The sequence below is a fragment of the Hippichthys cyanospilos genome, chromosome 7, assembly GCF_059441005.1.
Source record: "Hippichthys cyanospilos isolate Australia breed blue-spotted pipefish chromosome 7, RoL_Hcya_1.0, whole genome shotgun sequence".
NCBI lineage: Eukaryota > Metazoa > Chordata > Actinopteri > Syngnathiformes > Syngnathidae > Hippichthys > Hippichthys cyanospilos.
The window spans coordinates 18,348,579-18,633,587 of NC_142375.1; the positions used below are offsets into that span (position 1 = coordinate 18,348,579).

Consider the following 285,009-nt stretch of genomic DNA (forward strand, 5'->3'; position numbering starts at 1 on the left):
ATATTTCTGTTTATCCCAGGCATGAAGTTATAACTCATTCAAAATGTTGACGCTTTATATTGACATGTCTAATTTTGAGGCATTTGAAGACATGCAGACAAAGTTTCTTTCAAATTGTATAATGTTGAAGAATATGATGCCAGAATTTGGTGGTTGGGAGATGCAGGAGAGAGGCTCGTCATCTGCATGTGTACCTGTATAACTGTCCCTATCAAATTATGTACGTGTCTATCTTGATGTAAATCAGTACCTGTCATTATATGGCCTGTCTAACTAAATTGGTACCTGTCTGTAGGCCTGACAGACAGTATGAGCATGTCTGTTTTTCTGTATTCTTCTGTCTGTCTGTCTGCGTATGCATCAGTCCGCCAGAGAGGGCAGTATCGAGCTGCGCTCCACGGGGAGCTCAATTTTTCAAGATGTCGTCGCTAGAGCAGAGGCTGTCGCGGATCGAAGAGAAACTAAAGCAGGAAAACGAAGAGGCTCGGCGGAGTATGGACCTCAAGATCGACATGAGTCCGCATAGATCCCACGCGAGACCTAGTGAGTATCCACCGGAGATGCCCGGGCTGTCCGGAAAAGGACCAGAACAACTGTTGTGTTGGCGAGGAAAAAGCTCAAAAAGAGGCGGAGGGTGGGAGTGAAGGAGAGGGGCTGTTAGCCGCTGCGTGCTAACCAGCTAGCTACATAAACAAACAGCGACGTACGTATTGCGACATGTCGTTTGGGGTTAACGCCCTTATTTCGCGTCGGCAGCGAGTCCCGCTGGATGTGTAAATTGAGATTATGAAGTCTGAGACGCTGTCATGAAGTATTTAGTAAGCAGTCACCTCTAGAATGTGCTGGGCTTCTGTGCTGTCAAACATGCTAAGCTAGCTTGCTAGCAGTCTGAGCTATAGTCGAATGCAGGCCCGACATAAACCCTTAAATGTTGTATTGTTGTCGTTTTATGTTGGTACGCCCTCCCTTGCTGTATCCTTTCCTTGTCAAAAGTGGCAAACAACTCATGAACTCTTTTTTTGCCATTTTTATCTTTGATGTGACAGCGGCGAACAGATTTCAGATCGCCAAATAAACCACACTCCTATAACTTCACAAAATGATGTATCGTTCATTGAGTTTTGTTGTTTGTGTTAAGTGTTGTTTACATATGTGTGGTTTACAAATATCGGATAAGAAGCGATTTAAACAAAATCTAACAGCATCTCTGCAAAATGTATTTTTTCCCCAACGTTTTTTCTCCTTCACCTTGTTTTCACTATTTTTAAAATGTTCGTACAGGTTAAGTGTGGGATTTTTACAGTATCGCCGTTTCCTAATTAGCCGATTCCAGATTTTTAAAAACTTTTTTTCTCTCTTCAAATTTATTTCAAGAAAGACAAACCATAATGTTCAATGCCTTACCATGTTTACTCTGAGATAGCTGGACTATTTCTCCATGCTAGACATTCAATTGCAAGATGTAGAACAGAAAATCTGTGATGATCAGGATACCAGTAAATCACAACACATACTAAAACAGGATACAGGTACATACGTGAGGGTAATCCGTTTTATCAGTGTGAGAGACGGGGGAAATTAGATTAGAATTTTATGGTGAAAATATTCAATAGGTGTGCTATTTTAGAACTGTCTGTCCCAACTATTTTGGGGGCGGGTGAGGACTTGTGCTTAACAGCTTATATCACACCACAGGGTATTTTATTTGGATCATCTTTTATAAATGTCCGACATTTAGGCCTTTGTTGACTTTGGCCATATTAGCTTATATTACCTGGAGGATTATTATTAATGCATCTGTGGATGTACTTTATTACTGTATGCCTTCAATTCCTGTTGATTTGTTGGTCAAAAACCTATTCTATCTTTCATGAAGTTGACGGTTATGGACTCTACCATCATCTATTTGAAATGGATGTACTGCTTACATATTTAGTACTATTAACCATCTCAACTGTGTTTCACTGTTTTTATTTGTTGGATATGTCCTCTATGAGAGTATATGTGGTGTATGAAAGAGAGTGTCTGATTGTGGTAGTAGTTGCAGTGCAGTAATGTGCGTGTGTGTGTTGTATTTTCTTTCCTCCATCTAGTCATCGTGATCCAGCTCAGTCCTGCTCCAGCTCCTTCTCAGCGTGCAGGTATCATTCAATCCATCGCTCTCTGCCACTGCACAACACCCTCCCACCCCTCCTAAACACCCTTTCAAGGCCATCCACACCATCTCCAGTCACCCCATTTCCCTTTAATTCTCGCTCACATTGCCTCATCACCTCACTTCAGTGTGGTCTCGCTTCCTCTCTTTTGACCCATTGGTACTAAACGTTACCAGTTTTTTGTTTGTTTTTTTTTACTGTATAAAAAGGTTCCATATTGGTACCTCGGCTTGTGAGATTTGTTGTTGTTTTTTTTTGTCTTGAGTTGTCAGCGAACATTGGGATTACACACACTACTTGGTTGCAGAGAGCTTCCTAAGACATAGTGGTTAAGGATGAAATCTTCATAAAAGATGACAAGTGCATGCTTCGAGAAGTATTTGCTAACCGCTAAAAGAAATAGAAGAAGTTGGGTATTAGTTGTTACGGTCTATTTTTTGACTGGCGCAACTCCTCCAGAGCCATTATAGTCAGAAAATACTAATATAACAGCAGAATAATGAGACACTTGGATAGTAAACTTATTTAGCCATTTTCAACAATAAACCCATTATATTTTCTCGCTGTTTGATTTGATAACGAAATAATACATTTTGTACAAATTATATGTTTAACGCTTGTGCCGTATTTTCTTTAACATTTTTAGATAATTTTTAACTGTATTTTAGCCTGTGGATGCTGTACTCCTGGTAGTGCAATAATTAAGCGATTGTCCCATTTTGAACTTTTGATATGTTGTGACCATCTGGGTGAAATTTCATCTCCCTAGTGTCTTGTTTCAATGATTTATCTTTGATGTGAAATGCGTTTGATGCACAGATCAATGGATTTGACAAAACACGACACAAGGTTTAAAAAGACATTTGCTGTTGACTGAAAATGACATGACATTTACTCAGGCCTCCGGTAACAACCAATCAAGGCTCAATTTGCAAGCATCACATGACCAAACCCAAAAAACAGGTGAGCATGTGATGTCATTTTCAATCGACAGCAGGTGGAAAATTTTGGAAGGTATTAAAGTTAATGAATACTGGACATTCATTTGTCAAACTGTCATTATGGAGTCCTTTAACTGCAAAGACCTTTTAGTGAAAACTGTCATGACGCATGATAGTTGATGCGAGGTTAATTTGAACCGCCTTCAAATCTTAGGCAGACATTATGGATTTTTGTGATTACCTGGGAAACTTGTCTGTAGATATTTTAATTCTATGACTGATGAATCATCTCTTTGTGAGAAAGAGGCCTGTACTTGACCTCTGATTATGTATTATTCGGCTCATTGACACCTCCCCCTCAAATCACACCCTCTTTCTATCTTTCCATATCTTTTCCTCTCTCCTCTTTGCGTCAGAGAGTGGCAGAACAGCGTTGGTGTGTACGTGTGTGGTGTGTATGTATAAATGTGCAATGCGAATGTCCGACGATTAACCACGTTTTGCTGGAGGCGGAGGATCGCACAGTGCATGTGGCTTTTCTGCACGGCGCATTTTGTTTTGTTTTTCTTCGGGAAGGGGTAAAATCGCGTTTGTTTGTGTTTTCACTGTCTCTAATCCAGCATCCCCGGAGTGTGGTGAACACTCATCTTACTCTCTCATGTTTGTTTGCCTGTAACTGAAAAGTCCTCTAACTTCCAGCTGAGCTATGGACGATGTTCCTCCTCACCTGCAGTGGGCGGCATTTGCAAACTTGTGTCTTTCCGTCGTCTTCTTATGGCTCCGTGTGCCTGTCAAGCCTATGCCTGCAAATCTGGAGCCGGCCGAACTGTGCGGATGCACACTTACTAATCCATTTCCCCCTCACTAAGGTTTTCCCTCAACAGGTTCCAGCATACCAGCACCCGCTGTTTCTTGGGCACGAGGAGGCCAGCCCAAGCAAAACTATTGCTATTACACTACAGCAATGCAATCAGTAGCAATCCCCCACTATTCAGAGGAATAGGGACAGAGTACCGCATTTTCCACACTATAAGGCTCATTGGATTATAATGCGCACCTTCAATTGAATGGCCTATTTTGAAAGTGTTTTCATATATAGGGCGCACCGCATAATGATGTACAGAATAGAAACTGCAGTAGTGGCTGGGGTTGTGTTATGCATCTACTAGATGGAGCTGCACTGAAGGGAATGTCAACAAAACGGATGAATCAGTCAAACTTTCAATCAGAAATTAAGAATAAAGATAATTTCTGGAAAATACTGTATCTGAAGTTTGGGGGTAAAATAGCTCTTGATTACATTAAAAGATCGTTTTGATCAATGCCAAGATGAATCAAGAGTTTAAAATAATATGATTCAATTAAATATTTGCTTCAAATTTTTAAATCAAATTGCAACCAAAAACCTCATAATGTATTGTTTTGTGAATTAAAAAAACAGTTCTGGACTTAATTTAGCATATCGGAATTTCAAGCAGTGTATTATAAGACATTGAATTGTAAAAAAAAATGCATTCATAACTAAAATGCAGAGGTAAAAAGTAAAGAATTTGCAAGTTGAGAAAGTTGTTTTATTTTTTCGTCCCCCAAAAATGAAACCTCACAGTTTATGCGTTGTATATGGCGTAAGGCACTGTCAACTTTAGACAAAATTGAAGGCTTTTAGATGCGCCCTATAATGCGGAAAATACGATAATCCTGGAGCGATACAGTATCGACTGATAACCGCAATTCTCTTGACATGAATATGTCATTTTAGATATACATTTTAAAATTATCTTATTTTTTGCTGTCTGTAGGCATAAAAAGCAGGATTACTGCAGATGACATTGTCTACAAAAACTCGATGTTGAAGTACAGTTGCCTTACTCCCTGTTTTATTTTTTCTAACTTATGGACACAAACTGTCGTCTAGTGGTCATCAGTAGATTCACACCTCATTCAATTAGAATTTTAGCTCAGAGACTTAACGGTTCAAAGAAATGTGTGGAACTCTACTGAATAACATTATTCTCGTGCATCATGGCACAATGGCACCGTGCGATCGGTAACAGTGAAATCAAAGCTTTTCAGTGCTCTTTGCCGTGTGGGGCTTCGGCATGAAAAATTACTATTACTGATCATGTCCCTCCTGCACCAGCCCTTCAGCTGCCCCTGGCCAATGACGCAGGAAGCCGCTCGTCATCTTCAGAGAGCTCACCTCAGCACCACCCTTGTCGTCCCAGACACATGCTCACCCTCCCCACCCCACAGTACGGCCTGCAGAAAAGTCTGGAGAAGTATGTGAGCTTGCAAATGTACAGTCGCGACAAGGGCCTGACTGATAGCTAAAAAAATATATTTTAATTGATTTTAAACTAGCTATTACTGGCCAATAATCGGTCAGGCCTTAGTTGTAACATTGCATACTGAATTCCAAATCTTACGTTAGATTAACGCAGAAACATTATTTTTACGTGTTTGTCCCCACAGTGCAGAGATTGACCAGAAATTGCAAGAGATCATGAAACAAACAGGTTATCTTAAAATCGATGGGCAGGTGAGTTGACAATACAACATTGTGATTTGATTTTGACAATACAGCATTACTGCAACTTTGTGACCCGACACATGACGGGGTTTTTTTTTTTTTTTTGCATGAACTATTTTTTGCTAGCTGATGTTTAAATATATCATACAAATAGAATTATACATGTATTTAACCAAGTCACACGAGCTCCATATTCAACATTTAAATCCAATCCTGCGGCGATGTGTGTTGTCATTCTGCAGAGGCATCCGGCTGAGGTGACAGACTTGATCAATGAGGGAGAGATTGGCAGTGGGACCTGTGGGCAGGTCTTCAAAGTGCGATTCAAGAAGACTGGTCACGTCATTGCAGTCAAAGTAAGACATTGCTGTGTTTTCAATCAACCCTCCCCCGCCCTAACAGTCTGTATTATGCCAGACACGAGAGAAGTATAGTCCGCAGGCCACATCGCCAAGTTCAAAGTTCACAATGATAATTTCTGTTGGATTTTTGCCTTTGTAAGATGAAAAGCATTTGCAAATATGTGTGTCCTTAGCAAATGAGGCGAACAGGAAACAAGGATGAGAACAAGAGGATCCTGATGGACCTGGACGTGGTGCTGAAAAGTCACGACTGCCCTTATATTATTCAATGCTATGGTGCCATAGTTACTAATGTGGGTGTCCTGTAAATACAATACAATAGAGCCTTCAAAGAAGAACAACAGAATTTTTCCGTGACACTGGTTGTCATTTTTTTAAGTGGGAGTGTTTGCCTTTGAAGGTTCTACTGTATAATCCAACAATAATACGTTAATAATTTTGGTCCTGCATTTTACAATCCTGTATGCTAATGCCTTTACAGACAGATGTATTTATTGCCATGGAGCTGATGGGAACGTGTGCTGAGAAGCTGAAAAAAAGAATCCAAGGCCCCATCCCTGAACAAATTTTAGGAAAGATGACTGTTGCAGTAAGTGAATCGATCAAGTAGGCTGGCTACGATAAATATTATGATTATTTAACTATGGTAAATATTCAAGACAATACTCAACATGACTGCTTTAATTTTGTGGTTGAATCATCACTTTGTTTTTCCACACCAGATAGTTAAAGCCTTGCTGTATTTAAAAGAGAAACACGGTGTCATCCACCGTGACGTTAAACCCTCCAACATTCTCCTGGATGCCAAAGGTCAGATCAAACTCTGCGACTTTGGCATCAGCGGACGCCTCGTCGACTCCAAGGCGAAAACTCGCAGCGCCGGCTGCGCTGCGTACATGGCCGTGAGTGACAAAAAAATCCGTTTTGCAAATCTGTTGCAACTAAAATTCTTGATTGATTCTTTAATGTTCTTATGTTTTATCTTTGTCAGCCCGAGCGAATAGACCCTCCAGATCCCACCAAACCCGACTACGACATCCGAGCAGATGTGTGGAGCCTTGGCATCTCACTGGTCAGACTTCATCGCCATACTTACAGATATCTTTTTACCCTAATTATTCAGGGAATGTAAGCAAAAATGCATCCATCTATTTTAATGTAGACTCTAAACAGAATTCAAATCCGGACCTCACAACTGTGTTGCAAAAAAATCATAATTTTAATTCCGATGAATTTTAAATTGAATGAACATGACAAAAAAAAAATGTTACTCAAGACAGACCTCCACCAATGGCATACGTTTTTTTAGGGATCTGCAGGTGAACTGCAAACAAAATCCCTCAAGTTCCACTTTTATCCAGATTTGCTCCAAATGTAAACTTAAAGCAGAAGGCATTCTGAAGAATACTTTCGCTTGTGTTGTTCGGTGGTGGTAAAAGTGTTGATCATCACACCCTTCAAAACGTCAATATGGTGTTTTTAAAATCTTTTTTTAACAGCAGTTAGCTCAATTTAGGCAAATGAAAGTCATGCACTCAGTTGAGAAACTAGCCACTGCTGACATGGTGACTGTGGATGGTATCCGGTGTGCACTAGGTGGAGCTGGCCACGGGTCAGTTTCCTTACAAGAACTGCAAGACAGATTTTGAGGTGCTGACCAAAGTGCTGCAGGAAGAACCCCCTCTACTGCCTCTCAGCATGGGATTCTCCCTCGACTTCCAGTCCTTCGTCAAAGATTGGTGCGCTACACACATATTCAACACTCCTTATAGTTCATACACAATGTTCACAGAAATTCTATTGTTTTTTTTTCACAGCCTCACTAAGGATCACAGAAAAAGGCCAAAATACCACCAGTTGCTGGTAAGACTTGAATGAGCTACCTTTGTCTCATGCCGCCATTTAAACAAAAAAAAAAAGACTAATCGTCTGTGAAACATTTATTTATTAAGGGTAACGTTGTGATGTGAGTTTGAAATGATAATTAAATTATTTCGTGGTCGTAGTTTGTAGTGTACTTTACATTTTAAACTATTAATTTAGCCATTTCCAAGCAATTTTTGTGCAGGGTGTCAAATAGCTGATTACTCAGCATATTCTGTATACTGCACACACCCGTCTGCCTAAAGTGAACACATTTCTAAAACAATGTAAACCTAAAGGGCCGCGAAATAATTAAAATAAATATCTGGTACAAACATGCTATGTTAAAGCTGCGTCCACCATTAAATTTACGAAATAATTTTGCATTCCGTGGAGTCATGTAGATATTTCTCTCATTTAAATCTACTGGCTGGATAGCCCACAGTGTAATCTTTATATCACTAACATATAAAATTGCTTGTATTGTCACTGCCTTGTGTTGACGCTTTTGAGTTTCATGCACTTTGGTAATTTGGCTCAATTCAAATTTATCCCGGATAACTGTTCAATGATTAAAATGTACCTCAATAAAAACAGTTGAAGACGAAGTGCAAATGTTTTGAATTTACAAGGAAAGTACACCTAAACTGTAACCAAACTAATGAGTGTATTTTTGTTTATTCCGCTGAATCAGAGAATCACTAGAATCACTGTTGTAGAGTGCGATTTATTTCCGAGAAAAAAAAAATCAGGACATTTTTTTTTCGCTGGTGTTAAATGAGGGGTTGGAGCATGGCATTTGCAAGTGTTTTGAGTAACAAGTATGCTAATGGAACAAGTGCACCTCTTAAATGAAGGCGCCGCCGTCTGTACCACAGGCGTGACAAATTCAGCCTAATTTCTCTTCCCTTATTGCAGGAGCACAGCTTCATCCGACGTTACGAGGTGCTGGAGGTGGATGTGGCCGGTTGGTTCCAGGCGGTGATGGATCGCACAGAATCGCCTCGCAGCAGCCAGTGTTACAGCCATCAGCACCAGCTCCACTGCTCCCTCTTCAGCAGGTAGCCCGCAGAGAGCTCCTCGCCCCACGGGAGGTCAGCTGCCCTCTCAAATGTATAGTCTAGCCTCAGCCTAAAGACGCTAAGCCTAGCCTTAGACTCTGTCCACCAGAGAAGCCCTCAAAGAGCGACGCGATGATGACGACGACGACAGCGGGTTTTTGGCATGGCGGATTTGATGGCGGGAGGGACTGATGGATGGGATAGCACGTTCAATCTGGACAGGCAGACATGGAAAAGGGATGTGTGCACTGTCATTAGTCGGCTTCATTTGTGCACAGCTACCGTTATCGTCACATGTCCGTAAATGGGTCCTCACTTTGTAGTCGTCGTTTCGCAACGGGGGTATTCCAAGTCACTGTCACATGTACAGCATGTGTCCAGAACAGTCGGCACAGCAAATTTGAACACTGGAGGAAACATTTATTTCACCGGTTCAATTAAACAGAGTGACATTCATACAAGTTGTGTATATATTCACTACACACAATTTGAAATAGCTTGTGACTTTATAGTTTTGATTTGAATATTGGTGATTCTATCTAAAACATCGTCAATCATAAATCAAGAAATCTGAATATTAATTCAAATTTTGTTGTAGCACAAGAGTACATATTTTATGTAGGTTGAATTTGGTTTCGCTTTTCGAATTGAACCGCTGAAATGAATGAACCTTCCTACAATAATCCAATTTGTTGGCATGTACATAAATCCTATTTATTCTTTTAGTCTAACACACTCAGATCATTAGTGATCATCTCTAACACCAATTGCTCAGCTTTCAAGTGAATGAGCTCCGGTCCATGTATCAGCTATCGGAAGTGAAAAATGGTGAAAAAAATTAGTATTTTTCTAACCTTTGATTGTTCTTTGTCCATAATAAGTTAGCTGAGCTGCGAGGACATGAAAGAAAACTAGAGGTTGAAACGGAACGTCGTATCTATGGCTATTTGAGGGACTGCTAACTTGCAGTGTTCCTTTTCGCGTGAGCAGGCGCAGACACCGAACTTGTACAAAGGAATCGAAAGCGGGCTGGATAGATGCGATCAATTTAGGAGCATCTCGTTACTCCAGTATGGTTGTCTACCTCGTCCTCTCCGTCTGCCTCTACAGTTCATTTTTTTCCAGACCAAAGGTGATTGCGGTTGTGAGGTGGAGGCCAAAAGACCCGAGGCGCATTACGGTGCAATAACAGTCAACATTAATGTTCAAATAAAGTACAGGATTTTTTTTTTCTTGCATACGTTCTGAAGCCACTTTCAAATGTAATAAGATCGCGAATGCAACCAGATGATATGAGCATTTTGAGGTGAATGATCTTTTCCTTCCTAAACAACCGAACTTAGGGCGTCGTACATGCACACGCATCATTTTTAAAGACTTTATCAGCTGCTCTCACAACAATTTAGTAGGAAATCAGACTGAAAGTTGAACATGTTCTTAAAACGAGACGTTCTAATAATATGTTATGATACATGTGATTAAGAAATTTTTGGCCACCTCACGATTACAATTCAGCGGCTAACGTTCGAGTTATTAAAAGTATTGATGCATATTAACGTTTTCTATACTGAAGGTGCAGTGCTTTCAGAAAGTCCATTTTCAGTTTGTTCCTTGCGGATTTAAACACTTCTGGTTTGGCAATAGTGCTGCATGAAAAAAGCAGCAGCGTGCATAGAATATCGGAGTCGAAGCCACTCGGATCAGCAGCGACAACCGTATTGACGGCATTATCGGTCGGCAGTGCAGCTTGCCATTGAGTCACATGACTTCTCATTTTTGTTGTGTTGCGGATTTTTATTTTGCACGACACAGCTAACATAAAATGTGGCACTTGTACAGTTCGCGTCCGCTGTCAAGCGTAGAAGCTGAAAATGTTTGCGCATACCTGATTTTTAAATTAGATGGCACTTTTTGAATCTCAGATGGATAGACAGCCTTTATTATCACTACACCTGCACAAATTGTCGCGTGTTTTGATTTGTTTTTCTTTGTATCCCAGAGAGGACTGGTACTACCCCTTTTTGTTCTGCATTGTTTAAAACCTTCTGTATTACTTAAATTAACATTTAAATAATCAATACGTGCACAATTGGCTCGTCCACGTCTGAATCGCGATGCAATCGAGAAGCGTCAATTTATCCCACCACTCGGTGCAAAGCACTGAAAACTTTGCATCTATGAAGTCCCTGTAAAATGAATTTAAAAGTCTTATAAATTTGATGTAACTCAGTGTTGGTAACGCCCTGCTAAATTCAAAAGTGCCCAAATTGGGATGGTGTTTTAGGCAAAAAAAAATACATTAAGAAAACTGAAATGTTGAAGAGCAGTTTAAAAGGCTATCGCCACAATTCAGTAGTGCATTGTTGTCAGTCTTTTGAGAAGTTTTCAAAAATGATCTTCATACGTGTAAGATATATTAGAAAACAAATTCCTCAATTTGCTTTTCGGAGAGAGGCGGATGTAAAATACGGTGGTATCGTTTCGTAAACTGAAGGAAGACATCTTTCATGTTGCTGGAGGAACAACTAGTAGAACTAAGCATACATAACAATTAAATGATTGAAATATTAAATTTTCTAAGATAAGCTGATTTCTTCAATTATCTAATTCACTGCTAATTTTTTTCTTTTTATTGTTGTAATTTGTGTACATTTAACGTCTTTAATTTTAGCTTGCCAAGAAAAACACTTTTTAATACATATATCATTTTGTCATTCGAGCATCGCATCAAATTTTACATTGAAATCCTTTTAATTCATAGAATAATGTTGACTTTGTTGACGCCTTGTCGTGATCATTTAAAAATTTGCTTAGGTTTATTATTTGATGAAAATTATTATTTCAGGCAAGCCCAAAATGGGTTCATCTTCACGAATTTTTGTGCATGACTTAAGTGTGATATCCTACTAAATTCTCATGAGAAAATGCTTTGAGATTTTATATGTAGACATGTCGTTTAGCGTCTATAGCGAAGACTTGACTGACTCGGCACCAAAGCGAATCACCGAGAGAGACACAATAAGGAAAGAGTGGGAATGAAAAAGCCAGGAAACAGTTAAGTGTCAGAAAGAGAGCGAGAGATGAGATGGCAGTAAAGATGAGCAGAAATGGAAAGGGAGGTAAAGTTCTTGAGAAAGTAGACGTTAAGTGTGAGAGAAGACAAAAGGAATTTAAGTATGTGCTTAAAGAGATGAATGGGGAGAAAATATCCATCGTTGTACAAAGCTTTTTTGGTGTTAACACCAACTTTTATTTTGGATTTGTTTTGTTCGCCAGCGAGCTAGTTGGTGATTTGTGTTGTTCCGTTCATACTATTTATTTACTGCTGCTATTATTTTTCTTTTGTATTTTAATTGTGTTAAACTGCTTTAGACACTGCCGTCACCTCTTTATCCCCAAAGGACAAAGTACTTTTTGCCAAATAAGTGAACTCCAATGCAAGTCTGCATGTTTGTTTTTTTGTTTGTTTGTTTTTTTTTTACACCAAATACTGACCAGAAAAGCACGTTTTGAGGAAAGCGAAAAGCAAGTGAGAGAAAAATACTAACACTTGGCACATTGTAACCACACTTGACACCGTTAGATTACCGGCGTATTGGAGGACGTTTATGTGTCTGTCTGTCCAGATGTTTTTAGGTCATGTCCATCCACTGCAAGCTTGGCAACTGCACACCAAAGCTGTCCAAAACCCTAACAAATATATTGTCATTGAAACGACTTGTTATTAATTGCGCTCAGATATATATATATATATATATATATATATATATATATATATATACACACACACACACACACACACACACACACACACACACACTGTATATATGTGTATGAGTGGCTACAGAGGGCACTGTGGGGTATCAGTGACGCTACTACCCGTTTTGCGGGTTTTTTTTTTTATTTTATTTTTTTATAAACAGAGGGAGACTGGACTACCAAATCACGTAAAAGTCCAGAATTGTTTCCTATTTTGGCTCCACTAAATGACACTGTTTTCATAACACTTGAAGTGATAATTGTCACACTTTATTGTCCTCCTCCACGTATAATAAAACTAGAATGGCACTAGTTTAGGGATGCACCATTAATCACATTTTAATCCCGATCACGATTTTGGCTGCCACGATTAATTAAGCCGAGCCTCGACGATATTAACGTTTAAAATGCCGGCTACAAATATGTCAAATTAAGCACTTTGTCATCATACCACCAGGGGGCAATGTTTCCCCACGTTTGCATGACAAAAGCCTCTGATTTTGTCATCCTAATATACAGTATTGTTTACCAGTGTGAAATGACGTTGAGTTTCTCACCCGATTCCTAATATATACAATGCTAGTTGTCAATTCAGACCCATTTTGAAAAATCAGATTGGAAAAAAATTGGAATAAATTAAAAATGACATTTTGACTGCTAATTGATTCAAACTTAAAGGTAAATTATGTGCTTGGTTCTGAGTAGGCTTCTTTTTTTTTCCCTCATGCATACGTGGTAAAACTACAATGACACTCGAGAATTTTACAATTCTGTGATGTTCAAATGCCAGAATTTTGAGCCATAAATTTCCAATTCAAGCTGACTGAAGCCGGATGGCACGTAATGGCTCGCATTGATACAGCATGAAGATGCGATCCAGTAACGTCGGTCATCGCTACCCCTCGTCTAGTTTTACCCTGCGCAACATTGAATTGACTTTAAAGCCACAGTTTACATCCACAGGACTGACATGTACAAAAAGTAAACTCCGGCGCCCGGCATCCGGTCATTTCTGACTGGATGTATGTCCTGCCCCCCGACCCCAGGTGGACCCAGTCTCCCACTGTCCAACCTTGTTTTGTTTTTTTAAGCGGATGTGCACCTACACATGCTTTATGTGCTACTTGGATTGTAGAACAACAGTGGGCCCGGTACAGACCCATCTGATCTTCTGAAGAACTTTGTAAGATCCCTCCCCCCTCTCCCTCTCCCCAGCCCTAATGTAGAGACACCAAATATTTAAATTGATCCCAACCTGGCTTGATGTGTATATTAGCTCGCCGGCTGTGTATATAACAGTGAAGCTAGCTGCTAGCGCCTACCTGAGCTGTGCCTTGGCGTCCAGCAGCTGTCTCTCTTTCTCTGTGTATTTATGTGTGTTTGAAATCCCATCTGTAAGTAAACCAAATATCATCGTCACTATGCAGTCATGCAAAACCATGTCAGCTTGCTACGAGCGGTACGTTAAAAAGAGACTCCCACCCTCTGAGTGCGACACACATGAGCTGACTTACTTGTTTAAGGATTGTATCGAGATGGGAGGGATTTTTTTTTGTTTATTTTTGTCTCTTTTGTGTGTGTTGGGGGAGGGGGGTAGATCATTGCTGTAAAGCAGGGGTGAGGAGGCTCCAATGGGGGAAATAACAATTTGATCCCTTGCTGAAATCCTGTTTGCTCGCTGTATAAACAAAGTACAAACCAATACAAAGTCAGCATTTCAAACTCAAATCATCCTTCCCCTTCAAAATCAATGGGAAAGGCATTAATCTGTTCCGATTTGCCCTGCGGGGAAAAACATTTTTTTGAGGAAACCTAAAGGGTCAGGAGAAAATGAAATATGTTGTCTTTAATGGAATATTTTAAAAAACGAAGAGTTTTCATTTCAACCTCATGGTTAAAAATAAACATTTGTTTAGTCATTACATAAATGTAAAAAGTTCTCCGCCCTGCCGTAAAGTCTATAAAGTGCACGTCATCTTCACAGCTGTAACTGCCGTTGCTTCATTTCTTCCTTATTGTTTAGGGAGTGGGGGATGCACATTATTATTTTTTTATGATTATTTTGCCAGGAATGTTTAATTATTTTTGATAAGCTCTCAAGTCAAGCTCACAATCCCACTTTCTCACACAGTGTTTATTACAATCCTTTTTTTTTTTTTTTTTTACTTTCACTTAGCTGTATGCGTGTCTACCAAAAGTATGTACCGATGGTGATTTATTATTATAATTTTACTTGGATTTTTTTCAATGTTCATTTATTTGATAGTTTATATTTTATGATTTTAAGATTATTTTATTATGAGCTGTTATTATGGATACTATTCAGGGCAAAGATGACACCAAATTGAACAAATAGATGATTACTACACTGTGAAACCTCAAAAGTTGAAGATTGTGTGATAAAAATCACGGAAATGGAATTTATTGCAACACATGAAATGGTGTGGCTGGTCAGTAGCGTATGAGCAGTAATGATTAAATATTAATGACAGACAAAAATTAAATTCCGTTGCGTGAGTATTATTGTTTTATTTTTTATTATTCAGTGGTTAACTTTTTTAACACTTCTTTGACGATTAAGGATGCTAAATGTTATTTTAAGCATTTCCTTTACAGTAAATAAGTGGATGTTTCACTTGAAAGGGGAGAAGAATTAGAATTTTCGGAAATAGTTTGAATGTTTGGAATGTCGGAAAAGAGATTCAACTTTTGAGGTTCCACTGCAGGTGATGTTCTGGTGGACTTGTGTGTCTGGCTGTTTTTGATGTCCACCTGATTGTAGCCGCCATTTACACTCAACTTTAATAGTGTTATTTTGTATTGGTGCGGATTGATCACAAATCTTGATGACTTTATGACCCATTGGCCAAATATGGGTTATAAATTGTGTGCTGTTGCTTTATTTTTTCCCCTCTTCTACAAACAAACACCCTTTTTTGTCCTGCCTGAGTTGATGTGTTTTTTTTTTGTAATTCTGTTTTATGATTATTTTTGTATTCTTCCTGATTTGATGCTGTAGTAAGTGAACTGAATTGTCGAAAAGGAGAGCTTTTCTTTTGTTTTTTGAAAGCTGTCATGACTGATGTTGCACTTGTAATGGGTTTTTACTTGTTTTTTATTTGTCTTGCTTTTCAGACCCTCCTATTATTATTTTTAGTCACAACCGATTGTTTTGTTTTATTTATCTGTGACGCAGCAAGAGCATCATTCAATGATGTATTTTTTTCACTGATTATATATATTTATTATTGATGTGTCTTTAGATTTTTATGCTTTTTTTTAACTTGACTTGAGAAACAAGCAATCAAAAGTATATCATTATTATAATTATAATAATATAACTAAATGTGCCGAAATGTACCAGGACATTTAGCTTTACTGGTTTTAATTCCGCATTATTTTATTTTTTTAATTTGCTGTGTACCCCAACAACAAACAAATGTTCACCATATTTGGAATGTTGTCCAATTTTTCATTTTATTTTGTGGCCTATTTCCTGCTTATCCCAAATCTTTTGGAAATATATATTTTTTTTTTTTAATGGGCGGAGGGGTGGGGTTGTATCTTGACTTTAGCAGTTTTCACTATGAAGACAAGAGAGAACCAACAAACTGTTAGTTTTTTTTCCCCACCAAAAAGATGTATGTATCGAATCTGCCTGCTTTACTGCCCCTATTATTTTCTTGCTGTATTTCACCTCTCCCACAACCCTCGTCTCATTTAAAAAAAAAAAAAAAGAATAAATGCCATTATATTGTGAATACCTCAGGATTCTTTTGATGAAAAAAAACAATAAAACACCAAAAAATCAAATAAATAAAAACATGAAAAAAAACAGAGTTATAGGAGTGTATTGCTTTATTACAGACTCAAGATACGGACACAAACATCTAAGATACACAATAGGAAAACAAGGGTTTGCTTTTTAATATTTGATTATTTTTATTGTTTACATATCAAAAATTATGTCTCTATTGTCAGTGTCATGACATTTACCCTCAGTAGTGGGCGACTTGATTTATGATTAAATTTATAATTGCTAAAACGGTTATAAAAGAATTGGTATTGTTATGAATATAGTTATAGGCGAAAAATATAAAACAATTAAATGAAAAACGGTAAGTACAATATTAACTGAGTGTGCTACCCTGTTTACGACCTCTAAATGTCCCACTCCACAGAACATCACGGTATTATTTTAGCATCGCCTCTGGTGGTCAGCAGGTACGAAACGAACCTGGTTTTGAACTGGCGGTCATGCAATATCTAATTTGTCCACAAGAGGGAACTCTTTTCAATGTTTAAGTCACAGTGATTATATTGACGACGCCGAGTACATACATACTGTACATTAGCCCCTTGAATTATGAGTTGGCCCAAGAGTTTGTTTTCACACCAAGCGACTTCGCACGGGGTCGGAGTTTATTCAAATCAGGCTGATGACGTAGCAGGGCCGGGGGTGAATTGCACTACTCCTCCTGTCCAGCAAGTGGCGGTAACTAGAAATAAAAGGATGATAAATAAGCAAGATGACGTTTTATTAATGCGCTCAAAAGGCGTTATTTGTTGCGCATGCTATTTAGAGTTTTGACTGCGTATTTAGAAAGTTGATTGTAAATTCTTGTTTTACATAGGTGCCTTGAATGGAGCAAAAATCTCAATCTGTGAGAAAAAAAAAAACCTACTTTCCCCTTCTTCACTGTAACTTTCCAGCAACATGCAGGACATGACTGCACATGTTCCTCACTCATGGAAGCTTACATAACGCTGATTATGTTACCTTTTTTTCAGGTGTGCTGTATTGCATTGCTCCATACCCTTTTTCGTGCACCACACAACCCAGATTGTCCGCATACTTCTGTCTTAAAACACACCACTTGCATGCTATTGTGCTGCAAAGTAGGAAGTCGTATATGAGCGGTGGCGCAACATGAAGAAAACTGTTGCCCTGCGGCGGCGTGAAATGAACCAACAGGATGATGCCTGACAGACCTCATCTGAAGCTTCGGCATGCAAATGTCAAGCGCGTGTAACCCTGATTGACTTTTGCCTTGACAAAATTCATTGTTTAAACTGGAATTTTAAAAAAAATGCGGTGCTGGAATGCTATATATAAAAATCGTATGTGGGCAAAGTATGGCTTCTATGTCTTGTTTTTTTGTTGTTGTTGTTTTTGTTTTCTCCCTTTTATCAATTCTTCTCTTTTTGTTGTAGGGACTGAGAAGGAGGAAAACTATCAAGTCATAAATGAAAATCTCAGATGTGAAGCCACGATAATTAAACCACAATATAGCACGGTAACACAAGTACACGCAAATATATTTGTTTTGCTTTTGGCAATAGTGTCTTGTTTTGGCAATATTTATATTTATATAGATATCAAATGCAGATTAATAAAATGTTAATTTCCAATGGTGCAATTAACTGGAATATGTTACTCCAAGCGTTGCCTGTTCAGCTGTTTTATACGCCCACAGTATGTGCATAAAAATGTGCGTTTGCCGTCTTCCTGTCATGTTGCAACACGCAGCCGCCGCCCGTCCATGCATTGCACTTCCACCTTCGTTGGTTGGTGCACCGTTAATGACAGGCTTCTTTGAAAAGATATTTTACACCAGAGCAGCAGCAGAAAAGAAAATAACACAACAACAGACCTCGCCCCCTTTTACCTTTTCTTTTCCTCGACCCTGTTTTAAAATGAGTCTGACCATTTATGGTTTGGGAATTAAGGCCAATCCTCATTGGTGGAGTGCAGGTAGATGTTCCAACATATTTTTACATAGATATGCAATCTTTTTTTTCTTTCACAGCATTCATAAATGGGCATCTGTCAATAAATTTTGCTCACATATTTTCCCATGTCTGTCCTGTATCAATACTAATTTCAATGCATTTTGCTACATCAACCTCTCAAAAGTGTGTTACCCTCTAACCTACTTGTCTGCATAGTTACACCTAGTCAACTCTAGTTGCAGGTACCGACGAGTCTCTGCATTCCGACAACCCCCCCCCCCCCCCCCCCCCCCTCAAACACACACACACACACACTCCCCGCCCCCTTGCCTTCCTGGATCAGGGGCAGGAAACCTACGGCCTGTGGGCCATATGTGGCCCACATGAAATTTAGGAAAAACTTGCTCGGATTCAGAAAACAATTCATCAATCAATTAAAAAAAACAAAAACAAAAAAAAAAAAACACCAAATCACGCTCAGTGGACACTTAGGGGTCTTTTTATATACTATATATATATAGAGAGAGAGAAGGAGAGAGGTCTCCTCAAAGAGAGAAAAACCTGTAATGTGGTCCCCACATTGCAGCAAAAACACATGCACACGCAAACACACTCTACCAACCAAGAAAATGAGCCGTTATGTTTATGGCTCAGTCGAACGATCCAATTTTGCCCCATGAATCGGGGTGTTGTATTAAAGAATAATAACGTGTTATTGTGCGCTTTAAACTTTAAATTGGGATTTTATAAGACACTCTTAAACTCAACTCCTTAAAGCGGAGGTGTTGGCAGCACACCCCCGCGACAAAAAAACCCAAACATTTTAGGGTTGATAAATGGTCGAAATATTTAAAGACCCATGGTGTAACTGGTGTACAAATATGGCGTTATATGTAGTGATTTAGGAAATATGTGCGTGCGTATGTTTTAAATTGGCTCTGTACTTTAGGGTTTTTGCGAGTTAGTGATGCAACACAAGTCCCTGACCTGGCAGTGGCAAAAAGTTAGGCGAGGCGTTCAATTCACCTGCGAAATAAAAAACGATTATATCTTTTGAGACGGATGAAATGCACGCAAATAGATTTTACAGTTTATTTTTTTAAAGACAACTTTTCAACTGTTTCTGAATAGTTGCGATTCTCAATCTAAATTTACGAGCGGCTTCTCAACGTTGCACGAGCGGAGGCGGGAATGGGGAAAAAAAGAGGGCGTTCTTTTCGGCTCACCTGCTGGAAAAAAATAAAAGTGTTGCAGCTGAACAGTCGCAAAGCGTCCGTCGTCTGCGCAGCAGGAGCTCGCAGAGACGAGAAGAGAGGCCGACCTTCCAGCGGATCCACAGCTGGCACCAGCGCGACATCTGCACCCTTGAACACGGACACAAAAGAGACGACGAATCGCTCTCACCTCCAGTGGCTCACAAAGCAGGTAAGGACATTTAAAAAATACAAGCACAAATAAAAAAAATATTTTATTTATTTTATTCATTTCATACGTATACAGTCTTGGAATGTTAATTAAAAACAACGTAGACAGATAAATGAAAAACTGTTAGCAGGTGTTGTTCATAAGACAAATTAAAGCTCTGCGCATGCGCACTTGTGTCCGCAAAACGCTAAAAAAGTTTGTACGACAACGCTTAATTTAGCATCCCACTTTATAACATCTTCCATTCCCCCCTGCTTTCGTTTTCTCGTTGCATTTCAAAGGACGCTTTGTCTTTGTGACGTTGTTCAAAGGAAATAAGTGGGAACTTTGTCATCAGACAGACAGCCCGAAATGTTTATTTACCTCTAAAGTCAGTATTGCTCACAGCGACAGTTCAGGAAATCATGTGGGTCCAGTTTCTGTAGCAACATGGAGCTTTTCGATTCAGGTATGTTTACAATTTAAAGATTGTTGTCTGTTGAGCTTTGTTGTTTCTGCTTTTGTCTGCAGGGATCGATTTTTATCGTTTTTTTTTTAAGGTAGATTATTGACTTAATCGGTTGCAAATAAGTAGGGCACACCCTTGTGTTTGTGTGTGTGTGTGTGTGTATACCCTCGGGGTACACGTGTTGACTGGAAATTTGACCTCGGATGGATGATGAATATGAGCAAGAATTTTTAAGGGTCGGGAATCTTCAATTTTTGTCTTATGTTTGCTTATTTTTCCTTAAACGTAGAACAACCAATTATTATTATTATTATTAGTGTATACACATTTTCCAATTAATTCAAATGGCGTCCACTAAATGCAGATTTCTGCTTTTCGTATGATAGCCAAGTGCCTAGCGCCCATATGTAGCAAGGTTTAACTGTACTGAAAAAAAAAAAAAAAAAGAATAATAGTTGGTCACACTATAGGATTCAATCGTACTCCAATTACTATAGGAAGATGACTCCCCTATTTTAATTTTTATCATAAGCCTACGAGAATAATGTCTCTTATTTTGAACATTTTAAGACAGGACCTCACACATTCAACAAACTAAATTGTTGTCACATTTTAACATTTAGACTGCCTCACTTTTTTGGATTTATTTTGTCACCAAGTTAAACATGACATGGGTAACTGCTATTAAGTCAGCGCTTCTTAATTTTTGCAAAGTCCCTCCTAGGACAGAGAAAACATTTTGTGCACCTCACCATTCACCTTGGTGACTTAATGAGATCATTATCTATAAAGATTGTATTTGTTTGCCTAAAGCTATATCCTTTTTAATGTGAACAAAAAAAAGCGACACAAATCAACTTTCAATAAATATTCAATTTTTATTCAACTTTCATACTAAAGTTACAGGTCAGTCTGTCCTACTATTTGAGTAAGATTGTATTAACCTAGCAGTATGTTAAACCAATGCAATAAGGCGAGGAGCCATATTTGGTTAATGGGTCAAATTGGACTCAACACACAATGACGACACATATTTGGCTCCTTACTTTATGTGGGGGTCAAAATGGATGGACCTAACGCATATCCATAGAAATTACTACTCTTTTGGTCAAGAACCGCATCTTAATGGTGTTTAAATTGGTCCAAACACACTTTTATAAAAAAAAAAAAAAAAAAAATGTTGTACTATTGTGCAATATTTTTAAAATAAAGGGCTAAGAAAATGGATGGATGGATGGATGAATGAATAAATATGTCGAACCGTGATGATTTAAATGAAGGTATGTTTGGACTTGCACCTCCATGGAGAGATTTCCCGCTGAAACAGTCACATGTTTAAACAAATGTTTTGATGACATTTCAACAGTTCAAGAGTTACAGATAAGGCCTCTTAAGCGTATCAATACCTAAATGTGCATTTTTGGACCCTCGCACTCGTGGAGGTTAAAGAGCTATGGGAAATTTGTCGCCATCAAAGCGGACGTGGTGACAAATTAAGATTCAATTTTATTCACTAGAGCACCTATTGTATTTCATTCTTAAAGACGTCTTTGCGGGCAATCAAACGCTGTTTGTTTTACGACCTCGTCCGTTCTAACCCCCGCTGTTCACTCGGGATGGTGACCTCCTTGTTTTGTTGCTTCCTGCACTTCGTGAGGCATCATCTGCCGAAAACATGGCAGCCGCCTCTTCTTCTCCTCAACAGCCTCCTCCTCTTCCTCCTCCACTTATTGTTCATGTGTGAGCATGAGACAAATGACCACTGACCTGATCCCTTTATCCTTAGATAACGCAGTAGATTCAGTGTACATAATAGTAGCAGTAGTCCCAACAGTAGCTGTTATTTATTTCTGCAATTTGTTGACATTTAGTAGGTATCAAATAGGACAAGAACCTGTGAAGGTTCATGAAATTTTCATGAACACATTTTGTCAATAGTGACACAATTTTCCAGCAGATGAAATAAAGAAATAAAACATATGTTCTTGGATAAAATGCGCCAAGCGATGCCACTACAAATGTAGTTCCAGAGTTTAATAGACATGTGTGCCACACTTTTTGAATACCCCCCCCCCCCCCCCCCAACACTCTTTTAAAAATACTGTAGGTCTGTAGGTTGAACCACTTGATGATTACTGATAAATCAAACTAAAAAAACAAGCATTACACATGGTCCTAACAAGAAACGATGCTATCTCACTGCTAACATTGAATAAGAAATGACATAGTTGAGGTATCAGAGTTCGCATCTTTCACATTTGATATAAACCATTGAACTATGTTTAATACTGTTAAACTGGTGGAAATGAACTTTTAGGGCAGGGATGAGTAGTACTTTAAAAAAGGTTTTTGTATTTCATCATAACCTTTTCAGGAACATGTGTTCTGGTTTTGAAACTCGTGCCGGCCGGTGTGTAGATTTTGCATGTTCTTCCCTTGCTTGCGAGTCGTTTCTTTCTGTCTTCTCTTGTTGAGGTAGTTGAAGACTCTGAATCGGGGTTGTCAATTTTTTTCCACTGAGGGCTGTGTACAGAACATTAAAAAGACATCAGTGCCACTTTAGTATTTTTTTAAACATATTAAAAAGAGTAAAAATCAAGCAAACAATTACAATCTGCTTGTATAATGTAGTTATTGTTTTAAAAACTGCTTTGTCAAGGCTTTCTGTTGAAGATGATGAGGCAAATTAGATTTTTTTCCCCACTCTTAATGCTGCCTTACCATTAAAAAACATTATTGTTTTTATAAGAGAATTACGAACCATGTCAAAATCTTTTTCTATATTAGCTGCGGGCTGCTAAATGGTGGGCCACAATTGCAACCAGACCAGGTTGTATCCTCCTCCTGCTTGCTCAGATTGCCAAGACGCCAGTGAGGATGATCAAGCCGCAGAGATTTGTAGTGAGGCCTGTGTCCACTTGAAACACTACCAAATATGGTTCCTTACTTGATAAAGGTTGGGTGTGGCCCAGGAAAGAGTAATGACATTTCTCTCCTTGCCCGGGCCTGTTCCTTCCCGACATTCCTGCCTACAAAGTCTTTCTCCATCTACCTCCATCGGGACCTGGGAAAGATTTTTTTGTTTTTTTATTTATGGTAATGGAGATGACGGCAACAACTGGAGATGGAGTGGTGGTGGTCATTTCATGAGTAATATTTTCACTCGTACAATTTGGGGAGATGGAAGACATTTTCTGAGCATACTTAACCATGTTTTAGCCATTTTTGAAATGGTTTCAAATCAAAACCCAACATCGCAGGTCCTACCGCCCTTAAATAAACGGAACGTGTTGAAAAGGTCTCCATCAGTCCGGTGTTGACATTTTCACCACAAATTTGGCAAGCCCTCAAAGACAATGACACTCATCAGCTTACGGCTTACTTGTTCCTTCCCGTCATTCTGTTCGGCGCCGCGATTACGCAAAAAAGACTCCCAGGATGATTTCTGTGAAAATCGGGCGAGGTGATACAGAGGTCGATTTTATTTTTGTTTTCCAAAATGCCGTAACAAGCAGTTAAATATAAACTGTACATTTAGCCCAAATATTAAAAAAAAAAATCAACTATTTTCATTGAAGTGAAAATAGAAATGTTACCAGTTGAATGCATCTTTTTATATTTCTCAATTTATATATCTCATTCGGTCCAACTTTAAACCGTTCAACACATTCAGATTGAAGATGTACTGTATATTGCCGGTTTACTTATGATTTGGCACACTTCTCCAGCAATTCAATATGTGACAGGATGTTCAGCTCATTCAGGGCATCCTGGCTTTCCCTGAGCTATCTGCTAGCAAGCCAAGCATGTTGAATTTCAGCAAGATACAATAATTTATCTTTATGCCTTTTTTGTCTCTGGTTTCTATCTTGCCATGTTGTTGCCAACTGTTGGCATTTTAGCATTTTATTATTTCTTCTTTTAGACTAATGAAACGGTTTTCATTTTGTTTTTTTTGTGTGTTTCACTGTGGTGGTGTAGAATTGCAGTGGGTATTTTTTTCATTTTTTTAAGTCATGAAAAACTTTTGAATTATTTTCCGCTTAATAATCTGGAGAACTGTGAAGTTTCGCATTGACTGGATGTCATTGTATTGTGTGTGCTAGACTTATATCATGGTATATTAATGAAAGGCTATGTGGAGCCGTTAATATTGGAACTAGATTGTTTACTTTTTTTTGCAACTGTATAAAATATAACTTGTAATTTTCCCACTAGCTTTCCTCTTTTTAAAGTGAAATGTTTTGCTTTACAGCTACCATGAGTGACGCAGACAAGTACCTGTATGGAGACCGCAGCGGGGTTAGCGACCCGCTTGTTCAGGCCGACTGGGCCAGCAAGAAGCAGGTATGGGTGCCCTCGGAAAAACTGGGCTTCGAAGCGGGGTCCATCAAGGAGGAGCTGGGTGAGGAATGCGTCGTGGAGCTCAGCGACTCGGGCAAAAAGGTAAAAATTGAGCGTGTGTGGCCGGTGGGGCGTCTCGGCTAGCTTTTCTGATGCACTTCAAACTTCAGGTGAAGATCAACAAGGATGACATCCAGAAGATGAACCCACCCAAGTTCAACAAAGTGGAGGACATGGCTGAGCTCACTTGCCTCAACGAAGCCTCAGTGCTGCACAACCTCAAAGAACGCTACTACTCCGGACTGATCTACGTGGGTTTTCTCACATTTCAATCGTGGCACCATGCTTTAACTAATGCTATTTAGAGATTAAGTAATTCTGATCCGTAATTAATCATATTAGTACCTTTTTCATGTCACCTAAACATTTCTGATTAAAAGAGCTAGCTGCAACTTTTAGTTTAGTCCCATCAGGATTAATGCGGTTTACTTTTTGCAATTTCCAAAATAATTAAAAATAACATTTTATGCTTTGCATTTATGTGGAAGGCTAAACTTGAGCTGCTTCTGTAGTAAGCAAAGTCTCTTCCTTGACAGCCAATCAGTGTTCACTGGCTTTGACCCTTGTTTTCCCAACCCCCAACAACTCAAGCACAAGAAGCCAGATACCTAAAAGGGATCTAACTAGCATACTGAAATCTTAAAATTTGAGATTGAAAATAAGATGAACATGATTGAAAAGAAATAACGCTTTTTACTTTGACAAATTGATTAATCACAATCTGACACATTGTTATGTTATATGTTCCTCTACCACATTAGACCTACTCAGGCCTCTTTTGCGTCGTGGTCAACCCATACAAATTTCTACCCATCTACTCTGAGGAAATCATCAACATGTACAAGGGAAAGAAGAGGCACGAGATGCCACCTCACATCTACGCCATCACAGACACAGCCTACAGGAGCATGATGCAGGGTATGCAGATACACACACACAAACGTCGAGCTACAGTTGTCATTGAGGAAGCAGATTATTTTGCTTGCTATAGCTTTAATACACAAAAAATGTGAAAACTGACAAGGAAGGCTCTTAGCTCCAATATCAGTGATGTTTCCTGCACTTTAACTGAGTCTTCAAAAGTCTTCTCAACTTCTTGTGTCACTTCCTGGAGATGTCATTTCCACAAGTCACAATATTTTTGTGCAGATAGTGTAGATTAGACATGGCAGGTTGATAAACATTTAACACTTTCTCTGTTATTAATTGCATTCATGTTTTTTTTTTCCTGTCTCCAGATCGTGAGGATCAATCCATCCTTTGCACGTAAGTCACATTTCTCCTGGTTTGTGAAAAGGCTCCATCATGGTTTATTTATTTTTTAACCCATGCGAATAAAACAGGCCAGTAAACATGCTGCTGCATGAGATGGATTTTTCTTTTTCTTTTTTAACTCTGTTTACTTTTCCAGTGGCGAATCTGGAGCAGGAAAAACCGAGAATACCAAGAAGGTCATTCAGTATCTGGCCTATGTCGCTTCATCTTTTAAGTCCAAGAAGGATCAGGTCTGCATTCATTTCTGTGTCTCTGTCTTGGTCTTGCCATGTCGTTTCGCTTTACCTTGTTTTGTTCGACTCAATCATTCAATCTACCCGAGCACATTCCTCTTTCAGGTCTTGGCATGTTTACCTCACGCGTGTGCTCTCTGATTATTTGTTTGCTCTTTAAAGATGATATCTTTTTACCTTTGTCTCTCCAGGGCTGCACAGTTCTGTCACATGTGAGTTAATCGGTCTCCCTACGCATGTCAGCTTGTGTTGTCTTTGGCTGTTGTCAATGAAATGGATTCATTCACTTAATATCTTGACTGGCGTTCAAGAACTGTTAGAGAGCAGAAGATTGAAGATGCTAGCAGCTCTACTATGTAAATGTCTAACTGCTTCAAAGCTGCTTAATTAACAAATAGCATCAACTGCCTAAAAGAAAAAGCCAGCATGATTAAAAATTGAAGGTACTTTTTAAGGTAGGTACAGATCAGTTTTTTTTTATCTTTCCATGCAAAAAAAAAATGGGTGGGGAGGGACAAAGTCTGCAGATTTTTGATGTCATCTTGTACAAGATGAGGTGAGCCTGCCACACCCCTGCCAGCAGCCATGTTTTTATGTGCGTGTTTCACAATGTAATGTTGCGTTTGCTGCCTCAGGGGGATGGGGGTGTCATGTTATCCAACCTGTACGCCTGCATGGATGGCATGGTCGTCTGTAGAAAATGGCAGGGTGTAGCTGTCATCTGCCAAGTTTGCCTTTCTTGTTCTAACTGATGTTGTGTCTTTTGTGTCAGGGGGAGCTGGAGAAGCAGCTTCTGCAAGCCAACCCCATTCTGGAGGCCTTTGGAAATGCCAAAACTGTCAAAAATGACAACTCTTCTAGATTTGTAAGCATGGCTTAAATCTTCCCGAAAATACTTTTTGGGGACCACTTTTATCTTAACATGAATGTTTTTTTTTCTTGTAGGGAAAATTCATCAGGATCAACTTTGATGTGAATGGATACATCGTTGGAGCCAACATTGAAACTTGTATCCTTTTGCACCAAATTGGGCTTTATGACATCACAGGCAATTTTTAGGCAACCGCAAGTCTGTCATACAATTGCTAAGATACAGTTTGAACTTGAACAAAGTGGTTCAATAAAGTGGGGGAGAAAAACTTGATTAATCATTGAATTGAAATAAATTGCATGAAGCTAAATATCTCCCTACGGAAATACTATGTTTTTAAAAACAAAACAATGTCCACAACTCAGTTAAACACAATGGAACTCTAGTCTGATAGATTAGTTTGCATACCACTAGAGGGAGCCCATGTACCCTAGACAAGAGAGATCTAAAATCTGCTCCATAAAAAATCTTGACTAAAATATAAATTAATTAAATGTAACAATTGGAGATGAGTTGCTATAGGTCAGTCTGCATTCTGCTTTTAATATATACACACTAATGGGATGAAACCTTGAAGATTAAAATGAGGGGCTGAAAATGAGGGGCTGCAAACATGGTTAATGTTCTATTTGTTTGATTTTACAAATTGATTTCTATGTGTGTAAACCATATAGTACCGAGCTGTCCATGCGTAGAAGTCATATGTTTTCTGCCGAGTTTTGCCACGTTCCTAAGATATACACATTGTGAATTTCAAAGTTCCTGTGTGTACAGCATTTCAAATTATGATATTTCAGCTTCCTCTAAATTACGAATTTGTGGTTATACTTGGCTGGCTCTTTTTTTTTTTTTTTTTTTTTTTTTTTTGTTGTCTGTCCTTGACCTTATTGTTACCAGACCTGCTGGAGAAGTCTCGGGCCATCAGACAGGCCAAAGAGGAGAGAAGTTTTCACGTTTTTTACTACATGCTGAGTGGTGCAGGAGACAAGTTACGCTGTGAGCACTTCTCACCCCCTCATCCACTCCCATTACATATATAATATATCTATCTATCACATGAACAGTTGAGCATATGATGAGGAAATGGCAGATTGTATTAGACGTAGTTTTATCAGCTTCTTTTTTTTTTTTTTTCCCGTGTTCAGCCGAGTTGTGTCTGGAAGACTACAGCAAGTACCGCTTCCTGTCCAATGGCAACGTGACAATTCCTGGGCAACAGGACAAGGACATGTTCTCGGAAACCATGGAGGCCTTCCAGATCATGAGCATCCCGGAAGAGGAAAGAGTTGGTATGTTTTAGAATATCAAAAAAGAAAAAAACCCTCAAACTTTTTCCTAAGAGGATTCCTAATGGCAGCATTGCATTTTTCTACAATATGAGAGTTTCTGAATGTCTTATTAAAAAATAAAGGAAACTAAATGTAACTTTTCCCCAAAATAAGGTGACCAACATAGTGAGCAAATATTCACCCATTTTCATCAAGACTGCAATATAATGGTGCATATGCGAAGCAGCTACTGGCAGATGACAAAACATTTACTGAGTTGTGGTTATGCTTGATGAGGGCGGCGATGCACAAATAATGAAAATTGAATGAGAATCAACCTATGGAAATAAGCCATTGCTTAATTGATTTAGTACTAACCGTTTTTAGACCTCCCTTGCACCAAATACTTGCACAAAAAAACAAGTACCTGGGATTTAATGTATGAAGTCTTTAAAACGTCTTTGGGATTGAATGAGTTTAAGTGTGAAAGGTTTAGTGACTGTGTGCCATGCTTACCATGGACCAAAAAACGTAAAGAAGCGTCTTTCAAATTGTTGGATGAAATGGGCTTGCACGCTGTATGGTTCATATTCTGTAAATTTGACATGCGTCATATTATGCTGGTAAAGTTCGGCTTGATTTTGAAAGTGCTCTACGATATTCTCCGTCTGTGAATGTTCTCCTCAGGCCTGTTGAAGGTGGTGTCTGCTGTCCTGCAGCTGGGAAACATGTCCTTCAAGAAGGAGCGTCACTCTGACCAGGCATCCATGCCTGATAACACCGGTACATTTTCTAAGTCACCTTTTGCTTACTTGTATCAATCCCTAACTTCCATTTGCATACCCTGTTCACCGCGCAGCTGCACAAAAAGTGTCTCACCTGCTGGGCATCAATGTGACAGACTTCACTCGAGCCATTTTGTCACCACGTATCAAGGTTAATATTAATATTTAAGGTTAATTCAATGCCCAACCGTTTCCTGATCTTGGCGCGTCTTCTCTCTGTCTAGGTGGGCCGCGACTACGTCCAGAAGGCTCAGACTCAGGAGCAGGCCGAATTTGCTGTGGAGGCCCTGGCCAAGGCGTCATATGAGAGGATGTTCCGTTGGTTGGTCATGAGGATTAACAAAGCTTTGGACAAGACCAAGAGGCAGGGAGCCTCTTTCATCGGCATCCTGGATATCGCCGGCTTTGAGATCTTTGAGGTGAGGTGTCCTCACCGCAACGAATGGTATAGGTACATTGAGTGACCTGACACGATCATTGTCACACACGTTTTCTCCCTGCAGCTGAACTCCTTCGAGCAGCTGTGTATCAACTACACCAACGAGAAGCTGCAGCAGCTCTTCAACCACACCATGTTCATCCTGGAGCAGGAGGAGTACCAGAGGGAGGGTATCGACTGGAGTTTCATCGACTTTGGCCTCGACCTGCAGCCCTGCATCGACCTCATTGAGAAACATGTGAGCCGTCACATGTTTGGCACTTGTCAAGCTGCACTGTCCACATACTGATGGATGACACATTTGCCTCACTGTTCAAAAGATACATTTCTTACTTTACCATTTCTTTTGCTTTCTTAGCATTACTTCAGCAACATTTTCCAATCAAGTAAACTACATTGAGCAATAGTTGTCTGTTTCTATACAGCCAATATACATATAGGCTGCTACATTTATCAACAAAAAAAGTTGTATATGCTTCCTCTTGTTCCCTATGTTACAGCTATACAGTTAACTTGCTCAACATAATTGACTTTTATTTAATCAACTAAATTTATGTATTCAGTATTAGCTTTATTTAATGTACTCTACCTTTTTAGTCACCCATTTTATGTAGTATTACCTTTATATGTGACCTGAATCGTTTTATTTAACTTCATACACTAACTCAATTGATTATTCATTCAGCTAAACTTAGTGCTATTTTAATTGGTTTCTCAACTAAAGTTGACTTCACTAGAAGTTATTTGTAAACAAATTCCCCATTTGGCCTTGGCCAAATAGAGTAAAGCAATTATTAAAATGTTACTCCAGCTGGTTTAGGTCATGACATTATTTTTTAACTTTTGCGAAGGGGAAGTCTGCCAACCTTTTTCTCTGAGTCATGTGACCCTTCACCTACAACATCTTGCAGTTTGGACATACAGTACTAGTCTTTCATTTCACTGCCTATTCACATGTTTCCCAGTTGAGTTTTTCTCCCAGTTTTTCTTCAATGGAAGTTCAGCATCTCTAGCCAAATATCATGCATGACATGTTACGTGAAAGACTGACACTCTCATCTCTTCCTCTATCGATTGCAGTCTGGACCTCCTGGCATCTTGTCTCTGCTGGATGAAGAGTGCTGGTTCCCCAAGGCCACGGACAAGACATTTGTGGACAAAGTGGTTCAGGAGCAGGGAACGCACCCCAAGTTCCAGAAACCCAAGAAGCTCAAGGATGATGCTGACTTCTGCATTATCCACTATGCTGGCAAGGTAAGTAATAAATTTGTTTGCCTTAGACTGTTATGTGTAAGTAACTTACGTCTAGAAATAACATGCAGTTTTGGGTCTGTATAAAGATGCATTCTCTTGCAATAGGTGGACTACAAGGCGGATGCATGGCTGATGAAAAACATGGATCCTCTTAATGAGTGTGTGGCCACATTGCTCAACCAGTCCACTGACAAGTTTACAGCTGACCTGTGGAGAGATGGTGAGTGAAATTTGCAAAAAGGACAATCAGGTGTCCATTCAAATTAGCAGCATGTGCACTGTAAGTGTAATTGTCGTCATATCATTGCTTTTAAACATTCCTTGTTTTTGCAGTCGACCGTATTGTGGGCTTGGATAAAGTAGCGGGAATGTCAGACTCCATGCACGGTGCGTTCAAAACTCGTAAAGGCATGTTCCGCACCGTGGGCCAACTGTACAAGGAGCAGCTTGGAAACCTGATGGCCACGCTCAGAAACACCAACCCAAACTTTGTTCGCTGCATCATTCCCAACCATGAGAAAAAGGTTATTTTTATTCTTTTTTTTTTTTTTAATCTATATCCGAAGCCAATTGCAGATTTTTGATTCTGTCTTTACAAAGATAATACATGACTACTCATTGTGGTCTTCACTATCATACTGTCAAAACAGTTAATAGAAAAAGATTGAGAGACTATTTCAGGTTTCAGGAGCCATTACAATCCTTCTTAATTAGGGTTATAATCTTTCAAAGGATTTTTCTGGTTGTCTTTAGCTATTTTTTTTTTTATAGCTCAAGGGACAATTCATCAATCTTATAATAATAATAATGTACCTTGATATACACCAAATCTTTGGCAAAAACAGACAAAAAAATTGCGATGTACAATACGTCCAAAAACCAGCAAGCGTCTTGACTGAATTTCTTACAAGTACGCAGGAGATGGGTGAGAAAAGACCTACCAGGGAGGATAAGGATCATGTCACACAACAGCATTTTTGAAAAGTCAACTTCAAAATGAACCCACCAGACCTTGAAAGTCCAATGCACCGAACGTTTACTGCAAAAGTAAAAATTATGTGGGCTTCCTATCAATAAAATCAATAAAAGCTGAAATATATGTAGAAAAATGAATGGGGCTGAAATTACTTTGATACTAGGGTTCTGTCTTTTATCCTAGTGGTTGGTATGTTAATGACTCAAACTAAGAATAAACCTGTAGCACATTGAAATGTGTCCCGTTTCATACAAGCATTGAAGCGCTGAAGAATATTCAGAGCCATAGTATGCAGTTTCATTACATTTTCATAAATCATATACAGACCTGTGCAGGTGTAACTTGTGTTGTCCCAAAGTCGATCGGCTGCTGCAAAATTCATTCACTTTTGGTTTTGGGCCGAGTATTGCCTCTTTCAGGCAGATGTTTTAATTTTGGTGCATCTTCAATAATAATGTAACTTCTTGTTATCATTAGCACAACAAATATAAATTCTGGTATTTGACTCCTTTTTCCCCCATTTAAACAGTAATTGGTGATTTATGACTCATTTTAGGCAGGGAAACTAGAGCCTCACCTGGTTCTAGATCAGCTGCGATGTAATGGGGTCTTAGAGGGGATCCGTATCTGCAGACAGGGCTTCCCCAACCGCATTGTCTTCCAGGAGTTCAGACAGAGGTAAAGCACGCTTGCACACTCACTTAAATCTGTTGGAGAAAAAGAAAGTGAGGAAAACAAATTATAATTGAATCTTTCCAGGTATGAAATCCTCACCCCGAATGCCATCCCAAAGGGCTTTATGGATGGCAAGCAAGCATGTGTGCTCATGGTATGAAGCCGACATCAAAGGGGGGTAAATGACTTAGTATGACCTCAAGAAACTCCTCTGTTTCAGATCAAGGCACTGGAGTTGGACCCCAACCTGTATCGCATCGGCCAGAGTAAGGTGTTCTTCAGAGCAGGTGTCCTGGCTCATCTGGAAGAAGAGAGAGACATGAAGATCACTGACGTCATCATCAGCTTCCAGGCCTGGTGCAGAGGATACGTGGCACGCAAGTAAGGAAGAATTCTGGCAATGGTTTGTCAGCGTTCTCACAGAAACTTGTAATCTGCAATCTTGTGGGGTTTTTTTTGTGTGTGTGACCAGAGCCTTTGCCAAGAGACAGCAACAGTTGATGGCTATGAAAGTTATCCAAAGGAACTGTGCGGCCTACCTCAAACTCAGAAACTGGCATTGGTGGAGACTTTTCACCAAGGTACTTTGAGAAATTTAAATCAAAGCTTATTGGTTACATTTCTTGGAATGAGTCACATTGCCAGTCTAAAAGCTTTTTTGTTTGTAAAGGTGAAACCGCTGCTCCAAGTGACCCGGCAAGAGGAAGAGATGGTGGCCAAGGAGGAGGAATTGCAAAAAGTCAAAGAGAGGCAGTTGCAGGCTGAGGAGCAACTACAACTATATGAGAGCAAGCAACAGCAGGTACCAGCCAGATGCCACAAGGAATCAATATATGCCAGACAGGAATGAGATGCCTGACATTTCACTAGACACAGTTTAGTAAAATATTTCTTGCATTAGGGTTAAACCAAACTTTTTGAGTTTAGCCACAACTGAAGTTACTCTCCATTTTAAAATAATTTTTGTAATATTTTTTCAATATTCTATTTTGTGAACGTTCCATGATTAATCGCAATTAAATCTATTTTCTTGTTGTCTTCTAAGGATTATTTTATTGATTGAAATTTGAAAGCCTACAAAAATGGCTAGATAAATGACGCTACAGAGACATGCACAAATTCTTTGAGTATCAGTTAGGGATCTTGTAGTAATACGTTTTGCATGACAATTCTTGATTGAAACCTTTTTCCAATTCTTACAAAACCTACTGGCATTCTCTGAATTTAATGGAAATACCTCACTAATGATCTCTCGCTTGTAATTTTCCTGCTGACCCTCAGATGAACGCTGAGAAGCTGGCCCTCCAAGAACAGCTCCAGGCCGAGACGGAGTTGTGCGCTGAGGCTGAGGAGATGCGAGCCCGGCTGGCAAGCAAGAAGCAGGAGCTGGAAGAGATCCTTCACGAGATGGAATCGCGCCTGGAAGAGGAAGAGGACCGCGTTGGCCAATTGCACAACGAAAGGAAAAACCTTATGCAGAATATTACAGTGAGTAAAACTAATCTGGAATTTGATTCATCTCAATTTATAATTTCATATGTGAGTTTTTTTTGGTCTTTTTTTTGTAGGAACTAGAGCAGCAGCTAGATGAGGAAGAAGCAGCAAGACAAAAGCTCCAGATGGAGAAGGTCACCACAGATGCCAAAGTGAAAAAAATCGAGGAGGACCTGATGGTATTGGAGGACCAGAACAACAAGCTCAACAAGGTCACAGGCACTTCACAGCACTTATCACCACTCGGCATCGGTGCCACCATGCACATGCATCAGAATAACTGATGTTTTTCTTGTTGTCCAACTTTAGGAAAAGAAACTTTTGGAAGAAAGGATCTCTGAGTTTACAACCAACCTGGCAGAGGAGGAGGAGAAATCCAAAAGCTTACAGAAACTCAAGAATAAACATGAGGCCATGATCACCGATTTGGAGGGTAACAATTTTTGTTGTGGTCTAATACCGTTTATCAATCCAATTAAATCATTCAATCCCGAAGATGTATTTTAAAATGTCTGGTCTTTCAATGCCAGTTACTTCATTAGGATAAAGGAGGAGCTGAAAATATCTAGCACTGAATGAATGACTTAAGTGTATGTATTACAGTTTATATATTAATTCGACATAAAATGGGAATAATGCGGTTTTAATTTTGCTGGATGTGCACACGCTACAGCCATTCCAATATGACCGTTTTTTTTTTTCCCTTAAATTACTGATTGTGAAGCTCGTATTTTAAAGGCTGTGGGTTCCAACTTTCAGATCGTCTAAGAAAGGAGGAGAAAATGCGCCAGGAGCTGGAAAAGAACCGCCGTAAACTTGAGGGAGACTCCACGGATCTCAATGACCAGATTTCAGAACTTCAAGCTCGCATAGCCGAACTGGAAGCTCAGCTCGCCAAGAAAGAGGAGGAGCTACTGGCCGCACTGGCAAAGTTGGTGGTGCTTTGACTCTCTTCATTTTGGCCTACCTCCATACTCACCTGCTCTTTACTGCAGGATCGAGGAGGAGGCCGCAGCCAAGAATACAGCCCAGAAGAAGATCCGGGAGCTGGAAGCTCAGATCTCTGAGCTGCAGGAGGATCTGGAGCTGGAGAAGCAGGCGCGCACCAAGGCAGAGAAGCTACGCAGGGATCTGGGAGAGGAACTGGAAGCGCTCAAGACTGAGTTGGAGGACACTTTAGACTCGACGGCAGCGCAGCAGGAGTTGAGGTAACGCCCCAATTCACTTTTCCAATAAATGTTGTCATGATACAGGGTTAGTTTTTTTTTTTTTTTTGTGGTGCCTTCTAAAAGTTCTGATGACAAAGTAAATGGAATTCATATGTGTAGAGCGATTAGTGGTTGCCCCTAACCACACAGACACAATTTAAAGCTTTCCAGGAGTTTTAATAAGTAGTAACTGTATTGCACATCTCGATAAAACTGCACATTTGATATTTTTAGCCGTCAATGGCAGCGGATTGGTTAATAAGCATTTTCTGATTTGTGTATTATTCTCCGTCCTTCCAGGTCCAAACGTGAGACTGAGGTTGCCCAACTCAAGAAGGCTCTGGAGGAAGAGGCCAGGGCCCATGAGCAGTTAATGGCTGACATGAGACAGAAACACAACCAGGCTTTTGACGAACTCAATGAACAACTAGAGCAGGCCAAGCGGGTAATGAGCCTAACGATCTCTTGCTTACCAGTGACAGGATGAGGTGTTGAACCTTGGTTATGTGCACACAGAACAAGATGTCTGTGGAGAAATCAAAGCAGGCCTTAGAGAGCGAATGGAACGAGGTACAGATCGAGCTAAAGACCCTGACGCAAGGCAAATCTGACTCAGAGCATCGTCGGAAGAAGGCAGAGGCCCAAGTTCAGGAACTTCAGGTCAAATTTGGAGATAGTGAACAGCAGAGGCAGGAGATGGCTGACAAGATGGCTAAAATGCAGGTTCGAACTTATTTAAAGACAATGGGATATTTATTCGATGGACTCTTCACACCTTCTCTTTCCATGTGTTTAGTCTGAGCTGGACAATGTCAATAGTCTTCTGACTGAAGCAGAGGGCAAAAATATCAAACTCAGCAAAGACCTTTCTTCAGTGGAGTCCCAGCTGCAGGATACACAGGTACTGACCCAAAAGATAAATGCTGCTGATTATGGCTTAGCATTTGATTGATGAGCTTTGTGATGCCGATTTTCACTGGATGCACAAAGGTTGGAAGCAGGTACTTAAAAGAAAAATAAATAAATAATGAGGTAAGAACAGAAGTAATGATGCTGCATAGTTATGCCATTGCCTCAAAAGTGGAGTTAGCTTGCCTCCACTGACTTTTAGTTTAAGCACTAAAAATGCCAGTTATTTGGGGGGGGGGAATACACTCCCTCTCAATCTAGCGAGGTTTATATGTACAGTACTGTATACATTTATCTGCTGTTTTTTTTCTGTAATATTTCTAAGGACTTTCAAGTATGTGAGGACATTTTCAGATGCATTTTCCCATTGAATTGCAGGAGCTGCTCCAAGAGGAGACCCGTCAGAAGCTGAACCTCTCCACTCGCTTGCGGCAGCAGGAGGATGAGCAGAACAACTTGCGGGAGGTGCTGGAGGAAGAAGAGGAAGGAAAGAAGAATGTTGAGAAACAGGTGTCCTCACTGCAGGCTCAGGTTAGCGACATGGCCACTCACTTAGAGCTTCTTCTACTTAATCCCTCAGCCATGTTTCATTTTTTTACCTTGGCAATTCTCAGCTGGCTGACATGAAGAAGAAGCTGGATCAGGAAGTTGCCAACCTGGAAAGCGCAGAGGAGAGTCGCAAGCGTGCCCAACGAGACATCGACTCATTGCAGCAGCAGCTGGAAGAGAAGACTGCTGCATACGACAAATTAGAAAAGACCAAAACCCGTTTGCAGCAGGAGCTGGATGACCTTATGGTGGACCAGGACAACCTGAGGCAGGTGGTCTCCAACCTGGACAGGAAACAGAAAAAGTTTGACCAGGTATTACAGACACTTACTTATAAGCCACAAAGATTGACTGATAAAAGCTTGAAAATTTCTTTCACAATTGTTTCTTACACAAATTTTTCACAATAATTTAGAAGTGCATGACATCATAGTGAGAGCTGTTTCCAGTTACTATTTGTCTCCATGGAAGGGACTATTTCTTTCAAAACTGTATAAAAATAGCGTCTATTATGATTCTTCGACAATCAGTTGTCATTTGGACATTTTTGTTTATAGTGGAACTTGAACCCATTTTCTGTTTCCGGTTTGTATTAACACCTCCATCACGCTCCACTTAGATGCTGGCTGAAGAGAAGAACATCTCCACTAAGTATGCCGAGGAACGTGACAGGGCTGAAGCAGACGCCAGGGAAAAGGACACGCGGGCGCTGACGCTGGCCCGTGAGCTGGAGACCATGACGGACATGAAAGACGAGTTAGATCGGACCAACAAGCTGCTCAAAGCAGAGATGGACGACCTGGTCTCCTCTAAGGATGACGTTGGCAAGAGTGTAAGAAAATGCGACAGAGACGCTGTGGAAGAATGTCTTCATCATTTTGACTCCATTCCTTCATCATCCACAGGTTCACGAGCTGGAGCGGTCCAAGCGTGCCATGGAGCAACAGCTGGAGGAGATGAAGGTTCAGCTGGAGGAACTGGAGGATGAGCTACAAGCCACGGAGGATGCCAAACTGCGTCTGGAGGTCAACATGCAGGCAATGAAGGCCCAGTTTGAACGGGACTTGCAGGCCAGAGATGAACAAGGCGAGGAGAGGAGGAAGCAGCTGGTCAAACAGGTGACATTTACTCCCTCACCAGGAAGTAACATTGACGTTTGTTTTTCACACTGTTTTCTATTAAATTTGTTTTGAAGTGTGAAATACAGAATACCGGCAACTAAATATTATGCTGCAAAAAATTGTCTTTCTCAAAATGGGCATGAAGTTCAAAAGAATTCCTATAAAAAAGGACAAGTTTTTGAACTATGGGTTTCGCCACATTGTTTATGTACAACAAAGATTTCAACAAGTGGTTCATTCTTATTGGCCCATAGCCAAATAGTGTCAATCAATCAATCAAATTTTATTTGTATAGGTATACCAACGCAACGGCCATAGTAAGCTTTTATTTTGAAGTTGGTCTTCGCAGCGGTGCTTTTCATTAATTTTTTTAGTGAATTTTCTTCAGGTTTGCGGGATGGAAGTGGAGCTGGAAGACGAACGCAGGCAGCGTTCTCAGGCTCTGTCCTCCAAGAAGAAGTTAGAGCTGGACTTGGGAGACCTTGAAACCCAGATCGACGTGGCAAACAAGGCCAGAGATGAGGCCATCAAACAGTTTAAGAGGCTGCAGGTAAAACTTTTAAAAGGGGAGAGGAGCAGACAAAACCCAGCTCATTTTCATGCTGACGGTACCACATCGTCTGATGATATGCTCGTCCAACACAAAGGCCCAAATGAAAGAGCAAGTCAGGGAGCTGGAGGACCTGCGCATGTCTCGGGATGAAGCGGTCAATGCGGCGAAGGAGACTGAGCGAAAGCTGAAGGCCTTGGAGGCAGATGCTCTGCATTACCAGGAGGTAGCAAAGCTCCCACCCCACATACACACTTTTCAGAGCAAATCAATGGCCTTGGACGGATGATGCGCAAGAAAGGATTAGCAATATTTAACTGCATAATAGCCGCAACATCTTCTGCTCACTGTAGGATCTCGCCACTGCTGAGAGACTCAAGAGACAAATCCAGGCAGAGAGAGATGAGCTACAGGATGAGATTAACAATGGCAACTCTAAAAAGTAGGAGTTTTTATTTATTATTATAATTAACTCATTTCATAATTGTTTTAGGCTTGGCTCTGAATTAAGAAACATCAGTCTCATCATGCAGTTAATTTTTCTATGAAAATGAATGCTGTATTTGATCTACTTTTGATAAAGGATTTAAGATGATAGCAGTTTGAGCTTGGAACCCACAAATTTACTAAATTAGCCATGGGCTTTTTTTTTTCTTGAACTGAAATGATCAACTTTGAATTTAACCTATACCACGCAACATTTAGATGCACTCCCCCTTAAAAACATACGATTAAAAAAAAAAAATCTTGCATTTCCACTCAAGCATTTTTGCTTACCCTCTTAGACTGATATCAGTCTTTTTACCCTACTGTACTTATATGACATGTTTTTCTTTTGGCGGTTGTAAACTTTAAGGTCCTTAATGAGTGAATGTCCCATTTTCATAGATTACTTGTCTGCCGCCATAACTTTTAATTCATTCGCTGCTTTTGTTTACATACATACTTTTACATAATTCCTTGAAGAGTTTGTAAATGTTTAGTGCAATTTTGCTTACTTTGGCTCACAGAAGGGTTAGGTCTAAAAGAGAGGTTTTTTTTTTTTGGGTTTTTTTGCAGTCAAAATTGTCTCACCCTTAAATTTATCATTCAGTTCTCTGCTGGCCGAAGAGAAGAGGAGGCTGGAGGCTCGGATTGCCCAGCTGGAGGAAGATTTGGAGGAGGAGCTACTCAACACAGAGATGGTCAATGAGCGTCTGAAGAGAACCACACTGCAGGTACAAATAGTCATTTTCTTTGGGAGCGGGACATAAAGGAAAAAAGTTCAGGTGACTAGAACATAATAGATACGCTTGTTTAGATGGAGCAGCTGACCACAGAACTGAGCGCCGAGCACAGCAACGCCCAGCGTCTGGAGGGCGCACGATCGCAGCTAGATCGCCAGAACAAGGAGCTCAAGCTGAAACTGCAGGAGCTTGAGAGCACCATCAAGTCCAAGTACAAGTCTAACATCGCTTCGCTGGAGGCTAAGATTGCTCAGTTGGAGGAGCAGCTCGACATTGAGTCCAAGTCAGTGGAAAAAAAAGAAAACGTTGTACAAATATTTTGGTGTCGATTTTCTCTTTGAATGTTCCTTTTGGAATTCAGGGAGCGACAACAAGCGTCACGGCTCGTCAGGAGAACTGAGAAGAAGCTTAAGGAGATCATGTTGCAGGTTGATGACGAGCGACGCACGGCGGAGCAGTACAAGGATCAAGTAAGCCGACAACGTTTTTCAGCTTGCCACTAGGTGGCACCGTTTCTTCTTAATGTCTTGCATATACAGTGCCCGTGAATTTTGTAATGTTGTAAACTTTTTTTTTTTTAATACATTCAAGTGTAGCTCAGTAGTGTTTGACTTGGATACATCCCTTGCCTATAGTTTCTTTTTTGTTGTTGTATCAGAGCACTATGTTAATGTTCAGTGTCTGCAACAGCAGCGGACAGGTGAGTGAAAAGTCATTGAAACCACTATCTAGATCTCGGCCTTTTTTTTTTGTGTTAATCTCAAGGCTGATAAATCAATTTGAATTGCGTAACTCCAGGAAACTATTTTAAATTTTCATTTACATTTTATATACATTGGGGACACTTGTAACACTGCACCTTTTTGTGTTTATTTACACTCAAAGAAGTAAAGTTTTAACAATTTGTGTGATTTTGAAATTTCGGATAAGCTTTCATTTAGTTTTTTTATGGCATGCTCCCTTAACCTTTTGATAACTTTTACAATAATGATGAAAGAATATAGGGTCCTCAAAAAAAAAAAAAAAAAAAGGCACTCACAATTACAAACAATCTCTGCAGGCCGACAAGACCAACAACCGCATGCGCCAGCTGAAGCGGCAGTTGGAGGAGGCTGAGGAGGAGGTGACGCGAGCAAACGCCAACCGCAGGAAGCTGCAGAGAGAACTGGAAGACGCCACAGAGTCCGCGGACGCCATGAACCGGGAAGTCAGCAGTCTGAAGAGCAAGCTCAGGTTTGCGTCTCGTCACAATCCAGACAAGGAATAAAAGATTGCATTTAGATCAGTTCCCAGGTGTAACCAAAAGTCAGTTTTCACACCTGACTTGTGTTTTGTATGTTTTGTCAAGGCGCGGAGACGTGCATTTGAACATCCGCCGCACTCTTAATCGCACGGGACTGGAGAGTGACGAGGAGGTGGAAGTCTCCTCTGAGGTGCTCGAGCCGGCGGCCGAGTGAGCGCAGGACCAAGCAAAGGGAAATATTCCGATTTAAAGTTCAGTTGCAAAATTAGCTGAAACCAAAGCCATGCAAATAACAGCCTTATTGAGCTTTTACCTCCTGTATCGATCCTCTTATTCGGCCAAATCTTTTAGAAATTGAATCATTTTCTACTAAAATGGCTTTACCATTATTCATACTGGTGCTTTGCATGAGCTGCTTATCACTTTAGATTTTTTTTTTTTTCACGCAAATGTCGGTGCAGGGGGTTCATATTGGACATCAGAATAAGTGTACTGTCTCTTTAAGATGCTGCCTCAACTTTACTGGTGGTTGGTTTAGCATTTAGCAGCAATCAGCACATTTGACAGCAAACGTTGAGCTCTGCACAAACTAATACTGCATTAACACACTTGTCCTAAAAAGCACATCATATTGTTGCCATCATTTTATGACTGCTCTTTCTATCTTATAAATGCTGTAATGCAATTACTGTCTGGATGTATCTATAATAAATCATGGTGATCATTTCTGTGTGTTTGTGTCTTTGCTGGAAGTTCTAAAGCTGCTCAATTTAAGCAATTATTGGAAAGATACTTCGAGGGTAAAATTCACAGTATGGTCTATGAAGTTTTAAAGCATCAGAAAACAAATGGTGCTCATATTTATATTTCAACATACTCCACTTCAGGGGCATAACACTTGTGCTTTTAATTGAGTGTAGAATTTATTTTGTGTGTGCGTGTGCGCGTGCGTGTGGGGTGGGGGGGGGGGGGGGGTTAAGCATAAATGCTTCTTATACACTTGTGCCTTTATCTGAGTGTAGAAAAACTTTTTTTTGGGGAGAGGGGGTCATGCATAAATGCTTCGTATGCATGATGCGTAAAAGTTTTCATCCAGCCCTTTAATATTTTACAAATGGCAGCTGAAAATAAGAGCGATGCATTCATGTATCAAATGGTGAATTATGCAATGTAAGATGAAATATCAATTCACAAGCTTGCAGAGCTGTGTTGTGCTTTGGGAGAGAACTGAGCTACTCAAAGGAACGGGTAGCCTAAGTTTACGACTACTACTATGCATGCATTACTGTAGCCCATAGGTGTCAAATTCCAGTCTTCGAGGACCAGTATCCTGCATGTGTTCTCTCAACTCACCTGATTAAAATTTTTAGAGTACTTGCAAGCTTTGCAGGAGCTTGAAAATGATCCCAATCATTTACATCAGGTGCGTTTATGAGAGAAGCCCTGAAAACGTGTAGGATACTGGCCCTCGAAGACTGAAGTATGACACCTGTGCGTAGCTCATCACAAGCCTCCACTGCAGTGTTAAAGTCAGTATGAAAAACTTAAATCTTGTACTGTACATAGTATTAAAACGTACACAGAGGTAGTGTGTACAGTTTTTTTTTTTTTTTTTTTTTGTGGAACGAGCTCATGTTTTAATATTAAATTGTGAGCATGACGTAAGTGAGGCTGGAATTTTACTTTGAAAGTCCCCACGTTCAAATAGTCTTTTATTTTGGAGTACACAAAACACTACGTACACACCTTTAAATTAAAGCGGAAGCGCGTGCAGTGAGTTTAATTTAGCTTGCAGCTGGCCTCCGCTACACTAGCCTACAAACAACTTTTTTGCGACATTATGTGTTTTTTTGCGTTAGATACGTGAATGCAATGCGTGGCATAACTTGTACAAGTCGCCATAGGCTGAATTGACACGAGGGTGAAGTCTCTACACTCGAACGTCGTTTATCTGTGACCGTCTCCAAAATAATAACATGGCGTTTTTAAAGATGTTTGGGGTAAACGCTGTCTTTGTGACTCCTTAACTCTGTGTAAGGTGTGTACTTCAACTGTTTTTGATGTTGTTCTTGTCCTTCACATTCCCTCAGCCGCCGGTTGTTAGCATTAGCCGATGCGATCTTGCCACTGTCGACCTCCGTCGAAAATGCCGTCACGTTAACGCCTGCGCTGTTTTCTCCTTTCCCAGTGACATGACCTCAAGCGTCGTTAAAACGGGAGCGGTCAGTGAGGACAATCCCTCCGGCTCAACATCCACCTCGAGCGGCGCGAGGATGGAGTTCGCCTCGGTGAGTGTGCTGCTTGAAATAAAGTGAACGCGGGAGGTGTAGCGGCCAGTACTCACCGCGAATAGCACAAAATCGCGAATAGCGGATGCTTATCTGAAATTGATCGTTTCTTATACTGACTGAGCCGGCCTGCGAACCACAAAAATCCACGTGAAATTGACTTCCATCATCATGCGTTGAATAGAAAAATAAAACCCAAACAATTCTACAAGACACCTCCTTAGCATTTTAGATGCATTTTCTCCTAACCGAGGAAGCAATTTAAACTCGAATAATGACAATAATGCAACGGCGGTGTTGTTTATAAAGTTATTTTGCTGTTGGTTAAAATCCAGAAATATGTGGATCACTCCAATGGTTGGGAGAGACCAGAGGTTTTGGACAAATTCCTTTAATTAAAATTCATCGAATGTAAATCGATCAAAGTCTTCCATCGTTCTTTTGCAGCTCAATCTATAAGAAAAACATTTATGTATAATAAATCCAACATTATTTATTGTAACACAGATCCATTTATGGCTTGTATTTGTTAAAATATCAAGAGAAAGAGGACCATAGGAACTTGTCAAATTCAATTCTAATTAGATTTAGGGGTTAAACAAGTCAAATGAGTATTGATCGTTAAAAGAAAAATAGAACCATTTTGGATTTTTATTCCCCCTCTTATTATGGTTGTATGTTCTTGAGTAAGCAACGTCACATTGGCAAGGGTTAACCATTTATGTTCTACACAAAAACATGGCACATTTCACAATCATCTCAAACTTTAATTTTTGAATACGGCAACCGCAATCATAATAAAGGTAGGGTGTTGTTTAAACAAGCTACTGTCACAACATTGGTTAACGATTACGAACAACTTGGGATCATTTGTTCTGGGCCGAAATAAATGTGTCATGAACACCATAACAGGAAAATGATAAGCGCAAAATGATTGCTAATATTTTTGCGAAAGACACTATGAAAATCTTTTTGTACTTCCCCAGTCAGCAGAAAGAAGGCATATGCAATGTTTTGATGAGTCACTGAAACGTACTCCAAGACTAAGTTGATTCATGTTACAATTAATTTACTCTTAATTTGAAAAGAAACATGTACTGTTCCCATCACCAAGGAGTACTTATGCCCCCATTTGAGAACTGTTGCTGGGGATAAATCAAGGTAGATTTTTTTTTCTAGTTGTTCAAAACATTTCGAGATAAATGGAGTAAATTTTTCTGTGCACACCTGATGATCTCTCAGCACACTTAAGCTGCGAAAAATCAGCAACTCAAAGGTTCCACAGTCATTTTCGCTCGACATAGGCGGTCACTGATCATCTCCAAACCTCCATTTGAAGTCCACACAACACACCGAGCAGCATGCCATGACTCATGCCGTTTGACAAAGATGCGGCGCAGCAGCGAGGGGGTGGGCAGATGTGCAAGCGTGTCTCGGCGAGATAAAGATAGAAGCTCGTAGAAAGCTTCACCCGGATTATAAGCCTCCGCTTTGGCGGCCAAACTGGGGGAGGGCGAACGGCGAGGCAGCCTCGGAAGAGCCTTTTTTTGTGTGGCTCCTGCCTCTGTGGCGATGCTTCTTGCGCTCACGTGCACTTTGCGACGGCGCCATCGCTTCATAGTGTGAGGTCAACCCGGCCAGCATGCAGGAGAAACACCAGCCTAGCGGCTTGGGGGGGAAGGTAGGATGGAGAAGTGGAACATAGCATGTGAACTTTTATTTTTTTGGGAAAGGGGTGGGGGTGCACTACCTTGACATCCAAAAATTCGATCAATGCGTGTCTTTGGTAATCGCACAGCAAGTTAATTGACATCTGACTTTTATTTGGGGTATGCATTTGCCTGTGTGTGCATGCGTTTGTTTTTGCTGCGTGGTGGGGGCGCATATTCCGTGTTTTTACTGTCATTGTGGGGGACTCCTGTCCTTTAGTAGACATTATGTAGGCCTCCACTTTTCCAGATCTGTTTTTCAGTGATAAGACTTGGATTTTAGAGTGGGATTGAATTATATTTTGGTTGAGTTTAGGGTAAGGATTAGGTTCAGGGTTTCAGCTGTGATGGTTAGGGTTAGGAAATGCATTATGTCAATGGGATGAACCCACTAAGATAGTAAAACAAACCTGTGTGTGTTTTTGTGCACACATACGTGCATGTTTGTGGAGTGCATGTCATTGTGGAGCATAACCCCTTAGAGTCCAGCAAAATGGCTTTGCGTTCTTGTTTTTCAATTCTGTGGCACATAGACCTTGACATTAACCTTTGGTTGTGTGTGCACGTACATAGTTTATCTTTCTGCAAAATAGGCTTTGCATGTGATGTAGAGGTGCAAAGATAAATCGTTTACTTAAAATATGTACTTTTTTAAATATATAATTGATTAATCTTGTAGATATTATTTAATATTGTCCAAACCCTCAGAATTGCTGCCTTGAGTAAATGTTCTCTGAATTATTTAGTCCTATAGGGAAGTAAACTGAAGAAATAAGATATATTTACAAATATCTACTTGATCATAGACCAAACCTATCATTGAATAATTCAAAAATATGCATTTTTTTGCAGTCAATTTGAGAAAATGTTCTTTTTGAAAAATTAAAAAAAGATAACTTGTTTTTGAGGGGGAAAAATGTATTGATTAAATGATAGAATAATCAATGGGCTACTTGAATATTAAAATAATCACGAGTTGCTAGTGTGCTGCGCTAGAATAGGTAAGGTATGTCTGTGTGCATGTGTGTGTGCGTCGCGCTACGCTTTTCATCCCATTGCCCATTGTGTGCAAGTGTGAGATAGCTTATAAGCGTGCGCACACCAATTTTGCACGTTTCCTTTTTATTACGTGCGATTTCTATGCTCTGGTCCATCATCATGGCTTTGCGGGAAGTTGACGTGCTGTGTCAACAGTCTTTATTAACCAGGAGCCGTGACTCACATTTATTTGCATCGATATAATTAGGTCAGTCAAATGTCATAGCATTGTGATACTGTTGTCATCATAATGTTTCCTTTTTTTCTCTTGCATCCACTCGTCTTTTCCCCCTCCGCCTTGTGTGTGCCTCCTTTCCTCTCTCCATCCCTCCATCCGTCCGATTGTGTCCTCAGGCTCATCCGGCTCTCAAAGCCTTCATGTGCGGCTCGCTCAGCGGCACATGCTCCACGCTGCTCTTCCAGCCTTTGGACCTGGTGAAGACGCGGCTGCAGACCTTGCAAAACAACGCCAAGCCAGGGTTTGTTGCGTGTTGTGTGCTGGCCTAACATAATTATATGTGATCATAATTATAATGAAAGTCCTTTTTTTTTTTTTATTAACATTACATCATGATCATAATTATGATAAAAGTCCATTTCATTTAAAAGTGAGAATTTTGAGAATAAAATGTGAATTTTCACTTCAGTATTTCTACTTGAACAAACGCTCACTGTGCTCTGCCAGCACAAACTGACAGGGGCACACATGCTTAGAGGCTGTTACATCAACAAGGGGCATTGAGGACGCACATTTATTCATACGCTGCATTACATACAACAATAGCTGATGTGTGGCTTTGTCTTATGTCTTGCAGTTCACCAAAAGTGGGGATGTTGAGTGTTTTCGTCAACGTGATCAGGACAGAAAATGTCTTCAGTCTGTGGAAAGGAGTATCGCCTGTGAGTAAGGAAAACCGCTTTGAACATTATAGCCTTCTTTTCATAAATGTGGGTTTTCAGTGGTCGCGTTTCTCCCCCGCCACAGAGCGTCCACTCGCCATTTTCATTCCCACACCGAGAGGTGGAAACACAAACATGATTAGGCTTTCATGTCCATCCATTCATTTTCTATAGCCGCTTATGTCCGCAAGAGTCGCAGGTTTGCTGGTGCTTATACCGGTTGACTTCAGGCAGTAGGTGGCAGACACTCTGAACTAGTCGCCCGCTAAATGCAAGGCACGCAGAGATGAATGACCGTTCATGCACGCAATCACACCTAAGGACAATTTAGTAGGTCCAATACACCTGCCATGCATGTGTTTGAAGTGTGGGAGGAAGCCATAGAGAACACGCGGGCTTGGGGAGAACATTTAAACTTCGCACAGGAAGGCCGGAGTGAGGTGGATTTGAACTCTGGTCCCTGAACTGTGAGGCGGACGTGCTAACCACTGCGTCACCGCGCCGTTTATGAATCGACCCCAATAATATGGGGGGTGTAAAAACTCGACTTGTACCCTGAGAGATACAGTATATATTTTTATGAAAAATGTACTGACCTTTCAACGATATTCAAATGAAGTAAGATGCACCTGTAGACTATTTTAATTATACTGTATTTTGATACTTTTTATGAACTTTTTTTCTATGAGCATAATTAGCCTGCGTACCTACTTTTGCTTGACAGAAGGCGAGTTATGTAATTGATGCCATTAAAACTTCAAATAGTACATTTATTTATGTGCTGTATCTCATTCCCGGTCAGCTGGTCTCAAATGCTAGCTGCTCAAGCCTGCTCACGCCTTTGTGAATGAATGCTTTGTGCTTGATTGAATAAATGCTAACTGGTATTTTGTTATTACGCTAAGCCAGTTTTTTAGTTCATCAGATTACACATATATTCTTCTCGTAGCCGCTTCTACATTCAACTCTCCGGGTCATATTATCATTGGTATTGTTGAGTAAAATCTTTGCTTCAGGACCCTGGCAATAACCCCCCTCCAATCTCCTTCTTCTTTGGATTTCACCCTGGCAGTCTTTTGTGCGCTGCATTCCCGGTGTGGGCATCTACTTCAGCACTTTCTATTCACTCAAGCAGCACTTCTTTCTGGAGCGAGCGCCCAACGCCGGCGAGGCCGTGCTGCTGGGGGCCGGAGCCAGAGCCGTAGCCGGCGTCTGCATGTTGCCCTTCACCGTCATCAAAACGCGTTTCGAGGTACTCGGCGGAAAAAGTGGACACAGTTGAATCAACTAACGTGGCGTGAAAAAAAGTTCTGAAATATGGCTGATCTTTCCCAGAGCGGTTTTTACAACTACGTGAGCGTGGCCGGGGCTCTGAGGAGCATGTACGAGACGGAGGGAGTGCGAGCGTTGTTCTCCGGCCTCACGGCCACGCTGCTGCGTGACGCCCCTTTCTCGGGGATCTATGTCATGTTTTACAGCCAAACCAAGAAGGCGCTACCTCCAGGTGTCCCAAGAAATTGATATATTATCATATAGTTCTATTGTGTTGTATTCAGTTATGCCTATTTTATATTGTTACGTACGTATGATATATGAATAATTATAGAGGTGACTTCGTCGGTCTACATGCCCCTGGTCAACTTCAGCTGTGGCGTGGTGGCGGGAGTCATGGCGTCGTTAGTCACGCAGCCGGCAGATGTGGTCAAGACGCACATTCAAGTCAGCCCGTCACACTGGAGCACGACAGATGCCATTGGCTACATATACCAGGTCTGTGTGTGTGTCAAGGCCAAACCATTTTAATGTCTTTCACGTGTGAGCTGTCCACAAATGCATAGAAGAAAAATGGCTGGTACTTTACTTGTTTAGCCGTTTTCAGCTGTAAAAAGTGAACGATTTTGTATGTAGTTAATTTAACAAGTTCATTATTTGGCTGGTACTTTACTAGATGCTGCAGGTACTGCACTTACCATTGTCCTTAGCTTTAACAAACATGGCCGCCTCTGGAGAAGTGCCACCCCTCACGTAATATAATTTAATGATAACTACACCTATGATTATTTGTAAAACTGTTATTTAAAACACATTCATTTGCAAGATTTGGAAATTTGCAATCTTTTAATTTATTCCTTTTTAATGAAAAACCGTCTAAATCTTACACACTGTTCCTTTAAGAAAAAAAAATCTGGTGCTAGACCAATCTATGCAAGCTAACTAAAGTTTTTGCTTCTGTGAAGTCTCTTTTTAAGAATATCAACAATACCATTGTCGTTGTATGGTTGAAGCAAGTTGTTGAAAGATGTCAAATTTGCCGCCGTCATCCACAGAAACACGGCCTTGGCGGCTTTTTCCGCGGGGCCGTACCCAGGTCACTCCGCCGCACTCTAATGGCCGCCATGGCCTGGACTGTCTACGAACAGCTGATGGCTCGGATGGGCCTCAAGTCCTGAAGTCGGCGGCGAGGCATTCAAGCGTCGAGCCTGTAGCTTAAGAACGAGTGAGCACATGAGTGTGAGATGGGTTTTTGATGCTAAATTATTCTATTTGTGAAATTGTGTTTACTTTGTGTGGGTGTGAGATTTTGAACTTTGGGGTATCAAAATGTGTGTGAAGTAGCAACACTGACAGTTTGAGCTGCACTGATTTTCATCGTATTTCATGAGCAGGGTCCTTACTCACCACTTAACCTTCACCAATAGGAAAACGGGTTTTACTTTTAGGCTCAGACAATCACAAATAATACTCAAGCGCTTGTGCTGTAGGGGAAAAATCCAAGCTTATTGCTTTACTGATTGCTCAAATTTGTGTTTAAAAGGGTATTTATGACAGCCATCACCCAGACTCAATTTTGTATTTTTTCAGTGCAATGGACGAGAATTTTCATCATGTAGAATACTTCTATTTTATGGATAGATTACACTGGTGGCCAGCACTTCTCTTTGTTATATGCCAAAAGCATACACATTTGCACTGTTTTTGTTCATATTTTATGGAAAGGAAGGACTGTTGAGATGTTTCGGATTCCACTAAAAAATATTTGTCAAAGTATATATGTGGGAGGATTTTTTTTCCTTTTGCCCAAAATAGCTTGGTGTCACTCAAATGACCTGTTTTTAAAGAGTGATTACCAAAGAACGGAATAAGGTCGATCTTACTTTCTTTTTCAAAGTAAGGAATGGAGTCTAATCTTTCATATACCATCAATGTCTACGTAACATCAGATATTTACGTGAAAAGACGGTACATTGATGTTTTTGGTTTATTGAAAATGATCAAACTGCCCCTAGTGACAGCAACATCATGCATTCCACACAGATTTAATTAAGCTACACGTTTGGAAATTAGATGTTTTCAACATAACATCAACCCACTCAGATTGTTAGAATATTGCACCAACACAACAGTAACACCGCTCTGATTGTTAGAAAACTGCACCAACACAACAGTAACACGACTACTAGTGGAGCATGCCCCTTAATTGTGAATAAAATAGCAGATTAAACTCAAAATCAATACAGCGGTACCTCGAGATATGAAAGTCTCAGTTTATAGAAAAACTTAATATGCGAAACGACATCTGAATATTTTTCTGCTGTTTAGTTTGTTCTGTATTGTTTTCTGCTGTTTGTCCTCCTCTGCTAATGCTTTTGGATGTTAACCAAAGAGATTTGTTTTGTTAACTAACTCAAAAGGTAACCAACCTTTCACATTTTTGTACTTTTTTTGGCATGAATTAGATTATTTACATAACAAACTAGACTCAAAATATGGAAAAAAATCACTATACAAAAGCCATTTATACAAAATAATTTTGCATCTCGAGTTACTCTAAGTACAATAGGCAGAATGCTGAAGGTTTCCAAAAGTGAGAAAAAAGTGTCTTATAGTCTGAGATTTACAGCAGCCGTTCATTTTTTGTATTTTTTTTTTTTTTTTGCTGTTCAGATTTACCTAAACCAGTGGTTCTAAAATGGGGGTATGTAAAAGCACTTCGGGCGTATGTGAGATTTTAACAGGGTTTCAGCACATCTAATTAATGATTTTAATGCCATGACAAGAAGAGGATTTTATTTTTCAAAATAAAAGCAAATTAGTTGGAATATGAAGTGTTAGTAAATTGTGTTATAGCAATGCACAACACTGTTTTATTTTATCTTTGTACTTTTCTACAAAGGCGCATTTTCAATAGTGAAAAACCTAAACAGATTGGAACAGTCCAAAATAGGCTTGTCTCCTCAAATAGTGGCTGCGCTCCAGTTGGTTGGAATAGACGCCTATTGAAAATTAAATGTATTGTTACTGTATTTTCAGTGTTACTTCATAAAACTCCTGCACATAAAGTAGCCATTTGCTAACCAAAACAGCAGGACATAAGCAATCTTAGATGAATTCAAGTCTGCAGCCTCACCATGTTGGAATTGAATTAGTTTGCTCTATAGTTGACTGTTGTGATGGCTTCATCCAAAATAAAAGCCAACTCCTCTATAAAATACATGCGCACAATTCATACAAACATACAAGCATATTTTAAAAACTCCTGGCAGTGAACGTATGGAACTATGAACCCGTTACTGCTCAAATGCAGCCGAAGGCACTTATTTGTAAATATTTCTATAGAGAGATGATTATGAATAGTTTGGCATTTCCATGCAAACACCGCCAAATGCAATTGACAGTATGTATCTGCAGTTACTGATCACATGACCCTCCACGAGCAACATGGAGGCTGAATAAAGTGTCTTAATCTTCCTTTGTGTGTGTCACAGTGCGCTCCTGTCTATACGTGCTGACTATTTGATCATTGTACATATTGGGTCTGTGCAGTATTACATTGTGCCTGTCCCTTTTTTTTTCTCAATAAATATACCTTTTGAATAAACTCATTTGAACCATGTATCATTTTTCAAAGGACCAGAGAAACGTTTTTTTGTCACCTGATTGGAACGTAGTGGCCATCTTCAGTATTTCACCCACTTCCCATTTTACATGGCTTGTATTGTTTTAACATTATTCATGAGGAAATGAAGCGATCCTAGTCCTATTTATGTGAACTTGTACAGATTTATGGTATTGTACATGGCAGGTTTTTTTTGTAATGGAGTTTTAGCATTGTGATTGCACATGCGCATTAAATTCTTATGCAGAAGTACGATAGTTTAAAATGTTTAACCTCGTGACTGTCGAGGTTGTTTTTGCATCTGTGCTCGTTGTCGTAGGATAGAAACGATGAGCAATAATTATTTTCCGACGAGTGAAGAAACAAAAGCATTAACCACCCCAGATGGGACTCGAACCCACAATCCCTGGCTTAGGAGGCCAGTGCCTTATCCATTAGGCCACTGGGGCTCTGTCGACTGCGGTGGAAATACACAATATATTACATACACCTATTTGGATTTATGTAAATGAATTGGTTCGGCTCGTAAAAACACGCTTACAATGTATTCGACACAGTTCATTCCAATATAAGAAATTATTTTGCTGAAAAATATCTTTTAGTGTCAACGTTTTCACAAATCTGTTGTTTCTTTTTAACATGTCATTTGTCTGCATTCAAATCGAAAAGTTTGGAAAATGCTTACACCCTTTAACGATTCAATGTTAATTGTACAACCATGCCGTTTAGATTTTGGAGGTCCAGTACAAAGATTACATCTGTCGCCAACAAATTCTTTGTTCTACTTGTCACTGTAAGTATATGACTGGTATAGTTGAATAAAGATACACAAATTTATTACAATAATTAATATTCTTCGATGGTGATGCTAAAGCGGTTTGAGTAAAGGGAAGTGACGTCACGATTACTCTAAAACCAGTTAACGCTACCGTATAGACAAAAAAAAAACAAAATGCCAATGGGAGGTACCCCGGAAGTAAGTAGACCTCTACGTAAATGCATCAGTCAAGGGGCAAGAGTATGACTGTGTTTTATAGCGGGGCCTTGATTGTAAATTATCCACCGCTGTGAGGTGCAGTGTACAACCCCTGCCACCAGGAGGCAGCTCTAGCACCTCATGCCACAATCAGATAGATAGATCAAAAAAGAAAAGTAGATAGGTGGGGGGTTAACTTTTGACACTTATTTTCATCCTTTAGAGTTTTCATTTGTTTAAGATTTCTTGCACACAAGCAGTAGTTGAGGATGCACGTTGTTACACATATTTATTGATGCAAGAACAGTTACGCAGTTAAGGTCATTTTTATGTGACTTGTGACGAATCTGCAGTCAAGAAACACAAACATTGTTCATGCAGTATTCCAAAATCCGGAGCCAGTTATTCAAGGGGGCTAGAAGTCAGTTGAACTGTAACACCGGCGGCTGGGTCCGGCCGGTCTACTAAGCTCCAAAGCATGCCCATGACTTGTCTGTTATCACTTGCAAAGCGCCATCTGCCCGACTGAAAACTTTATAAAAAACAAAAACATTTTTTAAAATCATCTAACTAACGTGTGTGGAGTGGATGTGACGTCACAATCCCAGCACAATAAAAACAAGATGGCAGCCCCTATAAACTGTTCAATCGTACTCCTGTCCGGAAAAGCTAAAATGTAAAGGTATATTTCGCTTTACAACCCTCATAAAAAAGGGACCAAGCAGCAAAGGTTTGTTTATTATTTTCCATCTACCAAACGTGACAAGGTGTTGTCTGTGTTGTTAGTTCTTTGGTACTTGTTGTTTGGGGTGACATATTTCATTTTGGGTGACATATTTTACCTGTGTTGTGTTTTAACAAACGCTGGTATGCTTTAAAGGAAACCTCCGTGGCGTTTTAAATGATTATCAAATGTATTTCGAACGGGCTTGCTGAATGCGTGCGATGTTGTTGCTAGGTAACCAAAGACGCTTTCGCGACGTGCTTGACGTCATCAGGTAGCATTGTTGTGATCCGAGCAAACAAATGTATTTAAAATGAATTTTTTTTTTTTTTTTTGTAATATTTTACCAGGAAGCTAACACCTTAGCTTGCCCACCTCGCTGTCTTCTCAAGTCGTCAACATGGTGAATGGACATTCAAAAGATCATCCTCAGAACACATTAATATTCACTATGTATGTTATCAAAGTGAACTTTTTGTTGCAGATCTTATCTCGTCTGAAGCCCGCTTTCGGGGGCGAATTGTTCGTCAGTGTCAGCGAGAAAAAGAAGAAAAACAAAAGTAAAATTCCTAGTTTGGAAGAATATCTGCAGAAGAGGGACTACCTTGGAGCGTTGACACTTTTAGAGGTGCATTTGCCTTTACATTACTTATCTATCACACACACCTAAACCACCTACCACTCATTCCAGCTATCTAGCCAGCAGCTAGTTAGCTAGCCCAGTTAAAAGGCATCTTCCTACTCTCTTACTGATTTAATTTTGTTCTCTATAGTTCCAAAAAAGTATTGGAGAGCAAGAGGAACATGCAGACCTTTGGATTTGCTTCTGTGCCTTTCACTTGGGGGATTACAAGAGAGCTATGGAGGTTTTTGCAATATTAGCATATTAAATTGTGTAGATAAAAAAAATGATGAAATCCTGGTATGAGACGTGCTTTTTTGTGACAGGAGTACAAGGCGCTGACAAAGAAGCCTGACTGCCCTCCTGATGTGTGGGTCTATTTGGGCTGTGCCATGTTTTTTTTGGGCCTCTATAAAGAGGCTGAGGAGGCTGCGTTGAAAGGTAAGTAAATAACTGCAAAATTGATCACCACAGTTGTTGTTATTTACATTTTAGTTTGGGAACAACTTCAAAATAACCTCCTTGTTTGTTTGATGAAAATTGCAGAGACGTATTTGAGAGTTTTGTCTTTTTTTTTTGGTCTACTGATATAAAAAACATGTTAAACAAATGTTGATCTTTGTTTTTGGATTGTTTTGTGGGACTCATGACTGAAACAAAAATACTCTTAATGATTCAAAAACTCACACAAATATACATTTATGAATCATGAAACACCATTTTAAACCATCTGTCTTTGTTTGTGCATAGACAAAATAGAATCACAGCAATATCTTGTTTTTTTTTTGTTTTTTTTACATTGATTGCACATTTTTAAATTAATACAAATTATGAAAAACAATGATTTTCATGGCTAATCATTCATAATTCATCATTGGGCAACAAGATTAACTTAATAAGTGGGCAGATTTATATAACGTATATAACAACATAAACCAAGTTATTGTTATTGTCATTTTGCTTTGGTTGTCTTGGCAGCTCCCAAGTCTCCCCTGCAAAACAGACTCCTCTTCCATTTGGCTTATAAGGTAAAAAAAAAAAAAACAAGTTTGACAACTGTCAACTTTCCACTCCTCTTCATACCGGGTTTCATCTTCAGTCACTGACCTCTTTTTCTCATCTCAGTTCAGCGATGAGAAGAAGCTCATGGACTTCCACCAGAACCTGGAGGATGTGACCGAAGACCAGCTGAGCTTGGCCTCCATCCACTACATGCGCTCGCACTACCAGGAGGCCATCGAAATCTACAAACGCCTCCTCATGCATCACTTGTAAGAATTAGCCTGCTGCTGTTTTTTTTTTTTTTTTTTTTGCTTTTCACTTAGTTGGGCACCGCTTAATTTATGCAAATGCGGCAATATATATTCAATTCAAAATTCAAGAGATTTATTGTCATATGTATAGTTGTACCACACAATTAAATTCTTATTCTGTTCACTTCCCCGAGCAGCAGACTACATTCCATAATCGAGCAATAAATAAATAGCAATAAAGATGATTGACGCAGATACGGACAGATGTTTAGATGTGGACAGATGCATATATTCAATTGCAGAAGATAAGACGCAGGGTCTGAATAATCAAAATAACAGTAAGTATAAGCTATAATATGTAAATTACACATTTAGGTAATTGGAATAACATTAGAGCATTAACATGCAACTGAAAACACAATGTAGAAATGCCACTAACTTAAATTGGTGAAAGACACACGCAACAACCAGCATAGATATTACACTTGTACCCCCATTGAAGGCCTATGTGGGCTGGCTACGCTTAAATATTTATGTGGTCTTTGGGGACCTCTAGCGGCCAGTAATAACAACACAAGTCTCAACGTTAATGAAGTATAATCCCGCGAATCTCTTCCAAACATAAAATAAGGACGCGAAACGGACATACAAGTGACAATTCCACACAAATACAATAGATAGATAGGCTGACGGATAAAACAAATCTTTAAGTTACCGTTTATAGTGCGCACCCACGCTTGAGGCATTCATTTTTGGGCCAAAAAATTGGTGTTCTATATTTAGAGAATGACGGTATTTAGCTGGGCCTCGGATGTCCATCCACAACCATGAAATATATGGTGTTTATTCTACGAAGTGTCGCTTCTGTTTACTGCTCGAACAGAGACTTTCTGGCCATGAAGGTGTATGTGGCTCTGTGTTACTACAAGCTGGGCTACTACGACGTTTCGCAGGAGGTGCTGGCGGCGTACCTCCAGAACATCCCCGACTCCACCATCGCCCTCAACCTCAAAGCCTGCAACCACTTCAGCCTGTGCAATGGCAAAGCAGCCGAGGTACGTGACGTCGTGGATATCTGACTCAAGAAACTGAATGACAAATGTCTGTCTGTGTTGATGTGCGTGTGCGCTTGTGTGTGTTTTCCACCTTTTGCTCAGGCTGAGCTGAAGAACCTTATTGACATCTCCTCCTGCTCCTTTGAGTTTGCTAAGGAGCTTATCAGACACAACCTCGTAAGCTCTCGCTTTGAGTACTAACTCGAAGTCTTTAAGGTCCACTGTTTTATTATTTTGAATTAAAAAATGGCTTTCAATCGTCTCTAGGTGGTGTTTCGCGGTGGCGAGGGGGCATTGCAGGTGCTGCCCCCTTTGATCGATGTCATACCCGAGGCTAGACTCAACCTTGTCATCTATTATCTGAGACAAGGTGAGGATTGCATCCAAATATTCAAAGAAAATAAGTCTCACGTTTGAGTAAATAAACCTTTTAGTAGGGCACTCAGACATATTAATGATCTTTGTTTAAAATATTCTTCAGTTGTCAAAATACAAAATCCATGAAATGATTTTGTCAAAATTTCCAAGGATCAAGAATGAAGCACACTTAACATACCCCATTTCTTCACTTGCTGAAATCAAGTTATTTTTCTTGTCGTTCATGTATTTGTATGGGCCATTGACAAGTCTGGGTTTCGTTACTATGACAACCAGCCTGCATCTTCTTTAAATGTATTTTTCAAAGAGTACTCATGTATTGGATCTCATTGTCTTGTTTACGGATTGTTGTGGCTCGTGGGATTCTATTCATTACATTTAGTCACAATCAAATATTACTCGTGACTCTTATAGATGACGTGCAGGAAGCTTACAACCTCATACAAGATTTAGTGCCTGCGACACCTCAGGTGGGGATTCTCTCACTCACTCACTCACTCACTCACTCCCTCACTCACTCATACTGCCTCCCCTCCCACACCTCCTCTCTGACTTTCTCCACATCTAACCCCCTCACTCACACTACCTTCCTCCCTTATGCCCCTCTCTCTTTCTCTCTCTCACACACTCACGCTCTCTCGCTATTTCGCTCGCTCTCTTCAGATATTTATACTGGAGCTTTGGTTTATTTGTTCAATTTGTGAAATATAAAAATTCAGAAATTGAAGAAAATTTGCCCGATCGTGTCCAACTGAAAACCATGTGATCCACCCAGATTTCTGATTGCATGATCGTGACATCCGTAACAATAACAGTGTGCCCAAGTTTTCAATTTTGCTCTTACAAAAGGAAATAAAGCATACTGGTTATAATACTATGACCTAATAATTTAAGATACCTTCCACTAATGATTTAGTGAATGGTTTGGACTCAAATTGGTTTCCGTTACATCCACAATACCTTACCAAATTTTGAAACATTTTTTTAAGAATTCAGCTCAACTGTAAATGCAATTTAACATGCTCAATTTGAACATTTAGTTATTCAGTGATTATTTACCAACCACTAGAGGGAGCCAATGTATCGTTACTAGTATTCGTACCACATTGAGAATCACGGCAAGGAGGTTAGTCATGTGGAGTACAGTATTAAATTGATGATTATTTTCACCAGGAGTATATTTTGAAAGGAGTGGTCAATGCTGCACTGGGGCAACAGCTTGGAACGGTGAGTGAGTTTTTTTTTCTTTTCAACTCTGTGTAACGTGTATGTTCTGTGTGTATTTATCTGCGCCTATTTTCCCAGAGGGATTACTTAAAAGTAGCCCAGCAGTTCTTCCAGTTGGTCGGCGGTTCAGCCAGCGAGTGTGGTACGTGTGGAAGAGAAGTGAACATTTTGATGCCGGAGCCGTGTGGGCAAGCAAGGCGTGTGTTTATTTTCGTTTGGTGTCTTTCAGACACTCTTCCTGGCAGACAATGCATGGCTTCCTGCTTTTTCCTCCTGAGAAAGTTTGACGATGTGCTCACATACCTCAACTCAGTCAAGGTTCATGCTCATCCCTGTGCATTATGTCACACTGAAAAAAATTTCAGTTGGCATTTTAAGTCAATTATGAAACACTTAGGTGACTTATGACTGAAACATCATAAATCCTTGTAATCAACCATCTGCTAGCATATTTAACAATATAACATGATTTGATTTCTTGCTTGATTGTGCCTTTTCTTTTTCAGACTTACTTCTGTAACGACGATACGTTTAATTTCAATTATGCGCAAGCCAAGGCAGCCATTGGTAACTTCAAAGAAGCGGAGGAGGTACATCTCAACGCCTGCACAACCGCTTTATAGTCTTTCCACCAGTTTATTTCCTCAGTGTTTTCATCTTTTCTTTCCAGAGTTTTCTTCTGATTCAGAGCGAGAAGATCAAGAGTGACTATGTGTACCTCAGCTGGCTGGCTCGCTGCTGTATGTATTTTTCTTATTTACAATAGAACAGTTAACCAATTATTTAAGGACGATATGGAACTAAACTTGCAGATGAATAACATCTTAAGTGTTAAATCGTCAATTTTAAGTAGTAAGTAGCAGTAGTAGTAGTAATATTTATCTCATTTTTATACTTACTGCCATCCTAATAAATTAATAATCATCTACGAATCCCAACCTCAATATTGATCCATATATAAGGCGCACCTGATTATAAGGCGCACCATCAGCTTTAAAAAAAAAAAAGGCTTTTAGGTGTGCCTTGTAGTGTGGAAAATACGGTAATTGTTTTAAATAATTACTTTTGTAAGTACTAAAATAATTGATTACTTTAGGTACTAAAGTATGCGATTATAAAATGCAATTATAAATTGTAAAGGCTATAAATGAAGCATGAAGTAAACTGATTGCTTTTTGTTTAAGTTCCTCAATAATTAAGCGGTTATTTTAATATGAAAGTAATCTAACTATACATTCCAAAGTAGTGAAGTGATTACTTTAGTATTTTAGTTTGTCACATTATACTTTAGGAAATTAGTCCCAAAATCAATTACTTGAGTTTAGTACCGTTTTATCCCAATTGATTACTTAAGCACTTTCATACCTAAAGTCATAGATTATTTTGGTAACCTAAAGTAATCAATTACTTTAGTACGTCATGCATTTAGTACCAGCTCTTTTAAAAGCCTTTAATCAAACTTCCAAACAAAAAAGTTGGGAAAATCTCGATTGGGTAGATATCCGTCCGTCCAACTTGACTGAAATCTCCCCTCGGGCATTTTAATGCGTAAACTCTCCTTGTCAGACATCATGAACCAGAAGGGTCGCCTGGCCTGGGAGCTCTACTTGAAGATGGGCACTTCCTCGGACTCCTTCAGTTTGCTTCAGCTCATCGCCAATGACAGCTACAAGGTAGACACGGACACATGTGACACTCATCAACAGTTTGCCATTGTCATTGTACACCTGCTGTACCATAACAATAAAGGCCTTCTATTTTATTCTATTGTAGTTGGAAAGTTTGTTAAACATATCGATTCATGTTTCAGATGGGCCAGTTCTACTATGCAGCCAAAGCGTTTGACGCACTGGAGAAGCTGGACCCCGGCTCCAACTACTGGGAGGGCAAGAGAGGGGCATGCGTGGGCATCTTTCAGCTCATTTTAGCCAACAAGGAATCCAAGTAGGTTTCTTTACAATACATACTTTTTTATAACATGCATTATGATGATATTATTATTATTAGATGATCTCAAAAGACCTATTTTTTTTGGAGTCCAGTCAAACTGGGGTATTTTTTCCCAACTGCTTTGCTAAAGGAGGATGAGAAAAATGGCTGTCAATAACTGAATTAAGTTCAAAAGTAATTGATTACTTTAGGCAATTGAGTTCTATCGTGATCGATTACTTTAGGTAATGAAAGTGCTAAAACTATACTGTACCATGTGACGCAAAAGGGACATCTCTTTGATTTTAAGCCAAAATGTGCTAAACCCTTCATTGTTTTAGTATAGTATAATCATTAGTAATGACTATAATAGTTGGTGTATTAGCCCCTTCTCCCCCCAGTCACCTTGAAACCCAAACTGGTCAGATAAGACTGATGGATGCTCCTGTGTGTCATTGGCGTGCCAGGGAGACGCTTAAAGAGGTGGTGCTCCTGCTGCGCAATTCCGGAAACCCGCAGGTGGAATACATCATCCGAGCCATGAGGAAGTGGGCCAAAGACAACAGAGTTTTCCTCTCGTGACCACTGCGCAACTATCAGCCGTCCACAGACATTCAGATGATCTCATGTTATAATGCAGACCTATTAAAGCCTCTGTTACTGTTTTTTCTTCTTCAATGTGGATTGCACGCACCATATTACCTGACACAGCGGGGAGCATCTCAGTCTTCGGTATTGTCTTTGTTCAGTTCCCCTCATCCCGAGGGGGCTAATCCGGCCTATTGTATCATGTTTCAAATCGTTCCATTTTTGCACACACTAATAATTCAACAAGTGTTTCTACTGCTGTCATACGAAAATAAGCATCGGGATGGATCACCGACCGTGACCGAAGCGTTGCTGTCATCCAGCTGCCATTGTGTGGTACTAAATGCCGTAATCAGCATTTTCTTCCCCTGAGACGTTAAAGAATATGCTAATTGACACCCCCCCCCTCCTTAGTTTATAAGACGTCCCTACGCAACGCGTCAGCTTCTTTTTACTGGTCCGTCCTTCTGACAAGACTCTAAAAAGGTCATTTAAGTAGTAGTGTAATGCCGTTATTATCGCCTGTTGTGGCAGTGGGCGGGTCTAAGGTCGGGGCAGCCGCTGATTGGACGCCTTGGCGCCTCTCCTTGTGCTACGGCATTTCCGGTCCACGCGTGCGCGCACGCGCAGTGACCTCCCTTCCTCCGTCTGCTATTTTATTTACTCCCAAAACCAAGATGGCTCCTGTGAATGTGTCGGTCCCATAGCAAATCGAGGATGCGAGTAGCTGCCGGAAAAACAACTTTCCCCCGACCGTCGCATCCCCTGGAATCCGTTTCGCATGGTTCGGATGAGGCCTCCACCTCCGCGTAGCCACTGAGCAGCCGTTGGGGCTTCGCGGAACCGTCCTCAAGGCATCAAATTGGAGTAGTTTGGCCAAGTCTCCTGGTCTCCTCCTCGCCGTGTGTCCGGAGAGAGGTGCGGGAAAGCGGCTCGTCCAAATGGCCGAACCGAGAAAAGTGCAGTTTGTCACCTTGTCGGCTTTCGCGACCGGAACCGCCTCGGATTCGAGGAAACGCCGGTTGGAGGACGAGGCCGACTACAACTTAAGCGAAGACGACGAGGTCGAAGCGGCGGCGGAAGGCTTGCCGGAGACCGGGGCAGGAGGCGCCGCCAGCCGCCTCGCCAAAGCCGGCGAGAAGGACAAGGCTGGAGCCGGGAAGAGGGCGACGGTGCGGCTCAACCTTCCCCTCAGCGAGCCCGACGACCGCGCCTCTGCTGAGTTCAATTACGGCGAACTCCTCAACAACCTCCAGGTACGTCCCCCCCCCCAGTCACTTTAGTGAGCTGGACTCGGGATTTTATTGCACTTTGGCGTGTTTGTGTGGACTTGTCATGGCTTGGATAAGACGGGGGGGTGCACCTTGTCCTTCCGTGGATGACCAAGGCAGAAAGCCAGCGGAGGAGGAGGAGGAGGGGGGAGTGGGCTTCTTGTTCAACTCCCAACTCGGTCGTTTAACACCATTCGGAGTGGAGGCTGTTTGAGACGATTGAACTCATTATGACATGGTGCTGCTACCTGTGCCGGCGCCTCTTGCTTGCCCAGCAACAGTCACACGGCCATTAGAGGCGTCCACATGCCACACGCAGCAAGCAGCAACCTCCTCCTCCTCCTCCTCCTCCTCCCGCCTGCTTGCTTGCTTGCTTGCTGGCCCACTGGCTGCAGCGGAGAGATGAGCACCAGCATGCAGCATGTGACACACTCCACCTGGGCCCCCATCACGGATTGCTTTATTTACACCACTTCAAGCAAGAGGAAGCAAAAGTGCTCCCACTCTGGACTTGAGTGGAAGTACCAATAACTTGCTTTGCTTAAGTCAAAGTTGGGGGAAAAAGTGAAACAAGAAATTTGCATTTGACAAAAAATGCATTTGCTACAGCAGTCAGTAGATGATGATTATGACCTGTGGCAAATATATCTTTGCACGACTAAAAAAAACAAAAAACTATTTTTTTTGTTGATATTACTGTATTGTGATTTACTAATCGATTATTTAATTTCAAGGTCCTCTTATATAGTATTTTCAGTAGACTTTACACAATTGGGATTTCTGGGGCCGATTATGATGATTGATAAGTGAGTTTAAAAATAACCATCCCTGCTCATTTGCTGGATACCTGTACATGGTTTCCTTTTTTACTGCAGTGGTAGAGATTTAGATTGGTTCGAGACAAAGTAGAGATTTAATTTTTTTTCACTTTTGTTCCCCTGTTTCTAGTTTGTTTCTTTTGTTAAAAAAAATTACATAAAATTGATACTTTATTTGCCTGGTCCAATAGACAGAGGAAAAATTTAATGAGAAATAGTCAGATAAACCTGTATTAGATATAGTAAATGAAAATCCATGCAATAGGGACATTTTATATATATATATATATATATATATATATATATATATATATATATAAATTGCTTTTCTTTGACTGGTCTGACTTTAACGATAGAAAAATAGCAAAAAATAGCATTGTAAATTTGATATAGAAAATGTTTTTGTCATGAATACAAATCTGAGATATTACAAAGCTGCAATAACTCCGACGTAATGAGGGAAGACTACTTGTAGACTGTTTATAGAGTGTCAACAAAAATATTTGTATAATTTAATGTTCGTCACGCCTAAAACTGAAACATGCACAGGTTAAAACATCAATGGCCTCTAGAAAGCGTTCAAGAACTAGCTACACACCAAGTGAAGATCTCGTCAGGTAAAACAAAAAATGTAAATTGCAATTTTATATATTGCAGGTGCAAGATTGAAACTTTTGACACTTTTCCTGAGTTTGGTCCTATTGAATTCACATGCTGAGTGGTCATTATTTAAGCCGTGTCATTTTCTGTTGAAAGCAAGTGGCAAAATGGCTGACCACTGTGATGGAAAACAAAATCTGAATCCTGTGTTTGGACTAGTGCGGCGACATTGTTTGGCCACATTGAGCATATTATTTCAAAGAAAATTTTTGACTTGACTTCCCTTTTAAGAAGTGTAATCCTCACGTCATGTACACGTGTTTGTTTTATTGTTATATCTGATTAATGTTCACGTCACGTTGTTTGATAGGATTTTGTGAAGTTGTCGTAGTGAGCGCTTGGAAGACTGCTAGCATATGCCTAACCATTGCTATGACGTTTTAACCTTAATTTTAAACAGTTTGCAATTTATTAACATGAAATTGTTTACGTTGTTTCCAGTCGAAGAACAAACGTCCCAGTGAGACTCCGGCCCCCAACCCCAACGATCCCTTCAATGATGACGAGAAAGAGCGACTGCAGGTGGAGGCTCTGGCAAAGAAGTTTGAGAATAAATATGTAAGTCATCATGATTTATTTATGTAGTGTAAAATATCTCAATGCTTATCGTTAAAATGAACAATATTGATCTGATTTGAACACATCGCTCACCTAATTGGAAGACATTTTTCAATATTATCCAAAAACGAATACATAAAGGTAACCTTTTTTCTGGAACAATTTAGCCATCAATTATTATAAAACAAACAAGTTACTGCATTTTATTGGGGGCAAAACATTGAATGGAGCATGTTTTTTTTTTTTTTTAAAGTCTGGCCTATTTGTATATTTGTTGCAGGGCAACGTGACAAAAAAAAGGAAGGACAGAATGCAAGATTTGATTGATATTGGCTTTGGTTACGATGAGACCGACCCCTTCATTGACAACTCTGAGGCTGTGAGTACAATACACGCCTTTCAAAAACATTGTGTATTTGATGGTGTTGAGTGTTTTAAAACCAACCCCACGTCGTTGTTGTTTTTGCTGACTCATCTGTAGTGACGACAGCGACATTGACGCCAACACTTTGATGAAGTGGCGCTCATCTTGTTGCTAAAACATATATATATATATATATATATAAATGACTTAACATTAGTAGTCGACAACATAGCTTGTTTTCTGATTTTCTTTGTGACAGTCTTATCACGCGCTATGACAACTTGCAGTCAGCGCGGCTTTGAAAACGTCTTTATTCTTCTAGGATTGATTCAAAGGTTGGCTTTAAACTGTAATAGTCAAAGGGCCCAGTTCTTTATTTGATCAATTCTGTACTGCATACTTGCCGGTGCAAATGCAGTTAAGACACACAGATAAGATATACTCCTTCAGCATATAATATAAAAATATATTAATGACATCTGCACAAGCGATAGACTTTTTTTTTTTTTTTTTTACACAGCCAATACCTATTATTAAGTAGAATGATAGCTGATATTCACTTTCTGTTAAAGGGAAAATATTTGTGCAAAACATGAAAGCAAAATACTAACTTAATTTTGCTGGCATGTCTCTAAGCAAATTATTATTATTATTTTTTTTTTAAATCTCTGACATTTCTGTTTTGAAATGGTAACACATGTTCAGGGAGCTCCCAACATCATCAGCAACTTGTAGTGACTCTTAATTTTAGTAAGCGCCCAATAATTTTGTATAATAAATAGTTGGTCGAAATTTCGAACTAAATTGTTCGACTTTCATTTGTCTTTGTTGTAAGTGAACCGAAGTTACCTCGGGTTTAAACTGATCTCTTATCGGCCATCTTTATTTCTGTTGACGTTGTTCAAAATGCCGAATATTGGCGCTGATGATGTCGATCACATTTAGGCAGCCAAATGTCAACTTCCTCTCATTTGCCGACTTTCCTGTCACCATTTAGGCTTCAGGCTCTGCTTTTCTAAAGCCGTACACGTTCGGATTCACAAATACTACAGTGCACATGGTGATCTCAACTAGACAAAAATAATACTCGTACTCCACTCAGGAGGTTTTAGTTTGTTTTGTGTGAGATAAGAGAGAAGCCAGTGACCAAAACGATTTTCTGTTTATCGGTCAGTACGATGAACTGGTGCCTGCCTCGCTGACCACCAAACTGGGCGGTTTTTACATCAACACGGGAACGCTGCAGTTCCGAGCGGCGTCCGACTCGGAGGGCGAGGACGAGAAGGTGAGTTAGCGTCTCGCGTACATCGTTTTCTGAGTTAAGTGGTGACTCCTCCTCTTAGCAGAACGCCAATGACGACAGTGAACAGGCCAAGGCGAGGAAGAAGAAAGAGATGACCAACGTGGAACAGAAGAGTAATGAACCCAAACAAGGGTAAGTTGCATTTTTCTTTCTCACAAGTTACAAGTTTAGAGCAGGGTTATAATATTTTTTTTTCTTAGTAATCATACTTTGTGTTGTTTTTCTTTTGTTATCCAGTTTTAGTTTGATTTATTTTTTTCATTTTGATAATGTGATGTTGTTGCTTCTGAGTGGACACCGTAAAAGAACTACAGTAGAATTCCCAAATGACTGTTCAAAGCTTGTTAGTTAACACACAGCTGTCATAAAACTTGTCCAGGCGGAATAAATACAACCTCAAAAGCTGATGTCGGGAAAACTGTGAGAAACACTAAAATTAAGAGTCTTTTTGCTTTGATTAACTTAAAATACATTTTCAGAATTTTCTCCTATTTTATTTGACTTATGAAAATGTTTTTCAATTTTAGTCCTACCAGTATCCCATTCATTTATCATTAACTATTGGAGGTGTCTCAAAAAACGGATTCATTAAAGAATCAAGATTCTGATTTACTACCATTCAGAATCAATGTAAAATGTCCCAAAATCCATCCATTCACTAATTTATGGACAATGCAATGGCCGTAGCGCACTTTTATTTTGAAGTTCCATCGCTGTTATGTAGTGGTTAGCTTGAGTCCCTGTGACTCAATTTTATCACTTGTTACACACATCAACACCACCACCATTAAAAAATTCAAGCGCTGATCAAGGATACCAAGAAACTGCTAATCCATCCTGCGATCATTGTTAGATACAGCACAAACCTCCAACTTTAGCGTTAGCCGCTAACTACTTTGTGCATTCAAATGTAGTCGGACATTTCAAATTGACAGAAACATGCATTAGATGTTAAAATATCTAATTAATTTGCACTTTCAACAATCTCTAAAAGATGACATCGATAGTTATGGTGTGAAATTACTTTTTAATTACAATAAATGGCCCATCATGTGAGCGGCTCGGTGGCCCAGTGGTTAGCACCTCTGCCTCACTGTTCAGGGACCCAAGTTCAAGTCCACCTCGTCTAGTGGTTGTTATGATAATGAATCTAAACAAAGAATAGAGTAGTGGTTGTGGTCCACATGCTGTTGTCTAATGCACTTTCCTAACAAATCAAATGTCAAAATATGTTAAAAAAGGTCATGAAACTTTAATTTCTCCATTTGTCATTCTGTCTTGCAAAGCAGATGGCAGTAGATCATGACGATCATTTGCAAAGCTGTACATTTTAGCTGTCATCATTGTCAACTTTATCATTTTGCATCAAAAATCATCATCAATCAAACAGTTATTTTTATTCGGCAGTCAAATATTTCCGCTCCTATTAGACATAATATTTCCTGTTCCATGGAGCTTCATTCATCAAAATAATCCAAGGTTTAAGAATGATAGGATTTGTTGCACAGCCTGTTTGTTGTCTTGCTGAAATGAGGACAAAGGTGGTCTTGTCCCATGTAGCAAATTTCTTACCCTGACAACCTGGGGTAACAGCGTGGCCATCTGACAAAGCTCAATGCAGCTCTGCTTACCTTTTGATTTTGACAAGGAGTGTCATTCATGTAGGGGATTATGCATGATAAGTTCTAATTGATCTCAGAAAGAGGAAATTCTAGGCTGCATGTTAATATTTCAGACAGTCATCACTTCAAAGAGCCTCTGGACCTTCAGACAGCCTACCTACCAAGTCATGGATAGGGAAACTGTGCGGTGGTGGTTATTATGTAAATTACCTAACTGTGTGGTCAAGCTTTCTCATATACACATCTCACAAATGGAAAATACTAAAAAGAGAGTTTCCTCGTAATCACGCTCTAATTGGACATAAAAAAAAAGCACGAAATGCTCAAAAATGGAATGAAGGGTCAGTCCGCTTTTAGCATACTAATGAAGCCTGCGTGACAAGAGCGAGGCCGCGTCATGCATCTCGAGGCGGCGGGCATGCTGACTTGCTGTCACTATGCAGCCACCTTGGAGAAAAGCGCTCCGTTATCCACGCTCGCATAGGCCAAATAGTCAAACATGAGAACAAGCGCTAAAAATAGCACAGCGGCGGCCATTGTGTCTTCACGCGGGCGGATGATGCCGCCTGGATTTGTGCGACTTCCTCCACGCTACAGGTTAAACCCGCCGTATGCTCACCACTCATCACCACTTTTGGGGTGCTGCCATATAATGAATTTCAGCATTAAGTCAGTTGTATAGAAAAGTTATCAATTTAGTGATTCTTCACAACTGATTGTGCATTAGTTGTGTTATGAATATTTTGAGACAATATGGAGTGTACTACTTGGTTAACTAACTTGCATCCCAAGGGAGTACTGTATACACATTTTTGTTTTCAGAACACATTTGTAGTAGAGCTCTTATAATGGTACAATAAAGTTTAATTATATCTTTTGGCCGCCTTCCTAATTTATCAAAAACAAAAATGATGTCAGTTGTGAGCATTTAAATGTTTGAATTTGTTGCAACACAGTACCTGAATTGGGTGGCTCCATGTAAGAGTGCTTTGCCTCACATGTCAGAGTCCTGAGTTCCAGCTAGCTCTGGCCTTCTTGTGTGGAGTTTGCATGTTCTCCCCAAGCCCTCACGGTCTCCCTTCGGGCACTCCAGCTTTCTCTCACTTCCCAAAACACACTAAATTGTCCTTAGGTGTAATTGGGTGCCTGACTCATTGTTTGTATCTGTGTGGCAGTCGATTCGGGGTGTCCCCCACAGACAGCTGGGATAGTCACTAGCAAGCCAGTGACCCTTATAAGTGGCTAGGGAAAATAGATGAATGGGCGGATGATACCCGAATTGCTAAAAAATTAGGGATTTACGACTACTGATACCATGAATCAATATCGGGCCAATACCTAGCCTTGCTGTACAGTATTTCAATACTTCCAGTCTTCCGATGGCTGATACAATTTATTTTTTTTAATGATATATAAATATATATGTATATCGTGTGTGTATGTATGTATCAGATCAAAGTACACTTTCGAGGATACTCCATCATTATGTTCATGTTTCAACTCTGTACATACATGCTGATATTTAAATTCACATTAACCCAAAATGTATTCACTGAATGTTGTAGTTGTATGTGCCTATAGAGCTCCTTGTTAAATTGATCTCCTTTTGTTCCACAAGATATTTTCTTTCAGAATGTATTTTTTTTTTTTTTTTAACCATACTAGCTACTAAAATGCGAAAATAAAATCTTTCCAACAGAGTGGCGGCTGTCAGCCTCCACCGGCCCGAAAAGAAGAAGCGCAAGAAGCTGATGAAGGACTCTTTGTATTTAGCGGCCATGCTGCGCCGCTTCACCATGGAGAAGGAGCAGATGAGGAAGAACAATCTCAGCGTTGCTCCCGCGGGCCTGGCAGGGGGCGTGGCTAACAAGCCGCGCGCCTCAGACGCCGCCAAGCACTTGCCGGGGTCCGACTCCGCCCACCCACCGGTCGACGCTAACGCCGTCGCCAACAGCGACCTCCTGCTGGCGGACCTGACCGGCGACCCCGCCATGATGTCGCTGCTGGGCTCGGCCAATGAGAAGGAGCTTCAGGACCTCCTCGGCGACCTGGACTTCGGCTCGCTGGACGGGGAACAGCAGCACGCCGCGTCCGCGGTCAGGGAGAACGGCATCCTGGGAGTCGGTGCGGCCGGCTCGAAAGGAGGAGCGGGCGGGGGCGTCCAAGGGCGAGGGCCGGGCTCTTCCAGCGGACTGTTCTCTCCGCCGCCGCTGCCTGGGGGGCTGCCGCCTCCCCTCATCAAACGCATCGAGGACCTGCGGGCGGTGAGTCGCGCAGAAACCGCGATGCCAAGCAAGAGGGACGAATGGTTGCAAAGTCAGGAGCTCCTCAAAACATTAACATGGTAGTTAAGGCAATTAGAAGAAATACATCACTCAGAAAAATTAATGGATATTCATAGCTTTTGGTGAAATTTCAGAACACCCAAAAAAATGCACTGTAAAATTTCCAGAAGAATGTTAATTAATCTCCAACCTTTCTCTTCAGTGTTTCAGTAATTTTTGGATTTTTAAATTATTTAAACCTAGGTTACGCTACAAATTACTTATCCTTTCAAGATATAGTCACATATGTTGCAGTTGCAGTTCCCTAAATTTGGTCTTAGTGATGCAATAACACTTTTGAACTTTTTTTGTTGTTGTTGTTTTTTTTTTTAATCTTTCCCTGATTAAGGTTACACTAAGGTAATCGATTTTTAATTAAAGTCAAGTATAGGTATTTTTGTAGGTAATTAATTATTATAGTAATTGATTAAGCGATTACTTTAATACACTAATTCTTAAAGTAATGTATCTTATTCATTGATTATTTAATACTTAAGTTACCAGCCATGTTTAGACCCTCCAAACACTTGAAATAAATAAGTACCTGGAATTGAGTGTCTGGACTCCAGAAAATGGACAAAATATATCTTTGGGACTAAACGAGCAAAAGCAAAGTAAAAGTTTATTTTTACATGTGACTCCCATCTACCAAAATCTCTGCGCTATGTGGTGTCATCAAAATTGCTTCGTTTACTTTGAGAGACGAGTCTTGGGCCTTTTTTTTTTTTTTTTGAAGGAAAATATTACTCCCCCTTTATCTGGCGGGGACATAATGTAAACACAGCTTGAAAAACTACTAATGTCAAATTGAGAAGAAGGTTACTGTTTGCTGACTCAGCTGTTTTCCCCCCTCCTCCCCGCAGGCTTCTCGTCACTTTGATCAGGAGGGCAGGAAGAAATTTTTCACCCTGGACATGAATAACATCCTGCTGGAGTGAGTACGACGAGCTCAGCTCCTATGCACTGCCAGCGAGGGCATCGTGAGGCTTTTGTCCGGCCTCCTTTAGTGCCTTCACACTATCTGACCATCTCTGTTGAATTGAGCCCGCGGCGTTGTCCAAGGCTAACCCCGTGTCGCGTGTTCTCCGTTAGCATCGAGCTGCAGGTGCAAAAGCAGCCTCCCGACGTGCGCTCGGGGGTCTACGCGCACATGGAGGCCTTTGTGCCGTGCAACAAGGAGGCGCTCCTCAAGCGGCTCAAGAAGCTCAGCCTCAAGATCCAGGTGAGGACGGCTCCGTGCGACAACGGGCCCACGCCAACGCCCGCGCCCCAAAGCAAGGTGCTCGCCACACTTAACTGCAACTTTCAAAACTTCTCTGCTCGTTGTCGTCTCGTTTTTCACGTGATGTCTCGCGGATGATGTTTGTTGACGTAGAAAGTGAACGCGCCTGCCGTCCGTTTTGTACAGCGCTTGTCTTTTACGCTTTCAGTCCCAAAGGTAGATTTTTATCAGCCCATGCGTTCAATCCCAGGTACCTAAAATAGTCAATTATATTGCAACCTGTGGATTTAAGTAATTATTTTCAGTACTGAAGTCCAAAACTAACTAGAAAATGTGCAGATTGCGTGTGAAGGCGAAAACGCTGCAAAGAGAGGCGTTGAATGCTGGAATGATGTGGAATGGCTTCAATCTGTCAAGTACTCACGTTAGTGCTTTAGTACTGTAAGTAATTACTTTTCATGAATTATTTAGTTACTTTAGTAGTGAAAGTAATTACTTCTAGTACGAATCAAATAATTGCATTCACACATCTAAAAGTAATCAATTACTTTAAGTAATAAAGTAACTGGCGACTTGAGCAATTAAATCCACGGGTACTAAAGTCATGGATTATTTGAGGTACTTATGTAATCGATGACTTTTTTTTCCTAAAGTATACACTTTAATGCTTTAGCACAGAATGTAAGTCCAAAAGTACTCAATTTCTTTAGGTACTAAAGTAATTGTACTGTAAAAGTACTTTAGACACTAAATTTTAGGTACTAAAATGATTAAACAATTTGAGACCCTCCTCTGGCCAGAATTAAAAAAAAATATGAGTACCTGAGATTGCCTGGACCTTAAAAATAAAAAAAAAAAAAGGAGCATATTTGACATTTTATTTGACTATAACGTAATTTACCAAGGGTCAATGACATCATTGATTTCTTCTGAGTATCTGTGGAATGATCTCCTGGGAAATGGGTATTAGATCACTTTGCATTTTGACATATTTGCCGCACAGCATATTTTGTTTGAAATTTATTCCCGTTGATTTTCCGCCCTGTGGTTGACCGGTGACCAGTCCAAAGTCAGCTGGCATATAACCCCCCCATCTTGACAGACAACCTTAGTTAGCGCACACGCTACAGAAAAAGTACGAATGGTGTGCATTTGTCATTTTGCTCATTTTTCTTGACTCCCAACGTCACATACACGCCGATGATCACTCGTCACTCGAGCCGCCTCGTGAATAGCAACGTTCGGAGCGCAGCTTTGGACTATATGACAGCATCTTATGAGGATGCCGTCTACAGTGTTGCAGTGATATCAGTCAAGGTTTCAGCTGTCACATTCCTGCCGCTTCCCACTTTGTGTTCCGCCCCGTCTGCTCGTTTCTAATCCCAAACGTGCTCGGCGTAGGTGGCCGCCTTGAATAATGGCTGCCGCCGAAAAGCGCCGCAGCTTTGTTGATGAAACGCATGAATAAAAGCCTCCATTTATCTTCTCTCCTTCTCCCCTCAGGACGACAGGATGCGGATGCCTCTGCTGGAGCTGAAACTGGCTGTGTGCAGCGCCATGCCTGAGCAGATTGCCAGGTACAACATGGACTGCATGGCCAAGGTGGCAAAGTAAGTCGAAAAAGCAGTTTTTTACTTTTATCTTACGCTTTGTCCTTTGTTGTTAGGCAAACTTTAAATCGTTTCTGTCAGGCGCTATTCAAAACCATGTAAATGTTAGGCCTTTTGAAAAAAAAAAAAAGTCAATCATTTAGGGCTGCCTCTATCAAATCTTTATAAAATTGTCGATTATTCCATCAAATAATCGAGTAATTACCCCTGAAAGATAAATTATCATTGATTTTTTTTATATACTTTTATTCTGTTTGTTATTCTTACTGGGTAGTGGATAGATCTACTCATTATTTTCTTCAATACATATGAATTTTTAACCACCAACAAAATTTGCCTATGCCTAAATTTCGCCTATGCAACTGATTAGAAATTGCAATTAGCATTAGCAATTACCATTTAAGCAAAAAAAAGTAGTTTGCATATACAGTAATACTGTATATTACTCCTCCACGTCCTCATTTAACCATCTTTAACCATCCATCTTCTTCAGCCATCTTCTTCTGCATTCTTCTTCTTTGCCCTTAGTCCTTTGCTCATTCTTCTTGAAGAGCCGACTGAACATGCTGGACTATCCCCCCGATTAAAATCGAAACGCCTTAAAAACGAGCCATTTTACTGTAAATTGTTTTAGTGACAGGTTATATTCTTGGTTAATATAGCACAGAGGTTCACAGCTTTATTTTCCTTTATTTTGGGACTCTCCATGTGCTAATGTTGTCTTTCATGAAAACCCACTAACTACTAAATCAGTGTTTTTAAGCACACAAGTACAGCTTTTCGACCACTAGGCGGTGTACCAATATAACGACGAGACTAGAATAACCTTTGTATACAACGAAACTGGGAGTGCTGCTCCTGATCCGTATATATAAGCTCCACTTCTAACAAACACAACTCTTACTAATGACAGGCAAGCGTTAGCATGCAAACACACTGAGCTGCAAGAGATAACATGCAAAGATGGAGAAGCTAAAGCTAATCGCTGAGCTAATGTGAAATGCACAGCTGAGAAAGACAGAAGCCTGGCTTAGGGTGGAGAGCAACCATGGGCTGAAAATCAAGATAGAAAATAGAAAGATAAAAAAGGACAACAGCTACATAATGAGCATGGTTAAAACCCCGACATGAGCGGGTTATGTCAGCAATGACGAGGAGCTTCCCAGGTCGAAAGGATAAAGCATATATATTTTTATAATTAGTTTATAGCTACGAGTTAATGACTGTGCAGCATTCCGTCTGTTGTTTCTGCGGTTACACGTGACTGTGTGTATGCAGGCAGCAGTCTGAGGAAGGGGACAAGAACGGATCAGAGGAGGAGGATGAGGAAAAACCTGGGAAAAGAGTGATGGGTCCACGCAAAAAGTTTGTCTGGGATGACAAGCTCAGGTACGTTTTGCACAGGCTTCCTTTTAAAGGTTGTAAGATTAATGCCTCTCCACAGTTTTGTCATTTTATTTGTTGCGTGTGTGTGCGCGCGCAGGAGTCTCCTTTGCACGCTGGTGAGAGTGAAGCTGAGCTGCTATGACATGGAAGGCCAGTGTTCTCTGTCTGTGGAGGACTACCTCAAGGTCTTTTTGGAGAACGAGGTCAAGCCACTGTGGCCCAAAGGCTGGATGCAGGCCAGGTCTGTTTTGCGCGTGTGTGCGTCAGCTTCCTGTTTACTCTTTGATGGCTAACGAATGTGACTCAGAGTCTGGCAAAGTATTGCAAAATATAGAAGTGTATAGAGTGGTAAATAATAATCGTAATTGTAGTAAAAATTCATTTGAAGGATCAGCACTGCCTTATGGAAAAATCTTTTGAAGTTATCACTTTGGGTTTGTTGCGTGGTCGTGCCAGACAATGGTGGAGTGCACACACAAACACACACATAAAAAAAGAAAGAAAGGCAACAGCACCTCCAGCTGGACGGTCATTGCAATGACATTTCAACCAGATGCATTTTCAACCAAAAACAGAACACACTTGTGACGATTTTTATTTCATGTTTGAGAATGACAACATTTAAAGTATGTTTTGTGTGTTTAGGATTCTGTTTAAGGAGAGTGTGTCAGTTCACATCCACCTCACTGGAACCCTGTGAGTATTTCTCTCTTGTCAACTACGCATGAACACACGGTGCACGAAGAAACGGTTGTCAGTATTTATTGTTTTGCTTTTCCACGCAGAGCCAAGAGGAGAGTGGTGCCCGGACCCAAGGCTAAAGCTAAGGTATGACGACTCAACCGCACTAGGATTCTCCGTACGCCGGCCTCCATGTTTTGTATCCATGTATGGTGTGCGTTGTGTTTTCAGGAGGGCGTGTGGATCCGCAAACCTCCGTTGCCGGGGCCGCCCGCCGTGTGCGCACCCGCCTCGTCCGCTTCCACCGTGATCTCGACCCGCCCGCCGCCGTCGCCGTCCGAGCTCATCTGTTTGTCGGACTCTCTGGATGAGGATCTGAGCGCCCCGTCGCTGGACTCCATCTCGCACGCGCTGGCCCTCCTGAGCAACGCCGCCAAGGGCCTGGGCACCGCCGACAGTCCCCTGTCGCCCCCTCCGCCGCAGATTCCCACTTCCTCCCCGCCCCCCATCACCCCCCACTACCCCTCGCAAGTCACGTGCTCCGCCCCCTCCAAGGCGGTCAGCACTCCGACGGCTTCTTCTACCTCCTCCAGGGCGCCGGGCAGGCCCGCCGACGCCACCTACAGTCTGGTTAAGGTCACGGGTGCCCCCGGCCAGAGACAAGTAGCCGCGGCGACCGCCAACAACAGGCCTAGCGCCATCATGGGCGGCAAGATGCGCCCGCACCCGGCCCCGTCACCCCCGAAACAGCGCCCCCCACCCACCGCTTCCCCCCTGGTGCCCCCCCATCATCAGAAGGGCGGGGCGGCGGGTACCTTAGGGGTCCCTCAAAACGTGGTCAAGGGCGGGCCCAAATCGAGCGGCGTCAGCAGCAACGGCGGCACGGCGCCGTCGTCCTCATCTTCCCCCCAATCCCGCCTAGTCTCCTCGCCCCACCCCACCCCGCCGTCCTTCTGCCCCGCGTCGTCGCCGTCGCCCGTGTACCAGACGGCCCCCTCCCCGCAAGGAAAATCCCGCCCCCAGCAGTCCCAGCCCAACTTCATCACGCCCATGCAGGCCACGCTTACCAAGCCCTCCCACAGTACTAACTCATCCCCCATCATCAAGCTGACCCCTCGCCCGCCGCCGCCCACCCCGCCCCCCTCCTCGTCTTCTTCGTCCCCGTCCACCTCGCCCTCGCAACCCCACCAACCCAAACACCAATACTCCCCCAAAACCTTCCGACCGCCTTTCGGCATAACGGGTACCGTTCAAGGCGGCGCGGCGGCCAAACAGACGCCCGGCGCTTTCGCGGGGGCGCCCAAGCCTCCGACCGCCGCCGCCGCCGCCGCCCACAGCTCTTCCGGCAACAACAAAAACCCCTCGGCCGTCGGCCACGTCAACAAAACGCCCCCGCCGCCGTCGCCCTCGGGCTCGGCCAATCACGGTCAGAGGCAGAGGCTGGCGGGCCCGGCCGGACAGAATTTAAAGGCCGGAAACGGCTGGGCGGCGTCGGGAGCTTTGGCCGCGCCCTCCACGACGTCCCATCTCTCGCAGGTAAGGCACTGTTTTTTTATCGGGGCGGGGAGGAAGTCACGTAGCGGATATAAAAAGTCTACACACCCCTGTTTTTGTGTAACGTATATATATGTTATATTTGATAACGTACAGTGTCAGTATACGGTATTGCGAATATGAAGGGTGAGCGAGCGCCAGCGTCTGCGTGTCTTCAGGTCTCTGCGGCCGGCGGCCCCCTGCTGGGCAGCCCCCCCGCGCTTCCCCTGGGCTTCGGCATGCTGGGCGGCCTGGTGCCCGTCTCGCTACCTTTTCAGTTCCCCCCGCTGCTCAACTTCAGCCCCCCCGGAGCCCCGGGCCCCGCCGGCATGGGCTCGGCCCCCGGCTCCAACTCAGGATACCCCCTAGCACAGAGCGACTTGTTGGGTGGGTGCCGCCGCCTCGGGGAAAAACACTTCGTGCTCCACAAAAAACAAAGTATAAAGTTCATCGTTGTCTGTGGCTGCCGCGAAATGGCGGCAAATCAAGATCCTCGACTCACTTCAACGTAGTTCCTCAGCAGCAATATTTATTTTGCTCTGAGCACAAAAAAATAGCAAATAGATGAGACTGAGCTCCAAAATAATTGAAAACTACACATTTCTTTGCTTGTTGAATAATTTTTGTGGTTAAATATTTCTTAACAATGAAGTTAATGAATTACTTTTGTGAACAGTCAAAGTCAAGTTTATTGTCAATTTCTTCACATGTGCTTGGCATGTTTGAAGTCTTTTTTTGCACTGATATCACTGAAAAACGCTAGCGAACCACTGAGGATTAAAAAATACCGCAAATGCTTCATGAAGCTTCACAGTCCCATCACGAATAATGAAATATCATCCTCGGTTTTGTTGTGTGGTCAGAGCTGTACAAGAGTCTCCAGTCCGGGTCCACGGCCGCGCTACCTCCTCACTTGCAGCTCGCTTTCTCAGGTAAGATTCAGGTCTCAAAATAATTTTTTTTAAAAATTAATTTTAATATATATTTTTTTTATTCAATTTCATTTTAATTTATTTTTTTAATTCATTTTAATTATTTATTTTAATTCATTTTGATTTGGAATTAAGGTCTTATATATATATTTTTTTAATTTAATATTTTTTTTTAATTCAATTTAATTTTTATTTCTTTTTTTATTTCATTTGAATTTATTTTTTAAATTCGTTTTGATTTTAATTGATTTTTTTAATTCACTTTCATTTGAATTTATCTTTAATTTTATTTTTATTTTAAACAAAACTGTTGGTGAATAGTCCCTAAAATAACAAGGCATCGCTGCCGTCCTCTTCTGGTTAGACACCAACCAAAGTCAGGGCGGAGACAAGCGCAAGCCGAGCCACTGAGCTGCTTCTTCACAACGTTGGACTTTTTGCATCGACTGACCAATGGGACACCGCGGAGCTTTATTTTTTTTTTTTCTTCTTCTTTTTTTCCAGCAATTATTCAAAACGGACCTGGGTGAACTTTGGCACACAACTGAACTTTCTCAAACAAGGTGGTGCGGGCGCAAAGAAGACTTTTATTAATTTTATTATTTTTTTTTTTTGTCAACATGTTTACATCAAGCGACCTTGATCACTGTGGAAGGAAGGAGACGACGAGGACTTCTATCGAAGCGCTTGGAGCCGAGTTCTCGAGAAAAACAAAAAACAAAAGAGCGAAAAATATGAGGCTTATTTTTCTCTTAATGTCCTTTTTTTTTTTTAGAGTTTCTATTGTGGCTTCAATTCTTCCTCTTTTTTTTTCTCTCTCCCACTGATGACTGTTAAGTAGTAGCTTAAATTATAAATATTGCTAAATTATTTGTAATTTCCACAGGGACATAATGGCGCGTGTGTGTGTGCGTGTTGCAAAAAGGCGAGCGTGTATGCGTAGAGAAAAAGCAAACAATATACTGTTCTGATTTCCACATTCTCCCGACAATACGGAGTGAACGTTGCACAGGATGTTTTTATCAGATTGTTTTTTGTTTTGTTTTTTTTTGGGTGCTGTTTTATCACACTGGACCTTTTTATTGTGGCGCGATAAAGACTTGAAATGAGAACGCAGCAGGGAGAGCCGCGAGATAAGATTGTAGCCTACTTGAACCATTTTTGTCTTTTAAAAACATTTGTTTTTATTTTTTATTGCAGTTTCTCCAATGTAAGACGCGCCTTAGTTTGAACGCCGGTAGAAATTTGTTCTATGCAGGATAAATGTGCAAAAGTATCTAGACCCCGCCCCCTTTCCTTCCTTTCTTCCGACGGGCTCCCACGAAGTGATGTTCCGCCTCCCGACCTTCTGTGTACGCGTGTGAGACTGACATGGCCGCACCAAGAATGACGCCAAAGATTGTTGTTGTAGCTCTCCTTTCCCCCCTTGCATTTTGTGTGTTTCATGTCAAGTCATGTGACCCGCAGTAGTGATTAACACTTTGTTAGGAGGAAGAGGATTGGGGGGGGGTGGGCTAAGGAGGGGTAGAGTGTAAACAGACATTTCTCTGTGAAATGGTGGCTTCATATGATTTTTTTTTTTTTTTTTTCTCTCCTGTGTGTCAAAATATGAAATTAAAACAAAGCAGATGGTTCCATTGACGACTTTGATCTCCCTCTAATCGAGTTTGTCGGATGCGGTAAAAAGACATGACCGTACACAAACTGACCAACGCATCACGAAAAATTAAACTAAAAGCCCATGTAGAGTTTTCTGTTCGGAAAATAAAGACTAAGGCGTTTGCATGTTCTCCCTGTGCCTGCACGGGTTGTCCACTTTCCTCCCAAAAACATGCATGGAAGGTGTTTTTGATAAACTATTGTACTTGTGTGTGTTTGTGAGTAAACGATTATCTTTTTGAGCTCTGATTGGCTGGTGAGCTGACCAGGGTAAGCCCCGCCCTCTGCTCAAAGACCGCTAGGATAGGCTCCAGCATGCCCCCTTATGAGGATTAAATATTATTTTTTTTATTTTAATCTTAACTTTCAAACCCCAACCTGTTTGAAGCACTTTGAAAGGGTGTGGCACTAACCCCGCTTAATAATTTATGCTACGTTAAAGCCCGATTTTTGAAACCAGGGCTTCAAAATAGCTTTTTGGAGGGGAAAAAATACTAACATGGCTTTTTTGCAAACACCCGCCTTACCATACATGGTTGTTTTTTTTGCAGAAAAAAGACAACTTTTTTTCTACAGAGATGGTTTTTGGTTGTTTTTCTGTAAAAAAAAAAAAAAAAATTGCCACCCCCAAAAAATCCAAAATGCTTACTAAACATAATTGTTTTCTGTGAATACATGGTCGTTTTTTGAAAAAACAAAAAAACGCTGTACATTATTTTTAAACCAATTTACTAGATAGTCATGGTCATTTTTTGTTTTATATACGTTTACGTATATATATATATATATATATATATATATATATATATATATATATATATATATATATATATTTAAAAAAAATAAAAAATCTAAATATTTAAAAAAAAAGCCTTATCATAGAGTTAAAATGCCTGTTTTTCCCCCAAAAAACCTTTATAAAAATAAGGAACTGTTTTTTTTTTTTTTGGGGGGGGGCTACAGTGGTGTGCTGTCATTTTTTGTGAAAAAATGCCAACCAACAGTCGTTTTTTTGGGGAAAAAAAGGCAGACTATACATGGTTGTTTTTGCGTTTGTTTTTTTTTAATTACAAAAAATAAAAACATGCTTATTGTGGGGAAAAAGTAATTTTTTGTGAAATAAAAATCACTTTTCTGTAAAAAATAGTGAAAACCTTACGTTTTGTTTAAAATGTGGCTTTCTATAGTAATATTTTGTAAATTTTTGTGAAAAAACATTTGTATATACATGGTTATTTAAAAAAAAACACGCTTTACACATTTGTTTTTCAGAAAAAAGAAAGTGACTTCTGGAAAAAGCTCAACTATTAATGGCAAAAAAAAAACCACCTTGCGCAAATGTTTTCAATGACTTTTGTATTTTGAAATTGTGCAAGTGAGACTGCACGAGCTAAGCGCTTTCCTCTTCTGCCGTGAAGCAAAGTATCTTCAAAGTCCTCTTCGACATCCTCATCATCACACATCCCAAAGGACGGGACTCGCGGTGGACGGACAAGTGAAAAGTGTTACAATGAATATGCTTTATTTTTATTATTACAAAACAAAAAAAGAAAACAAAAATGCTTACTGCCTAGAAATCCAAGTATACAAGAAATAACACTGGTAATATTTGTAGTGGAATGCCTGCTGGATAATAATAATAATAATAACTATGACAATCATCACCATGGTAATTATAATAACTGAATGTTAAATCAACTACTTGTGGTTAAAGCTGTCAACCAAATGAGAAAATATCCTGTACAATAATAACTTTTAATATGATTTGGTGCCAGTATTATCCAGAGCGGAAGGTCGGGTTACAATCATATTCTGTAACATTAGGATATGAAGCACAGCAAAAAAACAAAAAAACATGTTGAGTCCGATCCGGTTAGCTTTTGGAGCAAAAATCCTGGTCCGTTCCTGTTCTTATTTAGTGTCTAAGGCACGTTCAAAGAAACATACGTTAAATCTTTGTCGTTCTAAACAAAGGAGATGATGTGCACTTCATTTGAGATGATGGAACCCCATTGGAGCAGTTTTCTTGAACAATTAATGGAATTCAAATGAAAATCGGATATCAAGGATATGAAAGAAACGCTCATCGAGCTTTCCGCAAGACTAAATATGTTTGTCTCCATCTCCCAGTTTTGAATTTCGCAAAAAGCAGGAGGGGGGGAAAAAAAAGCATGACACCTTTTCCTCCATAAAAGCGTGACCCCGTCCACCTCCTGAATAGCGTAACTCCGCCCACCTCCCCGAAAAGCACTTTGCACCGACGTACGTGAAAAAACGGGAATGTGCGTTTGCCTCAAGTGAAAAAAAATGCCTTGCCGCAAATGAAAGAGGGCCACGTTGCTTAGAAAAACTAAACAAAAACAAAAAAAGCGGTACCTTGACTTAAAAGTGAGCACGCTTGGAACTAAAATTGCTCTTATCTTAGGTTTTGCTTCACGAATGAATAAGAAAAATAGCGCTGTGCAATATTGTACAGTAAAAATAAAATAGAATGGAAAGAAATTTAGCTAAATACCTGCACACAAAAAAAACATACTGCATAATTTAGTTTTGTTTTGAATACGTTTTTAGGATTTTAATTCATTTAGATAAAGGTAGACCCACTGCATACTGTATTTTTTTGGGGGCTTGCAGTTGGACTCTAAACTCGTTTTATTTTGGCACCTTTTGGTCAATCCCTAGGTTGGCTTCATTGCTCGTATTTTTTGAGACGTCCTTGAATGCACCGTGCGCGGCGTTAAGGAATATTTTTGTGTCGCCATTTTAAATTTTTGTGAAAATGCCAAAAGGTGAGTTGAATTATGTAGTAGCGTGTAAAGTGCTAGTGTGCCTGTTTGCTCATGTGTGATGTCACACGGGTTTGTGCTAGCGTGCTAATGAAGCCTGTGTGCTAGCTAATGCTAATGAGGAATAATTGATTTACGTGAAACGGGTCAGCGATCCCCGCCAATCGACTCGGGCCACTCGTAAGTCAAGGTACCGGCGTGGCGCGGTACCGGCGGGCAGACGCGCCGCTTTGTTTGGAGTCCAGCTGGGAGCGAGCGCCATCGTTCACTCCGCGTTAGCGATGTCGTTGAAGTCGCCGGTGCGGCTGTCGGCGTCGTCGTCGGAGCGCTCCGCCGAGGCGCCGTCCACGTTCAAGTTGTGGTGGCCCGAGCGGCCGGACGACGAGAAGCTGACGGGACCGCCTCGCCTGACATGGAAAAAAAAAACAAAAAAAACTTTTTTTTCTCATTCAATGCCAGGGACGTAATTTTATGTTTATATACTTAAGTATCTAGGATTTAAAAAAAAAAGGTGAAAATATGTCCCTGGCATTGGATGAGTTCAATGATGTACTGTATATATATAATTTATCTTTGGTAAGTGGCAACATTTGGCATTGTATGTTAGAGCTGAACAACTTAAATTTGGAAGATTTGCAAAAATATTGACGAAAAACAATTTTGTGGGTATTTTTTAGGGTGAAAACTGAATTTTTGGTAAGCGGGAGTTTTGGAAATGTTGGAAATTTTGGTGGGAAAAATTCTGAAATTTGCAAAGAAATTTCATTTATATAATGAGCATAATAATAGCATGATCTTTTTTGGGCATGTTGAAATTATAATTGTGTTAATTAGTGATTAAGTGAAAACATAGCATGCAATAAAAAAAATAGCATGCAATAAATACATTTGTAAGGGGCTGAAAATTGAGATTAGCTATGGCTAACATTATACATATTCACATTAAAAAACCCTTTGAGCTGTTGCGTCTGACGTTCGCGTTGTTAGCACGTCATTAGGACTTAAGCAATGGCATCACACAGGAAGCACTTTGCATGACCCCAAACTAAACTTAAGTAAACTTACATGGTCAAAGGTTCATGGTATATGATATATTTTGATTATTTTGCACTAATATAATTCTAATACATATTGACCATTTTTGATGCATTTTTATAACGTAATAATATTCATTTAAAGGGTTTAGGAGCATTTTTTGGGAATGTGGAACGGATTAGGCTATTTCCATGTTAAAAAGCAGCTCTAGTGATGAAATTTTTACCATGGGAAAACAAATGAATTTCGTGAGTAGAAGGAGCGGCGTATCGCTGCATCTTGTTACCTGAGTCTGCTCTTGAGGCTGCTGATCTCACGGGCGAGGCCCTCGCTGGCCTCGCTGGCGTCGTCCAGCTCCCTCTGCAGCTTCCGGCGCGACGCGTTGGCTTTGGTGGCCTCCTCCTCCGCCTCTTCCAGCTGACGCTTCAGCTGCTTCAAACGCAAGTTGCCCTTGTCCACCTGTGCCGCGTCGCACGAACAGAGGCGGCAAATTGGCAAAGACGTCGATTTTGAATTATTAAAAAAATTAATGCTTTTAGGTGCGCCTTATAGTGCAGAAAATACAGTAATACAAAAACGTGTGAATTCTTTGAGCATATTAGCAGACGTTGCGGTTGCCCCACCCACCTGTTCCTTGTACTGGTCGGCATGCCGCCGCTCGTCCTCCACTTGCATCATCACCTCTTTCAGCTTCTTCTCCGTGCGTCGGACGATCTTATTGGCCGCCGCTCTCTCTCTGAAGGGGGCCGACAAACACCAGGGTGAAAGATCAGGCCAACGCGAAGGCCGACTTGACGGCGCGCCAACGCCAACGCGAGCGCCTACTTCGATTCCTGTTCCATCTGCTCCTCCAGCTGCAGGATTTTGGCTTCCAGCGCCGCGATGGAAGCCTTGAACTTGGACTTGACCGAGCCTTCCAGCTCCGCCAGCTTGGCCTTCAGCTCCTGCGTGCCACAGATGAGACTTTGGCAGCCGATTTATTGGTCAAGAGCAACGTTAAGTTTGAAAGAGGCGTGTGGGACCTTGTTCTGCCGCTCCATCTGTTGCCGAGCGTTTTCGCTCTTTTGGGAGGCGGCGCGCTCGGCGGCCAGCTCCGTGCTCAGAGTCTCCACCTGCGGAAATCAGCGAGTTTCAAAACGGTCACGCACGAGGAGTCGTTTGTTTGTTTAGTCGTCATCATTTAGCTGATCCTCGACAGCTGACGCTTGCATATTGACAGCCCTTCAAAAAAGATGTGTTCAGTCCTAAAAGTGGTCTTCTGATTCCTTTTTTGGATTTATTTCAAAAAAAGACTATCAAAACAAATAGGTTTAATGTGAGTTGGAGTTGGTATAACTGTTCAAAAATGATCTATTTATATGTATTTTTAGATACAAAATCAGACTGCTAAACTTTGTGATTAGCCTTAGCACACTATTAGCTTCTATAAGGTCGATTCTTTTTTTCTTCCGTTTCTTGTTTCTTTTGTCTTCTTTTTGACGGGCAGATCAGGTATGCTTTGTGTTAGAGCGCCCACTACAGGTTAAAATAAACACTTAAAACCAGTCCTTCTAAAATGTCTTTGAAGGGGGGTGGGGGTGGCTTTGTTTTTGCCATGTGAATTGCAGTAAAATCAGGATCGGCACCATTTTTTAAAAATATAAGGCATTTTGATGCACTTGCACTTTTTTAAGATTATATAAACACCATATAAACACTGTAAAAGGCAGTTAACGGTTGTTGAAGGTTGATTTGTAGGGGGGTGCAAAAGGTATTCTCTTTCCTAGGTGGGAGCTTCCCAAAATATAATTGACAAGCACCGCCCGAAACCAAGCCACTATACTTCAAATATGTATGATTTAATGAATCTAAATATACCCTGTGTATCCTGTGGTTTCTGGTCTTATTGTTCTTAGGATGGGCCAACCGCTAGCTCAGTAATTGTAAAATTGGGGCTTTGCATAAGTAGAAGGTAGAATGCTGTATGGCACCATTAAAGGGTTCCATTAACTGAATAATGATTACTTTCGAACATTTGCGGTAAGTGTTTTTTGTGTATTTTGAGTGTGTATAAGAAAGGCTTAATTTGTGTTGGGAAAGGCTAACAAATTCCGTTGAAAGACAAGCGTATGTTCACCTGCATCGTGCTCTTTCTGATACGCTCGTTAAGTAACTCGGTGTTGCCCTGCTCCTCCTCCAGCTCCTCCTCCAACTGGGCGATTTGAGCCTCCAGCCTCCTCTTTTCCTCCAGCAGCACGGACCTGACAAAAGGGCCGACGTCAACCAACTTCATCGTTGCCGGCCCTTGAAAAAGAGACGGCTGCCACTGACTTTCCGGAAGTGCTGTTGGAGATTTCGTCCGCCAGTTCGTCTCGCTCCTGTTCAGCGTGACGGCGAGCTCTCTCGGACGCCGCGTGGTCCTATTGAACACAATTAGTTTACTTTATTTACTATAGAATAGTTAAATATTGAGTAGATGTAAATTCCATGTAGACATTTGTGTACTGGCCAGATCTACTTTGAGAAGTAGGCGGGGGACACCCTGAACTGGTTGCCAGCCAATCACTGGGCACATTGAGAAGAACAACCATTCACGCAGCTAATCACACCAAAGGACAATTTAGTATGTCCAAATGCATGTTTTTAGAGTGTGGGAGGAAGCCGGAATGCGCTGAGAGAACCTATGCGGGCTCGGGAAGAACATGCAAACTCCACATAGGAAGGTCGGAGCGAGGTGGATTTGCACTTGCGTCCCTGAACTGCGTCACTGAGTCGCCCTCTTTACAACAATTTGTTCAAGGCAAGCCCAAAGGTCTAACTGCAAGATTTTGATGAATTTTGCCTTTATTTCCCACAGGCTGTCGATTGAAAAAGGCGTAACGAGCAAGGGCTATAACCCCAGTCGCCATGGTAACGGGTGCTAAATCGGCCCAGCATTGCAGTGGGGCCACAAGCTAACAAGTTTCTCACGCACCTCTTGGAGCTGTAAGATTTCAGCTTCAAGGCTCTTGAGTTTCTTCTCGTTTTCTTTGGACTGCGCGAAGATCTCGTCCCTGGAGGCTCGCGCCTCCTCCAACTCCCTCTGGTAGTCTTTCATCTGAGTCTGTCAAAATAAGAAAAAAAAAGCCAGTGCTGAAACGGAGCTGGTGAAATAGATAAGGTGGATGACTTGGTGTACCTGTAATTTCTTTAATTGTTTCATGGCCTCATCCCTGCCTTTGTTGGCCGCTTCTATCTGTCCCTCGAGCTCATTGAGGTCCATCTCTAGCTTCTTCTTGGAGGCCACAGCTAGCGACCTCTGCTTCCTCTCGTCTTCTAGCTCCGCCTCCATTTCACGCACCTGCTCGCGGAACGTCTCGCTCAACTTATATCTTTGAGACAATTCTAAATGTTGTTAAAAAAAAAAAACCCTAACCTGTTTGACCAGCGCCCGCTTCTTCTCATCGCCCTGCTCGTCCCTGGCCTGCAAGTCTCGATCAAACTGGGCCTTCATGGCCTGCATGTTGACCTCTAGGCGCAATTTGGCGTCTTCGGTGGCCTGCAGCTCGTCTTCCAGCTCCTCCAGCTGAGTCCGCATCTCCTCCACCTGCTGCTCCAGCGTGCGCTTGGACTTCTCCAGCTCGTGGACCTGGGAGGAGCAAAAACCACCCATTTCAAGTACTTTTAAGATCATATTTTAAAGCTTTTAATTTTCCTTTTACCCTTCCAATTTCACAACAGTATGTTCAATCTCATCCTGGTCCGCATTCAAATAAATTGACAGGGGTCTACTTACATTCTTTCCGACATCATCTTTGGAGCTCATCAGGTCCTCCATTTCTGCCCGCAGCTGCTTGTTGAACCTCTCCAGCTCCTCCTTGGCTTCCAGAGCTTCCTCAAGAGCTCTGGCCATGGACAAGGCCTTGGTTTCCTTCTCCCTGGCTTCAGCCTCCGCACGGTCTCGCTCCTCGGCGTAGCGAGCCGACACGGTCTTCTCCTCAGCCAGCATCTGTTGCAGACGAGTGGCTGTCACTTTCAGATTGAATGACAAAGCGGGATGGTTTATTTCATGGAACAGGTTGAGTGACTTCGACGACCTGGTCAAACTTCTTTTGCTTCTTTTCCAGGTTGGAGACAATCTGCCTCTGGTGGTCCAGGTCCACCGTCAGGTCATCGAGCTCCTGTTGCAGACGGTTTTTGGTCTTCTCCATCTTGTCCATGGCTATAGTCTTTTCCTCCAGACGTTGGCTGGTCAGCTCCACATCTTTTTGGAGTTTTCTCTTCACCTCCTCCAGGCCCTCCATGGCTCCCACGTCCTCCTCCAGCTTCTTCTTGTTCTCAAGCAACTAGAGGGAGTGACAATTATTCTGAATGCACTATAATCACGTTAGTGGAAAGGTTCTCCACCTCATACCTGAGCTTGGACTGCCTGCAGCTGTTTCTCCAAGTTGTGTCGAGCTTCCTCCTCCTCCTCCTGCTGCTCCATCAAGGTGTTCTTCTCCTCTTCGAGCTGACGCACTCGACTGCTCAGGTTCAGCTTCTGGCGAGTCTCCTCCTGCAATAACTCCTGCACCACACAAACACAAGAACATGCTTGATGCTGGTAACGATTGGCGCCTTTAAATTGACACACTAGAAATTGTGACTTTTGTTTTTGTTTAAAAAAAAAATATATATATATATTGCAGGTTGGTATAGTAGTATTTCATACATGTGCATCCTGCAGCTGGCTTCCTAGGTTGTCAGCATCCTTGGTCAGTTTGATGCTCTTTTTCTCCGCATCCTCCAGCAAGGCCGACACGTTGTCGAGCTCCATCTATACGAGGAGGCAACAACGTTTTAGAGATCGATAGAACTTTTTACCTAAGTACAGATGGACGGAGATAGATTAGACAGACAGACAGACAGACAGACAGACAGACAGACAGATAGATAGATAGATAGATAGATAGATAGATAGATAGATAGATAGATAGATAGAAAGCTAACTAGCTAGCTAGCTAGCTAGAGAGAGAGCAAGAAAGAAAGAAAGGAAAGAAAGATAGATAGATAGATAGATAGATAGATAGATAGATAGATAGATAGATAGATAGATAGATAGATAGATAGATAGATAGATAGATAGATGTTTTACATTTTACTGTTAGCAAAGCCTACCTGGAGTTTATGGGAACGGTCGGCCATCTCCCCTTTGGCCCGCTCCATCTCAGTGGTTCTGGCCGTGAATTCCTGCATCAAGGACTCCAGCTTCTTCCTCTTGTGCTCGGACTCTGTCTTGGTCTGCTGCAGTATCTTCACCTCGCAGACCAACTCTTTGTTGTCATTTTCCAGACACTGCTTGTTCTTTTCCAAATTGGACTTGAACTGCATAAAAATACATTTTGAAGTGATGTTATGACTGATAATCATAAATGCGAGGATTGTTTTTTTTTTTTGAATGTCCATCTCTATAAGACCACCGATGTCCTAATGAGAAAACGTACTCGTTTGGCCTGATCCAGCTGTTCGGACAGTTCCTCCAACGCAATGGCGTGCCTCTGCCTCATTTCCTGGATCTGGGCCTCATGGTTTTTACTCTCTTCATCAATCGCTTTTTTCAGCTCAGCCACTTCCTGCTCTCGCTTGGTTCTTGTTAGAATGAAAAAAAAAATAGAACAGTGATTTTATTTCTTTCTTCCTTTGGATAATTTGCATTAATTGAGCACCTGAGTTCCTGCTGAGCGGCGGTGGTATCCAGCGTGTCCTCCAGCTCAGTCTTCAGAGCCTCCAGCTCCTCGCTGAGATCCCGCTTCAGTTTTTCGGCTTTACTTCTGCACATCTTCTCAGACTCCAGATCCTCCTGAAGCTCAGCCAGCTGGGCCTGCAGCTCCCGGACCTGCTTGAGGGCATTGTTCTTCTGGGCTGTCTCCTCGTCATTCCTGATAGGAGAAATGTGAGGGCACGGTGAATGCATGTCTTAATTGTATTGACAGAATTATAGAATCAAGCATTTTCAGGTTTTTCTTTTGTAAAACACATTTTACTGACACCATTTCAACAAATATGATGTAATGTCAGCACTGAATAAAGTTTTCAACGTCTTTTTAATCTTACAGTCAAATAGCCTTGTCTGGGTCAATTTTTAAGGATGATCTTGAGGATATTTTTTCTAGCATGAAGTTACTGCTATTCTGTACTAACTTGAGATAGGGTCCAGCAATGTTAAAATGCTAGTTTGCACATCTGCCTCATAGTTCTGAGGCTGGAGTTCACTCCAACATTGCATTGTGAGGCATTGCGTATCTTAGGGGATAACATAAAAAAAATGCTTGTGTGGGCAATTTTAGTATCCTGGAGTACCTGGATCGCAATATTATGTTAAATTCACTGAAGACTGTATATTGTCTACCGTTGTGAATGATTGTTTTGTTTGCCCAAGGTGGAGGGTCATTAGATTGTCTGACTGCCAGCCCTGGGTGTACCAAAATTTTTGCACAAAGTAAGTTGGGATAGACTCTACCTGAACAAAGACGGGACCTTCATAACTTAAAAAAGGCTCCATTTGATTATGGATTAGCTTCATGCTTCCCACAACACTTTATTTATTCCAATATATTGTAAAGCGGAGCTTTGGAGCACCGTCAGTGCGTGAGCATCAATTTCCCGGGAATGAGAGATGGTTGTTTCCCACCGCTTTATGTGCGTGTGGGCTCACTGTGCACTGGCAGATAAAGAACAGCATGCACTCACTTGACACGCTCAGCATTTATCTCAGCACTGTCTTTGTTGTCAACTCTATTTGAGGGATTGCTGGTGCCTCTGTACTCTGTAGTGCGGTTGCCATGGAGACTGACTACACACAATAGGGGAAGAGGATGTGTGCCCAAGTCCAACATGGAAAGTCACGAAATAGCATGAGGTGCCTCCTGTCTGATTTATTTGATCTCCAACTGTAAATTTGACTACTTGTGGGATAATACAAAAACAAATACTGAACGAAACTTTTAGGGATGTGTGCTGTTTATCTTCATTAGACAAGGACCATTTAAGAGCAAAATTTGCATTTTGTGTGATACTTTAACTGCCATTGATTGCTATAGACACCAAATATGCACCATAAGTGGGAGGATGTGCAGAGAATGAGTTTCAATTGAAAATATACCTTGCCAAAGAAGCTTGCAGTTCCTCTTCTTTCTTGGCCAACTGAATCTTTAATTCTTCGATCTGCGCCTGAAGCTCGGCAATCTGGTCTTGCAGGTCGGTCGTCTCAGCATCCAGCTTGCGTTTGGCCTTCTCTAGCTCTTGACGGGTTTTCTCTTCCTTCTTCAGACGCTCTGCAGGAATACAGGGAAAGGAGTTAAGACATAGGGATGGGGAAAAACTATGGAACAGTCGAGTAAGTCAACTGTAAAAACAGATCGAGGAAAAATATGTCAAAGCTGACGGCAAGGGAGAAAGGCTCCCGCAAAATATTGAGGACGTCAGAAGTTTGGGATCACTCTCAATTAAAAAAACAAAAAGAGTGACAAAAAAGCTAGATTAATGTTTTCAAAGTGGAACTGTACATATGAAAAAGCATTTTGATGGATGGCTCCATTGGGGCCAAATGGCTGATTTGTGTGCTTCAAAACACCAATTAGTTTATTAGATAGGCTTTCGTGAAAGACAATATTAGCACACGGCGCTCCACAAAGAAATAGGAAAGCAATAGGGCTGTATTTTCCAGGAAGATAACCTGTCACTGCAAACAATCTCACGTTGAATGGATTGGTTGTAAGTGTGCGAATTTTACCCAGTAGGGGGCGTAAAAAAAACCCACATACCCTCCAAGTCCACCATCATCATCTCCTGCTTGTTCTTGAGCTTGCCAAGGTTCTTTGCTTTCTCCTCCTCCTCTGCCAGCAAGGTGGTTGCTTCATTGATCCGATCCTCCAGAAGTTTCTTCTCCTGTCAGGGACAAAAATGATCTTCATTATAGGATCAGGTTTTATTATTTTTTAAGTTAAATGATTGTTTTGATGATGTCAGTTTCTGCTTTTAAATGAAAAAGGCCTCGATTTCCAATTGAAAATCTTAAGTTAACACGATTCATGAATCTTCTTCATGAGCCCTCACCTTGTGGAATTTGGTATTTTGGTCCTCTAGCAACACAATGTCTTCTTCTAATTTCTTGATCTTTGCCTCGGCTGTCACTTTTTCGAGCTGAAGTTTCTGTCGTGCGGCTTCCTCCTCATCGAGCTGTTCCTCAAGATCCTGCTCGGAGGACAGCATGCAGCTCAGCAACTATGTAGCATTTCCAGGCTTAGCCCTAACAAAAATCACACACCTGAATGTGCGACTGCATTTTCTTCTTCTCGTTCTGCAGACTCTGGTTCCTCTCCTCCTCTTCCTCCACCCGAGACTCCAGGTCGTGGAGGATCTCCTCCAGCTCCTGCTTCCTGGAGGCCAGACGAGCTCTCATCTCTTCGGCCTCTGCAAACAGCTCTGTTTCGGCCTGGAGCTGCTCTGCTAATATGGTCTTCTCCTCCACAAGCTGCCCGGAGGAAAGGTGTGAAATTTCATGCAGTTCAAAAAACATCTAATTTTATCTTTTGTTCAAAGCTGACAACCTGTTGGTGTTTCCTCTCCATCTCCACTAGCTCATTCTCCACCATCAGCTGTTTCTCCTTCACCTTGACCAACTCCTCATCTTTGGCTTGCATCTCCTCTTCCTGTCTGGTGACCTGCAGAAGAGGCTTAACCTGATAGGAGACATAAGAAGTTGGCGTAAAATGGAGTCTTCTGCCATGTGATGACGCTGGAAGAATCAGGTGTCGGTTTTCTTGCCTTGGTAAACAGCCTCCACCACTGCCAGTGTCGCAGTTTCAGGTAAGCAGCACAGTTCCTCTGTAGAACCTTCAGGGCGCTTAGCTGTTGCTGTTTCTTAGCAAAGGCCCTATGAGCGAAACAAGTTCCATTAAGATGTGTCATTCTGCTACCTGCCAAGGACAATCTTTAAAAATCATTTAGAGAGCACTCAGACCTCGACTAATAAAATCAAAGCAGATACAGATATGACAAAGGCTTTTAAGAGGTAAAGTTTCATTCGGATCAAATGAAGGCTAAATGTAATGCGATTAAACAACAATAAACATGATCTCGTGTTTGACAAGAAATAGACGCTTCAAATGACTTTTGTTTCCTAAGAAAGAAAACAAAAGTGGTTCTCTTTCTGATGAAAACAATTAACTTGCTTTTAACGTGCCTGCATGTGCACACCCCATATGATTTAAGCAGTTTTATAGAGAATAAAAGACCTCCATATTGACTTTAAGTATTTGAAGGTTCACATTTATTAATGATTACATAATTAGCTTGCTAACATGACGCATGTGACGCGACACTTAATGGGGAAGTCGACTTTTCTTTACGAAATATTCTTTGCGTGGTATTATGATGAATAATGCGTTTGAGAAATATAAATCAAGCGGCTGAATACACCGTTTTAAAAAGGGGCGGCCATTTTGACATCTGCATGCTGAGTGGCAATAGTCAGTGACAAAATAGTCACCCCATGACATGGATAAAAACGGTGGCTTTTACACCTTAATTATTGCTCCACAAACACAATTGTAATCGGAGTGGCGGGCAAGGGAGCATAAAACATATCGAAAAGACGAATTTTCTGTTAACTTCCCTTTAAAATTCAAATGACATCAAACAGAGATGATTTGATGTTACACACTTGCGTGCCAAGTATCCACGACACACAGACTGGAAGTAAATGATGATATCTGTGATCTTCAGATCACGTTCCTCCTCCAAGTGAGCCAGTACGCCAGTTCTGAAGAAGATCTTACTTTGGCCGATGCGAAACAGGTTGGGGTCCAGCTCAAGGGCATGAATCTGGGGAAGGAACACAGAAAATTGCCATCATAGAGTCATCATAGTCTAATAACTAAGCATTGCAAGCAGCCATTACCATTCGCTCACAAGCTTGTTTCCCATCCATGAAGCCCTTGGGGATGGCGTTTGGAGTGAGGATCTCATATCTGTCAGCAGATGAGGACACAAAATTCAAGTGAAAATGAAAACTGTCAAAATTGATCCATTAAGAATTACTCATCAAATTCATCGAAATTTACTTTCATAATCGAGTAATCACTTGGAGCCATAATTTAGTACATCGTCAATCTCATTTTAGATATTGCTTAGTTTTATAGTTTCTAATAAATAAATAATAGAAAATAAAGCAACAATAATTAATAAATAAAAATTAATAGGGAATACGGCTTTGTCATATATATTTTTTTTATTTGATTAATCAACTATTCATTCCACTGAACGATCAATGGTGAAAGCCCTACTTTTTACTTTCCTACTAATTTGAAATAAAAAAAAAACTGTTGAAATTGTCATTTAACTTTATATTAATAATAGTTTCAACTTTTGCTACATTTAAAAAAAAAAATACTGTGGTACAGTTTTGACGTTCCTTGTTACCTCATTGTTGTGTACTATCTTTTCAAATCACTAAACAACACTAAATAAACAACAATAAGTAAACGAACCGAGGAAAAAAATAGTTTTGTAATACACCTTAATGAAAAATAGAATCTTATAAGATTGTTCAATTAATCAACGGAACATTCAATACAAATATTTGTTAGTGACAGCCCTACTCATAATTATATGAGTAATGTGGAAAGATTGCTTGGTTCTTCACCTCTGCCTGAACTCCTGGAAGACAATGCGGTTGGGGAAGCCCTGTCTGCAGATTCGGATACCCTCCAGGACACCATTACACCTCAGCTGGTCCAGAACCAGGTGGGGCTCCAGTTTACCTGCCTGAAAGAGGGCAGCAACCATAACCTCAGACTGTTTCCTAAAATCTATTTGTGAAAAATCAAAAGAACCACAAAACCTTACAATCTTGCAATATTTTGATCTTAATACGAATACAGTAGATTGAAAGTACGCATTTACTCGTTTTTCGTGGTTGGGGATGATACAGCGGACAAAATTGGGGTTGGTGTTCCTCAGCGTGGCCATGAGCTTGGTGAGTGACTCCTTGTACAGCTGACCCACCGTCCTGAACATCCCCTTCTTGGTTTTGTAGGTGGCGCCGAACGCCGTCTCGTTCATGCCTGCCACCTGGTCCAGGCCCACAATGCGATCCACTGGTGAGCGCAGATGGGGAGAACAGGTTAGAAACCGTGTGACGTGACAGAGGTCAAGGGGTTAACGGTGACTGATGTGGTGATGTTGTTGCGTGGCCCGGTACAGATGGATGACAGGAACGCTACACTTGACCGGAAGACAGGAGCTGGCACACAAAGTGGCATTGTAAACCTTGCGCTAACTCTCACTTGGGCACAACTTAACGTTCACTCATAGGTTTTGTAAGATAAGTAAATAATTGATTCATAATCAATAGAAATTAATAATGGATAGAAATTGCTATCAAAGAATGCACGTTGAGCATAAAATCAACAAACACCGCACAAGTAGAGATGTCAAAATTCATCGATTAATTGACAAGTAATTGATTATCAAATTACTAAACAACAATTTTAATAATAGTAATCATTTGGAGCGATTGTTGAACGTAAAATTCTCCAAATCTTCTGATTTCAGCATCCCAGCAGTAATCATTTTCTGATCTGTAGTCCTTCAGGAAAGCAAACTGATTCTCCTTTGTGTGTAATCGAAATAAGCGGTGAGTGCTCAGAGCTTGGGTAATGACCAATAATGGCTCACCTGCTGGTCATGTGATGCTCATAAACTGCTCTTTACCTGAGCCATTCCCACCTGTTGTGTCGTTTTCAGTTACAGTTGAAAAAAATATTTGAAGTATTAATTGCACATGATTATATAGTTATCAAATCAACTGATTCAATCCCAAATATGTAATTTTACGCTTTTAAGAGTCCAGAGATTCAATCAGTAGTGTAAAAAAACGTCTGGTACTAAAAGTAATAATCGACAAAATATGAAATTTTTACTGAAAAAAATATCTAAATAAGTGGATGAAACACTTAAAGTGGCCCTTGCATCCTTTCATTTTTCTATATGTAGCCCTCAAACAAAAAAGTTTGGACACTTAACTTGCCAACACAGCTAAAATGGACCTTTGACATGCAAAGCCACCAAAGGCAGAGAATGAATTTAAAAACGCAAACTATTGCCGTTCAAGTGTTCTGCCTCACTCATATGGGAACAAATATCACCCATCTTGTCTATCAACAGATTATTGTAACAAAATCTTCCCAAAGTGACACATCGACTCACTTGTGACCTAACATTGGGTGAATTACGGTCACAAGGCTTTAATGACTCGCAGACAGCAGCGAATGCGATGCGCGCCGGCTGTGTGAACCCTCCAACACTCAGCTCATCGCCAACACAAACACCGCAAACGGCATCTGCTTTCAATTGGCCGCTACTAGGGAAAAGGCGGGGCAATTTTGATGACATAAAATGTTACCTTGAGTTACCTCACTTATTGTTGCCACACTACAGGAGCAGACATAACTCCAAACAACTGCACTAATAGCTCGTTGAAGAATAGAACAAATTACAGGACCTAGATGAGCAAACAAAGCACACTAAAGGCAGCTAGCTAAACTTTAGCCTATCTGAGGGCTTGCCGCTACTGCTTATGGCCAAGACATGGAGCCATGCAGCCTGGAAGCAAATGGCGACACTGTCTGAAGCATGACACATAGATCCATCAGATCTGGGCTAAAATGTACACGCAGGCCATCGCATCAACCTGCTTTGTTTGTCACTTTAGCAAGTTGGCATCAAAATGTACAACTATTTTGGCCCAGGTCTGCTATGACACTACTATTCACCTGCTGGCTCATCCAGACTAGTGACATTGTCATAGAATGAAGCCCTTTGAATGGTCTGAATCTCTATAACACAGAGAGAGACAGAGAAGGGAAGGAGGGGTGTTAAAGAAGTTGCGCAGATCAGCTCAGCGAGGCAGATCCAGCTGCTGCTAGCTGCTGTTAAGTAAAGCGCTAAAGTGGTGAATTGTTCAAATGCGCTTGGCATTGATAATTCGAGCTTGATATGACTCACCGTCTTTCCACAGCTCAGCCACAAATTTGTCCGTGGATTGATGCAGAAGCGTGGCAACGTTGTCATTGAGGGGGTCCATGTTCTTCATTAACCACTCGTCTGCCTTGTAGTCCACCTGAGAAAAGACATCATTAGTATTGTGACGGATCTGGAATGGAGTATTTCAGAAAACATTCTCTATTGTTGAAGGGATACTCTATTTATTTAGCCATTTTCAAAAAGTTAATATTTTGTCTATAGTCAATTTGATAACGTTTCGCCATTTACAGATCCAGACATGCAATACTCAGTACTTATTTATATATCAGTATATATTTCTTTGAAATGTTTGGCAAAAGGACGGTGTAAAAATGGCTAAATTAATAAAGTACTGAAGTGATTTAATACACTATGTAATGAAGTACTCATCAATTACTTAGTATTTAATTCATTTAGTACCATAAATTACTTGGTAATTATGTATGTATTATTTATTACTTTTGTAAAGGAGAACTACTGATCATTTCTTTGGGTGGTTATTAAAATAATTGATTTCTAATTAATCCTGAAATAATTGCACCAGTTAATTAAGTTTTAAAGCCATTGATTACTTTTGGTAAATAAGTACTAAAGAAATCAATCACTTTACGTAATTTAGGATTAAAGTAGGATAAAGTACTAATTGATTAACAAGCTTAGTCACAAATGATGCGCGAAAGTGGAAAGCGTGGGCCTCAGGACATAAAAGCGTGTATTGTTCCAAAGTTATTATTCCCTGGTTATTTATAATCATTGTTGACAAGTGTTACAGTTTTAAAAAATCGTTAACTTGCTTCAGGCGATTTAATTGTTAGAAAAAGACATATATTTAGTAAACGGGGAGACATTTTTGACGTTGCCAGGAAAAAATTTAGATGGCCATCATGCATGGCTCATTGTGAACACTTCAGTTCACACCAGATCATTTCTTTTGTGTAATATTGAGCATTTGGCGATGTGGCTCCGCGCTTCAGCATTCTTTCCACCCACTGCACAAAAATTGCAAATCTTTGCGGTTTTCAATGATAGTTGTGTAAGACACAGTTCTTCTAATGCTAAGCAGATGTCTTCTTCAGCAGGTTTTTCTCCCTGTGATAAATGCGGTGTTCTGTTGCATAATGCCACGAGCAGTAATTCCACCCCAATTTCTACCACAGAAGAAGTTTGCATCAGATCAGCTCTGACCAGAATCATCTTCCCACATGTAGATGATTATGGAGGAAAAGAAATACTGAAGGTCCAACACTTTATCACTAAAATAAGCCTGGTCCTCATCAAGTATTTTCTTAAATGAATGGAGAAGCTCCCACGGGACACCTACAACTACCGGATTTCTCAGAGTATAAGCTGACCTCACTTATAAGTCAACCCCCCCCATTTTTTTCTCCTTCAATTTGGGTGAACTTTACAAAAACGCAATTATACCCCTGACTTTGGTGGTTACATAGATAATGACTCTCCAATTACAACATATGTTGTGTGTTATTAAAATGACAAAATTATGGTACTTTTAGACACATTTCTTCATCGTATATCGAATAACATACTGTTGCGGTTATGGGAGACGGGGGGGACGAGACAAGTGCAAGGCAATGTGTGAGTAAGCGTAGATGCAAATGCCAAAACTAATGCTGCAACAATAAAATGATTTGAAATTTCAATGCTTTATTTTTTTGACACAGCTGAATATTCATTTGTCGAAAGCCCTGAAAGTCATTATCACTATTTGACACGCCACATGGCTCCTCCCATTTAACACCCGAACGTCCTCTCCTATCTCCTCGTCAATTGTTCAAACATCCTGATTACTCTTCCACGGGTCGTCATTTTCGGAAGCGTCCAATTTGTTTGAAATGGAGGTTCTCTGAAATGATTTGCTGATCATCTTACTTGGGATATTATCCCAAGGTTTCTTTATCCAAGTGATCACTGTTGTGAGATCAGAGCGTGGAACGTTGCCCTTCGCTGTTTCTTCCCCCACCTGCCGAAAGCCATGCTGGCTTGTTCAAGGGCTGACGGAGACAAGTGATCATCCGTCTTTTCCTTTTCATAATGCTTCAGTCTGCGGAATAATTTTCCATGCAGACTTGTTGTTGACCACAAAGAGGCAATTGAGGGAAGTTTGATAAAAGCGCATTTTTGCGATGTCCTGTGCAAACGCTCAAAAACGGATGCATAATATATTGAATTCGAGGTATATGTAATCATTTTAAGCCTTGTAAATAACATATTACTTTGCATTCTAATTAATGTTATTGAAACATAGTTATGTGATAAAAACTGGTCTGTTTTGAGTTATGCGGTTATAAGTCGACTCCCCTAATATGGGGGTTGAAAACGAGGAAAAAAAACTCGACGTACTTGGAGAAAAACGGTATTTTAGTCAACATACCCTTCCAGCATAGTGGATGATGCAAAAGTCGGCTTTGTCTTTGAGCTGGCGTGGTTTCTGGAACTTGGTGTGTGTTCCCTGTTCCTGGATCAGTTTGTCCACAAAGGTCTTGTCTGTGGCCTTGGGGAACCAGCACTCCTCATCCAGCAGGGCTAACACCCCTGGAGGGTTTGCCTGGAAGAAAAGAAGCTCTTTCAGCGTTACAAAACCAACATGGTAATTTCATTTCATGACTGACCGGCCTCTCAATGAGGTCGATGCAGGGCTGCAGGTCGAGGCCGAAGTCGATGAAGCTCCACTCAATACCCTCCCTCTGGTACTCCTCCTGCTCAAGGATGAACATTGTGTGGTTGAAGAGCTGCTGCAGCTTCTCGTTGGTATAGTTGATGCAGAGCTGCTCGAATGAGTTGAGCTGTTAAGAAAGGGGGAGAAACCGTTAACTTTTCCTACAGGACAAAACATGAATAGCCTTATGGGTTTAATAACGACCTAAAATGAGCCAGTGAAAGCGGACAAACCTGGAAGATCTCAAAGCCGGCGATGTCCAGGATGCCGATGAAGGAGGCCCCCTGTCTTTTGGTTCTGTCCAGAGCTTTGTTAATGCGATGGACCAGCCAACGGAAGAGCCGCTCATATGTTGCTTTGGCCAGGGCCTCCACAGCAAAGTCAGCCTGGTTGGAAATCCAAAGTGGTGAGCAGTGCGACATGATTGCCAAAAATGATAAATAATACTATGAGTGTCAGATTAACTGATTTATTTCAATCCCCTTTCATGCATAGGGCTTCTTGTACTTGAGTTCTTGTAGGATGGAAAATAAAGGACAATCACACCCTGAAGTGTACACTGATTGGCTGTCATTGTGCTTGGCATAACCTGACAGGCTCCTGCTGTGGGTTGGGGGGGGTAGTTTTGAGCAGAAAAAGTGAAAATAGAAGACCATGTGAGGGTTTTTGGTGTGTTGAATGTTAAATTGAAATTTTGAGAATGCCTCGATGGAACTTTTGATAAAGGTAGAATGGTGAATTCTTTGAAAGAAAATCCGCGCATCCCACAGCTCAGTTTATGCCTACCACATCAATGCAAAGCACATAGCCATAGCGACAGCCAAAGCTAACAATAGCAATAAAGACGCTAATAGAGTGAGCCGGAGCACTTTGCCAAACTCAATACACAGCATATGAGCGAGTGCCAGATTGACATGTTTTATAGGAATTTTTTTTCAAATTTTTTTGGCCAATGGCAAAACAACACCATTCCTCCTGATGATTGAAACAGAAGTTTGAAACCAGCACATGGGACTAGTTTCTAATACAGCAAATAGGTAAATGATTACAATTGCATACATTAAAGTCTGTTAAAAAATAAATGACAGAAGCAACTTTTTGTTTGTTGTATATCAATCAATAAAAATATCAATCTAAATAAAAAAAAATAGTTTGGAGGGTTTTCTCAATAACTTTCAGGTGAGATGAATCAGATCAATTAATTACAGATTTTAATGTGTTAAAAGCAATAAATAATACGTATTCAACAATATAAGAAAAATAGACTATTCCCCCTCCAAAATACTGGACAAAAATGATATGCATAAGCTGGAGGAAAACTGTATTTTTAGTGTTGCTGAATTAAAGAAACCAGCATGAAAGTAGCTCTACAGAGAACCGACCTGCTCTTTGGTTTGTGCTTTCTGGACATAGTCTCTTCCTACTTTGATCCTTGGAGAGAGAATGGCTCGGGTGAACTCCATGACATTCATGCCCAACAGGTGGCAAAGCTTCTGAGCGGCTGGCAAATAGAATCAAGGTCAGGAATTAAAACAAAACAAAACCAAAAACAAAAAAAAAAAAAAACATTTTTGACACACTGAAATTTAGTAATAAAAGAAACTATTTACATCCAAGGTTTTTTTTTCCATGAAATTACTGGATTTGAAAAGACAGATTTAATCATTTGTATAAAATATAATGAAAAAGTCTCAAGCTTATGGAAAGAACCAAGAAGCTGTCTAATCAGACAGCAAGCCTCTTCTAGAAATAACATTCCCAAGTCACATTTGGGAATATTTTGCCCAGCTGCATCATTGGCACTTGTGGCTCAGTCTCCCACTGTCTCTCTCTTTCCCACTTAAAGGGACGGCTATGCACAGCCACATGTGGAGGAACTGGGCCCCATTTCCTGTGAGGTGTAAATCTTCGGAATAATGTGCTTTAATTGTAGGTTGACAAGGTTCAAGTACAGAAAGTGCACAGGGAGTCAAAAAGAAGGGACATTTTTGGCATCAAGTTGCACATCAAATGTGTCAATTATGTATGCAATTTAAATGATAATTTTGAATTGACTTGAGATTACACTTGATTGAGGATAAATATTTCAAACTGATTTGTATTTGTAATTTCTCAGCTTTGCATTTCAATGCCAATAACAGACAAGCGTGAAGGGAAAATAAAAAGCAGTGAATAATAAAATTCAAATAATGCGGTTTTGAAGTTAAAAAAAATATTTTAGGTGTAGTTAAAACATTCACTGCCAGCCCAGTTCAAATTGATTTTTGATTTTTATGGCTGTCAATGGCAGTGAATGAGCCAATGGGTGGGATGGAAAACAGATATCACAAATGCTAAAATGCTCATCTTAATATGTGACTGTAGAGGTAAAAATGAACATGAACTGATTTGGATTAATTGCATGCGAAAATGAAACCATCTTATCTAATTTACACATCAATTCTTATTTGTTGTCAGAATTTTTTTTTTACCTGTATTATCAGGCATGGAAGCCTGATCAGTGTTCCTTTCCTTTTTAAAGATAATGTTCCCAAACTGAAGAACTGAGGACACCACTTTCAACATGGCTAAAAAAAAATAAGACACAAGGATAAATAGACACACATTTAAATAACTGCCAGACATTAATGGGGTGAATACAGTCAAAATGTGGTTAAAAGAACAAATAATCTCAGGTAATAATTAAAATTCTCACTTTTCAGTGGCACTTGTTGGCACTTCATTCAATAAAAATGTAATAATATAAATAATACAAAAATCTAAATAAAATAAATTAAAATAACTACTTTAAATAACGATAACAAACTACATAAACTAATAAAATAACAAAACTGCTTTCCTCCTTCAAATCTCTCCCCATAAATTTTAGTCATGAAAGAAAATTGGACAAAATTGCAGGTGAAAAACCACATTTGAGTCAGCATTGTTTATTACTAAGTGATCAGTAGGAACAGCAACCGTATCAGGCTCTGGCATCAATGTGTGTAGTCATTTATGCCTATTACCCCAGTTGCTATATAGGCTAATTTATGCTAGACGCAGCTATAACAGAGCCAGAGCAATTGGTAAACACAGGCAACAACGTCAGCATAATCAAGTAATTGTTAACTATACTGTATGTGCTTAAAAAAAAAAGAAGAAAAAAGAATGCCATGTATTATTTGGTAAACCAAGGTTAAATTTGAAGTTGTCCATCTCAACAAATTTGTTTGTGTTTTACTGTCATACAGACTATTACCAATATATGCTGTGATTGGCTTGTCATGTTTTTCAAATGAGTCCACAAATAAATGTATAAAAAAATGTTTCTAGCTTTTTTTTTACTCAGGTACTCAAATTACTTGAGTAATTATTTCAATCCTACATACCAAGAATCTCTTCATGGGAGAAGCTCATAATGTGCATGGCCTCCATCGTCTCATGGAAGTTCTCTTTATCCTGCTGCCCAGGGATTGGGATGTTGCCATTGGACAGGAATCGGTAGTTGTTGAATCCCTCCAATAGCAGGTCAGCTATCCACGTAAAAAAAGAACCATACATTTTAACAGGTATGGACATAAGAGGGATTTTGGTCTGGGTTCTCAATTTCGTCTGCAGCAAACTCATCCAAACGTCTCAGCCATAAAATGTATAAGAAGAAGCATGCGTGTTGCATACTCACATCTGAGGTGTTCTCCAGCTCCGGCCAACAGCTGGTAAAAAATATGGAAGGTGCGTTCATCTTTGGCTTGGCGGATTGCTCTGGATTTCTCCAATAAATCTGACAGCCGATAGGTCAAGAGAAAAAATTAACTTCTCTCATGTTATTTCCTTCTAACAGGTGATAAAAAAAGAGGATACATGTTTCAATGTTGGCCCCAACAATATATCCAGTGACATCGAAGTTGATGCGGATGAATTTCCCCTGCAACAGAAAACTTGCTTCAGGGAACGTCCGATTTTTAACATACCGTTGCTAATTTATCGAAAGAGTGAATCTTTATTATGATTACAACAAGGCGATGACACACTGCCGAGATTTGGAATTGACTTTGAAAAGATAAGCGCGATCTTGCACTCACAAAACGTGACGAGTTGTCGTTTTTCACAGTTTTCGCATTGCCGAACGATTCGAGGATGGGGTTAGCTTGTAAAAGTTGACGTTCCAGTTCACCCTGTGAGGAAAAAAAACAAAACAAGTGTTACAGCAATCCTTTGTCAACGCTTTAGGATTTCAACTAACAAGCACAAAATGATGAGAAAGTAAATGCGCATCATTGATGTTCTGAGTTCAAAAAGAAAGGAAAAAAAGACATGCAAACAGAGTGCAAACATCTGGAGGTCATGTGTTTCATAGGCAAGAGAGACACATTGACAAAGCGTAAGCGGAAAAAAAAATAAAGCTTGAAAGACTTTGACAGCAAAAAACAAAAACATTATTAATAAAAAAATAAATGACGAGTGCACGCCATTGTGTGTTGTTTAACAACCTTTCAAAATTTGATTTTCTCCTCAACTCAATTTTTAACTATAAAACAAATCTGACTTTTGGAACAGAAATGAGAAATTTGCAAAGTGAATTGGAAAAAAACCCCAGAGATACAATAAAATGAATGAATAAATAAAAATAATTGGAAAATTGCCAAAATTGCTTTTTTTTCCCAGGTAAAGTATATTTGTGATAATTTGACATAGCATGGTTCCAGCTAAAATTGCTTTAATTTCTTTGCAACCGCTTATTTTTGATAAGACAGCACAATCTTAATTTTAGTTGTATATTGTTTTAAGTCACGGTATTTTTTTCGAGTGTAACTGTTCCCGATATTGTATTGATAAAACTCTGATTGCCATGTACGTAAATGTTATTTTTGTTGATACTATGCATAAGGTATGATTTTTTTTTTTGTTAGCATTTACCAAGTATGTAGTGATTAGATGAGATAATTGCCAAGAGTCTATCTTGGGAAATATTTTTTCTGGCACTCTCGCAGAGACAAGTAGAATTTTTCCATGAACAGCCTGTCGAACTGGACACTTTTGAGAAGCTAAATAAATAAATATACTATTGGTGCAGCTGTTTAAACATGTGGCCCATTTAGCGTTTCCATCTAAAGCCACATTGAGAGCTAAATCTGAACCAGAGAATCAAAAAATGCTGAGGGAAAGGTTTTTTTTTTTTTTCTGGGGAATATTTTTGCCAAATTTCAAGAATAGCTGCAAGAGCTCAAAGGGGGCATTTTTTCCACAAAGTGAACGACTGAGGAATCAAAATCGAGGCATGTGATGTCAGACTTGGACGGAAGGTTCATGCTTTTGAAATGAGTCTTTGAGCAGCTGGACTGAAGTGTGACACTGGCTAAAAGATGGTACGAGTCCAGTTATCTGCTTTTATTTAACACACTAATCACATGGTGCAGATTGGGATTGTGCATCCGAACCCTCTACTCAAATATGTGTTTTTACTACACCCAAAATAAATAAATAAATAAATAAATACAAGCCGATTATAAAGCCCAGAGGGGGTCCACTTTAGCTGACCCACATTTTCGACGCAAAGAGTTATTTGTGTGTCCGACTATGGGAAGCCTCCGTAAGTGACTCCAATTGTGCAGCTGCTATTCTTTCCGAGACCCTGTAATTATTCAATCATTTTCTGCATATCGCCTCCTTAGCTACAACTTTGTGTCTCCCCGCAACACAGACATTTTTGGCAGCCCGCAGGGAGGACTGGACAGATTGAGAAGAGTCAAAAGAGGATCAGTCAAACTGTTCCACTAAATCTTTCCAGTTGAGGATGTGTATTCAGTGGTAAAACATCTGCTGTGTAGGTCACAAAAAAATGTTCGCAAATCTAAAGAGCAAGTAAAAGGCCACTCCTTGGAATCCATACAAAAGTACTTCAATCTGGCCAAGACCAAGTTGATGTGGAGAAGTCATCTGAATTTGTCCAAAAAACAATGGTCCTTGAGCCATTTAAGTTACTAAAACTTGAGTTCAATTCCTGAATAAAAGAAAAAGTCCTTGGTTTTATGAGTTTTAAGAGTTCTCTTGATAGTGACATAACACACATTTGGATGCAGGTAAATTACTTCCGTATGCTAAGGCAGTACAGTACTGAAATCCTAATTAAATAGAAAAACTGACGCCATTGTAACACTGTGTATCTCTGCAAGAAAAGGTTGTGGCTAAGCCGTGAGACAGACACTCATTGTCGTCCTATTTTTTAAGTCGACCACCCAACTTGGTCGACATCTTTTTTTTTTTTTTTTTTTTAAACCAGCCCTAGTTTACACAGAAAATAGAACAAGGGTAGAGTTGTTCCTCCTTTGCAGAATTATCTAATATTACTGGTATTTCCTTGGTTGTGAAACTCGTCTTTGTATCTGCATGTCTGTGTTATGCTGCGTCTTGCTTTTGCATTTTAATTCATTTCAATAGGCAAACATGATTGAAGTGTTTTGAGTAATAAGCAGTCATGAAGTAAAGGAATAAAAAAAAAAAAAAACAATTGGTCAGTTATACCATCACCATATTTAAAAATGCAGCAATGGCGTTCTTACAAGTTAAATAGCATTGCATATTAGTCTCCCAAGATTTACAGTGAAACCTTAAAGGTCAATCACATTAAATTCCAAGAGTATCTTTAATTTGTTCGGCTTTTAGCACGGGCAAAAGAAAATTTCAACATTTCTGACGGTTATACAGTACGAGGTGATTAAATCACCAATCACACTTAAATTACAAATAGTCAAGGGGTTGCGTCATAGCCATTAAAATGTAAATGGCGTGAACCGCAACTATGACAAAATTATCATACAAAAATTAACTTTTGAGGTTCCACCGTAAAAGTGATTGCTTAATGCTATAAGAGCCCAACAGATTAATAGAGCGGCCACACTTGAAGCCATGCCCAAGTAAGATTGCAGCGAATCCTGCTCACTTGATCAGCCCAGGTAAAGGCTATGCAAAAAATAAAGAAAAACCACCGCAAATGAATGGATTTAGAGGAAAAGCACCCAAGACCATAAATGAAAGCATTAATAGTCTTTCTGTGAGCAAAGTGTGGATGGAAGCAGAATATTTTGAGTCCCCTCTTTATCTTGGAAGTAAGGCGAGTCAGCTCAAAAGCTACAATCTACTCACATAAAAGAGGGCTCCACTCTGTAGGACATGAGGTGATTCAAGTGTTAATATCATGAGGTCAATAATTACAATAACGTCAGGATATATGTAAAGAACTTAAAAAATTAAGAATCCAAACGCAGCTGGCTGTGACACACCTTCTTGTAGGTCCTACATGGTTTGCAGTCTTCTATGACCTTAAGTATTAGTACAGTCGGCCCCCGGCTTACGAGCACCCTGATTTACGAACAATTCGCCTTACGAGCGTGGATCAGGGAGATTTTTGTCCTCCACTTACGAACAAACCTCTCGCCTTACGAGCAATTCGACATGCCGGCTATTGAGTACGTAGAAATGTTCTCGTTTAATTGCGTCACTAAAATCAACAGTAGCGACATCATTAATCATCAATAGATACTTGGGGCAGTTACGTGAACGCTATTGGTCTTACAACGTCACACTGACTGTCTCACTAACGGTGTCTAAATATATTACCATTTAAGTGTAGTGTTTGTACAGCTAAAGGGAAAAACAGCTGACATGAAATTAAATGTGCCGATTGCAGGACAAAGAATTGTCATTGGTTTAAATGTGTGTTTTTTTTTAAATTAATTGTCAATACATTCCAACCGTTTAAAAAAAAAAGTGCGAATAATTATCAGTCAGTCACGGAGATGCGAATATGCTATTGGTCGATTAAGGTCACCCGGTCTCACTCACGGAGATGCTATTGGCCGGCGTCACACGTCAATCACAGAAATGCCGATATGCTATTGGCCGAACGCTTTTATCTAGCTTGAAGGGACAGGATGGAAGGAAGCAGAGAAAATTAGTGAAAAACGGAATGTTGTGAAGACTTTGCAAACTTTATCTGTTAGACATAGCTTCTAAAATTACTAGCAGCGGTAAAGAAAGAAATAAGAGGATGATGTTTTAGTATCTGCGTGATTTGCACCCTGACTGAAAGAGTTACTGTAACACTGTAAGACCAATAGCATATCTATCGTCGTGTTAACCACGTTGGACTCTGCCCCCTATGCTTACACCCAGCTCAAGTCTCGTCGTTTCAAAGGTAAAAGCTATTTATCCAATGTATTTATTATAAAATGCAAGTGTGCAGTAGATTATGTCACTCAATTTTAATATATGTATACAGTGTGTCGTTTTTACCTAAGACTTCTGCGCGCGATGCACGCATTCACGAATTAACATGGGTTTGGATTTCCGCTATACGAGCAATTCGAGACACGAGCGTAGCCGCTGAACGGATTAAGTTCGTAACCCGGGGGCCCACTGTATATTATATTTTTTTGGATAATCGAGTAATAATTTGGATATGACCCTTAGAAAAGAAACCAGTAAAACACTTGAAAAATGTATGCCAACTTGACTTTACGATGATCTAAATGGCTTAATCGTGATCAGTCGACATCTGCCATTTTATGCGAAACTGGCGATATTGCCCTATTTTGTGATTGGTCATTTTCTAAAACTGCTGAGCGGCGATTGTGATCGGCCCCAAAAATCCTGGTCATGTAAAGTCTAACGTTAACTAATTAACGCAAAAGGACAAGCACGTAACTTCACATAATAGCAGAATCACATAGACAACATGAACATAATCATGGAACTTTGAAAGGACATGCCATCTTACAAAATAAAAATACTTACAACTGCATTTTGCGCCTGACAGTAAAAAAACAAAAACAAAGTGAACACAGTAAATTCCATGTTTCAAAGTTGTCAAAACTGTTCAGTGCTTGTTTTCGGATGATTTCCCACCAACTATTGGCCAAATATTGCAGTAAAATAATGTGTGGTGTGCAAATAAATGGAATAAAACGTATAATTTAAAATAAAGACTTGCCTGGAGCTTCACAGGTTTAGGAGATTCTGGCTGTTTTTTAAAAATAAACACAATGTGTTAGATTTGCTGTCCAAAGACATGGAAGACAAACAATCCCAACATGGCTGACTGTTATTTGTGAACATGGATACTCCAAATTTCAGTTAAATTGTTCATTGATAGAATATTGTTCAGGTAATACCCACAGGAATGTTGAGGTCTTTCCTTCCTTTGTGGGATGAGGCAACATGTGCCAGGTACTGGATGACCTTCTTTGTGTTCTCCGTCTTGCCAGCTCCAGACTCGCCGCTGTGCGACACAAAAGAACATAAGGCTGGAACAAACTTTGGGAAAACCACCGTTCTGGAACGAACTACAAATTCATCCCATCTCTTTCTTTGACTTCGATAAAACTTCAATAGGGAGGAGACAGCCGTTCACATTTGCAGGGCATTTCAGATTGTAGTTAAAGCGCTCTCAAGAAGTCATGAGCGTCATGAGTCATGATTGCTTCGATGAATTTGATACATTGGTCTACTGCAGCTTAGCAAGTTGTGGTTTTGTGTATGCCAAGCTTGCTTTTTGCTCCTCTCTTTGCGGTGTTTCAAACAAACAAAAAAAACGGAGAGAGGAAATCCTCAAAAGTCCTGTAAGTCCTTAAAAATATGGAATTGAGGGACATTTGAGATTTAAAGCACATCTTGGGTTTTACCCTAACTGCAAATTTGTACATGCCAAAAATGCACAAAACTTTGTAGGGCTTAAGGGTGAGTGAGTGTGGGTCAATCTAAATACGATTTAAGATCAGGTAATGGTGGATGGATGAATTGCTGCTCAAGGTTAAAAGTGCTGGGTGTGATATTCCACAAGTAACCATGTTTTGGATGTACCAAAAGATTGGGAACACTTTCTAATGTATGTATTTATTTTTCTTACTCCCACATTGTTAGTTACCCCATTCAATCCCAACTACGTAATTTTCCATTTCCAAGTGCAGACGTTCCATTTGAAGTATTTATTTTTGATCTTTATTTACTGTATTTTTCGGACAATAAGCAGCTTACGTTACTGTATTTCTATCTTTATAATTGATGATTAATTATGTGGAATGTGTTTATACGTTCACTAAAATAATCAATGAATTAAATAAATGGAGACAGAAGACTATTAAATTATTGATTTTGAGTTTAAACTGCTATTCAACTGCAGTATTCTGTTGGTGTTATGATGAAAATATCCACCAATCTGTCCATCTTCTATAAAAATGTTGGTGCTAAACTTGCAGGCATGATCAGTCTGTTTATGATAGGATGTTGCTGTAGGCAGGCAATTAAAAAAACTGTAAAACAAGAACAACAAAACCCTTCCATATACCATGTTTCTGTGTGAATATCTGATATTATGACCTGCGACATTTGAATGGCACTTTATAATTCTGCAAAGTAAATAAAAAAACAAACACATAGTAAATAATGCAGCCCAGAAAATGCAAAAAGCTGGACTACAAATGTTAGCGACAAAAATGACAGTTGTAAAAGAGCAACGGCAGTTTGGAATTTGTGGCCAATGTAAAAATGGAAGTCCAAAATAAGACGGCCGCCTCGATTTAGAGAGTGGGCCTGAGGCACGGTTCAGGTCCTGATAACTTTGGAATTTTCTTCATTCCTGTCATCCGCGCACTTTTGTTAGTATGAAAGCCAGACGGCTATGTGACAAAAATGTCAAAAATGCTTTTGTTTCAAGTAAGGAGTCTGGTAAGTGTCAGAAGGACCTGAAGCACCCCTCTTGACCTTGTGACACCGGCCGTGCCTCTAACATCCGCTAATTATACGCCCGTTGCTTTCAAATTCAAGTGTGTGACTGTTCCAGTTTCATTCCACAATATAAATTGAATGAACATTACTAGACTAAGCAGTCTGTAGACTCACGTGCATAGGATGGACTGGTCTTCGCGATCTGTGGGAAACAATAAGGAGAAAAACACAAGAATAAGTCAAGCTCAGCAGTCTCCCTGGTTCCTTGATTGACAGCATCAAGAATAATAGAGTCTTGTGCAAAGTGTCATCAGCAGTCCTCAGAAGTGAGTGATGGCACCCTTTTCACAATCATTGCTTAAAATGTAAATAGAAACCTGAACAGGGCTTTGCTGAATTTATGTGTGGTAAATAATGACACCAATGTTACTGGTATAAAACTGCGGGAATGGCGTTCTGCTTTATGTTTCATCGCACTTTACTGAACATAGTGCAAGTGTGGGGATATTATTGTAGAAGAAATCCAAATGGCAAAACATTCTGTATAACAGTATATTAGCTTGTTGAGTCATTTAGCTTGTGGCTATTTCTGGTCTGTGCAACACATTTGTTGTTGCGCAATTTTGTATTGAATAATACAATACATAAACAAATAACTATGCTGAATACTTGAAATGTGCTATTCTGTTGAAATATCAGTATTAATATGCATATCTATCAAAAAATAGCTTATTGTGTTTAAAATTTAGATATCATGCTGATTAAGTGCGCTTGAACAGTATTATGTGAGATAAATAACATATTTACAGTATTTAAAAAAAAAAAAGTGGGAATGATGATGATTTATTAAACAAACAACTCAGATTTTCTGGAATTCAAATCCCTTCCAAGTAACACCAGTAATGATGCCATGAAAAGAAAAATGAAAAGAAAACCACTTGGCTCATTTGGATTCCATAAATTTAACAAAAATTCTTGCAGTGACTTCCATAAACCTTATCAGGAGTAAGGAATAAGTTATTGGTTAAAATTGTTGGTAGGCGATATCATTGCCTGGCACTGACTCATTTCAATTGAGAATACTGTAGTTTGAAAAACACTTTCATCAACTGCCTTGTGTATATATTAACATATTGCCTCACTGAAGCACTGACAGGTTGACAGCTTGAGGTGAACTGCTGACGATGTGGAAAGGTATCTGAATGAGGACACAGCTGGAGGAATCATCTGGGGCAATCTGGATTTCCTGGCATTGACCGGGAACTTCCTTGCAGTAAATTTCTGTGACAAGGAGGTGCGGCCACACGCGCACACTAGGGCTAAGCGATGAGCCAAAAAGGAAAATCTTGATTATCGTCAGCCATTGTGGATGATTGCGCTGATTTTAGTCGAAGTAAAAACAAACATTTATTTAACAGTTTCATTTATTTAAAAAAATTCTTGTGCAAAATCTTTGAAGAAAAATAATGCATACTTATTTTGAATCAGTTTTAACAAACTTCAATATTCCCAGTTTAAAAAACGAACAAAGAAAAAAAACCTAAAACTTACTAAGCTACTGAAACAAAACTTAACTAGCTTATGCCGCTATTAAGTACCGGTAATTGGCATCTATTGTAACGTACCCTGCCAAGATTCAGCCATGCAAAACCTTGATTCCAAGAGTTAGCTAATTTCCAAATAAAAGAAAGATGGTGCATCATACATTCAACACAGAGCATGCCTACATATTTAGAAATACAGTAAAAGCAGCACCAGCATATTTTCAAAATAACAGAAACACTCAAATTGTTCGAATACTGTGCCAAAATAACTTTAACATGCCTGCTTGTGTTTACTAGTGGAGACTTTCCCCCTGGTGGCTCATAAAAAACTGGAGATTAGCCGCAATGGACTATAAGCCACAGGGTTCAAAGCGTGAGAAAAAAAAAGTAGAGGTCCTTACTTTAACAGTAGCCTATTTTCAATGATGATTTCAATGACTGTATTTGGATCACGTTGATGGGCTATAACACAACCCAGTTTTCAATAACTATTTTTGGACTAAATTTACACCACATTGAAGAGGCTAAACACAAATCTATTATCAACAACTATTTACAGAATAAATGTGAACCATATTGGATGGGCGCAACCCAGTTTTCAATGACTATTAGCACATTTAGCCCAAAGTCCAACATTCGAAATATGTCTAGTGCCGTGTGGGATCCTTAGAAAGCAAAATTGTCTCGACCGTTTCAACAAGCCTCTTTATTTGTGTTGCTATCTGAAGCGACACACCAACAACACTCTCAGCTGCTGTTATCAGTCTGAATGCAGGCACTGTGGAAAGATAGGATCCTGTCTCTTCACTTCCATATGCTAACATTTCCACCAACATTACATATGAAGGACATAGACAATCAAGAGAATTTTCGTAAATGAAAAAAGAAAAACACACCCATCCACAATTTTTCCTTAATCATATTTGATGGTCATGAGTTTGTGGCTGGCGCATGACTTGAGGAGATTGCACCAGTTTCACATGACTCTATCAGAGCTAGAGCTTTGATATTTCACCTCACAACAAATAAAGTAATACGGTAAAAACTGAGATTTTTTGGATTATGAGAATAAATTGAGACCAATTAAGATATGCAACAACCCCCCCCAAAAACAACCTAAAAAGGTACTACTGACTTCGAGAAAGTTTACTATGTGTGCACAATATGTGTGTTTTCTGATTGTTCATGAAATGCTTGAATACCATAATCCTGTAAAATGGTTCAGTAGTTTTCACCGAAAATCGCGAATGATATCACTGTAGCACATATTCCACACATCGGGAAACACTTAAAATTGGAAAGAAGCGACTGGACCATTTAAATTGACATGATGTCAACAGTATTGTAAAAGCTCAAGTGGTGAATCGATTGAAAAAAGAAAAAAAGGAGCAAAATGACAAAGACCACTGGTGTCAGTAGATTTTGGCCTGGTGTACGTCAGCCACAGTTTTACAAATGGAAACATATGCTGTAGGGATCCTCAGTATTTGCTTTCCAATGTGGAACATATTTGAGGTGATGGCTTTGGAATGTGATAGGGAGATAAACCGCATGAGGAACTCCCCCAATAATGTTTTTAAATTTCAATCAAGGTAACCAGGAGGAGAAAAGGACGTTTAGTTAATAAATATATCTGTTCTCTAACAAATCACCTTTGACGTGCAGCAAGCTAGCCAAGAACCTACTGGTGAAAAGAAAATGGAAAATAAAGGGACTGATGAGGTGAACATACTTGATTTTTACTTGTGCTTATGCCTTCTTGCCGCACTCATCAAACTTAGCAAGAAGAGTGGCAAAAAAGTGCAGTGAAGAATTGATTGTCAAGTTAACTTTTGAAGTATACAAACACTGCATTGTCAATTAAAACCACAATTCTCAATACTTGCAATAAATGGGAACGGACTACAATAAACAGGCCCGTGAGGTACATCTGATTACAACAGAAGAAGAAACAGAAAAAACACACATTGTGAATAACAATCACCAGTCCAAGGCTAAAGGGCTCATCTCTATTGCGCAAAATAGCTAGTTTTTGAACATGTGCAGCGGCCATATTGCTTTTGAACAGAAATTCAAGATGTATTATGTTTACAACAAAACACTACAATTTGGTTATGTGTCAGTCTGCCATCGTGATTGGTGACTATAATCACATATATGAAAGGAGTTTCTTAGCCTTCTTAATTTTCTCTAGTCCAGAGGAATCCTGAGAAATATCTTCAAGAAGGTAGCCGGGATTTACAATGAAAAATGTCACCTAGATATGCTCTCTACATACGTATCATCAGTGGAAATGAAACAAAAGCTTGAACATCCAACGCCAGTTTATGTATTTTCATTGACTTATTTCGCTCCAGAAAAAAACAAAACAAACATGCTAGGGTGGCATTATTATTTTTGAAGAGCAAGAAAATTAGCAACTTGAAGTTTGCACGCTGGACAGCACCAGTGACAGCCTTCAAACAATAAATTTCACCTTTCTACGAAAACATGCTTTCTATCTGCACTTTTTGAGGCCTCTACATGTCAACCAACATTTTAGCGGTTCCACACATTGTTTGTTGATCGAACCATGTTCAAATTTCGTGCATGGTATGTGGTATAGCGGGTGTCACTTTCTAAATATTTGCCCGAAAGTTTGAACCTTATGCAACTTATTGACATTAGCAAATGTGAATCTTTTGTAATCAAATTAGTGTATTGCTGTTGTGGTGAATTCTAAAAATGTCCTGTATTATGTGTGGCATCGTGTACAGAAATTTAGTGGATCATAGCACCGTGAGAGCTGTTAACATTTTGTTGGAACTGCTGCCAGAAGGAAAATAGCGTTCTCGTTGAGTATATATATACACTCTGTTATTATAAACATTCAAGCATTTTATCAGACAGTTTTAGCTGCGGAAATTATGCTATGACGCTTCAAACTTCATAAAGAACACTTAGTACACCATTAACATCTTCTGTTAATGTAAATGACGCTTTTGGATGTGGAGGAGCTGTTCATTTAGAAAACACTCACTGAAGGTTGATATCCATCAACCTAACGGGTGCTTTCTCACAGAAACAAAGACCCCTTTTTCCAGTACCCCATAAAGGGTGGATTGCGTTTGCTGGGAAACCATAACTGCTGACGTGACATATTTGAACAAGCTTCTAGCATTCATAAAGCACTTCTAGAGTCTATAAAGACTCATACAGTGATATCATATCAGGAGAAAAATAAGAGCACTGATCTACAACAGATGTGCATTAAGTTCTACTGGTCTGCTTACACATTCTAATTGTGTTAGGTAACATCCCATTAAACAGTGCATCAGAACATTGGTGGGATATGTGGCTTTTTGAGAACCTTCATCAACACACTTGTGTTCACTATCAATGTGGATAATCGCTAATATTAATCAGGTTGTTGAGATGCTCAAGGCCACCGCACAGAGCAGCTGGCATCCACTAATCTCCAACCTACAAACCTCTTTTTCTGAGCACAGCACGGTTCTATTACGATCACAATGTGGAAAGGAGTTTAAATGGTGGTGTGTTTCTCTCCTTCCTCCTATTATGAAATATGACAATTGCGCAGCTTCGGTATTAATATTCATACGATACAATATTCATTATGCACTTGTTGAATATCTGGTATTAAGGAGCGGGCTTCAAAGAAGCATTTGTGACATCACTAATGATATGAAAGCAACTCCTAATCCCAGATTCTGCAGACACAAGGAAGATGCAGAAACCGGAAGGCTCCAGAGCATAAAAGCAAGCCTCAGTGATAGAAATTCCACTACCATGACTTGTTTCATTTGACATTTTCATTTGACAGTTTTTTTAAGAATCCACACATATGATCCCAGGTCCTTATTTATTTATTTTCAAGTGTTTGGCTAAAGGAGGGTGTAGAATGGCTTGTATTGAATGAATTAATCAATTACTTTAGATAATAGAACACGCAAAAAAAACAAAAAACAAAAAAAACATCATATAGGGTCAACAAACACTACTATTTTAATGTACACCTACACAATGTTATACGTACCGATAGTAGTTAATATAGAGGCAGGAAAGTATAAAAATAGATCATGCTGTTTTGCTTTGACAGGCTGTGAAGCCTGGAAGGAGTGACAAGGCCCTCCAGTTTGTCACCACCATCACTCTCTGTCACACAAAAAGCCTTTTGTCTAGCACAATGGGGTCACCCTCTGTGTTCTTGACGGCCTGAGCCCAGTCGGTGTTCACTCAGAGAGTCAGGAAGGAAGGACGATGCTTGAGGATGCAAAGGGACTTACTTAAAGGGTAAGATTCATAGACCCCATGAAAGATAAAGATTTCAACTAAATAGTCATGTAACCTGGGGTTTAGTTGCATACGTCCTCAGTCCGCTTAACCACTCAAAAGCACACGTCAAAATGAGTAACGTGCGTGCAGAGGTTAAGCAGCTAAAGGATGCTTCTTATTTGTGTGCACGATAAAGTGCCGAGATGAAAAGTAGTACTCGATCGTGAGAAGGAAACATTTGTGGTTTTAAGGCTGAACAACCAGTTCTTTTTCAAATTAATGAACTCATCTTTGTACAATGTGACATCATCTAAAGTTATGATCACGACCAGTGCGGGAATAGAAAATATTGGGAGCAGATGGTATGTTTGATTTGAAAAATCCAGTTGTACTGTATTATTTGTTTTATATCGAGATAGTTTGTGACGCAACTGGCCGACTTACCTTGTAGCATGCATCTATAAGCAGACTCTGAGATGGCGTAGATGTGAGGGGGCATCTCGTGCCTCTTTTTACCCCGGTACATTTCCACGATGTTCTCAGAGTAGATGGGAAGGTTTTTGTAGGGGTTTATGACGACACAGAAGAGGCCAGAGTATGTCTATTGAAAAAAAAAGAAAAAAGGAAACATAATTAAACGAAATGCAATTCCGGTGGCCGCCATTTGTTTATACTTGCAAACAAAAGCTGCTGAGGACTAAAAAGGCAATGACTCCACAAAAAGGAGATCAGTATAGATCCTGATGCTTCTTGTATACATTGAAAAACATTTTGTATCAATGCTTTGGTAATTAATGAATGACCGAAATGAGATAGTGAGCCTGATGCTGTAATCCACAGCTGGTGCGACTAGATAATGTGAGCAGACATGCAATTGCAGACAAACCGGCCCTGGTAGGGTTAATCCTTGAACACTCCATTAAGTCAAGAGTGCATGACGCTGTGGAGTAGACGCCGACAGGATTAAAGCTATTTCAAACGCATACTGTATCAATGACTGGGATCAAAGGTCTTGATTCACGAGGAAACAAAACCACTCTGACGCTATACGATTCAGATATGCATCATGACAATGTAAGCAGATTAAAAAAAACATGGAATCAGATCTCTGCATGGAAAGCAGACAAAGAATCTGCTGCCATTGCTAGTTGCATTTCAATGAATGTGCAAAACAACAGAAGCATTCCAACTGACATAAAATACTCAGGTGTGGATGTCAATGAGGTCACCAAGATCCTCTTCTTTTTTGACTCGGCACGTTTTGTAGTTCACTGCCCAAATATTGCTTAAAATTTGGAACACCTAAATTTGAGCCATGCCATTGATGATACAGCCCTAATGTGGTATGCATTTTCTACTTTAAAAATCATTGTGATATCCCCTGCAGTTTGGTAGAGTAATTCTTCCTTGCCGCCATTTTAACACAGCATACGTCTGCAAGAAAGGTCTGTGTTGAAAACTGAAGTACAAACATAGTTCTGACGGAGATTAGACGCGGATATTTTTAGTCGACCTCATTTTAAAGTAGACTACCCGACTTGGTTTACTTTTTCCCAGAACTACACTCAGGTTAAAAATAATCATCCTTGTTAAATCACAACCAGAACAAAAGTTTGACCATATAGTAGTCAACTAACCAGCTACAAAAAAAAAAAAAGAATGTTTATATTTACAAAATGTTCACAAATTTTAGTGAAACAAATGTATATTCTACATTTTTTCAACATCCCCAGATGGCTGCGGTTCTCCCCACCCTTCACATATCTTCCATGTGAGCAGATTTTGATGTAATGTGTGCAACAAGCCAACAGAATACAGTATTTCTCATGCGATGCAGTATGTAAATACCGTAAATGACTCTTCTAAACCTATCAATATCCAAAACTTTATAGTTGGCATCGACTAAACATCTCATACGCATTGTGTGCCACAGTAACCCCCCCACGGACCCCTACAGTGGGCACAGCGCCAGACAGACGGATCACCGCTACCGACCCAGCATGGGCCACGGGCGGTGGGGAGACAGGAATGACTCAGCTGGCTGCCCTTGACAATGGACCTCAGGGGGTATTTATGGAATTAACTGCCTTCTGAGGGCAAGAGGTTTCCCGCCTAGATGGGCAGTCCTGACTGGACACTAGCCAGTGTCTGCATTCATCACTGAAAATTACTATTATACTGAAATACAACACTTTTAAGACTATTTTTTTTAGACAGACTGGGCACAATGTACATCATAGCTCATCACTATGATGAGATATTGCGCTAAGGTAGGAAATATGAGCATTGAAACGGTCCTCAGCAAACGGGGAACGAGCAAACAAATGTCTGTGTGCTAAAAAAATACTTTTGCAACATAGAATCAGATTTTCCTCAATGAACAACACAGAGACCGTTCCTCCCATGTGCTTCATTCAAACATAACTTGACCTCACTTGCGCCATAATAAAACACAAAGAACAAAAACTCAATTAGAAAATCTACACAACTGAACAGGAAAATGTATACAATTATATTTTTCTCTGAAGAATCCACAACACAAACCTGTAATAAGAGTAACATTGATCTCCTTTCTAATGCAGATTCTGACAGCTGTTAGTAGAGGATAGCGCTACCCTGGACATTTTCACATAATATCAACCAAAAGACCTAAAATTGTGATGGTAAAGCAGTAAAAGTCCACATTCCAAACATAACGGATAGCCAGAAAACAACTACCGCAACTGTGGAATTTCAAATGTAACAAAACGAACGGTTTGCGTGGGACCGCGTGATCCCACTAAGTAAACAGCGTGTCAAAAAAACTTCAAAGCACAAAAAGAAAGACATTACTTGAACACAATGTGGCCTTGAGGGGTCGACTGACTTTTTCTGCAAATTAATTTTGGTCTTGGCTTGAAATGTTTTACTATATAACCTTTTCCATGTTTGTTTATTCAAGTGTGGCATCACAGTTCCACAGGCCTCAGGTAACGACCAATCACGGCTCACCTGTTTTCTGACTTTGGTCATGGTTAAACCCGGAGGCACTGTGATGTCATTTTCAACAGCAAGAGCTGGTGAGATGGTTTTGAAAGGGTGGGTTTAGATGCTTCTTTTACTACAAACGCAATATTCATCCGACAGAATATAGTTTAAAAGTAGCAAACTTGCATTTAGTAATGCGGAATAGTGCCATCAATAAAACAGACTTGACGTGAAACCTTGGACAGATCCAATCTTGGAAGATGTTTAAAAGCAGGCGTGATATCATGCACCAAATTTACACTACACGTTAAAAAATAAGAACACCAACGTGAGCTGGGTGAGGGCGGCTCACACAAATAACTCAAAAAATAACTATGCTTTATTGAGCATATTTTCTTTTCTACTGAGCCTGTCAAGTGCTATCCGAGCAATCAGGGAGGAAAACAGAATTTAATGCTTGCGCATAAAATTTGACACTAGGGGCCTTAGTGTACCTCATAAAAAAAAAAAAAAAAATAGAAAAGCCCTAAAGCAACTATGTCTTTCCTAGCTAAAAACACATGTTTAGCAATGTATCAATAAAACTCTAAACATAATTGTGAAGAAGATAGACAAATTTAATGATGGTAATAAGTGATCTAATTGTATAATTGCAGGGCTTTAGGGTGGGCAGGCACTCATCTGGATGTGTTTTGTATGTTCATTTTTATTAATTGATCTTGAGGTGTTTGAAATTGAAATTTCAGCTGAGTGAGGCACTTTAAGCATAATTTTTTCAGTAACTTGTGCAGTTGTCCAGATTGTTAATCATGTGTCCATCAATATAGTATAAGATACGAAGAAGAAGAACAACAGTGAAAACTTTAGAAAAGTTTGTTGCAGCTGTTAATCTAGAAACATGGATTTATTTTGTTTCCTCCTCAATATTGCAATTGAAATCTACTTGCATTTCTTGTCAAATATGTGTCCAAACTAAATTAACAAAAGAATGTTTAAATGTCAAAATTGCAGATTTTCATGAATTGCAAGTGCGTTATGCGTTACGCAATCTCCTGCAAAAATGAGAGGTTCCTGGTAAAGCAAGACATTTGTAACCACCGTAGGACCAAACTACTCACGTAAATGAGGCCCGAGTAATAGCGGTCTTTGAGGTTGTGTAGCACGGAGGCTTCGTTCAGGCAGGTGAGCTCTGCCATGTCCTCCACTTTGCTGAATTTGGGCGGGTTCATCTTCTGAATGTCATCCTTGTTGACCGACGCCTTCTTCCCGTTCTCCGTCAGCTCCACCAGCACCTCGTCGCCGCGCTCCTCGCGCACGCTGGCCGCCTCAAAGCCGTGGCGCTCCGACGGGATCCATACCAGTCTCTTGGCGGTCCAGTCGGCCTGCGAAGCCGGGTTGTAGACCACGGCGCGGTCCACAAAAAGATACCGCTCCGGGTCCTCCTGTCCACTCCTCTGCGACATTGCTGGCGGTCCTCGCTGGGCCACCTGCAGCCGACACACGAAACGTCACGACTTCAACGGAGTTTATTTACGCTAGAAAGCACAAAATGACTCGACAGCTCCAAGCTGCGTAAGTTTTGGTCACAAGCTCTTGTTAATCATTTGTAATGGCTGAGTATTTGAAGGGCCCCACTGACAAACAGAAAATAGAAATGAATTATGAATAGGATTGGGTTTAATTTAGCTCTAACAACCGGTTGATCATGGTAGATTGATCTTGGGGAAAAGTAGATCTTGGAACAAAAAGGTGTGGGCGATGTCTTAAAGGGATATTTTAACTATTTACGTAGCCATTTTCAGCAAGAAAAGAAGCATATTTTATCATGAATTTGATAGGTTCATTATTTTTTAATGTTAAGGCTTGGCAATGAATTGAATGCATTTGATTGATTTGGCACTTTCAAAATCAAAGATTTTAAAATTGTGGAATTGAGATTTTGTTAAAAGTGGCAGGCTGAAAGGTGGTCCACAAGACAAGTTTGCAACAGATACAAACTTCCTAATTGTGGCATTTAACCCTCACATTTTACTTGGACAAAAACTTAAACTTTAGCTCCGAACAGGATGTTGTCATGATTCAAAAACTGCAAGCGTTTGTCAGAATATCACACACGCATACATATTTTACTGCCACTGTAGTAGCAGCAGAAAAATGCTACCTAATGGATTTGTGGGCATCACAGTGAGGAGGAATAATACTTCATTCATTTATTTTCTCAAAGAAAAACAAAAAAAACAGATGAGACAATTACCTAGGTATCAAAAATATTTTGATTTATGAAGGAATGACACGCATATAATGCTTCTGCTTTGCTTACAATGTAACTCATACATATTTTAGTCTGTAATGCCCACACAGATTTTGAAGGCCTTCACATAACCAGCCCACATGCACTGGAACATAACCATTTAAACACATCCCTAGAAAGCTCCACTGCAGTGTAAAAATCATTTGAGATTAGGGCTGTAACTAAAAAATTATTTTCTTAATCGCCTCAAAACGACTAATAATTTAATCATTTAATTCATCCAAAACCAGGAAAAAAAAAATTAACATGAGTAACCCATAAGGTTTGTTCCAAAAATAAATCACAAATGATGGTATTTTTTTAGATTATAAATGCGATCATTTATATATGTCAACTGGCAGAGATTTATAGGAAAATGTATTGCATATACCGCAAGTCAAAAGTTTGGAAACAACCTGCAATTCTTCATTCCAAATATTTCTCAATTATAGATTAATATTTAAATAATTGAAATTATAAAGAAACATTATCCTCCAAGCTTTACTTTATTAACACCACTAGCTTGAAATTCCCGACCTCATAATGCATCTGAGGCCATTTGAATTTGTATGTATTTCCAAAAACTTGACTGATATGGTAAATGTGTTTCCAAATTTTTGTGAAAAACCACTAACGAGCAGTGTCTTCATATAAATGAATATCAATAATTATTAACCCATACATCTAATGTGCAGACGACCTGACAGGTTAGTTAGTTAACAAACTAACTGGGCTCTCGTGCACACCCGCAACACTCAGCAGGTCAGGCCAAAATATATATTTTCATCCAATTATTTGATGACTGGATGAGATAAGACAGAGCAAATGATTCGACACTCCTTTCATCAAAAGGTTTTACTACAATTATACCTAGTTTTTGTCGTTTTTATTTTTACATTAAAAATAACTCAAACATCATTGTGTATTTTTCAAGTTTAGTTTGAGTTGTAACTTTTAGTTTCACCAACTGTAAATAACCTTGTTTGACACACGGTAGATGTAGATGATGCAGTCTGACTGCCTTAATGAAGAAGAACCACTCCGGGCAGCGAGCCTGCTCATCATGTGGGGCAAGATTTACTGGGAGATGGAGAACCCGCGAGCAGGTCCCATGCTTGAACCCAGCAGGCGCCTGTGGGACACGAATGTGGGTCAGGTCATGGACTAATAGTGAGGAGGGGGCTCGGTGTGGGGGCTGCTGTGGTGCACTGCATCCCCTTAGCAACAACAGAAATGAAACACTAGTATAAAGGGGATTGAAAATAGCAGGCAATTAAGTTTGGCTAGTATTTGTGTGCCTTTAAGGGGTGTGGCCTTGGTGGTAACATCAGGAGTCAGACTCAGTGATTGGATCAGTCCATTTCATTACATTTATTTTTATTTGTGTTAGTCTTATACAATTCAGTGGGGTAGTTGTTAAAAAAAAACCTGATTTGTGTCATTTTAATTTCAATAGGCAGCAGATTCTTTTTTTTTTGAAAAGAATCAAGTCTGAAAAACCTCAATTTGAAGGCCAATGTTCATTGGAGTCCAGCGTGGTTTGATACCGGTGGATTCACCTTTCAAAAGATATTTTTTTTGTATTTTTTTTCCACGGAAAAGGTATTTTGGATGTTTATTATAATTTTCTGTCTAATTTCTGCAATTAAAAATATTTTCCCCGATGCATTTCAATAAGCATAGATTTCTCTGTAGCGTTCCCTCATTTATCTTGGGGTTATGTTCCCCAAAATAACCGCAGTAACCAAAAATATGCTTATTTATTCCACTTTTGTTCTCTTGCTCTTTTTTTTTAAATGCATTTCATTAAAAAAAAAAAAAAACTTTTTTTTTGTCTCGTCAAATTTAGGAAAAAAATACCAAGAAACATAGCAAGGTAAACTTGCAATTGATAAGATCATAAAAGAAAATCTACGTAGTAGAGGTTGAACATTTAAATAAAGTGCCTTTTATTGAGTGGTCTGATTTAAAAGAAAGAAAATTGCAAAAAAAATAGTGATCTAAATCTGCAACAGTAAAAGATACTACGTTCACAAATTAAAATCCGAGATAGAGTGAAGCCGCAATCACCGAACCACGATGTAGCGAGGGAACACTGTATTTATAAACTACTGCAGCTTGCTGACGAGCTAGCTTTAAATTGCAGTCCACCAAAAGACGAACCAACTTGAGTAGCACCACGCAATAAACGCACACTTCAAGATTCCAAACAGAATGAAATGAACAAAAAGAAAAACATTAACAACCACCATCGGATTAAACTTGGTGAAAAGGTGACTTTTTAGGGCTACTTGTGACTGAATCCCATCATGGGTGTGGGCGGCTCAAGAGACGTCTGGGTGGAGATCTGATCAAATAAACGCAAGGCGGACAATGGCCGCACAGCTTCAAACTCTCGCTACCCTCAAAACAAACGCCTTCATTCCGCAAACTACATCGACGGAAAGATCACTCTAAGCCGTGTTTTTTTTTTCAAATGTAGCGACGCCGGTTAGCATTCGTTCCTCCATCATTGAAAAGTCACGGCACAATAATCCGCTAGCTACAGTTTACGCACACCGCTGCTAGCCGCGACAAGTCGCTTGAAAACGATTGTTGAAAAAGACATTTAAAGCCATTTTGCAGCACATACCACAAGCAGAAGGTGAAGGAAATCCTCCCGTGGAGTTAACCAGTATCCGCGTGGAAGAAAGTACAATTCGAGATAAAAAGAGTCCCTTCTTTATTGGCCGCTCTCTCATCAGTGGTCCTCCACCATCCGGCACCCGCCTCTCAACCAAACATTGGATGGCCCCAAGGGAAGGATGGCACGTCGGCGACGCCCATAACGCAAATCCGCAATCTGATTGGATGACTGACATATAATACCTGACTGTGATTGGTTCAGTGCGATTTCCATCAGTACAAACAGCGGCATTGCGGACTTACGGTTGATGCTGCTACCGGTGCTAGTTTACCTCATCCTTCGTTGTTCCATCCTGCAGAGATTTTTTAATATTTTTTTCACAATTTTTACAATCGAGTGGTTGCATAATGTACAGGGGTTGAATTACTAACATTTTATGCCATAAATGTAACCATTTCTGTCCATGTCCTTTTTTGTATACATCGGGTGGGTAATATTTTTATTATAATGTTACTGGTGTAAAACTACAAGTTACAACGCGGAAACCAAAATGAACCAAATAGAAGGGAAACAGGTTTTTTTTTAGGTTTAGATTTAAGTAATATTTTTCTCAATGACGCTCTCTAGCGGACTTTAAGAGACATTGCATATAGAAGGGGGGGGGGATTCTCAAATTAAAGGCAACATTACATTGCCAGTTTTAGCAGTATAAAGTCAATTATCTGTCGTGACTTTTTATAAATACTGAATGTATTTTTCGCGTACAGTTCATAAATCAAAACATACTTTCTACTTGCTGTGAACAGAAAATGGCATACTCAAAAGTTCAGGTAATAGCCTTTAAGGCTCAGTTTGTGTATATCACATGATCAAATCCAGACATGTGTGACGTTTTGAAATTGATTAATTGTACGTGCTATATACCTGTACCGGTATTTAACAACTTAGGCCTTTGTTTATTTTGTAAGCATTAGGTGTATTTACTTAGCAATATTTTTAATATCATATTAATAGTACTGGCGTAAAACTACAATAGTTTTTATGTAAGGCAAACTTAATATTAAGAGGATTTTTATGGCGGCCTCTAGCGGACATGGTGAGACCATTCCTGTAGCAGGGAGTTACTTAGCCAATTTTAACCGTAAAAACTTTATATTTTTGTATTGAATAATTTGTAAACAAAATTAGCCAATTTGAATGCCACAATTAAATAATTTGGCGCATTTTCAAATATTTTTTTGTAATGACAAATTTATCTAATTAATTTCGCTCCTTAAATCATTTATTTATTGACCAGCATAGGTTATTGCCTGATGTGACACAATTTCTCATCAGACGACTGTTCTTCATTAAAGTCTTTATTAGTTTTCACTAAATGACTGATATGATACGTTGCAAATTTGAGGCTTATCACCTTGATTGTTCCACATCCTCGATGGTTTCCGGTAAGTGTGTATTCATTGTCTCTGGAAGCAAACAAGTAGACAGCCCGCCGGCCAAAGCCACAATAAGAAACACCAGAGTTGGTAAGCCCAGCCACACGTCTTCCAGGAAGTAGATCAGCGGGCTTACAGCCACACCAAGTCGGGCCATAAAGTTGCTGAAGCCCATTCCATTTTGCCTGAGTCAACATGAAAGCGTTTATTTATCTTTTTTACTTCATATTAACATCACCAGGTTTCAAAAACAAAACAAAACAAAACAAAAAATGGCGGTACACAGTGGTCACAGGTAAATTGATTATAATCAATTTAATCATTGAAAAAATGTGAATTCATGATTTTATATCCAAAATAGCAAATTTGCATATTTTTCTACCCATTTATCTCATCAAAGTAGAATCACAGGAAAGTCAATGTAGTAATTCCTATTAAAATGCATCTCAAAAATTGTAATAATGATTATTTTATATGGTCCAAAATTATTATTTTTGCACACAAAATCTCATGCGTCCAGCTGCAATCACATAGAAGTGTCAAAATCGTTGCATTTTGAAATTTTACATGTTTTAATCATCTGCAGGAAATTTCAGTTCCGTTTTTTTTCCCCCATTTATTCTTTTATAATAACATAAAAAAAAATCAAAGGAATTTCCATCATTTGTAACATAATGCCACAAGGGTTAAATGAGTAATGAAAATTTCAGTTCCGTTTTTTTCCCCCCATTTATTCTTTTATAATAACATAAAAAAAAATCAAAGGAATTTCCATCATTTGTAACATAATGCCACAAGGGTTAAATGAGTAATGAACAGTTTTTTTCGGGAAGGGGAAAAGGTCCAGCCGAGACACAGGTGACGAGCCTACAGCTTTGAAGAAAAACAAAGCTTTCACCGTGCAATACCAGGAGTCCTACTTGAAATGACTTCAAGCGGGAGGAATAAGAGTGAATGAGCGTTTCATAATACTGTACGTCCCAGCAGTGGGCTGGCAAACAGTGAACTAGGATATTCTCAACCTCACCTGCGACCTTAACGAGAACAAACTATGTATTTAATAAGTCATAGAAGCACGATGTCAGAATTGCTGGAATGTAGCGCCTTTCAAGATTTTAATGGTTAACCGTTCTGAAATATTTTCTGTTTTGTTTCTGATTTTTTTTTTAATTAGTTGTGTAAACTTTCCCCCAAAATACTTTTTACTGACCTTGTGACAGTAGGATAGAGTTCTGTCACATATAGAAATGCAACAGTAAAAGCCACTTGGGAAAACATCTTGCCCAGTGCTCCAACAGCTGTCAGATAAGCGCCCTTATCTGAAAAAAAAAGACGGACACAAAATATAGCCATTTAAATCTCCGCTTCATACACACACGTTTCACTCACTTACCAAGCGGGATGAACAAGTTGCACAACAGACACAGCCCGGTCAGAAAAAGTGCGCCGGCTTGACTCAAACGTCGCCCAATGGTGTTCAGAGTTAAAAGGGGGAGCAATTTGGCGGGAACTTCTGTGGCACCGTGAATAAACTGCGTCAAGTACATGTTCACACCATATCCGGACACGTTAAGGCTGATCCCATAGTAACTGCACGATATTCCAAACCTGGAAACGCAACATCAGCAAACAAGCTGAGGATCAGTTTAATTAATCCTGGCAGCCAATATAGTGATCGCGATTATAATTCGATTAAATGTGCAGCCCTAATTTCAGGATACAAAAATACCAGGGGCGTAGCCTGAAATTTTTCTGTGGGGTGACGTCAGTGAGGGGTGGTGAAATGCACAGCCAAAGTTTCATTAAATAATCTAATAAAGTGTATTTTCTTAGAAGGATTTAAGTATGCAGTTAATATGAATAACCGGCAACAAAAATGGCAGAAAATCACAACATTTTCCTTAAGGTGTATTAGTGGCAAGAAGAGTGGCCAGAAAGTAACAAAGAGTGGTCATGATCATCTCAGGCCACCGTATTGCTCCGCCCCTTAAAGAGGAAGATGTGTTTACTGTACCACGCAATTCCCGCAAGCACAGTCCTTCTCCTCAGCTCGGGAGACCTCACCAAATCCAAAATGGAATATTTCCTGTGTTTCTTTTCCACCACTATGACTCTGGACAAATTCTGCAAAGCATAATCAACCAATCAACATGAATAAAGATGTTTAACGTCAATTTACCCATGAGGGATGAGTCGGCACCTCGGCTTTGAGTTGATCCAGGAATTCCTCTTTGCGGTTGACCTTAGCGCAGTTCCTTAAGTAAAAATAGGTGCGATGGACCTTTCCCTGTGTTAGAAGCCATTGAGCTGACTCTGGAAGCCACCTGATATGGAAAAAAGAATTAGGCAAACCTTTTAAGTTTTGCCACCTTTGCTTGAGCCAACGGTTTCTACTTGTTTGCTTATTTGCTTACCACCACGTAATAATTGCAGCTAAGAGTGGAATGTTGACAACAGCCGTCAGGTACCTCCATTCATTCACCAAATAGGCCACAGCAGCCAGCAGCATAGTGTTCAGACACCAGTCCAAGCTTAATAAAACCGCTACTTTATATCGATGCCTGTTCTCCGTCCATTCTAAACCTAGTATGTAAAATATACAATTTTATCAGACCTTATTCAGAAATGGGATTATCAGAAAAGGCTTTGTAACAATTGAACATATTTGACATAGGGCTATATATGTATACTGTATTTAGAAGTAAATCTTTGAATTCATAAGAAATTCTATAATTTACACTTTTAATGCTAAGCATGTTTTGACACTAATTTAGCCTAAATAAATATTTGAAAAAAACAAAACATAAATAAGGGGTTGAATGTCCGGACTCTTTAAAACGTAAAATTACGTCTTTAGGATTGAACGTCTGGACTCTTTAAAACATAAAATTATGTCTGTGGGATTAAATGAGTTGATGTGATATATAAAGGCTTTTTTGCATACACAATTAATCATTTTAAAAACACATTTTCAGTTGCTGTCGCCTGAAAATGACATCACGCGTCAACTTTATGAAAGTCACATGACCAACAGGTCACAGCTGAGACAATTTTCAGCGACTAGAAAAAAATATCTTTATTGGTATTAATTGTACATGAAAAAATAATTTAGTTATCAAACTAATGATGCATAAAAAAAACAACTTTTTACAAAAAAATGGAAAATATATAAGATTTATCACTTTAAGCAAATTATGCATAAATAATACAAATAAAATGCCATTTTTTTGGATTAATCAAAACCTTTAAATAAATGTTTGTTAGGATTATTTTTCCGAATTTGACATTACATTTTACGAAGCTGACAAACTGTTGATCATAGTAAACGTGGCGTTATTGAACGTGTAAAGAAGAATCAGCCTTAACTTCAAACTGACATGATTTAAGACACTCACAGAGGACCACGGAGATCATGATAATTCCAGAGCATCCAAACCCCGTGAAGAACCTCATGACTGCAAACATGATGAAATTATAAGAAAGGGCACTCGCCAATCCGAAAAATAATGCTGTCACATTGGACACCAAGAGCATTCTTTTTCGGCCAAACCTGCAAGACAGCGTTTTTGGAAAGTTTGAAATCAATTTTTAGAGCAATCTACATTACAATAAACAGATGGTCATATATTCAATTCACAGTTTACTGTCAAGTTCCTCACTAACATTTGTTTTCAACGACAAAACAAAAAACAAACAAAAAAAAACAAAACATTAAAAGTCTTGGCCAATGTTTGCTAACCTTTTGGCAAACTCAGGTGAAATTTGACCAAACATTGACGACCTTGAAAGAACCTTGACAAGATCCAAAGTGCAGCTAGCTTCACGGTCACCTGCCGACAACGTTTGCCCCAGAGGAGAAGGTGGCGACTTTTGACCTTGTCGGGATTCATTCAAAATCACCAACGTTCACCAAAATGTTGCAGAAATGGAGTTTGCCAGATGTTTCTGTACAGTCCTTGCCAACCTTTTGGCAACTTTTGGTAAACTCCGGCGACTTTTGCAAATGTTAGCGACACCAAAATGTAGACAGATGTGGCACTTCCGGGGTTTATCCCGACAAGACCAGGAAAATCCCTGAAAATCAAAAGAGTCGCAACTCTCCCTGAAACTCGCCAATGTTCGCCCTTAAGAGGGATAGTGGCTGAAGGAAAACAAACAAGTACTACAAATACCTCAAACGTTATTCAACTACACTTCTAAATTTAGAAACATTTGAATATTTTTGCTCTCATACAATCTTCAGATGTAATTATAATGTGAGTACCATATTTTTCAGACCAGTGGGTAAAACTAAAGAAGAAGGTTGGCCACCTGAGATAACATCCGTACGTGTGGCCCACATTCTAAGTGCGCCTTAAAATCTGAAAAATACGGCAAGCTCAGCTAATTTTGTTCAGCTTTATTTGAATTGGTGAAGTGAATTCAAAGTGGCATGCAAACAAACATGAACAAAGCACTTTAAAAGAGACCAAAGTAGAACTCAAAAAGACCTGTCACTAAGACTGCCAAACACCGCCGCTCCGAGCATGACACCCACGAAGAAGATGGTCGTCGCGGCTCTGTTCAGCCTCCTTTGCTCACAAACAAGATCCCACTGTGGGTTGGGAAGCAGTAAGAAAATCAGTCAAACATGACGGAGACACTTGACTCTTTTTAACCCCTGGGTGTCAATGCTCATAAAACTCTAAATTGCTATTAAATAAATTCCATTTGCAAGCATTTAGAAATGAACACATTCTACCTGTTTGGGCAATCTAGAGCACAGGTGTCAAAATCAAGGCCCGGGGGCCAGATCCGGCCCGCCACCTCACTTTTTGTGGCCCGTGAAATGCTGAATAGACTTCAAAGTTTCTGACTAAAATACCAAAATTGCAAGTTGTCTTTAACTTTTTAAAATTTCGGGGAAGAAAAACAAAAAATTTCGTATTCCCCAAATCTCTTGAACAGTTTTTGTCGGCTTCTGATTTCAAATCTTGGTAAATGTGTGACCAACACACTTAATATTTATTTGAATTCGCCATCATTCCGGCCCTCCTACAGAAGCTATAACTACAATGCGGGCCAAAAAAAAAAAAAATTGACACCACTGATCTAGAGCAATTGTTAGCCTCCTGGCGTTTTTTAATTTTTATTTTTTATGCATTTTGTTAGATGTGTCTAGATCAATGGCTCAAATCGGGTCGAAATTGACACATTTAGGGGTATAAACAGCCAACTCACCTCTGTGGCTAGAGTAGATTTGATGATGGACGTATCGTAAACCCATCCATGCTGACAAAATACAGCAGGTAGGCCAGTTGCGTTTGTAGAGTTGAGCAGCAGATGATACTGAGGTTCGGTAAACATCAAACAGGAGCTCAGCGTTCCGTCATCCTGGACTGGAATACTGACAGTCAGTCTTTGCTCGGTGGAAAGATTCCCCAAAACACCCCCGTCATCTAAACTGCTGATGTTGCAGTGGTGCGAAGGAATAAAAGCCACGAAATTACTCAGCAAAAATTGAAACGGCAAAGTGAGACGAGAAAATAAAATCAACAGAATCAGACGGAGCTGGAATTTTCCCAAACCATTCAGTTGCACTAAGACGTCGTTGAACTTCATCTCATAAATGCCGGTTGGAGCAAATATGTGTTCCTGTGCTCTAATCTGTCTACGTGCTTTAATCTGTCTATGGAAAATTATACTACTCGCATGACTTGAAAACCGTTTTTATCTTGTTTGTGATGTTCAGTAGTTAATATTTGATGATGAGTTAAACTTTGAAACTAAGGCTTACTGTGTATAATTATTTTAATCGCAAGCACTTTCATAAAACGGTATCGCAAAGGGAAATATTAGCAAAAAAACAGCTTTTGTTCATAAAGGTTTTGCGTGCTCGCATGAAAAGCGCCAATTTTAACTCCAGAGTGTCCAGGAATTTTTCCCTAGCCTGGTCTTATTATCACCCAACTTGGGCTGACTTTGAAAGGGTCATAATATCTTCAAATATAAATATATATTTACTTTCGACCCCTGAAAATCTTCAATGGAATCAGCCCTATCCATACATATGTAAAACATGTAAAAAAAAAAAAGAAAAGGGGGCAACCGGATACAACCTACGTATAATTGGGACAAAACTATGTTGGTGGTGAAATCTGTCAGGTTTCTGGACACAAAAGCGGGACCATCCCGGTTACAAAGAATTTGCCTGGTCAACCATTCTTTACCTAATGATAGATTTGCCATACTAGAACTAAACCAAACCGGAGGAATCTGTGAAAATAGCTACTGTAAGCAGAACAGTGTTAAATCTATCTTTAATAGGAAATCTGTATCCTCACAATGTGTATAATCATTTGTGGGTCAGTCAACACCGAAGTGCTAATTGCTACAACAGTGAAGTTGCTGACAAGCAGAGGAGAACAACGGCGTCATCGATGTGATTCCGATGTTTTATTGGGCTGTCAAACATTCATTGTGTTACACCAGAATGCTCCAATCCAGAGATTTTTCCTCATCGCTAAAATCGCTGATTCTCTGGGTACATAAAGCTCCTACATATCGTTCTCATCTTTAAACTATTTACTATTATGTTGACGATGACGACTTTTAAAGTAGGGTCAGTTTTTCAGAGAAGTTTGTTATTCACGATCCCCACAAATGACGAGTCTGTTCATCAAAAAATTCTAAACATCAAATGGCGAAAGTGAGTTATTTACATTTCTCCACTCTCGGTGACCCTGACGTGACCTCGTACTAAACGTTCTTTGTGACGGTGATCTCTGTACAATTAGTAACAGTGGCAACATGCAAAACACATATTAACAAAGCATTTTAAGATACCAAAATCGAAATCATAGAATAGAATCATAACCGCTCGTGCCTTGTCCAGGTTTCCCTGATGTCTGTTATCGATTTGTCAGCCACAATAAGGTGAACCCGAACAATTTGTGTTTCTGAATCTTTATTGAATGATATCATATAGAGCAGACAGCTCAACATTTTCCTGTGTGATAGTCTACTTATTAGAGAGAGTTTTGCTCTACTTTTTCGATGTGGAGTCTGATCTTCTGAAAGATAAAGGAAAATATATTGTCAAGTCCTAACAAGGATCGACAGCAATAGTTTTAGAACATATTACTTTCTCTGTTCCACGTCTCCAATTGTCTCCGGGAGGCGGACGTTATTTGTCTCAGGAAGGAGCAGGGTCAACAAACCAACTCCTGAAGCCATCAGGGAAAACACAAGTCTTGGGAAACCAGCCCACACATCCTCAAGAAGAGCCACCAGGGGCGATACCGACACACCGAGTCGTGCTAGGAAAGAACAGCAGCCAAAACCATTTTGCCTGTGTAAAACAAAAGGAAATCCGCAAATTTAAAGAAGTCACACCTTCTAATGGTACATTTTTGCTCGCAAACACAACAAAAGAACCTGAAGAAAATCAAAAGTTGACACACTTGTGAGTCAAGGTCTGCAGATTGCGTTTTACTGACCTCAATACTGTCGGATAGATTTCTGTTGTGTACAAATACAAAACCGTAAACGCCGCTTCAGAAAACATTTTGCTCAGTGCCGCCACTGCTGTCTGAAATGCTGCCATGTCTGCGAAGAAACACGTTTACAAGACCACTGACTATATTATTTCCCCTATTGCGCTCTCGTCACTTACCAGCCGGGATAAGTATGTTGCAAAACAAACACAGTCCAGTCAAAAGAAGTCCGCCACTCTGATTCATCCTTCTCCCAAGTTTGTTGATAGAAAAAAGGCAGAAAATCTTGGCGGGAATTTCACTGACGCCGTAGATCAACTGGGTAATAAAAATGTTTACTCCAAATCCAGCGATATTCAGGCTGATCCCATAGTAACTGCAAGCTACTCCAAACCTATAAATGAAAAGAATATTAAGTGTAATTCCCAATGCTAAAATCCCAAATCAGTGGAACCTCTGAAGTCGAAGTTCTAACAATTCAGAATATTTTCAATTATATTAGGGCATTATATTAACACAATAGAAAAAAAACAACAACACAAATGTAGAGTTGATACTCAAAAGGGGTAGGTTGAAGTTCAAAGAACTTATAACATCCTATCCCTCATTGTTTCGCCTTCGGAATCTTCAGCATACTCCAGAAATCCAATCTTAGTTCCTTGTGCTCAAAATCAGTGATCTTAACCAATGAATTCTCCAGCAAACAATAGCCGCAAAGTGAAAGATGCTGGGCCAAACAACATACAAATTTCAAAAGGTTTTGACCACATTGAAGGGCAAAATCCACCCCAGTTTCTTTTTAGAATTTTGGTCCACGTGTGAAAGGCTATTTGCAGATAAAGCATGGACCAAAATGGACAGCATAATCTAAAAACGATCACCTATTTTTGGACTAAATTTGTACACCATTGGGTGGGTTAAAACACCACCAATTTTTTTCTATTTTTTACTGGACTAAATAAAGTCTAATATGGACCAGATTTAGCCTAAAATCCAATGTCCAGAAGACGTTTGGTGCTGGGTCGGCCATCTTGAAACAAAACGTGCGCGACCTCAGAGGTTCCACTTTACTAAAGTACATCAATGTATTGCAGGCTCGGCATTTCACCCCTCGATGTCAACGTCGACCCAATTTGGGCCTCTGATATTGACAGCTAACAAAAAGCAAGAAAAAAACTTCAAAGTACAGTAGATTGTCAAAACATGTAGAGGTTCAAAACGGCACCATGGGTTCATTCTTAAATACGTGCAAATTGGATTGAATTTTATGGCAAATTTTCCACTAGGGACCTGTATGGCCATCAACACCCAGGGGTTAAAGGCACATCAACAAAGTCCAGCATGAGAAAAATCCTCTTATCTGAGCCATACCACACGGTGCCAGCAATTAGAGTCAGTTTCCTCAACACGGGAGTCCTCACTAGATCCAAAAAAGAATATTTTCTCTTTTCATTTTCTAGCTCAATTATTTTCAACAAATCCTGCGGGAGGTGGGAGAAAAAAACTATTCATTAAAGACATATTTTAAACAAAAACGGTGTCATCCGCCGACAGTTACCTCAGGTTTGAGGTCATCCATAAACTGCTCTCTGCCGTTTACCTTTGCACACTTGCTGAGGTAAAAATAAGCAGGGTTAACCTTTCCCTGGCTTACCAGCCATCTGGCAGACTCTGGAAGCCACCTAGGTAGAAAGCGCTTAAACATCATGAATTCATTTTTAATCACAACGAGATGGATTCTTGTCCTTAGCCTGGCTGCAGGGGGTCCGTGAAATAATTTGGGTGTTTAGGAATTTACATCATTTATCTTTAACAGTTATGGATTCGTGCCTTGTTTGCCTTAGTCTGTTTTTGGCGCCACCTTTGGCCGCTGTTGATAGTGCAGTTTGTGGTGGGGAAGGACACCATGCAAATGTTTTACATTGATAATAATACTTGTTCGCATCTAATTCATGTAAAGGAAAGGAATATCATTTATAATTCAACTGATTCATTTGATTGACTGATTCAAATGATTCATTTAATCCATGCAATTTGTGTAAATTTAGTAAGATGTATATTTTTTGCATTTACCAGTTATCCAGAGTTATTGTATGTTTGGTGTATTTTCTTTTCTTTACAGTTTGAAATTGAACTGAATTGTGGAAGTATTCATGACGCGTCAATAAAGAAATCAATTCAACCAGTTTTATATATTTTTTAAAAATGTAAAAGTTTTTAAATTTGAAAATATGTGTTTTGTGTCTATAATTGCAAAAGCTAAAAGTCGCATTTCGTTTTATAAGGCAGCAACTTTTGGGGGGAAATTGACTTAGTTTTTTATAAGGAGGCATGCATTTTGCAATTGTTACTTTCTGAATTTCAATATGGCTGAAAAGTAGCAAACATACTTGTTGTCGATATGAATATGTTGCTGAATAAAGAGTGTTTTTTTTTCTTTCATTTGCAATGGAGCTCCTTGGAAAATTTACTTTCTAAAAGGGGTCCCCGTCTCCAAAAAGTTGGAGTGAGTCTATTATCTTAATATTTTGAGATCGCCAAGCATTTTTGTTACACAGTGCGACTGTAAAAACGTTTGTTTGAAACCTCAAAGAATGACGATGACGCAATTTTCTTACCACCAAAGAATGATTGCTGGCAAGAGCGGGCTGGTTGTTGCGGCCATTAAATACCTCCAGTCATTTACTAAATAGGCCAGAGCAGCAAGCATGGAACCGCCCAAACTCCAGTCCATGCTTAATAAAATGAGTACAGATGACCGCCGCTTGATGTCCGCCCATTCTATACCTACGATGAGAGATCATTATTGGCATCACAATCTATGTTTAGAAAAAAGAACATTTTCTAAGTTGGTGGTAAGTCAAGTTTAGTCAGCGTGTTAAATATTTAAACACTTTACCTATGCTGCAACACGTGTGTACTGTACTTGATTAAAAATTTACTAAATGTAAAACTTGGGACTGCTTAGTTGAACTTTAAAGGGACAGTGTGTAAGATTTAGACCGGTTTCATTAAAAAGGAATAAATTAAATGATTGTAATTTTCAAATCTTGCAAATGAATGTGTTTTTAATGAGCAACAGTACGTTATAAATATAATCATAGGTCTAGTTATCGTTAAATTATATGACGGGGGGGGGGGGGGGGGGGGGATGCAGCACCTCCTGCTGCCTGTAATGAAAAATGGTTTAAGTCTTACACACTGTCCCTTTAGGTCAATCGTGTATTTCCATGAAGAGGTTTAAGGGAAATAAATATGTTATCGTTTTCAAACCAATCAAAGAGGTGTAAATGTTTTTTTTTTTTCCACAATAATATATTCTATTGATTAATATTGCATTTGTGGAACTTAAATGAAGGTGCAAAATCCACCATTTTTTTCTCAGGTGGCATCCATTTTGCAAATTGTCAACTGAAAATGACATCACACCTACTCAGGCCTAATTGACCAATCATGCCCCAGCTTGCAAATGTCACATGGCCAAATTCAGAAAACTAGTGCGCAATTGTTATGTCATCTTCAGCCGACGGCAAGAAGCAAAATGGCAGCCCGCTAAAATGGCAAAAATAAGTGAATTTTGCTACATAAATCATATTCCACAAATACAAATGTGTTTAGAACATAGGGGCCACATACATTCTAAAAAATAAGGTAAAAAATAGATAAATGTAACAGCTCAAAAAAGCGCTGACCTCCAAATTTGGGTCAATTTCACCCAACTCTTCGGGTTGTTTTGTCCAAAACAACACACAAAAATAAGTCGTTTGGCACAATGACAACCTCATAAATTGGGCTGTATCGTATAAAGCAACCAAGAAAGATGGGTCAAACAAATTTTGGATCGGGCCTTTTTTGGCCCATAATTATGTTATTATTGTTAGAGGATTTTTTTTGTTGACTTTGCCTTTATAATAATTTATAATAATATTATGATCCAATTTTTTAGGTTTTCTTGTATAAAAAGCCTCATTTTTTGGGGTTGTTTTGATAAAAGCAACAGCATTTGGATCAAATTGTCTTGGCCCATTTTGACCTGCATTTGGGTTATTTTTAAACCCAATTGTATTTGGAGTACTGTCGAGAGATAACCATTGTATACGGAGTCTCCAGTATGCACCAAAATATAGCAGAGAAGAAAATTTGGATGATTGAACCTTTACGTGCATACCAGTACCACAAACGTTCCCATCCTCACTAGAAAGATTCATATGCACCTGAGAAAAACTTCTGCTATACAAAAAAAAAAAATTTCACCTGGGACTCCATGGCAATGCCCCCAAAAGTCCAAAATCAACCATTTCAACTTAAATTGATGAGTTGTATGCACGATATAACTCACAGAGAACCACTGTGATTATGCTGACTCCAGAAGCTCCGAATCCAGTGAAGAACCTCATAACTGCAAACATGGCAAAACTAGTTGACAGAGCACTTCCGAATCCAAAAATCCCAGTGATCAGATAGGACGCCAACAGCATGGTTTTCCTGCCGAACCTGCCGGAAAGAAAATATGCAATTACAATCTGTCATTGCTAATGAAAAGATGATTTTGTATGCTGCAGCACAAAAGTACAATTTCCCATCGTAAATAAATTGAAATACACGTGAATGATGAGTACCTGTCACTGAGATGGCCAAGGATCGCTGCTCCAAACATGACACCCAAGAAGAAAATAGTAGCAGTGGATTTGTTCACACTCTTTTTCTCACAAACAAGATCCCACTGCAGAGTCGATTGATAGTTTAATTAATTAAACGATTAATTAAGGACGATGCTTTATTAGGAAAGTCAAATCCGACTCACCTCTGTGGCCAAAGTAGACCTCATGGTGGAGTTATCATAAACCCATCCATTCTGACAAAGTACTGTAGGTAACACAGCAGCTTCGGAGGAATTCAGTAACACATATTGAGGCTCGGCGTACATCTGACAAGAGCTCGGAGCTCCGCCATCCTCGACTGGAATACTCACAATGAGCCTTTCCTCACTGGAAAGATCCCTAAAAACAGCTCCGTCATCTAAAGCACTGAAGTTGCAGTGGTGAGAAGGAATAAACGCGATGAAATTGTTCAGCAAGAAGTGAAAAGGCAAAATTAAACGAGGGATTACCAACGCTAGCATAAGCCTATACTGAAAGGGCCCGAAGCCTTTCACTTCTGCTAGCACGTCATCGAACTTCATGGTGAAAGTACGACTGACAATGTGGAGCGAAAACAGGGCAAGTCTTGTAGCGCAAGTTAATGGACAATTACGGGGATCTGTCAAAGCTTGGTGAGACATTGAGAACAGTTTGGTTTTTGCTGATTTTGTACACATTTTGGCAAGTAATCTATTTTAAGAATAAATGAGTTGCCAGTTGCGATGGGGTACTTGCTGCAATTATACATTACAAGAAAACTGTTGGTGATTTCAGCTATCGTTAACCTAGAACTCAAAAGTAATAATTGACTTGAGAAAGAACTTTCCTTGCTTCTGTAAGTATTGACCAGAGAGCTGCCTTGGGATAATAATAATAACCCATTTACAGTAGATCCCAATAATTAATAATATATATATATATATATATATATATATATATATATATATATATATATATATATATAATTTTTTTAAGTCTTTGAAAAATAGAATTTGAGTATTCCAACTTTATTGCAAAATATTTTTTCAGTTCCAAGAATCTTTGCCTTCCAGAATACAAAACGGGCAGGATGCACCGCAAATTTTCTTCTTCATTAAATCTTCTTCCCCCTTGTTATTTTTTCCCTGTAATATATACAAGATGCAAGTTAGTAATATGTTCAGAAAGAGGACAAAGAAACTAACAAACTAATAACAAGTACATGAATGGCATTTTTAACAACAGACAGGTACTTTGATGAATTTTCAGGACAGTAGTTTATTCTACTTTAAAATTGAACATTCAAATAAAACCCAAGCAACATTAAAGAGGAAGTCAAGTCAAAGTTTTTTTTTTTATTACAAAAATATGTTTTATGTGCACCCACTAGTTTGTCTTGACTTCCCTTTTAATTAAACCAGTGAGAACGCTACATACAAACAAACATCGATAGAGGAGGATACCAGTCTTCTGTATTTACTTTTCAGAATGTTGTTGTTGTTATTGGTAAGGAGGCAAATTTCCCTCAGGGGAAAAAAAAAACTGCTGATAGGTAGCTCATACCACAAAAGCTTTGAGAGCTAACACACAGCAACAGGGGACGCTAACATTAGCATAGGTGTTTGTTTATTTTTGTCACCCCCCCCCCCCCCCCCCCCCCACCATGTTACAATGATACAGTAGACCTAAACAGTATCAGCTCGACATATTAGGAACCACGACTGACCAATCAGTAGAAAACAATACCTGTCCTTGCTAACACAAATGCATCTGTTATAAGTCAAGCTCAGTCAAGCAGTAAAAAAACAAACAAACAAAAAAAAACAAAAAAACAAGCAGCGATATCAGAAGGACTTATACCACGTTACCTTGGTTTGTCAATATCCTCTATGAACTCGGGCATTCTTGTATTATGTGTTTCAGGCAGGAGGAATGCAACTAAACCAGCCAAGACAGCCATTCCGCAGTAAGTCATAGAAGGTAGGAAAGGCCACACATCTTCAAGAAGCGTGATCAGCGGAGATATGGACACGGCCAGTCGCGCCACAAAGGAAGTGTAGCCTACACCGTTCTGTCTGGATTAAAACAAAAAGGAGGCTCATATAATGCAACGCTAAATTGAAAAAGGAAAAATGGTTTACTAAGTTCGTTACTGACTAACCGAATGACCGTGGGATATAGTTCAATTGTGTAGAAGAATATGATTGTGAAAGATGCTTCTGACACGGCTTTTCCGAGAACTCCAACAATCGTACGAATGATCCACTTATCTGGAGGAATGTTCAGACATTTGATCAGAAAAGAAACTATGTCAATTCTAGCCTTTATTCACAAACAATATGGAGTAGAAACCTTTCGAGACAAACATGTTGATGAAAAGAAAGAGACCAGTTGAGAGTAACGTCACTGCCTGTGGAAGCCTTCTCCCGAAATGTTCCAAAAAATAATAAACGGCAATCTTTGTCGGTATTTCGATTGCTGCAAACACAAATTGAGTGATGTACAAGTCCAATCCGAACCCGGTGATATTCAGAGTTATCCCATAGTAAGTAAACGCAACCCCGAACCTGAAAGACAAAGAAGGAAAAAAACAAAACAAAACAATAAGGCCACATGAAAGCTTGAACACGTAAAAAAAGCTTGGCTTTCTATGTTCCACGTTAATGCTTGGAATATTTGTGCGATAAGTCAGACACTGATTGGCTGGAGACTGTCCATAATTTCGAATGCTGACTATTTAACACGTTTAATTTCTGATTTGAGAAATGTAAAACTAACTTCAATGAAGACGCGACCTTTAAGCTTCAGGCACGTCATTAGTATTCAGGCAAATTTACCTGCTGCATCAATAAATTGCTCAAAAAAAAAAAAGATTAGGATTAAAATTAGGTGGAGGTTTTCAGCCATCACCCATTCTTTCATCAAACTTACCATACTATCCCAACCCATATGTCAAGTTTCCTCAAGTTTGCCGTTTTAAAAAGATCAATAAAAGTGTATTTCCTGTCATCGGCGTTGGTGTTGACAGATTCCAGTAATGTCTGCAAAGCAAAGATAAAAATGATTCCATTATTGCCACAACCATAACAGGTTTCTCTATTGTAATTACACCCGCACAAATAACGCAACAAAATTCACTTAACATTCTCGAACTGTTCAAGAAACATACAAGGACGATGACCAACAAAGGTAGACAGGATAGAAAGGCACGTTGGTACTCGTTAAGAAGCACCCTAAGATCTTAAATGAGAAAAAATAAAACATGAGGGATAGGATAGGAAGAAAACAAAAAACAAGAGATTCAGGCCATGTCCCATATGGTGGCCATAGTATAAGCCTGGAAAAAAAAGTTTGTGAGCTTTTGTGTGTGTTTCTTGGAGTGTCCTTCAGCTGATACACCAAGCATATCATCGTGATGCCATGGTGACATCTTGTCCATGTAAGTCCAGGCCACTTAGTGGGTGGGGGGGAAGAAGAAGGATAACCTACTGACAAAACAATGCAAAATAGTACCGTTGGTGTGATGGTGGCCATGCACATGGATCTGTTGTTCACTTCTGCACATTGATTGATGTAATAATAAGCATCATCCACCTTCCCGTTAGCTAAGAGCCACCTTCCAGATTCTGGAAGCCACCTGAATACATAAACAAGACATCGACTTCGAAATATTTTCACGAGCATTAGAAGACTTGACTCCAGAATACCTCCAAGCAAGCAGGGCCAAAATCAGGGGCGAGGTCACGGCCAGAATGAGCAGCCTCCATTCGTTGATCATGTATGCGATTCCCACCAGAACACAGTTTCCAAGTGTCCAATCAAGGCTGAACATTACACCGAAGAGAGTCCTTTGTTCTACACCCAACCACTCTAAATCTGGGGAGATAACTCTGTGTGAGACCAGATAGTCAACCTATGATCTTCAGCGTTTCGCCTTCAAAAAGAAAGCAGCTTTACATACTAAGAACAGTGGAGACGATACTTAATCCAGCGGTTGACATCCCAGTGAAAAAACGCATAACTCCAAACATTACGTAGGATGTGGAGATTGCGCTCAGAACTGCAAAGAACGTGGTTGTCAGATAGGACACCAAGAGCAGCCGCCGCCTGCCAAACCTGGTCAGAAAAAACCAAACTCTGTAACTACTATTGCATTTCCATGGCATACGAGTCGAGTTACCTGTCACTGAGATATCCAAATACAGGCGCTCCAAACATAACACCAATAAAGAAGATGGTGGCCGTTGCGTTGTTCATACCTTTCCTATGGCATACAAGATCCCACTGAAAAAACAAACAAACAAAAAACACTCAAAAAGTACAGTATATATGTATCAATTGGACATCGTAATATGCTTGTGCTTCCCTCTGGCAGACAACTTTGCTAACCTTGTTGTTTCTTTTCCCCATTGACCAGAAGTAGAAACCAGTGTTTCCAGAAGTGTAGCCAGAAATAGCAACATTCCTGTTTATTTATTCATTTATTTGCAGGGAATCTAGGATTCCCATTCATACAACAAAGCAGCAGGACATTTATATTACTTGGGGAAATCATGAGCATTTGAAATGAGAAAAGTACAACCCTCAGTGCATGATTTTTTTCAAAAATGTACAATTGCAGAAAGAAAATTGTAATAACAGGCTTTACACATTTACTATTAATTATTGGTATACTTCATTTTCCTGCAATCTTATATCTATATTTCTATTCCAATAATCTCTATCCATCCAGTTGAGGCAAAACACTAGCCTAATGCTGTCTTAACAGTTTCTTCCCAAGAGTTTTTGTTGCCGGTCATCTAGTGCCTGCTCATGCAGAGTTAAAGTAATTTTTTAACCCGAGGAGCACGTTTGTAGACCTGCTCCATCTCTAGGACTCATCTAAATGACTCGACGAACAAAATGAGGAAAACTAACTTACCTCCGTTGCCAGTGTTGATTTAAAATCACTTTTGTCATACACCCATCCATTTTGACACGGAACAACCGAAGGTTCCTCACTGCGGTTCAAAATCAGAGGATGTGGAGGCTTGTGAAACATCAGACAGGAGCTCAGACTTCCGTCCTCCTCTGTCGGAATTCCAATGTCCATCTTGTGTTCCAAAGTTAAATTTGAGGAGATGTTGAAAGTGGAGACATCGCAGTGATGAGAGGGAACCCCCGCCATGAAGTTATTGAGCAGGAAGTGAAAAGGTATTGTGATTCGAGATAGGACCTGGATCAGGATCAACCTCATTTGGAATTTTCCAGCTCCACCAATTTCTAAAAGTATGTTGTCAAATTTCATATGGATACGTTTTACGGTCGCCAAGATGAGCTTCCCCAAATATGAAGTGAAGCGTGCTCTCCCTGAGCAAGGCAAAATGCATCATTACTATGATTACAAATGCCCTTAACTGTTTGTTTTCTGCATTTTAATGATGTGTGGTGTATGCAGGCCAACTTGACTGTCAACCATTAGTCACAGTGAGGAAATTTGCACAACTAATGGGCTATTCATGTGTCACAATAGAAGTGACACGTGCAAGATGGTGCTATATTTTTCGGACTATAAGCCGCGACTTTTTCTTCATGATCTGAGACCCGCGGCTTATAGTCCAGTGCAGCTTATCTGTTGTTTTTTTATTATTATTTTTTTGTTAGCCACCAACAAGCAATATGTGTATCTTTTTGAGGTTTCAATTGATGGAACAACGATGAAATAGAACTGAAAATTGAATCAATTATGTGCATTGTGTTTTTATGTTCACTAAATTAATCTATCAAAGGGAGATAAAAAGCAACAATTTAACTAACAGTATTCTGTTGTTGTTGAAAATATCCATCCAACTATTTCCTATAAATATGTTTGCAGAAATATCTCATTTTCTTACCTGCGGCTTATTGTCCAGTGTGGCTTATCTGTGACAAAAATCTTTTTTTTTCTCATATTTTGCTGCTGCGGCTTATACACCGGTGTGGCTTATAGTCTGGAAAATATGGTATATAAAAGAACTATAGCATAATGAGTGACATATGATGCTTTTATTTTGACGTTCCTCCTGAAAGCATGGTTGCGACAACAGTCTAATTGACAATCCTTTACACCAAGCCAGACATAAACAACAAAGTGTTTTTCTGAGCTCACGTTCAATTGTCATTTCAGAGCACTAACAAACAACAAACTCAAAAGACAACTCATGAATGAAGTTCTTTTTTTCCCCCCTTTTTTCCGATTGATCTCTTTTTCGGGTGAGTTTTTTTCCCCTCTAGTTCGATAACATGCGGATGTGGTCGACCAACGGTTTTGCATTGAACACCCATGGTTCAGGCATTCAACAATTGTTAACTGTGGTCACACATTCCAAACAAGTCATTAAGACAATTCTATCAATTAAGACAAATGACCCATGCTTTATGCCAGCGGCTAACTGGTGACCAGTCTCACCTCTTACATAAAGCAAAATGGGACTGGCAATAATGAACGACGCTGGAAGAGCTACTTGTATTCCACTACAGTGAATAGCTGCTTATTTAAAAATATAGTTAGTAAAGTAATCCAGGTGCCATAATATTCAAGTAATCAATATATTACTCGGATATTATGTCACTTGGATTACTTTAGGATGAGTCCAGCTGCATTTATACTAAAGAAAAACTAAAAATTAAATGTCAGTATAGATGGATGGATAGATAGATAGATAGATAGATAGATAGATAGATAGATAGATAGATAGATAGATAGATAGATAGATAGATAGATAGATAGATAGATAGATAGATAGATAGATAGATAGATAGATAGATAGATAGATAGATAGATAGATAGATAGATAGATAGATAGATAGATTATAGGCAGACAGACAGATAGAGAACTAAGCATGGAACAACAAAGCATAGACCATGTTGGTATAAATAGATTTCAAGCTAAAAATGGGACATGTTGAGATCTTCCAGGGTACACAGTAGTTTATTTTTTTTCATTAGATCATCTTCCCGCTTGTTAATTTTTCCCTGTAATTAAAAATACAAGACCATTTAGGAAATTGTTGCAGGAAATACACTGTTGTTATTTTTTGTAGTCAATAGCAATAAAGGTTTGATGTTTTTTTTTTGTTTTTTTACACTGCAGAGGACACTTCACAATCATCTTCACTTGGTTCAACATTACACAATTTTAGATCATGCAGTGACAAAGAAGCATGGATTGCATAAGGGGTAATAAAGCTTTACCTCGGTTTGTCAATGTCCTCTATGAACTCGGGCATTCTAGTATTATGTGTTTCTGGCAGGAGTAAGGCCACTAAACCAGCCAAGACAGCCATTCCACAGTAAGTCATAGGAGGTAGGAAAGGCCACACATCTTCAAGAAGCATGATCAGCGGAGATATGGACACGGCCAGTCGCGCCACGAAGGAAGTGTAGCCTACACCGTTCTGTCTGGATTAAAACAAAAAAAAGGAGGCTCATATAATACAACACTAGATTGAAAAAGAAAAAATGGTTTACTAAGTTCGTTACTGACTAACCGAATGACCGTGGGATATAGTTCAATTGTGTAGAAGAATATGATCGTGAAAGATGCTTCTGACACGGCTTTTCCGAGAACTCCAACAATCGTACGAATGATCCACTTATCTGAGGAATGTTCAGACATTTGATCAGAAAAGAAAGTATGTCAAACCTATCCTTTTTTCACAAACAATAAGGAGTAGAAACCTTTCGAGACAAACATGTTGATGAAAAGAAAGAGACCAGTTGAGAGTAACGTCCCTGCCTGAGGAAGCCTTCTCCCAACATTTTCCAACAAATAATAAAGGCCAATCTTCATCGGCAATTCAATTGATGCAAATATAAAGTGAGTGAGGTAGAGGTTTAATCCGAATCCGGTGATATTCAGAGTTATCCCATAGTAAGTAAATGCAACTCCGAACCTGAAAGAAAATAAAAAAATAGATCAGAATAATTCCACACTAAATAGTGAACGCATAAAAAAAAAGCTCAGCTTTAGTTTGTGAAAGTCTCACGTTTTAATACATGTGATTTCATTTCTGATTTTCACCGAAATCTTTTATTATACTCTATTAATGCTACTAATCAGACAGATTTACCTGCTAATAATAAATTATTGAAAAAAACGTTAGGTGGATATTTTTACCACAACCAGTTCTTTAACATATACTGTAAACTTACCATACAATTCCAAGACATATGGCAAGTTTCCTCAAATTTGCAGTTTTAAACAGATCAATAAAAGTGTACTGCTTGTTATCAGAGTTGGTGTTGACAGATTCCAGTAATGTCTGCAAAGCAAAGTCTCAAATAATTCCATCGTTGTCACCTCCATACTGAGAAAACTAAAAACGTTCGAAAAGTACCCTTGGCGTGATGGTGGTCATGCACACGTATCTGTTATTCATTTGTGCGCATTGATTGATGTAATAATGGGCTTCGTCCACCTTCCCGTTGGCCACGAGCCACCTCCCAGATTCCGGAAGCCACCTGAACGCAAAAATGGTGCCGCCTTTGAAATATTTGGACACATTGGAAGACCTGACTCCTGAATACCTCCAAGCAAGCAGGGCCAAAATCAGGGGCGAGGTCACGGCCAGGATGAGCAGCCTCCATTCGTTTACCATGTACGCAGTTCCGACCAGAATGCAGTTTCCAAACGTCCAATCAAGACTGAAGATGATCCCAAAAAGAGTTCTCTGTTCTACACCCAACCACTCTAAATCTGGGGAGATAACACCATATAAGAGTTGATAGCACTTCAAGATTTCTCCTTCAGGAAAAATTGCATTAGTACATACTGAGAACAATAGAGATGATACTTATTCCAGCAATTGACATCCCAGTGAAAAATCGCATGACTGAAAACATGACATACGATGTGGAGAGTGCGCTTAGCACGGCAAAAGTCATTGTTGACAGATAGGCCACCAAGAGCAGCCGCCGCCTGCCAAATCTAGTCAGGAAAATGAAGAAACTTTTTATTTACTACATACTGATTTCCTAATACTACAATTTCAACTTTATGACACAAGAGTTGTATTCAATTTACCTATCACTGAGATAGCCGAATAATGGCGCACCAAACATAACACCAATGAAGAAGATGGTGGCCGTCGCCTTGTTCATACCTTTCCTGTTGCAGACAAGATCCCACTGAGGAAAGAAAAATACAAATTATGCATCAATTAGAAAGGAATTTGTGCTTCCTTCCAGCAGAAAACAAAATGGGTAATTTGGTTGGTTCTTTTCCATTTTGAACAAAAGTAAATGCCAGTGCTTCCAGAAGTGTTGCCCAATTGCCATTCACAATTTCTGGAGGAATTGTGTGTAAGAGCTGAAGTGGTTCATTTCAGAAATATTGAAAATATTCAAATGTGGAATGATTTTGAACTGATTTTGAATCTGTTTTGTTGAAAGGATCAATTGGAAGTAAACATTATCTTTTTAATTGTGGCTATTGTACTAGTGAAAAGTAGTTTGTTTTTGGCCAGTAGGAACTTTTTACATATTCAAAATCATTCCTAAGGAGTGGATCGATTTTAATTTCACATGTAAATCATGTATTTATATCACTCACATTGAAAGTTTAAATTCAATATGTTTAATGTGCCATTGGAATGAATAACATTTGAGGGTCTGAGTCAGACTTATTGTGAATGGATTTGGGAATTTATGGTTGAAAAATGTTTACTTTTTGGAAAACGGTGAATATTTAGAATGAGAACAATACAAGCCGCCATGGCATGAATTTTTTGAGTATGTCAACATTTGAAGGATGTGAATAGGATGTTTTAGGTGGATTGAGAAAAACATGTGCGGAGTAAAAAATATGAATAGGCTTCACACAATTACAATCAATTGTAATTACTATCTATTGTTAGCACACTTTTCCACTATCTTATGTGTTATTCAACAGTTCCTTCTGAGGGCTTTTTTTGCCTTTGCTCATTCAGACTTGGTTTCTTCATGTGAGGAGCGTGCAATGTAGACCTGCTGAATCTGTAAAATGCCTTTTAATGATTCAAATTGAGAAAAAACTAACTTACCTCCGTTGCCAGCGTTGATTTAAAATCACTTGTATCGTACACCCATCCGTTTTGACACGGAACAACCGAAGGTTCCTCGCTGTGGTTCAAATTGAGAGCATGTTGAGGTTTGGAAAACATCAGACAGGAGCTCAGACTCCCATCCTTCTCTGTCGGAATATAATTTGTCATCTTCTGTTCCCAAGTTAAATTGGAGGAGATGTTGAAGGTATCCAAGGTGCTGACATTGCAGTGGTGAGAGGGAACCCCAGCCATGAAGTTATTGAGCAGGAAGTGACAAGGCACGGTGATTCGAGACAGGACCTGGATCAAGATCAACTTCATTTGGAATTTTCCAACTTCGCCGATTTCGGAAAGTATGTTGTCAAATTTCATTTTGGATAACTTCCAGAGTCACCGAGATGAGCTTCCTCAAAGCAGAAGTGAAGTGTGCTCTGCCCTGAGCAAGGTAAAATGTATCATTGTGACGTTAATAATTAAAAATGCCCTTAACCATTTGTTTTCTGCATTTGAGTGATGCGTGGTGGGTGCAGGCCAATTTGACTCTTCTGTGACATTCACATGAGATGAGATAAGTCACACAGTGGAGTAATTCTTATTCTTCTTACATGTGTCACAATACAGTAGATGTGACTGATATTTTTTTATCAAAAAGATACAACTATTGTACAAATTACACCATTGTAAACTGTTGTCATGCATTCCAACCAAGTCATTAAGACAATTCCATCAATTGAGACAAATGAGGCATACTTTGTGCTCCACAAACTTGCAACCAGTCCAGCGTGTACCTCACCTCTTACCAAAAGTACGTAAAAATGCACACCTCAATGCAGTGAGAAAACCTTTCACCCCTCCACTTGTCATGCCAACTTTTGATAAAATGATTATCTATCAAATTTGAAAATATACCTAAAACTGTATCCTATTTTACATGAACAAAGCAAAAAGAATAAACTGTAACTCAACTGTGAACAATTGTTAACCTCTTTTTTTTAAAATATCCATAAAGGTTAAAGGTTAATCTAAAGCAGAAAAAAGTGTATCAAGTGCCTGAAATGAAAAAAAAAAAAATCAATTACACTTCAAATGGCCAAAACAAAGCCTTTTTCCTGGAGTCATTAGCGGTCCCCTAGCAATGCCTCACACCCCTTTACTTTAAACTACAGTACTTTTGGATTAGTCCAGCAGCAATTATACAAATGAAAGACTACTAGAAATGGAATTTTACTACAATACATATTTGTATAGTGGATCTCTATTGTTTTGTGTAAGAACCGGGCCGGCTCAAAAATAATAAAACACCAAAATCTGTGCGTTTTTGAGACCTTTGAAAAACAGATAAATAGCTAGATAGATAGCTAGATAGATAGCTAGATAGATAGCTAGATAGATAGCTAGATAGATAGATAGATAGATAGCTAGATAGATAGATAGATAGATAGCTAGATAGCTAGATAGATAGATAGCTAGATAGCTAGATAGCTAGATAGATAGATAGATAGATAGATAGATAGATAGATAGATAGATAGATAGATAGCTAGCTAGCTAGCTAGCTAGCTAGCTAGCTAGCTAGATAGATAGATAGATAGATAGATAGATAGATAGATAGATAGATAGATAGCAAAGCATTGACATTTTGATATCAATTTAGAACAAAGCATAAGATGTGTTGAGATCTTGCAGGATACACAGCAATTTGTTTTTTCTTTATTAGATCATCTTCCCCCTTGCTAGTTTTTCCCTGTAATGACAAATGCAAGTCGTCGATTAGTAAGAAAAAATGCAAATGCAAGAAATACTAAGTTCAGTATATAATAGTCATTTCTTTAAGCCAGTAGTAGTAAAGATATGTTCAGCATTTAAATGTAACTTTTAAATTCAGTAGTAGAAAATATATGATTTCACTGCACACTTGCTGCGCTTATATTAACTTAGCAAAACTTTGAATATATTGGAATGGTTGCTTTTTTTGAACACAAATTGTGCAGGAAACTCAGAAACATGGTAAGGAGACAACTTTCCTCCACAAAAAGCCAATTGTTACAGCAAAGAAGAGACTATCTTGTATAATAGGGTGGCATCCAAAGTTAACACAAAGCAATAGGCGAGGCTAATGTTAGCATATGTGCTCATTAATTTACTTTTCTTTCTTAATTTATCTTCGAATTTTCTTATGACGCAGGGTAGCCACGTCGTGCCAGGTTTACAAACCAGGACCCCAATGGAGCCCCAACTTGAAAACCGAGCTCAATCTTGCTAATAGTTTTGCCAGTGAAACGAGCTGAGACAAGCTGACCATGCAGTTTGAAAAAAAAAAAAACATAAGGGGTAATACTGCTTTACCTTGGTCCGTCAATGTCCTTGATGAACTCAGGCATTCTGGTATTTTGTGTTTCAGGCAGGAGCAATGCCACTAAACCAGACATGACGGCCATTCCGCTGTACGTCATAGGAGGTAGCAGAGGCCACACATCTTCAAGAAGCGTAATCGGTGGTGATCTGGACACGGCCAGTTTTGACACAAAATCAGTATAGCCCATACCGTTCCGTCTGCATGATAAAAGAGGTTCAAGTAACATCAGATTGGAAGAGTAAAAAAATGGTTTACTAAGTTTGTTACTGACTAACCGTATGACTGTGGGATATAGTTCAATTGTAGAGAAGATTGTTTGTGAAAGAAGCTTCTGACACGGCTTTTCCTAGAATTCCAACAATCGTACGAATGATCCACTTTTCTGAGGGACGTTTAAACATTCGATCAGAAGATGCACTCTGTAAATTCTGCTCTCTGAACGATGATAAGAAGCGGAAACCTTTTGCGACAAACATGTTGATGAAAAGGAAGAGAGCGATAGCAAAGTCCCTGCCTGAGACAGCCTTCTCCCGATTGTTTCATTAAGAAGTAAAGGGCAATCTTCATCGGCATTTCGATTGATGCAAATACAAATTGAGTGAGGTAATAGTTCAATCCGAACCCGGTGATATTCTTAGTTATTCCATAGTAAGTGAATGCAACACCAAATCTGAAGGACAAAAAAAAAAAAAAACACATACAAAAGCATCACTTTCTGCCTCAATGATTATATAACTTTATACATTTGAAGTAAAAAAAAAAACAAAAAAAAAGACATTGTTGTGGTAGGTCAGACATTGATTTCCTGGAGGCTGGCTCTGTCCAGAGTTCAGAAATCTACATAATCTCTCTTTTAAAGCTCACTATTTAACGCACTGTACTTACATTGATATTCCAGAGATGTAAAACTAACAGTCTTACAGTAATACTTCAACAAAGGTTCAACCTTTGAGCTTCAGCCACGTAATTAGTATTCCGATTTACCTGCTGGATCATAGAATTGCTCAGCGAAAAAGAAAATAGATGGAGGAATTTAGCAGTATTCATCACCCTTGTCTAAAAGTTAAACTTACCAAACAATTCCAGAGCATACGGTAAGTTTTCTCATGTTTGTTGTTCTGAAAAGATCAATAAAAGTGTACTGCTTGTCATTGGTGTTGGTTTCGACAGATTCCACTAATGTCTGTATGGAAAAGACACAAGAAAATGCAAAAACACAAATGATACAATCATGGTCACCTTTATACTAGAGATCGACTGATATGGATTTTTCAGGACCGATATGATTATTAATAGTAGAGGAGGCCGATAACCGATATTTGAAGCCGATATTAATTTGCAGTAAAAGTGGAAAATTTTGAATAATGCAAACGCTGAACTTCCTTGAAATGCCGAAAGCATGTTAACCGAACCACACAAATAGAAAATTAGAGATCAATGCCAGAAACGGAAATGCGTCATCTGCAAAACCGGAAGTGCGACTATCTGCAATACGACAAAAATATACTCTAATATCGATACTTCGAAGTACTTCTATCAGCAAAACCTTCCCTTTACACAAACAAAACTATAATCATCCTTCTAAACACATCAATCATTTAACAATATAGACACTTTATCTTTTTGCATTATTTGAAACAAAAAAACATCCCGTTGAATCAGCCTTAAAGGCAACACATTTACATTGATTTATTCATATGGGCAGGTCGGATTAAAGAAAAAAAAGGCAGATAGGACCGCAAGAGCAGCCGCCGTCTGCCAAACTTGATGACAAATAAAGAAATAACTTTTTATTTACAGCAATATAGCAAATTTGTTTCCGTGACATCTGTTCAATTTACTGTACCTGTCACTGAGATATCCAAACAAAGGCGCGCCAAACATAACACCAGTGAAGAAGATGCTGGCCGTTGCCTTGTTCATACTTTTCCTGCTGCACACAAGATCCCACTGTGAAGAAACAAAAATTTGCAATAAGACATATCTAACATTGCAATTTTGTGGATTACTTTTTCCTTCGACAAGTAAATGTCTGCTCTTTTAGTGTAAAGTGTAGCCAAACAGCACTATTTTATCATCATTGATTTTTAGTAGAAATACCACTTACTCATTCAGTCCTAAAGATATATTTACAGTTTTTTAAGGGTTCAAACAATCAATCCCAAATACTTATTTATTTTATATATATATATATATATATATATATATATATATATATATATATATATATATATATATATATATATATATATATATATATATATATATATATATATATATATATTTGTATATAGTGGGAGGTTTTTGCCTCAGTGATTAAGTCTCTGCTCATTTACAATTTAGTTTGTTTATTAAAGTGTGAGTAGTGTGTGTCCATATATAAAGTACTTGGACATAATTTATCTCACACTAAGTCACAACAAATGTTAAGTCTTTACTTGAATAAATAACTGTGTGAACTGACTTACCTCTGTTGGCAGTGTTGATTTGAAATCACTTTTGTCGTACACCCATCCGTTTCGACAGTGAACAACCGTGCGTTAATCGCTGTGGTTCAAAATGAGAGCATGCCGAGGCTTGGAAAACATCACACAGGAGCACAGATGCCCATCCTTCTCTGTCGGAATATAATTTGTCATCTTCTGTTCCCAAGTTAAATTGGAGGAGATGTTGAAGGTATCCAAGGTGCTGACATTGCAGTGGTGAGAGGGAACCCCAGCCATGAAGTTATTGAGCAGGAAGTGACAAGGCACGGTGATTCGAGACAGGACCTGGATCAAGATCAACTTCATTTGGAATTTTCCAACTCCGCCAATTTCAGACAGTATATTGTCAAATTTCATTTTGCAAAACTTCCAGAGTCACTGTGATGAGCTTCCACATACAAGAAATGAAGTGGGCTCTAACCTGAGGAAGGTAAAATGTATCATTGTGACGTTAATAATTACAAATGTCCTTAACCACCATGTGCTTTTCTTCATTTTAGTGATGTGTGTTGGGCGCTGGCCAATCCCATGGCCCTAATAGGGGACATTCAGTGTTGTTGAAAAGCATTGAACGGGTAGCCATTCAGGCAAAGAGAGAAGTGTTCAGGATAAAGAACTGACGTTATGTACAAGTCCAAAAGTTCAGTCTTTCATTATGATGTAAAGAAGTCTATACAGTATATGCTATGATCAAGGACATGATTTGTCCTCACTGGGGCCATGTGAGATGCTAACTCAGCTGTGTCCGAGAGAGCATCGACACCTCTGCTTGCTCTTAAAATAGAGTAGCCAAGGAGAAAAGCAGAACTTCTGCCAGTTGGTAGGTGACCCAAACATCTGTAATCTGCTCTATTTTTTCCTCTTCTGTGTTTTGATTAAAAATTTCCATCTTGGGTCTTCAAACAAGAAGGAAATAAAAAATACAAAGCTGGACATCAACGGTAAAGAGTCAATTTCATGGACAAGAAGGGAACTATGAATAATGGTAAGGAGCAATTTGACCATTGACATATCCTCTTGGACTCGGATTTATGCTGTAAATTATCAGTAATATGTATTTGATCTATTATAGTGTGTACTGGGTTATTATGTAAAGTATCTGGTGGTTCATAGTTTGTGTATGTACATTGTACATATACTTACTGAACATATTCAGTATGTACAGTGTACATATACTGTACTTATTGAACATCCAAAATACTGTTTTTAGTTTAAATTGAGTTTTTTTTCATTTATTTGTTTAAAAAAAAATGCTGAAATGTATTTAAAAACATGTCTTTTTGAGTGTTTTGCTATGTTGTTATACCTGATGACACTCTCTTAATTAGAGAAAACATGTAGTGAGTATATAACTTGACCAGAGATCTATAAGTAACCCCCTACTTCAAATAGTTTGGTATATGTTCTTCAACCACAAGTTTTATTTTGTACAACATGATATTTTCCCAATCTTCCTCACAATCTTCCACTTCTTCCACTCAATCTACTCTATAATATACTAAAAATGTACTGTAAGTCTATTCATTTATCAGTAGTTCATTATTGCTCCATTCCTGTTTTTTTTGTTGTTTTTTTGTTTTTGTTTTATTACCTACCTTATTATTTGCTCGATTATGGAATGTAGTCTGCTCGGTGAACAGAATAAGAATTTCATTGTGTGGTATTACTATGCATATGACAATAAAACTTAAATCTTATTTGATCATACTAAGTCATCAAATAATCTCCTTGGCTGTGGTAATACCATGGAAAGATCTAATCTGTGCGAGGTCAGTCCTGAAGGGGGTCATGTTTTAGAGCAGGGTACCACTAATTTGTTCAAAGATGCCGACTTGCTGTTGCTGTGGAGACGGGTAATCATAGCAAATGAAATGCCTTACTTGGAAGCAAAAATTCTCGCTGTTACCGAAGGGAGCCTTGAGTGGTAAAATGAAGCGGAACCAAGTGTGAAGAGAGGGGAAACGAGTATGTCAGAGCCTGTAGAACATCTGTTGTAGTAACCTGATGCAATTAAGTTCATATTATATTAAAACTAAAACAAAGCTTCATAGAAAATAGCCATTAGGAAAAAAACAAAACATTGATTCAGTATTAACACCATGTGAATCTTTAAAGTTGACATTCCACTGGGAGGTGAATGCAGGCAAGTGTCCATGATGGTGGCTATGTTATCTCCTCTAGGGTTTATTCAAGGTCACACGTTTAAAAACAAATAAACAAAAACCTGCCTGTACTGCTCTGGTGGTCCAAAATTTCCTTGCGACCAAAGCAGAAAAAAAAGACAAAGAATTTTTCCAAAAACTGTTGGCAAATGTTTGGCAACCTTTTGTGAACTTTTAGCAACCACTGGTGGAATTCGGCAAAAGTTAGCAACCTTGAACAAATCCTGACAAGATCCGCTGCCCTGGCTGACACTCCCCAAGCTGTTCTCTTGTGGATGAATACAAAATATTTGCCCCTTAGTCGGACAGGGAATTTTACACACTCATCCTGGGTCTGCCGGTTCAGTGCACAAATTACATGTGTACAAATGAAACATGGCCAAATGTCTGGACAGAATCTTAACTAAATCCTTGGCAACGAACGCAGTAAATGTTTCAAATCATCACTGAGATGACACAAAAAAAACTATGACACCACCTTGTGTCAAAGGCCTGAAAGAGTCATGATAGGATGGTCCCCAAAGATTATTCATGTGTGCTAATTTCTCTTTTTTTTTATCTGTCTTTACTTGTGGGAGTAGACCATTTCCTCGGCATATGCGACAAATATTTCGGTCATAAATGGAGATGTTGCTGCAGCGCTAGTTAAGGTGACAGCAACCCTCCTTTTTCTAAACAGGAGAACTTGGAGAACATCCATTCAATTGTTTTTCTTGTGCTGTTGGACAGGGAGGCTGTATCACCCATGGTATTACATACCTTTCCATTTAGAGTGCAAATGAAACTGCCAAGCAAAGTTGCACTACCTAAAAAGACTTGTGACTCAACAATGACTTAGCTAGAAATGTCCCTCAATATTTTAATTTCGGTTATGAACAACATAAATACAAATTAAACATCTCTTTGTCTTCTATCTAAGGTATGATTGGCGACACGCATGACTTAGGACCTCAGGACCTAGAGGATATGGATTCCTCAGTTCCTTGGTTGGACTGCAATAGTTCACAAGGGTGTGGTATCCCTGAATCACCAACAGAGTCCTCTGATGAAGATGAATTCTACGATGTAGAGAGAAGCTTGGACACACAGCCCTTTTCTTTTCCCAAGTCTGATGCAGAGTACCAAGAATTTTCAGAATCACAAAACTTAAAGTTGGGACTTGAGCAGCAGTGCTTCTATGAGGGTGAAGACTCATACCATGAGGAGGGCATTTACCCTAGTGACCCAAGAAAGATCTCGCAAATCACAACCTCACCAACTCCACTGTTCTCCAAATCAGATTGCAGTGAACGTCAGAGTGGACAAAAGCCAAGTACACTCTCACTTTCATCTTCATCCTCCCTTGGATATGCTCCTGAAATGACCCAGGCCTCCACCTTGGTGACTGATGATCCCCTGGGGGCCAGAAATGGGCAGGGCCAAGGGACCGGGAACAGGAGGGTTGAATCTTCAGAGGAAGGAGGGAGCAGTGAGCCACATCCTGCAGCAGTCTCCTTTGGAATCTCAGATGAGGGTACTGAGCAGGCAGAGAAGTGGAACTCCAAGTCTGACACAGATCTGTGCAGACAGGACAACCACAGGGCAAGGTGTACACGTGAGTACAGTCTTGATCCTCCACTCAAACCTGTATAATCTTGTTGGTTTTGCATGGTCTTGAAAGTACAGACTGTCCAGTTAGAGGCGACTTATGCTCATATTTTACATACAGTATGTATATTTATGTTTAAGCGAGTAATTTTTTCTTTAAGATGCCATCATTTAATGAAGTAAAGAACACATTTAAAACAGTAAGGTCTGCAAAGCTCATAAGTGACAGTTACTTTGACGTGATTACGCAGAGTCTATTTGAGGAAGACTTGCGAGAGAAACTCCCTTAGCATTAATAGCCATAGTGGGACAAGAATAAAATATGACCATATGATAAGGCCAGCAGAACCTAACTTGATGGACACCAGCATGTGTCAGCCCAGTCTGTCACCCGATCCCTCACCCAAAGTGAGGTCCTTACTTTGCATGCCTGCCTGACCTTCCGAAGTTAGCTGTAAGTGATCATGATGCTATTATTAGTGCTTGCTCTTGCAACGGAAGCTTTCGGATCTGTCAATGTCTTCCAATTAGCATCCCCACTTCATAACAATCTTAAGAAGGACGGCTTGATAGTGAAGTAAAATATTAAGAAAACCCAAAGTGCTGAATGAATGTAATGAAAGAATCACATAAAAGTGACTTCATTCCTACTGACATGTTCATGCTCACTCCCTGTCTTTTCCTTAGGGCATGGTCAAGATGAAAGCCAGTCACAAAGGCAAGTTAAGGAGAACAAGTCCAAATGTAAGCGAATTGCTCGCCTTCTGACTGATGCACCCAACCCTCAAAACAAAGGAGCACTATTGTTCAAAAAACGTCGGCAAAGAGTGAAGAAGTACACACTTGTAAGTTACGGGACTGCTGAAAGTACGTTTGACAGTGAAGACCAATTGGAAGAAGAAGCAGAGGGCACCCAAGAAACTGGGTTTGTCGCAAGCAGCGAGTCAGAGTTCGGAGAGGGATTCTCCAAACATTACCGGCAGCATGATTTAAATGAGAACTGGGCAAGTGTTCAAGAAATGGAAGCGTTACCTGGGACAAAAGGAAAGGGAGTCTTGATGTTTGTGCACCGTCGTAAACGTATGGAAGAAGTCGTCGCAGAGCAAGAGCTCCGTAAGAAAGGATTACATTCTAAAGCACCTTCAGAACCTGGATATCCAGTAACAAACAATGTGAGGAAGATATATGATCATGCTGAACAGGGCTACATGAACAGACACATTCATCAGATGAACCTGCAAAAATCTTTGGTTTCAAACAGGACAGCAAAGCCCTTTTCAGGAGTCCAAGTTAAGCCAGTTGATCACAGCATGCCGACAAGTGCTGGTCCGATGAGAAAAACAGAAGAGTCGAGATTCAAGGTACCCGTTCCTGTTGTATCCAACACACAGGTTTGGTCTCCGACCGGAGACATCATAGCCTCCAGAGATGAGCGAATATGCGTGCCAGCAATAAGAACCTGCAGCCTTCCGGAGTCAAGGCGTAGAAGCTCTAACAAACAGCAACAAACAACCAAACAAGGATCAGACCATAGGGAAAGCAAAGCGTATGTGGAGTCAGAGGAAGACTGTTTTAGCCTCGGGGCTGAAGCTTGTAACTTCATGCAACCTAGAGCAATTAGACTCAAGAATCCACCCCCGGTTGCACCAAAACCTGCTATTAATCCAAAGAGTCCACCTTGGATAAAAGGCCCTCCGAGTGAACCCTGTATTCCTCCGAGGAGTTCAGTATCTAAATATCTCGGCGAACCCCAGAGACAGCGTCATTACTTCGGTCAAGACGGCAGCGAACCGCAAAAGTTGACCAACTTCTGGGAAGCGGATCAAGCCAAAGCAGCAATTCAAGCACCTGCCGCCGGCAGGACGTCGGTCAGCTCCACTTCCCAGTCTCATCTTCACCTAACCACAAATAGCTGGAACAAACCTCTGCCAAGATCCGCTGTGAGTATGCAGGCATACCGTCCTACTTTCACCCCACTTCACCCACAGTTCATCGCAGGGAGTAAACAAGAGAGTGCACCAAGTTCTGTTGCCTCTTGTCCACCGAAACCAATCAAATCTCTCACATCAAAAATATCTCTGGCTCCTCCCAAAGGTCAAGGTTTTGATCACCCTGGGGATGATCGCACCGTGATGGGAAAAGGCGCAGAATTGTTTACCAAAAGACAGTCCAGAATGAAGAAGTTTGTTGTCACCGGTCCAACGGCAAACCAGATCAGATGCCCCTCTCCAACAATGTCCCTACCCAACTCCTGGAGATATTTATCCAATGTCCGTGCACCACCACCTTTATCTTACCATCCACTTCACTCCCCATTTTATAACGCAGTAAAAAAAGCACCGTCGACAAAAATCACAACGACACCAAAATTTGTCCCCAAACACCTCAACACCTTAGATATCGTGAAACATCAGCCATACCATTTGGACTCATCGCTATTCCACCACAATGTAGTTCCAGAGGCGAAAAGCCCCAGCGTCAAAACCGCTCCACCATCAAAGTTTGAGATTACCAAGAAACTCAAACAAAAGTCTGCCCACTCTCATTCTCCGAATATCTCTGAGCCTGATTTTGAAAACAAATCAGAGGCTTCGGCTAAGTCCTCAGCTAAGTCCTCAGGACGGGTAAGTTCCTCAAACTCCTCTGCTCGGCAAAACATCAAATCGGCTGAGCTTCTCACCATTGACGATCACTTGGATGAAAAGCACCCTGGCCATCACCCAAGCGCCAAGCAAACACCGAGCATCCAAGCTGCAAGCACGCTTTTCCAGCGGCCATTTAAGGATAGCGGCTTAGCTTCATCTTTCTCTCCCGCCTATTTAATTGCTCGTCAAATGGCGCCTCGGCCAAAATTTTCTGCTAAGAAGTCGGTAGCGACAACCAAACAGTGGAGACCTGTTGCCATGCTCAATTAGCTCCTGAAATAGCTTTGCGCTAGCGATGTAACAGACTGAGATGACCGTACACAGTTGTTAAAGAAAAAAAAAAAAAAGTAGGCTATGAAATGCTTCACTTAACGCGTGAAAATATAATTTTCAGCAGACTTCTCTGGGGAATACAAATCTCAGGGTTTGCATTCATTCATTGATTATATTCCTGAATGCTGTTATAAACGGGAAGCCAAAGAGAATAATGAAGAGCTGGCTAAGTGAGCAGAATAGTTTAACAATCATCTAAAGAGGTTTTGTTTGAACATGCATACTCATAAAAACAAAAATCACTAAATGATGCATTTTATGCTGAATGAATACGTTAATACACAGTATAACATTGTACAGTAGGCGTTGATCATAAGATATTTAGGAGAAACCTGCATGCACTTCTTAGACATAATTTTAAATTCCTTCAATCTCATTCCGAAGTCATTAGACATTCTGTAATCTTTTTTTTGCAAAAGAAATTTGATTTGTTGTAGACATTTAACTGCGTAGAGTTACAGTGCCTATAAGAATGTTGTCTTATCTCCTTGTCTCTGTCTTTCTGATATATACTTGTTTGATGCACATCCTGTTTTCAACACGATTAAAACTCTTTTCTCATTTGTGTGCACTTGCTGTGCTCAGCTGCTCTTCTTGTATCAGTTCTTTTTTTCCAGCTGTCTGTCTTTCTCCTGCCCGTATGATCTGCTACCGAAACGTTTTCTTGACGGAGAATAGAACAAAATAGCACAACTGTGCAAGCTTATATGTGACTAAAGTCACGCAATTAACAAAAAAAAAAATCTATTTATGTAGGGCTTACATTAATGGATGAATTGTTTGGTTGCATTTTTTATTAAAAAATAAAATAAAGTAAAAATCAAATGCTTGGAATTTCAGTTTCGAAATGTTAAACATGCAATTTCTGCAGACTGATTATTTTTGTGTTGAAGCTAGCTGTCAAACCATTTTTTAAGTCAATTAATCAAACCTTAGCATTTTGATTATTTTTGATTAATCAATTAATAGAAATTAAATTTCCGACTACTTTTGCCTGAAAAGTTTGAAGTTCACCCATTATGAGTGAATTATTTCTATATTTGTTGTCTCTTTCCCTAGCAGCATTCTTGCTAGAGAATGCCTCAAAATTATGTTTGGCTTTGGGAAGATTTTTGAAATCCACCACCGATTGGATTCCCTTCACTCATTTTTGAACCAACATAGGCAAAGCATTACGTCGACCTAATCACTGACCTACTAGCAACCTGCACTGCATTTAACATAACCATCTATGGTTAATCCAATGGATCATATTCTGTCAATAGAAATACTGTGATTATTATGATAAATATGTCCATTTGTTTGCGATTACTCAAACGAATTGTTTAAAAAAAATCAATACAATAAAACTTTTAAAAAAAGTTTATATTTCAAATTTACGTCAATTTGATAATGACATAAAAAGGCATGGGAATTAAAACAATTATTAGTTAGTAATATATTATAAACATGGTAATATATTTGGGGAGATATTAAAAAACCTGCCTGGAAAGTACTGCCAATTGTTATATTCATGTTCTATTTATACTGTATGTCTGCAAAGCTTAAGGGAGCATACATGACTTGTTCATGGAATTTATTATGATATCGGCATTTTAATAGAACCCTGACAACCACTCCTCTCCAACACTGCACAAAGCAAACATCCAAACACATAAAACATAAAATATATTAAAGTAATAAAAAAACATACACAAATAAATCCACATGATGGCAATACATCAGCAGGCAACGTACTTGTAATTTATTAAATCAATTCTAAAAATTATTTATTCAAAAAAAATGTAACTACAAAAATATTGTGACCAGAGGATGGCAGCAAAGTCATCAACACTGCTCTCAGCAGTTTGAACTATACTGTGTTCCTCAACTTTTATTGAGCCCAACCTTGTTTTACAGTAAATAAGAAATTTTATGGTTTGGACACCACCAAACATTATCACAAAATATTTAGGCTGAAATAATAATGATGATGATGTAGGGCTGTGGCAGACTAGTATTTAGGTTTTTGGATCTCAAGTATTTGTATAAAAATACATATGTTTGCTTGTTGTAAAACAATTATAAACACAGAAGATCAATTAACACATTTCCACTTAATCATGAATAATCACCTTTTATACAGGTTTTATTTATTTTTTTTACTCACATTTAAACTGTTTACCAACACACTGCTTTCGTCTTTAGAATTATTAAATTTCACACAAATCTTCCCTCATAAATTTTGGTCTATGAGACAAATTTGTGAGCTGAAACAGCACATTGGAGTCAGCATGGTTTGTTAAAAATTAACTAGTATGAAAAGCAACATTGTCAGGCATTGAGCATCAAAGTGCCGTCCTTTATGTCCATTACCTATATGCTCGCTTTATGCTTTCTAGCGGCTAATTTATGCTAAAATAGCTATAATGGAACCTGAGCCCAATAAGTTAGGTATCCCAAACTGCGTTCACTCTGTGCAAGCCATTTATTCATTCAAATCATATTTTAAAATGAAAGACAAAAAATGTCAGCTGTGTCAGTTGACGCAAATGGTGACAATTACGAAAATTAGTTAAAATAACAGACGAAGTCCACTGTTCCTTCGGTCTTATTCCATCATTTTAAAAATATTTTCAGCATATTTTCCGTCGGAAAGTCCGTCAGTACTGACGAACCGCCCTCCTTTGGTAATGAAGTCGTTATTTTGCGCTGTGAAATGTCGAATAAACTTGATTTCAGAACATTTCTAGCAGAAGTCGGGAGTAGTAAAAATGAGTCAAGTTGCTTGCACCGAGACACGTTACCGAGAACAACTTCAAAATAAAATTTTACCAAGGCATATTATTGAATTTATGTTTTATTTTAAGTGAGGTTTATTTTGAACTTGGCCTTCTCACAATATTTTACTGTCATGCAGAGGAATTGCAATTGTTGCTGTTGCATTGGCTGTCTTTTTCTGTATGAATGGTGAAAGGTCGACATGCAAGTTAATGGGATAGTCTGACACCTAACAGAAGAGCATTTCATTGTTGGTTCTGACGCTATATGTTGTTAGCATCATTTTAAATTTTTTTCATTGGTAAATCATTTTGACAGAGTGCGTTTTCTTTCAGGGACGAGGTAGAAGCCGCTCTCTTAGCTTGCCAAAGCCTTCAAGCGCTTCCAGGCCTATGTCACTTGTGGGCGCACAGTGTGCTCGCTCATGGATTTCCCCAACACAGCAACACGGAACATCTCTTCCGCGAGCTTCCTACAAGCGGCCCACACCCTGGGAGGCTGCATCCAGAAGCCCCTTTGGCTCAGTGGACGATGCCTTCTCGGTCCAGAGCTCCTCGTTACAGTTGGCCTCGCGTGTCCCGGTGGCAGCGCCTCGCGGGGCCCTGCCCGAGCCTCCAGAGCAATGGAAGCGCCGGGTGTCACTTGATCCACCACTTGCGAGTCAGGGTCATTGTGGACTGGCCCCAGCTTATGTGACCTCAGCACCCGTGAGGATGAATTGTCCACGTGATAAACCAACAGCAGTCTACAGGCCTCCTTTTAGACCAGCCCAGCCATTTAGGTCTGCTGGTAAATTTAGAATTATATAAGCGTGGGAACACTATGGGCCAGCACAGAGAAGAAAATGGTTAGCACGTCTACTTCACGGTTCTGAAGTTCTGAATTGAAATCCCAGATCAGGCCTTACTTCAATTTTGCATCCAATGCAAAATGGATTGACGTTTCCATATATGTGCTCACCTTTAGGAAAATGATTCAAACACTTGAATTGTGTTTACAAGTTGTCTGAAATGTTTTATGTTTTGGATGAAAAGATGGTCGTGATCACTTACACTAAAGTTTGTGATGAATGAGGCACAATTTTTCACACATTTTACAGTCATAGGTGTCGAACTTCAGTCCTTGAGGGCCGGTATCCTGCATGTTTTCCAGTTTTCTCTCCTCAACATACATGATTCAAATGATTAGCCTATTAGCAAGCCCTGCAGGATCATGAAAATAATCCTAATAAATGAATCAAGGTGTGTTTGAGAGAGAAGATTTCAAAACATGCAGGATACCAGCCCTCAAGGATTGGAGTTAAAACACCAAAGTTTTAGACAGTTTAAGGTAATTTCACAACAGAAAGTGTTCAAGAACAGATGTAATAAGGAGTGGACATTTTACCACAATTGTTTCATGCACACTCATCCTTTTTGTACTGCTGGTTTTTGTTGAACGACAAGGACTTTGTTGGGACAACATGAACATTATGTTAGCATATTTTCACACTAATTATGTAGCATCAAAACTTGACAAAAGTTGGCTTCTTTCAATTTGTATTGACATCTAACACAACATTTATGAGGTGGAAACACAAGCATTCTATAATGCAGAGGCACTCTCGTGTTATTCACTATTTTTGTCGGTTGCAGTTTGCAATTTCGTAGAGCTCCATTGAATCACACTGAGTTTTGAACAATTGTTCCTCATAGAAAGGAAGATATCATAGATTTTAAAAAATATTGGTCATATAGCTTTAATTGCCCAAGTCTTAAATCAATGTTTTCTGGTACACAAGAAATAAAAAGACAAATTGTAGAACGCACATATTGTTTTTCTTATTGTCATTTTCATTTTGTTTATCTGTTCACACATCCGTGTTTCGATACAATATGAATTAAAAAAAAAAAAAAAACTGTGTCCTAAAAACTGTGTGTTTACTTGACATATGACAGGCAATAACATCAGGTGGCGGACAATATAAAATCAAATATCCTATTTAAAGTAATATTCCTATATTATACTGTTAAATATTACAATGTGTAAAAAAATTAAAGGCTCTACCTTAATTTCAAGCACAAAAGAAAAAGGTAAAATATATAAGGATGAGCGGCATAGTTTCAAAAAAAGAAATATTTCGAACATCGCGCAAAGTTTAAAAAGAGGTTAACACATAAAAACAACAACCTAACATTAGTTACCAAGTGACAATTTGGTGGCAGAAGGAACTTACCAAATCAGTAACGTCTATGGCCAAATTTACAAAAATATCCCAAATAGCAGATACTGGGAGCATGTGATTTACTAAATTTGTGAACTTTTTACCGAGATTCCGAATCGAGTTTGATAAATTTGATAAAGGGGAAGTCAACCAGAAACAGTTCATTACCCTAACATGTCCTATGTTCTATGTATAAGAAAGGAGCAAATGCACTTTATCCATCTCAGGGGCCGCCATTTTGTCTCTTTCTGTTGAAAATGTCAACCCAGTTGTTGCTCTGGGTATCTTGGCTCAATAAAGTTTGCGACAATCACTATTTGAGGCGGTAATGAAACCTTCTCAGAGAGGACCACTGTTCCCTGTATACCAAGAATAACTCACATAGCTTGAAGACATAGTACTCCAGTGGTTTTCACCTCTTGAAACATGTTGACCGTGAACATTCCGACACAAGAAGACGGTTTTATCTCTGGTGGAGGAGGAAGTTCTCATCTGAGGACTTGTCTTGTTCCATCCTCTACCGTTGCCCGATGGCGTTCGCGAGTGCGTCGGGAGTGTTTGTCAGGTTATATTTAGCCTATTGATGCAAGCTGCATTCCATGCACAACAGACACAGAGACACACTGGCAGTGTGGCTTTAGTGTCTGCAAGTGAGAAGATCAGCCAAGATCAAACCGGCGAGTGCAGGTTGACCTCTGAGCCTCGCCCGCTTTTCCCCCTCAAGGATACGGCTCGCACTCTCGAGGACACCGTTACAGGTACGCAAAACACTATATGTGCCGTTGTTCTGTAATTGTTAACTTTCCCATGAATCGTGTCTTTCTTTTAAAGTTTTCAACATGTGTGTATGTAATATTTTTAAATTTCTATATCACTGGACTTCCATTTAATCTGGGAATTTAATTTTAATCCTGCTTCACTGTGGCAGTTCAATATGTCCGCAAAACCTTTGCGTAAATTGTTGCATTGGAATGCTTTACACTGCTCACAAAAAGCACATAAAAAAAAACTTTGTAACACTTTTCTAAATTTGCAATGTCACATAATTAAGCTGTCATTAACATACAATGTTTGCACATATTGAACAAATGGGACATCAGTTGACAGCTGTAGGTTTAAAATGTTAGTCTACAAATTTTAATTAAAAAATTGGCTACTGTAACTATGCATGATACAATTTTAAAGAGGCAAGCATAGCATGAAAGATAGCAAATTTCTGTAGCGAGGAACTCATATTTCATATTTAAACAAAAGCTTAGTCTTAAACTATAATTGTACTGTAGTAAAACATGTTTAACAAAAAATACACACATAAATACATATTTTATTATTGATCAAATGTGGTTCGCGATATCAGAATTATCCAACAAAATGTCACTTTACTTCATTATACGGATAGGGTGTAGTGACTTATTTCACCAATGTGATACTATTGTCTGACCTTGGCCCCCCTTTGTATACATTCAGTAAATACTTGTTTTCAAGATCTGAATGAACACATAAAAACATATTTTAGTAATATTAAAATATGGCTCATGTAGTATCCAAGAAAATGTCCCTTCACAAATGATTCATTATATAGATATGGTATTATGTAAGTTATTTCACCTATGTGATACTACATTCAGTAAATAGTTGAAAAAAAAAAAGGTTAAGAAAGGGTTAAAAGGACACATGATTTAACATTTCACTAAACCTAACTCTAAAGTTATAAATATAATGAAAACACAAGTTGATGAGATAATGATTAAAATAAGTTGAGAGTTTTAAGCTATTGTAAAAGGTCTTAAAAATACTGCTAAATAAATAAGATAGATTATATAATTGTCTTTAGAATGTTTGCGTATACATGTGAATACAGTTGCACCATCAGAGGCGAAGGTGTATTTATAAAACACAGACAAATTCCAACATATAATAAAATGTGTTTCAGTAAAAGGTGTTCAGCCATGGAAGGCGTTTAAAAAGATGTTAAAAAAAATACAGTACGACGAAGATATTGACAATAACTATACTGAATAACTATATAACTAACCTGAATAACTATACAATACCTTCATGCTTCATCTTCATTTTCATCAATAACCGATAATTCTTTTATTTTTTTTTATACGTTATTACTGGATTATATAATTTTCTACTTTATTGTTGTTTTATTTTATTTATAGAAAACTACGGGGTAGGACTAGATAAGTTGTAAACGTCTTCCGGCTCCTTTGAACATTTTGCTGTACTTATAGTGATTATTATGTTTTGATACTTTCTTGAGGTTTTGTTTATTTTGATGAAATTTGTCTTTATATGTTCAATCAATCAATCAATATATATATATATATAATATATACACTACATATATATGTCATGTTCCGGCATAGTGATGCGGATGATGGAAGGGAGGCAGGGAGTCAGGTTGCACTCACAGGTTGAAAAACTAAAAGTTTAATATGGAGAATGAAAATCCATATATATAAATGGATTAATGGATGGACAGACAGAGAGAACCATTATACTGTAAAGTAGTCTTAGTTAGATCCGTCATCGTAACTATTTCCCGAACCCTAAACCTAACCCCAACTCATTCAAGAGTTTTACTACGGTTGCTCATCGTAAAAATGGCCCCCGGTCCACAGCGTCATGTATCAAAAGTCCAAACAAGCTCATGGAGTGTCTCGTATGTGTTTCCAGTACTCTGTCACTGCACTCAACAACAACCTTGCCAAGACTCACAATGTCACAATTCTGCACAATGCCAGCTGGAGAGAAGAAGAAGCACGCGGCAGCTATTTGTCGAGAGGTCCACAGTACCAACGGTATGGCGCGCGGCCGAAGCTAACACGCCACTGTTGCGAGAATACAATATCCCTCTGAGGGATACGAGTGCAAAATGTCAGGGCTCCATCTCGCCATAAATAAGATCAGGGGATGATTTACCACCCTTAGAAGCCAGTGCTTTGTCTTTGCCCTTTTCAAAGCTCTATTTCTGGGTGGGTCGTAGGTGGGGCAGGCCAAGGGCTGGAGGGAGGGAGGGGACTTGTGCGGGCCAACTGTGTGGAGCTGTTAGGATAACGTGAAGCCCTGTGACAGCTGGCCGCCATTCTGTCACATAGAAATTAATTCTGCGCCACGGCCGAAACCCGTTTTCCATGACGGAGCTTATATGACACGCGACTTTTCGCGAACGACTGAAATTCAACAGGTTATAATTAAGCCAGATCCAAGACTTAATTAAGCTTGACTAACTTGTCGAGTTAGGTGCTTGTTGAATATTGTCCCTTTTTGTGCACAAAGGAAATAGATAAACATTACAGATAATTTATTATTAATATTCGGTCGTCTTGTTATTTATTGTGGACGTTATACATCGTAACACACCACTGAAAATCCTTTGTCCATCATTGTAGTATGTATAAATAATATCCAAATATTAATGGAATCTGACTCACTTGTGCTTATTTGGTAGAATTTTGTTCTCAGAGTGAATCCTTAAAAAAATGACAAATAAAAGAGTATATGCTTGTCGTAAATTGAGAACCTCAGTATAACTGAAGCAGATAAATAAACTGTCTCCATCCATTTTATTTTAAGCATATGCCTAACCTTGAAGACCAAAACATTCATGTAAAATAAATATCTAAATATCAAATATTGTTTATTTTTGTACAGATTAATTGATTACATATTTCAAAAGTTGCTGGATGAAATAGCACATGATTTGTTAAAAAGTGATCAGTAGGAACAGGAACTGTATCAGGCTGTAAGAACCAAAATTTGTAGAGTCGTTGCAGATTCAGGCTGCTAGCTAGCTGCTAATTCATGCTAGACGCAGCTAAATTGGAGAGGTGGTAAACACTGGCAACAGGTTAGTAGCAGGTTATGTAATTTAGTAGTTTGTTAGCGCCCAAATTTAGCAATAAGGGTAATTTCAGAACAACGACATGTTGTTTGTATCAAGAGGCCAGAGCAACAGTTGCAGTAGAGATGCTGTAGGGAACAACTTAAAAATAAAAGCATACCAGGGCTTTTGGGTCCATACATTATTTGGTAAACTACAATTTATTTTGAAGTTGATCTTCTCACCGCATTTTTGTTCTATGTGCATATTTTCCCGTAATGCCAGGTGACGTGATGGATCTGGGGAAGAAGCACAGTACCCCCAAAGACATCATGCTGGAGGAGCTGTCGCTGCTGTCCAACAGAGGCTCCCGCCTGTTCAAGATGCGGCAGAGACGCTCGGAAAAGTACACGTTTGAAAGCATACAAAACGAGGCCAATGCGCAGCTTAATGTGAGTTTTCCACTGCCACAACAAACTCATCCTTGTGGTGTTGTCGTTGTCTGACAATGCGATAATGATAAGAGAAATGGGAGCCTTCTACAAGAGGCTCCTCAGACACTTAGCTGACAAGCTACTTCCATGTTTATCAGTATCTGTGTGTCGAAGAGGATAAAGTCTAGGCTGTCGACTTCAACGTTAGCTGATAGTCTTTACTGTGTTTTGCAGAATGATATTTTGGCCCAGACTGCACATATGATTGAAATTAAAGTGGATGCGCCAACCAATGGTGATACTCCTAATCCAGAAGAGACCGTTACAGGTAATTTTACTATTTATTTTAACATTTTTACTGTAAGTATTGAATAGGAACTGCCAATTCATTGACCACTACTATCTTAAATAAAAGAAGAGAAAACAAGTGAGATAAGACAATTTTGCCATTTATCCTTGTGCAGTTTTTTGTCCAGTCTTTTGATCTTTATATTGTAAGTATTTGACATCAAAAGGAACACATCAAAAGAAGGCACTAGGGAGCTGAAATTTCACCCAGATGGTGACAAAATGTCAAAGTTAAAAATGGTACGACTACTTAGTTATCACACTACCAGGAGTGCGCCATCCCTTGCGACAATTATGTGGAAGGAAATCAAAATGCCGCACAAGGGTTAAACCATAAGCGAACATAAAACAAAGAAAAAAGTACTAGTACTTAACAAGTATTTAACTTGAAAAGAAAAAAAAAGATGATTTTTCTCTTGTCAAGTACTAAAGAACAAATTAATGAAAAACACTAAAAAAAAACACAAAAACATTTGACATTTATTGTATGTATTGACAAGAACAACTATCAATGTACAGTAATTGCTATGTACATAATATAGTGATGCCTTTGACATACAAGTGACGTAACATACAACATTTTTCAAGATACAAGCCAATGTTTCAATACTTTTATGGTTTGATTTGCAAATGTATACTTGAGCGAAGCAATATTGCAAGTACACTTGTGAGAAAAAGACAAAAAACAAAAATAAGCGATTAGTGAAAGCAACGAAATAGAAAGTAAAACTGGAGTCAACCCTATCATCAATAAGAAATTTCCCACTTATGCTTGGTGTACAACATGAGCAGTAATATGTTAAAAAAGGAGTATGAAGCAAAACTGATAATACAATATTTCTCTATGCACATCTCTGTGGTTTCCCTCCAGTGTAAGTTCTGAGGTCAAAAGTGAGCACTTTTACTATATTTCAGTTTAATTGTACAGTGGTTAATTTCTAAAACCTCTTCGGTTATCAGGCTTCTTTCGAACACCCAGCATTTTATTCCGACATCCCTCTCGAAATAACTCAATCCTTTTCAACCGCCCAAGGCTTTTGAAAAGTGAGTCCAGTGTGGGGAAATGTGATTTACAGTATTAGGAAGGATTTAAATGTGCTCCCTCATCGTTCATTCTCTTGATACACGCTCTGTCAGTTTTTTTGTCGTCCATATTTCCCCTTACTGTCACCGCTCCGCCGTGCGCTAAAAATAAGACCGACTGCCAAACAGTCAAGCATGAGCTTGCGATTATGTAATGTTGTCATAAAAAAACAACAACCAAAAAAAGCGACATCGCACAGTAGACTCATAAGAGCTTGGCTAGAAGCGGTTTTTAGAACTACATTCAACTGTGGCTGTTGTTTTAAAAGAATGATTAATTGCATGGCTTCATCTCATGCGATCCATCAAGAGCCACCCAGATAACTCCTGAAGGGGTGCCATCCCATGCGGACATGTTACATGATGAGTGTACACTTCAAGTATGTGCTATTTTAAGACCTAAGATCAGAATGATGGACAAGTCAGCCTGCCAAGGCTAAGGGCTCTCTGAGCACGCTCTCCGGTTGTAAATCCACTCACAAAGCGCAAATCTTTACTCTGTCGCCGTAAACTGAACTGTTCAAAATGTTATGATCCTAAACATCCCGTCACGATCTGTTAAATGCTACTCCCAGTTGAAGTTTACACTCAGTCTAAACATAAAAATAGTAGTGTGTGGATAAAACAAATGCATAGCTTAGCATTTCGTCTGCTAGCTTATTGCTAACACGTAATGGAACCACATATACTGTACTGTATATCTTTTTAAAGCAACTAACATTTGAACACAAAGGGTGCACCAACACAGATAGACATTCAAGAACAGTATTCTCATTTCTATATTTTCTATTTTCTGCGAGGAGCTTCGATAAACTGAAACAAGCGGAAACACCGATTGTGTAGAAATGCCCATGTACAGTCTGTCTGTTTGTCTGTGCTTCTGTCTGCGTGCCTTATATGTCCCGCTCTCCCTGATGGCCAAGGTAGCAATACAATAGCTTTTCAACCGATGCAAAGAGTGACAAGTAAAAAAACGACGCGCAATACTATAGGACTAAAATTGTGATTTTATTTTAAGGGGCTGGAATGAATGAGTGGCATTTGAATGAGGAAATATAAGTTGAGTTATTTGATTTACAAATATAACCACGGAGAAAATTAAATTAGAATTGGAGGAAATAACACTATATTAAATTAAGCAGTTGATAAAATTAACCGTATCTTTCTAAATATAGATCAGTGGTTCTCAAATGGGGGTACGAGTAACCTAAGGGATATGGGTAGGCACTTTGGGGATATGTGAGATTTTAAAACGGTTTTTGCAGATGTCACCAAATTCAATACAATTCAATGTTTTTAATGTCATGAAAAGAATAGTATGTTACTTTTGATGAAGTTCCAAAGTTTATTAAATCAGACAAGCTCTTAATTTTCTTTTTTATGTTTTCCCATCCAAAAATGTTTTGCTCTGGTTCAGAGTACTTGGCTGAAAAAATATTTTACTTGGCGATGCATCATTGAAAAAGGCCTGACAACCACTGCTTATATTATAGATAATCCATTTTTCAAATGCAGGAGTAAGATCGATGATTTTTTTTTCACTGGCAAAAAAAATAAATAAATGAAGCAATCATTACAGATATAGGAATAAACAAATAATAATTAAAAAAAATGTTTTGACTAACTTTGAATTCTATAAATTTAGGGGGAAAATAATGATAATGTAACCAATGTTACAGGACTCCAGATCAGCTCAAAGCTCAGTAGGCTGAATTGAAAAGGACCCACACTTTCTCTATCACAGATCTGTGCTGGTACCATAAATATAAAAATCCCATTTGTTGGGTACTGCCACTCCTGCCCCTTAAGCAGAGCCACAACCGATGACATCAAAATGTCTGTTTTTCTGCTAGATACAAACGCAGAGAAGTTAAACGCCGCCTCCATGCCCAAATGCTACCACTCCCCCTGGGAGGAGGCCATCAGCAATGATCCAGGCCTCGCCGAAACTTTCAAGCTCAGCCTGCCCGCAATAGACCCTCGACCAGAACTTCCCGAGTACAAATGCTTCAACCGGTGAGAAAAAAGCACATTTTGATCGCTGGGATTGTAAAGAACTTCATTTCCAATCTGTTGTACGTTACAGTGTAGCGATGCCTTACGGCGGCTTTGACAAAGCGCCGCGGGGAATCACATTCAAACTTCCGGAGCTGGACCTGAACCCCCCCAAGTACCCGGAGCTCCAGGAGGCGGGAATGAAGAGGCCCACTTTCAACAGAAGCGCCCAGGGATGGATATCTGAGGGCACCCACCTCATCCTGCCCACAATCACCCTGGAGTCCATCCTGGCCCCCGAGTCGGAAGATCTGTAAGGAGGTCTCAGGATGACGGCGGTCCAGTGATCCACAGCTGCCATTTTGGCGTTTCCCCACATAACGGACGACTGAATATTTCACTCAACTATCCCTCAGATGATTAGTGTGTTTGCTACACTGCGAGAAATAACATGTAAATAGAAAAATGGAGTGTGCTGCTAATTACCCCGTGGGAGCTGCCAGTGGTTTCGGAACATGTGATGTAAATAAAGAATGCAATTGTGGATGTTACACAATCAAGCAGAGGAAATGGAAAAAAAAAATATCAGTCTCTTTGTACTTCTATCCAACGACGGTCAACCTAACTTAACTTTTACACCGCAGGTTCAAGTGTCACATTAAATTAAATGCCTACGACTAATAAAAAAAAAAAAAAAAACTACAGATCCCTGTTCAAACTCCAGATTTTATGGTTTAAAAAAACGAGACAGTGATCAATCATTTGAAAATGTTTCCAACAATAATGTGACCTACAACCTCTACAACAAAAGTAATAAAATAGAATCAAGAAAAGAAAAGGTTTGCACATCCTTGAGTGGAAACTCTGTTGACCCTAGCTTGCGTTGTAAAATGTTGCCACAAAAAAAGTCAGGAAAAGCCTTTGGAAAAGTTGCGTTTAGAATTTTAATGTGCAGTAAGTGCAGCTCTTTTGGCTGTAGTTCTTAAAAGCTTAGCCGTTACCTTTGTAATGTTAACTGAGATAATTACACTTCATCATCAGTTTTTTCCTCGATAAAAACGAAGGGTCTTACTGGAATGTGAATTTCTGGAATATGAAGAAGTACCATATTTACTTAAATGTGTTCAAAAATTCTCAAACACATATAGCATAACAAAAAACAAACATGTTTTTTAGTTTATTTTAAAACATGTAGAAAAATAATATAGTAAAATAGATAATAGTAGATAATAGTAAAATATAATAATAACAATCATACCAATACTACTACTACTAATAATAATAGTAAACATTATTAGGGTGTTTTTAAAACTTTGTAAAACAAAAAGCACAAACAATTTGTGAAATTCAGATAGAATGTGAACCCTGATGTGTGTGCAAAGGTTCATGATTATTTTTCACAGGTTTAGACCCTCAGAAAAACATAATTTGTCTTTGCACTTTACAAATAGCACGCCACCACGGCAACAGCATGCAACAAAGTTGAACATTTTCTGACTAAACAGCCCAAATTTGAAGACGACATGATAAATTCTCCACCAGCACTTTGTTAAAATATGATCTCCAAAAAAAGGACCAAAATGGACACATTCCAAAGAAAATTCTAATTAGAAAGCATCCTGTTAGGCTTCACACATTAATGTTAAAAATGCCAAAAATTCTACTCAAATTTACGCAAATTTTAAAGAGAAAAATTTTGTGTGTTTTTCTGCAAATGACAATTCTGCATCTTCTATTAATCAAATGCAGCCACTGAACACAAAAAGTTGCCTGCCTTCGACTTTGGACTTGAACCAGCGACACTATGCAAAAAACAGCTGTAAATGAACATCTTCGTCTACCGCATTTCAGAAACAAGTAGAATAATTTGCATGTGGTGATGTTGGCCTTCCAATTTTGGTGATGCTACAAATGGAAACAATATAAACGAGCGTGTACGTGCGTCATGTTTCTTTCTAGCGCCGAGAGCGGACAGATGGCGGGACATTACAAAGTTGGCTCGTCACAAGAGAGGACGTCCCCGACTAGCTGAGCGGCAATTAAACTAATAAGAGCACAGGAAGGAGGCCTTGTGTGTCTGTGGGGACGTGTGATGAGGGACGACGCTAGAAAGGGACGCAAACTTGGTTTATTTTGCTTTACCGTAGCTATATTCTACGTTACACCGATCTACTCCCAACAGACACTTCATTATATACAGCTGATCTAATGAGATTCTCACACACAGTCTTGTGTAAGAGCCAACTATGCTCAAATAAAACCAGACTTCTGATAAGCGCATTGCTAATGAGAACGGTTTGGATTTTTTTTAACTCAAAAATAAACATGCAGTGGAACCCCCAATGGAACATGACAATTTGGAATTGGACAAACATCCATCAATTCATCTATTTCCTTGTCGGGCTATGTGAGATTTTTACAGGGTTTTCTGCAGGTATCAGCAAATTTAATTGAATGCTTTTTAAACCCGCATGTAGTATTTTGACCATTTTTGCAGAATTTTCTTCCACATCATTCTCGCAGTATTTTAACCAAGGGATGGCACACTCACGGTAGTGTGATAACTACGTGGTCAAGCCATGTTGAACTTTAACATGTCGTCACTATCTGGGTGAAATTTCAGCTCCTTAATCGCTTCTTTTATTGCTTTCTCATTGATGTGAAATGCGTTTGGTGTCAAAATCAAAGGATTGGAAAAAATACTGTGCAAGGGTTCATACCGTAACAGGAATAATACATTTTTCTTTTCAAATTAAGAGCAAATGAATTTAAATGTAAAGCAACTCACTGCATGCCTTTGTTTTTGTTAAGTTTTATAAAGATTAGCATTGATGTGAATAATTGAAACATGTTGGCATAAAACAATGATTCAAGCGTTTTTTTTGATGCAACCAAAAATGCTTTTGCGAGTTAGAGGGTACTTGGCCAAAAAAAAAAAAAAAAAATGACAGGAGGTACATAATTGAAGAAAAGGTTGAAAAACATCAACATTCGTCTTCAACCAACTTAATTAAGCTTCCAGATTGGGCAGGTGGCAGGAGAAGATACAAACGCCAAATGGAACGGGTCAGGTTTTACCTCAGAGCCTCTACTGAGGAGTGACGCAATCATCACGTATGTTTTATTGTTTTAATTTTTGCTGACCTGGGCTTGAATGCCCTGCAGGACCCTCCATCTGCCCCTCTATCCCTCTTTGAGTGCACGCTTTGTTCTAATTGTGTTAGGCACTGCAATAACGGCAAAACGGCACCGTAAAGATTAATTATATGATAGAATAAAGACTATTTTGTATTGATATGTTTATATAATATGCAAACATTCAAATAACATCAAATCATCCCAAATCCCAGTTATACATTGAAACAATTGCAAATGCCATTATTCCGTTCCATGGTTACATTGAACTCTCACTTTCAGTGTACATGTCTTGGCCAGCAGGAGGCACCATAATGCAGCTATACAGAAGCATATGAAAACTATAAAGATAATTTGATTTAAAAAAAAAACACACATATTACTCATGCCCATACAATGGCACAAGTCCCTGGTAGTAGTGGCTAGCTGCTAACGGGAGTGTTGATGTGAGCAAGCGAGACATGAGGTGCATTCAAATGCACTCTGATATTTCTGACTCAAGTGGAATGTAATACTTTATTATTACATATTTTTTAACTTAATGATCTGCTGTACTACCCAATGCCTAACTTACTTAAAATAAGGGGTACAGGATTCCCCCACACACACCCGCATACAAACACACTTTAAAAAAATAGTTTTAGATTTGGTGAGATCATAACCTTCAACTTCAAGCTTCCCTTTTGAATTATGCACCATCTGTCAAACTGCCGTTTTCGGGTTAGGGTTCAAATCTAGCGAGCCGTGATTGGCCGTTACCTGAATCCTGAGCCACTGTGATGTCATTTTCAGTCGACAACAAGTGGCAAAAAGACCATCAACCGAGATGAATAAAAACAGGTGGATTTTGCAATTTAACTCCCATTCCACAAATCAGCATTAATCACAATTCTGTATTAAGATTAGTGGGGCTGCAGAAAATATTATTATTTGGATTTTTTTAGACTTGACTTCCCCTTTAAATAGAGGGTGGGTGCATGATGTTTAACGGAGAGAAAATGAGTCACACGTGCTATTTGACTTGCGATATTCTAAATATAGCATCGCGTTACCTGGCATTTGAGCCTTCACAAAGCAGAGGCATGTGGAGAGGGCTTAGTCCCCACACTGCTGCATGATTATGAAACGGGCGCAGTCATGTGATGTCTTCTCTCATCATCATCATGACAAGTTGCAAGTCTGACCTTCCTCCTCTTTCTCCTGCTCTTCCGCACACGCGCGCGCGCGCGCGCGCACACGAGTTAGTTTGCCATGCGGGGGGCTTGCAAGGAAGAGTGCACACATCGCGGCAGTGCACTTGAGGCTACACTAGGGGCGGAGTTTGACCTCCCAAGTCTCCAAACATCACTAATCCGCGTCGGACACTCTGGCCACAAACCATCACTGGCCTCGTTTATCACTCACACACTGAGGGTGGGGGGGAAGAGGAGGGGATGGGTGGGGGGGAATTTTAAGCGAAATTAAAGTGTCCCGGGCACCAAGCAGAGGGTTGAGGCTGCAGCCCTGCGTGTCGGAGGGATTGCCAATGGTGCACTATGACAGATAGCGCCGCACGTATCTGCAGTAGGCGCCCCTCGCGCTCCTAGCCCCGCCGTTGGATTCGCAGGATTTGGCGCAAAAAAAAAGAAAGGGAAAAGGAAAAATAACCTATTGGATTTCTTCACTGGCAACACATCTTGGAGGTCCCGCATTGGCATTTTGTTCAAGCGGTAAGTCTACACGCCTCTTGTTTTGCTACGAGGAGCTGCCATGCAAGTTGCGGCACGTTTGTTTGTTTTTTTTGTGTGTGTGTTTGTTTAACCATGCGGCTGCACGCGCCTGCAAAGCTGCGGTTTGTTTTGAATACATACATGGCGCGAGCCCTATGCATGTTAGTGTCAATGCAAATTTATCACGGGGAAGGCGAAGCAAGGCTGTTATGTCATACTTGTGTAGATATGATTGCCCCCCCCCCCCTCCTTTTCTTTTTTTATTAACGACATCACATGGTGTCACGGAGTGCATGGTACAAAAACATGTGGGGGGCACTGGCGCTCAAGGGTGACTTAGAATTATGGACGTATAAAAACACAGTGATTATTCATATAATAGAACACGAATGAGTCGATTACGCGTGTTAATTATATGGTCAACTTGCATGCCAAAGTTAAAATCGTGACGTACTTTTTTTCAGTATTTAGGGTTGGGTCCTCGTTTACATGATAAATAATTCTGTTTGAAATTATTTAAAGTTCTCGTTAGTTTTTAATGTACATTTATATTATATGTTTAGTATTGGTTTAGAGATGTATTTTCTTTGTGAATATTTTATTCATTCATTATGATTGCATTTATTCCACCACAGAGTGCTATAAGTCAAAAGTGTCATTGGGAATAGAATGGCTCTCTATTATTATTGATGGGAGCTCCCCTTCTTCATCCTATCAAAGTGATAATTCATTACGTCCATAAAAGATTAATGTTCCAGTGCAAAGCTTGTTGAAAATTTTAAAGGTGCTCTTCCTCACTGACTGACTGATTTTGGAAAAATGATCCATTTTACATTTTTCACCCTAATGCCGCCTGTTTGAATTTTAGTAATTCTTGCGGTTGTTGTTGTGTTTCACCGGACACTTCATTAGGTACACCAGAGAGGAAATTAAGACCTTTTCATTGCTGTAGTTGCTGATGGTAACCAAAATAAAAGAAATAAAGTAAATGAAATATTTTCTCCCACTTGAGTACTGCTTGAAAGTAGTTTGTTCAAATTAGCACGAGAAGAAAAATACCACTGACAGAACTTTCCCAACATAGTCTGCAAATATGGAATTTGTTATTAAAATACAATTTATTTTCCTAATTTACCTGGCTTTGGAATATCTGGCATTATTAAGAATAATATGAATTTTACTGTTTGATTTTTTTTTAATGTGTATACACGCCAACTCCCGCTGGCACAATTGACACAGGCTAATTGGATCAAATACAAGTGCTGTATCAACAATTCTGATGAATTCTCGAAACAGCCCTCAGAGTGATGCAGTGCAGTTGCACACCACTGCAAAGCTGCAAAGTACTTCAACAACAAAAGTCACTAACGTTCATTCTGGGATATGCACTCCAGTATTATTTTTTAGATTATTTTACAAGTGTAGATGAATTTTGAAAAAATAAAATCAGTTGTGTATATGGGAGCCTTTAGTTGGTGTATATGAGATTAAAAATTATTGATGTTTTAGAAGTTGTGAAAGTGTTTCAGTTGGTTTTCAGTTGTGCATGTGAGCAACAAATGAACTTTACATTTACTGTCTAAAACTGTAAACAAACTGAGGGTTACTCTTTTACATCTTGTCTTAACTCAATGGTGCAAATAATACTGTCCAACATGAATTTATATCCACTTCTATGATACATGCAGTGATGATGATAATAATAATCTTTCTAAGTGAATATACACCAACTAAAGGCTCCCAAATACACAACTGATTTTATTTTTTCTCATTCAGGTGCAAAACTGGCTTCAAAATGCCAAATGCCTTTCAAAGGTAATCCGACTGCTCTGGTTAGGGGGTATGGAAAACTTGAGCTCTGTTAGCTAGCAGATAATTTACGCTGGCAACAAGTACTGTTCACTAAATCATCAGCATAGTTAAGCCCTTTTTAGCCACCTGAATTGGCGATTGAACATGATTTCAGAACAATCTTGCGACTCAGCAACAGTCTGTGAGTCAAGTTAGCCATTGCCGCGACACGCTTCAGGGAACAACTTCAAAATAAAAGCGAGAATGGTATTGAGTATAGTATATTTTGTAGTATATATTGACGTTCTTAACACGTTTTGTGGCGTTTTACTGTCAGGCGGAGCATTAACAGGAAAACACATGTCAAACCATGTCAAACCTGCAGACCTGTGGATGCAGCAGACCAAACCAAAACCCAATAAAAACCCAGAAAAGAGAGGAACTGAAAACCCTAACCAAAAGACAAACAAAACAGCACAGAACATAACACTGTTCTTTGGCACTAGTTAGTACACTGGCTGCACCTACGTCCTCATCATCGAATGTACCAGTTAATTGCTTCGATTTTCAGACCCATCGCCTTCCGATGTGTAGAGGCGCATGTTTGAAGATGCCCTGTGGCTGAGGCTGAGAATGCGTTCAAGCAAGCGCTCGGCTGGAGCGTGGTGATGAGATGGATGGAGCCAAAGACCAACCAGCTCCCACATACCAGCATGTCCAACGGCAGCAAGTCCCCCTCGCAGCCGGGAGAAGGTAGAGGACATTTTGATTCACGTGGCATGTGTCCAATTCAGTCATTTGGATTAGTGATGTGATGTCATAAAAAAAACTGTCCAACATGAATTTATATCCACTTCTATGATACATGCAGTGATGATGATAATAATAATCCTTCTACGTGTAGCATGTGTGCTCATTTTGACAAAAATTCATCATTTGTTAAATTATTAAAAGCCATATTGGAGTTATTTAAGACAAAAAAATTATTTTGGTTTTTGATCAATCATGTCCTGAAGTTAATGAGGCAATAAAAAGATGCGCTGTTGATTCGGTATCAACTAATTTGTAGCCCAAAGAACGACATGATATAAACCATGGTGGTTCCATCCAACTCTAGATTAATAGTTAAAAAAAAATAAATCTTGATGTGATATAAAATGAGTAAAATAGCAGTTATATTTAAGGCATTGTTGATTCAGTCTCAAATCGTTCGGTCATGGGCATACATTATTTAGTTCCAAAGGATTATGTTTCTGGTTGTTTAAATATGTAAAATAATGTAAAACATAATTATTTATACAACATAAAATTTATTTCTCAGGGTCATCCTAAATTTGTAACAAAATATGATCCAATAATCGGCAAATGTTTAAGAATGGATTCAAGGAGCAATTGACGCTGCTCTTTTTTAGTCATTTTACACTTTCATGAGGCGATTGTTATTGTTATTACTGCTTTTGTTAATTAACCAATCTAAAGTGTTGAAGATAGCATAATCTTTTTTTTTAATGATACAATTAAGAATATACAATATGGGAGAAAAAAAAACCCAGAACATTTGAGGCCTGTTTCTGGCTTAAATTCTTAAGACTTTTTACTTGTTTTGTAAATTGCATGGCTGGCCGGGGTCATATATATCCCGGACTATATATAGCCCACGTGCTGTGGGTTGCTCACTTATGCTTACAACGGGCAGCAACCATAGACCGCAGAATATTAAATCATCCACAATTAAAACCCCGACTGTCTTTTAAGATTTCTTACCTTTTAGGAGCTTTCATTGAGGCCTGTTTGTTTTTTCAGCTGCAAGCTCTAACTCCATGGCATGGGTGAAGATGTTTAAGAAGCCTGGAGGTGGAGGCCTGAAAAAGTCCTACCAGCCTGGCAGCATGTTGTCTCTGGCTCTCACCAAAGGCCTCCTGAATGAGCCCGGGCAGAATAGCTGCTTCTTGAACAGCGCTGTTCAGGTGAACTCACATTTTTTTTGCTCCTTAGGCTAATTTTTAACACGCTACAAACTAGCTACTTCTCTGGCGTTAGCTTAGCAGTTTTCAAGCTAGCTAGTTTACTGGCCATAACTCAGCAAGTTCAGGAAATAGCAAGCTGTTCATTTTTTACCTTGTTTGGATCATGTGTTCATACATTTGACCACTGTACATAAGAAAAGCTTCTTTTTTTTTTTATTCACGTGTTCATTACTCAAATTGTCGGCTGGTGTCTGATTTTTAACTTTTTAAAAAGTCCCGCCTCCATCTAGAGCATTACTGTACAGTCATTGGTCACGTGTGTAGTTGCTACATTCAGTGATTGGTTGGTGTAACATGGCTGTCATTTAACATAGCCAATAATGACAAGTGGTCAATCCCTATTGTGAACTTGTTTTAGTATATTCGTGAAAAAAGAGCTGTTCAAAAACCGTATGTTTTAACTTTTGTTTTGTTTTTAGTTTATTTTAAAAACTCAATGTTTTACTCTTAAAATAAACACTAAGATTAATTACACTTTGCAATTCATGTCATACATTAAGTATTTAAGTGATGGGACATTTAGTATTGTTTTCATATAAAAGAGGGGTGTCCAAACTTTTTCATTTGTGGGCCGCATACAGAAAAGGGGAATGATGCAAGGGCCATTTTAGAATTCTTTGACTAATATATTAAACACACATCAATAAGTCAATGACGCAACTACATGTTGTTTGTATTTATTTTGATTGATTTTACACATTTTTGGAGGACCACACAGCCTTGTAACAACTACCCATGCACTGAACAGCAACCCAATCCCATCAGGCTCAGAATCAGAACAAAAGCAAATTGTAGTCAGCTAACCATTTTTGAAAGCTATCATCAATTGGATTCTGTCACAGAGTCTATTTTTTTGCTTCTAAAACCAAATTCTTTGTTCACCACGGTGATGTATAGAAATCGTTGCAAATATTTTCTGACTTGGTGGTGGGTTGATGAGGCATTATGGAGCTGTCGGCATAATAACACACTGTTGATCTATTTTACTGTGTTGATATTGTGTCATCAAATACTGACATCTGCTGGACTTTAAAAATTCCTGCAGGCAACCCATTTGACAAACTGAACTGACATTGATTTGATGACCTAGACTAAACAATAATATCATTCCATTGCATTTATCATGTATTATTCCATCTTTAAATAATGTAATATCTGAAATGTTCTCAAAATGGTTTAATTTCCCCTGGAGCTGCTCCATAATCCACATAAAAAATAAATAAATAAAAAAAAAACTATCAAATCACACAATATCTTTGGCATCTCCACCCTTGCCTCTCCCTTCCGTGTGATTTTTTTATTTGTGCTTGCCTCCGAGCAAAAAAAAAAGAAAAGAAAATACAACTAGTATTTTTTTGGTGAGCAAGATGAACGCTCCTTACAAAGAATCGAGTCCCATCGTTCACAGCGAAGAGCCGCTCAAAGGGCTCGGTTTGTTTGTGAACGGCACATCATGCTAGCTGAGCAACATGAAAAACCCAGTTCCCGAGTGATTGAATTTTGAAAGGGAAAGTGAAAGTATAATGTGATGCTTCCCAGGTGCTTTGGCAGCTGGACATTTTCAGGAGAAGTCTGAGGCACCTCTCAGGGCACTTTTGTCTGGGCGATTCCTGCATTTTCTGTGCATTGAAGGTTTGTCACAATGACTTTGCATTTTATGATGAAGGTTTTTGTGTGTATTTTAAATCAGGATTTTTTTTTTTCTTTTCAGAGCATATTCAGCCAGTTCCAGCAGAGTCGTGAGCGCGTGCTGCCCTCAGACAGCCTTCGCAATGCCCTCGCTGAAACCTTCAAAGACGAGCAACGCTTCCAACTCGGCCTCATGGACGACGCTGCCGAGTGCTTTGTATGTTGACGGCTTTGCTTCCTCTTCTAAATTCATATAGTCTGTCGTTTGGCAGGCAGCCAAAGAGCCCAGAAAATAACAGAAAGAACATCATACAGAATTCCTACTAGCATTATGAGATTATTCGACTGTAAGTCTATCAACTGCTGTATTTTCTGAACCAGAAGGCGCAGTCTCAATGAACTGGTTTATTTGGGGGAAATTTACATTATAAAGTGCACCAGGTTATATTGCACAAAGAAAAAAAAAAAACCCAACACGGAAAATGAGGTGCGCTGTCTGTGCAACTGTTTTCTCATTTGACTCAATTTGTCACCTAAGGAGAATATCCTGGAGCGCATTCATCTGCACATTGTCTCAGATACGGCCACTGACTCTTGCTCCTCCAAATCCTGCATCACCCATCAGAAGTTTGCCATGATGCTTTACGAGCAGGTACATATTCTATTCGCCATCCTCACCTGCCTGGAATGCTATTTCTGAACATGTGGATTCATTTTTTTCGCTGCAGTTTGTGTGTCGATGCTGTGGTGCGTCATCGGACCCCCATCCTTTCACAGAGTTGGTACACTATGTTTCAACCACTGCTCTATGGTGAGTCCTACAATTTCTTTTGTATTACGTTGAATGCAAAAAGGGAATTAGTGTAGGATTAGAATACTGTATATGAAGAACTCAATTTTCTTTTTCTTTTTTTTTGACACAAGAACCATTTTGTCAGAGCCGCTCACATGTATTTAACCCTTGTGCACACAATTTGCAAACTATACACATTGCATTTTTTTTCCTAATTTTGTAAATGCTTGTAAAGGCGTAATTAAAGTTATTTATGAATATTTTTCTTTCAACCACTCAAATTGTTCAGTGGCGTCAATTCTACCCATACACATGTTGGTTAAGTGTTTTTACACCCACAAAAAATTTGAAAAATAATATTGTCTGTTTTTGTAGTCTTTGAAGTGACGATGACACTTTAAGACATAGCCATTAACTGGTTTCTACCGCCACCTACTGTCTTGAGGTGAAACGCAAGACAACAAAGAATTTTCTGATTCAGTTTGACCGCATTCAACGGAATGTTGCAAAAATGCAGGAAAATCAATGTAATAAATACTATTAAGATGCATCTCAAAAATTTGAATTATAATGGTTTTATATGGTCCAAAATTTGGAAAATGATTATTTTCTGTACACAAAATCTCGTACGTTCAACTGCAATCACATAGAAATGTCAGAATCATTGCGTTTTGAAATGTAACATGTTTTAATCATCTGCTGGCAATTTCAGGTCCAAATTGTTTTTTGTTATATGATATTAAAAAATTTTTTCAATGAATTTCCATAATTTGTAAGATGATGACACAGGGGTTAAATCTTCTCATGATAACCATGGCAGGTCATGAGGGGAGAGGAGCTGCTGAATCCTGGTGCACCATGACGCACTACATTTCAGTTCATGGCAACGTTTAATTGGTTAATTGGTTTTAATTGGTTTGAATGAATAACAATTGATGGTACACCTTTATAATGCGCAAACATGTATCTATGCACAGTCAACAGGTGGACCGCACAATGGCGAGGACCGAGCGTCTCAGGTCGGACATGTTTGGAGAATTGTTACAGGCGGCAAACAACACCGGTGACCTGCGCAGCTGCCCCGTATGTCATGATCATTTTATTACCATTACTTTGCATTAAAAAAAAAAAAACCTCCACCTCTTTATTTATTTTTTTCTTTTAATCACATTTCACACCACGTTGAATGAGTGAACTTTTAAAGAGTACATGCTGTTCTCTGGGCACTTGAAGGAAGGAAGCCGTGCCAGACTGGTGTTAGGATATAAATAGCAAGAAGGGCTTAGCCTCTGTTTTCTCTCTCATCTGTATTTGTTGCCGCTGCTGTCGTCTGCCATGTTTTAGTGGAGAAAAGATCTTTTTTTTGTTTTTTTTCCAGAAATCGCTATTATTGTGCTATTATGAGTGATAGATTTAGGTTTTCTTGTCTCATGTTATGAAGTTAAAATTTGGTAGCTTTGGACTAACATGAGGAACATGAAGCTAGCTTGTTTAGGTAAGCTAGTATGATATAATGTCAAAGTTTAAACTCTCGGAAATCCATTATGAAGTCATTCCTGGAATTCTGTAGTGAATGTGATTCCATTCCAACAAACAACATGTAGCGGCAAATATTTTGATTGTGTTTAGTTTGATCCAAAATACAATCAGTTGTTATTGTGTTGGGTCAAAAAATAGCACACCATTTGTAGCAACAAGATTTCAAATGAATGATCTTCAAATGCCTTTGAAAGATGACTGACGAATGTGTAATTAAAGTCATGTCGCAAATGTGTAAAATCATTGATAATAGTCGCATGTCTGTGGCATTCTTGCTCATTAGCTAATGCTTAACAATGAGCATAATTGACCTCAATGCCTGAACTTCAATTTCAGTGTACATAAATTGTTCTTTTGTAAACAAAAACAATGCACATTCATCAACAGGTAAAATCTGATTAGACCAATTACAGTGGCTCATTTGTGTGGCAACGATAGATAATAGGACACGCTTCTTCAGTTGTTTGTCGGAAGTTGGAAAAAACAATTACCGATCTGGGTCAGTGGTTCTCAACCTTTTGGGAGTGATGTATATGCGAAATATGTTTACAGCCAAGTACCCTATAACCAGTGCAAAGTATCTTTGGGTTAAAAAAAAAAAGGACTTAAAAACTGCCACATTAAAATTTAGACCCTTTGAAACTTCATTTGAATTGAGTAGAGATCTGTTCACAAAAATCAAAAGTAAATCATTAATTTAATTATTGATAAATATTTGTCCAAAAAAAAACAAAACAACATAAAGTGTCAGACCTGTTCTCACAAATGATAATAAGTAAATATTTGTCCACAGAAAAATATTAAAAATAAAGCATCAAGTTTTGGGAACACAAAAATAAATCATGAACCTGACAGGTAACGAGCGGTGGTGAGTTGGGTCGAACCATCCAAGTTAAGGGGAGAATGTGGGTTTTTAAAATGACGAAATTGAATAACCTACTGAACATAACATTTATTTTATGAACTCATATTTTCCTGAAACATTAAATTAAATCAATTCTTATTTTTAAAGGATTCTTGCATGTTTGTTTGTTTTATTGAAAATCTCAAGTATCCCCTGGAGTTCCTTCAAGAGTTTTAGGATTTTAAAATTCCTCTCATGCTAGCGTGACAATCTTTTTCAGCGAGACTGCGGTCAAAGCATCAAGATCCGCCGGGTGCTCATGAACTGCCCGGAGATCGTCACCATCGGATTCGTTTGGGATGCGGAGCAGTCCGATCTGACCGATGATGTCATCCGCTCTCTCGGCCCGCGCTTGAACTTGTGTGGAGTAAGTTATTATAAAACCGGCGAACCTGATCTGATTAAAGAAGGTTAAGCTTTTTGATACACAGAAATAGATGCTGGAGCTTAGCATAACTAGCTTACAAATGTCTTTGATGTAGATGCAAAACTTAATTTGTAATCACATTTGACATTCGGGATTGGCTCAAAATGAGCTCATGTAAATATGTCGTCTTCGTTTAGCTTTTCAACCGCGTCACTGATGAAAACGCCAAACGGAGCGAGCTCCACCTGGTGGGAATGATTTGTTTCTCCAGCAAACACTATTCGGCCTTCGCCTATCACACCAAATCTTCGAAATGGATGTTTTTTGACGACGCCACTGTAAAAGAGGTGAGGGCCTCCGCTGTGTTTTTCAGCTACCCATCATCACTGAGTGAGTTAATTGCTCTTAAAGCCAAGTGCTCTTATTCCCAGATTGGCTCTAAATGGAAAGACGTGGCTTCTAAATGCGTCAGGGGACATTTTCAACCACTTCTTCTGTTTTATACTAATCCTGAGGGGACGCCAGTGTCAAACGAGGATGCGCCAAGGCAGACTACCATGTGTCCTCGATACAAAGGTCAAGTCAACGGCGAGGCCGCAGGTAAGGATGCTTTAGAAACGTCTGTGTGGGGCTGTGTCAAAACATTTGTTTTTCTCAAGTGTATTGATGAAACGGTCTTGTGTAAAAAATTCCACAAATCTTTACCTATTTTCCAATGCAGCAATGCATTAACTGAATCATAATTCAGTCCTTTTGTGCACTTTTCATTTGAAACAATGTTACGTGTGAATAAAGGGAAGGATTTTTTTTAAAATAATTTTGATTCAATTTTTCGATAAAATAATCAACAAATTGTTCAATTATTAACTCATTCAATCCCAAAGGTGTACTTAGGATTTAGTTACATTTTATTTTCAAAATAATTAGGGTAAAGAAAGAGCTGAAAATAGCTGAATGAGTTTAAAAAAAATAATGAGTCACAACCCTAAAGTAGATTGTAGATCTATGTAATAGATTAAAAGCGTAATTTCTTAACAAAAGTATTCAAGTAAATGTATAAAGTATGTTGCATTAGAACTACTCTTATCCAAAATGTAACTTGAAGGGGGGTCTAAAATTTACTTTACTGCCTTTACTAACTACTTTACAAACCAATTACTTACAATAATTTCTTAATTAACTAAAGTTATCACTTTAGTATTTAGTACCTAAAGTAATCGCTTATATTAGTTCCTAATTCGTTTAGTACCAGTCATTTTAGACACTTCTTTAGACAAACAAACAAATAAATAAATGTAACTATCCATCCATTATCTGTAGTTGCTTATCCTCACTAGGGTTGCTGGCTTGCTGGTGCCTATCCCAGCAGTCTTTGGGGAGCAGGTGGGGGGGAACGCTGAACTGGTTGCCAGTCAATCGCAGGGCACAGTGACAAAACATTCCAGCACCAAATTACACCTAAATAACTAAAAAAGGATCTAGGATTAAATGTCTAACTTTTTAATTGATTTAAAAATGTCTTTGGAATTAATTTAATTTCATTAACCTCTGTAATGTCTGGTGAAGTCCTCATGTCATGGATCTCACTTTTTCTTCACTCCTCATTGTCGGGCAAGTGTAAAAATGAGTTTATTGTCCTCTATGGTCATGGTTGTCCACAACTCAACAGCGCTTGCTAAAACTGCTCCTTAAAAAAATCAAATATAACGACAAAGAAAGCTAAGCTAAACGGGGATAATCCTTTGATGCATGATGATAAAATAACAGATACGGAACAATTCAATGAATTTGAGAGTTTTAGATGTCCTTTTAATGAATTAAAGCCAAATCATAATTTGAAAGCATCACTCAAATCGTCACTATAAGAAAATTCTGATGGGACCTTACAAATGGGAGTTGTGGCTGCGCTCAGGATTTGGGTTAATGTGTGTGTGTGCCGGTTTGAACTTGACATGAGGATGATGCCTCTGTTGCACGCAGATTACCACCCACGCCTTCCTGCCTAATCCCTGCTCCTGTGGCCCTGCAGCGTACTACTCATGCGCTCTCACTCCTCTTTGCCCGCTGCATGGACATTTCACATGTTTGGCCACGCTTTATTTCGCAGCTCGTTTGTTTTGACGATGGAATCTCGCCAGTTCCCATGGATTGTTTTGCTTTAGTGCGGCGCCCGGGCGCTTCCATTGGCATGGGACTTGAATCCTGTTTTAGGGAGACTATGTGTAAGTCGTAGGCTCTTTTAATTTATAATTATTATGAAAAAAAACATATAATGATGCTCAGTTTTACATTTAAAGTTTAAGATGGGTATTGATTTGACATGGATGTACAATAGTAACCTGGTATAGTTTAGTTTGCATCATACAGTGGGTGAAAAGAGTAAAATATTAGCTCTTGAAGTATTCACAGTTTATGTAATTGTTGTTCATGCTGCACAGGGGAGACCAAAAAAAAAAAAAACCACCACAGGCACATTGGTGAACGTGGCAGTACATTTAACAGAGTTAATGATGCTCTTGCATTTTTCGCTTTGCTAATGAGGCTCCTGCATTATGCAATCATTCCACACAGCACGAAGGAAGGAGGTGAGTGTTGTATTGTGTGCTGCTCTCATTTAGAGATAAATCATAATGGAAGATTAGGTTTTAGGCTCACTTTGTGGCTCACTTGATCTCTTTCCGCGTGCACCAGATGCACACCCGCTTTATGCAGTAAAAGCAGTTTGGGCATCAAAGAAAGGTGTATTGCATGGTTCACAATGGGTACCGTAAACAAATTTTTAAAACGGCATATACTTGTTTTATGTTTATTTATTTGACTGGCAATACAAAACTTGGAAACTTGTTTTGACACAAAAGAAGGCTGGGGCTTCAGTTACTCGCTTTTTTCATCATTTGACTGTTCTGTACGTTCTGTGACTGCAAAAACACTTAATAGAGCGGTTTTTCTCAAAAAGCAGAGCGGGCCCCCTAGCGGGGGCGCGAGGAATTGCCAGGGGCGGCGCGGATGACCCCAGGGAAAAGGCTTTGCTTTTGTAGTCAAGTGTGGTTACAACTAAGGATTGGCATCTTTTTTTTTTCAGGCACTTTGATGCGCTTGTTCATTTTTGTCTGTTTTAGACTAACCCGTAGCCTGTATAAAAAGTAGTGAAGAGTTGCTGAAAGTTTTTGCTAAGTACCGTTTTAGCTATACTATACTATACTTTTTTTTTTTTTTTTTTTTTAGAAATTATAATCTTATTTATATCTGATGAGACGATTTGGGGGAGCAGAAATTTTTCTCTTTCTTAGGGAGGCCTTTGCAAAAAAAATAAAATAAAATTGAGAAGCTCTGGTGTAGGGTAACAAGGGTCAAAGTAATGAATCACAATGTCATTAATCCTCCAGTCATGTTGTGCATCAAACTGATACATTTAAAAGCACTAGACTTCTGCTATGTATAATATATCTTTTTTTTTTAAATTTCAGCAACTTTTGATGATAAATTTACTAATCCCAGGTCAAAATGACCCAAGAATGTTATTAATAGATTTGTTAGGTAGCAGGATTACACATGAAATGAAATGTTTGAGACCAATGATGTTATTAATATTCCAGAGAAACATGCATGATACACAGGTATGAATTAAGTACTGCCTTTGGTACTTTGTGAGTGGGTTTCCAATGAAAAATCTGATTTTTTTTTTACACTTTTGGATGACTACACACACATCTGGGACATATTGATGCGTTGACATTTTTCCTGTTATTAAGAAATTAACATAAATCACTGGTTAAAACAAAACATTGGATTTAGGGTTATCCAAGGGTTGGATTTGGGTTACCAAACCCAGGTCAAGGTGACCCAAGGGCATCATTGCTGTTCCTTGAAAAACAAACATTACACCAAGGTTAAGTGAACTGTTTCCCGACTACTCATAGGGCTTTTTTTCTTTCTTTCAGTGAAAAATCCCCTCGGCAGTCCAAACAGATTCCAGGAAGCTTTTATGGAGAATTTTCAGAGAGTTGGCGAAACAACCAAAAAGGACAGAGGGCATGCAAGAATAGACGCCTCCCAACCCAAAGGTACAGCATGTTCTCTTTGGTATGATGAGACCGTTAAAGTGGATTTATAATGGAAAAATTACATTCGAACTTTGTGTCATTCCCGATTTTCAGCACGTAACCCTACTTATGTTTTACTTATGATAAACCCAGAAGCTAAAAATAAGACAAGAAGACACACAATTGTCACAAATGATAATTCAAGGCCTCCTTGAGTGAAAATATAATCGATGCATTCACTGTCCTTGGGTTTCTTTTCTTTGAAGGTGAAATGCAGTGCGATATTTTCTGCAATCTGTAATTCAAAGGCATTTCACAACAAAGGGAAGGCATTTACAATAGACTCTAGGGAGCTGAAATTTCACCCAGATAGTGACGACAAGAAACATGGCACAACCACTTGGTTATCACATTACTAAATGTGAAAATAAGTGACAAAATGGTCCAAATTTTGCACAAGGCTTAAATATCTTTTTTTATCTATTTTTTTCTTCAATGTTGACCCACTGGTATTTATAGAGCGTTAAATAATAAATGTATACAATTTATAAAATAAAGCCATGGTTATGCGATCCTTACCACGCTCATAGCCGAGAGGTGTTCAAATAAAAGCAGTGAAAGTTCAGAGTGGTAAAACAAAAAGTGTTATGTTCTACTGGTATTTGTTGCCTGTGGCTTGTTATCGGCTTATTGTCTGTTCTTTTCCGTTTTGGACTTTTGTTATTTATTTATTGTCTTTTCGACTTGTGTGCTTTTGTTGTGTTTAAGTTCATGTTTCTTGTTAGTTTTGATTGCGCCTGTTTGTCCGTGTTAACCACCTGCTTTCCTTGTGTTGGCCAATCAGCTCCCTGTTCCTATTGTGTCTTGCCCAGGTGTTCCATGAAGCGTCAACAGTTTTATTTACATTCCTGCTTTTTTTTTTTTTTCCGGTTCGGATCATTGTTGATATTGCGTCAGTGTTCCAGTCAGTTCCTTGTTGTCTTCCCTCCGAGTTTTTGTTGGTCACCTTGATTTTAATTTTTAAAGCACACCCTGCATCCCTGATTTCCTCATTCTGGGTTAGCAACCTCTCCAAGCATGTTCCCACGAGACAAAAAAAAAAAAAAAACTTGTGACAGAAATTTGGGATGTAACAAATTGCTGTAGTAAAATTAATGTCTTGGAATTAAATTACTTTACAGCCCCAAGTAAATGCTGCGATCAGATCAACATAAGGTGTACTGGGGACTGTGGGAAATTGCTGTACTGTACAATTCTTTACAAAATGTCCCTCATAACCAAAAATTAGGGACCAGAAATGTTGCCTTTGTTTTGTAGACACGCCCCACACAAGATCCTCGTCTCCTCCTGAGAATGGACCGAGGGAGCAAAAATGTAAAAGCTATCCCCGTAACGAGAAATCAGCGAGCCATTCGGGCAGACCATCTCAGGAAGCGCGCGGGCAGTTCCGACCCACGCAAGCCAGCGGGCACAGCAGGAAGAGCCATCTATCGCCCGGTCGCTCTGATCAGGACGGCTCCGGGGACCAGTGGGAAAACGGCGGGAGCGGAGGAAGCCGGAATAAATGCAAGTCGACGTGGAGGCCCGTTCGCGAGGTGCTGAACGTGGACACTGTACTCAACGAGCTGGAGCAGCGTCGTCAACAGCAGCACGACAGCCCTCGACGGGCCAAGGCGGAACGGACGCACGGCGAACAAAGTCGTGAGCGGGCCCGGGAGGACCGCAAGCAGAAGTGTTTGATGACCATTTACGAGGACGAGCAGCGTCACGAGACGGAGAGCCACAGCTCCGTGGAGTCGGACGGCAGGGCCACGCAGCAGAGGGGCGGCAGGCTGACCGGGGGCCCCAAGACCCTACTGCGAAGCGATACCTGGACAATCCAAAGAACCGAGTCGGGATACGAGAGCAGCGACCGGCTCAGCAGCGGATCCACCAATCCGGACTCGCCGGGCGTCGACGGCTTCGCCGCCAAAGAGCAGAGGTCCGCGACGGAAACCCAGTTCCAAAGGTAAGACCTTTACTGTGATCCATTTGGTTTTAATCTTCATTGTAAGTGTTTGTACCCTGCCAGAAATGGATTCAAAACATTTTTTTCTAAATTCCTATGCTATATACTTTAGTGTTTCTGGTAGCCTGCCTAAAAGCTTTTATGACATACTTTTTCTCTTGGTTGGATTCACTGTTGTGTGTCTACCCTTCCCTGGTTTATTAAGATTCATTGCATGGAGAATAGTTTTATTTTTATATCGCGGTAAAATCTTGTTTTTAGAACAGTAATTGATCTCAGCATGGGCCAAAAATAGCATCGCTTTCTTCACTTTTGATGACAATTTCAATGTCAGGGCTAAAATGAGTCCTTCTGCAATTGAGTACCTGTCCATTTTTTCTTGCCACGGATACCGGCTTCTAATTTTATGCGTCAAAAAACCTATGTCAAGCCAATGGCTAAATGGTAATACTATGTATGCATGGCAGTATAACAATGGCAGGAACACAGTAAGAAGGCCAACTTCAAATTGAACTTTAGTCTACCAAATAATATACGAACAGCAAGGCTTAATGCTCAATTCCAATTTTTTGTGACATGTAATTTTGGGGGGAAGCTCCATGGTGCAGTGAATAGCATGTCCGCCTTATAGTAAAAGGAACCGAGTTTAAATCCAAATCCTGTGTGGAGTTTGCATGTTCTCCCCGAGCCCGCGTGGGTTCTCTCCGAGCACTCCGGCTTCCTCCTACACGCCAAAAAAACATTCATGGCAGGTGAATTGGACAGACAAAATTGTCCTTACGTGTGATTGGGTATGTGAATGTGTGTACCCTGTGATTGGCTGGTATCAATTCAGTGTGTCCCCCGCCTACTGCCCAAAGCCACCTGCGATAGGCACCAGCAAGCTTATGACCCTTGTGAGGATAAGCGGCTCTGGAAAATGGATGGATGTAATTTTTTGTGAGGTTGTCGGCATGTCCAAAAAAATGCCACCTGTATGTGACCTGTGTGTAAATGATAAACAGCTCAAAACTGTCCTGCATGTGCATTGAGGGCACAGCGACGTCACACACAGCGGGCATGCGGGTGAGGTTTTTGGCCATGGCATTTTTTGGAGCAGGGGCAAAAACGTCTTCCTCGCTCACTCCGAGTTAGAGAAAGCGTGAGAAACATATACAGTTCAGGATTGTGGCTTGTTGGTTACATGTTGGTTGGATGTATGATTTCCCCTTTTCATCCAAATACTCGGTTTAGTTTTTTTGTCGGTTGTCTGATTACTGAGTTTGAAACCGGATTTTTTTTAATCACATTTTAGACTGCATTATTAATACACAAATGAAGTATGCTCGGGATGCAAGTAAGATTTTTAGAGGGTTTCTGCAGATAGCAGCTGATGGCAATAATTAGTCAACATGTCCATTGCATGTGCTCATGAAAGGATCTTGCATTGTTTACATTTGCTATCTCAAGGCCTTGATAGCATGTTGAAATGAATTCTAATTTGTGCTTTTATATTTCCAGCCAGCTTCACCCAAAGGCAGGCGATGCAAAATCCAGCGTAACGTCCTCACCGTCACACAATGGTTTGTTCCAAGTTTTTATTTTAAGGCCTCGTCAGTGTTTCCTGGCACCATAAAACTCTTTAGTGCCCATAAAGCGAAAATAGGTGCGCATGTTCGGTCAACAGTATTTGAGTCTTGTAGTCAGGGGGATTTTGAAGTTGATAATCTGCAGATGAACTAAAGTGGTGAGGTGATATCTTGCACTTCCAATGACAGTCAGTGTGCGTAAATGTAAATGCATCAAATGCCAGAGGTTGGCATCTCATCATGGACTGTCTTTCTCTAACCTCCTCACCCGGCATCCTTTAATCTGATGATAATCCCACAGAGCTCATACAGAAAGCACAGCTGGACACGGCCGCTGGCACCGTCACAAAGATCTTTCCCGTTGCTGCGCGGTGACGCCGAGCAATAGCTTTTATCTTGGCAAGGCCCTCTGCAGGGCAACAGCCAGGCGGGAAAAAAAAAAATAACACATCTATTTTTAAAAAGGGCTGGAATTCACCATCTTGCAGGCCTAGTGCTTACTCTCACATCCAGCTGTGTGCAGTGTACTGAGATTAACACCCAGTTGATGCTGCCACCTTGTGTCAGTCTTCATCTGTATTAGGATTGAGCACATTATCTATCTACCTTGTAATAATGTGTACTAGATACATATTAGTGTAGTCATTTTTTTAACTAATCACAAAATTTCGCATAATCACGTTTAATGGCATTTTTCAACACATATTTTTAACAGATGTTTACTTTAACACAACAGAATTAACATGAAAACCTCGGATGAAAAAGGTTTCAAAGAAAAATTGTAATAGCTTACGTTGATATGATTAATAGGATATTTTCCCTGTAAAATAGAACTGTGGAAGGGAACTGCCAAATCAGACGTAGGCATATTTGTCTGACGTAGGAAATTTTTGTTCTTAGTCTTTTCATAAAACTTTACCAGGGTTTTCTCTTCCTATATATATATATATATATATATATATATATATATATATATATATATATAAATAAATGTTCCCTTCTCTATTGCAGGTAAACATCAGGCAAACCCTCAGGGAAAGAACCATGACCAGGTTTCACATTCACATCTTAAGTGCAGTCCAGGTTCAAGGTATTTCTTCAGTAAATTACAGTTTCGTAAACTGTGTCTGTGTAGATTGTTTATCATCCAAGTCATCCACAAAGACAGATCTTGTTGAAACTATTGCGTAATCCAAAATCCTTTTGTATATTTATACCTTTTTGTATTTTGAATTCATATACAAGGGGTAAGCAAACAAAGTGTATCCCCTTCCACGCGGGTGTCTTAGCGGATTCTCACGGCATTCTCTCTTAATTGGTGCAATGATGTCATTGTTTGTGACTGTGGTGCAGACGCAAATGCAAGTACACGGCCAGTACTTGCAGAAAGACTTGCGAGCGAGAGTGCGCGGCCGGAGATAACAGGCAGAGCGAGCAGCAGGAGCTGACAAGCGGTCGAGGCCACGCGGGGGAGTGCGCGGCCTCCAGGCACGTCACCAAGACCAGCAGCTCCGAGTGGAACAGCTCGGATGACCTCGCCCTCTCCGAGCCCGAGGACAGAGACTCGTACCGCTCCAGCGACGCGGCCGCCTCCGACCCGCAGTGTCCTCACGTCCCCCCGGCGTACCGCCACCCTCCCGGCAACGCGGACCCGCAGCGCCAGCTGGGCCCGCCGGCTTCGGCCTCGCCTCACCTCCGACCCGGTCAGCGGCTCCCCCCTCATCAGGGCGAAACCAGCGACGCCGTGTTCCGTCCCAGGACGCTTCAAGAACCCTTCCAGTCCAGCCCTCGCCACAGGAAGCCCGACATCTCCGGCCTGCGGACCTTCTCGGACGCGAGTTCGAAATCGGGCTCGGACCCGGAGAGGAGCACGCCGTCGTCGTGCGAGAGCGACGACAGACTGGCGGCGGGATGCCGAGCGGAGCAGGCGCCCCCTACTCAGGAGGTTTCTCTCACCACGTACTTCAACGTGGACAACTGCATGACGGAAACGTACCGCCTCAAGTACCACAACCAGAGGCCTCTGCTGCTCTCGCCCGCTGTGCCGCGGCCCGCCGGCCCCTCTGAGCGCAGGGACGCGCCGCACGCGGTCTCTACTGACATGCAAGACGTGTCAAAAGCCAAACCTGAACCAAGTAAGTTGTCTCTCACAGTGGTACCGCAAATTCACTCGTATACCATCATCTGTTTTGTGATTTTGGATGTCTGGTTTTACATTCAAATGCTCTTCAAAAAAAAAAAAATCCCACAATTCAATTCACTCTATCCAGCGAATCCAATTCAAACCTCAAATTTACTTTTAAAGGGCCCCTATCATCATTTATTACCGTGCTATAAGGCGCACCTAAAAGCCCTCAGTTTGTTGTCCGTGCCCCTTATAATCTAGTGCGCCATATACGGTGCATAAAACGAGAGTTTTTGTTTTTGGGGGGACGAAAAAATAAAATGACTTAATCGCCATGCAAAGTCTTCAATTTTTACTTCTGCATTTCAGTTCTAAATGTATTTTTTACGATTGAAATTTTTACAACACCCTGTTGTATGAAATGTTGATATGCTTTATGTATGCTAAGGGATACTAGTTCATTTTCAGCAGTAAAATGTTTTTTTTTTGTCTATAATTAATTTGATCAATAAATTAGTTTGAATGTACAATTAACTAGTTCAATCCCAAAGACGATATTTTCTTTGAGTCCAGACTTGCAAGCCCATATTTATATTGTTTTCCAGGGTTTGGCCAAAGTAGGGTCATAAAAGTAATTAATGTGTGATCAAGATAAAAATGACATTAATGAATGACTTTAGTACTTAATTACTTTGGTACTATAAAAAAATGACTTTAGTAATAGATTGACATAAGGTAAGGCAAGGTAATTCATTACATAAATCATTGATTGCTTTATTAGTATTTATTTACCCATTTTTATTAGTACCAGACATTTTTAGACACTCCTTTAAAACACTTGGAAAAAAAGGGATTAAATGTCTAGACTTAAAAAAAAAGTAAAAACACATCTTTTAATACTTTTAAAACTACTTTTTCCATTTGCCGTCAGCTCCTAATGCTAATTGTGATGCTAACGGTTGCTAAGCATAGCAATTAGCGTTGCTAGCCATTAGCAATCGCAACTAGCATTACCGTGTTTTCAGTTGACAGCAAATGGAAAAAGTGCTAACGGTTAGCATTGCTAACTCGATCATTCGTTTGAATAATCAATCCAGTAATCAATCTTTAAAAGATTTGATAGTGTGATACACAGGAAGCCTTACCGACAATGATTGTTTAAACTCAAAATTTAATGGAACACCAAATCATATGACATTTAGTGCTTTGTAACTACAAGGTATCACTGCAGTTCTAAAATAATTGTGTATGTTTACGTGCTTCTATTCATTATTTTTCCAATACAGGCAATACAAGCAATAAGCCCACTGCGAAATGGAACCCAGTGACAGCCAAAGGCCTGGATGAACGAGGCTTTTTATAAGTCAAGTTTTTTTTTTTCTTTTCTTTTTTCGTTTACATGCATTATCTGTGCGGTCATACGAGATTGAAAATGAATGCCAAAGAGTTTACAAAGGTGGAAATACACTATGTGGACAAAAGTGTCGGCGCACGATGTTGTTTCACCAGTAGGGGGGGGAAAGTGTTATATGGCGCCAATGTTGTTCATCTCAAATGTTATTGATGGCAAATTCACAGGCGTGATTATCTTTTATCTCTGATAAATTAGCAGTAAGCACATTTTTTTCCTCCTTGTGTGCAGGAACTCAAATTTAAAACTGACTGAGATTTTAAAAAGCAATTATTTCCATATCCCATTTAAGATAAATCACGAAAAGAACAACAACTCCTGATTGCTTCATTAATCAATCGTGAGTGTGTCCCAATAATTTTGTCCATACAAGCGTGACGCTTCCATACCGAGAGTTCACTTATGCAAGCTCGCCACTTGTAAGTCAAGCCTCGTTAAAATATGAAAGATGTTGTTTATTGTTTTATGCATTATTAACGCTCTCTTTCGCACACATGCACTTGTCTTCCACTTTACCTTTCACCAACATCTGGACAGTCTTTTAAGAAATCCTACTAATATATATATATATATATATATATATATATATATATATATATATATATATATATATATATATATATATATATATATATATATATATATATATATTAGGACTTTTTGTACAATTGTCTTGACACAGCAGTATGATGTCATATGTTTCCCACTGACGAGGCTTACATCATCAGTGCTAAAGGCAGTTGTCTTGCAATGTGAGTGAATACTACACTATTATGGCCCCCCACATGATAAACCTTATCAAAGATTTGGAGTAAAATGACAAAGTCTACACTATGAGTTTTATATGACGTTGCCTTTATACACTATAAGTTTGAAAGGATATTCAAAAATATTCAAAATAATTTGTTGAATGGCTTGTGCTCTAAAATGGGACTACAAAAAATGTCAGGAAAGCCTACTAGAACCATAACCATAAATTTAACCATAACTATCGGCAATTTTTTTTTTGTGTGAAATGAACGCAATACATTATTTTTTCAATTGCTAACAACGGATTTCTATTTGAAAGCGATGATAGTTCAACTTTCCTTCAAGATATTAACGTTATCGCTCTCCTTCTTTTTGATAATTTCTTCAAACTCGGCAAGCCGGATTAAAATGTTTAACTGACCGCATATGGCCCGTAGTTTGCCCATAATTGTTGTAGGCTCTTCTCCTGTTGCTTCACTTGGCCTTTCCCTTCACAAACAAATATTCTTTCGCTGCTCTGCGGGTGAAATTTTGGCTCTCAAGTGAGCGCAAAGAACCGAAGATAATCCGATCGGTTTCCAAAATAAAGGGTTTTTCAAAGCAAAATATTTTTCAGACTCAGGTAATACACAAAACGGAAATACATCATTATTTTGGGTGCGTCCCGGTGCGTTCCAGTTGATCCGCGAACCGGTGGTTGGGGACCCCTGGCGGAGGGTGACTCATACCTGCTATGCCTCCTTCTGACCACTGTATGTCACTGTTGTGTTCTACTATATGAGCCTTTGATTTTTAAACAAGCACTTTCCTCCGAACCAAGGAAAAAAAATGTCAAATGTCAAGTTTTTCGGACTCATCTTTAGTTAAAGTCGAGTCTGCACTCCGATCATGTTTTCTTTCCAATGCTTTACGATGGCGTATCAAGGCAACATCGTAAAAAACAAAACAGCCAAATACTTGCGGGTCACATTGCAACATAAACCCTTTATCACTTAGTCCAAACGTATTCCACTTATCGCTTCCTTTAACAACCTGCCAGCGTTAATGAGTGACGGAAGATGGTTCAAAAGTGGCGATAAAGATTTTTTTTGTGCGGCCATTGATTAAAAGCGGATTTCAAGGCCTGCAAGTAGGGATATGTACAAATCAGTTGCATGCCAGCCGCCCACAAACGATGCAACCTTTTTGCGTTTACCCCCCCACTGTTCTCCCAATCCTCACGTATTCAGTGGTACTATTTACGTTTTTGGTGTGATGATATTTGCTCAATGATACCAATGAAAGTCATATGCCGATCCGACGTCTTTTGCTGGCATAAAAGTCCCCCAAATTCCCTAAATGTGCATGTGGCCTTTACCGAGTCTTACTAGCTTGCTTGTTACAGCAAAAGCATGAGCATGAAAATAGTCCAAAACGAGAAAAACTATCCACTATTTATTCGAAACGTACTAATCCGATTGCTGTTTCTAATTTTATCGTTATTTTTTTAACACTTGAATGTTGTTATTCTCTTGTTTATACGAATGCATCTGTTGTAAATATGATCGTATGACGCAAATAATGGACTTCCAAACTGTCCCAAGTTATACTATGCATTAAGTTGATAAGATTATTTTGACTCTTGTTACAGCTGTCGCTTCTCAAAACGTATTGCTGCCGTCGGACCGAAACCTCATAAGTCACGTTTTGGTTTATTTTTTTCTTCAAAAATCTTTACAACTGTGTTGTTGCTCTTGTTGGGTTTTTTTTAAGTATTCACCAATGTGAACTATTGAAAATTGAAAATGATTTACTCTTTTTTTACTATTAAACAATTTTGGGGGTCAGTTGAAAAGTGATGATTTTGGTGATATGAGGATTCATTTCAACGCCAGCAATATGTAGAAACGATATACACTCGTTGGACATGTCATTAGGTACACTTGGGAACATATTATGATTATTATTATGAGTTAATAAACTTAAATTTACAGTATACATCATCGGATAGTGGAAAAAGTGCCAAGTAAAATAATGCTTGGTTTTGATTGACCCAGTAATACTCAATAACAAATTTCATAATATATTAAAAAGACACATTATGAAATTATTTTTATTAGAAATGAATAGGCTAGGGTATAGGATCCCCCCAAAAAACCTCAGTTTTCTTGAAATATTCTGTAAAACTATAATGTCAATTGGATTTAATATAAAATGTGTAAATAAACCCAACAAACCGTTTTGAAAGGTTTTTAAAAAAATCAGACCAAAAAAATAAACTGATTAAAAGTCTTATAAATAAACCTGACAAACAATTTTTTAAAAAGTTTAGAAAAAAAAAAATCACACAGATCTTAAAATCAGTTTTAATAAATTTAACATGCATAGCTTGTGCATAACTTGTCTAAAGGGATAATCATTTTATTTGGCCATTTTTAGAGTAAAAAGTTTACATTTTGTCTCATTTGATCATGAAATTTTTCATGTAAAATTACCTTTAATAACAAAATTTTCCACATCCTTTTGATATAAAAAGAACATCGCCTCTCCCATTGCTCGGGTGCCAACCAATCATGGCTCATCTGTTGATCATGTGACTGATTGGTTGTTACCTAAGCCTTTAGCACTTGGATGTCATTTTCAGTCGACATCACGCAAAAAACGCACCCGTACATTTTTTAGAGTCGCTTATCCTCACAAAGGTCGCAGGCAGAGCGCCCGGAGAGAACACACGCAGGCTCGGGGAGAACATGCAAACTCCACGCAGAACGAGGTGGATTTAAACTCTGTTGATGTGCTAACCACTGCGCCACACACATCACAATCAATCCCAAAAATGGAATATGACGTATTTAAGAGCCCAGACATTCAATCCTGACATTCAACCGATAAATAATTTCAAATATTTTCTAAAAATGTCTAAATAATTAAGTACATTTATTAAAATGTATTGCCTACTCCTAGAACTGAATAATTGGACCTTGAAAAAAAAGACATTTTAAATAAAAAATCAATTAAATTACATTCGTGCAGGTGTACCAAATGTTTTGTCCTCAGGAGTGTTTATTTCTTCAACTATTTATTTTAAATACAAGCTCATCCCATGCCCTTCCCTTTTCCTCATGCCATAGCAGTACAGATATTAATCATAATCCATTGATGGTGTATATTTAATTTTATACGCGTCACAACTTCTATATGTGCATTTTTCCCACTCCATGACCTGAAGAGAGTGTACGAGCTGATTCTAGGATGCCTTCAAGCGAGTTGATTGTGCTGTTGTGCTTCTACTAATGGACTGATTGTTCCTTTGTGCTGTTTTTAGTGGAGAATTAGAGCCATTGTTAGACAAATGGATGACAATGTAGCACCTTTTCGGAAGTTGTTTTTTTTTTTTAATTCCTTTCCATCTCTGTACAGAATTCTATGACATTTTTCTTGTATTTTACACTCGGCGTGTCTTCCGTTGCATCACGAGTGCCTTGACGTTTTTATGAGTGACGCCATGTTTGTTGGTGAGGAGGCGGGATGTGATGTCAGATTTGATTGATTGATTTATTTTTTACCCCTAATATGCAGTGCTAACGAGCGAGCATTGTGATGGCAAAAATGATCATCCATTCATATGTTTTCTGGATTGTTTTGTTCTCGTGGGGTCATGGGTGAGGTGGAGACTATCCCAGCTGTTTTTGGGACCAGGTAGAAACTGGACAGCCAATCATAGGACCATCATGGTGGAGCTGAGATGTTTTAAGATGTGTTCATTGTGTTTTACAGTATCCCCCCAAAAATTGGCTTTTTTTGTCCCCTCGTGATGTTTTATTACCGTATTTCCTCAACTAGTGGGAGTTTTTTCCAAGGAGTCATCTGTTGATATGAGCGGAGGCCTTTATTTGTTGACCAGCGAAAAAATGCTTACAATAGAGATGGATCGTGTAGTAAGACAATGTGTGAGATTTTTCACATGTAGGGATTCCTCAAGGGTCGGTTTCATTTTGATCATGTTCTGTTTTTATGCTAGGAAGTAGGGATGCACAGAATTTTCGGCCACAGGAAAAAAAAATAAAGTGGATCCAAAAAAAAAAAGATATAGCAAGGTCAACAACTCACATCAACATAGTGTTGCGAAGGCCAACTTTTAAATCATCAAATATCCCACATATGTCAATCTAATGGTCAAAGCACGTCCAGATTTTGCTGGGGTAGCGGAGTGGCTCGCTAAAGTTCTCTGGACTATTTTTATTGGTCAGACCTACTAACGTCAACACACAGCCATGACAAAAATCATATAATAAAATCATATGAAATAAGCTCTTAATTACACGGTCATTGTATGACGCGCTAGCTGCTAACCATGTGTGCAATGCACATGGTGCATTCAAACACAATCAGACATTTCAAACTCAGACCAAAAAAAGTTCATCAACGCATTAAATGTTAAGACCTGCAAATAATGAAATAATTACTACTGCTTATCAATCTATAAAAGCTGACATATATATCAAGAACTCTGAGGAGTTGAAATTATTTTGATAATTCCGATAAATGATCCATCTAGTCCCTGTAGTTTATAATACCTTATCAAATAACTAAACTTCTGTCTTCAAAATAAAGAATAGGCCTGCTTTTGTTATATCAAATTATTATAAAATTAACCACCGAAAATGGAGCACATTTAACCATTGTGCAGTATTTAGGCCATTTTTTTTTCCTTCCACATTATTTTTGCAGTGTTTTAGCCTAGGGATGGCACACATTTGTGAGGATGACCATCAGGGTGAAATTTCAGCTATTTAGTGTCTTCTTGCAAAACTTTCCCTTTCATGTGAAATGCATTTGACGTAAAAGTCAAGGATTGAACGTTTTGACCATTTTCGCATCATTTTCCTCCACATCATTTTTTTTTTTTAGCCAATTAATGATACACCCATGGTAGTGTAATAACTAACATGTTGATCTTTGACACGTCACCATCTGGGTGAAATTTCAGCTCCCTAGTGTTATCTTTCAATGCTTCCCTTTGATGTGAAATGAGAGTTAAATTTGTCTTTTTTAAACAGGTGTTAGCTAAAACATTGCGAGTCATAACGTGCAATTTTATTTCATTTTCATCAATCATTTGTGTGGTTACAGTCCGTTCCACAAGTCAATTTGCTACCAATTATGCAGCAACACGTTTTCATTTAAGTGCATTACTGCTAAATATTCTGTTTAATATTACTGTAAGGCAGTGTGGCATGATGCAAATTTTACACATTAACGCTGTGTTTTAATATTAGATAGTAAAATAATTGTACTTGGTGGTCAAGGTGAGGAAGTTAGGAAAGCAATCCAACATTTTTTGGGTGTTTCTCATCTTCGATTTCAGTCAAATATTTTCATTTCGGTTGCCTAGTTTTCATGCATTTTACTCTTAAAAACTTGGCCAGATTTTTCAGATTTTTTTTTCTTCCAAGCCACTGTATTAGAAAATATCCACTAGTCTATTTTCCATAGCGTATATTTTGCACTGAGATGATTTTCCATTCATTACTGACAGTGAAAATCCAAATCAGCATGTAGCACAAAAGTGTAGCGTTAATTAAAGTCGTTCTTTTTTTTTGAGGGATGCGTTCAATTCCTACAGGTTGCCATGCACCCCGTGCAAAATTGAGACACGTATAACAGAGCAAAGAACAAACACTCTTTGAGGGAATATGGTAACATCAGTCTTTCTTGAAAATGTTTGAAAATGATGTAATCATGCTCATTTTTCATCCCCACACACAGACCTTGTGTACGTGCGGTTGTGGTTCTCCGTGGTAGCGGCCAACGCTGCTTTGTACTGTAATGTACATGTGGGTCACATCTTTGTGCGAGTAGCATCACCATTTTGGGAAACAACGTCCAGAATCTGTCTGCACTTTATATTTTTGTAGATAATATATATTTATTTTTTATTTATTACTATTGAATAAATTATTGTATCACTCTGAACAGGTGTCATGTTTCTTCTGTATTCCTTTTCAACTTTTGGATGGTGCTTTCTTTTTTTTTTTGGGGGGGGGGGGGCACAGATTACCCCATGGAAAAGGCTTTGCTTTTGCAAGGTGAAATGTAATTGCAATAAAATAAGGATTTGCATCTTTTTTTCCAGGCACTTTGACATGCTTGGTTATTATTATTATTTTTTTTTTTTAAGATTTAGACTAACGTGTAACCTGTATAAACATTGTAAACAGTAGTTTACAGTCTTTGAAAGTTAATTGCAGGATACAATTTAAGGTAGACTAATGCAGCACCACTTTTATGGATGATAATCCTAGAGTGGGGGGGGGGGGGGGGGGGGGGGGGGGGGTTGAAAGCTTTTCTCTTTCCTGGGAGGGGGCTTGAGAAGCACTGATTTAGTAAATAAAAAAGTAAATACTGGTTCCAGTAAGTGTGTGTGTGTGTGTGTGTGTGTGTGTGTGTGTGTGTGTGTGTGTGTGTGTATGTATATATATATATATATATATATATATATATATATATATATATATATATATATATATATATATATATATATATATATATATATATATATGATGTGTGTGTGTGTGTATACACATGTTTACAATTCTTGCACGTGTAGGAAGTGTGCAGTTTCTTTCTCTGGCCACCAGATGGCAGTAGCGCTTCCAAATTGAACATAATGAAATGCATTGGGGTAGAATTCATATCGACATCATAGCATTTTCAAGAAGTCACTATTTTGAATTTGTATCACACAAGAATGAAAATATTAAGGTTTGTTGGACAGTGACAAATGTTGTCTACATAGTTTAAAAAATGCATTGCAGGCCTACTGTATTGTCACAACCGATTGCTTTAACATTAAATAGCGACAAGAAGAGAATGGTTCGATCATTTTTTTATTACAGCAATGTCAAAAACCAGTGCAATTCAAACCCTTTTAGGGGGTATGAGGGTACATGTTTGAGGCGTGACATACAGTGCATTTTGTACAGGTTATGCAGGCATAAAGTAAGTCATTCAATATTGTCTGTAAACCCCTCACAAGGTTTCTTACAGCTAAGCCCGCTTGAAAATCCTTTTAGCATCCACGCCGTCGTAGTTGTAGCTCTGTGGGCAAAAGACAAAAATGTCATTCCTACAGACTCAGACTTGTGAAGTGTGTGCATGCAGGCGAAGGGGCCCCACCTGTATGAGCTCATCTCCTTGCACAATTCTTGTGGTTATCAGTGTCTTGCCGTTGTCTTTTCTGGTGAAGGTGCCCTTCATCGTGTCGCCCTCCAGTGCCCATGAGCCCTGCATGGGGTTCAACTCTCCATCATTTTCATAGCTGAAAACTTCCTTTTAATCATTTTATTCTCATTAGGGTTACGAGTAGTTATTCTAAGTTATTCCAGCTCGTTTTGGTTCAGGACTTTTTGGAAAGTTGCGTCTACACTACGGGAGTATAATTCAACGAATGAAGAATTTTTAAAAAAAATTCATGTTTAAGGCGCAGCATTATAAGGTGCATATACTAGAAGCTACAGTTGCAATAGGCATCCACTAGATGGAGCTGGACAAAATAATTGGATAGGTGAGTGAAACTTTTCAATCAGAAACTAAGAATAAAGATGATCTGTGGAAAGTACTATCTGAAGAAAGGGAAAAAATACCTCTTGATTACATTAAAAGACTGTTTACATCAATGCCAAGATGATTCTAGAGTTTCAAAGATATGGTTTTCTTGGTTTAAAAACAGTTTCTGGATTCATTTAATGAATTTGCGCTGTCCTTTAAAAACACTTGCGTTTTTTGCGCCTTGTCCCCATATAAATTGCTTCAAAATTGGAGCACATATAGCACGTAAAAAGGGTGATAGGAAAAACTTTAATTGTAAAAAGTACATATATAACTGCAATGCAGAGGTAAAAATTTAAGGATTTACATGGCGATGAAGTTATTATCAGTTTTTTTGACTTCAAAAATGAAAATTTGATGTTCATGCGCTGTATAAGGCGCACCGGATTATAAAGGCGCACTGTCAGTTTTTGAAAGTCTTTCAGCTGCGCCTTTGTCAGGGAAATTTATAAAGAAGACTTAGACCAGCCCAATGCTAGACTGTAAAACCAGCCAAGATCTCTTTTGCGCTCGCGAGGGACAGCAGAGCTCACACTCTCGTGTTTGCTTCCAGGCTGTCAGCGCTCCGCTGTCCCCGTCCACCTTTTCTTGATTACAAAAGTTCAAAGCTCCAGATACAAGAAAATAACAGCTTCTCTTTGAGTTCATCGCCTGCGCCTTTTTGCGCTTCAGTCAGCATCCTGTTTTCTGCTAACTTGTCTTCACAGACAGATTTTTAAAAGGATTCGATCATGGCAATCCTACAATAGAGTACATTTTCAACGTAACTGGCAGCACTGATTCGATGCCACTGATCCTCAATGTTACCAATGGAAAAAGTCCAACAAAAATATCATCACATACTCTATTATATCACAAATCAAAGACACATCTAAACTCCCTTTCCCAGAATTCCCGTGGGCTGTTTCTGAGGCAGTCCTGGAAATGATCCGCTTTTTGCAACTAGTGCCTATGAATAAGGCAGCTATACCCCTAGGGTGACTAAAATTAAAGCCTTTGCTTTGTTTATGTTCTTCTGCAAACAAGTCCAATCTTGCAGCCGCCAAGGTACAAAGTCTGAAGCCATTGATCGGGAGCACGAGCAGCAGCAACCAAAAACCTGCCCTGTTTGTTTACTCACAGATACTTCGGTGCCATCGGCCAGGCTGTAATCAAAGTTGACCCCGAGGGTGAAGTCGATTTCCAGGGTGCGGAAATTGCTGCTCTCCTTCACGTGGAACTTGTCTCCGTTCTGCTCGATGGTGATTTTGAGATTGTCGTGGGCGGCCAGCTTTCGCTTCACCATGTTGATGCCTGTCAACACACACGCTACGTGTAAGTGGCGTGGCTCGATTTGTTTTTTTGTTTAACGTACAAGCCGAGCTGACATTTGCAGGTCAATGCGGGCGCGGTCAAGTGCACTAATATTTGTTCTGGCATTCGTATTCATGTCGCATATCAACGTGATTTGAAATTACCCAGCGCACCCACCTGCTTGATTACATTTACACCAAGTACCGCCTTTATCATTTAGTCGATTTGAAATATATCGGGGAAAAAAAGACACATTTTTAATCTGGATTTAAAAGCATAAATCGAAACGCTGCCTTGTGAAGGTGTGTAGTTCTAATAAACAATTTAATATTGATCTCAAATTGGGTGCGGTAAGATTCAAGCAGAGTTTATATGGAAAGTGGAAGAATTTCAAAATTCAAGTCAACTTGATCCATTTACTTTCAAATCTAAACTTATTTAAAGGGACAATGTGTAAGATTTAGACCGTTTTTCCTTAAAAAGGAACAAATTCAATGATTATAAATTTCAAAAACTTGCAAATAAATGTGTTCTTAACGACCAACAATATGTTTTAAATGTAATCGAAGGTCAAGTTATCATGATATTATACTATATGGGGTGTGGCACTCCTCTGGAGGCTGGCATGTTTGTATATATATATATATATATATATATATATATATATATATATATATATATATATATACGGTATATATATATATATATATATATATAAATTACATCAGGGGAAAATAAGAAACCTTCAGAAGGGACTGCAGGTGGGAAGATACTTGTTACAGAAACTAAGTTTACCTGGGTGAAATTTTGGAATGAACATAAAAACATTAAATAAAAACGAATAAACTACCGGTAATATTGAATTGAATACAGTATTTTGTTTCAGACTGTTGTAATACCTAAAAAAAAAAATAAAAAAAAATCCCCTTTTGATAGGCTACTGAATACGGATACTGAACTTACCTGAGTAAAATTTGTAATTACCGGTAACATAAAATAAGTAAATAGAAACTAATCTTTTGTTTATTTTGTTTCAAACTGTTAACTTTTAAAAAAAAATCTCCTGTAACAAAAAAAAACAACAAAAACTGTCGAACAAAACTACCAAATGTGATGTTTTGCACTCTAAACACATACAATTAATACTGTGTTTGAACTTTGCTTTGTTAAGTGAGCTGTGCAATATGTTTTATTTTTCAAATGAATCATTTTCTAACGTTTAAAGTAAAACTATCCGAACAAGCATCTTCCTCTATCTGGTTTGGTTCCAAAAATTGCAGAACTCAGCTGCCGCATCATTTACACAACACAACCAAATATTATTATCGCATTATTATTTCACAGCCAAATCCGATTAATGACAAGAATTCCTTCAGTGTGTTTCATGACATACCCATTTGCTCCATGAACTTGTCATAGTTGTCATTGCGGTCCACTTTCCAGTTGCCGTTGAAAGTCATGATAGCGGTGATGAGGCTGAAGACAGGTGTTGAGCAGGGGGTGAGGCTTCTGACGCTGCAGCACAAGTGCTGTAAGCGTGCCTGCTTTTCAAAGCTCTCTTATCTGCACATCTATCTGAGTGCTGATGTGGCTGTGTAAAGCTCACACTTGCTCAGGTAAGTACCACCCCACGCCCGCTTCTCATTGGACACGGTGAGTGAAGCGGTTCAAACATGCAAAGTGTGTTTACAGACATCATACAACCTGCATTATAAGCTATTCATACATCATTAATAAACTCGAGAGGTTTTTTTTTTTTTTTTGCATATAGGCTTTCGTTCCAAATGTATTGCTCTCCAGACTGTTGGTTGGAATAGGTGAAGTCAAATAGCGGCACAACACATGTAGAGATATCACCGAAGAATACTCTCAGGCATATGTTCTTTATCCTCTGTGAAGAACCATTAGCTAGCAAGGCGTCTCAATGTATACAATAAATCCCAATAAAGCCCAAAAACACTATCTTTTTTTTTCTTTTGTACATTCAAATATTTTTATTCATTTCTGCACCGATGACAAAAATAGAGTTAGCCCATTCAAAGCTCTCTGTGGTTGTAGTGTCCTAATGTGAACCACTTATTGTGTCCATTTACATGCTGGGACAGTGCTGCTTATCGCTCGGTAGAGATATGATGACATGATGGCCTGTAGTTGCTGTCACGGTGATAACGGCGCTCCAACTGATACCTTTGACCTTCATCTCTCATACGGCAGACCTTTGATATACGGCACTCACACACACGTGCAGTCGTTGTGTGTCAATAAGAGAAACTTTACAGAAGGTGTCCAAAATAAACTAACTATACTATAAACGTTAACATTACAATTTCTGCCAGAACTACATACACACTTTATTGGCATGATAAAATAAACAACGCATTATCTAAGAATAGTTTATACGCTTTATTGGGTACTGTGATAGAAATCGGCAGTAAGAATTTTATCATGTTTAAAATGTCTTGATATTGTTCAAACATTTCGTTGAATTCACCCACGCAGTTTCCAGCTGCAGTAGAATATGCCACGCGCTTAGGTGTGAAGATACGGACAGACAAGCTAGCAGAAACCCGGATGCTAACGCTAACCCTAACTGCGAAAAGGTGCTGCTGATGAACAAAAAGAGAAACTGTGATTTTCTTGTGTCTGGAGCTTTGAACTTATGAAATTTTGTAATGAATAAAAGGCGAACTGGGGCAGCGGAGTTCTGACAGTCTGGAAGAGCGAACACCAAAGTGTGAGCTCTGCTGTCCCTCGCCAGCTGAAAAGCGAGCTCACGATTGTACATTGGGATTGTCTCAGTCTTTATAGATTTCTCCGACAGGTACACCTGCATAATACAATGAATTATGCCAGAAAAATATTAGGTATAAAGAGACCTGGCTATAATCCGCATTTGCCAGCTGTAACTCAGCCTGGATCGTTTTTATCCCTTGTTAGATCATAATCCATTGTGCTAGCTTAAAGGCATAGTGTGTAGATCATAATCCATTGTGCTAGGTTAAAAGCATAGTGTGTAAGATTTAGAACGTTTTTCATTACAGCCAGCAGGAGGTGCTGCAGGTGCTGCATTTACCATTGTCTGTAGCTATAACAAATATGGCCGCCTCTGGAGAAGTGCTACCCCTCATGTAATTTAATGATAACTAGACGTATGATTATATTTAAAACATACTGTTGGGTCATTAAGAACACATCCGTTTGCAAGTTTTTGAAATTTAATAAAAAACAGTCTAACTCTGACACACTGTCCCTTTAAGTCTTCTCAATATGCCAGGTATAAATTAGAGGTGTGCCAAAAAAAATCAATTTCCAAAAGAAAAACGCTTCTCATTTACGACAATTCAGAATTGAAATGTCCCAAAATCATTGTTATGAATCGATATAATAAATGTTGCTCCCTGTCTGCTTTCGTTTAAGTACAGCCGTGTACTACACGCTAACTGAGTGTTGCAAAAGCCATCTTCAAAGTAAACACACCATATAATACATTGACATCATTTTGATTGGCATTTTATGCTTTTATTTTGAAGTTGGCCTCTGCATTGGTGGTTGCTACTAGCTAACTTTACTCCTCTGCTTGCTTTTGTTTTTATTGCTATCACATCACGTCTCAACCAACAGCAGCACACAGCCATTAAAAATGCTAAAAAAAACAAACAAAAAAAAAAACACTATCCGTTAGTGCTAGCCGCTAACTATGTGATGCCTTCAAATGGAGTCGGACATTTCCATCTCAGATACAAAGAGGTCCATTTTATAAAATGTGGGATTACAAATTTGCTTGGTCCTTTGGGTTAGCTATTTTACCGAATTTAGACGACTGTTGCCCGGACAGTTTGATTCACGCTGTACAATATTCACATTGAACTCGACTGGCACCTTGGCGCTTGTTTCCCCGTTATCTCCTACTTCAGACCTTTCTCCTGTCACCAGAGGGATGAATCCAATGAGATAATCTTTAACACAATAACACACCCCTACAATCTAAAGTGATCCTCATTGTTATCTTTGGAAAGTAAGACAGCTCTTTTGTATTGGCTCTTACCATTGTGCGGGTTGCCGTGGCCTCTGTGTGTATATCACTCAAATTGTATTCTTGTAGTATCCATGGTACCATACACACATCGTGTACTTTGTTCAATGTGTTTTTATTGCGTACAAAGTCTTGTTCATCATGTCTTATTTAATTGGATGCGTAGTTGAAGCCCATAGATGCTACTTTTTTTATTGGGTATATTTTCTGGGTTAGCGTAAAAAAATCTTGACAATGTGTATGTCTTTGTTGAATGCCCGTGACCTTTGATCCCTCACTGAATTAAAAACTAGAAAAATTGCATTATTGATATTCCCAGGTGGGCTCAGGGCCAATTGAGAAACCAATTGTCAGGTTAACATGATGATGTGGTCTGACGAGACCGTATTTCAAGTTGGAAAATCTGTATTTTTTTTCCAGTGGAAAGTTCAAAATCATGTATCTGTGATATAATAGGCGGGCAAAATGTTAAGTTAATGCCCGTGTATAATTTCCGCACGAAGAAACGATTAACTCATTCAGTGCCATGGACGAGAACTTGTGTTTTCAAATACTAATAAAAATAATAAATCAAAAAAAATACGATCAAATGCGTTTTTTATGGAGAGGAGCTGTCACCTTTGACTAATGCTTGGCTAATATAAGCCAAGTGAGCACTGTAGTGATAACTGTGACCATTGGGTGGCAGTGTTTCCAAACTTATAACCCAGCTATTATCTACATGCAATTCAAAGTAAGGAATGGAAGTCAATCTTTCATATGATAGCATCCATATTTACATAGACATAGCGCACAATATTCTGTTGGCCTTGAAAGGTGAGTGAAAATGTAGTAAATGCTTCGTAGTAAACGAATCCCAATTTATTTATTTATTTTTTACCACATTTCATTTGTTGTCTTTTTGTGCATTTAAGTGAATGTCGGTTGAAAAGGATTTTCACGTGATTATATTCCATTTTTACGTACGTTTTTACACACATCACAATTTCATTGGAATTGGGTAACTACTGTTATGTAATTTCCAATCACGGCAATCAAATTTCATAATTATTCAAATCACCACCTTCTTCAGTCAATAAAGTGTCTTATCTCTGTTGAGGTGTGTGTCCACAGTACACACATACACGCACGCGCACACACGCGCACTCACACACTTTGCTCTAATCAGAATATGCTATCAGGTTTTAGATAAACATTTAGTACCATTTTGGCACTGTGATAAGCTAAGCATCTACAAAAGGAAATACTGCTGAAATGTTCCTTCTTAACGATGTTACCTTTTGACCTCCGTTGCCTTCAACATTCTTTGCTTGAGACAATAATCCTACTGTGTAATTTTTTTTCAAGTGTATTGACAGCGTTGAGCGATTTACAGCAGTTGCGTTCTTTTTACGGACACTAGAGGGAGCCCGTGACCTATTACGTCATTTGCACGTTTGCTGTTCAAACTTTGAACACCAGATACGAGGGGCTCGATATACGACGTTCAAGGTTACGAACGAAACACTATTCATTTGAGCGTCAAAATTGCGTCGATTTACGATAGTATTTTTACTGCGTTAGGTTACTTATCGGCTAATATGTAGCAGTCTAAGCAACTGTTAATGTAATTTTCACTCATATAGAAGTTAAAAATATTTTATTTGAGTCATTTTCTAAATTCCAATAGTACAGCAAAGTAAGCCATAAGCAATAAAGTTACGTGTGCATTACCACTGAAATAAGTTGGGAGGAAAACTGTGAGTCATTTTATTAGGTACACTAACTAGCTCTATTTTCTTCCATTTTCCATACTTCTTGTCCTCTTGTTGTATTTTGTAGCGGGCACATGCAGGCAAACAACTTATATCATAATATTCACACCTATGACCAATTTCAAAGAATTAACATACCCAAACTGAGGACAAGCTTAAGCATGGGGAAGAAAATGCTGACTCCACTGTCTTGAGATTCAAAATCTCAGAACTGCGAGTCGGATATGCCAGACACATCACCATGCTGTCCCATAAAGAATACAAGCCCACATTACAGACTTAATCATTACTTTTAATAATTGAAATACGTATATACATGTGCTTAACATTTTGGCAAGTGAGCATATCAATACAGTAAATCCTACACAAGTTGTGTAAATAATGGAAGTGCTTAAACAGGTGCCAAGACACAAGATTTCTATTTCGCACATAAAAGAACACATTGGTCAACCATAGAATATCCACTTAGAATGAGAAATAAATATATTAAGACTTGAATATTCTACACTAACCTATTTGGGAGGGGGGTTCTCCATCAACATGATTTAGCCTAGTCAGAATGAATTTCAATTGTTCTTTTTTTTAATTCACTTTTTTTTATAAAATAAAGTTTTTTTCCTTTACTAATGTATTTTTTTAAGGGGAAACTAAAAAAACCTACTGTGGGTGCGTGTGGCCTGTGAAAAGTGCTTGTTATTACTCAAACAAATGTACATGTGGATACTAAAATGATGCAACAGATACTGGATTGTATATTATTAGTGTGGCAAAGCACAATGGCACAATTCCATATAAACAACCTTTGTGTCTTATCAAAACCATGTTATTTAGTTCTACTCTACCCATCTGGTAGATTGGAGTTGAAGATCAAGGCGCGTGAGTCAGTGGACTTCCTGTCTGGACAGGAACCACACCTTCATGGGCTCTTTCTTGCCCTTCATGGTGACGGGGCCTCGGTAAGCCAGGTGGAACTGAGGGTCTGCGTTCTCGGCGGACTGCAAGCACCTGGAACAAGTATTTGTCCGCAGAAAAATACTAAGCATAAAGCGTCCCTTTTTGGGGTTACAGTAGAGATTTGTTCACAAAAAAACATGAACAAATATTAATAAATAGTTGTCCACAAAAAAATATTCAACAGAAAGCGTCCTATTTTATGATTACAGTTCACAAAAATGAATCGTTAACTATTAATAAATACGATTAATATTAATAAAAATAATTAACATAAAGTATCAGACCTGTTTTCAAAAAGAATGATAAATATTTGTTCACAGAAAAATATTCAACAGAAAGCGTCCTATTTTATGATTACAGTTCACAAAAATGAATCGTTAATTATTAATAAATACGATTAATATTAATAAAAATAATTATGTACTAAAATAATCAATTACTTTACTATCTCAGGTACTAAAGTATTCAACAACTAGTAATTACTTGCGGTAGTAAAGTACTAAAATAATCAATTACTTTAAAATCTCAGGAAATCAAGAATTCAATTACTTTAGTACATTAATAGTATAAGTTATCAGTAATCAATTACGTTAGTACGTCAGGTATTAACGTAATTTAATACTTTAGAATCTGAGGCACCAAGGTGATTAATCCACGCGAGTACTCAATTGCTTTAGTAAGTTTAATTAGTAACTTAGTACTCTAAGTAACTAATTACCTTAGTACTTCAAGTACACATATTCAATCGCTTTAGCATTTTAGAACTCTAAGTAATCAATTACTTTAGTGCCTAAAGTAAATGAATAGTACTTAAGTGCTAAAGTAAGAATTTCATTGTGTGGTTTCATGCTACAAATTTGACAATGATACAATCTCTACATTGTTTAGTACTAAAATAATCGATTACTTTGGCATTTAATTACCCAATGTAATTGATTACATTAGTCCTTCAATTCTTAGTGTAATCAAGTTTTTAAATACCTAAAAAATTGATTATTACTTAATTCATTTAGTACCAGCCGTTTTTAGAACCTCCATTAGCTAAATCCTTGAAAAGATTGGAAATAAATCAAAACATTGAATGTCCGGACACTTAAAAATATGTCTGAGTTCATTCATTTGTTTATTATTTTCCCATTAGTCATCCCATAGTTAGATAGGGAATTTCACATCAAATACGATGGTGCCTTTTCTCACCTATAAGTATACTCTGACACGTTGATTTTGCCCTTTTCACCGGTGGTTTCCGTGCGGCTGGTGAGATTGACCGTGTTGCCAAAAAGGCAGTAGCGCGGCATCCGCTGGCCAATCACGCCGGTCACTACTTCCCCCGTGTGGATCCCGATAGTAATCTGCAAAAACAACAATGTTTCCATAACAGCGGCAGAAGAGGCACTTGTGCGCAATCCGCAGACCATTTCCTGCTCAAGCGGTCGGCACTGTGGTGGTCTTCAGAGCGTGAAGGCGCTCTTCTGTGTGAGATGAATGACAATCTATTTTTAACTTGGGGGGAGTGACATGATTTGAGTGTGTTTTTGCTCTGAAACTTCACTCCCCTTCTGTGTCTGCCAAAATAAATACCTTTTTTTTTTTTTTTTCAAGCAAGTCAAGTGTGTCTGTTTCAAGTCTGTTTCAATAAAAAAAAGTCTGCTGCAGTTTAGATCAAACAAGTATGAATAACAATGTTTAAAATACAGTAGTTGTTAATATATATATATATATATATATATATATATATATATATATATATATATATATATATATATATATATATATATATATATATATATATATATATATATATATTTATTTATTTATTTATGTATTATATGTATATTTTTGTGTGTGTGTGGAGTGGGAATACATGCATGAATAAGTGTATGCTGTCTGAGGCATTATTTTTTTTTTTTTTTGTTAATACACATGGAAATCTGTAATTTGATGGTTCAGTCATTGAGGTTTTGCAAAATCAATAAAAAATGTGAAGGAAAATCCCAAACTATTTGCCTTACATTTATAAAGCAGCTAAAAAATATGTAGTAAAACAGTAGAAACAATATGCAAATTATTGTTGGTTTTTTTGCTGTACTTCAAAGAAAAAAAATAAAAATCAAGTGGCCCTTGCAGTCTTTGATTTTTCTGAATTTAGGACAGTTCTTGCTCTACTGTATGTAAAATAAATTAATTAGTAGAAAATGTATTTTTTAGTATTAGTATTTTATATAGGGGGCCACAAATGGCCCTCGGGCTATATTTTGGACACAGCAGGTTTCTTTTTTTTTTTTTTTTACATTATACTAATGAAAGAAATAAAGCTTTATATAACAATCCAATTCATGGCAATCCTATGAGCAAATCTGACCTGTACAGGCTCGTCGTCCACTTTGACTTGTCCGGCGATCTCCAACATATCGAGCGCGAGGTGGCAGATGGACTTGGCGTGATGCGTGCACGGCTCAGGCAGGCCGCTCACCGTCATGTACTTGTCGCCGACCGTCTCCACCTGCGAAGACAAGATTCCATAGCTTCCAGTGAGACCGTTTGCTTTATTTGAAAAGTGTGAGCTTACTGAAGACGTTTCATGTCTTGAAATACACAGAATAGCCAAAAATAAACCGGCCAATAAACCCTTAGATCAGCTTTGCGACGTCTAGCTAAGTGCGCGCTCAAGCGGTGGGACCACCACCAAGCCATTCAGCTGCTAGAGTAAATATTACTTCTTTTGGTGACCCAATGCCTGAAGCCAAAGGAGGCTTAGCCGCTAGTGGCCGGGGTCTGTTTGACTCCTTCAAGTGCATTCTTGTCTGAAAGCCCGCCGTGTAAATCTGCCAGGAGAGGCCCATAAAGAGCTGCGCTCAGTCTCCAAAGAGGACAGGGTTGTCTTCTTTAGAAATCCGTAGTACCGTTGGACCGGCGAAGAACTCAAATCGGCCACTCTAAATAGTCGTTTGCCGTCACGCTTTTCAGGGTTGGCGCATCATGTTTTTGCAATAGAGCACGCGTGGTAAACTCGTTTTAGCTTGCGGGTGGCATAGAGGATAATCTATGCATTTTTTGGTATTAAAAAAATGGTTTTCGTTAAGAATGTTGTATTTTTTTCAACAAGCATGAATTAAATAAAAGTGTAAAGTCATAAAAGCACAGGTATAAATATGAATTCAAACAGATACGTTTTCATTTTTTGAAAGAAATCAATCATATATCGAATTTAAAAAAAAAACGTACATATATAAGGCGCACCGGATTATAAGGTGCACCCTCAATTAATGACATTTTAAAACTCAAAAGTAATAACAATAATAACTCAAATAATAACTCTAAACTCTCAATAGCATAATAACTCAATGTCAACATGAGCAACCTTGTTCAACTGTAAACACACAAAAGAAACGGGTCAAGCTTACTTATCAGTTCATTCCCCATCTTCGAATCCTAATCTGAATATTGATCCATATATAAGGCGCACCTGATTATAAGGCGCATGATCAGCTTTTAAAAAAAAATAAGGCTTTTAGGTGCACCTTATAGTGCAGAAAATACGGTAACCTCACAATATGATTGCATAAAAATCAGACTAAATCTTATGAGGTATCGCTATGAATATTATATTTTTCAAATTAAGCCATTATCTTATGGGAACTAGGTCATATTTGGGGGGGTCCTATACTTGTAATCAGATTATATCTAGAAAAAATAAATCATAATCTAAAAAGATCATATTTGAGGATGAAGTTTTTTTCCTGACAGAAATCAGAGTTTTAAAGAAAAAAGTCATCATTTGAATGAATGAATCGCCAACCTTGTACACATAGGGGTTCTTTCGCGAGTCGGTCAAGATGTCGAATCGGGTGTAAACGTCATTGAGCAGGTTGACGATCTTGATGGCGCCCTCGGCGGAGGCGTGTTTGCTACAGAAGGCGTTGAAGCCCACGATCCCGCTGAAAAGAATCGTCACGTTGTCGTAGCGCTTGGCCGGGACGGGCCGCTTGTGTCTCAGTTCGTTGGCGACGGACGGCGGCAGGACCGAGTACAACAATCTGAAAAACCCACGAAGAAGAAGAGCGCGCGGGCCAAGTGAAAACGTTTTCCAGTGGGCGGATTGATCTGTCCTTTTGGATGGCCGCTTTTATTTGCTCACCCACCATCTTTTCGGTCATTTCTTCACGCTGGCTGCATTTGGATGAAAGGGTGGTGTTTCTATGGCGACCACTTAGCTCATGGAGGCTTGTTCAAAGCTTTTAAGCATCCAAAAATAATCTATACAGTGGAGCTTTCAAAGCACATCATTATTTGTTTGATGTGAATTGATTGTCATTGAATTCATCTTTTCTGATGTAAAACTGATTACATCTTTCACTACACAGGCAATGATGTATGTGAGATCTTTAAAAACTAACTGTTGTGACTTGAAGAAACATAATTAGTGTCTCAACGTCGCACGGTGTGGGTTTTGTTAAATACTAAGGAAAGCCTTGACTTGTTGTTCTCAGTATTTGCACCCTGGGCCAACATCCAATTGGAAAACACTGATATTAATAACATACATTCAGCACCTTCACATTTTTTTTCTCTAGAAGTCAATAAGTGCTGCTCTCCTCCTGCCAAATGAATAACGCCAAGCCATTAGTGGAAGGTCACACTCGGGGAGAATCAATAGAGTCGCACCTTGCTGACACTACAGCATGACTGAGTGGCATGGATTCGTGTTTAAAGATGTCACTTGGACTAAGTTACAGAAAAAATATTTTCTTCAAGAGAAGACCGTCCAACCTGTCCGTCTTCTTCTTCTCGTCCTCCAGGGCCCGGAGTGTGTGCTGCAGGCGGTCGGTGAGGATCTCCAGCTCTTGGGTCAGTTTGTACTCCTCACGAAACTGCTCGCCCAGCAGCACCAGGTCTCGCGTGGCGTCATGCAGCGGGATGTCGCTCAGGTACAGCCCACGTCGCGTCAGGTCGTCCAGGTTCATCACACTTTTGAAACAATGCTGTGGTTAGTAGGGATGGGATGAGAGACGAATTCCAACTATATTGCATAGATTGTCAAAGCATGATGACTTTGAATATGCTAATGCGAATGGCAAATTTAGCCCATGTCAGGCTCCTTTACTGCCATTCAAAATTGTCCAATTTAGACATATTGAAAACCCGATGTTCTATCATGCATTTCTCCCGATTTTTGCATTAATCCTTTCAATGGCAACTCGGGAATGGGGCACAATAGAAATTTTTGTGTTGACACAAAACCACCGGGTGGCGTTAGCGGCCAACTTCTGACTTTTATAAGCCTTTCAATGACTTTGATGATTGGCTTAGCCTGGACTTCCATTATAGAAAAGTCTTCAAAAGTCATTATACTCTAACTATGATGTAATAAATATTCCTATTTCAATGTCATAAATATATAAGTATATATTGTAGTTACTTTTGCCATTATCGCATTTCTACAATTTTTGTACATAAATGGGGCGCAGCCCCCCCCCCCCCCCAAAAAAAAAAAAAAAAAAAAAAAAAAGAAAATAATGTATGTATAGATAGGGCTAATGCCAGTGAACATTTTGAGGTGTGAAGGTGAAAGTACATAAATATTTATATTTGACGATGTTATGTCCCTATCAAAGTCAGCCCAAGTTGGGGATAATAAGTCCAGGCAAGTGAAAAATCCCCGGACACCCAGGGGTTGATGAAAAAAAAAAGTGTATTTTAAGAACACGAGTTATGTTTGTTCCCTTGTGTATCATACACTAGTATTTGTGACGTACAGAGTTGCAAGAATATTCCCCTTTGTTGATAATGTTGTAAAAAGGCAAAGGCAATAAATATCTAGTTACAGCTGTGATGCAGCCATTTTTTCAGGACCTGAGTGAACGAGTGTGTGAACCTTCTCTGCCTTGTTTTTGTCACATATTATCTTTCTTTCATGCTGTGTAGCAACCTTTAGCGTGATGACGGCTCTTTTGTTCTCTGCTCTAAAGTGTCTTCGATCTGCGAGGACCAGCTCTCTTGAACCCTCCTTTCCTCTTTCCAATATTTTCACTGAACATGCTTAGACAAAGGCTAGCGGTGCTAAAGAAGGTGACAAGAGAATCTAATCAGTAATTTGCAGGTTTCGCGGCCGTGTGCTTGCACACATTTGGACTGTTTGTAAAACAATCAATGACAGACAAAAGAAAGGGAGAATGAGCTGTGAACACTGTGGTAGAGTGTAAACTTACCTGGGCGAGCAGAGAAAGAGGATGTTCTCGGCTTCGGGCAAATAAATCATCTGTCCTTTTAACCGCAGGCAGCTGATCTCCACCCCCGTCAGCTCATCCTCGTTCTCCACCGTCTCCACATTTAGCAGACCTTCCTGCCAGGGTTACAGCACCTTTATGAATATTTCATTCAATGTTCCTCAATGAAACAAGCCTAAAAACAGGGAGCGACTTCACCTTGCTTTCTATTTTTACTTTTTTTTTTTTTTTACCCCTTTTTCACTTAAAGCCACAGGAAACTATTGTTGAGGTTTGTTCAAAAAGCTATTGAAAGTGCACCAGTGGCTTTCCCCGATCCTTGACCGCTTGTGGGGGAGTTAAAATACTCTCTACTTGTGAAATGATTGAGAACGTTGGACATTCTGTCTTTTATGGACTCCTGGTTTGCTGCCACTGTGTCAACGAGTTATTTCTACATTTAGTAGGCAATGCAAGCGCATTAACATTCACTGCCATTGACGGCTATAAACGTCAAATATTTTTACTGAGCGGATAGTGAATAATTATTCTACCTGTCACTATTGGGCATGGGCCGATATTTGATTCAGATTGTGTGATAATAGTGAGCAAAACTATCACGGTATCACAAGTATCAAAATTACAGCTCTATTTTTTTCGATTGCACATCAACTAAAATATTGAATATTTGGTGAATTAAGAAACGTGTACCATATTTAATACAAACGAATGAAAGAATGAATGAATACATTGGCATTCTTCATGTTTTTTTAATTGAACTTTGCAAGTCTCACTGCCCTGTCACTAGTAAGCTATTTTTAGGATAAAGACCTCTTCCTTATCCTCCGTGCATGCTAAGAAGGTAAAAGATATAAAAAAGTAAACAACTAATTATTTTAAAAGTGACGACTTGCTGACTCCACTCTGCAAGCATTAGTGATACCGTATCACTAGTTCTATTGTCTAACTGCACCACTTTTCCACGAATGTCCACTTTGAGGCGCACTAGACTTTGAAAAAAACATCCCCTTAAAAATGATATATTTTCAAATAACCTTGAACCTTATCACTTGAAACCCCTAATTCAGACAGAAAGCAAGATCTGTTTTGTAAGATAACCAAGAAAAAAGGCATGGAGGTCCTTCTAAGCGTGATGACTTGTATTTTATTGGTTGTTTCATCAAGTCATCTCCCAGAAGTGGCGACCTCATCAAAATTCAGCGTATTTTTTGGTTCAGGCACACGCTCCAGCATGGTGCTTAGGTCTAAGACTACCTCCTCATCCTCCATGCATTCCAAAAGGGTGAAACATACAGTATATCAAAGAATAAAATGCCTTACTTGGATTAATTAAACAATCCTGCCATAACTTATTCTGCCATTTCTCAGAAGAGTTTCTAATTTATTCACTGCCATTGACGTCTACATGTTAATTTTACACGGCGTCTTAGCATAGGTGAAAAAGCTTCAAGGCAGCAATTTTGCGTCAATTGTTTTTTGTAATTGAATTATTTGAATGATCTCGTAATCAGACAATTGTTAGTGTCTACAGGTGACGCTACCTTGCTTCGCAGGACGAAGACCGTGTTGATGTGGGAAAGAATGCCATGGTAGCTGAAGTCAATGTGTGGGCGGACCAGGGAGAAAACCGACGGGAGTATGCAGGCGCCAGGTTGGAGCTAGGAGGCAGGGGAGGAAATGAAAATATGCATAATTCAGTCACGCCAGATTAGAATTGATCATGTGTACGGAAAGCAGTGTTCAAAATATCAGCCCTTGATGAATAATTGGCAAGCAGACCTGAGGCAGCACACGGTAAATGGCGTTGCCGCACTGCGTGAGCATCAGGTCTTTGTCGAACATCAGGTGGAAGGGGAAGGCCTTGCAAAAGGTGTACGGGCTGATGCGCGTCTCCTGCGTCCCATTCTCCTCAAAGCCGTCCAGGTCCTCGTAGAAGGCCTCTTCCTCCGAGTCCTTTTCCTCAATCAGGAACTTGATGTGGTCGCACTCCTCGCTTTTGGGTTGGATCATCTGAAATTCAAGTTTAAGATGGTATTATTTGTATGGTTAAAGAATTGAGTTAGCTTCATCTGGATTCGGTTTTGCATGAAGGTAATTGCCTTTCACTGAACTGAATTTATGGGGCTAAGAACCGCCAAAGTTTGACGTTTTCGGCAAAAAGTGACATTGCCGCCTTCCTTCGTACCCTTATGTTATATACATTTTCATAAATAAAGTATTACTGTATTGGAAAGGAAGTCAACAAGGATGCTAGTTTTAAATTGTTTAGAAGATTGGAAAATTTTTTTGCAACTTGATCTTCTGATCAATGATTTGACCCTAAAATTGAATTTGTAGATCTTGTGACCTTGACAAATTTTTTCATGAAAATAATATCTCACATAAGTGTTTCCAGGATGTATTTTTTTGTCATTAGTGAAAAGTGACCAGGTAGTTCCTGATATAGATATATGGATATAAAAATAAAGGATCAAGGGAAGGCAGTCACACCTTTTTTTGCTAAAAATGTCAAAATTTAGGAGCCAAAGCTCTTGTGAAGTAAACATTTGATATGAAGTCATGTTTTAGTCTTCATAAGTTCATCAAATCAGGCGCCTGGAGTAGCAGCCAATATCATAACATTATTTACATGTCAAGGTTATTTAAGGTTATTTAACTCATTCAATCCCAAAGACATACAGTATGTTTTCAATTCATTCAATTCCAGCGACGTATCTATTTATTTTTTTAATTTAGATTAGATTTTTTTGTGTTTGTCTGAAGGAGCGATTAAAAATGACTGATACTAATCCATCAACCGATCGATTTCTAAAGATTACTTAAGCAATTCAGTACCTAAAGTTACAGTGACTATAATATTTAAATATATAAAATAATTGATTACTTCAGTAGTTAATTACCCGAAGAGAGAAACATGAATACCTGGGATTGAATGTATGGACTCTTAAAAATATGCAAAATACGTTTTGGGGATTGAACGAGTCAAGTGGTTGTCAGAACAACCTCCAGTGAAGAAAATAAGCAACAAAATGACTTTTAATGAAAAGAAATAGGAGTTAATTTGCTCCATTAAATTTACACTTTGCTGATATTATCCTCACAAGCAGGTTATGGGCGTACGGGCCAGTGGTATTAGGCGGTAACTGATCTGAACGGTACGTGGTTCTATGTAAATTAGATATAAATGTGCCTTTGTTGTATTTAAATACATAACTTACCCTCGTGTTATTAGGGCAATATGCATTCCTCTCAAGTCTATTATAGTTGAACAATGACATTAATCAGTGTTGGCATACGGCACACTGACGTCAGGCTACCATCTCTGCACCCTGTTTCCACAGCAACCGTGGCTAATATTTCCCCAGATTGGGTCTCACATTAGGAGCGTCTGCCTTTTTTTTTCCTTCCCTATGCTTTCATTACACAGACGCACACAATGCTGAAAAATCTACGATTTGGTCTCAGTAAACTGATTAGAGGGCAAATATTGGAGAGAATGGCGGCCATGAATGTTCCGATCATATTATGATTGTTGGCTTATTAGCATATACTGTATATCCTTAAAATTGATGGATGAATATAGTTCATCTTGAAAATACGCTGCGCAAGAGCCACTCTTTCTTAGATCTATAAATATCTTCCTCATCGCTACCACCTTGGCCTTTCTCTGGTTTGAGTCCTCATATCATAACACTGCACTTATCAACTAGACATAATCAACAGAAAAGCAGGACGTAAAACATCCGCGCAAAAAAGGGCAAAGCAGACCTTCATTTCTATCTCTGTGCCGTGAATTTGCTGCGCGACTGTTTTAATGATGCCAATCACGATGTCCTGCAGGCCTTCTCGCTCGGAGTAGTAGTGGAGGATTAGATTGTTGCCCTTCTCCGCGTCGGTGCAGCGAAACGAGGGAGCCCTCATACCGGGGTAGATGGTGCCTAGGTGGTCATGGAGGGCGTCCAAATTCTGAGAAACATCATAAACAATCAGTGATATTCATTGTCAGTTCATTGAAGATAATCGTTCTCGTGTTGATGTAAAAAAAAGGTGAAAAGATATTTTTTTTTTTTTCCTTATTGGCTCCAAGCAACTGTCAGTGAAACTGTGGAAAAGGCTTTCTTGCATCTCACATCGGAAATGGACTTTTACCTGCAAGAATTCGCGAACGTTCGATCCCAGCACCCGCAAGATGGTGTCGTATCCCGACTCCTGGCAAAACTCAAAGAACATCTTCCCGAACATCTGCAGGATGTCTCCTGCATCAATCTCTGGAATGCAAAAAAAAAAAAAAAAAACAATCAAAGATCAGGACTTCAGGAGAAGGATTGATTTTGACATTGTCCAATGGTGGCTACGATTCTGGCTACAATATAGCCATGGTGTATCCCAAAAGGCAGTTGACTAAAACTAAAACTAAAATCACCAGTCCAGTAAATGTACCATAAACATACACAGGAATGTAATGTAATCAATCGAGTTTTTTTTATTTTTGCTCGAAGGAGACACACCTTTCTCACCTGCTAACGGCTAAGGTTGGGTGTGGTTTTACTGAAAAAAAAGCTTTTGTCTGGTTAGTTGATTTATGATTGTATAATTTTTTATTTACTTTTGTGAAAATGTTCTATGTACAGATCATGTCCATCACATTGGAGAGCTAATATATAATATGCATACTGTATGCTTTGCTTCTGTTGTGGATTGTAATTAGAAAGAAGAGTCCATCCTTGTTCACACTCAGGAAGAAGACCAAAATGAAGAGGATCGTGTAAAAGTTATGATGTCCCTAGCTGATTCAATTAAGAGTGCACTGGTTACAGGCATTCCATTTAACTTGTTTATTAATTGCGGTATATACAGTACACACACTATCATAAACTTGGTGGAACACAATTTTAGGTATTTATGACAAAAACAATTCGAGCTGAGGAAAAAAAAAATAACTGCTTCTGGTGCATTCAATGTTACACTGGTGAGGCGTTCACTGACTGCTCACAATGTGGGAAATCTTAATGCGCAACAAAATCTATCTTACGGATATAAACACAAGAAAATATGAAGAATTTACGGAGAAGAGATGTATTCTGTTTTACACTGTCGCCAAACTGTTGGTGCATCCTATACATGGTAACATAGAAAATACCAGAATTTGACCTCAAAATTAAGGGTCATCCTATACAAAGGTTCATTCTATGTTTGGGGAATTACAGTACCAAAAATTGCGAGCTGAACACAGATATCAATTCCAACATACAATGGAAACTGAACCAGTTGAAAGGTAACTATTCCTTCTTAAATTCTCCCCAGCACAAACATGATTTTTTTATTGTGATTTTTGCATTGCTGAAAATAAATTAGGGAGCAAACTTACTGAGAACTTTGCTGGCGGCGGCGACAAGATCGTACGTTTTGGTGTCATCGTAAATGATTCGAACGAGGAACTGACCCTCAATATCCAGTTGCGCTTCCCTCCTAGGGATAAATTTCATGTCATACCAAACAAATAAAACATGTCTTCACTTCAGAACAAATGAAATGGGTAGTCACACCTGCTAGCTAAACTCTTCATCTGGGTTCAATCTATAGTCACTCATGTGTGCATTGTAGCATCATTTTCTAACATAAAATATAACAAGGTTCTAATTAGTTCTGTTTAGGCTGAGCAAACATGAATGATTTACGCCTAATATTGGTCAGTGCATTAGAACCTGTAGCAGGTGAAAAAACACACCAAAAAAAGGTTTTCCATGGTTTGTTTTCATGAATTAATTTGTCAATTATTCAGATGATCCAAAAGAGGAGAAGGAAGATAATAAATTGTATATGAGATAGCGTAATGCAGTATGTCTGCACCGAGGAGAATAACAACTTTGGAAACATTTACACAAGACAGCTGCTGCTCTTAACTTTCCTTTCTCCTTTTTTTTTTTTTGTTAGGGTCATGGCGGGTTCAGACACAGTGGAGTGAGCGTGCTACAAAATGTCATGTTGACATTATACGGCGATAGAAAAGGAGGCGCTCAAGCGCAACACGTTTAAATGCCACATGTAGCACATTCTTTGCGTCAATACTCGGAAACTTCCCGCAGCATTTTTTTAACATTTAACCCAACATAAAACATCTTGTTTGTCCAAGTCAAGGACCTGCAACAAAGTTATCAGGTGCTTTTAAAGGGACAGTGTGTAAAATCACGCTTACTTATAACTAAAAATGTATTCATTATAAAAATCACTGTGACTTTCAGAAATGTGCAAAAAATATGTTCTACCACATCAGTTAATTTTGTTTAGGTCTAGTAATCGCTATTTATATTACATAGGTGGCGCTGCGCCAAACAGGAGGCTGTTTCACTGCCATCTTTGTGCTACAGATACCCGAAGAAGAAGAACATAATGTGATGAAAATAGGTCTACAAAATGTGGTTTTGTGGCACTTCAAAATCATTGCATTCTCTTAGTTCACCGCTAGCTGGCACTAAGATCTAGACACGATCATTTTAACTAAAAGGTTCAAATGCAGAAAGCAACTACATTTTTTGGTTAATCAAGTAAAATTAGTTTATTTTTAATGTACAATTCATATCTTAAAAACATGTTTTTCTACTTGCAGGCAACTGAGAATAATGGTCTTGGACTTGGTCATGTGACATTCACATGCTGAGCCGCGATTGGTCAATACCAGAGCCTTCGGCATGTGTTATTTCATTTTCAATCGATAGCAAGTGGGAACATGTTCTTTCAAAAAAACATAAAAAATAATTTAGTGATCAAGTAAACCGTGGACAAAATAATAACCTTTTACTAGAGAAAATGGCTAAGTGTAGTATGCCTTTTTATATATATAAAAAAAAAAACATCAAATTCATGCAGGAGAAATGCTCCAAATAACTTTGTTGTTTTTCTCTAGTTTTGAATGCTGTTAGCCAAAAGAATTACCTCACCCATAATGCCGTGCACAGCCTATTGAGCAATTGGACGTGCTGTATAAATCACCAAATTCTACATGAGTTTATAGATGAGCTCATGTCATGTTATTACACCAAATGAATATATTACATTCGTCAGCTAAAATGTATATTTTCCCGTGTATGGTTTGAGATTGTTTGGTAATCAAATATCCGTGGGCCTGCTTCCTGTCAATTATATTAAAAATGCCAAAAAGGCGAATAATAAAAATGACGTTCATTTAAAAAAAAAAAAAAGCACAATAATAAACACTCACTTTATGTCTTCCCACACTTCCGGTCCGTAATTCCTCAAAACTAGCAGCTCCAAAGCGTGATTCACAAAGCCGTACTGTAATTACATGACAAACAATAACAGCACACTTGACCGCTTTCCCGACGTATTAAACTTAAAGCGACAAACTCTTACTTGGACGCATTAACTGCGCAACGAGAAATATTTAAAATAATAAAATATGTCGGATTGTATTCACCTGTTAATATGCAGAGCAATAACAACCGGACAGGAAACGCTACGCTAAAAAAAAACGTCACCGTCTTGCCTTAACACAATAAACAGAAAATATACGAACCATAGTTCCGGCTGCGCTTCCTTTCGCTCCCCCTTTTTTATTTTAAGCAGAAAGCGACGCTTCGGACCGAAACGTCAGCGTTGGCTTCCAGATGCTGATATCCGTCACTATGCGTCCATACCTCCTCGCTCCATCAGTCGGTGATTGGCAACACGCTTGTCCAATGGCGCGACAGAAGAATTGTTACGTAATTGCAAAACGGACCAATGAGAACGCAGTGTCGTTTGTTTAGAATGATGATGCGGGTGGATCGCGAGCTCCAGTTTAAATTGAGCTCTGCTGTTCCACAAGATATACAGGGTACATCGGTTGTATAAAGTCTACACTCCCCTGCTCGAACGTCAGTTAAAGACATTGTACTAAGATAAATATATTCAAAACGTTTTTTATTGCATTAAAATATGTACAGCTTAATGTAATTTTAAAAAAATATATTTTTGAGAGGTAAAATAAACAATTAAGGCAATATGGGTGCACACCCGCTTAAATGTGATTATTCAAAGGGAATAAAACTCATGTTGACTCAAATAGACTGCCACTATTTAAAGTGCCTTTGAATAACCCCAAGTTTATCTGTTTTAGTAGCCCCCCCCCCCCCCGAATTATTCATTTGTTTTGCTTTTTTGCTTTCATCAGACATTAACAAATAACATCTCCCAAAAACGTGAGAAAATGTGTTGCGTTCCAACGAAATTAGTGCCAGATTTTTGTGAAGGGAGAAATGATTGCACATAAATTATGTTTATGTGACCAATAACCTGTACAACTCAATTGTGTTTGGGAAAATAGTCTGGCTTTAATCTTTTATGCTTCCAAGCAGAAGCCTGACTGTTATGTGACTTTCAAAGTACTCATTATTCCTCTTTGGGGGATTACTTAAATCACAAAATAAAATTACACCAATCAAGTTTTTATTATATTACCACATCTCATATTGCCATTTGTGGTGCAAATTATACGCTTCAGACTATGGATCATTTAATCATAGATTTATTGCACTCTTGTTTGCACTACGGTAACAATTAAAGCACATCCTTATGAGTGATTGAAGGACATTCATCGTATTCTTATATTTTTTGTGCTATGAAAACAATGTAATAAATAGAGTATAAACATGTGTACAGTGAAAACAGTAAAAATACTTTACTAGGAAACTGCAGCACTGGAATGTATAATGAATGTATTTAAATATATACTTTGATGGAAGAATTTGTGGTTTGCATTCATATTGGAAGAAATAAAAGAGACTAACTTTTTTTTTTCCACACCAGAATGTGCGATCCTGCTTACATAAGGCACCTGAATCTGCTCTGTGAATTTTTATTATTGATAACGTTTTAAAAACCAAACTTTATTTTCACCTTTTATCCAAAATATAAACACGCACAGAGCCAATTCAGTGTTTTTGTTCAATTTTCCCAGTCATGTTAAGGTGCAAGCAGGAAGACTGAAAATTATAAAAGGGGGGAAATGTCGCTTAGATACTAACTGGAAAAATATTTATAGAATTTTTTTCTCATTGTAGCAAAACATTGGACCTTCTTACACACCACTGGATTGAGCCGTAACACATTTCATGTCTAGGAATTATCTTACAAAAAAAATAACAAAAAAAAGTCCTGGAAGTAATCAGTGCCTTACACTAGTTTAAAATGATAGAACAGACTCATCCTACAGTGAGTGTTTGTACAAATGAACAATAGTACAAGACTCATGTGTGATCACAAACTCATGTCTTGATAGCTGACGAGTCCCATCAAGCTACATCACTTTCTTCCTTTCAAATATAATTTTTACAAAACTTATCACCCACATCTGTGATCGGCATCATAATACTTTCAAGGAAACTAGATATAGAATACTTTATCCAGCACACATGTGATTTTTATTTTTATTTTTGGATGGGGTTACTATTAAAGTGAGATTTTCTTTTTTCTCCAACTTTCTTTTTGACTGCCCCCTATTGGTGTGGAGGATTCATTCAGCATTAGCTTCCAGATTGTTATTAATGCCGCATTTAAGACTGCTGGGAAGGTGGTGATATCCTACATGGACTCTCACAAGATCTGAGATGTAATAAAACTGTGATAAGGAAGTGCATCAAGCTACTTATTTGGATTTTTGGGTCGTGTTAAATTGCTACTAAAACAGTGAAAAATCTTTAAAAGGATAGTTTACCTATTTAGCCATTTTCAGCAGTAGAAAGGTAATATTTTGCCTGTAATTATTGTGAAAACTAAAATGTGTATCATTGAAAATGAATACCTTTAAAACACATTTTCCACTTGCTTTCAACAGAATAAAATCACATGTGCACAAGGCTCGGGCGACAACCAATCACGGCTCACCTGTTAATCATGTGATATTCACAGGCTGAGCTGTGAACACATGATGTCATTTTCTGTCGACAGCAAGTGCCAACATGTTTTTTTAAGGGTAAAGGATCTGAAAATGGTTGTTATGAATGAATTGTACTTGAAAAAATATTTAGTTTTCAAATTAATTACAGATAAAATAATAAATTTTACTGCTGAAAACTTGGACTTGAATTTAACATGGTCACGCATCATATTGTACTTTTCATCCATTTTAGTTTTTGTCTGTCAATGATAAATGTTTTATTCTCTGCTTGTCAAAGAGGGTCAAAATGTTGATTAAAAAGTTGCCCGTTACCCTAGTTAATAAAGGTTTTATGATGGCAGCTGTTAGCCTAGAGTGAAATAATTGACTTTCCATGACCTCATTATTTGCCATGGGAAAACTTGTTTTTGAATGACAACTCGGAAGCAAACCAAGTAAAACTTTGAGAATTCCACTGTGTATTGTATTTTAAATCATCTCTGTGAAGTTGGGGGTGAATAGATGGTTGGGGTAGATTTATAACAACAGTGAACTCTCAGATGGGAACTCTGATGTTTAGGGTCAGTGCATGACTCCAAGTCCGAATTTAGTAACTTCCCACTTTTCTGCAATGCCTCGTAATTATACGATAGACAGCTACATATTCACAGTTTTTTTTTTTCGACCTTTCTTATTTTATTGACTGAATAAGTCGCCTATTGGTTGATTTCATCTGTGGCAAAATACTATATATGACAGTTTTATATCCTCCAGTTTATTAATTTATGCCCACTGTAGGGGAAATTTGTTTTTGGACTACACCTTTTGACTCATTCGAGCTACCTTACTAAGTCCTAATGTACCCAGCAGAGGACATCCTGGCCTTTCCAGTGATAGCTCATATGTTTGGCTGGGATGCAATCAACTTTGTTACTGAGACAAAATGGACACCACAGTGGACCCAAATGAATAGGCCGGGTCTTAGGACGATATTGTAATTATTGTCAGATGGTCCAGAAAAGATGAAGCTATTCATCTGATAATTAAGTCGTTTCTTATTGCCCTGAAATTGCAATTGAACTTTCATAAAAACGTTGTGTTGTTTATATCTGGAATCGAGAACAACAATTGCAGCAGAAAAACTAGTCAAGTGGTCGTGCGTGATACACTTCTGGGAACAACTTCAAAATAAAAGCATATGCTAACGCATTTGTGCCCTTGCATTATTTGGTGATGTAAGACTTATTTTGAAGTTGGCAGCATTGTGTTTATTGCTGTGATTGGGTTGAATTCTTTTGTGATGTGTACACACTAATAAGTGGGTATACGAGGTAAAAAAAAATGCCTCGAATATTATTTTGACCCAAGGAACTCAATTTACTGAAGAAATCATTTAGCTTCAGCTGTAAGCTGTTGACTGCATATTTTTAAGGGTGTAACTTTTGAAAATATATGCAAGTTGTGTTTGAAATGCTAATACAATATTTTGGGATTATAATGTTTGTACTTTTAGTAAGGCAATTCTAATCCCTATAAGGGAGCGTTGATTATTTTTGGGAAATTAGCCATCACGGTCTTTCTCTGTCCCCTATCCCTCGCGAATAATGGGGGTCCACTGCATTTTGAAATGATCACAAGTGAGAGGAATACTTGGCCACATCAATATCTATACATCTAAAATACAGAAGCACTGATTTAATGTTTGTAAGGAAGTGTCAGGAGCCTCTCTGCAACAGCTGGACTTCATTTCCGAGTCAGTTGTGAAGTTTTGATGGAAGCCTCTAAAAAGTAACAAATACCAGGAATGTCCTCTGGGAAGTTGGCCGGAAGCTCCTGCCTGCTCCTGGGAATGAAAACAAACTCTGGATGCTCCTTCAGCAATCTGGGATGAAGAGTACACAAATAAAACGTGAATCAATGTGGCAACTGACTGGACGTTCGAGATAACGCAGCGCTCTTCTTGACTTTCAGTTTCCTGTAAAATACATGCGTTTTTTTTCCCCTTTGGTGGAAACGGATGGTGGTGTGCAGGACTACATGTGTGATATTGTCATAAATATGAGAGGATGTGTCACCTGTGCGTCGTCGGGCTGATGTTAATTTTTCGAGGTTGGCTGCACGACTCAAACTTGTTAGCCAGGGTGACGTTATTTCCGAAAAGGCAATAACGGGGCATCCTTACTCCGACTACACCGGCGAGAACTGATCCAGTGTGCAGGCCGATGCGCATCTGAAAAATAATTACAAAAACATGCCTGACAACTCGCCTTTTTAGTTCCACTTTTCAACAATGCGCCGCAATTAAAAGATTAAGAGGTCCACTTCAAGAGTTTAATTACTTGTATTCAAGCTGAGGCCAGAGCGCAGGAACATTAAAATGCATGGTGTGCATTGTAATGTTAAGACTATGTAGAATTAACACATAATAATTTCAAAATTTGAAACACTATTGAGAAGGACATCATTCCCGATATTGAATTTGATATTAATATCCGACATTGGTTTTGGATATTGCTCCAATAGCAGCCAAAAAACATTATAGGATTATGTCAGTCTACATCCAAAATCTCCAATATTAGCACAGTCCATTACAGATTCCGCTCCAGTTCTTTTATCTGGCATACAGATTCTAATTTTGGATATTTCATTTTATCAAACCTACTGTTGCTCACTATTATCATGTATTTGAATAGTATCACTTAATGAAGTTTCTTCTAACGTTTCAAAATAAAATAAAATAAAAGCATGCATCAATCACATTGATATTGTATTGGTATTGGACAGATATCGGTATGGTATCGGAAGTAAAAAAGTTTGATAGGGACACCCCTAAAAAATTGCTCGAATAAGAAATCAGTAGGAACCAAATTTCCATCCACCCACCAAAAAGTTTCAGCTGAAAAGGGCAAAAAAAAAAAAACGGAATTCTAACATAAATAATTAATCCAAAAAAGGATGTTGTGATGATGCAAAACATCCTGTCAGCAAGTACCTGTCTGCATTTCTGCCGCAAGTTAATCTGCGCAGAATGTTTAATTGTTTTTTTTGCTGTGTTGTGAATTTCAACCAAACGTTTGTCATTTTCAGTGCATGCCTTAAAATCAGCTTTCGAAATTATGAAAACTAGTCCTTTATCACAGCTCCCAAACGCTGTGGGTTTGTCCTCCGCATGAGCCGGTTCCTCACTTGTATCGGTTCTCCAGTTGGAGTCGTGACTTCGTCAGAAAGTTCCATCATCTTTAAGGCCATCAGTGCAGTCTGGGCCGCATGAGTGTCACTCTCCTTATGTAAGCCACCAGCTACACAATACGCATCCCCAATGGTCTCCACCTGGAAACAGCACAGTACCATGCACTATAAAAAATTTCTTACATGAAAAAATACCCCCCAAAATCCCACAATTTTCCGATAATCAAACATTTATTAAATCTATCACTAATTTCTCATTTAGAAAATATTCAGCACATTTCTTTAACAATTATAACTGCTAGAATATTTGTTATTTTTATCGAAACAGTTTGTGACTCACGTGACAAATGCATAAAAATATAAATTATTTACTCAAAATTTGCCATGAAAAATACCTGCAATTTGTCAGCACAAACACCGATACGTTTACCATCTTTTTTGCTTGCTTGGATCAATGTACAGTAAATGACAGAAATGTATTAAAATTCATAGTGTCATTAATAAAAACAAAATTACCAACAAAATGAGGAGTTTACTGACGTGGAAGTCTTTTATCCTTCAGCGCAAGACAAAAATACTGAAAGCCGGCAGTCATAAAATTTCAATTCTTCATCCTTTGCCTTTTTAAAGTCCTCGTTTTCTTTCATGTGACTAGAGAGCACTAGACAACTATGTGACACAGACAAATGGAACTATTTTTAGACATACACGTGGAGTGGAACAGGGTCCTGAAGGAGCTTCCTCGCATCTTTACGATGCATTTGTCAAACATGCAGCTCTGTCTCTGTTAAGGTTTCGCTGACATGTTGTTTATAGCATCAAACCTTTGGCAGGACTCGCCGATGCATGATACACAGTTGCCGTCACTCCGCAGGTATTTGGTGAAAATAACTCCAGCCTGTAAATCTGACGCTACTATCTGCTATCTTCAATTATGAATCCACTGTCAAAACTAAAAGGGAATAGTGGATTTTAATTTGGAGCTTGTTAAATATAGATGTACGTTGTACCTGCCAAGACAGAGATGCTTAACTCTTGAGGAGATGAGATGCACTACTAACACAAGTAAGATAGTAAAGGGATACATGACTAGTTAAGTTGTGTTCAAAATGAAAAAGTTAATATTTCACTTGTAGTTTGATGGCAAAATTATTCTTCATAAATGATTAACAACTTTAAAAACATATTTTGCCACTTGGACCAATCACAGTTCAGCTGTTATCTGGGTTTAGTCATGTGACTTTTGTAAGCTGGGTCGTGATTGGTTGCTATCTAATCTCTGAGTACATGCGTAATTTTCAGTCAACAGCAAGTGCCAGAATTTGTTTTCATGGGTATGAATTGTACATTCCAGATAATGTCATTATTAAACTACTTATAGAAAAGGTAGCTGTTTACTGCTCAAAATGGCTAAATAAGGAAAGTGAAAATTAGTACTTAAGCCCTATTTACCCTAAGGAGCTTTTATTTTTATGTATTACTTGTTCAGTCACTTTAAATTTAAAATAAAAGTCTTCTTAACCCCTCATACCTTGGAGAAAAGTGTTCTTGACAACCCTGTCAATTTTGAATGATTAAAAAAAGAATTCCATGGATGTAAAATGAAGCTTAGCAACTTTTTAATGGTTTATACTTTCATACAAGTTTGAGCCACAAAAATATAGTATATATATATATATATATATATATATATATATATATATATATATATATATATATATATATATATGCAAGTTTTCAGCTTTTCAGGCTGCAAAAAAAGGTGCCAGCCTCTACTAGGTTGTGAGCTAGCTAGCTAGCTTCTCTCTGCGCATCATATCCTCGCTAATTTAAAGACTTACTTTGAAAAGTTTTTCTTTTTTCCACGTGTGACACCCATGGAAGTTGCCTTTTTAGAGTGTAGGTTTAGCTAGCTAGCTCTGCACTATTGTATATGTTAATAGGCCGGCTATTGCTAGGTGAAAGCGTGAAAACACACTAACCTACCTTGTAAACATCAAGCTCCCCACAATGGTGGTCAAACCTGGTGTACAGCTCGTTGAGCATGGTGATCACTTGCATCGGCGTGCAAAGCGAGCAAACAGCGGTGAAGCCCACCAGGTCAGAAAACAGCAAGGTGACTCGCTCAAAATTCTTGGCTTGGACCGTCTGGCCCTGCCACAGTTGCTGTGCTACGGTGCCGGGGAAAATGGAGAAGAGAAGGTCCACCGTCTTCTTCTTCTCTTCTTCAAGTGCTTGATGCGCCTGCTCCAATGCCGCTTTGGCTTTGCCGAGACGTTTCTTCAGGCCGTCCTGCGCTTTGGCCTGCTCGCCTACCAGGACCACGTCACGCAGTGCGTTGTGAATGGGGATGTCGGACAGGTAGAGGCCTCGGCCTGTAAGCTCCTCCAGCTTATCCACACACGGCGAGCCCAAGAACAAAATCACGTTGGACTCGGAAACGTAGATCATTTGACCCTTTAGGTCCATGAGCTGAAAATACAAGTCAGTTCATCAGTAGAGGTCCATCCTTGGGTCTGGCATTCCATTATAAACAGCTTGCTGCTATTGGCCCAAAATCCTTGAGGGGTCACTAGTTAATTGAAAAATCTATGTAATTTTACTACCAATGACTTTGCCTGATGACGGCTGGGATAGGCACCAGCAAGCCGGTGACCCTGGTGACGATAAGCGGCTATAGAAAAAGGATGTACGGACTCTGCATAGAACCCTTTTTAACTCACTTCTTGAAAATCCGAATGTACAGTTTTGTTTACTTCAAGGTTTGCTTTTTCTGCGTCTTTTGGGCAACATCACACACAAATCAATATAGTTTTTCCGAACATACTGTATGACTAAGAACACAAAGTACTGGAAGCCTTACAGTCTGAAACTGCGTCAGCCATGCCAGAGTACAATATTTATTTATATTGCAGCGGAATGCTATTCCTAAACATGACAGATGAAATCCAATGTAAATCCACTTTGTATTTAGCTTGGACTATGCAGTTTTTTGCTTGGTATCGTAGGCGATATTAATAACTTTTGTCTATTCGGTTACATTCGAAAGCTATGTATTTTCTTAAGCTACACACTGTGCTCATTTTAATGGAAAACCCAAGAGAATTCTTCAACAACTGCAAAACAACATTAATCAACTGTTTCAAAACATGTTCTTTTTTCCAACTGCCTCAAAAATCTTATTACTGTTTTACTGAGACGGAACAATAGTTTTACCACTTATTCTCCTGACTCTTAGCTAACTGTTGAAAGTGTTAGCTAAGCTATTATTAACTTTTAGTTAAAAATGGTTTCATGTAGAGCGCTGATGCCTGAATTGGTTACCTCAAACATTTTGATTCAATTAATTTAAAAGCAACTAGTTCTTGCTTGATCTATGGCATTAAATTGAAACTAAGACTAACTAAGTGTGATTGTGTGGCAGCACTTGAGTGATAGAAAAAAAGTACATGGCTCTCATTATGAAGGTGGCAAGCAAACTCATCTGTCCCCCACAGATTCCTCGGATGGCAATTTTTAAAAAGAAAGTCTTCAAAAAGACCAAATTCGCCTCTTATTGTTTTGAGATCCTTCCCTGAATCCAGAGATTAGAATCCCTACATTTAGGACAAACAGGATCAAAGACACCTTTATCTCCAGAGGAATACATTTGCTAAATTAGCACCGTGCTACAAATAGCTAAACAATTATTGATGCATTAATTTTGTGCCATTTTGTTTTTACATGTCAGCTCTTTGTTTTATCTCTATAATGTATCGTTCCTTAAAAAGTCATGACTACATTTGTATTATCTGTTTCAAAACAGTCTTAACCGTCTAAACCTGTCCCTTTGGGACGATAAAGTAAATATTGACCCAAAATGAAGTTGTAATACCCTGACAAGAATCAGAAGACGGATTAAGTCCAAATGTTGTGTAGTCACTTTATACACACTCTCTGAAACACTACAATACAATGTAAAAAATGGCAAAGAAAAACAACTTTTCTGTTTCACTTAATCATTTTTTATACTTATGTCGGACGGATGACATCCTCTTGCTCAAATTAATCTTTTAGCCTGAGCAGGTGCCTCATGGAAAATCTGCTTTCGCAGTCGCTGGGAATACATGGGAAAATGTTGTAGCCAAAAGAGCATCCTGGCACTTTGCCGTGGCTGCTGCGAAGGACTCATACCGTAACTCTCTTGTGAAAGATGCTCAAATGCTCGTCAGGTCACCCGTGACGTAAACGCTGTTGTAGTCAGGGTTAATGGACACATGGTTGTACAAAGAGCAAGGATGTTTACGCCATTAGCTTTAACATGCTAAACCATGTTGAGTCTGTTTGAAAGGGCACTTCTAATTACAATAATGTAGGTATAGGGCCTGCGCCCTCCCACAAATAAGAACAAGAAACAAGTACTGTATGTGAATCCGTAGCCAAAAAAGGTTTATAACTGCTTATACACACTGTAAGGTGGCGTCACATATCACAAAATTAGAAACTCCTCTAATTTCAATTTGCAGTCACGTGTAACTTGACTTACGCGTATAAACTGCAAGCGTTCCGATTTGCAATTTTCCACCTTTTTTATTTTGTTTTGCATGACCGAATTTGATAAATGAGAGGACTTTATTACTTTTCCATTGAACATGGTTCGGGTTTTGGAATTCACCTATGTGTAATTTTCATTAAATCCCTCTTAAATCATATGTTACAAAACTTGCCTAGCTACAGTTTTTGTACTGTTAGTCAAACAACTGCCCAAAATTATTGACCAAAAGGCTGATCTTTGTTGATTGTAAAGTATGGGCAAAGGTAGCGGCTCTTTTGATCCCGATGGGTTCGATCAAGGTCACTAACGTTTGTTGCCAGGCGTTCCCAAATTTTGCTAAACGTTTGTCTACAATTTTAATGTTTTTTTTCTATATTATTCATTTAATTTTATCGACTTGTCATTCAAAACAAACAAATCTTAATTTTTACAAGCAATGCTGAGATGAGCAATGCAAAGAACTGACCAAAATCTCGATGCAATTGACACCTATTGAAACGCATTGAGGGAAATCAAATATTATTTTAGTCATTATAAAATATTTTATTCTGCCGATAACTTGGTATCATGTAATTGTTTTTGGTCAGCCAAATCTCAGCATGAGTCTCAAAAAAATCCTTGTCAGTTGGAGTTTATGACAAGTAAGAATTGGCCTCAAGTGTGTCAGTTGAAATGATACATTGCGACAAGAATATACCTTTTGTATTTCAGGGAGGGGCTAAGTTTAGCCTGTGTTGTTAGTGGAGTTTTTTTCTCTTTTTTTTTTCAAATTCTATCACCAATTTAAAAGTCATGTTAAATGTGTTGACATGCTAATCTGATTTATACTTTGTATTGATGGCTTAACCTGTAAATCAAGACAGTTCTAAACATTTGGAGGGGCGTCAATGTCACTTGGCTAGTTTTTATCGGTAACCGGGGTAAGACTGGGCCCCAGCCTCCGTGAACAATGGGGGATTACCATAGTTTACTCATTAAATGCCTCTCCTGCTAAAATATTCCAACAAATAATTATCAGTGTTTACTCAAAAGATTTCTCAGTTTTTGTCACGGTGACCAGTTCCACCCATCCATAAATAGCGCAAGGCTAACTGAGCCTTTGATGGAGAAAGAGCCTCTGACATTTGCCTGTGATCTCGGCTGGTGGTAGAATGTTGATCTCCACCTTGGGCCGAGCGGTGCTGTTAATAAGCGCGCCTGAAACCAACCAAAGACATCTCTATGGAGAAGTTCTAGTCCTGAACGTACCTTGACTGTGTTGTCAGCTCCCGAGATCCCGTGCTTGATCCGAAGGACAAACTGCGTGTTGAGCATGGTGAGGATGCTTTGAAAGGTGCATTTGATCTGAGGGCACACGATGGAGAAATGTTCTTGGAAAGTCGAAGCTCGCCTGAGACCGTCCTTCCTGCTCAGTCGCTTCCTGAGCCCATGTCCGATTTGCACCAGAACTAGGTCCTGGTCCAGAATAAGATGGAAGGGGAAGATGGTGGAAAACAGAGAAGTAGGAAGGGTCCCGGCTGAGGTCGCCCGCAGCGGACTAGGGCTCAAGTTTTTATCCCCCTTGACGACCACAGTGTATAGAAGACTGTTCTGCGGGTTGGACTGAAGGATGCTGTCTTTGGCGCTGGGTGGATCCATAAGCACATCCACGGCGGTGTGATAAAGCAGATGGGCGGCTGCCTTGATGACCCCGGGGAAGAAGAGCTCGGTGGTGGGGTGGGGATTGAAGAAGTAGACGATAAGCAGACCGGGATCTTTGTCTAAGCACAGCACGGATGCTTGGTTTAAACAATCCCCTCCATCGGCGCGGGGTACGCTGCTCTGCTTAAGCAGCACGTTGAAGCTGTTGAGAAAGTCGTGAAGCGCGCCACCCACCACCCGCAGAATGTGGCCGTCTTCTGCGTAACACATGTGGAAGAGCTCCTCGCCGAGAGACACTCTCAAGGTTTCCATCGGAATGGCTGCAGGGTACATGCGAGTGTTATGAGACGTCGTACATGCAGGATAGAACACTGACTCACAGAAGTGAGTACACCCCTCATTTTTTTGTAAATATTTAATGAGAACTTTTTATGAGGGAACACATTGCTACAGTATAGTTAGAGTTCAGCTTGTCTAGAAGTGTAAAATCACGTTTCTCTCAACATAACTAAATAAACAGCGCTGCGTAATGACCAAACTGATGGCAAACAAAAGTGAGTACACCCTGATGTGAAAAGATCAAAATAGACCCAATTAGACATTATTTTCCCCAGTGTTGTGGGATTTTCTAATGTTACAAGTAGGACTGAGGGAGAAAAGTTGACCAAGTCAGGTCTGTTGACTAAAATAGGTTAACTATTATAAGTGATAAAAATATCCGCCTGGAAGCTCTGGCAGAACCATGTTTGCACCGCTGTGTTCTTGCAGACATATAAAATGGTGCAAAGGTGACAAGGGAGAATGAGTCCCCCAGAAAACAGCTCTATCACAAGTTTGTGATCATTTAATTCAGTTCAGTTCAATAATTGCAAAATGGAAATGTCATACCACAGCAATACTTTGGGGAGGAAAAACCACATATGCACCACCTAGTGGCCGAATGGATGATGATGTTTGTGTGTTTAGTTAGCAGACTTTTATTAAAGACAATACTAGCACAAAACAAAAGAAAGAACTTCACCAAAAGCACTATGTAGTAAATGGTAATCGTTAGCATGTTAATGCTAATCAAGACTTCGAACTGGATAACGCGTCTAGAAGATAATGAATAATGAGTAGTTATATATGTTATTAGTGTCAAATTTGAGATTACCTGTTTTGGTTGAGTATGTGTTCATCATCTCCATTAAATGCTCGGGTTCTTCTCTACAGTCTGTGCAACAAGTAATGCTGAAAACAGAAAGATAAAGTTACAATAAGTACTTGGGTTAACAATAATCAGTCATCACAGGCAAAATAAAAAGATAGAAATTATTTTAATATGGACAAGAGAGTAATCTGGAACGTTTTGGGATCATCGGGGAACAAAATAAGAATGTCATTGTGTAGAATTTCTATGCATGTGACAATAAAACTCTTGAATCTTGAATTGAGTTAAAAAGGGCTAGAAAAACTTTGGTTTATTTTATTATAAAGTTTTAAGGGCTAGAAAAGTAAGATATTGACGAAAGAAAAACATATATTTACGTGTATGGTATATGCAATAGGGCAGCATGGTTGGAAACCGAGTTTAAATGTTTTAGGCTACTTGATTTAAAGTGGTGCTTCACTAGCCAATTATAAAAGTGTTTTAAGTAAAAAAGATCATTGGATACGCATTTTTTCTGTCCTTAATACATCGTCGAGGTTTCGAACAGACTCAGTATTGACAGATCCTCAATATCAGGACATGCCTAGTAGTGATAATAATAATAATCATCATAATTATTATCATGACTTTTATAATTACTGTTTTATCCTTAGTGGATTTGAAGTGAACTGGCCCCTTATTTCCCTCCCTCATTGAAAGACACCTCCTGCCAATAACATGATGGAAGTTCAAACCATTTTTACTACCTTTCCGATTCCCAGCTTTGTGTCGTCATTCTTTGGAGGGCAGCGTGCAGCCTCTGAAACTGTAAAGTTAAAGAGGGGCGTTTTTTTTAATTATCCGAGGGGGTGGGGACAGATAAAATAGAACAATCCTAAAATGGCAGCCAATTATTTTTTAAGCACCTTCTATTTAGCGCACGCTGGCACTCACCTGAGGACACGCCAGTTTGCGAATGCTCTCTCCGAGGGTATGTAGGTTGACTTTGGTTCTGCTGCTCTTCTGTGCGGGTTCGTGCGCGCTTCTCCCGCCGCGCGCGGTCGAGCTCTCCCCGGCATCTCCACGCTGCTCCTCCTCCTCCGCCTTCTTCCCCTGCTGGTTGCTTTTGGAGAACGGACACTCTCCGGATATCTTCAGCTCCTTCAACCTGGCGCAGAACATCTTGACTGGTGCTGCGATGTCCTCACCATACAGGCGCTGAGCTCATTGTGCATGCAGACAGACGCGCCACTTCTGGTGCGCGCGTTTTATTTGGTTTGTTTGCATCCGTTCCTTGCTAAATTCTCAAGCGCTCTCTCCAAGGCGTGATGCGATGTTCTCCTGGTTGATGTTTCTTTGGACTGATGGTGGAGAGCGGTCAGCGCCAAAAACGAAGGGGGGGCAATGAGCAGCAGGAGAAGGAGGGGGTGTGAGGGGGGGCTCGGCAGAGAGCTGCAGGCCAATCCATGCTCAAGCACGGCTGGTGGAGCTGAGCGACCTATCAGCAAGGAGACGTTATTTCCAGACGACTTCTCTCATGCAATACACATTCTCCCCCTTCATTCTGAATGTGTTTGGCTGCAGGATGGTGGATGAGTGGTTAACACGCCTGCTTCACAGTCCAAATGTCCTTTCCAAATCCCAGCGTCATCTTAATGTGTGGAATTTGTATGTTCTTTCCATGCTTCCTCCAACATTTCATAAACGTCCTTCAAACACCATGTTGGGTTGTATTCCGAAAGGTGTTCCTGTGTGGAGTTTGCATGTTCTCCCCGAGCCTGCGTGGGTTATCTCCGGGCACTCCGGCTTCGACCCACACTCCAAAAACAAATTCTCTAAATTTGTCCTTGGGTGATTGGAAGCATGAATGGTTGTACATCCCTCTGTGCCCTGCGATTGGCTGGCAACCAGTTTAGGGTGTCCCCCCATCTACTGCCTGAAGTCAGCAGGGATAGGCACCAGCAAGCCTGCGACCCTTGTAGAAAATAAATGGACGGATGTTTTCCTAATCCATTCACCTCACCTAAGTATGGTTATTTATATCTTCTTATATTACGGTGCAGTGTTATGTTTAAAATCGGCAAGATGTTACTCTGGATTACAGTAACGTTAAATTCCTCAATGTGTTTATTAAAATACTGACCCATATGCATTTTCCGTATGCATATGGGCAGAATTGTTTGACATTTAATCATGAAAAATATCAGCCAGGGTAATATGTTTTTCAGGCTCCAGCAACAGCAAAAGCAAGACATGTTGGCTTGAGGAAGAAAAAACATTTCTATTGTGTGACATCATAAATTCATTTGGAGGTTTTAAATAATGAACATTGTTGTCATTAGAACTTTCCTGCTAGGTTTCTCCTATGATATAGATGACAAACGCTTGAGCTGTTTTTTCTCCAATGCATATTTTTTATACATACCATCGAACGAAGCTTCATGAAGCATTTGTGATATTTTTGGACTCCTCTAGATGTCACTCTTTATTTAAAGAAACAGTTGAAATTCAATATGTTTGCACTGCACTCACCATTATTTTTAAACCAAGAGCACCATCTGAAGGGGTAACGAAATACCACAAGTGGTCCATGAAGCTTCACTTTCCCATCACTGTTTCTACATTTGCTCATGTGGGGTTTGCAAGTGAAAAGAAACGCTAAAATGTTTGGGCACACTAAGCCATTAAATAGAATGAGGAAGTGTCTTCAAACTTTTTACTAGTACAGTACTTCCACTCTTTAACTCATGCTATTTATTACCCCCCGCCCCCTGTAGCTGCATTACTAAAATATGCATTGCAGAGCCATCTATCAAAAACTCTTGAGCTGAAAAATAACCCTATACTTCACCACGTGTTCTCAGTGTATATTATACATCCATCCGGCTAAGTGTCATCACACACAAGCAAAAGATATATGTGATGCTTATGTCTGCCTGCTGGATGTGTATCATACTATGTACGCTTTGCGTTTCCAGCACACAACGTGAGCCATGTACTGTATATCCAGGCGGTGCACAGATCCTGTTTACCAAACGCAGAGAAGATAGCAACGGCCCTGTCGCAAATCAAGGCTGACATGGTGAGATTTCACTTGAGATAAACAGCAATAGATTCCAGCTTGAGCTACACAGGGTCAATGGCAAGCAACGCTGCTTTCAAATACATTGCGGTATTATTTTGGGGTGGTCCTCAACACATATTTTCAGTAAATACTCCATTATTGTCATGTTTTGTACATACTATGCCTCAAATAGTGGCCGTCACAACAATGAATAATGTCCACTTGAAGAAATACAGATCACACTTAAAACAAACACTTCACTATTTTTTTCCATGAGCCAAAAATAGAATTTTTATTACAGTACTGACACAACCATTAGAGACCTTATCATCATATATATATATATATATATATATATATATATATATATATATATATATATATATATATATATATATATATATATATATATATATATATATATATATATTTGTTTGTGTGTGTGTGTGTGTGTATATCTACTGCCCTCAGGTGTCCAAGAAGGAGGAGCAGCAAAATAATAACATATTTTTTGTCACACTGAGAAGTGACCACAATGCTATTGTATATGTGAATCTAAATTGTTATAGTTAAACATTTCTAACAGTTCTCATTTACTGACTATAAAGGTGTTCTTAATAAAATAAATAATATTGCATAAATGCATTTCTGCAAATAACACCTGCCTGCTGACTGGTCATTACAGTTAAGTATATAAACACTTCTGGACACATTATCTTTATAAGGCAAACATTTGGGGCTGTGCAGAGTCTTTGTCTAAATATATTCAATTTAGTACAATGTAAAATAATTACAATATAGGTGAAGCTTTTTGCTACAACAATACATTTACAACTCCTACTTGTACATGCTGTGTTGCTATGTTGTCCCCAATGCTGCGGCCACTCAATCTGCCTGGTCTTGCATGCATGGCTGCCGTTTCGTCGCCCCGGGCAAACAGGCCAAACACTAGGAAAGGCTCCTCTGACAACCATACTACCACTGACTTTCCATTACAAATAAATGTTACGGTAGCTGGAATACCGTAAATGCCAATACAAAAGAGGAAATGTCGATGCATGTTTTCCCACGTTGCGTAAGAAGGGTGACATGGGCACTGATGCTGGGATAATTTGATATTGTATGCCTCACTCCATCCTTCTAGATGCTGACCCACCAGTACAGACTTGCATGTATAGATGGACTGTATAGCCTCCCCCCTGTTGAATTGGAATATACACACAATATGACAGCCAATCGCATACCCCTGGGTTCTCTGGTCAGGACACATTAATGTTGTTGCTACAATAGATACACAATTATTATGTATGTGACCTGACATGAGAAGAACTCTGGTATCTCTGAATTGTATAGTTTCTTTTCTGCATCCATTTGTCAATTACCGCTTATACTCACTAAAGTCTGAGGCGTGCTTGAAGCTATCCCGGCTAACTTTCGGCAAGAGGCGTGGTACATCCTCAACTAGTCTTTAGCCACCATAACGCTCATCAGTTTTTGGCTTTCAACTAGGGTGACCGAATAGATTTCAACCAGGGTGACAGAAAAGAATAGAATAGAATACATTTATTGTCATTATTACAGATGGATAACAAAATTGGGGTTTTGAAGGCCTTTTATGAAACAAATCTGTCCCAAAAAAACATTCTATTCAACACTTTGCAAGAAATATGCACTAATTAAGTGTATAATTATCCTTGGGGAATCTTGACGAAAGCGTTCAGTAGATATTGAGTATGACACCTTCAAACCGATTTCAAGAGTGGAAAAACGTACATCAACCTTTAGGGTTAAGCGACAGAATTGTTGTAAAATATGAATTTCCGTTTTGTCCGAATATTATATTTTTGTAAATATGAAAAGGACTTCTCATAATCGACAGTAGTTAACATTTACGACAGTAACTAAAGCGTTGCCTGTTGTAGATGAACGTTTGAGAAATTACGAGTTACTGCGAATGCAACACAAGTGGGCGGGGATATTGTGGTCCAATCAGCTATCGATGAAAGAGACACGTCGAAAGTTGTCAAACAGACATGGAAGCCTCCTGTGAATAAGCAACCCAGCTTCGTTTTGGACTTATTTCCAGCTAAACCTGACAATGGTAGGCATGGCAATGATAGAAAAACACTCATTTTACTGTGATTATATTTACTGAGTTTGATTTTGTCACGTAGAAAGCCGTCATTTGGGTTGCACGTTGTCAATATTTTTACAAACGTGCAATTTACACCGCTAAGTGTTGATTCATTTTTCTTCTATTTCAGATTGTTGATTCGAATAGCTCGGAAACGGAAGACTTTCTCCGCGTAAGAGGACACCTGGAGCTTAAATGTCTCCTGGATGGCACTGATGGTATGATGGATCGTCATTAAATATGAAAGGAGGGTCAATTCCTCTTAAATAGTGAACTCTCTCTAGAGTTACGGTAGCCTGTAAGGTTAACTAATATTATTGTCTGAAAAGAAATTATCTCCTTGTCCTGGTCCAGGACATCATTTATAGATAATAGATGAAACTGTCTGTTTTGTGTATTAACTATTGCTTAAATATAATCAGACAATAGATATATTTATACTAATTGACACTAATTGTTTTTTGGTTCCAGTGACGCTCATGCACAAAGCCATCTCAAAAACATTTGAGAATCTGCACTCTCACATGAACTCAGACTCCATCGTCCTTAGAGTCCAGGACAGTCCAATTATTATTTGGCCCAACAAACATGTTTGCGTGACTCCAAAAGAAATAACTGCAAACACACTGTGTGAAGAACTACATAAATGGATACAGTAAGTTTTTTCTGTTCTCATCTTACACGCGTCACATTTGTTCCAATTCTATTTTGCTTACATTTTAGGACAGATGAACAAGAAATGGCTGGCAAAAGATCTGCGAAGAAGAAGGGCAAAAAGAGTGCGGTGGCTGTATGTGAACATTTTGTATTTTGTCATTTTCTTCACTGCTCTATTGGATATGAATTGACAAATGAACAGGCTCTCATTTTAAGTAATGAAATATAGCACTCATTCATTATGACAACTATACAGCAATATTTTCCAGCGCAATAGTCAATATACATTCCAATATACAATTATTAAAAGTAAAATGAATTATACCGAGAGCATACATATGTATAGTTTCATCACATCCTCGTGTTTTTGACCTTTCAGAGGGTGATCAGCCTAAACCTGATGATGGAGGTGACAAAGCCAGGTCCCCTCCCTGCACCTGTTCTCTGCAGAACCATACAGAAGTCCAACTTCCTGTCCACAACTCTTCCCATGGATTGTGCTGTCCGCATCTGCTCCACTGACACCATCAAAGAGTAACCGTCACAAATAAAAGATTGATCAGCTTTCAACTAAAAGCAGGCATGGACTTTTTACCACGCTACAATCTCATGCAGTGCCTGTGTGCGCCTTTTGGGGGCGCTAACACATCAGCTGCAGGAGATGGAGCAAGTGATGCTGCGATACATGAAAGGAACTAAGGTATCCGTCCCAGAGCCTTTCCACTTTCTACTTCCGGAGCCCAACGGATTGGTGACTGTTGTCTATCCTGCTGGGGTGCCTGACAGCCAGCTAGAGAACCAGCGTAAGGTACATCACTGAAAGCGACACTGTGTTGCATGGGATCCAGAAGATTACATTTTAGACCTTACAATGTACTCTTAAACAGCACGTTTGCTATGTGAAGCATCCCAAAACATGTCATCTTTTAACACATTCACTGCCAGCCCAGTTCAAATCAAATATTTGACGTAAATGGCAACAAACGAGTTAATATGTACAAATGAATATTTCCCTTTATTCTTTGTACTTAAACTGTTTGCGTAGGAGCTGCATGAGCGATTTGCTCTACCAGAAGACAGACCATATTTCAGAAGAGCCAACGCATATCACTTCCCCAATGAACCCTACAAAGACGGTTATCTCCGAAACCCACACCTGGCTCTTACACATCCCACTTTGGATGACGGAAAGGTAACGTTTTTTTTGTATTTCCTCGAATGCTCTCTGGAATAGCAACCCTGATTATTTGTGTGTGTTTCAGGTGTACTTGGTACAAGGGCTGTACAGTTATCACCACTACATGCAGGACCGCATGGACGACAACGGCTGGGGCTGTGCTTATCGCTCCCTACAGACAATCTGCTCCTGGTTCCAGCAGCAAGGCTACGTTGAGCGGCCCGTACCCTCTCATAAGGAGATCCAGCAGGTAACAGGATTGAGATGGAATTTTTCAAATAGAGACTGATGTGATTTCACCAAAAAACATGTATACAATTATCTATCTTTGTCTTATGCTGTTTTAGGAAGTACTGTACTTTGTTTTGGGATGCTTCGCGTGTTTAATATTTTCTTGAATGAAAGCCAGCTAAGTAATAATTTACTGGTAACCACACAAATAGCATCGGCCATTCGGCCACTAGGTGGTGCACCAAGACTAGCACTAAAGCCGGTTGTCAAGAGTCTGCACTTTTTTTTCCCCAAAGTACTCCTATGGTTTGCCTTTTCCACCTTGAAAATTTGACTTTTTTTGGGCTCTTTTTTTTGGTATTTTGAAATTACTGTTTTTTTAGGGGGTAGCCATTCTTCCTTGCCACCTTTGCAACACTGCGTGCATCTGGAAGAAGCATCCAGTGGAGAAAACGGTGGCACAAAAATGATTCTGGCGGAGCTTAGTCGACATTTTCAAAATCGACTTACTTGACTTGGATCATTTCCCCCCCCCCCAGCCCTTTTTTCAACAATAAATTGATAAAAATATTTATATCACCAGATGTAGTTCTCTATGAAAGCAGGCTTATTATCATTGTCTTCAATCAAAAGAAGACATTTCCCATGATGTTTTCACGTGGAGTGCTATTTTCAATAGTATAACCAATTTTAATGTTACCAAAGAAATAATTAAGCAAATTTTGGAAACAAAAATCCTGTTAGTGTTATTTCTGCACTCTCAATTACCAAAAAGGCCTAATTTTGAAAAGGGGGTGGAAATTAAAAAAAAAAATCTGATTCATCAATTAACCGATTTAGCAATTAAAATAATCCTTAATTGAAAAACTTATTTCTGTTCTGCATTTAAACAGGTGTGTGTAGACTTTATATTCACTGTATGTCTCTAAAAAAAAAAGTGTCACAAATACATCTTCAGTCAATAAAGTCAGCACTATTGGGCCTTACAATGACTGTAGCAACATAAATGTCAGAACTTTTTTGCCATGTGCCTAGATAACTATTTTATGCTCATTCGCGGCCATTTTGTGACTGCATTACTCACAATTAAATTGATAGCAATCTTTAATTGACTTCCATTGTATTTTATTTCTCTTTGTACATTTTTCCAGGCTTTAGTGGATGTTGGTGACAAACAAGGGTCGTTTGTGGGGTCTCGTCAGTGGATTGGATCCTTTGAGGTTCAAGCTGTCCTCAACCAACTTTTTGGGGTTACATCCAAGATCTTGTTTGTGAGGTTTGTTTGACTTTCACAGTCTGATGCATTTAGATGCATTTTTTGGAATGATGAATACCTGTGCTTTCAGCCAGGGTTCCGAAATGGCCACTAAAGGCAGAGAACTGGCCAATCATTTCCTCTCTGAGGGCACTCCAGTGATGATTGGTGAGCTCTTCATTTTTAAGCATGATTTGAATTGCTTTAATGGTAATATGGGGTAAATTGCAAACCTTAATCCAGCCATCTTTTCTCAAGGTTACAAAGTTTCCATTTTCATCATGGTGCATCTTTATAATACCAAGAATTGAACGTCTTGAGTCTGTAAAGACATATACAATCATCTTTGGAATTGAATGGGTTAAAAATCATTGTTTCTTAAGGAATATTCAGTTAAGGTTTTGCTGTGTTACCAATCTAAAATTACAATTGAATTAAGTTTTCACTTTATAGAACTTAAATAGGATGAACCTGGATGATGAAAATATGTTGAGATAGTTTACATCCCTTGCAGGTGGGGGGGTCTTAGCTCACACCATCCTGGGCGTTGCTTGGAGCGAGACCACCGGCCAGATTCGCTTCCTCATCCTGGACCCTCATTACACAGGCGCAGAAGACCTACAGGTCATCACGGAGAAGGTGGGCCCCGAAAGCCGTGATTCCCCATGCGTCTTCAGGACAGACATTGTTAACTTTGGTGTTGTGTCTGTGTTTTCCTCAGGGGTGGTGTGGCTGGAAAGGACCTGAGTTTTGGGATCAAACCGCCTATTATAATATGTGCCTTCCTCAGAGGCCAAAAGCATTATGAAGTATGGCGACGATGATGTCTCAAATCAGGTTTTAACTCATCCGAAGGCCTATATCATGTTAACTTAGTGGCCACTTCATTGGGTAGGTTAGGCTTATAAAATTATGAGACAATACAAGAGCACCACTTTTACAAAGACAATGATGCTTATACACATACAGCAGTTGTATGTGCATGTTTAGCTGTCTGTTAAAGCAGCAGACTTTGAATTTATTTGAACAGCTGTTGAAGTATTATTTAGGAGTATGTCAATAATTAACAGATCAACATTTCATGGTCGGGCCTTGCCCCTTCCCCCAACATTGAGTAGCCTCTTGGTCCATTCTACAGAATTTTACCCTCTGTTGTAATTATACACGATGGCAAGTGTTTGAAAAGCATTTGGGAAGATGTAATTATATATACTAAACGCATACGAACAACGTGATCTTATGATCTCATCACATTGTGCTGCCCTTGTAGCGGGTATGTTTATGCGTTTTATCTAATTAAATCAATCTATCAAATTACTGCCAACAGATGCTTTCATTTGAACTGCAGGCAGCTAATATAATCACTGTTTAATACTAGGACTACTCTCAACCAAAACTGATCGGTCATGTAGATGCTGTCTTTGACAGTTTTGTGTGCGAACTAGTGTTCATTGAAATCAGCATCTCAGTCGAACTGTTCGCCAATGACAACCCATGACAAATTGGAATTTCAGGGGACACGTATCCCACATAATCCTCCACTACACCATGTTTTTAATTATTTTTCTGCCCAAAGAAAGACATATTACACCTAAAAACCTTAATTTTGAATAAAAAAATAATAATTTGAACAAAAATCCCCGCATTCGTCAATTTTGTGCGTTTGAGTTCCTGCATACGTAGCCTCCATCGTAAAACTGACACCAATTGTTTTGTCCCAGTGACATCTAGTGGCCAAATGGTGCAATTGCAAAAACACGTCATACGCGTCACGAGTTGACATAAACCTTTCAATCCGTTGACATCAACACGTAAGTCCTTTGAGGGGTGTAATTGACACGCTGATGTAATTGTGAGCCGTCATTGTTGCGCGGCTTTGATTTAAACCGTTGTGTCACTTTTTTACAACATGCGTGAGAGCGATGATGCGCCTTTTCAATCAGAGTTCGAGGCTGCTTCAACTGAGCTCCGAGTGTGAAATGCGTTTGGAGGAGATGCTGATCTGGCAACCTCGACCCGCGGCAACCGATTGAAGGAAGTGACGTCACCAAGCCCACCCTCCCACCTCGCCTCCCTGATTTTAAACGCGGCGCTCGAGTGTTGACCAGGCGGCCATGTTCAACCCAAAAGACCTGGACGGTGACGTCGACCACTCCTTCTTCGACACCGACGAAGACCGAGCAAGAAGAGGCAGGAGGAGCGCGGACAATGAGGCAGAAGAGGACATTCCCGAGGACGTCCCCCCCGGCTCGTTCGACGCGTTAGGAGGCGAGGACAGCGACTGTAGCACGGAAGACATCCGGGGGCCACCCGGAACCGCGCGCTCGGGGTCGGCCAGCGGGCGCTCCCCACGCGCCAAACGGCCGCCGACCTCCTCCCCGGCCTCGAGTCGCTACAGTTCGCCGGGAGGCTCCAAGAAAGGGCGAGAGCCGTCCGCCCGAGTCCCGAGCAGGGCGTCCAACAAACTGTCCCTGGCGGATGAGTCTGACTACACGCTAAGGGAAAGGGGCAGTCCGGGTTCCTCACCCTTCCAGCACCTCCAGTTTGTGGAGCCCAACAGTGCCAAAGGGAAGCAACCGACCAGAGTCAGCAGCAGCCTCCGTCCGGGCAGAGTCGTGAATGCAGGTGCGGTGCGATTGCAACAATGGGGAGAAAGTAGGGGCGTAGCCAGATAGTTTTCAGTGGGGTGGCCAGGGCGACTAGAGGCAGCCATAAGCTTGCAGACACTTTCATTCGTGCGGCATACTCACCAAAAAATATAGTAATTCGTTATCATTCAGCCATGCAGCTATCGGGTATTTCTGCTGTTAAATTTGAAATTCAAATCGAATGATGATTATTTTTCCCACCTATGAATGAAAAACGTGTACAGTGGACCCCTGGTCTATGACATCCCTGCCTTACATTTTTTTCAGCGACACTTTTTCGTCCCCCGCTTTAAGTATTTTTCCCGCTCTTCGACACAAAACAACTGTCATGACCCTAGGGGTTGGCTGTGGTTGTGTTTACTCTCCATCTTCTGCCGTTTTTAGGTAATTGCTCTTATTTTCTGGTCCCGTCAAACTACCTGCGCTGCAACGCGCCACTCAGATGCTGGTCTGCTGTTGGTCTGTCACGATTCCCTAAGATACTGGTCTGCTGTTGGTCGAAATCACTGTCAAAATGCTACATACTGGATCGGGTCTAAGTGCTTAAAATAACTTGGGAATTTTACTCCTTAATTCAAACTTGAATGGGTGAGCCAAGGGTCCCAAGATTGCTAGTGATGTTAAAGAGAGATGATGATTATTTATATGGAAACAAGGTAGCCTAGGCAAGGCTACCCTCACTAAGGAATCTGGCCATAACAAGAACCCTCCAAAATCTCATAAATTTTGAGATTTTGAGATGTTACCATCTGAAAAAACACATGGGTCAGAATTTTTTGATAAAGGTGATCAGTAGGAATGGCAATTGTCAGGCTGTCAGCATTAATGTGCAGAATCATTTATTTCTGGCACACCAGCCTATGTGGAGCACTGCTAGCTAAGCAGCTGTAACAGAGTCATCGCTAAACCCTGGCAACAGGTGCCGTATGTCAGTGTAATTAAATCATTTGTTAGCGCCCTCGATTTTGTGATTGGATGTGTTTTCGGAGCAACGTAACGTTTGTATCGGGAGGCAGGAGCAACCGTTGCAATAGAAACAATAACCAAAGCTGTTTGGATTTTTTTCTGACATGCGCTAATGAGTAGACAGGGTTTGTAAAATAAAATACTTACGTATACAGAATTGATTACATAAGCTTAATTGATAATACTTTACTGCAGTGGTTCTCGAAGGAGGGAACTAGTACCTCTGGGGATACTTTAAGGTGCTTCAGCGGTACTTGAGATTTTAAATAAACATGCAAAAATCATTTGAAAATAATCTTTGAATTGTTTCAGGAAAATATAAGTTCACAAATAATGTTATGTTCAGTAGGTTATTCAGTTTCATTGCAAGCTAGATTCTCCCCCATACTAGAATGGTTTGACCCAACTCGCCAAGTGCCACCTCTCGTTACCTGTCAAGTTAATCATTTATTTTTGTGAACTTCTACTAGCCCATTTTTTTTTTGTGGACAAACATTTATCATTTATTTTTGAGAACAGGTCTGACACTTTGATTACTTTTTGGGGGGGGCAGATACTTATTAGTTCTGTAAGTGGTTAATGATTTTTGTGAACAGGTCTTTTATATAGATTTTTTTTTTTGGTGGAGAAATTTTTTTTTTTCTTTTTAACACTTTTTTTGTAACAGATTTTTTTTATCTTATCTAAAAGACGACACTTTAGGTTGATTATTTCTTAAAATAAGATACTTATGGCATGTTTTAAGTCATCTTTTTTTTAACCCAAAAATGATTTGCATTAGTTAAGGGGTACTTGCCTGAAAAGATATTTCACAGGGGGTACAATCACTGAAAAAATGTTGAAAAAGCACCACTTCACTACAAGTAAAATTAAAATGAGATGAATTTTCCTTTGAGGATGACTAATTGTTTAATTATCCAGACTTGGACTCTTACGCCAGTGGGAGTGTACGGGACAACCTCATCCTTCACTGCAGAGGGCGGCCATGCAGAAAAAATTTCACCTTTAACAATAATGAGGTGCGCAACATCGACCACGAGAACCAGCGGCTCCTGCGGGTGCTCTCCCGTATCTCTTTAGAACCCGGCGCCATCGTCAACCAGTTCACCCGCAAGGTCACCGACCCGCATGTACCCCACAGCGCCGTCAACCGCCTGCGCGAGCACAAGCGCATCGATAAGGACAATCAAGTGAGTTCGGCTTCTTGCGGCGTATCGGATTACTTTATGATTATTGGTACGTTAATGCTTCATTTTGATCCTTCAGCTTTTCACTCAGACATTTTTAAACATTAAAGCAATGGTTCTCAAAGTAGGGTCAAAATAATTTAGGTTATTAATAAAAAAATATATATTTCCATTGGGGATGACTAATTGTTTATGTGTATGTGAATATATATATGTGTGTGTATATATCAATTGTGAAAGTAGTCATAACTATAATTAAGCAGTCAATCCAACCAATTTAATATATTTTTAATGATCTTGAAATTTGTCATTGTTTTTTGGGGTTTGCAATTGCTTGCTAATCGGCGATGAAGCCAGCAAAAGCTAAAGTGGCATTTTATGATGCTTTTTTTGACTAAATAATAAGCAGTAACCTGAGTTTGTCTTAAGGTGATATGCAAATTGCAAGTTTTATTTTCGAAACTTCAATATAGCTGAAAAGTAATATGCTTGTCAAATTGAATGTTTTGGGGAATTGAAAGGACACTATGTTTGGCTCAAATGTTTGTTTTTGTTTGTTTTTTTTTCTGCAAACATTTGCAATGAGTGGTTTCTTGGAAAATTAGCTTTTTAAAAGCCCCCTCGTGAATGTGGCTACATTGAAAGAAGACACTGGACGGATATGGACAGATGGCAACAGGTGGCGAGGGTGGTGGCGCACCATAGCAAGGCGGCACTGCCACATTCTAGGAACTCTTTCCACTGTATACTGAGTTGATGCTCTTTTGGTGTGTGCAGTGGCGGTCAAAAGTTTGGAAACACCCTTCATCGCATAATGATTTTTGCTACAAAATGGCATCCAATGCACCACATTTGTCAACTCCAAAAGAAAAGCCTCACATATTATGCATCAACGCAATGCTTTTGCTATTTTGAGCTACTTCTTGCTATATCATATAAAGTACTTGTGATGTTTACGATGTTGCTGTTTGATCATTAATTTCTTCTGGTCCAGCGTCCACGCTTTCACCTAATTGTCACTGTCTATTCCTGGAGTGCAGTAATTGAATATGTAATGACGGGTCGTTTCTCCGGGCTAGTTAATGTTAGAGAAGTGGCATTAGTCCCCTTTAAAGTCATTAAAAGCTTTTTTGTCTCATTTTATCCACCGGCAAAGCCAGATGAAGTAATTTTGATGATGTGCTGATGTTGCTAGCTACAGTGACTTTGCTTTCCTTGCAGGCCCTACTTAAGAGGTTGGAGTTCGTCAAGTCCACGCCTGGACTCAAACGTTCCAATCTGCTGACGGACTACCAGCGTCAAGCCAGATATCAGGCCACGCCCTGTGAAGTGTGCGACACCGCCACCAACATACTTCCATCCAGCAGTACGGTTTTATAACACAGCCTAAAATCTCAGCATAAGCAGTAACAAGTATCTTTTCACATGCTATGCAAAATAATTTGAATGCGAGATGTGACGTGTTGTCCTCATCCACAGTGGCCGCCATGAGCTCCATCCACGGCAGCGTCTCACAGCTGGGTACGCGAGCCACCTCCGCAAGCTCCACCACAGCCAGGTCCAGAGCGCTGCTCGCGGCCCGCCCACCTTTTTGTTGTTAGCCATACTGTATGTCCTGTACAGCTTGTGCCTCTTATTTATTTGACAAAGGTGTCTATTTTTACCTTAGGAAATGCTTGTGAAGTTTTCCACATGGACATTTTTGATAGCATTGAGTAGTCATTTTCAAAAAGTGACCGTTTTTTCTGATACTTTATGTAATTTAAATTTTATGAAATTATCAATAAAAAATGTGAAAATACTAGTTTGGATTCATTTGTTAGCAAGTCAAATAAGTGGGGTTTGGGACAAGATCCCACCAGATGCCACAAGATTTTCACTGCTTTATTAGTTAAAAACGCCTATTGTGAGACATGAAATTGCTGTACAGAATTATCTATGTGTAGATGAACGCTTGTATTTTGACCTTTATTTTGAAGTTTATCCCAGGAAGCATGTGTCAAATTCTGACTTGTAACCTTGTAACCTGTTGCTGCGAGAGAAAACAGCCTTGTCCAACGCCAATTTGGGACATTAAATTACTTAATTAGGCTGGCATCTTATTGTAGACTGCCTGTTAGCGTTTAGCCAGCACAGCCTCTAACACAGGGATGTCCAAACCCGGTCCTACAGGGCCTGTAACCTTCACATTTTCCAGGTTTTTTTTCTTGACCATCCTGATCATCAAAACTGGAAAACATTCTGAACACCATAAATTAGCCGCTAGCTAGCAGTGCCCAAGTGCTTTATATTAGCTGGCGAGAGCAAATGGATTACCTTTCAATAATGACCAGCTGCCGTTTGCACTGATCACTTTCTAGCAAGCAAGTGTGTGTTCTGTGGTTCTACATCACTTCATCTTCCCAAAAATCCATGGGGAGAGCAATCAAAAACATTTGGTTATTAATAGTTGTGGAAATGTACTATTTGGTCCTCTGTTTATATTTGTTTTTCCCTCATCTGTCAGGTTTATATTTATGTATTCTTATGAAGCAGGTTAATATACTACTTGTATTCATTTGCTAGCAAGTTGTCATGAAAAATGCAATTTTTATCAGATTCAGTAAAATATCGAGAACAATTAAGAATTTTAAACATACTTCATCTGACAGCAAGTAATAGTTAAAAGAAAATGTTTTAAGTAATAATGAAAATGTAAACAAGTTATGAACGTGTAAAGTCATTTGACAGCAGGTTGTCATGGCAACAAATGTTGAGAAACTGTAAACCTTTATTATGACAGTTGCTGGTTACAGTTTGACTGAACTTGTGGATTCGAAGTGTATGTACAGAATCTTTTTTTCGGGGCTGTTGAAGAATTAAGACTAGCAAGCTTCCTGGAGTGTTTCCATGCCGACGCGCGGCGGGCCTATGTGTACTTCTTGATCTCGTCGTACAGCACCAACACGAAAGCTCCGCCCATCCCTCTGATCACGTTGGACCAAGCGCCCTTGAAGAAGGCTTTGCCACCTTCGTCCTTGAGGATCTTCCTCCAGCAATCGATTGTGCCCTTGTACATGATGTCAGCTGGATCGCAAAATAACAGGAATCAGCTACATAATATTTCAAAACAGGACTGAGCCTTAAAAACAATGCAAACCGCTTACTCGTGTGATTACAAATAATTGGTATCATATGAAAGATTGACTTCCGTTCTTTACTTAGAACTCCAATGGTCACAGTTTTCACTACAGTGTTCAATTGGGTTAAAATTAGATAAGTACTAGATCTGTTCCTTGGGTCTTGAGTTTAACACCTATGGTTTAGATGAATGGCCCAAGTTGGGCGAAATTAACACCAAGGAGATAAATCGTACTGATGATACTACAAAATTGGTGAATCGACCGAAGTCTCGTGTTTAGCAGGGTTGGCTTACCTCCTTTACGACCGGACTGCATCATCATACGTCGTCTGACTGTGTCGAAGGGGTACGACACCAGGCCGGCCGCCGCCGTCACCGTTTGGGCGATCATCCAGCTCACCACGATGTGTGTGTTCTTTGGATCGGGAAGCATTCCTGTTGGGGCGGGGGGAGATTTACAGTTTTTTTTACTGGTACTTTTTTTTTTTTGCTGTTCCCATAATTTTTAATTTGTTTTATGTTTAAAAACATGAATTCAATATTTTTTTTTTTTTTATGGTCATGAATACAAAAAAACACCAAAAACTGCAATATAGTTACGATAGTTCTCATAAATAATGAACCCCCAAAAAGGATTTAGTTTGTTCTTGTTTTGTTTTGTTTTTGTTCCCTGTCAAAATACATGACATTGATAGTTTTTTGTTGGGTCTCACTTTGAGGAAATTTATCAACAAAAATAGCTAAGTTATGGTCACAAATGAAAATTGAATGAAAAAAAGTTTGATTTTTTTTTTTGTGCTATTTCTTTTTTTAGTTCTTTTTCCAAAAAATAAATACATTTTTTTGGACTGGTCTGACTTAAAGAGAGGAAAAATAAGAAAAATAGCTGAACGGAAGAGAAAAGAACTAAACCTGACATAGTAAACGGTACGGCCATAAAGTAAATGAAAATTTGTGACAGAGCGAAACCGCAATAACAGAACCATGCAATCAATTTATGACTCATTCAGCAACACCAGAAAAAACGATGATGTAACATCTGTATTATTTCTGGCTCATCTGCCAGAATATTACTTATAACTACATATAAACTTAAAATATATGCACACAAACACTTGAAACAAGTCTCTAAAAGACACTTTAGCGATAAGTTCCTTCATGTCCTAATTTGTTCTTAATTTGAAAAGGAAAATGAACTGTTGTCACAAAATTTAAAGGCATTACATTTTATTTTACTAGTACCTCTAAAATGCTGATAAAAATCTACCGTTCCCCCATTTGACAACTGCTGCACTAGCGTAACCTATGTAAACTCATGAGCCCAACTATTGTTGCCCATCGCCAATGAAAAATGGTTAAAAACCCATTTTACATTATTAACACTTTGAGCGCCATTGAACAATGCAGGAATCAAAACGCTTCAAATATGCTGGCAAGTTCACTTTGTTTTTGTTTTTTAACTGCTGGCGTTAAGTGCCGACAAAAAATACGCTAATGCAGCTAAAGTAATTGATTACTTTTGCGCCCAAAATAATTGATTGCTTAAGTGCGTTGGAAACAAAGTAATTGATTAGTAGTTTAGTACCTACAGTAATCAAGTACTTTAGCACTTTTGTAATGTAATCCGTCACTTAAATATTTACTTACCGAAAGGAGGTAATTACTTTTGTACTCAATTCATTTCGTACCAGCCACTCTTAGAACTTACTTTTGCCGGGCAAATGAAAAACATAAAACTAACTATGGCCAATCAGAATGCTTGAAATTGGCTGACAGATTCACCTTTTTTCCCTCTAATTGACTGATGTTAAACGGGTACTAAATTAATTGATTACTTTAGCACCACAATCTTTATCTTTAGTACTGTATTTAATTACCTAAAGTAGGAAATTAATTTTGTCCTCATCTCATTTAGTAACAACCACTTAGAAGTTGCTTTTCCCAAACTTAAAAAAAATAAATACCTGTAATAAAAATAATAAAGTACCTGGGATTGAATGTCATAATTATTGTCGCGGATATACGTCTTTGGCATTGAATGTGTAAAGGATAACAAAATACATTGCGAGATCAGGTGTAAAAAAATATCCATGCGGACTTTGAGGCGGATTCGGTCAGCTACGTGAGGCGCTACATGACTATTAATCGTTTTCCTTGCCTTTGGCTGTGTCAAAGCAGCCGAAGTACGCGGCCCTGTAGATGATGATGCCCTGCACGGACACGTTGAAGCCCAGGTAGAGCCCCTTGATGCCGTCCGTCTTGAAGATCTTGCTGATACAGTTCCCCAGGCCGGTGAACTCCCTCTCGGCCGCGCCCTTGCCGATGTCGGCGGCCAATCGCGTCCTGGCGAAGTCCAGGGGGTAGACGAAGCACAGCGAGGTGGCGCCAGCCGCGCCGCCTGACGCCAGATTGCCGGCGAAGTAGCGCCAGAACTGCGTCTTCTGGTCCACGCCGCCAAGGAAGATCTTCTTGTACTTGTCTTTGAAGGCAAAGTTGAGGGCTTGGGTGGGGAAGTATCGGATGACGTTGGCCAGGTTCCCCCTCCAGAAGGACAGGAAACCTTGTTCCTTTGGGATCCGCACCACACAGTCCATGATGCCCTTGTACTGCATCTCAGCTGTGATCTGCTTACTGGCATGCTGGACCTGCGCAAACAAGTAAGAGGGTTTTTAATGCAAGGGTTGAACAATCCATTTACTTCAGATTGACAATGCAACATAGAATTTATATATATATATATATATATATATATATGTTCCCCTAACCCATGGATGTCAATGCATTTATTTTGAAGCTGACCTTTGCAGCGTTGTTTGCTACTAGCTACTCACTCCCCCTTGACAGTTTTTTTTTGTCATCATTTCAAGTCTCTACCAACATAAACACATCAAAATTTAAAAAAATAACTCAGTCATTGAGTAGGGATGCTAAGAAACCACAAATCAATTAGGTTTTCATTGTATGATATGGCAAAAGTCTCCAGCGTTAGTGTTAGCTGCTAACAACGCTATGCAATCAAATCCAGTCGGATATATTCAACTCAGACTGAAAAAAGGTCCGTCAATGTATGAAATATTAACTTATTAAATGATTTACAGCAAATATTGCATTTCCTCTCTGCATTTTAAACCTTTATTTTACAGGGACATTTTGGACAATTGCACGCTTCTGAACCACTCGGTCTTTTTCTCTGTCACAGGCATGCTTTGTTCGGATAGGAAGAACAAGCCCACTCAACTTTTGAGCAAAAAGAAACACGCTGAGCTCAATAAAACAACACTGCCCTCTATTCGTCACTTTCTGCCAATGCAACGGACGGGTGTCCCAATATTTTTGTCCACTTAGCGTCTTCACCGAGTGTCACTTGAGAACGGTCCGAGGATGATGTTTCAGCTCCCGAGTTAAATATAGCGCTTCACTTTCACTGCTTATTATACAGTTAGGTTCTGCGTTATAGTATTAAACTTTGGCTCGGGGACGTGTAAGATGGATCCCTCAATGGGGGAAGCAAAAATATTAAATGGAACTTGGCACCGAGAGCGCCAACAACACTGTACGTAGAAAAAAAAGGGAATTTACGCATATGACGCAGTTTTACGCATAAGTCAGTTTTTAACGTACAATTAGTTGATTCTCTTTGGCAGCGATTCGATTTAACATGGGTAGCTATTGCTCGATTCACTAACTTTTACGCTCATTTTACGTAAACATGCGTCGGTGATTTGTTTGTGAAGCGGCAAGCTTTTACGCATAAAAAGTTGCGTTGCGTCACATTTTCGAAATTCTCTTAACGCACTCGAAACGTTAATTTTAGCAACTTCCAGGCTTGTTATTGATACACGACGCACATTTATGCTTATGTCACCAACTTTTACGCACGGGAAGATTTATTCATTGGCATGTTCGTTCCATACGCTAGGCACTGACTTTTACGCACCTGAATTTAATTGATTCCTTTGCTTCACATTGACGCGCTCGTGTCGCATTTTAAACGGCAACTCAATTTTTGGCAATATTCATATTTTGATTACCTGCAATAAGAGTTTAACTCTCTCAATGGGTGCCACGGCCGTCTTGGAGATGGCGGCGGCCACGCCACCGGCCAAGAAATCCTTCAGGAAACTGACCACCGCGTCCGACATGGCTGCGAGCTTCACAGAAGATCCAAGTGGACGATGCGCCCCTCACGCCTGTCCTAATATAAGAGGAGATGTGCCGTATCGCGAGAATTACGAGGTGATGGACCTGCTGCCCGTCGAACCCGCACACGAGGATGGATAAATATCCGAGGTTAAAGTTCACGAGGAAGTTGAACGATGTGCACTGCACAAACCCAAGGGGGTCGTTTAAAGGACACACGAGGTTAGAAAAAAGGCACGTTTGCTTAATACGTGCGATCATTTTATAGCTGTGATAAATAATTAATATAGAAATAAATATTATTATTAACAAATATAGTTTAATTAAACCGTAGGATGAGACGTGAAAATGAAGATTTGAACAGCAGATTGTGGGGAAAAACGTGTGTTCTGAAATGCAAGGCATTATAGCTAATTCTCTATTTGTCGACATTAAATGTGTATGTATCATCATCATTTCATTAGCAAAAGATGTGTCCCTTTTCTTGTGTTTTTAGTGGCCTTTTAACGATCTTTAAGATGTTAAAAGTCAAGACGTGCCAGTGGTGCCACATTCAAAGCCCGTTGTAAGGCCAACCAACTATTGTATACAGATCGTCAAAATGTAAGTTTTTTGTTTTGTTTTTTAACTTTGAACGGTGCTTCTCTCAGTTTTACACTTGTGAGGCTGAATGAATGTTTTAAAAAAACGGAGCGCTTTTTATCACGGTGAAAGTGGAAGCGGCACTTCCATGGTGCTGTAACACATCTCGCCCCCACAAGGTGACGCCCGACTAACGCTCACGCTGGTCATTTCATTAGGTACAGTATACCCTGACAAAAATAACTAAAAATGCTCCCTTGGGCGACAGGAAGGAAAACAAACACCCATTATTTTTACTAACTTTGGAATATTAAAAAAAAGATAGTTTATAACATAAAGTACATGCATAGCAATGTGTATTTTTAATGTATATCCATTGAAAAAACATTTGGAGGATGGATGCCTGATAGAGATGGATGGATGGATGGATGGATGGATGGATAGATAAATAGATACTGTAGATAGATAGATAACAATTATTTATAAATATGCAAAATTGTTGACTAAAAATCTAATTCATATTACTGTTATTATATACAATGAATTAACTTGCAATTTAGAATTTTTAAAGAAAAAATAAACGTTTAAATTAACCTTTCAGCTGCTGGCAAGTGAAAATCTTGACCTTGGACACCTCTGTCGAAAATGTGTATTTTTTTCCATATCTCAAAACTAATCTACGTGACATTACCCTGATTTTGTGAAAATGCTTCACATATGTATTTCAGGGCAAAAATGCAAAATTAAGACACCAGAATATTATAGGATTTAAAAGTTGCCACTGCCATTAGAGGCCAGGTAAAAAAACAAACAAACAAGCAAAAAAAAAACCACAATAGGCCTGAATGCTTTTCTTTTCACAGCCACCAGGAAGTGCTGTTTACCTCTCCTTGAACTTCCCACACCGACCACTCGGTGGCACTAAAGAGCTGAAAGGCTACTGTCAAACAACCGCTTTTATTGGGCACACATTAGTAAAAATAACATAGCACTTTATTCCTGAGAAGGAGAAGCCCACTCGCTGAGTGGAACCCCGAGACCCCCCCGCCCCTCCCCATCCCCCCCCCCCCCCCTGAGGTCAGAGTTGAAGCTCAGCTGGCAGACACAGAAGGTTTGCCGGGGATTGAGCGTCCCTCTCACGTGAGCGCTTCACGCAGCCGGCCGGGCAGCAGGCTTGCTTGCACCTGCTTCTTCTTGCTGCTTCTTCCTAAACTCGCTCACTTGTTGTGCATCCTGCATTAACCACAATTTGTTTCATTTCCTCCATACTGTTTCCTCAATTCGGCTGTCGCCGGAGCATTCATATACATACAGTGGAGATAAAAAGTCTACACACCCGGATCACCTTAAAGCAGAGATGAATGATTTCAGAACGTTTTTCTGCCGTTAATCAAAAAGCCAACTAGAACATCTGAACGAGAGAGTGAAATTTGCAGAGATATTGCGTGTGAAAGCTGAGAGACTCAATGAAAAGTTGCAGAATTATTTGGTAAACACTCAATGTGATGAAGTGGATTAGGACGTTTTGTGGGTATTTTAATGGTGAAAAATTGGAATATTTCTTTATTTTTCGTCTTTTTTTGGCATCAAGCATAAAAACCACTTTAAACTTGGATGTACATGAATCAGACAAGCGGAGAGGAAGTTACAGGAGAAAAAATTTGGGGTGAGTAATTTAACAGAAAATCTTTGTGTAAATGGGAATTTTGAACACATCAAAAAGGGTAAAAATTCAAGAGGATTTTTTTCCCCGTGTATTTTGATTCTGAAAATGCAAGAAGTTTGGTATGTACTAATTTTTGGAACATTAAAAGTGAGAATGACGTTGCTGTGTAGTTTTGAATCTGAAGTGGGAACCAATGGGGAATTTTTGGTTGAAAATTTTCAAATTTTAATTAAAAAAAAAGCAAATCATATTTGAAAAATCTTGAAATTCGATTGACATAAATCAGACAAATCATGTGGAAATAGTAATAGACAAAATAGTGTGAGAAATATAAAAATAATAATAATGATAAATTTGGGGATTGGGGGGAAAGATGTTGCTTGATAAGATCTGTCAGTTTGACGAAGGGGATGATGTGGGGGATTTGCATTTTGAGTATGAAGAGCTGCAGGTGTCAGACAGTTCGAAAACACCCCACCACCCTCATCAACATTCACTCAAAGTGCCGCACACACACTACAATCACTCTGACACACGTAGAAGACAAAATGGGAGTGTGTGTATGTTACTTAGCAGGATTACTGATTGAATTTAGTTAATGAGTATTTAACAGTCAAAAAATACAAAGAAAAATGGAGGGTTTTAGCTGGGACCAACGGGCTGACTTTTTTTTTTTTTTCTCCTTGTCAGATTTGGAAGATAATAAATAATTGTTCAAAAAAGAGACCATTCTCAGATGACTAATGTATCATAAAACAATTCAAATGATATGCTGTGTTTTAAAAAGTAAAATAAAATCAACATCGCCTCAGTTATCAAAGAGAATTCGAAGTGGGTTGACTATTGGCACTTGAAAATTTTGTTCGCAGTGACATTTTTTGTCAATAAAAATAAGTACATTAAAAATTGAAAATCAGAGGCGAGTAAAGATATTTTGTGTCATGTTTCAATGGGGGCTTGATTCTGAACATCCTTACTGAAAGGAGAAAATAACAGTAATGGGTCGTTTGACTCTCGCGTAGATGTCAAAGTCCAGTCCTCGAGGGCCGGTATCTTGCATGTTTTCGATGCGTCATTCTCAAACACACTTGGTTCAAATGAAAGGGATCATTTTCAATCTCCGAAGAGCTTCCTGATGAGCAAATCATTTGAATCATTTGATCTGGGGGAGAGTAACCTGGAAAACACGAAGGACTCCGGCCCTCGAGGATCGGAGTTTGACACCTGTGCGAGTTTAAAGCTTCATTCAGTCGTTCACTAAAAAGAGCCGTTCAAAATACTGGCTCCTATGTTTTTTTAAGTTTATTTTAAAACATAAATGTTTTACTCATAAAATAAACACTACTTCTAAACTATTGATAAATGATTAGACTAACAATTCCAACCATTTGACTAATCGTTTTGATTTTTGGGTAGTACGTCCGCTTCACAGTTCAGGGACCCGAGTTCAAATCCACCTCACTCGGCCTTACTGTGTGGAGTTTGCATATTCTCCCCGAGCCTGCGTGTTTTCTCTCCTGGCTTCCTCCCACAATATAAATACAAGCCGAATAACATTCCTGATGAAAAAAAAATCATGAATTGAATTTGTCAGGGAAAAATGGAGCATCCCCACTGGAGTTGCCCTTGCTTGGGTATATTCTTTGAAGACTGAGCCTCAAATCCAAATCTGGAACCCAGGGGAAAGGAGATTATTTGATTATTTCTCTTTTCTTGGCTTCCTTCCATGTAACTTGAAGGAAGCCGTGCTCAGACAAGGCATGTGTACCTTTGACATAAGTTTAAAACCTCCCCCCGTATGAGCGCGGTGCCACAGGAAGAGCAGCTAAGGTGCCCACACACACATACACACACACACCGAAATCCCCCATGACCAATCAGGAAGAGCTGGAGACACACAGTCAGTGGGGGACAGACTGATGGACATGTCAGGAGCTGGGAAAGAGGGGGGGACCGAAAGATGTAGATGGTGAGAAACTAGAGTGAATAGAAGACAGTTCAAGGTAGTTCTTAAGGATGTTTTTTGTTTTGTTTTTTTTTGAGGGAGAGGGCAGTAGAAATTATAACTAAGCCACAAGAACTTGAGTGAAGGGGTTTGGTTTGGATGAGGGCTTTGGTTTGGTTTTAGTGTTGCTTTGCTTTGGGTTTGAAATTTCAAAACTTAACTTAACTTGCCACATAAATTACGGTAACTTTAAACCTATTGTTAAAAGCAATGCCACAATATTTCCACTAGAGGCCACACGTGAGCATCCACAGATCAAGTTTTTTTTTTAAATACGGTGCCAATTAAATGTCGTAAATTTACCTCAAAGCCAATTTGCACTTGAACAGATCTAGAGGTTTTAAAAGTGTTAACACATTTTCACACGAAAAGTTATGTAATTATCAAATCCGCCTAGACTATTCTGAAAAGTTTGACCAAACAAATTTAGATTTTGATCAAATTTAGTGTACTTGTTGATATTGATGGCACAACAAGAGAACAAGTTAAGATTATTATTTTTCGTGAAAAATAGACAAGGTAATTTGTTGAATGAGGTCAATTTGAAATTCAAGTTATTAACCCCAGACCTTGTAATCTGGAATCTATGATTATTTTATTTTCCTCTTATACCTCATATGTGAAGATTGACAGACTTACTGTACTTACTGTGGCATATAACATGTACAAATCCAGTGAATAAAATATTTTCAAAAGGGGAACTAACACAGACATAATGTCGTTGCACAAGTGTGCATACCTGCTTATGTCTTGGGATGTGACTGTGATCAGAATCAATCAATCACAAACTCCTGCTAAATGAGAGTCAGCACCAATGAAAAGGCCTCTAAATAACTTCAAATATAGTTTAGCTGTTGCATTAAGCTTTTAAGTATCACAGGATATAGCTCACATTTAAACTGTCAACGCAGCCAAGGTGGTGCGACGACTTTATTAAAAAAGTGAGGGGGGGAAAAGTGTTCCAGTCCCCTTTTGTGGCTGAATTTGGCAGTTTGTCAGGCTTCTAAAGTCCCTCTGTACACATCAGCTCTATGACACCGAGTAAGCAGAAGGATGCCCATTAACACCAGTAAATTGGATAAATTAGACAAAGTTAATGCTGCCCACAGTCCATCTTCAGCATAACAGGATCAGTCCCAACACGAGAGAAAGGCGGAATCTCCTGTAGATCCACTTTATTTTGAGATATAATGAGATACAATAAAAGTAGTGAATGAAAAGTTCTACCCGAAAGAAAAAAAAAATCACCTTTAACTGTCAGTGGTGGTCATTAAAAATTTGTAGATGTGAAAAAATGCAAATTGTGATTTGTCATTACCTAAGCCCTAAGAAACTGTGATGTCATTTTCAATAGACAGCAAATGGCAAAATGGCCGCCCCCGTAACATAGATAAAAATGATTTTGCCGCTTAATTCATATTCCACAAATGCAATAGTAATCAAAATGCCAAGTTTGGACTAGTGGGACTGCATAGAACGTACATATTGGAGAAAACCTTTGGCTGGACTTTGCCTTTAAAATTGAATTTAGCAGGGAGTAAAAATAAAATTTAAACTCAACATATATGAAAATTCGTTTGAATAAATTACTGCTAAGCACTGTACAATAAATGTATAATATATTGATAATAAATTGATTGATTTGATAAATTGATTCCTGTAACTAAAGCAACTTAGCATATAGTTAATCAAATATATAAAATAATATAGTATCACAACTTTAAGTATTGAAAATGCATATTTTTTAATTTTTTATCAATGGATAAATATTTTGTTTTTTGAAAAGGTTATGAAATTAACCTAAGAAAATTAATAACAAAAACTAAATATTATTTTGGAAAAGTTATTAACTCAATATATAAGAAAAAAAAAACACGCAAATAACAATTTTGTTTTTGCAACAAATGACAAACTGAGAAAGGGAAAAAGTCCTTCGCATATCATAAATGCATATTTAAAACAAAGTAGCATTACTTGAAAAAAGAATGAATAGTTCATAGTTTTTATTAACGTTACTAAAGTAGCTCAGCAAGTAAATTTCTTTAGTTTTGTGGAAAAAAAAATAATTGATGCATCAGTAAATACTGGTATATAAATAACGTAAAAACAAATAAAATTGTATTTTCTATAAATTAATAAATAAACAAATAATGCAAAAACGCATACAGTAGTTTGTTATTATTTTTAATGTTACTGAAGCCAGAAAAAGGAATCATTAATTTTAAAAAAGTGTTTATCAAATGTACTTCTGAATATAATATGGAAAAATAAATGTTCTTCTTGTCATCCTGTGCATGATTTAATAGGTGATTAAAAATCCAAATAATAAAGCCAGCTTTATTATTTTTACAAGTACACCTACTGTACCTACTGCTACATCTCTTGGACTTCTGCGAGTATACCTTAATTTGAATTCACTTTCTAGAAAACATTTCAAGAAATAATTTGAACGTGTGTATTCAGATGAAAAAAACATATCTACATTCCTTTATGATGAAAGTCTTGTGACAAGTGTCCATTTGCATGTGATTAGCAACAATTAACAACCGCATTAGCTGCTATGAAATCTGCCCCGCCCCCTTCACGACAAAACCTCGCTTGTTCCCCGCTCTTCACCTTACACACCCTCGTATATTTTCCTTTCACACTTAGCGCCGCGAACACTTATGGAGAAGAATTTCGCGGAGTAATCCTTTGGAGTGCTGGTGTATTTGTAGCGCTCTCAAGGTGATGGGCCCTGAGTGTGTGTGTGTGTGTGTGTGTGTGTGTGTGTGTGTGTGTGTGTGTGTGTGTGTGTGTGTGAGGGACATTGGAGGCATTCTTCAGCAGGCCTCTCCAAGGGCTTGGGCCACTCAAGATTCATGCTGGACCTTCGGAAGAGGTGAAGTAATCTCATGTGGAGGGAGTTGGGAATGGGACCACACTTGTTGAGCGTTTAAACTTCGCCGGCTCGTTTTGTGCTTGAAGATATTCCACTTTCTTCTGTGGCAACAAACAATTTCAATAATAGAATCCAAGATGAGGGAAGGCTTCAAAAGAAAACATGATCGCTGTCACAAAAACAATGTTCTGACTTAGGCTGCTAGCAACAAGTGCCTGTTGCAGCTAACAACAGCTTGTGTTAGCTGAGGTTGTTTCAGCATTATTTTAAAAAAAAAAGAATCAAGCAGACTGAACCACCGTCCGAGTACATCTTTGTTCACACACAGGAATGTTACTAAAGCGGAGAAGATCATGTAAAGGTTATCATATCTCTGTTTCAATTAGGAGTGCACTGGTTAGAGAACATGGTATTTAATTAGATATCGTAAACATAAGTGACTAGACAGACCGTTTATTGTAATTAAGCAGAATATAAAAGTAACCTCTGTGCAGTATTGTTTGAAAAATTCTTCCACATTCCTGCAGTTTGTTAGTGAAGGGATAGCACACTCCTGGAAGTGTGATTACTAAGTGTTCGTACCATTTCAAACATGATGTCATCATATGGGTGAAATTTCAGCTCCCTAACATATTTTTTCAAACAAAAACACCATTTTACAAACCACTATTTTTCCAGGAAAAATATCAGGATTTATAGATTTATAGCCACCATAATTTAGACATTTGAATTTGTTAACTTAAAATGCATTGATACTTTCTGAGGTTTAAATGTCCTACTGCATTCGAATGCACTATGTTCACCATTGAAAATTGTTCACAATCTTCCAAACAAATGCTCGCATTTCAAAATTGTACTCTCAAGTCAAAGCTAAAACTTTGTAAATGACACCTTGTATCCCAAAATTATATGTCTCTCTTATCTCATGGCAAAACGATATCCTATGTTCTATGAAATTGTGCTGGTAATTATTGCAATATTAGTGATGTTTATTTATTTTTTTATGTAATATTTCACTAATTAATGATTAGAAATTTTAATGAATGGGTAAATCACTTTGTCCAATGGCATACTTTGCTATTCTGCGCGACTAATCTGACGCTGGTCAATAAATGCCATGTGTGACAAAACACAAAAAGATGTCTTCATACATGTCCATATGTTTATCAAAATATGTCACAAAACGTTAAAAGTCCATTGCTACCAGGAGGCCTGATAAATCAATTTGTGTTTCCGGACAATGCATCGCTGACCCTTGGATTGAGGGATCAATCAGCATTTGTGCGTCCATCTTGTCTTGATGGCCGGAGATTGACCCCATGACCCCATGTGTGTGTTTATGTCCGGCGCTCCAGTCTGTGGCTTAATGAGCGCCGGGTCCTAGGGTACGCCAGGCCTGGACTAAGCGGGGTGATTGCCCCCTGCTCTGAACCCTGCGACCTCAACAAGGACGTTGACTGCAAAAAAAATTGCATTCATGTTGATTATTATTACTATTATTATTGTTTATTATAATTAGTTGTAATTGTAGTAGTAGTACTAGTGGTAGAAGTAGTAGTTGCAGTGGTAGTAAAAGATATTCGATTTTTTAAAACTTTATGTTTTTGTGAAGCAGTAGTAGTATATAATAATAATAATAAAAATAATAATATTAATATTGCAAGTTTGCCAGAAAACAAAGAAATAAAAAATCCAAAATATCTTCAAAGAAAGGTCAGTATGTATGCACTGATTTATTTATATTTATTTTTTATGGCCCTGTCATTAATCATAATGATACTAAAAATAGTAATAAAATTGTTAATTGTTAATGTGTATGAAGTCATGAGGGTCATCATAATTATTCTCTATTCGTTTAAATAAAATTGTAAGCAAAGTAATGAGTAAGAATTACAAATACAAATACTTTGAGTGAACTATTTCACTGCCATTGTTGGCGATTGTCATCCAGGATCCATTGTTACAGAGCTCGCAGCAAATGAGTAATTCATTCATTAATTGGTTAAAATTATTTATTGATTCAACCTGTTACGACAAATAGCTGCCAAATGAATGAAACAGAAAATTTTACATTGCAGTAAATAAATAATATTGCCGTTTTTTATTCTGTCATTTCACTGAAGAACTTTTAACTCATTCACTGGCCTTGACGGCTATTGACGTCAAATATCAGTTTTACTGGGATGGAATTGAATTAGTCAACATATCATACTTGTTATTTTAAACACGACTTTAAAAGATACTAAAAAGGGATCAAAAGTAATTCAGTCAATCTATCTTTGTATCGATAAGATATCGGGTAGCTATAGCACAATCCAGTGCACCGCTACAAGTAAACATGATCACTATGGTTACCTTAGAGTTTTTGATGCGTATCATCTTCCATTTTTATGAATCGCTACATGACCCATTTGCATTACGTGAGGTCACCGCGCACCAGAGAGACCGTATTCCTCTCCCCTCCCTCCCGTCCTCCTTCCTGCGCCAGTGCGGACGCTAGTCAACGTGAAGAAGGGTAATGAATTTTAAAGCGCAAGAGTAACAGTTCTCAGACATGCGGTTTCAGTGCGCGAGCAAGGGGGCGAGTGGGTGGGCCTGTGTGCGTTTAGGATTTGTGTCTACGTATCTGTGAATGCGAGTGTGCACCGAGGATAAAGACCTTGCAAACGGGCCGGGCTTAGCTGACAGGTGACAAGGGTGCGAGTGAAAGGGGATTTTGTAATACCAACAGTGGGCAAGCGAGGAAGGGACGTGTGAAAGGGGAGCAAAAGAAGACTTTTCTTGAGCCGCTGAAGGAGCGGAGAAAGGAGGCCCGAAGGCTTTTGCATGGGCCTAATCAAACCGCTCCACCGTCTAGCGCGCTCATTTTTATTCAAAACGTCCAAATGCTGAAATGACGCCAATGGGATTGATCCCTGTGTCAGCGCCTGTGTGGTATTTCCTTTCTCCGCTTTTTCCGCCCCATCCTCAACTTTGACATATCAGTCAGGCCGCGCTACAATACGCTATACAAGCCACGCACGGCGTAATGGCTAAAAAATGATTCTTAAATGTGCTTTGCCTGCGTCTTCGCCCTTAAACACAGCGCGACCGCATCGTCATCCAATGTACGGGAAATGTTGTTATTGTTACCTTATTCGGAAACTTACCATCATTTTTGCAGTGTGTTAGCGAAGGGACGTCACACATGAGAAGGCACATTTCAAAATAAACTTGACCGAATATTATATGAACACGAATGCCTCAGGATGCTTTTATTTTGAAGTGCATGTTTTGAAATCACGTTCAATTGCCAATTCAGGGCGCTAAAATATGATCCACTTTGGACACAGGCTTCTATTAAAAACTGTTTTTGTTTTTATTTTTTTTAAAGCCCAAAGAGGGTATGTAAATAAGGGTGCATCAAGGGTATATAAAAAAAAAATGGATGCATTAAGTCATGCACAAAACAGCTTTTTTGTGCAGGACAATCCCCAAAAATTGATTATTTTTGAATTCCTTATTTTGGTGTAAATATATACAACAATAGTTGGGTTATACCCAACCTGATTGACCCCCCTTTAAAAAAAGAAAATGTTTTCCCTGTTTTTAGAGTCAGCGCTGTTATCAGCAAACAACATATGTATTTACTTTTTGATATTATATTTTCTTTACCTATTAAATATGATTTATTATATTTATAATATATGCAATAGATTTAATAGTACTTTTTGTATACTCATGTCCTTTAAATTTAAAATAGTTACTATATATTGCATGTGAAATATACTGTAATTAATACTTACAATTTAATTTTTAATACATATTTAAACTATTGTGTATTACATATACATACTAATATAGTTATATATGTGCAATGTCTTTACATCAATGTGCAACATATATTTTACTTATGATATGCATATATCATATTTATGATATATTTGGGATAGATAATACATATGTAGTAGTACTTATGTATTCTATACATATATATATATATATATATATATATATATATATATATATATATATATATATATATATATATATATATATATATATATATATACAGTATATATATATATATATATATATATATATATATATATAAATATATATATATATATATATATATATATAAATATAAATATATATATATATATATATATATATATATATATATATATATATATATATATATATATATATATATATATATATATATATATATATATATATATATATAAATTTTAAGTAACCCCAAAAGTGAGACCTTGTTTGGGACCTTGAGAATGTATATCATTTCAACCCATTTCTTCGGTTAGCCTTTACTCATTTCCACCACCATTTGGATCCAATCTCGATCCAGCATGCTGGGTCGAATCCTCAACCCAATGCTCAGGGTATAAATGACCCAGCATCGGCTCCGCCCGTCCCTTTGTGTTTCCCAAGCGTGTGTTGTAAATGACCCAGTAGTTTTAAGACAACATTTTTCTTTAATATAGAATAGAAGAGTGAATGAAGTGGTTAATTGAGTTAACCCGGGTTAAATAGGCCCGCTGTGTCCTAGTTGGTCCAACAGTAAAACATTTACTCAGTCAAACAGTGCCCCGCTCCACCCCCATCACTCAGCGCCAGTGAAAAGACGAGCAGCGAAGGCAGATTAATCATGAAATGAGCGATCACAGTTTGTGTGGTCCCGCAATGGAAGTCGGGGAGACCGGCAGAGGACGGCCCCATCTCAAAGTGTCAGTGTGTGGGAACCACATAGGGAGAAACCCCCGGACACTTTGTTTTTCCTCCCTTGCCATCCCACCCCTTCCCTCCTTCGCTTTACTATGTATCCATTTTCGGGCATGGGAGGTAGTTTCATTTTTATTCATAGGCTGGAGGCAAGGGTGTCGGAAAAGCGCTGTGTGTGGATGTAGTAGGTGCGAGGCGGCCAACAATGGCGACAGTGTTGTTTGGCGACTTGCAATCCAGGACTTTTGGACATTCTTCCCATGTCAGTATAATCACTACTGGGAGGTAGCTCCATTAGGGATTACCATCTCATTAATAGCAGCCATGACTTTTGTTCAAAGGCCACTTGTGTAATGTTGCCTTGCGGACGACGCCTAATCCGCTGAGCCGCAGCTGTAGGGAAGCGCAAGGCTTCGTCGTCGGCGTCACACGGGAGACGCGCCGTCATCTCCATGTCCATGCGAGACGCACACAAAGTTCCTCCCATAGAGGAAGGAGAAACATCCATTCGACACTTCCCAACTTATCCCTGAAAGCCAAGCACAACCCCCACTATGCCCCCCCCCCCCAAAAAAAAAAAATCCCCAGCTCTCTTCTCGGATGGTGGGCCAGATTAGGAGAGCGAACAATAACAGATTTCAATGTAAAAATGTGCATCTTGTTAGTGCTTTTTTACGTTTGGAGATGGCCAGAGAAAAGGAGTTAGCAGCCATTCACAAAGTTATCTTTGGTTGTCTTCTCTACGCAAACGGGAGGGGGGGCTTGTTGGGTTAGAATCCTATTCCCGGTATCCCCAACCCACTACAGCCGGATTTTAAAATGGCGACTATTTTACAAGTTACTGATTTGAATCAGTAAATCCGTTTCATTCTAACTAGGGATGTCCTGATCACATTCATTCATTTGTATGGCGTATCACTGTCAAAAAGTTTAAGCATAATTTAAGTATTCTTATCCATAATCCATAATGAATTTTTTTCCCGTGAGTACAACACTAAATTGTGTGCCTTTGAAGATTTTCCGTGTAACCCTGCAGCTAATTATCTCTTGAAAACATGAGTTCATAATTTATTTTATAAAAACGTTTTTCAAATAATTTATGAATTTGGAGTCTCTGCAATTGTCGTAAGCCTGTCAGTTCGAAGTCATGAAATAATTTATGAACTTCGACATTCGCTGACTGTGGCGATGATGTTTCACCTGAAGAGCAATCCAAAGATGTCACAAAATGTCCCATTTTTGAATAGGTCTATTGCTGTCAAGCTAATAACCTTTGACTCCATTTTTTTTAAAACATTACTATAACATAAACTATAAATGAATTGGATTCAGGTTGGTTACAAGTAATCATTTCCTTCAAATAAATTGTAAATAAATTGGGCATTCACATTGTTAATCACAACGGTAAATAACATGAGTATATAAAAATCTTGATTTGTAATTTTTCTTCATTTGTAAATAGGACTCAACTTGAGCTTTTTAATTGGCTCCAAATGGCCACTTAACTTAGTGCCAAATAATAATAACCATAATAAATAATTAAAATTCTAGTCAAATACGTTTTTATGGTGGATAGCTGACACCCTTGACTATTGCTTACCTAATATGAGCCAAATGAGCACTGTAGTGATAACTGTGACCATAGGATGGCAGTGTTTCCACACTTATAACACAGCTGCAGGTATTACCTACATGCAATTCAAAGTAAGGGATGGAAGACAATCTTTCCTATAATACCACCCATATTTACATAGACATAGCACACAATATTCTGTTGGCATTGAAAGATGAGTGAAAATGCTAAATATATTGGCCCTCTAGAGCAGGCAATTCCGGGCCTCGAGGGCCGGAGTCCTGCATGTTTTCCAGTTTTGTCTCTCAAACACATCTGATTCAAATGATGAGGATTATTTTCAAGCTCGACTTGACTAACTTTATGGCTACTACTCCATCTAAAAAACAGAAAAAAAAGAAAATCAAAATAGATGTCCATTAAAGAAAAAAATAAAACTTCTGCACATTATATACATGTAAATATACTATTGCATATTTTCTGTGTTTTTCACACATATTTAAGTTAAGTGCTAAGTAGTCTTAATGTAGTTAAATGGGCTGTGTGCTCTTTGAAAGGACCCCAGGAGTGTTTGGCACCGTAAAAGAAGGCGTTGCCAAGTAAAGAGCGCAGCATGTGCACGCCTCTCCACATGCTGTTATTTGTTTTGCTAATAGCTAGCAATGCTAGCGCAACAAAAATAACAACACTCCTTTTGTGCATGTGCTGGCTAGGAATGCATGGCAGCATCTGATTTCCAAAGAGAAGTTTTCTTGAGGCTCTTCCGCTACTAATCATTCTCACACAAAAAAATAAATAAATAAAACATTAGAAGTTTGAACAAAAATAACAATGGCCAAATTAAATATTGGCAACTAGGGCACCATTTGGAAATGTTCTCCGTTTTGTTGCCACCTGTTTAGACAGTGGTCCGAAATCATTTAAGAGGACAGTAAATTTAACATTTAATGTGTTAAAAGTATACACTGGCAACCGTATTTTTTTAACTATCAGCTGCAGCGGTGTATAAAAACTACATCAGTAAAAATTGAGCAAAAAAAAATATTTTCGTCACAAATAAGCCGCACCGGATTATTAAACTTTTTTTAATTGCCTGCTTGCAGCGACATCTTTTTTTCAACAACTGAACATGTCTGGATGTTTAGTACCAACAGATTTTTAGAAAATGGATGGATGGATGGATCGATATTTTTAACATAGCACCGACAGAATATAATAAAAGCAAAAGTAACTATGCTGTTTATTTATATCTATGAATAGGAATAATTATTGTATCGCAATTAGTTTTATGACTTTTGAAGACTTTTGCATTATTGGAGTCCAAGCTAAGCCAATCATTGAAGTCATTGAAAGGATAGCAAATGTCATAAGCGCTACCCGATGTTTTTTGGGTGTCAACACAAACATTTCTATTGCGCCCCCGTTCACAAGTTGACGTTGAAAGGATTATTGCAAAAACCAGGGGAATTGCATGATAAAACATCGGGTTTTCATTATGTCTTAAATTGACAATAGTTCCAATTTTGAATGGCAGTAAATAAGTCCGACATGGGCTAAATTTGACACCAGCATTTGGAAGGGGCGGCAGCTTGTCATTTTTTTGACAATATATACAATATTTTAGCCTCCTGGTGTTTTTGAAAGGGGCTGTCCATTTTCCAAGCCGTAAACCTACACTGACTGTTTTCTGTTGGATCAGTATCAAATCTTTAGAAAGGTATAATCGAAATTTGAACTGACTTTGTGGAATCTTTTTTCGAAACCATAATTCCAACACGGCCTACCAAGATGAGTTTGTCACCCGTGCGCCGTGTGTGACTTTCACAGGGTCACCCGACTCACCCTGCATGTGCTGCGTTGCAACATGTTGTCATGTCCGACACGGGCTCCTGCTGAGAGGGCCACAAGTTAGGTCAGCAGTGGACTTTGACCATTTGCCCCCACCATCCACCACAACTGCCAAAATACACTTTTTTTCATCTTTAACGTTATGCTTGGCGTTCATGCTCAGTCTTGGCAGATGTGGCCATGTTTTTTTTTTTTTTTTGCTTCCCTCCATTGATGGGACGCGATCCACTCCCCCAATAAAAGCCTCACACTAGCAAGCAGTCACACAGAAACATTTATAAGCTGCATCTTTCACTGGGGTTCATTCAGTCACTTGACTGCCAATCTTACTTGTCTCCCCTCCGGACCCGTTACTCACACGCTGACCTCAGGGGGCGACCCGCCAAGCCCCTGGGGGCGCCCCCTGGACGAGGATAAATACACCGGAGCAGCCGTCAACCGGACGCACAAAAGAGGGGGCCCTGGCACTTTTGGCCCCTCGCAAGTCCAGCCAAGCGCACGGGGAGCATATTAGGACCCCGGGGTTTTATTTTCCTTTTCGGCCCTTTCGGCCGCTGCCTCAAGTATGTCAGGTGCCGACCGCATCACACACATCACACATAAATAGTACACACGGCCATTCAGGGCAGCGAAGGCTTTGATGTCGCATTCTCTCGATTGACGTTGTCACACTTGATATGATCTGCTCGCCACTGGAGCGTGACGTTTTTTAAAGTGAGACAACGTAAACAGGACTTTTTAACTCTGACGTAAAAAGATAGTGTCTAAACAAAACAGACAAACATAATTCAATAGAATGTAAAAAAAAAAGTTGGGTTGATTGCCTCGAGGACAGTTTGTACACAAATAGGGGGGTCAGAAATGCTGAGGATAAATTTGTATACATATATAATATATATATATATATATATATATATATATATATATATATATATATATATATATATATATATATATATATATATATATATATATATATATATATATATCTGTGAGTATTGTTTTTGTCTGTCTACATGTGGTGCTGCACCTTTGCTAGTTCAACTAGGCTAGTTCAACTAGCCCATTGATGACACTTTACATTGTGTGTTAGCATTAAGCTAGCAGACTTTGCTTCGTCAATATTTATCTGGTGTTTGGTTTAATATGTAATTTATCTTTCATATAATAATTATAAGCAGCGTGTGGCATCTTTTTTTTTTTTTATTTGATTTTCCAAACTGCTGCAAAGCTCTATTTTCACTGATCCAAACATACTCGGACAAAATGAGGTTTTGCGGGGAGCCCAACAAATGTACTGTATGTTTGTTTAAGCAGCATACCTATCAACTGTTGTTTTTTTTGTAATGTCACACTGTGCGCAGCTGATACAAGTGGGCTTTATTGTTTTGTTGTGTCATCGATACAAGCAAACGCACCCTCGCGACATTTGCTTTTTCAACCTTTTGTCCCTCCAAAAACAAAGGACCCCACTTTCACTTGGCAAATGACGCCTTAATTGTGCACGTCAACAAGCTCGCTCGGTTTTTTTCTCATGAATAACAAAGACCGCGGGACATTTCTTGGGCATCTTTGAATTGGTTTCCAAACGGTGGTTTTTAAACTGTGGCACGCCCACACAATTAGGGATGCATGAACATGAACATATCCTGTATTAAAACAAAATAAATGTCAAAAATAGGTTCAAGAAAATAAATTAGAAAATTAAAATAACAATACTAGATTTATTGTAAAATTCAAAATAACACAAAAGTTTTTTTTTAAAAATAAGGACATAAAAGTAGATATTATAAATGAAAACATAAACAGAAATGTAAAAATGATTAAATATAAAAAGTAGGGAAACATAAGAAAACATATCAAAAATTGAAATTGCATAAAACTCCATAAAAATAATACATGTAAATAGAAAAACATGCAATTACAAAAATTAAAAGTAATATCCAAAATAGTTCCAAGAAAATTAAGTAAAAATAATTAAAATAACATTGAATACAATATTCTTTTGTAATATTCACAATAAGAAAAATGACAAAATTTTTGAAAAGGACATAACAACTATGATGAAGAGAAGAATAAATGCAAATGTAAAAATTATTAAATAAAAAAACAATAGGGGAAAATATAAAAACAGCAAACAGTTAAAAACAACCCCCCAAAATAAATAAATAAATAAAACCATTTTGAATTTTTAAAAGAATATTTTTAAAAAAATCTAAAAATGATAAACAAGACATAAATAAATACATCCAAAACAAAATAGCCAAATCAATGAATACATACATACATACATACATACATACATAAATACATACATAATTACATAAAATATCAAAAATATATATTTTTATATTTTTTCCCCAAATGACTGACATGCTAAATATAGTAAAACTTTAACGTGGAACTTCAGTTAAAGTGACATTTTTTGTTACATGTTTAACATTGAAACAAAACGCTTTGTTTTGACTTTTTTTGAAGGCGTGCGAGGGGGTGTTCCAACTCTGCGGGGATGTCACAGGGGGAGCGCAGCTTAAAACATTTGGCACATCAGGCTGCTTGAAATCACTGCTCCTTGTTCCCATACAAACAAACAAAAAGAGAAATAAATGCCGGGGCGTGACTGAGACGTGAGTCCACAGTTGGACATTTCGTACAGTATTCAACATGTTTCCATTGATACGAGACGATGCCTTTGACCCCCCCCCCCCCCCTCCTGTAAGACCACGGCCCCATTCACTTCAACCTCCAATATGTTGCTCTTAAAAAGAGTTAGTGTTCAATCGGGGGCAACTCGGCGGATTTGCATAATCTGATGGCATGGCGGTGTGATTGCCAAGTGCAAAATAGGTGACGAAAACTGTCATTCATACATGGTCGTATGTTATACTTGTGAGGATCGCTTTGAGTTTTGTGACATTTCGTTTTGAGACGTAGTGAGGACATTTTGGAGAAGTAAAGACATTTAGGCCTGTCCTCAGGACTCTTTTTAAGGGTCAAGACTTGTTTTAGGGTTAGGCTTGAGGTTGGGTTAAGGGTTAGGGTTAGAGTTAGCGTCAAGGGCTAGGAAATGCATTATTTCATTGTGTGTCCTCGCAAGTGTATCTTTACAAACCTATGTGTGTGTTTTGTGCTTAAAGTGGCATGTTAGCATACAGTGGGTTGTTGTTGTTGCCAACAGGGCCTCATTCATTCATTGAGTCACGTCTGCACCGCTCTTACAGTGAGCACGGTGCCAAGCAAGGCTTCTCTTGTGATGGGAAAACTGTTGCTCATGCGTCTGCCAAGTTTTGGCATTATCAGCCCGGGAGGGGGAGGGGGAGCTGGCATGAGCAGGGTGTTGGGCGGGGGAGGTGTGATAGATCGGGCTATCTAGTGTGGGAATGATCTCTATGCTCGATCCGACGCTCCCCCCCTTGCTCCCCCGTGTTAAGCCTCAGATCAAATTGCGAGGTGCGCAGAGGCAGCCAATGCCATGCCGGTGATGCACTCCGATTAACGTGTTGGACTTCTCACAGCTTGCATGCGTACGCCCAAACAAAAACAGCATTGTACTCACAATGGTGCACGAATGCTCACGCAAGATGTTTCCTTGGCTGTGTTATGTTTTCAGCATGTCGTCTTTGTACAACACAAGTATAATATGTAATGCAATGAAACAATCGGATGAGTGCCAAGTGCCGACTGCATCCTTTACTCTCGACCATCAGGTGGAATGAAGCAGATTTTTTTGTCAGTCATCAAATCATTCAAAAATAACATTTAAATAAAGCTATGTCCATCCAGTCCTATGCAACTATGCTCAAATGCAGGGTGTTACATTAGCATCTTTGTTGCTATCTTAGCTGTAGCTGCAATCATAGGTGGATGCTTTGCACTGATGTGCTAGGCTAAACTTGAGCTGCTTCTGTGGTAAGCAACCACTAACCCTTCATACAAAAAATGTATATCACTCTAACTTCATCAAAGGTGCCCTTGGAGTGTTTTCTAAAAGTTAAATATACCAATCATCTGGCCGACCCCTCACACATGCTCTTCCATGTTCACGTCTTCCTTCTGGCCTTTCCGCCGACAACAGGAGCCAATCAGAACACCTCAAGCGAAAGAAGCCTGATGTAGGCAAACAGATTTCATCTACAATCAGAAAGTTACAGATTAAAAAGGAGATTAACACGATTAAAACAACTCATGCTTTTAATATGTCTGTAATTAATTGATCACAATTAATCCCTTAATCCGAAACCTCTGTTTACATTATATTTTATATCATGGTTAACATATCGCTGTTTTTTTTTCATAGGAAACACCTGAAAAAATTGAAGAAGGCACACATTAATGATATGTGAATTGATTTAACCCCTTCGCGGTATTTTGTCCAATCCTTTGATCTTTACATCAATGGTATTTCACATCAAAGGGAAATCATTGAAAGAAAACTCTAGAAAGCTGAAATTTCACCCGGATGGTGACATCATGTCAAAATTCTACATGGCAAGCCCATTTAGTTATCACTCTACCAGAAGTGTGCCATCCCTTGGCAAAAATACTGCAAGAATGATGTGGAGGAAATGATCCAAAAATGATCAAAAGACAACACAAGGGTTAAATAAGCAACGTTGATTTAAAACCTGTACATTTTAAGTTGGTAATTGAAGGTACTTTTTTTTTTCTTTAATTCCTAATCTTGAACCGTTTGCGGTATTAAATCAAAAGACAAACACCGACTGGGCCTCAGTTTACATGACAATAAATGCAATTTCTTTTTATCCGTGCTCACTTGATTATTATTCATGTGATGTGTGTGAGGCTTTTTCGTGTGGATGAACATGCCGAGTCCCCCGCTTTACTTTGTGTTTGCAGTCACTATTCATCCGCATGCATGGCCACTGTCTTTTTTACGTTGGGTTGGGGTGGGGGGGGGCTACTTAATGCCGCTTAATGTGTTTTATTCAAGCATCCAGGCGAATGATGCAAGTTTATTCATATGCATCCATCACTGAGCTAGCCACCCTGAAATCATTCTTGTGTACACATACCAGCATGTGTACACAATAACCTCTTTTTATGTCTTTTATTAGTGTTGAATGTGCCTCGAGATGCCACATGGGGAGACTCGGATTGTTTCATAACTTAAGAGTACAGAAAAAGCATTTTAGTTTGCTTGAAAGCGAAACTTTGATTTCATGGTGCTGATGACGTTTCTTCGCAGTCACTCAAGGATGAAGCATGATTGTTCCCTTTTCAGTATTCACTCACAATGAGGCGCCGCTTTAGCTGTTTAAGCTCTTCTTTTTTAACTTCCAAATGCCACACATACAACTTTGTTAAAAGAGCTGAGAAGAAATGTGTCAGTTCACCTTGGAGGCCAGTTTGGATACCGACCAATGTGGAGAGTAGACACACTTCATTTCTGTGTGAGATCTTGAAATATTGTCAGAGGATTTTACCTTCCTTGTACATCGCTGTGTGTGTGTGTGAAGTGGGCATGACTTTTTGCTAGGAATAACATGGCTCAAAAGAAAATAATGACTTTCAGGTAATCTTCCTTGCAAATGAGATAACGGTCACATTTTTGCTGTTGTTTTTATTTGTTGGTTTATTTCATTATGTTTAGTGGTGTACAACTACACCACATCACTCACAGATATACACACACACACACACACACACACATACATATATATATATATATATATATATATATATATATATATATATATATATATATATATATATATATATATATATATATATATATATGGGTTTATTTATTTATTTATTTTGACATTTCCCATTCTTATAACAGCCCAAAAGGGTTTTTGCTAACATTGGCAACCTACTGTCATGTCTTCTTTCTTTCTTGCTTTCTTGCTTTCTTTCTTTCTTTCTTTCTTTCTTTCTTTCTTTCTTTCTTTCTTTCTTTCTTTCTTTCTTTCTTTCTTTCTGTCTGTCTCTCTGTTTGTCTGTCCGCCTGTCTGTCCGTCATATCGTGTATAAGCATGGCAAGTAGCTATGACTTTTTCAAGAATTTATTCACATCATGTACAGTTTACAAGTTCCATCTCCACCCTCCGCATTGGTATAAATAAAACTGCAACAAGGCAACAAGTGAGTGCGTACGTCTTTGTGTGTGTGTTACATTGCGTGTTGCGCACTGTGTAAAGCAAACGTGTTGTGATGGGCGTGGCCTAGCAAATTGAAATAGTGATGATGTTCGAGTCCCTGCACCGGCGTCAAAAAGCCACCGTGCTGCTGCGCACTCAACGCCACGGCGGGCGGGTACGAAATGGCCGGGCCGCGGGCCGAGCCGTGCCAGGCCAAGTGTGCAGCCGGACTCTGCTGCTGCTGCTGCTGTTGTTGCTGGTGGTACACGGCGGCTTCCGTGGGGCTATGAAGGCTCTGGTGCTCCGGGGACGAGTGCAGCTGTTGGCCCAGGTAGTCCGACGGTTCGGGGGTGGCGGAACCGAACACGGGCTCGGTGACGGCACGCGATTTGGACTGCAGGAAGGCCAGGATGCGTGCATACTTGATGTCTTTGGTCTCGGCTCGGTCCTCCGTGGTCAGATAATGGACCAGGTTCTTCATGCACTCGTGGTAGCCGTAGTGGAAGTAGTTGGCAAATTCGGTCAGCAACTCGCCTGCACACGCATAAAAAAACAACTTCATTTTTAAAAACATGAGGTTTGATTGGCTAATGCATAAAAGTGGACAATTTTATCATACAAAGCTCCGTTTAACAGCGCATTTGCATATTTTAGTTCACATTTATTTCTCACTTTTCGAGTTTTGTTCTCCATTTCACCTCAAAGGGAAAAACATTGAAAGAAGACACTAGGGAGCTGAAATTCCAACCAGATGATGACATCCTGTTGTAGTTCAACATGGCACAACCACTTAGCTATCACACCACTTGGAGAGAGTGATGTGAAAAAAAATTGACCAAAAAATTGTGAAAATACTGCATAAGGGTTAAACTACATTGAGAGATCAAGAAATTCATGAAATTATCTCATGAAAATATACAGCCGTGAACTGAAAGTTATTCCAGGTCATAAAGCATCATCTGCGTCATAAAACTGACAGAGAAATTATCAATATGTGCAAACGTGTTTTTTGTGCATAAGGTGCCTATACTTTGAAGAATCTAAATGATACATTTTCCTTATCTTTCTACTTTTTAATAAATGATGGTCTTTTTATTCAAGTTCAGATATTGCCTACACTGCAATCTTATTTATTTAAACATTAAACTTAATTGTAGATTAATGCTTAAGTAATTGACATTATGAACTTTTTTTAAATGGAATTATCAGGGAAAAATGTGAATGAAAACAAAACTTGCTCAATTAGTGTCTTCAAAATTGCTACTTTTGCCCCCAAAACAGCTTTGCACATCTTGTTTTTTTTCTCTGTCTGTCTCATGATGTGGATGATGCTTTATGACCTGAAATGATTTCACAGCTGTGCATTTTCAAAATAAAAGCTTGACGTCTTGACCTCTTAATGTGTTTGTGGCCATTTGAATTTCAAGGTTTGCTTTGGAATCAAATCGTCATATTTTGATGAGTAAAAGTGGATTTTAACTTTTATACATCAAAAGCACACATTAAGAAAAAAAAAAGATTGTTTAATTTGTCAGTTTGTCTACATTATTCTGTCTTGTTCCACTATATATGTCTTGTTACTATCGTTTTAAATGACAAAGTAAAATATCTTCAAGGAACATTTACACAGTATGCCACAACCTTTTCAAATAGTGATATAAAAATATAAGGAAAACCCTAATATATTTTTAAAAATGATACTTTGATGTGAGCTTGTAATTTTCCAAGACAAAAAAAAAGAAAAACAAATAATAAATACAACTTAAAAAAAAAAACTTAACTCAATATTTGGGTCAGTTGGACCCAACCTTCTGAGTTGTTTTATGTAAAATCAACTAAATATTTTTTGAGATTGTTATATAAATACCCTATGTATGGGGGGTTGTTTTGAGGGGGCAAGATGAAATAAATAAAAATATGTTCAACCATTTGGACGTGCTACATTGCACCAACTTCATTAGGTATACCTTCTGCACACATTTAAGTGATCAAAAATGAAAAAATACATACATACAAAAAATCGCCAAATAATTCGTAGTTATTTAACTTTTTTCTCGGTTGTACTTGTAATTTGCTGTCAACTTAATAGAACAACAAAAAGGAGCATTATTATACGCGTAAAAGTCATCTGAGTTTGATGTTTGTATTGTCTCCTGTATACATGTTAAAAAGTCATGACAGCTAACGTGTATTTTATTGCTGACTTACAATTTTTCATTTTGAATATAAAAGAGCTCACAATTGAGTATTCTACTCACCCTTTTCTCTCCCTCTTGGGAAATCTGCAGAGTGGAGAGCCCTCAAATACTGAACCGTCATTTCCAATATTTCAGCTTTCTCCAGCTTCCCTGAGTTCTTCAAGCGGAATAAAATGACATAACATGCACATATTATAACCAAAATATCAATTTGCATTTCGGTGTGATGAAATCGAAAAGGCTTCCGTATACCTGCTTGGCCAGCGCCATCGGAACAGTTTTGCCCAGTTCGTTGAGGCAGCGATTGATACGATCTCGTCTTCGTTTCTCTATCACTTTGTGGGAAATGGGCGTTCTCTGCGAAGATACACACGAGTCAATCGATGCATTCATATGCATTTTTTTCCTGTATATCACAATACGTGGAATTAAAACGCGTGCACCGATGCGCGCCAGGCTGCATTACGCACAGCTTCCGGTAGCTTATCAACGTTTAATACGTCATTTAAACATAAGTAGAATCCAGAGGGAACTTTAAACAAGAAAAATGAAGAACATTTTAAGGGATTGTAGCGAAATATGATGACGTAATCTCCAAAGGCGTCTGCGTGCTGAGGGCGTGATAAAATGCGCACAATTGTGAAGCGCACAACAAATTCCAGCACCGAAACAACGGAAAAAAATGACGTTTTTTTTAATACAAAATTATAATTCATTAAAAACGAGAAGGGTAACATTCGTGTTTACCTTTCGTTCCTTCATTTTGGATGCCATTAAGGATAAACTCTTTTGTTGAAGTCTTCCAAGGTGTTGCAGCTTAATTGCAGATAGAAACGACCCAGTGGAAAGGAGAACGAAATGTAAGCGGTAAAAAACAAGGCAAGCCCTTATAAAGGCTCTCATCTAGGGGGGATTCACGCCAAAATGTAAATTATTCCACGCGGGGATTAGATGCGTGCACGCTGGGCTAAACGCGCGTTTAGGATCAGTTTGGAGAGAAGGAAAAAAAAGAAAAAGAAGAGGTGGGCTGTCAGGGGGGTTAACCTGGCTTTGTTAACCCACGTGGCTTCTTGAAAGCCACGTGATTCGTCGTTGGCAAGTATTTGCATTATGGAGGGTGAAGCGGGAAACCAAGAACTAGCAAAAGTAAAAGGGGGTTGGGGGGGGACCCCTTTTTGGCGCACATGAGGGCGCAGCCAAAACAACCAAACAAGAACAAGAAAGAAAAGAAAGAGAATGAGAAGTCTGTTTTGTCCTCACACGACGGCCTGTTTAGTCGTTTTTGCGTTTCACACAAACACACACGCACATTCACACACACGCACACACTTAAGTGCATATAGTGCCTGTCCACTGTCATTAGACTAATGGAGTAAGCTTTTCCGCCAAATTGAGAGTGACTTTTATTCTTATTTTTTTGACGTTCCTCTTTTTTAGATGTATAAATATACTTTTTTGTATGATTTTTGTTTGTGTGTGTGTGTGTGAGACGATGGCAGGTGCACGCATGCGTGCTGGCACACGAGCGTGGTCCGCGTCAAGGCGCACGCGAGGAGCCGCCACTGGAGACCCCTTTTTGGAGGGGGGCTCAATTTGTATCCTATTATCCTATAAGAAAATGTCTATTCAGTGCCATGAATAGTTTCATTGGCCTAAATTTTAATAATGCTCTGCGAAGAAAGGGAGAAATAAAGAAGAATGCAGCTGGTGCGAGCGCGCATTATCCGGCGTCACCTGCAAGACGGATCGCCTGGAGACCCCTATTCATTTGCCTAATTTCGGGCAACTTAACAAACTTTGGGAGAAATTATACTGCCATTGTTGCGAGGGGTGAGGCCTTCTGATCGAATTAACGGCGTGTTTTGATCCGGTAAATGTCATTAGAAAGCGAGAAACAATCGCGTTTCAAGGCGCCCGGGGAATGCGCCAACGCGGGGACGCCGAGGCGCAAAGTGCACAAAGGCGCCTGCTAAAGTTTTTCCCCCTCTCCAAACAAAGGGCATTATTTTATACTTGAATACATTTTGCTACAACAATTGTCTGTTTGCTTCAAACATATCTGCAGCAGCAAGGTTAACAACAGGTTTATTGTGTGCGTGCACCCGGACGGCTCTCATGCGCCAAAACAAGGCGCCTCGCATGCAGTCTCGCCTTTTCACGGAGCTTTTCATGCACAACCCCCCGAGAAACCCCCCCAAAAAACGGCTTGCCTATATTTGATCCCGCGAGCGATGTCAAAGAATTAAAATAAAAAAAGATTGAAAAAAAAAGAGCATGGGGAGGTTGTGAAAGAAAAGCCTCAGCAGACGTCTGGAGAGGTTTTTGGAGAGAGCTTCTTTTCGGGGAGCACCATGGAGAGAAAGGCGCGAGCGAGCGCGAAGAGGGCATAAAATCCAATTACTTGACTGGGCACTTGTTTAAAAACACTTTTTCCCCCTTTCTTTTCATGTGTTTGTACTTTCCAACGTGCACTTGTTGCACTCGTGTGTGTGCAGCGCAACTTGGAAGCTTTTGCTCGCTCGCTTTGCTGGGAAACGCCAAAAGCACGTGAACGTGGGGGCAAACTGGATGCGGGCTTTGTGAACTACCTGTACACTTTGAAAGTTTTATAAATCTTGGCACTTACCAAAAGAACGAGGAGAACGCTGTTTGGAACTGCTTAGGTATAGAAATTAAGTTTATTCATCCAATTTCTTTTTTTAAAGGTGACATCTTGGCAGATCCATTTTTTCTATATAGGCACAGAGCCTGATTGGTACCCAAAGACACATTGTTTTAAAAATGATTTTTAGGATTTTTTCATGAAAGAACGAGGTCATTCCTCAAAC

General features: G+C 39.2%; 20 protein-coding genes, 1 non-coding gene and 1 pseudogene across 28 annotated transcripts; 10 read left to right on the forward strand and 12 right to left on the reverse strand.

Moving 5' to 3' along the window:
- Positions 1–419: 419 nt before the first annotated feature.
- map2k7 (mitogen-activated protein kinase kinase 7) lies at positions 420–16,511 on the forward strand. The gene is made up of 11 exons (XM_088419932.1): positions 420–543; positions 5,238–5,376; positions 5,570–5,636; positions 5,870–5,983; positions 6,163–6,282; positions 6,471–6,578; positions 6,712–6,891; positions 6,981–7,061; positions 7,586–7,728; positions 7,807–7,852; positions 8,771–16,511. The coding sequence occupies exons 1-11, from the start codon at positions 420–422 to the stop codon at positions 8,915–8,917; spliced, it is 1,269 nt and encodes a 422-aa protein (XP_088276058.1). The 3' UTR covers positions 8,918–16,511.
- Positions 16,512–19,686: 3,175 nt separating this feature from the next.
- On the forward strand, positions 19,687–41,482 carry LOC148421409 (myosin-9-like). Of its 2 annotated transcripts, none has more exons than XM_088419265.1 (43): positions 19,687–19,830; positions 24,534–24,724; positions 24,793–24,933; positions 25,444–25,600; positions 25,921–25,948; positions 26,094–26,187; positions 26,382–26,402; positions 26,963–27,055; positions 27,136–27,199; positions 27,959–28,057; positions 28,207–28,350; positions 29,017–29,112; positions 29,189–29,265; positions 29,339–29,533; positions 29,618–29,791; positions 30,634–30,807; positions 30,913–31,027; positions 31,141–31,331; positions 32,340–32,461; positions 32,543–32,612; positions 32,679–32,839; positions 32,931–33,039; positions 33,129–33,260; positions 33,740–33,946; positions 34,027–34,164; positions 34,262–34,385; positions 34,712–34,883; positions 34,948–35,160; positions 35,461–35,605; positions 35,677–35,883; positions 35,957–36,061; positions 36,448–36,600; positions 36,684–36,932; positions 37,238–37,450; positions 37,524–37,736; positions 38,128–38,289; positions 38,387–38,515; positions 38,643–38,731; positions 39,383–39,506; positions 39,590–39,798; positions 39,877–39,985; positions 40,576–40,748; positions 40,864–41,482. In XM_088419265.1, the coding sequence occupies exons 2-43, from the start codon at positions 24,539–24,541 to the stop codon at positions 40,970–40,972; spliced, it is 5,886 nt and encodes a 1,961-aa protein (XP_088275391.1). In that variant the 5' UTR covers positions 19,687–19,830; positions 24,534–24,538; the 3' UTR covers positions 40,973–41,482. The 2 variants fall into 2 exon arrangements, with proteins under 2 accessions (XP_088275391.1, XP_088275390.1); XM_088419264.1 differs by lacking the exon at positions 19,687–19,830 and adding an exon at positions 20,207–20,278.
- Positions 41,483–42,521: 1,039 nt separating this feature from the next.
- On the forward strand, positions 42,522–51,576 carry LOC148421410 (mitochondrial glycine transporter B-like). Of its 2 annotated transcripts, XM_088419273.1 has the most exons (8): positions 42,522–42,796; positions 42,947–43,046; positions 46,148–46,272; positions 46,609–46,693; positions 47,766–47,945; positions 48,029–48,197; positions 48,300–48,463; positions 49,021–51,576. In XM_088419273.1, exons 2-8 carry the CDS (start codon positions 42,951–42,953, stop codon positions 49,141–49,143), a joined length of 942 nt encoding a protein of 313 aa, XP_088275399.1. In that variant the 5' UTR covers positions 42,522–42,796; positions 42,947–42,950; the 3' UTR covers positions 49,144–51,576. The 2 variants fall into 2 exon arrangements, with proteins under 2 accessions (XP_088275399.1, XP_088275400.1); XM_088419274.1 differs by lacking the exons at positions 42,522–42,796; positions 42,947–43,046 and adding an exon at positions 44,487–44,727.
- Positions 51,577–51,966: 390 nt separating this feature from the next.
- On the reverse strand, positions 51,967–52,039 carry trnar-ccu (transfer RNA arginine (anticodon CCU)). The gene has a single exon. It is a non-coding gene; the product is annotated as a tRNA-Arg (tRNA).
- Positions 52,040–53,142: 1,103 nt separating this feature from the next.
- ift56 (intraflagellar transport 56) lies at positions 53,143–60,420 on the forward strand. Of its 2 annotated transcripts, none has more exons than XM_088419271.1 (19): positions 53,143–53,296; positions 53,641–53,693; positions 53,775–53,918; positions 54,064–54,156; positions 54,239–54,353; positions 54,891–54,940; positions 55,038–55,183; positions 56,022–56,220; positions 56,323–56,397; positions 56,488–56,590; positions 57,013–57,068; positions 57,772–57,825; positions 57,904–57,967; positions 58,055–58,143; positions 58,332–58,415; positions 58,496–58,565; positions 59,392–59,498; positions 59,636–59,769; positions 60,222–60,420. In XM_088419271.1, the coding sequence occupies exons 2-19, from the start codon at positions 53,691–53,693 to the stop codon at positions 60,334–60,336; spliced, it is 1,701 nt and encodes a 566-aa protein (XP_088275397.1). In that variant the 5' UTR covers positions 53,143–53,296; positions 53,641–53,690; the 3' UTR covers positions 60,337–60,420. The 2 variants fall into 2 exon arrangements, with proteins under 2 accessions (XP_088275397.1, XP_088275398.1); XM_088419272.1 differs by having other exon boundaries at positions 56,049–56,220.
- Positions 60,421–61,003: 583 nt separating this feature from the next.
- ubn2a (ubinuclein 2a) lies at positions 61,004–78,801 on the forward strand. 5 transcript variants are annotated; one of them, XM_088419268.1, is made up of 17 exons: positions 61,004–61,598; positions 63,533–63,649; positions 63,930–64,028; positions 65,188–65,298; positions 65,357–65,448; positions 68,638–69,202; positions 70,126–70,196; positions 70,355–70,484; positions 71,988–72,094; positions 73,373–73,483; positions 73,578–73,721; positions 74,126–74,176; positions 74,266–74,308; positions 74,393–75,697; positions 75,874–76,081; positions 76,558–76,626; positions 76,991–78,801. In XM_088419268.1, exons 1-17 carry the CDS (start codon positions 61,284–61,286, stop codon positions 77,035–77,037), a joined length of 3,585 nt encoding a protein of 1,194 aa, XP_088275394.1. In that variant the 5' UTR covers positions 61,004–61,283; the 3' UTR covers positions 77,038–78,801. The 5 variants fall into 5 exon arrangements, with proteins under 5 accessions (XP_088275394.1, XP_088275395.1, XP_088275392.1 ...); XM_088419269.1 differs by having other exon boundaries at positions 65,360–65,448; XM_088419266.1 differs by having other exon boundaries at positions 70,355–70,541; positions 76,991–78,800.
- A 989-nt stretch (positions 78,802–79,790) lies between these two features.
- LOC148421414 (myosin-10-like) lies at positions 79,791–122,353 on the reverse strand. Its single transcript, XM_088420516.1, has 44 exons — positions 122,216–122,353; positions 118,412–118,780; positions 114,771–114,927; positions 108,682–108,709; positions 106,960–107,062; positions 106,775–106,804; positions 104,929–104,946; positions 101,868–101,960; positions 101,647–101,710; positions 101,468–101,566; positions 101,175–101,318; positions 100,278–100,373; positions 99,189–99,307; positions 98,040–98,192; positions 97,760–97,933; positions 97,522–97,695; positions 95,112–95,226; positions 93,009–93,202; positions 92,749–92,870; positions 92,005–92,074; positions 91,768–91,928; positions 90,870–90,978; positions 90,653–90,784; positions 90,370–90,576; positions 90,159–90,296; positions 89,867–89,990; positions 89,206–89,377; positions 87,770–87,982; positions 87,548–87,692; positions 87,222–87,428; positions 86,776–86,880; positions 86,479–86,631; positions 86,162–86,410; positions 85,861–86,073; positions 85,501–85,713; positions 85,264–85,425; positions 85,060–85,188; positions 84,417–84,505; positions 84,223–84,346; positions 83,129–83,218; positions 82,932–83,050; positions 82,734–82,842; positions 82,393–82,565; positions 79,791–81,478 (listed from the first exon to the last, which is right to left on the reverse strand). The coding sequence occupies exons 2-44, from the start codon at positions 118,754–118,756 to the stop codon at positions 81,337–81,339; spliced, it is 5,976 nt and encodes a 1,991-aa protein (XP_088276642.1). The 5' UTR covers positions 118,757–118,780; positions 122,216–122,353; the 3' UTR covers positions 79,791–81,336.
- Positions 122,354–123,619: 1,266 nt separating this feature from the next.
- LOC148421415 (solute carrier family 22 member 7-like) lies at positions 123,620–129,249 on the reverse strand. Its single transcript, XM_088419928.1, has 9 exons — positions 128,866–129,249; positions 128,136–128,239; positions 127,041–127,195; positions 126,060–126,228; positions 125,846–125,969; positions 125,660–125,769; positions 125,039–125,253; positions 124,856–124,964; positions 123,620–123,830 (listed from the first exon to the last, which is right to left on the reverse strand). Exons 1-9 carry the CDS (start codon positions 129,244–129,246, stop codon positions 123,620–123,622), a joined length of 1,578 nt encoding a protein of 525 aa, XP_088276054.1. The 5' UTR covers positions 129,247–129,249.
- A 1,412-nt stretch (positions 129,250–130,661) lies between these two features.
- LOC148421416 (solute carrier family 22 member 7-like) lies at positions 130,662–136,302 on the reverse strand. The gene is made up of 9 exons (XM_088419848.1): positions 135,925–136,302; positions 135,740–135,843; positions 135,460–135,614; positions 133,739–133,907; positions 132,679–132,802; positions 132,492–132,601; positions 131,300–131,514; positions 131,124–131,232; positions 130,662–130,975 (listed from the first exon to the last, which is right to left on the reverse strand). The coding sequence occupies exons 1-9, from the start codon at positions 136,300–136,302 to the stop codon at positions 130,765–130,767; spliced, it is 1,575 nt and encodes a 524-aa protein (XP_088275974.1). The 3' UTR covers positions 130,662–130,764.
- Positions 136,303–137,603: 1,301 nt separating this feature from the next.
- LOC148421417 (solute carrier family 22 member 7-like) lies at positions 137,604–141,026 on the reverse strand. The gene is made up of 9 exons (XM_088419927.1): positions 140,661–141,026; positions 139,920–140,023; positions 139,701–139,855; positions 139,447–139,615; positions 139,253–139,376; positions 138,671–138,780; positions 138,092–138,306; positions 137,901–138,009; positions 137,604–137,814 (listed from the first exon to the last, which is right to left on the reverse strand). The coding sequence occupies exons 1-9, from the start codon at positions 141,024–141,026 to the stop codon at positions 137,604–137,606; spliced, it is 1,563 nt and encodes a 520-aa protein (XP_088276053.1).
- An 890-nt stretch (positions 141,027–141,916) lies between these two features.
- Positions 141,917–146,219, reverse strand: LOC148421418 (solute carrier family 22 member 7-like). Its single transcript, XM_088419740.1, has 10 exons — positions 145,781–146,219; positions 144,784–144,887; positions 144,533–144,687; positions 144,288–144,456; positions 144,098–144,221; positions 143,913–144,022; positions 143,439–143,653; positions 143,249–143,357; positions 142,953–143,159; positions 141,917–142,733 (listed from the first exon to the last, which is right to left on the reverse strand). Exons 1-10 carry the CDS (start codon positions 146,153–146,155, stop codon positions 142,703–142,705), a joined length of 1,599 nt encoding a protein of 532 aa, XP_088275866.1. The 5' UTR covers positions 146,156–146,219; the 3' UTR covers positions 141,917–142,702.
- A 1,275-nt stretch (positions 146,220–147,494) lies between these two features.
- LOC148421419 (solute carrier family 22 member 7-like) lies at positions 147,495–150,980 on the reverse strand (annotated as a pseudogene).
- A 378-nt stretch (positions 150,981–151,358) lies between these two features.
- synpo2b (synaptopodin 2b) lies at positions 151,359–161,917 on the forward strand. Its single transcript, XM_088420419.1, has 4 exons — positions 151,359–151,608; positions 153,705–154,379; positions 155,060–156,996; positions 160,446–161,917. Exons 1-4 carry the CDS (start codon positions 151,581–151,583, stop codon positions 160,917–160,919), a joined length of 3,114 nt encoding a protein of 1,037 aa, XP_088276545.1. The 5' UTR covers positions 151,359–151,580; the 3' UTR covers positions 160,920–161,917.
- Positions 161,918–162,921: 1,004 nt separating this feature from the next.
- myoz2b (myozenin 2b) lies at positions 162,922–170,802 on the forward strand. Its single transcript, XM_088419815.1, has 6 exons — positions 162,922–163,071; positions 164,999–165,123; positions 166,431–166,597; positions 166,814–166,907; positions 169,864–170,026; positions 170,097–170,802. The coding sequence occupies exons 2-6, from the start codon at positions 165,042–165,044 to the stop codon at positions 170,320–170,322; spliced, it is 732 nt and encodes a 243-aa protein (XP_088275941.1). The 5' UTR covers positions 162,922–163,071; positions 164,999–165,041; the 3' UTR covers positions 170,323–170,802.
- A 3,825-nt stretch (positions 170,803–174,627) lies between these two features.
- usp53b (ubiquitin specific peptidase 53b) lies at positions 174,628–195,570 on the forward strand. The gene is made up of 17 exons (XM_088419495.1): positions 174,628–174,849; positions 177,212–177,393; positions 178,444–178,607; positions 180,207–180,299; positions 180,379–180,513; positions 180,835–180,948; positions 181,025–181,107; positions 182,067–182,172; positions 183,753–183,899; positions 184,097–184,246; positions 184,331–184,499; positions 187,841–187,963; positions 189,260–189,950; positions 191,451–191,512; positions 192,530–192,608; positions 192,872–193,653; positions 194,930–195,570. Exons 2-17 carry the CDS (start codon positions 177,309–177,311, stop codon positions 195,004–195,006), a joined length of 3,060 nt encoding a protein of 1,019 aa, XP_088275621.1. The 5' UTR covers positions 174,628–174,849; positions 177,212–177,308; the 3' UTR covers positions 195,007–195,570.
- Positions 195,571–202,655: 7,085 nt separating this feature from the next.
- fabp2 (fatty acid binding protein 2, intestinal) lies at positions 202,656–206,266 on the reverse strand. Its single transcript, XM_088419533.1, has 4 exons — positions 206,081–206,266; positions 204,515–204,687; positions 202,963–203,070; positions 202,656–202,884 (listed from the first exon to the last, which is right to left on the reverse strand). Exons 1-4 carry the CDS (start codon positions 206,145–206,147, stop codon positions 202,834–202,836), a joined length of 399 nt encoding a protein of 132 aa, XP_088275659.1. The 5' UTR covers positions 206,148–206,266; the 3' UTR covers positions 202,656–202,833.
- Positions 206,267–210,745: 4,479 nt separating this feature from the next.
- gucy1b1 (guanylate cyclase 1 soluble subunit beta 1) lies at positions 210,746–225,322 on the reverse strand. Its single transcript, XM_088419540.1, has 13 exons — positions 225,190–225,322; positions 224,875–224,948; positions 223,024–223,124; positions 221,805–221,923; positions 221,424–221,621; positions 219,435–219,665; positions 219,197–219,313; positions 217,638–217,771; positions 216,199–216,396; positions 215,228–215,465; positions 213,791–213,931; positions 212,626–212,780; positions 210,746–211,479 (listed from the first exon to the last, which is right to left on the reverse strand). Exons 1-13 carry the CDS (start codon positions 225,190–225,192, stop codon positions 211,356–211,358), a joined length of 1,833 nt encoding a protein of 610 aa, XP_088275666.1. The 5' UTR covers positions 225,193–225,322; the 3' UTR covers positions 210,746–211,355.
- An 841-nt stretch (positions 225,323–226,163) lies between these two features.
- gucy1a1 (guanylate cyclase 1 soluble subunit alpha 1) lies at positions 226,164–239,359 on the reverse strand. The gene is made up of 8 exons (XM_088419539.1): positions 238,977–239,359; positions 238,790–238,848; positions 238,047–238,123; positions 236,501–237,213; positions 232,705–233,190; positions 230,716–230,859; positions 229,605–229,759; positions 226,164–229,411 (listed from the first exon to the last, which is right to left on the reverse strand). Exons 1-8 carry the CDS (start codon positions 239,202–239,204, stop codon positions 229,273–229,275), a joined length of 2,001 nt encoding a protein of 666 aa, XP_088275665.1. The 5' UTR covers positions 239,205–239,359; the 3' UTR covers positions 226,164–229,272.
- Positions 239,360–243,098: 3,739 nt separating this feature from the next.
- Positions 243,099–248,177, forward strand: ufsp2 (ufm1-specific peptidase 2). Its single transcript, XM_088420382.1, has 12 exons — positions 243,099–243,187; positions 243,351–243,438; positions 243,692–243,875; positions 243,944–244,010; positions 244,257–244,411; positions 244,493–244,685; positions 244,923–245,069; positions 245,140–245,304; positions 246,437–246,561; positions 246,632–246,708; positions 247,055–247,179; positions 247,262–248,177. Exons 1-12 carry the CDS (start codon positions 243,185–243,187, stop codon positions 247,346–247,348), a joined length of 1,416 nt encoding a protein of 471 aa, XP_088276508.1. The 5' UTR covers positions 243,099–243,184; the 3' UTR covers positions 247,349–248,177.
- A 157-nt stretch (positions 248,178–248,334) lies between these two features.
- Positions 248,335–253,145, forward strand: cfap97 (cilia and flagella associated protein 97). Its single transcript, XM_088420383.1, has 4 exons — positions 248,335–249,165; positions 251,076–251,344; positions 252,563–252,707; positions 252,821–253,145. The coding sequence occupies exons 1-4, from the start codon at positions 248,655–248,657 to the stop codon at positions 252,940–252,942; spliced, it is 1,047 nt and encodes a 348-aa protein (XP_088276509.1). The 5' UTR covers positions 248,335–248,654; the 3' UTR covers positions 252,943–253,145.
- A 948-nt stretch (positions 253,146–254,093) lies between these two features.
- Positions 254,094–258,736, reverse strand: slc25a4 (solute carrier family 25 member 4). Its single transcript, XM_088419292.1, has 4 exons — positions 258,494–258,736; positions 256,621–257,107; positions 254,757–254,897; positions 254,094–254,407 (listed from the first exon to the last, which is right to left on the reverse strand). Exons 1-4 carry the CDS (start codon positions 258,602–258,604, stop codon positions 254,250–254,252), a joined length of 897 nt encoding a protein of 298 aa, XP_088275418.1. The 5' UTR covers positions 258,605–258,736; the 3' UTR covers positions 254,094–254,249.
- A 21,207-nt stretch (positions 258,737–279,943) lies between these two features.
- On the reverse strand, positions 279,944–283,183 carry helt (helt bHLH transcription factor). The gene is made up of 4 exons (XM_088420048.1): positions 282,929–283,183; positions 282,434–282,538; positions 282,242–282,338; positions 279,944–280,517 (listed from the first exon to the last, which is right to left on the reverse strand). The coding sequence occupies exons 1-4, from the start codon at positions 283,082–283,084 to the stop codon at positions 280,015–280,017; spliced, it is 861 nt and encodes a 286-aa protein (XP_088276174.1). The 5' UTR covers positions 283,085–283,183; the 3' UTR covers positions 279,944–280,014.
- Positions 283,184–285,009: the final 1,826 nt, after the last annotated feature.

Bases quoted from the DNA above. Each gene is read 5' to 3' on its own strand.
- LOC148421409 (XM_088419264.1), top strand. The intron at 33,040-33,128 runs GTACTTTGAGAA...TTGTTTGTAAAG, and splicing joins GGTGGAGACTTTTCACCAAG to GTGAAACCGCTGCTCCAAGT. The intron at 35,884-35,956 runs GTTCGAACTTAT...CCATGTGTTTAG, and splicing joins ACAAGATGGCTAAAATGCAG to TCTGAGCTGGACAATGTCAA.
- myoz2b (XM_088419815.1), top strand. From the start codon at position 165,042: ATGTCACAATTCTGCACAATGCCAGCTGGAGAGAAGAAGAAGCACGCG. The intron at 166,598-166,813 runs GTGAGTTTTCCA...TGTGTTTTGCAG, and splicing joins AGGCCAATGCGCAGCTTAAT to AATGATATTTTGGCCCAGAC. The intron at 166,908-169,863 runs GTAATTTTACTA...TTTTTCTGCTAG, and splicing joins TCCAGAAGAGACCGTTACAG to ATACAAACGCAGAGAAGTTA.
- gucy1a1 (XM_088419539.1), bottom strand. From the start codon at position 239,204: ATGTTCTGCGCCAGGTTGAAGGAGCTGAAGATATCCGGAGAGTGTCCG. The intron at 238,849-238,976 runs GTGAGTGCCAGC...TTAACTTTACAG, and splicing joins GCAAACTGGCGTGTCCTCAG to TTTCAGAGGCTGCACGCTGC. The intron at 229,412-229,604 runs GTGACACATCCT...TCTTCATCCCAG, and splicing joins ATCAGCCCGACGACGCACAG to ATTGCTGAAGGAGCATCCAG.
- LOC148421410 (XM_088419273.1), top strand. From the start codon at position 42,951: ATGACCTCAAGCGTCGTTAAAACGGGAGCGGTCAGTGAGGACAATCCC. The intron at 47,946-48,028 runs GTACTCGGCGGA...GATCTTTCCCAG, and splicing joins TCATCAAAACGCGTTTCGAG to AGCGGTTTTTACAACTACGT. The intron at 48,464-49,020 runs GTCTGTGTGTGT...CGTCATCCACAG, and splicing joins CCATTGGCTACATATACCAG to AAACACGGCCTTGGCGGCTT.
- LOC148421418 (XM_088419740.1), bottom strand. From the start codon at position 146,155: ATGAAATTTGACAACATACTTTCCGAAATCGGCGAAGTTGGAAAATTC. The intron at 143,160-143,248 runs GTTAGTCAGTAA...GTTTTAATCCAG, and splicing joins CTATATCCCACGGTCATTCG to ACAGAACGGTGTAGGCTACA. The intron at 142,734-142,952 runs GTAAAGCTTTAT...TTTTAATTACAG, and splicing joins GAGGACATTGACAAACCGAG to GGAAAAATTAACAAGCGGGA.
- slc25a4 (XM_088419292.1), bottom strand. From the start codon at position 258,604: ATGTCGGACGCGGTGGTCAGTTTCCTGAAGGATTTCTTGGCCGGTGGC. The intron at 254,898-256,620 runs GCAAGGAAAACG...CCGCCCCAACAG, and splicing joins CTGCTTTGACACAGCCAAAG to GAATGCTTCCCGATCCAAAG. The intron at 254,408-254,756 runs GTAAGCCAACCC...TTTGCGATCCAG, and splicing joins GCAGTCCGGTCGTAAAGGAG to CTGACATCATGTACAAGGGC.
- ufsp2 (XM_088420382.1), top strand. The intron at 243,876-243,943 runs GTAAGTTTTTTC...CTTACATTTTAG, and splicing joins GAACTACATAAATGGATACA to GACAGATGAACAAGAAATGG. The intron at 244,686-244,922 runs GTACATCACTGA...CTGTTTGCGTAG, and splicing joins AGCTAGAGAACCAGCGTAAG to GAGCTGCATGAGCGATTTGC.
- usp53b (XM_088419495.1), top strand. From the start codon at position 177,309: ATGAGATGGATGGAGCCAAAGACCAACCAGCTCCCACATACCAGCATG. The intron at 180,300-180,378 runs GTTTGTCACAAT...TTTTCTTTTCAG, and splicing joins GCATTTTCTGTGCATTGAAG to AGCATATTCAGCCAGTTCCA. The intron at 180,949-181,024 runs GTACATATTCTA...TTTTCGCTGCAG, and splicing joins CCATGATGCTTTACGAGCAG to TTTGTGTGTCGATGCTGTGG.
- LOC148421416 (XM_088419848.1), bottom strand. From the start codon at position 136,302: ATGAAGTTCGATGACGTGCTAGCAGAAGTGAAAGGCTTCGGGCCCTTT. The intron at 131,515-132,491 runs GTATGGCTCAGA...TTTCATTTATAG, and splicing joins CTAATTGCTGGCACCGTGTG to GTTTGGAGTAGCTTGCAGTT. The intron at 130,976-131,123 runs GTCAGTAAAACG...TGTTTTACACAG, and splicing joins ATCTATCCGACAGTATTGAG to GCAAAATGGTTTTGGCTGCT.
- gucy1b1 (XM_088419540.1), bottom strand. The intron at 213,932-215,227 runs GTTGGCGATTCA...TTGTCTTCGCAG, and splicing joins AGAACCCCTATGTGTACAAG to GTGGAGACGGTCGGCGACAA. The intron at 212,781-213,790 runs GTCAGATTTGCT...TTGTTTTTGCAG, and splicing joins TGGACGACGAGCCTGTACAG to ATTACTATCGGGATCCACAC.
- ubn2a (XM_088419266.1), top strand. From the start codon at position 61,284: ATGGCCGAACCGAGAAAAGTGCAGTTTGTCACCTTGTCGGCTTTCGCG. The intron at 72,095-73,372 runs GTAAGTCGAAAA...GTGTGTATGCAG, and splicing joins TGCATGGCCAAGGTGGCAAA to GCAGCAGTCTGAGGAAGGGG. The intron at 73,484-73,577 runs GTACGTTTTGCA...GTGCGCGCGCAG, and splicing joins GTCTGGGATGACAAGCTCAG to GAGTCTCCTTTGCACGCTGG.
- LOC148421415 (XM_088419928.1), bottom strand. From the start codon at position 129,246: ATGAAGTTCAACGACGTCTTAGTGCAACTGAATGGTTTGGGAAAATTC. The intron at 128,240-128,865 runs GTGAGTTGGCTG...CCCAACCCACAG, and splicing joins AATCTACTCTAGCCACAGAG to TGGGATCTTGTTTGTGAGCA. The intron at 123,831-124,855 runs GTCAGTAAAAAG...ATGTTGACTCAG, and splicing joins CTCTATCCTACTGTCACAAG to GCAAAATGGAATGGGCTTCA.
- helt (XM_088420048.1), bottom strand. From the start codon at position 283,084: ATGAGAGCCTTTATAAGGGCTTGCCTTGTTTTTTACCGCTTACATTTC. The intron at 282,539-282,928 runs GTAAACACGAAT...GTATCTTCGCAG, and splicing joins CCAAAATGAAGGAACGAAAG to AGAACGCCCATTTCCCACAA. The intron at 282,339-282,433 runs GTATACGGAAGC...TTCCGCTTGAAG, and splicing joins CGATGGCGCTGGCCAAGCAG to AACTCAGGGAAGCTGGAGAA.
- LOC148421414 (XM_088420516.1), bottom strand. From the start codon at position 118,756: ATGTCGCAGAGGAGTGGACAGGAGGACCCGGAGCGGTATCTTTTTGTG. The intron at 92,871-93,008 runs GTAAATGCGTAC...GCCCTCTTTCAG, and splicing joins TCCCCAACCACGAAAAACGA to GCAGGTAAACTGGAGCCCCA. The intron at 83,219-84,222 runs GTGAACATACGC...TGATTTCCGCAG, and splicing joins TCAGAAAGAGCACGATGCAG to GTGGAGACTCTGAGCACGGA.
- ift56 (XM_088419271.1), top strand. The intron at 57,069-57,771 runs GTGGGGATTCTC...TATTTTCACCAG, and splicing joins TAGTGCCTGCGACACCTCAG to GAGTATATTTTGAAAGGAGT. The intron at 57,826-57,903 runs GTGAGTGAGTTT...CTATTTTCCCAG, and splicing joins TGGGGCAACAGCTTGGAACG to AGGGATTACTTAAAAGTAGC.
- LOC148421417 (XM_088419927.1), bottom strand. From the start codon at position 141,026: ATGAAATTTGACAACATACTTTTAGAAATTGGTGGAGCTGGAAAATTC. The intron at 138,781-139,252 runs GTACTATTTTGC...TTTGCTTTGCAG, and splicing joins TGGCCACCATCACACCAACG to ACATTACTGGAATCTGTCAA. The intron at 138,010-138,091 runs GTTTCTACTCCA...ACATTCCTCCAG, and splicing joins CAACATGTTTGTCTCGAAAG to ATAAGTGGATCATTCGTACG.
- map2k7 (XM_088419932.1), top strand. From the start codon at position 420: ATGTCGTCGCTAGAGCAGAGGCTGTCGCGGATCGAAGAGAAACTAAAG. The intron at 5,637-5,869 runs GTGAGTTGACAA...GTCATTCTGCAG, and splicing joins ATCTTAAAATCGATGGGCAG to AGGCATCCGGCTGAGGTGAC. The intron at 7,853-8,770 runs GTAAGACTTGAA...CCCTTATTGCAG, and splicing joins CAAAATACCACCAGTTGCTG to GAGCACAGCTTCATCCGACG.
- fabp2 (XM_088419533.1), bottom strand. From the start codon at position 206,147: ATGACTTTCAACGGCAACTGGAAAGTGGACCGCAATGACAACTATGAC. The intron at 204,688-206,080 runs GTATGTCATGAA...GTGTGTTGACAG, and splicing joins CAAGTTCATGGAGCAAATGG to GCATCAACATGGTGAAGCGA. The intron at 203,071-204,514 runs GTGAGTAAACAA...AACCCCATGCAG, and splicing joins CCGATGGCACCGAAGTATCT to GGCTCATGGGCACTGGAGGG.
- synpo2b (XM_088420419.1), top strand. From the start codon at position 151,581: ATGGACAAGAAGGGAACTATGAATAATG. The intron at 151,609-153,704 runs GTAAGGAGCAAT...CTTCTATCTAAG, and splicing joins GAAGGGAACTATGAATAATG to GTATGATTGGCGACACGCAT. The intron at 156,997-160,445 runs GTAAGTTCCTCA...GTTTTCTTTCAG, and splicing joins CAGCTAAGTCCTCAGGACGG to GGACGAGGTAGAAGCCGCTC.
- cfap97 (XM_088420383.1), top strand. From the start codon at position 248,655: ATGTTCAACCCAAAAGACCTGGACGGTGACGTCGACCACTCCTTCTTC. The intron at 249,166-251,075 runs GTGCGGTGCGAT...TTAATTATCCAG, and splicing joins GGGCAGAGTCGTGAATGCAG to ACTTGGACTCTTACGCCAGT. The intron at 252,708-252,820 runs GTACGGTTTTAT...CCTCATCCACAG, and splicing joins CAACATACTTCCATCCAGCA to TGGCCGCCATGAGCTCCATC.